We start from the raw sequence: 208,638 nt of genomic DNA, 5'->3' as shown, positions 1-208,638 counted from the left end.
AGGCCTAAGAAGTTAAGTCACTCGCTCAGTCGTGTCTGACTCTTTGCAACCCCGTGGACTGTAGCCCACCAGGCTCCTCCATCCATGGGATTCTTCAGGCAAGAATACTGAAGTGGGTTGCCATTTCCTTCTCCAGGGGATCTTCCCAACCCAGGGATCGAACCCAGGTCTCCTGCATTGCAGGAAGATGATTTAACCTCTGAGCCACCAGGGAAGCCCCAATAGGCCTAAGAAATAAAGTTCAAATACTTTATGCAGAAATATAAAGTTGCCTGAAACTTCTGTGTCTTCACTAAAATTCTCTACTTAGAGTCTCCAGACACACCTTAACCTTGGGGCCTTGGTATATTGGTTCATTCTAATATCTTTATTTGAAATGTTGACCTTTAGAGTTTAGTTCAAATGCCTTTTTTCAGAAGGCTTTACTCCAACAGGAAGTCTCTGAGTGCCACCATCTGCTATTGTCCCACCTCAACCACCACCATGGCCTGATGCTACATGAGCCCTATTTCCACCGGCCCTGTGGTCCCCACCACCAGTCACAAGGCCTTCTCCCCTGGCTTCACTGTGTCATCAGGCCAAAGTCACACTCCCTGGGGCACTGGATTCTCCTGCCACCGCCAGACTTGGAGGAAGTGCCTCTTCACAAGGTGTGTGAGTTGTCTTCGGAAGGGGCTAAAGACATAAACCCAAAAGTGTAGAGAGCAAATTTAGTGTGTCACTGTTGGTCACTCAGTCGTGTCCAACTCTTTGCAACTCCATAGGCTGTATTCCACCACACTCCTCTGTCCTTGGGATTTCCCAGGCAAGAATACTGGAGTGGGTAGCCATTCCCTTCTCCAAGGGATCTTCCCCACCCAGGGATCTAACCCTGGTCTCCTGCAGGCAGATTCTTCACAGTCTGAGCCACCAGAGAGCAAATTTTGATCAGCAGAAAGAAGGCAGATAGGAACCAAAGAAGTGAACCCTGTCCTTTTCCCTCTGCCAGACTATTCTACAGCGTAGCTTCTCTGCACAGCCTGCCAGGAGACGTCCTTGTGGCCGAGCAGGCACGCCTGCCAAGCAGTCAGCTGAGTTTTTGGCAGTGGCCAATGCAATGCTTCGTATCCGTCCCTGCTCCATTTTCCCTTGCCTTTATTTTCTTTCTTGGGCTAAAGCATCAGCACTCATCAAATTTGCCTCCAGCTCTATTTTTTAGGGAACACAGTCCACAAAGAGTGTCCTATGCTGCTTATTGTCCAGTCTATGAATACAGTCACTGAAAGGATTCACCCAGCTCTTCCCCGAGTGTTCCCTTGTCTGCTCATAAATTCTCCTCAAGATTCCTCTCCATGGTCTCAGCCTATGATGTTTTCTCAGGACTAGAGTTTCCTAAAACACAGGACTTTCCATTTATTTTTGGATGGGAACAGTGCTTAAAAAAAAAAATTGTAGTTCTTTTAAGGATTTCTTTTGTTTGTTTGCCGCACCACATAGCATGCAGGATCTTAGTTCCCTGATCAGGGATGAACCCGTGCCCCCCAACAGTGAAAGTGCAGAGTCTTAACCACTGGACTGCCAGGGAAGTCTCTAGAGGGACATCTTTAAACAGCACCATCCCTTTTCTGAGTCTGACCATTTTACTTCCAGTATGGGTGGCTCATTGCTGTTGTTATTGTTGTTGTTGTTTTGCCTATGGAGTGAATTTTCATGGCAAAGAGTTCCCGAAACCAGAAGAGGAAACACTTTTATTCTGCCATCGTGTTCACAACACTGAATGGTAACTTTTCCTTGTGCTGTTTTGCAATGACTATGGAAGCCATTGTTCCGGGAGGGCCTGGAATTAACCTGAGCTATCCTGCTAAAGTTTCTTTATGGCCCTGGCTCCTGGTCAGGGCATGAAGCCTACTGATTATTCATGTTGATTTGTGGGATGGAGGAGGTTCAGGGAGATTTGTACCAGCTTGTCAGTGCTGTTTATTGAAAACAGTGAGATACAAGGACCTACTTGTCCAACACAAGGAGCTATACCCAATATCTTCTAATGACCTATAATGGAAAAGAATCTGCAAAAGAATATATGTGTGTGGTTTGTGTATAACTGAGTCACTGTGCAGTACATTTGAAACTAACACAACATTGTATATCAACTATAATTAAAAAAAATTTTTTTTAAATAAAGAACAAAACAATAAACAATGAGTTACAGGATTTGCACATGGTTTCAGTAAGACCCCAGGGCTTCCCTGGTGGCTCAGATGGTAGAGTCTGCCTGCAGTGCGGGAGACCTGGGTTCAATCCCTGGGTTGGAAGATCCCCTGGAGAAGGAAGTGGCAACCCACTCCAGTATTCTTGCCTGTAAAATCTCATGGGTGGAGGAGCCTGGCAGGCTATGGTCCATGGGGTGGCAGAGTTGGACACGACTGAGTGAACATGTCCATGCATCGGTGTGACCCCTAGAGGGAGCTGCTGTGGAAGCCAGTTATGCCTTGGGAGTATGCCTAGGTGACCCGGGGCACGTAAAAATCCTCAGCTGAACTTCTCTTTGGGGCTCCCTGGTTCCGAGGTGTTCCCAGTGGTTCCTGATCCAGGAGAGGGAGTGCATCTGGCCACACATCTTCCAGAAAGGGGGACAAAGGATCCTGTGCCTGGTCTCTCTGGAATTCTTACAGTAAAACAACCACGAACTGTGTTGCATATTAACTTAACTGCTGTTGTTATATTGTGTCCTGTTTCTGTAACAAACTGTAGGAGCTGGATCTGGTGAGTCTTTTTAGCAACTGGATTCCTGTTTAACCACCACTTATTTATATCAGTGCACTTATGTTCAATGCAGTATTCCAAATGGATTGCTTCACCTGAAGCATGGTCCCCCAAGAACTTTACACCTGTGCCCCAGCATGCTGCTCAGTACACTGACTGGAGGATCTTCCATGCACCACCTACATTGCCCAAGAAACTACCTGAGACTGGTGCTTCCCCTAAGAGGTGGGGTGTTCTGAGTGGACTTTCTTACGGCACCACGTTAGTTCCCCAGCAAACTTCAAGAACTTGGCCCTTATATGTATTTCCAACATGTTGCTCAACACACGACATGGGAGAGAAGAAGTCAAGGGGCTTAGCCTCTGTCATGCTGCAATGTCATTTATGTATTAATAGTACTGAAACCACCAAGAATTATGACAGGGCTGGCATGAAGGGAGCGCCAATGATGCAAATACCGAAATCTTCAAGGAACAAGAGGAGAGACGTAGGGGTGATGATATGAGACTCTGGAAAGAAGGGCAGAGAATGGTCTTTAGGCATCAAGGAGAACCCCACCTCTGGGCTTAGGGGTAAGAGGGATGTGAGTGCAGAAGGAAGGTTCAGCAAAGAAAAGCCAGGGTGCTGTGATGGGAGGACCATGGACTGGCTGCTGGTCAGTTGGATCTGGCTGCTGGTCAGTTGGATCTGGTTGCTGGCTGCCAGATCCAGCTCCTACAGTTTGTTACAGAAACAGGACACAAGTGAGAACCAAAGTGGTCCTTGACTGACATTTGGGTCAATGAGACTGGGGCTTTCTGATGGAGGTAATGTGCATTAGCTCAGTGACACACTCTAGGTGCTGGTCTTATACCTTGATGTGAGCACACGCTCAGTAGATTTTTGTGAAATCATGAGTGAATGAATGCCTCTCTGGCACTGAAACCAGTTTGAGACTGTTTCTTAGCACATCATCATTCACAGAGTATGGTTCCAGCAAGCCAGATCCCTAGATACTGGGCAGTCTCCACCGTGTTAAAGTGAATGGGAGGAGACTAGCTTGAATTGGGGGTCCATGTGGCAGACTGAAGGCAGGAGTGGAAAGTCAATTACAGGCCTCAGTTGGGGACAAGGCTGAGGGGGTGAGGGGGTTGTCTGTGTAGATGGGCCGGCCGACAGAGGGAGGGTGTGGCTTTAGAGTAGGGCCACTGATCCAGCAAGTCCACTCCTGGGCATAGACCCAGACAAAAGGTAATTCAAAATGATATATGCACGCCTGTGTTCATTGAAGCACTGTTCACAACGGCCAAGACACAGAAACAACCTAAATGTTCTCTGACAAATGAACGGATAGAGAAGCTGTGGTACATATATACACTGCAATATGACTCAGTCATTTAAAAGAATGAAACAATGCCACTTGAGGAACATGGATGGGTCTAGAGATGACCACACTAAGCGAAGCAAGCTGGAAAGAGAAAGACAAATACCATACCATATTACTTATAGGTAGAATCTAAAATATGACACAAACGAACATACCTATGAACAGAAACAAACTCACAGAACAGACTTATGGCTGCCAGGGAGGAGTTAGGGTGGGAGAAGGAAAGGATTGGGAGTTTGGGATTAATAGATACAAATATTGTATATAGGAGATACAAACAACAGAGTCCTACTGTATAGCCCATATTGAACTATATTCAATATCCTGTGATTAGCTATAATGGAAAAGAATATGAAAGAGAATATATATGTGCATAATTGAGTCACTTTACAGCAAAAATTAACAATTTTGCAAATCAACTATATTTTAATAAAACAAACAAAAAATATACTAGGGCCGTCTTTACATTTTTCATGTGTAGTTTGGCCTGCTCCCCTGAGGACCTCAGTTGTTAGTCTTGTACCTCATCGCTGATATCCTGAACATGCTTGATGACTGGACTGTGATCACAGTGCCACTTAATGTAAGACACAGCCCTTCTACACTTGACTCAGCGGGGGCTGTCTTCCCCGGCCCCTGGATGAACACTGCTATGGGCCCTGTTCTCTTTTTCTTACATAATAAAAGTAGGGGCTCCACCTTGCAATGTGCAGAGCCCCACCAGATATAGGAAAGAGTGTGGACACTGGAGTAGGAGTTCCAGGTTGGTGTCACCCTGCTAAAGTTGCACAAATGTAGCCTTTGGGGCTACATCCTAAATAGTTGTATAATATGGGATCTATTTTTTAAAAAACTAACATTTCCCATCACATATCTTTATAATTAGGACATTAACATTCAATAACATTCAGATGCATGGCAAGTATAAAATTAAAATGGTAGAATCAGAACTTCCCTGGTGGTTCAGTGGTTAAGATACTGTGCTCCCACTGCCACAGAGAAGGTGATGGCAACCCACTCCAGTACTCTTGCCTGGAAAATCCCATGGACGAAGGAGCCTGGTAGGCTGCAGTCCATGGGGTAGCGACGAGTCGGACATGACTGAGCGACTTCACTTTCACTTTTCACTTTGATGCACTGGAGAAGGAAATGGCAACCCACTCCAGTGTTCTTGCCTGGAGAATCCCAGGGACGGCGGAGCCTGGTGGGCTGCCGTCTATGGGGTTGCACAGAGTTAGACACAACTGAAGCGACTTAGCAGAAGCAGCAGCTCCCACTGCAGGGGGCATGAGCTCAGTCTGCTTGGGGAACTAAGATCCTGCATGCCATGTGGCACAGCAAAAAAATTAGAAAAAAAAATATGGTAGTAACCTACATTTTAGCTAGTGATGATGTCTGTGGAAGTTTTAAAACAACTCCTCTGACACTTCCATCATCAAGAGGTGGGGGTTGTGGCTCTTTCCCAGGAAGGTGGGGTTGTGACTGTATCCACCATCCACCAAGAGAGTCTGGCTTAGTGGAGTCAGGTGACCTCTGAGGCTAGGTTTTGAAAGGCCATGCAGCTCCTATCTTGGTCACTGGAAGGAATGGTCACTCTTGGAGCCTAGAGTTTCCTTGTAGGACTTCCAACTACACCTAGGTCGTCATAGGGAAGCCTCATTTAGGCGGTCTGGTCTGCCGCCCTGGACTTGAGAGTCATCGCAGTGTAAGTACCTGCTGTGTGAGGATCAGGGATTGACCAACTTCTGTAAAGGGCCAGATCACGTGGCCCTGTGGCCTCTGATCTCTGTCACAGCTATTTGACTCTGCTGTGGCAGCGCAGGAGCAGCCATGAACAACACGCACTGCATGGCTGTGCTCCAATAATCCTGATTTGCAAACACAGGCAAGAGGCCCACCAGCAATAGTTTGCTGATCCCTGTTCCAGATGCTTCTAATCCACAGTCATTGAACCCAATATTTCAGCAGAGATGGAAGAGGTAAGACAACCCATCTTCTTTGTACCCTGTCTAAATCTCTTACCCACACAATCCGTGAATCTAACACAGCAGCTGTGGTTTACGCATGCTGTGTCCGGGGTGGCATATCACACAGGAATAGATGACTAGACAGTTTTATACTAGGTAAGCCTACTCATCAACACTGTATTAAAAAGCAGAGTCATCACTCAGCCAACAAAGGTCCATATAGTCAGAGCTATGGTTTTTCCAGGAGTCATGTATAAATGTGAGAGTTGGACCATAAGGAACGCTGAGCACCAAAGAATTGATGCTTTCAAATTGTGGTGCTGGAGAAGACTCTTGAGAGTCCCTTGGACTGTAAGGAGATGAAACCCATCAATCCTAAAGGAAATCAACCCTGAATATTCATTGGAATGATGGATGATGAAGCTGAAGCTCTAATAGCTTGGCCACCTGACGTGAAGAGCCAACTCATTGGAAAACACCCTGATGCTAAGAAAGACTGAAGGCAAGAGGAGAAGAGGGTGGCAGAGGATGAGATGGTTGGATGGCATCACCGACTCAATGGACATAAGTCTGAGCAAACTCCGTGAGATAGTGAAGGACAGGAAGTCTGGCATGCTGCCGTCCATGGGGTTGCAAAGAGTTGGACCTGGCTTAGCGACTGAACAACAACAAAAGCCTCATCAAGAATGTGAGGCATAGCAAAGACTTGAAGGCGGAGAATTAACCAAGAGGGTGTGAGTCTATCGGAAGAGCATTCCAAGCAGAGGAAACAGTTGGTGCAAAACCCTGGGATGGAAGAGAGTCTGGTGTATATGAGCAGCAGCAAGGACACCGCAGGAGAACAGGGGTCTGCTGAGATGCCCTGGCAACCCTGCACATCTCCATGTAGGTGTGCAGGTGAGGCTTGACTCAATTCTACCCAGGTCTTGGGAAACTGTCCCATGATTCCTCCTGGGGCAGGGGTAGGTGAGGCTGGCGAGCAGAGGTCGGAGGCATTTTCATATCCCTATCTCACAGCCCGCCTGTTTCTCTTCCCTCTCCAGACTTTCAGCTGGGCATATGAATGAGTTTCCACCCGTCCTCACCAGGCCCCCCTCCCCGCACCCAACAACACAGCAGCAGTCACGTGTGAAAATCAATGAAACTGCTCGGCTGTACTTTAGAGTTGGCTGCTCATCAGGGGAGCTACCCACTGCTCATGTCCACCCCTCTGGCTGGGTGTCATCCTATGGGACTAGGGATGCCAGTAGCTGACATCATGCTGATTTTGCTGTCAGATCTAAATCCATTTGGACTGGTTGCTTCCTTACAGCCAAATCTAGCCCACTTGACCAGCCCAACTGGGGTCAGTGACTCTGGACCAGAAAGCAGCATAAATGGAAGTGGAATAAGGAGATGAGGTCAGAGAGGAGAGGGGACCAGGTCATGTATTCCCCTGTAGGCCACAAGGCAGGACTCTGGCTTTCATGCAGAGAGAAAGTGGGAATCACTGTCTGGTTTTTAGCAGAGGAATGGCATTATTGATTCATGTTGTCAAAGGATGACATTAAAATACATTAATTCGAAAGATGTTGCCTTAAAGATAGTATGTGTGCATGTGTGGGGATGCATGCTGAGTTGCTTCAGCCGCGTTCGACTCTGTGTGACCCTAAGCGACCCCATGGACTGTAACCTGCCAGGCTTCTCTGTCCATGGGGATTCTCCAGGCAAGAATACAACCCATACAAGGGCGTGGGTTGCCATGCCCTCCTCCGGGAGATCTTCCCCACCCAGGGATCGAACTCATGTCTCTTACCTCTCCTGCACTGGCAGCACCGGTATGTGTGCATATCTATATATAAAATGTTAAGTTATCCTTTCAGTTATTAGTACAAGTGGCTGACGTTTCTTTCACGGTTAACCTTCTCTGAGACTGCCCTCTTGGCCCCGCCACACTTTTTTCCTGGGGGGTGAGGGTGGGGGGCGCCTCTTCCCACACCGTAGGTGTTCGTCTCCCTCCACGAGCATCACCTCTCTTGGACTCCACAAGGGGGCACAGCAAAACGTTCTTCCCGGGAGGCGGTGAGCTCCGAGACTCCAGGACTGCTTCACACCTCCGGACCGGGAAGGCGCTCGGCCGGGAGCGCCGCCAAGGTGGCCTCTGCCTCTGGGAGAGTTGCTGCCTGGGTTTTATGTGTGCGAGCCGCGATTGCGGGACTGCCTCAGCCTCCAAGCCGCAGGCACCTTGTCTTAAGTCTGCTGGCAGCCTCGGGCACCCTACGCTCCTCCCCAACTTACTCTCTGTCCCTCCTACCTGCACTTGTAGGACGTCTGGATCCCCGGGAGGCCGGGGGCACTTTCTCCTCCCCAGACCTCCAGTCACTCCTCCCCTTTAAGGTCCTCACCTCCCTCCCCTCGCTTTCAGCCCCCGCCCCCGCGCCCAGGCTCAACCCCACCCCGCGGCCCGCCCCTCTCCGCCCCTTGGGTCCAGCCCCCCTTCCATCCCCTCCGCCTCCCGCCTCTCCCCGCCGCCTTCCCGCCCCCTCCCCTCCCCGACTGGCTGGGTCTGCTCAGACTCGGCCCCCCGCCCGCCCCGCTCCGGCTCTCGGCGCCTTCGACCGCGGCTCAGCTCTGCGCCTTCGGAGCGGGTTGCTGGGGTCTCCGGGACTGGGCTGTTTTCGCTCGCGCTAGGCCGGCGACGCGGCAGGTTCCGGACGTCCATCTATCCGTCGGTCCAAAGAGACTTTTCAGACCCGTGATCTCGGTATGGGGCGGGCTGTGCTGCTGTTCCTGCCGTGGCTCTTCCTCTCCGCGCTCTGGGCGCGAGGTGAGTGCAAGGGGCCGGGGATTCGCGCCGGGGAGCTCCGAGGAAGGAGCGCACCTATCGGGGCGCACCCGGCTGCTGGCAAGCTTGCAGACCCCTCCCCGCGCCCCAGAGGTGCCAGGTGCTGAGGTGCAGGGCTCCCGCGTACCCACCGTCCTGGCATCCTGGCTGGGTAGTGGGCGCGCGTCCCGGCGGAGCTGGGGAGGAGTGGGCGCCGAGGGCCCACAGTGACCGCGGAGAGGGAAACCTAGCTCGGCCGGTTGCGCTGCAAGTCCTAAAGTTTTCGGCGGAGGGAAATGCGCCAAAAACTTTGCACTGGAAGTGGCTGTGTGATTGGACCCCAGTTGCTGGCGGGAGTTCTGGGAGCCGCAGGCAGACCCCATCTCCACTCTGGGGGACTAGAGACCCGCAGACTGCGGGAGTTGAGGTCGCAGTCCCGGTGCAGCGATGCACCAAGGCCAAAGCGCGATCGGGAGGGACTAGTCGGGCTGCCCCCCCGGGCCTTCAGGGGCTACTTTAGCAGCGACGCCCTGTGAGTGGGTGGGGGGCCAGAAAAAGAGGACGCGCTCTTTTTACCCCCATTATTGCTGAACAGGATCTAACGTGCTTGGTCAGCGTCTAGGCGTATTACCTCTGCGCTGCTGCTGCTGCTGCTAAGTCACTTCAGTCGTGTTCTACTCTGTGAGACCCCATGGCCTGCAGCCTACCAGGCTCCTCCGTCCATGGGATTTTCCAGGCAGGAGTACTGGAGTGGGGTGCCATTGCCTTCTCCGTCTGCACTGCTAGGCATTCCAATGTAAGATACTGGATTGGTAAGTGGAGGCACAGGAAGGCAGGTTTCATGGTTCCATTCTGTATCCGCAGTTTGTTTGGAGGGTCGCTGATTAACGAACGGGTTAGAAGTTTAACCTCTGAAGTATTTCTTAAGGAAGCTGGAAGAAACTTAACCAGGCTTTATGCTGAAGGCAATGGCACCCCACTCCAGTACTCTTGCCTGGAAAATCCCATGGACAGAGCTCCTGGAAGGCTGCAGTCCATGGGGTCGCAGAGGGTCGGACACGACTGAGCGACTTCATTTTCACTTTTCACTTTTCATGCATTGGAGAAGGAAATGGCAACCCACTCCAGTGTTCTTGCCTGGAGAATTCCAGGGACGGGGGAACCTGGTGGGCTGCCATCTATGGGGTCACACAGAGTCGGACATGACTGAAGCGACTTAGCAGCAGCAGCAGCATGCTGAATAAACACACATCAAGCATTTTTCCTTAGCTTAAAGGTTTAGCTTTTATATAAACCTATTGTGGTCAAAGGTGTTTTTGAAGAGTACCTGAAAACTTTAATTATACTTAAGCAGTTTACTTCAGAATTTTTCCTGTGAGAATTTCATTGGAAAGCTCAGTTGCTTAAATCAGAAATTCTTAAGCAGCTGCACCCTCTTTTTACACATTAAATTACACATACAATTTATAATTTGAAGCAATGTAGCAATTTGAAGCAAACATCCAAAGAGTAAACCAAGCAAAGAATGAAAACAATTCTATTCTTTACCCCAACCACCCCCCCCAAACCCTCAGAAATTCCTCAGCATTTCTGCTAGATCCGTTTTTCATAATCTGTTATATTTTGCTACCAGGGAAGGCTGGCCATAAATAGTCTTGGATGTAGTGAATGTGGTGAAAATTATGGGAAAAGTAACAGAAGCAGTAGTTTTGGGGAAGATGTTTTTTAAATGGAGTGTTTTTCTTTTTCTACGTTTTTTAAAGCATTAATAATAATAATAAACCCTCTGTAGCTGATAATTACTTTAAGCAGATAATCTTAAAAGTCTGTTAAAATCCACCCAACTGGAAGAATGAAAAGTTTCTGCAGTTTTTCTTCTCCTACCTTTTGTTTTTTAATCTTGAATTTACCTGTGAGATGTTTGACAGTGTTTCATTTTGTGAAAAGTTCAAAGAATGGGATTCTCACTGGCTGAATGAGAGCGGATCTGTTGGCTCAGATGGTAAAGAATTTGCCCACAGTGTGGGAGAGCTAGGTTCCATCCCCTGGGTCAGGAAGATCCCCTGGAGAAGGGAATGGCTATCCACTCCAGTATTCTTGCCTGAAGAGTTCCATGGACAGAGGAGCATGGCGGGCTGCCGTCCATGTGGCTGCAAAGAGTCAGACATGATTGAGTAACTACACTTTCTCACACTCAAGGGTGCTGAAAATGGAAATTGGATTCCTTGTCTAGTTTTAGGATTTTCATATTGCATGTTGTGGCTCTAAGTGGTTTACTCACCAGACAGCAGAGCCAGGAGAGACAGATTATGAATGTGTGCATAGATTCTACACTGTAGGGGAATGGATAATTACAATTTGCACATCACTTTAACCCTGAAATCTTCCCTTCTCCTTACCCCCACCCCGTACCCACAAACACCCTCCCACAAAGATAAACACACAGAACTGAAACTGCTGAACCAGGGGCATTTCTGGGCTCTCCAGTCCTTTCTGTTCCGTCTCTGATGGGGGTGCCAATGAGCAACAAATCAGCAAAGGGTAGCTCTAGAGGCCCAGGAGAAGCTGGAGGATGAAAATACAGAAGTGGATCTTGCTATGATTTATGGTGGTATTTGCAGGGCAGCAATGGAGACAGAGACACAGAGAACAGACTTGTGGCCCAGGGCTGGGGGGAGGACCGAGAGGATGAGATGAATGGAGAGAGGAGCATGGAGGCACACACACTACCACATGTAAAACAGAGAGCCAGTGGGAATTTGCTCTATGACTCAGGGAGCTCAAACTGGGGCTCTGTGACAACCTAGAGGGTTGTGATGGGGTGGGAGGGAGGGAGGTTCAAGAGGGAGCGGAGACATGTATACCAGTGGCTAATTCATGTTGATGTATGGCAAAAATCAAACCAATATTGTAAAGCAACTATCCTTCAATTTAAAATAAGTTTTAAAAAATGCAGAAGTGGATAAAAGTGAAGGCATTACAAGGACCTAACCAGTGATGAGGCTATGCTTGCCCTTAATGAAACCCTTAGAACTAATTGGGCTTTTTTTCTTTTATCTCACTTGTTTTTTTTCCATTACTTATTTGGCTTCATCAAGTCTTAGTTGTGGCATTCGGGATCTTTGTTGCATCACGCAGGATCTTTCGTTGCAGCATATGGACTCTCTAGTTGGGGTCCAGGCTTAGTTTCTGGGAGGCCTGTGGGATCTTAGTTAACCGACCAGGGACCAAACCCAAGTCCCCTGCATTGCAAGGTGGATATCACTGGACCAGCAGGGAAGTCCTTCAGTTCAGTTCAGTTCAGTCACTCAGTCGTGTCCGACTCTTTGCAACCCCAGGAATCGCAGCACACCAGGCCTCCCTGTCCATCACCAACTCCCGGAGTTCACCCAGACTCATGTTCATCGAGTCAGTGATGCCATCCAGCCATCTCATCCTCTGTCGTCCCCTTCTCCTCCTGCCCCCAATCCCTCCCAGCATCACAGTCTTTTCCAATGAGTCAACTTTTCGCATAAGGTGGCCAAAGTACTGGAGTTTCAGCTTTAGCATCATTCCTTCCAAAGAAATCCTAGGGCTGATCTCTTTCAGAATGGACTGGTTGGATCTCCTTGCTGTCCAAGGGACTCTCAAGAGTCTTCTACAACACCACAGTTCAAAAGCATCAGTTCTAAGGCACTCAGTGCAAAGATGGGCTCGATAAAGGACAGAAATGGTATGGACCTAACAGAAGCAGAAGATATAAGAAGAGGTGGCAAGAATACACAGAAGAACTGTACAAAAAAGATCTTCACGACCCAGATAATCACGATGCTGTGATCACTGACCTAGAGCCAGACATCGTGGAACATGAAGTCAAGTGGGCTTTAGAAAACATCACTACGAACAAAGCTAGTGGAGGTGATGGAATTCCAGTTGAACTATTTCAAATCCTGAAAGATGATGCTGTGAAAGTGCTGCACTCAATATGCCAGCAAATTTGGAAGACTCAGCAGTGGCCATAGGACTGGAAAAGGTCAGTTTTCATTCCAATCCCAAAGAAAGGCAATGCCAAAGAATGCTCAAACTACTGCACAATTGCACTCATCTCACATGCTAGTAAAGTAATGCTCAAAAGTCTCCAAGCCAGGCTTCAGCAATATGTGAACCGTGAACTTCCTGATGTTCAAGCTGGTTTTAGAAAAGGCAGAGGAACCAGAGATCAAATTGCCAACATGTGCTGGATCATGGAAAAAGCAAGAGAGTTCCAGAAAAACATCTATTTCTGCTTTATTGACTATGCCAAAGCCTTTGACTGTGTGGATCACAATAAACTGTGGAAAATTCTGAAAGAGATGGGAATACCAGACCACCTGATCTGCCTCTTGAGAAATCTGTATGTAGGTCAGGAAGCAACCGTTAGAGCTGGACTTGGAACAACAGACTGATTCCAAATAGGAAAAGGAGTACATCAAGGCTGTATATTGTCACCCTGCTTATTTAACTTCTATGCAGAGTACATCATGAGAAACTCTGGACTGGAAGAAACACAAGCTGGAATCAAGATTGCTGGGAGAAATATCAATAACCTCAGATATTCAGATGACACCACCCTTATGGCAGAAAGTGAAGAGGAACTCAAAAGCCTCTTGATGAAAGTGAAAGTGGAGAGTGAAAAAGTTGGCTTAAAGCTCAACATTCAGAAAACGAAGATCATGGCATCTGGTCCCATCACTTCATGGGAAATAGATGGGGAAACAGTGGAAACAGTGTCAGACTTTATTTTTCTGGGCTCCAAAATCACTGCAGATGGTGACTGCAGCCATGAAATTAAAAGACGCTTACTCCTTGGAAGGAAAGTTATGTCCAACCTAGATAGCATATTCAAAAGCAGGGATATTACTTTGCCAACAAAGGTCCGTCTAGTCAAGGGAAGTCCTTAATTGGGCTTTAAAACTCTTCAGTGTTACGGTTTCTCTCCCAAACTGAAGCTGTCACCGTATTTCAATATACTGTAAACATTATCCCAGAAAGAACTTTAAGCTATCTAGTTGCCCATGGGCTTTGTATCAACGGACTCAAATGCTTTGGGAAAGGAAGCAGGTCACATTTCAAAACTAAATAACTTTTCAAAAGTTATTCTGATCTGCTTCCTTAGAGTGATGCTTCTGTGTGTGCATGTGTGTGTGCTCAGTCGCTCAGTCGTGTCTGACTCTTTGCAACCGCATGGACTGAAGCTCGTCAGGCTCCTCTGTCCATGGAATTTTCCAGGCAAGAATACTGGAGTGGGTTGCCATTTTGTTCTCCAGGGGATCTTTGACACAGGGATTGAACCTGCATTTCTTACTCTGGGAGGTGGATTCTTTACCACTGAGCTACCAGGGAAGCCAATGTGATGAATAGAACACTATTATTTTTCAAAATGATAACTATTGTTTCAATCTTATTTTTAAAAATAACTTCCAAGTAATCCTAGGAGCAGGGTCAGTGGGTTGCCAGTCAGAGTTGGTTATAAACAGTGCCAGTGAATTAATAACACACCACCAGGTAGAGAGGCTGAGCCTTGCTTTAAATGCGTTCCCCCACCTGGAAATGAGCGCATGCCAACCCGCCACTTTCTGCATAGTGGCCAGAATGAGACTTGAGGTTGATTTGGACTGGGTGGCCTCCCTTTTGGCACCAAGGTTGGCAAGGGCTGGGGTCCTACCTCTCCTCTTTGACTCATTTTCAATTTCAGTTCTTGCCACTCCAGCCACAAAGGTCTTTTTGCCTCTTTTTTTGTGGAAGTTCCCTCTGGCTAAATCTTTTACCCAAGAAAACGCTAGCTCAGTTGCTCTCCTGAAGAGGCCTTCACTCACTGCCACCTCTGCCATACTTACACACACACTCTATTAAATAACTCTACCGCTGTCTGATGGGTTCATCTCTGTTTTCCAAGAAGGGTGCTCATTTCAGGTGCTTAGTATCTGCTGTTGTTTAGTCGCTAAGTCATATCCTACTCTTTTTTGACCCCATGGATTATAGCACTCCAGGCTCCTCTGTCCATGGGATTTCCTGGCAAGAATACTGAAGTGGATTGCCATTTCCTTCTCTAGGGGATCTCCATGACCCAGGGATCGAACCCTCATCTCCTGTGTGGGCAGGTGGATTTTTAACTACTGAGCCACTAGGCAAGTATCTGCACTGGGAACTATTTGATCAGTATCTGCAAAGATCAAGGCCTCTGTGGGTCTCGCTGTGTCTTCCTCCCGCTTCTTTCTCCCTTCTGGCTTTTCCAGAAACAATTGCCGCAGCTCCCGGGCCCTTGTGCTTGGGGCTTGGTTGCTAGAAAACAATTTTTCCTTTCACTGTTATGCCAAAATGATTTCATTACTAGAAAGGTTACGGTAGATTTGTGGACTGTATTAAGGCCAATAGAGCAAAATTAACATTTTTTATAGTCTCTTGACTTAAAATTAAAAGCCAATTTTTCATGTTAAAAATACAGTTTAACAGCTCCTTGTCCAGAGCAGATTGCCTAATTCCCAGGTCATTGTGGCCCTGAGTGTCTTGACTTTGGCGTGTTGTTACTACTTTAATCTTAACTCGAAACACAGGGCTCAGAGTGGGGGTGGGGGTGGGGGAAATGCATCTCAGCAGGGAGTTAATTATTATAAACGTGAAAAAAAAGCGGGTTATTATTAAACCTGTGTGCTTCAAGGGATTGGAATGAAAATGTTAACAGGGACTGAGTGACCAAATGGGCTGGGCTTCCTGTCCTGCCTGGCTGGCCTCTGGGGAGCCCTGGGTGCAGTGACTAACTCTCAGGACCTCAGTTCCCTCACGGGTCTACTGGAACTCTTGTTATTTGTGGAACCGTCAGAAGGATAAAGGAGCCAATGTCATGTGGTAAAAGCTCTCAAACTATTAGCCATTGTTACCCATGCTCCCTCCCTTCTGAACTCAAATTTTGTGTAATTGTTTTTCTTAAACAAAAGGTACTGGGGGGAAAGTTTCCCCTTTTCTCACAGAAATGTGTCCTAAATTGAAACCTGAAATACGAGGTCAGATCTGTGGGCGCCAGCCCCCGCCCACTCATCATGGCTCTTTGGTGGAGGGCTGTGGGGGTCCATTCTGGAGCGCAGAATTCCTTGTTCTGTAGGACTGTTGCTGCTATGTTGCTGCAGTCGTGTCCGACTCTATGCGACCCCATAGACGGCAGCCCACCAGGCTCCCCCGTCCCTGGGACTGTTTCCTGGTATTTCTGAGAACAGAACCCACACTTGTTACCTCAGACAAGGCAGGACCTGTCCTGACTGCTCCCCTTCCTGCCCCCCCATGACCCTCACTCCTTGAATTCAGGCTTAACTTGGTCCAGGAATAGCTTCCCGTCATGTGCCTCTCAGGAAGGTATAAAAATGAAGTCCAGTTCCTGCTTGGTGTTTCGCACACCACTCTACTCTAAAGTGGGTGTGGTTTTGTTTTGGTTACTTTTTTTTTTTTTGGTTGTTTGAGTGTAAACATCCAGATAATTCCTTTCCTTTTTTCCAGCTAAAACTAGGTTTGCCAAATGCAGGCTTCCGGTTGCAGTGGCTACAAAACGAAGCTCTGTTTCTTGGGCGGTGCTCTTTGCCTGTGTCTGGGTGGGTGCGTGCAGGTGGTCTTGTGGATGGGCCGGGTAAGGAGCCCCAGGTGTGCTCCTGGTTTCCAGGTGCGTCCTGCCTAGTAGCAGGTGTGAGCAAGCCCCCCAGGCACCCCAGGAAAGGCCCAGACTCCTCTGCCTCCCACACTCTGGGCATTTGCTAACCCCTGACCCAGAGGGAACTTGTTCTCTATCTTGTTCCTGGTTCCAGCCTTGCTGCCTCCAGCTAAAATGCTAAAATGCTACCAGGCAGGAAGATCTTGCAGCCTGTTTTGGAGAGCAAGAATACTCAGGGTACCTACCAGCCAGCACTTTCCCCCTCCTGAGTCTTAGTTTTCTTTGAAGTGAGGCTGTTGAACTGTATGGAAGATATTTTTTTTTTTTATGGACCATTAAAATAATTGTATTCATTTATTTTTGACTGTGTTGGGTCTTCCTTCATTGCTGCTCGGGCTTTTTCTCTAATTGCTGTGTGGGTGCGCATGCTAAATCACTTCAGTCCTGTCTGACTCTGTGCGCCAGCCAGACCCCTCTGTGTATGGGATTCTCCAGGCAAGAATACTGGAGTGGGTTGCTATGCCCGCCTCCAGGGGATCCCTCCGACCAAGGGATCAAACTCTAATCTTTTACATCTCCTACACTGAGAGGCGGCAAGTGGGGGCTACTCTCTAGTTTTGGTGCGTGGGCTGCTCGTGGCGATGGCTTCTCTTGTTGCAGAGCATGAGCTCTAGAGTGCATGGGCTTCAGTAATTATGGCTCCAGGGCTCTAGAGCTCAGGCTAAATAGTTCTGGTGCACGGCTTTAGTTGCTTCTCTGCGTGTGGGATCCTCCCGGATTAGGGATGGAATCCGTGTCACTTGCATTGGCAGACGAATTGCTTACCGCTGAGCCACCAGGGCAGCGCAGGGTGTGGACGATTTTTAAAGCCTTACATTTGTTACAGCGTTGTTTCTGTTTTGTGTTGTGGCCTGTTGGCCCGTGGGATCTTAGTTCCCTCGCCAGGGAGCAGACGCGCACCCCCTGCGTTGGAAGGCAAAGTCTTAACCCCCGGATGAGCAGGGAAGTTCCACGGAAGATTCTTAACCACAGCGAAGGCCCAGGTCTTCCCTGGGTTCATGAGGCCTGGAAGCTTGGCCCCACCAGCTGCTGGGCAGCTTGCCCTCTTGGTTGCCATTTCCACTCTGTCTGAGCCTCTGTCAGCCAGCAGGATCCAGCCGGGGTGGCCTGGCTGCCACATCAGGTCACCTCCTTAGCTCCCAGTGTTTTAAAGTGAAGTAAGGATGTGGTTGCTGTTATTTAGTTGTTAAGTCTTGTCCAGCTCTACTTGCGACCCCATGGACCATAGCCCGCCAGGGTCCTCTGTCCACGGGATTTTCTAGGCAAGAATGCTGGAGTGCATTGCTGTTTCCTTGTCCAAGGGATCTTCCCCACCCAAGAATCGAATCCAAGTCAAGGAAGAATAGTTATGTCTTAAAGAGTTTGTTGAAAATTCTGCACTCCATTCTAAAACATTTTATTTCATCCTTTTGTCCCCACCCCAGTATTCTTGGGCTTCTCTTGTGGCTCAGCTGGTAAAGAATCCGCCTGCAATGCAGGAGACCTGGGTTCTATCCCTGAGTTGGGAAGATCCCCTGGAGAAGGGAAAGGCTACCCACTCCAGTATTCTGGCCTGGAGAATTCCACGGACTGTATAGTCCATGGGGTCACAAAGAGTCGGACACGACTGAGCGACTTTCACTACACTCACTTGTCCATTTCATCCACCGTTAGTTCATCTTTTACTTAATGGTAAAATGGATTTTCCATGAGTCTTGAGGGAAGACTGGGTGGGGTGGGGGAAGGAGCAGGGCAGAGGGGAGAGGGAGAAAAAAAGAGAGGAGACATGTTGACTTTATGTTTGGACTGAGATCATACAAACACGATAAGTTTTATACCAAAAGCTAAGCATGTTGGAGTGACTTGGGCTTAGAGAAAAACCATTGCATTTCATAATCACAATGCATAGGTGTTTGTGGCAGCAGATTTTATGCTTGTATGTTTCTCCCTGTCCTCAGACATTAATGGGGTCTTCTGGATTTTTCCCAGTCAGGCCCTTCATAGGTGTTGACTAGCTTCTGGGGAGTCAAGCAAGGCCCCGGGCAATATCTGATCATCACTGGGTTAGAGCTCTGCCCCCGCTCACTCTGGGATGGGGCCCATCCTCAGGATTTAGGTCTCAGGCTGGAACTTGAGGATCAGGCCAACATTGTCTGACAGGTCCCTTTTCTTTATAACCTGCTTTTGGGTGCGGGGATTGGGGGTGGGCGGTGACGGCTCTAGTTAGGTCAGCATTCAGGGCCGGTGGACGTCTTAGAATTTGCCTTAGCTCTGGTCCTTCCTCTCCTTGGACACACAAAGGAAAGCCTTGTTTATTTTGGAGAAGGGATTGTTTTGCTACTGTAAGCCGCAGGGCTTTCAAAGCTGCTCATAGAAGACCGACCTCACTATCGTTTTCGAAAATGATCTTTTCTACAAGTAAGAACAGGCTGTCTTCGTGGAGAATATTAGAGCATAAACTCCCTGAAAGTACTTTTCTGTCCCGGTGCTGCTTAGTGAATGCGCAGTGAGGTGATGAATATTCATGGCCTCCCAAGGGTGGCCTGTTTTCCACTCGGCACAGTTCAGGGCAGGCTGCCTCCACACAGGAAGTGAAAGCACCCTTTGAGCCTCTTTTTTCTTTTTTTTTTAAATTTGGGCACATGATTTGAAGATTTGTTGATGAAAACAATGTTCTTTGAAAGTTTGAGGACAAAGCAAAAAGGAAGCTCTTAGACTTTAGCAGGAAATCTACAGCATTAGGTTAAAAAAAAAACACACATACTTTGAGAGTCTGAAGATGTAAGTCCTCAGCCCGGTTGCGATGTGCAGGGAGAGTCATGTTGTGGAAACTGCATGTTTCTGTTGATCAAATAGGGGGCAGATAGGTGATTCTGGGATCTCTTCTGGGCAGGACACAGATTGCATCTGAAAGAGAGATGTGGGCTGGGACAGTTTCTATCCTCGAGAGTCAAACACAGGGCCTGCGTGAGTGTGGCCCCCCAACCCACCCACCCCAGCCCTCTGCCTGACTCTGTCTATAAGTGTCCTCAGGCATCAATCAGCCTAGAAATGGGGCCTGAGGCAGTGTAGGGTGTCCCTTAAAAATGAGTCGTGGGACTTCCCTGGCAGTCCAATGGTTAAGACTCTGTGCTTCCACTGCAAGGGACACCGGTTTGATCCCTGGTCAGGCAACTAAAGATCCTGCATGCCTTGCAGCGTGGCCAAAACCTAACTAGCTAAATAAAGTAGTAATAAAGTCTTCACAATTCCCTGGTGCTCCAGTGGTTAGGACTCAGCACTTTCACTGCCATGGGCCTGGGTCAGAAAATAAATGAAGTCTGAAAAAAAAAAAAAAAGAGTCTTGCCTGTATGGCTTCTTTTCCGTGGACAGCTACCATTCCCTGCTGCCCTTGCTGACTGTGGCCCCATGAACTACCCTCCTGTCCCCACCCCCTGCCCCCAGCTCTATCTGGGGCAATAAAAGAGTCTAGAAACACAGAGGTGTATTTCTGAGGATCCTGGACGTGCTCAAAATCCTTCAAGTACTAGGCTAGGCTTCAGCAGTACTTGAATTGAGAACTTCCAGACGTACAACCTGGGTTTAGAAAAGGCAGAGATCAAATTGCCAACATTCGTTGGATCATAGAGAAAGCAAGGGAATTCCAGAAAAACATCTGTTTCTGTTTCATTAATTACTTGAAAGCCTTTGATTGTGTGGATCACATAAAGCTGGAACATTCTTAAAGAGGTGGGATTACCAGACCACCTTACCTGCCTGCTGAAAAACCTGTATGGAGATCAAGAAGCAACAGTTAGAACTGGACATGGAACAATGTACTGCTTCAAAATTGGGAAAGAAGCACATCAAGGCTGTATATTGTCACCCTGCTTATGTAACTTGTACGCACAGTACATCATGCGAAATGCTGGGCTAATGACACACAAGCTGGAATCAAGATTTCCGCGAGAAAAACCAACAACCTCAGATATGCATATGACACCACTCTAATAGCAGAAAGCGAAGAGGAACTAAAGAGCCTCTTGATGAGGGTGAAAGAGGAGAGTGAAAAAGCTGGCTTAAAACTCAACATTCAAAAAACAAAGATCATGGCATCTGGTCCCATCACTTCATGGCAAATGGAAGGAGAAAAAGTGGAAGCGGTGACATATTTTCTCTTCTTGGGCTCTAAAATCAATGTACATGGTGACTGCAGCCATTAAATTATTAGACCCTTGCTTCTTGGAAAGAAAACTATGGCAAACCGAGACAGCATATAAAAAAGCAAAGGCATCACTTTTACTGACAAAGATCCATATAGTCAAAGCTATGGTCTTTCCAGTAATCATGTATGGATGTGAGAGTTGAACCATAAAGAAGGCTGAGTGCTGAAGAATTGATGCTTTCAAATTGTTGGCCTGGAGAAGACTCTTGAGAGTCCTTGGACAGCAAGCAGATTAAACCAGTCAATCCTAAAGGAAATCAACCCTGAATAATCATTGGAAGGACTGATGCTGAAGCTGAGGCTCCAATATTTTGGCCACCTGATGCAAACAGCAGGCTCATTGGAAAAGACCCTGATGCTGGGAAAGACTGAAGGCAAAAGGAAGAGGCTGAGATGGTTGAATGGCCTCACCAGTTCAATGGATATGAACTTGGGCAAACTCCAGAAGATAGTGAGGGACAGGGAGGCTGGCCGTGCTGCAGTCCATGGGGTTGCAAAGAGTCGGACATGACTTAAAGATGGAACAACAACAGCGTGTGGAATTGATGTTAATTCTTCTTTAAGCATTTGGTGTAATTCTCCAGTGAAGTTGTTTGGGCCTGGAAATTTGTTTTGTGGGTGTTCTTTAAATTATAAATTCAATTTCCTTACCTGGCGCTGTTCAAATCATCTATTTCATATTGAGCGAGTTGTGGTTCAGTTCAGTTCAGTTGCTCAGTCGTGTCCAAATCTTTGTGACCCCAGGGACTGCAGCATACCAGGCCTCCCTGTCCATCACCTACTCCTGGAGTTTACTCAAACTCATGACCATTGAGTCAGTGATGCCATCCAACCATCTCATCCTCTGTCATCCCCTTTTCCTCCTGCCTTCAATCAGAGTCTTTGCCACTGAATCAGTTCTTCTCATCATGTGGCCAAAGTATTGGAGTTTCAGCCTCAGCATCAGTCCTTCCAATGGACACCCAGGACTGGTCTCCTTTAGGATGAACTGGTTGGATCTCCTTGCAGTCCAAGGGACTTGTGAGTTGTGGTAGTTTGTGTTTTTTGAGGAATTGGTCCATTTCCTCTATGTTGTCGAATTTGTATGTAGAGTTGTTCATAGTATTTAGTTATCATTATTATGATTTTTATGGTTTTTTGACAGGAAAGTAGGATTTATTGGTGGGCATGAGTAAGGAGGGGACAGTGCCAAGGCTCTCATGAGTGCAGAGCCTGCCATTTGTCCCGGGGCCACGATTAGGATGTATTTAACCACACAGCTATCTGGGATGAGCTGCTTTTCTGTCACTGTGTCTTCAAATTCATCTATAGTAAACTTGGTCAATCCCCACATCTCAGAGATGTGGATCTTCTGGCAGCCTGGGAAACTGAACTTGGCCCTGTGAAGGGCCATAATCACATGCTGTTTATTCTGCAGCTTGTTGTGGGTGGACCTTACGACTTGGCCAACATGGACTCTGGCTACTGTGCCCTGGGGCTTTCCAGAGGCACTGCATATACTTGTCTGGAGCCTAGACTGGGGACAGAATACTAGACATGAATGTCCACTGGAAAGGGCTGTCTGCAGGGTCCCTTCAGTTCAGTTCAGTTCAGTCCCTCAGTCGTGTCTTTTTGCGACCCCATGAATCGCAGCACACCAGGCCTCCCTGTCCATCACAAACTCCCGGAGTTCACCCAGACTCACGTTCATTGAGTCAGTGATGCCATCCAGCCATCTCATCCTCTGTCGTCCCCTTCTCCTCCTGCCCCCAATCCCTCCCAGCATCAGAGTCTTTTCCAATGAGTCAACTCTTCACATGAGGTGGCCAAAGTACTGGAGTTTCAGCTTTAGCATCATTCCTTCCAAAGAAATCCCAGGGCTGATCTCCTTCAGAATGGACTGGTTGGATCTCCTTGCAGTCCAAGGGACTCTCAAGAGTCTTCTCCAACACCACAGTTCAAAAGCATCGATTCTTCGGCGCTCAGCCTTCTTCACTCTCCAACTCTCACATCCATACATGACCATAGGAAAAACCATAGCCTTGACTAGACGGACCTTCGTTGGCAAAGTAATGTCTCTGCTTTTTAATATGCTATCTAGGTTGGTCATAACTTTCCTTCCAAGGAGCAAGCGTCTTTTAATTTCATGGCTGCAGTCACCATCTGCAGTGATTTGGGAGCCCAAAAAAATAAAGTCTGACACTGTTTCCACTGTTCCCTCATCTATTTCCCCTGAAGTGATGGGACCGGATGCCACGATCTTCGTTTTCTGAATGTTGAGCTTTAAGCCAACTTTTTCACTCTCCACTTTCACTTTCATCAAGAGGCTTTTGAGTTCCTCTTCACTTTCTGCCATAAGGGTGGTATCATCTGCATATCTGAGGTTATTGATATTTCTCCCGGCAATCTTGATTCCAGCTTGTGCTTCTTCCAGCCCAGTGTTTCTCATGATGTACTCTGCATAGAAGTTAAATAAGCAGGGTGACAATATACAGCCTTGACGTACTCCTTTTCCTATTTGGAACCAGTCTGTTGTCCCATGTCCAGGTCCAACTGTTGCTTCCTGACCTGCATACAGATTTCTCAAGAGGCAGATCAGGTGGTCTGGTATTCCCATCTCTTTCAGAATTTTCCACAGTTTCTTGTGATCCACACAGTCAAAGGCTTTGGCATAGTCAATAAAGCAGAAATAAATGTTTTTCTGGAACTCTCTGGCTTTTTCCATGATCCAGGGGATTTTGGCAATTGGATCTCTGGTTCCTCTGCCTTTCCTAAAACCAGCTTGAACATCAGGAAGTTCACGGTTCACATATTGCTGAAGCCTGGCTTGGAGACTTTTGAGCATTACTTTGCTAGCATGTGAGATGAGTGCAGTTGTGCGGTAGTTTGAGCATTCTTTGGCTTTGCCTTTCTTTGGGATTGGGATGAAAACTGCCTTAGAGCAACCCATACAGGCAGCAGGCTGCAAAAAGTACGGAGGAGGCTGCTGTCTGCAGTATTGCACGCTAGAGTCCCACGGGGAAGGAGCACAGTGGGCTTAGTTCGTAGCAAACATGGTATTTCCTTATTATACTTTTGGCGTCTTCAGAGTCTGTAGTTATATTCCCTGTTTCATTCCTGATATTAGTAATTTGTGTCTTTCTTTTCTTTGTCAGTCTTGCTAAAAACTTATCAATTTTATTGATTTTTTTTTCAAACAACTAGCTCTTTGTTTCATTGATTTACCCTATAACTTTTCTTTTTTCAATTTATTTCCTATATTTATTTTCTTCCTTCTTTTTGTTTTGGGTTTGCCTTGCTCTTCTTTTTCTATCTTACGAGCACAGACTACTAAATAAAAATTCCTCTCAAAACTGTGTTAACTATGTCCTACATATTTTGATATATTGTAACCTCATTTTTACTCTGTTCAATGTATTTTTAAAAAATTTCCCTTGAGACTCTCCCTTTGCTCCATAGATTATTTAGCTGTTAGTTTGCAAGTATTTGGAAAATTTCTAGTTAGCTTCTGTTATTAATTTATGTTTATTTCCATTGTAATCTGGGAATACAAACTGTACCACTTTAGTTCTTTTAAATTTGTTGAGATTCGCTTTATGGCTCACGATGTGGTGTATCTTAGTTTATATACCATCATCATTTGGAAAGGATGCATGTTCTACGGCTGTTTGGTGGAATGTTCTATAAATGTACTCTAGATTCTTTTCATTGGCAGTCTTATCAAGTTCTTCCATATCCGTGTTTATTTTATGCCCAGTTCTTTTTTCAGTTGTTGAAAGAGAGATGCTGAAGTCTTTCCTATAATTGTTGATTTCTTTATGTCTCCTTTCAGGTCTTCTGGGTTTTGCTTCGCATGTTTTGCAGCTCTTTGCTTTGGCTCATACTCATTTAAAACTGCTATGTCTTCTTGGTAGACGGACTTTTATCGTTACACAATAGGTCTTACTGGTAATTTTCCTTGTTTTGAAATCTACTTTATCTGATGTTAATGTAGGCATCCTGCTTTTCTTTTCGTTGTGGTTGTATGATTTTTTTTTTCTATCTTTTGTATTCAACTTGCCGGTATCATGTTATTTGGAGTGAATTTTTTTATAAATGGCAGATAGTTGGGTCATGTTTCTTTAATCTACTCTGCCAATCTTTGTATTTTAATAGATGTATTTAGATCATTTATATTTAATGTAATTAGTGGTCTATTAGGTGTTGATGTTTTACCAGTTCAAGTGAATTTCCTTTTAAGTCCCTTTCAGTTCAGTTCAGTCACTCAGTCGTGTCCGACTCTTTGCGTCCCCATGAACCACAGCATGCCAGGCCTCCCTGTCTATCACCAACTCCCGGAGTTCACTCAAACCCATGTCCATTGAGTTGGTGATACCATCCAACCATCTCATCCTCTGTCATCCCCTTCTCCTCCTGCCCTCAATCTTTCCCAGCATCAGGGTTTTTTCCAATGAGTCAGTTTTCGCATCAGGTGGCCAAAGTACTGGAGTTTCAGCTTCAACATCAGTTCTTCCAATGAACACCCAGGACTGATTTCCTTTATGATGGACTGGTTGGATCTCCTTGCAGTCCAAGGGACTCTCAAGAGTCTTCTCCAACACCATAGTTCTAAAGCATCAATTCTTTGGCGCTCAGCTTTCTTTATAGTCCAACTCTCACATCCATACATGACCACTGGAAAACCATAGCCTTGACTATATGGACCTTTGTTTACAAAGTAATGTCTCTACTTTTTAATATGCTGTCTAGGTTGGTCATAACTTTCCTTCCAAGGAGTAAGCATCTTTTAATATCATGGCTGCAGTCACCATCTGCAGTGATTTTGGAGCCCAGAAAAATAAAGTCAGCCACTATTTGTTTCCCCATCTATTTCCCATGAAGTGATGGGACCGGATGCCATGATCTTAGTTTTCTGAATGTTGAGCTTTAAGCCAACTTTTTCACTCTCCTCTTTCACTTTAATCAAGAGGCTCTTTAGTTCTTTACTTTCTGCCATAAGGGTGGTGCCATCTGCATATCTGAAGTTATTGATTAAGTCCCTTTTAGCTCCCCCATTTAAGCATAATTATCTTAAATATTTCTTTATCATATATAAAATCACATCAGACAGTGTTGCAGTTTTCCTCCAACCATCAGACATAGTTTAGAAAAATTAAAGAGAAGAAATTCTATTGTATTGATCAATATTTTTGTTTTCTGTGTTTTTTCCTTCCTCCTAATGATTCAGGCTTTATTTTTTTTATTGTTTCTGTTCTATTTGCAGAATTTCCTTTAGCTATTCTTTTAGAGTAGGTCTGCTGATGACAAATTCTCTTAGTATGAAAATATTTTGGTTTTCCTTTCATTCCAGAAGAATTCTGAGGTGACATCCCTTCTTTCTTATCACTTAGGAAAATGTGCCACTTCCTTCTAGAAATTCACTGTCATTTGAATTGGTTTCCCCTGTAAGTATGGTATCATCTCTCTTAGTGCTTTAAAAACTCTTTTTATTTTGTCTTTAGGATTCAGAAGTTTGACTATAATGTGTCTTGGTGTGGATATTTTTGAGCTTATCTTATTTTGGATTCATTCAGATGTTTTACTTTGTGGGTTTATATCTTTTGTCATATTTGGGAAGTTTTCAGCCATTATTTCTTCAAGTGCTTTGTCAGCCTTGCCCTCTTTGTCTTTCCCTTCCAGAACTCGGATGATACAAATGTTAGATCTTTAGTAATAGTGCTACAGGTTGCAGAGACTCTGTTCATTTTTTTCTGTTGTTCAGATTGGATAATTTCCTATTGCTCTGTCTTCTGGTTCACTTATTCTTTCCTCTGCCCCTTCATTCTGCTGTTGAGCCCATCCACTGAGTTTTTTATTTTGATTATTGTATGTTTTAGTTCAAAAATTCCCATTTGTTTCTCTTCTCACTCTTCTATTTCTTTACTGAGACTTTATATGTATTTGCCAAAAGGCTTCCTATTTTATTCATGAATTTCATATTTACTGAAGTATTTTCTAAATGTCTATTTAACTGCACCAGGCCTTAGTCATGGCATGCAGGATCTTCGGTCTTGTTGCGGCATATGGGTTGTTTATTTGCGACATGTGGGATCTTTGAGTTGTGGTATGAGAACTCCTACTTGTGGCATGTGGGATCTAGTTCCCCAACCAGGGATTGAACCCAGGCACCTCACATTGGAAGTCGGAGTCTAAGCCACTGGACCACCAGGGAAGTCCCTCATTGCAGTATCTTTATGATTCCTTCTTTAAAAGCTTTTTCGAATAACTCTCTGTTATCTTGGTTTTTGTATTTCATGCAGTTTGAGACAGAATTTTTGTTGTTGTTGAAACCTAGACACTGAGAGTATTACGTGACTGACTCTTTTTTGTCTTTTGTTTTACATAGTTTTCTCTGATCTGCTGTGGGGGTAGAATTCTAGGTTCCCCAGTGGGTAGCCTTTTCCTTCTCCAGGGGGTCTTCCCAACCCAGGGATCAAACCCAGGTCTCCCACATTGCAGGTGGATTCTTTACCAGCTGAGCTACGAGGAAAGCCCTGGGTTCCCCACTCAACCTCCACTGACATCTAAGGGTGGGATGTTATTGCCGGTCAGAGGTAGGGCGGGAGTTCTGGCTGGGGAAAGGGTAGGAGTGCCTGATTACGACAGTTCCCACCTGACCACCGCTGACCCTAGGGGAGTAGTGAAATCTCTGACTCTCTACTGGTTCTCCTCTCATATCACCCTGCTGGGGACAAGGAGAGATGCCTCATTCATGCCATGTGGGAATAAAAGTGTAGGCATCCCATATGGGCTTTACTAACACCAGCCAGTGGGGTGAAAATGCCACCTGTCTTCTTGGCCTTCTCTGATACCACCCAGTGGAGCATGTGGCACCTGTTTATAGCCTGGTCAGGGTTCAAGTCTAGGTTGCCCACTTGACCTTTGCTGGCATGGCGGGGGGGGGGATGGGGCCATGGCTTTTTCTGGATTTTTTGCCTGGAGAAGAGCAGTTTACTGTTTAAAAGCCTCTGTCTTGCCCAGCTGCCCTTTCCTAGAGGGAAACAGGCTTTTGTTGTTGTTTTTTGTCTTTGCCTGTTAGCATTTCCAAATCTGGGATACCCTGAACAAAAGGAGACTCGGGGAATTCATCACCATGTTGTTCTTAGGTCCCCTAGGTCCCTAGTCAGACTACTGTCTCTCCACTCTTCAGAGTTTTTTAAAAAGTTCCTTTTATATGTAATACCCTGTGTTTTTAGGTGTACTTAGTGCGAGAAGTAGGGAAAGATCCATTTACTCTGCTTTGGGAGGGAATTCTTTGCCCTCTTGTCACTTTGGAAAGATATGGACAAATGGTGCTGACTAAGGTGTTTGGTCCTTAGAGATGGTGACTTTTTCTTTTTTTTAATGATTTATTTATTTGTTTAATTGTTGGTTGTGCTGGGTCTTCGTTGCTACACTCAGGCTTTTTCCCGTTGTGGTGAAAAGGGCGGTACACAGGCTTCTCATTGTGGTGGCTTCTCCTGTTGTGGAACACGGGCTCTAGGCACACGGGCTTCAGCAGTTGCAGCTCATGGGCTCCAGAGTTGTGGTGCATGGCCTTAGTTGGCCCGTGGCATGTGGGATCTTCCCAGACCAGGGATTGAACCCATGTCCCCTTCATTGGCAGGCGGAGTCTTAACCACTGGACCACCAGGGAAGTCTGAGATGGTCACATTGTTAAAGGAAATGTTTCTTCCTGAGAAGAATGGCTAAAATTAATAGGATTTCAAGTATCAGTGGGCTGGAGAATGTGTGTTGTGGGTGGCAGGGCAGAGGAGTTAAACTTGGGGACAGAGCGTCTCCCCGGGGTCTTGTGAAAGCTAAAGCTGGCCCTTGCAGAGAGCCAGCCCCAGACACGGGGGCCAAGCTTCACCACCCTGACCAGAAAGTGTCCCCTCAGCCTATCTATGATACTTGGCGTGCTGCCAAAGGGGAAAGAGAAGGAAAACCAGCCTTGGTTGGGTAAACATATATTCCTGTTTCCCTGCCAGAGGCTGAATGAGCCAAGTCAGCATAATCGGTTCCATGTGTGCACCTGTGGCAGTCCAGGCGTGACTGGCTGTGCCTTGGAAGCAATGCAGATCAGCCGTTCCGGGTTGTCATGTACCTGCACAGTGCTCTCCTCTGGTGGCTGAGAGGGTCAGGCGTTACGCATCTTCCTTCACAGACCAGGAGAGCGAGTCTCAGAAGGACACGCGACTGGGGAAGGGAATTTCTCGTGGTCCAGTGGCTAAGACTCTGGACTTCCATTGTGAGGGATGCAGGTTCAGTCTCTGGTCAAAGGACTATTAATAAGTTCCCACATGCCTCTGTGGTGTGGCCAGAACAAGAAAGGCAAGTGACTGGCAGAGGGTCACCTGGCTTCTGAGTGGATAATGGAACTCTGAGCCAGAACGGAACTCTGATACCATAGATCTTGTTCATCCCAGCCTCCCAAGCCACAATGCATTTAAAACATCAGGGTTCCCAGGCAGGAGCCCCCCTGCCCCAGATGATTTGGGCCACCAGATGGATCCATTCCCTAATACCCTAGGAATTAGGTCTGACCCCAATTCCTCTAGAATCACTAGAGGAGATTTTTTAAAATCCCAATATCTAAGCTGTACTTCTGGCCAATAAATTCAACCTCTGGGTGAAATACAGGCATCAGAGTTTTAAAAGCTTCCCTGGAGATCCTGACACTCTGCTGGTTTTGAGAGCATGGTGGAGAGTTAGGAGATGATGGTGAAGATTCACAGTCTGAATCTGGAGCTCTGTTTTCTGGGTGCATTAGTGCTCAGCTTTCAGAAAGGACTGGACTTCCCAGGTGGCTCAGTGGGAAAGAATTCACCTACCAATGCAGGAGACACAGGTTCAATCCCTGGGTTGTGCAGATCCCCTGGAGAAGGAGATGGCAACCCACTCCAATATTCTTTCCCGGAGAATCCCATGGATGGAGGAGCCTGGCAGGCTACAGTCATGAGGCCGCAAAGAGTCGGACATGACTGAGCGACTGAGCATGCAAGCAACAGAAAGGACCAGGGGATCTGCTGGGAAAGGTGCCTTTGCAAAGCACTTCTATTGAGAAAAAGTCAAATGCTCAAATCAAAAAATGGGTGCAGGCTGAAGGGGGTGATGGGGGGCTATAAAGCCCTTCAGGGTTCTTGCAGCTTCTGTGGCTGAAGTGTGTGCACAAGGTTCTGATCTTGGAAGGAGAGCTACGAGCAGTCCTGAAGAGAGATCTCAGTTCCCAGCCCAGGAATTAAACCTGGGTAACCTGGAAAACCAAGAGCCCTAGCCACTAGACCACCAGGGTCTAGAAGCAAAGTGGCCTGAGTTCTTGACCCTGTTTGAAAGCAAGAATGTTTCAAGACACAGTACAATATATGGGAGAGACTGAGTGTGAGGGAAACTGGGTCTTGTTCTATCAGTCTTTCCCATCAAGAAGCTTCCATAAGCCTCTTATCCTTCTCTGTCTGAGGGCAGACAGAATAAAAACCACAGTCACAGAAAACAAATCAAACTGATCACATGGACCACAGCCTTGTCTAACTCAATGAAACTAAGCCATGCTGAGTAGGGTCACTCAAGATGGATGGGTCATGGTGGAGAGTTCTGGCAAAGTGTGGTCCGTTGGAGAAGGGAATGGCAAACCACTTCAGTATTCTTGGCTTGAGAATGAAAAGGCAAAAAGATAGGACACTGAAAGATGAACTCCCCAGGTTGGTAGGTGCCCAATATGCTACTGGAGATCAGTGGAGAAATGACTCCCAAAAGAATGAAGAGACGGAGCCAAAGCGAAAGCAACACCCAGTTGTGGATGTGACTGGTGATGGAAGTAAAGTCCGATGCTGTAAAGAGCAATATTGCATAGGAACCTGGAATATTAGGTCCATGAATCAAGGCAAATTGGAAGTGGTCAAACAGGAGATGGCAAAGGTGAACACTGACATTTTAGCAATCAGTGAACTAAAATGGACTGGAATGGGTGAATTTAACTCAGCTGACCATTATATCTTATATCATTATATCTTACTGTGGGCAAGAATCCCTAGAAGAAATGGAGTAGCCCTCATAGTCAACAAAAGAGTCCAAAATGCAGTACTTGGGAGCAATCTCAAAAACGACAGAATGATCTCTGTTCATTTCCAAGGCAAGCCATTCAATATCACAGTAATCCAAGTCTATGCCCCAACCAGTAATGCTGAAGAAGCTAAAGTTGAACAGTTCTATGAAGACCTATAAGACCTTCTAGAACTAACACCCAAAAAATATGTCCTTTTCACCATAGGGGACTGGAATGCAAAGGTAGGAAGTCAAGAGATACCTGGAGTAACAGGCAGATTTGGCCTTTGACTACAGAATGAAGCAGGGCAAAGGCTAACAGAGTTTTGCCAAGACAACGCACTGGTCGTAGAAAACACCCTCTTCCAACAACACAAGAGAAGACTCTACACACGGACATCACCGGATGATTAACACCGAAATCAGGTTGATTATATTCTTTGCAGCCAAAGATGGAGAAGCTCTATACAGTCAGCAAAAACAAGACCAGGAGCTGACTGTGGCTCAGATCATGAACTCCTTATTGCCAAGTTCAGACTTAAATTGAAGAAAGTAGGAAAAACCACTAGACCATTCAGGTATGAACTAAATCAAATCCCTTACAATTATACAGTGAAAATGACAAATAGATTCAAGAGATTATATCTGATACAGTGCCTGAAGAACTATGGATGGAGGTTCGTGACATTGTACAGGAGGCAGTGGTCAAGACCATCCCCAAGAAAAAGAAATGCAAAAGGCAAAATAGTTGTCTGAGGAGGCCTAACAAATAGCTGTGAAAAGAAGGGAAGTGAAAGGCAAAGGATGAAAGCAAAGATATACCACTTGAATGCAGAGTTCCAAAGACTAGCAGGGAATAAGAAATAACAAAGAATAAGAAAGCCTTCCTCAGTGATCAGTGCAAAGAAATAGAGGAAAACAATAGAATGGGAAAGACTAGAGATCTCTTCTAGAAAATTAGAGATACCAAGGGAACATTTCATGCAAAGATGGGCACAATAAAGGGCAGAAATGGTATGGACCTAACAGAAGCAAAAGATATTAAGAAGAGGTGACAAGAATACACAGAAGAACTATACAAAAAAGATCTTCATGACCCAGATAACCACAATGGTGTGATCATTCACCTAGAGCCCAACATCCTGGAATGTGAAGTTAATGGGTCTTATGAAGCATCACTATGAACAAAGCTAGTGGAGGTGATGGAATTCTAGTCAAGCTATTTCAAATCCTAAAAGATGTTGCTGTTTAAGTGCTACACTCAATGTGCCCTCAAATTTGGAAAACTCAGCAGTGGCCACAGGACTGGAAAAGCTCAGTTTTCATTCAAGTCCCAAAGAAAGACAATGCCAAAAAATGTTCAAACTACTGCACAATTGCACTCATCTCACACGCTAGCAAAGTAATGCCCAAAATTCTCCAAGCCAGGCTTCAACAGTATGTGAACCTTGAACTTCCAGATGTCCAAGCTGGATTTAGAAAAGGCAGAGGAACTAAAGGTAAAATTGCCAATATCCATTGGAACATAAAGCAAGAGACTTCCAGAAAAACATCCGCTTTATTGACTACAGCAAAACCTTTCACTGTGTAGATCACAACAAACTATTGAAAATTCTTCAAGAGATGGGAAGACCAGACCACCTTACCTGCTTCCTGAGAAAACTGTATGCAGGTCAAGAAGCAACAGTTAGAACCAGACATGGAACAACGGATTGGTTCCAATCTGTTGGGAAAGGAGTACGTCAAGGCTGTATATCGTCACCCTGCTTATTTAACTTATATGCAGAGTACATCATGCAAAATGCTGGGCTGGATGAAGCACAAGCTGGAGTCAAGATTGCCAGGGAAAGTATCAGTAACCTCAGATACACAGATGATACCACCCTTATGGCAGAAAATGAAGAAGAACTAGAGAGCCTCTTGATGAAAGTGAAAGAGGAGAGTGAAAAAAGCTGGTTTAAAACTCAACACTAAAAAAACTAAGATCATGGCATCTGGTCCCATCACTTCATGGAAAAGAGATGGGAAAACAAAGAAAACTGTGACAGACTTTATTTCTTGGGCTCTAAAATCACTGCAAATGGTGACTGCAGCCATAAAATTAAAAGACGCTTACTCCTTGGAAGGAAAATTATGACCAACCTAGACAGCATATTAAAAAGCAGAGACATTATTTTGCCAACAAAGGTCCATCTAGTCAAGGCTATGGTTTTTCCAGTAGTCATATATGGATGTGAGAGTTGGACTATAAAGAAAGCTGAGTGCTGAAGAATTGATGCTTTTGAACTGTGGTGTTGGAGAAGACTCTTAAGAGTCCCTTGGACTGCAGGGAGATTCACCCAGTCAATCATTGAAAGGACTGATGCTGAATCTGAAACTCCAATACTTTGGCTACCTGATGCGAAGAGCTGACTCATTTGAAAAGACCCTGATGCTGGGAGAGATTGAGGGCAGGAGGAGAAGGGGACGACAGAGGATGAGATGGTTGGATGGCATCACTGACTCAATGGACATGGGTTTGGGTGGACTCTGGGAATTGGTGATGGACAGGGAGGCTTGGTGTGCTGTGGTTCATGGGATTGCAAAGAGTTGGACATGACTGAGTGACTGAACTGAACTGAACTGAACTGAATGGACCAGTCAGGTGTTAAGAAAGAAACAAGATAATTGGCCAAAGGTAAATGAAGACCTGGGAGGACTGTCCTGTATAAGTGATGTACATCACCTCCTTACTCTGCACCTGCTCACTCAGTTCAGTTCAGTTCAGTCGCTCAGCCATGTCCAACTCTTTGCAACCCCTTGAACCGCAGTACACCAGGCCTCCCTGTCCATCACCAACTCCCAGAGTCCACCCAAACCCATGTCCATTGAGTCGGTGATGCCATCCAACCATCTCATCCTCTGTCGTCCCCTTCTCCTCCTGCTCTCAATCTTTCCCAGCATCAGAGTCTTTTCAAATGAGTCAGTTCTTCGCATCAGGTGGCCAAAGTATTGGAGTTTCAGATTCAGCATCAGTCCTTCCAGTGAATATTCAGGACTGATTTCCTTTAGCTTAGACTAGTTGGATCTCCTTGCACTCCAAGGGACTCTCAAGAGTCTTCAACACCACAGTTGGAGCATCAGTTCAAAAGCATCAATTCTTCGGCTCTGAGCTTTCTTTATGGTCCAACTCTCACATCCATACATGATCACTGGAAAAACCATAGCCTTGACTAGACGGACCTTTGTTGGCAAAGTAATGTCTCTGCTTTTTAATATGTTATTTAGGTTGGTCATAACTTTTCTTCCAAGGAGTAAGCACCTTTTAATTTCATGGCTGCAGTCACCATGGTTTTGGAGTCCCCTAAAATGAAGTCTGTCACTGTTTCCTCTGTTTCCCCATCTATTTGCCATGAAGGGACCAGATCTTAGTTTTCTGAACTTTGAGCTTTATGCCAACTTTTTCACTCTCCTCTTTCACTTTCATCAAGAGGCTCTTTAGTTCTTCACTTTCTGCCATAAGGGTGGTATCATCTGTGTATCTGAGGTTACTGATATTTCCCATGGAAATCTTGACTCCAGCTTGTGCTTCATCCAGCCCAGCGTTTCTCATGATGTAGTCTGCATATAAGTTAAAAATAAGCAGTGTGACAATATACAGGCTTGACGTACTCCTTTCCCGATTTGGAACTGGTCTGTTGTTCCATGTAAAGTTCTGGTCCGTGGACCCTCCCCAAAATGTGTGTGCAACTTTTTTCTAAGATGGATCCCACCACACAGGCCTATGAGTATATGTCCACATATTATGGGGTGGGGGTCAGCTCCCTTTTCAGTCCCCAAGAAGCCTTCCTGTGCATGTGTAGACAGGAAAGGTTTTTTGACCTCTGGAGTGGACACCTTATCTCTTTTTTTTAGCAGAGCTCAGCTTCTGCCACTAGCTTTGTCCTTGGAGTGTCTGAGTGAGAACAGAGGTTCAGTTTTACTCCACTTGACAAACACCAGGTGTCCAGCGCAGAGGCCCACCGTCTCCTACCTCAGTTCCACATTTTTTATTGAGCCAGTGTATTGGGGAGACCAACGGAAGTAGAATCAACCTGATAATCATGGGTTTGGCTCCGAGGCCCACGCCCTTGCACTCCCTCAGGTCAGGGGCTCAGAGAGGGTGCGTAGCTGGCTTAGTGTGTTGGGGTCCTTGTTTGCTCCTTCACACCCCCTCCTCGCTCTGCTCTCTGCCCTAGGAGGCCAGTCTCTGGGGGCGGGGGTGAAAATGAACTCCCTGGACAGTGGCCCCAGACAGTTTGTGCTGAAAGAGACTAAGTTGTATTTATTTAACTAAGTATAAACCACATGGGCATTGTTTATTTGAAGTTTGAGTATAACTGGGGCATCCTGCTTATTAATCTGGCAACTATCCCAACCCTGTCCCCCCACCCCACCCTCCACCCATGTAGAAACTCTGGCCTGCCAACACTGTTTCATACCAGCCCCACTTTCTTCTCTCTGTGCAGCTCTCAGTTCACTGGCGTCTCTGCTTTTTTTCTGCTGAGGCTGTGACCCCTCCAGGCATACGTAACCTACCAATTATTCCTCTTTCTTTCCGGTAAAGCCCCGGCTGGGGCCCCCTCCCTCAAGTCAGCTCGTGGTTTCTGCCTTGCCGGCTTTTGCTGCACTGATAAATTTTCTCTAAGTGGCAGAGTGCTCATGTTTATCATTTATAGTTTGGTAGCAATCAGGTCAAGTGATTTCAGGTTGAAAGGTTTTTGAAAAAATGTCCTCTTATCAGCATTGCTTCTCTTTATCAATTGAGACTCCCGTTTTCATAAGTGACTCGATACTAATTAGAAAGTTTTTGCTTGTTCTGGGTTTGGCCTCCGCCAGTTTTGGGGATGAGAGGATCAGTTTTTAACCGAGTGACAGAGAAGCCACTCAGGGACATGATTCAAATATCAGCCAGGGAGGAGGGCACACACGGAAGGGGTGTCCTCTGGTCCACATGCAGCCCTCTCTCCTGGGGTAGGAGGACAGGGGGTATGACGGGGAGGGGGACAGGGAAGTGGTCACCAACAGGATTCCAGGTGCCAAAAGCCTTTTCTGTGAACTGCAAGCCCACCCCAGAAGGGGGCCTTCCTCCTTCCAGCCATGGGGGCTGCTTGATAGCAAATGTCATCCTGGGACAGAGGGGCTGAGGAACTCTTAGCTCCTGGGCAAAGCACATCCTAGGCTTCCCGGGTTACTCAGTGATAAAGAACCCATCTGCCAATGCAGGAGATGTGGGTTCAATCCCCGGGTCTGGAAGATCCCCTGGAGAAGGTAATGGCAACCCACTCCAGTATTCTTGCCTGGAGAATCCCATGGACAGAGGAGCCGGGCGGGCTACAGTCCTTGGGATTGCAAAGAGTCAGACATGACTTAGCGACGAAACAACAAAAGCAAATCCTCCTGGCCCACTCCTGCTCTGCAGTGGGAAGCATGAAACCCCTAAGAGTTCAACAATGAGTCCTCACTCTTGTAGCCTCCTCTGGGCCTCCGGATTTTGAGGCTGAATTTCAGAGAGGTCAGCTCATGTCACCACCTGTTCTGTTGTCTGAAAAGGAGTACAAAGAGCCAGATGTGGGTTATATGACTGACGCTTCAGTTCAGTTCAGTCGCTCAGTCGTGTCCGACTCTTTGCGACCCCATGAATCCCTGCCCTTATTTGACCCATCTGGCCAAGGTGCTTCCAGTCCCTCCCTGGGTCCTGGGGTAATAAAGCAGGCTGACTGAGTGGCAGTCTGCATTCTCACTCCCGCACGGGCTGCTGCCTTGCCCAGCTCTCCTCCCACAGCCTGGAGGGACTCCAGGGTCAGGAGGTGGCGGAAGGCTGCCACTCCACCCACTACTCCGAGTCCTGCCATTTCAGTAGCTGCTGCTTTTTCCCTTGATCCACCTTGGGTGTGGTCCTACAGCTTCAAGAGAATCCGAAGGTTCTCCTGCTGGGAGAGGGTGGTGACCAGCCCTGGGGAGATTCCTTAGAGTTCTTTGGCCATCACAGACTCAGTTCAGTTCAGTTCAGTCGCTCAGTCATGTCCGACTCTTTGCGACCCCATGAATCGCAGCATGCCAGGCCTCCCTGTCCATCACCAACTCCCAGAGTTCACCGAGACTCACGTCCATCGAGTCAGTGATGCCATCCAGCCATCTCATCCTCTGTCGTCCCCTTCTCCTCCTGCCCTCAATCCCTCCCAGCATCAGAGTCTTTTCCAATGAGTCAACTCTTCGCATGGGGTGGCCAAAATTCTGGAGTTTCTGCTTTAGCACCATTCCTTCCAAAAAAATCCCAGGGCTGATCTCCTTCAGAATGGACTGATTGGATCTCCTTGCAGTCCAAGGGACTCTCAAGAGTCATCTCCAACACCACAGTTCAAAAGCATCAATTCTTCAGCGCTCAGCCTTCTTCACTCTCCAACTCTCACATCCATACATGACCACAGGAAAAACAATAGCCTTGACTAGACGGATCTTTCTGGCAAAGTAATGTCTCTGCTTTTGAATATGCTGTCCAGGTTGGTCATAACTTTCTTTCCAAGGAGTAAGCGTCTTTTAATTTCATGGCTGCAATCACCATCTGCAGTGATTTTGGAGCCCCCCAAAATAAAGTCTGACACTGTTTCCACTCTTTCCCCAACTATTTCCCATTGAGTGATGGGACCGGATGCCATGATCTTCGTTTTCTGAATGTTGAGCTTTAAGCCAACTTTTTCACTCTCCACTTTCACTTTCATCAAAAGGCTTTTGAGTTCCTCTTCACTTTCTGCCATAAGGGTGGTGTCATCTGTATATCTGAAGTTATTGATATTTCTCCCAGCAATCTTGATTCCAGCTTGTGCTTCTTCCAGCCCAGCATTTCTCATGATGTACTCTGCATATAAGTTAAATAAGCAGGGTGACAATATACAGCCTTGACGTACTCCTTTTCCTATTTGGAACCAGTCTGTTGTCCCATGTCCAGTTCTAACTGTTGCTTCCTGACCTGCATACAGATTTCTCAAGAGGCAGGTCAGGTGGTCTGGTATTCCCTTCTCTTTCAGTATTTTCCACAGTTTCTTGTGATCCACACAGTCAAAGGCTTTGGCATAGTCAATAAAGCAGAAATAGATGTTTTTCTGGAATTCTCTTGCTTTTTCCATGATCCAGCAGATGTTGGCAATTTGATCTCTGGTTCCTCTGCCTTTTCTAAAACCAGCTTGAACATCAGGAAGTTCATGGTTCACATATTGCTAAAGCCTGGCTTGGAGACTTTTGAGCGTTACTTTACTAGCATGTGAGATGAGTGCAATTGTGCAGTAGTTTGAGCATTCTTTGGCATTGCCTTTCTTTGGGATTGGAATGAAAACTGACCTTTTCCAGTCCTGTGGCCACTGCTGAGTTTTCCAAATTTGCTGGCATATTGAGTGCAGCACTTTCACAGCATCATCTTTCAGGATTTGAAATAGCTCAACTGGAATTCCATCACCTCCACTAGCTTTGTTCGTAGTGATGCTTTCTAAGGCCCACTTGACTTCACATTCAAGGATGTCTGGCTCTAGGTCAGTGATCATATCATCGTGATTATCTGTGTCATGAAGATCTTTTTTGTACAGTTCTTCTGTGTATTCTTGCCACCTCTTCTTGATATCTTCTGCTTCTGTTAGGTCCATACCATTTCTGTCCTTTATCGAGCCCATCTTTGCATGAAATGTACCCTTGGTATCTCTAATGTTCTTGAAGAGATCTCTAGTCTTTCCCATTCTATTGTTTTCCTCTATTTCTTTGCATTGATCGCTGAGGAAGGCTTTCTTATCTCTTCTTGCTTTTCTTTGGAACTCTGCATTCAGATGCTTATATCTTCCTTTTCTCCTTTGTTTTTCACTTCTCTTCTTTTCACAGCTATTTGTAAGGCCTCCCCACACAGCCATTTTGCTTTTTTGCATTTCTTTTCCATGGGGATGGTCTTGATCCCTGTCTCCTGTACAATGTCACGAAGCTCAGTCCATAGTTCATCAGGCACTCTATCTATCAGATCTAGGCCCTTAAATCTATTTCTCACTTCCACTGTATAATCATAAGGGATTTGATTTAGGTCATACCTGAATGGTCTAGTGGTTTTCCCTACTTTCTTCAATTTAAGTCTGAATTTGGTAATAAGGAGTTCATGATCTGAGCCACAGTCAGCTCCCAGTCTTGTTTTTGTTGACTATATAGAGCTTCTCCATCTTTGGCTGCAAAGAACATAATCAATCTGATTTTGGTGTTGACCATCTGGTGATGTCCATGTGTAGAGTCTTCTCTTGCGTTGTTGGAAGAGGGTATTTGCTATGACCAGTGCATTTTCTTGGCAAAATTCTATTAGTCTTTGCCCTGCTTCATTCCATATTCCAAGTCCAAATATGCCTGTTACTCCAGGTGTTTCTTGACTTCCTACTTTTGCCTTCCAGTCCCCTATAATGAAAAGGACATCTTTTTTGGGTGTTAGATCTAAAAGGTCTTGTAGGTCTTCATAGAACCGTTCAACTTCAGCTTCTTCAGCATTACTGGTTGGGGCATAGACTTGGATTACTGTGATATTGAATGGTTTGCCTTGGAAACGAACAGAGATCATTCTGTCATTTTTGAGATTGCATCCAAGTACTGCATTATGGACTCTTTTGTTGACTATGATGGCTACTCCATTTCTTCTGAGGGATTCTTGTCCACAGTAGTAGACATAATGGTCATCTGAGTTAAATTCACCCATTCCAGTCCATTTGAGTTTGCTGATTCCTAGAATATTGACGTTCACTCTTGCCATCTCGTTTGACCACTTCCAATTTGCCTTGATTCATGGACCTGACATTCCAGTTTCCTATGCAATATTGCTCTTTACAGCATTGGACCTTGCTTTTATCACTAGTCACATCCACAGCTGGGTATTGTTTTTGCTTTGGCTCCATCCCTTCATTCTTTCTGGAGTTATTTCTCCACTGATTTCCAGTAGCATATTGGGCACCTACCGACCTGGGGAGTTCCTCTTTCAGTATCCTATCATTTTGCCTTCATACTGTTCATGGGGTTCTCAAGGCAAGAATACTGAAGTGGTTTGCCATTCCCTTCTCCAGTGGACCACATTCTGTCAGATCTCTCCACCATGACCCGCCCGTCTTGTGTTGCCCCACGGGCATGGCTTAGTTTCATTGAGTTAGACAAGGCTGTGGTTCTAGTGTGATTAGATTGACTAGTTTCCTGTGAGTATGGTTTCAGTGTGTCTGCCGTCTGATGCCCTCTTACAACACCTACCGTCTTACTTGGGTTTCTCTTAACTTGGGCGTGGGGTTTCTCTTCACGGCTGCTCCAGTAAAGTGCAGCCGCTGCTCCTTACCTTGGATGAGGGCTATCTCCTCACCACCGTCCTTCCTGACCTTCGACGTGGGATAGCTCCTCTAGGCCCTCCTGACTGGAAGTATGATTTTTCCTCTCATTCATGGGTGGCAATGATGTAGCTGCCATGTTGCTGTTCTATGCATTGTCTGAGACAGACCTCACCTGTTAGTCCCAGCACTCATTCCACAAAGCCCCAAAATTTCTCCTTCTGGTATTCAAGAGGTCGGGTTCAGGGCTTCCTTGGTGGTGGTCCAGGGAAGTAGTTTACCCTAGATGTAAACTCTGCTGATCCCAATCCATGCTCCCCATCTCCTCTCCTCCATGGCAACCACGTGTGCTCTCTATCTTTGCGTCTGTTTCACAGATATGTTCATTTGTGTCATATTTTAGATTCCACATACGAGTGATGTCATACGGTGTTTGTCTTTCTCTGACTTACTGCGCTTAGTGTGATAAGCTCTAGTTCCATTGTGTTGCTGCAGATGGCATTATTTCCTTCTTTTTATGGCTGAGTAATGTTCCATTGTATATATGTTCCACATCTTCTTTAGATCCAACCAGTCCATCCTAAAGGAGATAAGTCCTGGGTGTTCATTGGAAGGACTGATGTTGAAGCTGAAACTCCAATACTTTGGGCACCTGATGTGACGAGCTGACTCATTGGAAAAGACCCTGATGCTGGGAAAGATTGAGGGCAGGAGGAGAAGGGGATGACAGAGGATGAGATGGTTGGATGGCATCACGGACTCAATGGACATGGGTTTGGGTGAACTCTGGGAGTTGGTGATGGACAGGGAGGCCTGGCGTGCTGCAGTTCATGGGGTTGCAAAGAGTCTGACATGACTGAGAGACTGAACTGAAACTGAACCACATCTTCTTTAGTCATTCATCTGTTGATAGACATTTAGGTTGTTTTATGTGTCTTATCTGTTGTGAATAGTGCTGCTAGGAACATAAGGGTGCATGTATCTTTTTGAATTAGAGTTTTGTCCAGATATATGCCCAGGAGTGGAATTGCTGGATCATGCATTCAGTCACTCAGTTGTGTCTGACTCTTTGCATCCCCCAGACTATAGTCCACCAGGTCCATGGGATTCTCCAGGCAAGAATACTGGGGTAGGTTGCTATTTCCTTCTCCAGGGGAATCTTCCAGACCCTGGAATCGAACCCACACCTCCTGTGTCTCCTGCATTGCCAGGTGGATTCTTTATCACTGCACCACCTGGCATTGCTGGATCAATCAACTCAATTTTTGGTTCAGAAAATAGCTCTTTCCTTAGTGTCCCCTCAGGCACCAGTTTTGAGTCTGAGAGACCACGACCCCTCAGTATCTGCCCCTCCACAGTTTCACTGTGGTTGGGGGAAGAGGTGCTGCTGCAGAGCCCTGGCTCCAGCCCCACCACAGTCCCGCTTCCAGTCATAACAGTGTCCCCTGCCTGTATCACACTCATTTATCCCACAGATGCTCACTGCATGTTGACTCCATGCCAGGCATCAGCCTGGGTTCAGAGTATGCCAGTTCCAGCCCTCAGGGAAGCTACAGGTAGATTTGTTCAGAAGAACCTGGCAAACCCCACACAGTGGACAATAGATCTAATCACGTACTCGTTGGCTAAAGAAACATTTGCTAATCTTATCTCCTGGAGCCTGTCTCCCGACCTGAGCACTGGAGGAAGACAGTGGATACACACTCCCTTGTCCTTATGAAGGTGACCTTGGTCAAGGGCTGGAAATGCATGGGCACAGGGCAGGGGCACTCCATGACCAACTCCAGGATGGGTGTGGCCCCTGGGGTTGGCAAATGCAGCTGCTGGAACCCCTGGGCAGCTGTGCTTGGACGTGAGTGGGAGGCCGCTCATCCGGCTTGCTCAACTGTGTTTGTGAGGCAAAACGTCCCACTTTAGCTACTGTCCAGTCCATACAAGGAAGTAACCTTAAAAGAAGAAGAGAGGGGAAAGAAGAGGAGGAACGATTTCTGCTGAATTTCAAAAACAGCCTGCTTTTCCACCTGTTCCATGGAGAAAGGATGAAATCCTCTTTAAGTCTGGGGCTGTGGTGTTTGATACATCTCTGACATGGGCTGAAAAAATGGTCTCCACAATGGGGACCATCAGACAGGCCCAGCACGTTCACTTGTGTCTTCTTGAAGATGCACTAATGAGAACGTGGTAATAAAAATCAAAAACTTTAAAATTTTTGATCTACTCTCATCCTCCCACCATCACTCTCTCCCAAATAATTTTAAAGTGTTCCACTTCTTCGAGGAAAAGCAGAGGGAGGGGCATTTTACAACTGACGTAGAACACTGAAAGATTAGCAGCTTAAAATAGCATTTATTTTTTAAGAATAATTTTTGTTTACTTGTTGATGCTGGGTCTTCACGGCTGCATGGGCCTTTCTTCGGGTGTGGTGAGCAGGAGCCACTCTGGAGTTGTGACGTGCAGCCTTCTCATTGTGGTGGCTTCTCTCCTTACTGAGCACAGACTCTAGGGCACGTGGACTTCAGTCGCTGCAGCTCCCAGGCTCTAGGGCACAGACTCAGTCGTTGTGGCCCAAGGGCTTAGTTGTTGTGCAGCATGTAGGATCTTCCTGGACCAGGGATCAAACCCCAGTCTCCTGCATTGGCAGGCAGATCCTTTATCCCTGAGCCACCAGGAAAGCCCAAGTGTCATTTCTAATTGATCATTGCCTTGACCCTGGGGTCCAAAACCTTGGAGCGGTTCTCACTGTGCCTTTTTCCACATTGTCTATCTTCATTTAGTCAAGGCCACCTCATGGGTCATAGGTCTGGGGAGGCTATGCACTGCATAGCACATACTGTGAAGCCCCATTTACACTGAAGACTGTGTGAATAGTAACACCCCACCCCAGACACACCTCTTGCCAGAGCTCTGCAGTGAGGACCTCGCTGAGCCTGTGTGGTTGTTCAGCCCCCAGTGTCAACCCCTGTGAACAGCGATTCTTAAGGATTGAGCCGTGGCAGGTTTTATGGATTCACAATAAAAAGAGAAAATAATTTAAGTACTAACAGCTAATGTTTATTGAGTGCTTATGATGAGCCAGACATAGCAATGACTCTTTTATTTCTGTTGGTGATCCTATGGGGCACCATTATTACCATCCCCATGTTCCCAATGGGGGCCCTGCTCTTGAAACCACGGCCAGGATTAACCTGCCAAATGGCCACTTCTGAGAACCATTCTGAGTCCGGAGATTATGTCCTTCCTCAATATTTGTGTCCAATTTACCTCTTTTTTTTTTTAAGATTTTTTTGACATGGACCATTTGTTAAAAAGTCTGTGCTAAATTTGCTACAATATTGGTTCTGTTTTTTGTTTTGGTTTTTTGGCTGGGAGGCATGTGGAGTCTTGGCTCCCTGACCAGGATTTGAACCTGCGCCCTTTGCACCTGAGGGTGACGTGTTAACCACTGGACAGCCAGGGAAGTCCTGTGACATTTTTTTTTTTTAGTGTATTTTAAAATTCATTTTATTGAAGTATAGCTGATTTACATTGTTGTGTTAGTTGCATTGATTCAGTGATTATATATCATGTATATATATATATGTCTATTTTCATATTCTTTTGCATTATGGTTTATCAAAAGGATATTGAATGTGGGCTTCCCTGGTGTCTCAGATGGTAAAGAATCTGCCTGGAATTCAGGAAACATGAGTTCAGTCGCTGGGTCGGGAAGATCCCCTGGAGAAGGAAATGGCAACCCACTCCAGTGTTCTCGCCTGGAGAATCCCATGAACAGAGGAGCCAGGCAGGCTGCAGTCCATGGGGTCGCAAAGAGTCGGACATGACTGAATGACTAACATTTTCTATTGAATATAGCTCCCTGTGCTATACAGTAGAACCTTGTTGGTTATCTGCTCTGTATATAGTAATTGGCCTCTGAAACTGACCTTTCCTTTTGGAATGATGGTAATGCTGAGAGCGCTGCCAGGATCAGCTCTGTCTGTCTCATGCATCCTTTCTATTACTTCCCAGCCGCTCCCGTGGTTAGGCCTTAATGTCTTCCTTCTGGGTTTCCCACTTCCTGGCCTCTCCTTCTTGCTCCTCTTCCTCCCTCCTGTGTCCTGGTCAAGCACAACTCTTATCTCCCTCCCCTGCTCAGAAATCTTCCAGGCATCCCTCCTGCCTCAGCTGGGATACAGGGCTCTCCACGTTCAGCCTAATTCCATTTTTTTAAAAATTTTTATTTAGTTGGCTGCTCTGGGTCTTAGCTGTGGCGTGTGCGATCTAGTTCCCTGACCAGGGATCGAATCCAGGCCCCTTGCATTGGGACTGAGGAGTCTTAACCACTGGGCCACCAGGGACGTTCTCTAATTCCACTTTATCTCTTTTTCTCCTAGCACAGAAGTGCCACCCTGAAGCTAAATTGGTATTCCCAAACTCTTAGGGCCTCTTCCTTTCCCTCTAGTTTTCCACCACCTTGGCCCCTTGAAACCCTGTCCCTCTTCCCCTACTCCTCCTTTAATTCATTCCTTTACTTACTCATTCAACAAACCTGTAATAGTTTGAGTGCCTCCTAGGACCTGACTGCAGTGTGGGGCTTTCAGTCAGTCCAGCAGCAGAGAAAGAATTGAGGAGCTATTACAGCAGATACACAAAAGTGGCAGTTCTGAGCCGCTGACGTGGGAGGTTAACTAGACAGAGTGGGGTGGGGACTGGGGGGACCTTCCCCCACACACAGTTAGCTGTGTGCCATCCTCCCTTTAACTCCTGGGACTCTCTGCTCCCCCTCTCTTGGGACATTTGCCTTTCTGTATCCCATTTGACAGTCATAGCTAATCTTAGACCTGCAAGTGCTGTATAAATAATGTTAGCAGTTAAATCATACTGTACCAGCTTCTGGCAAATCAAATTCTGGAGGTTAGTTATCTTTTAAACCATCCATAGTGATTACAGGTTTTGGCTGTGCCCCAGTTTCAGTGATGTCATCTGACTGGGTGGCTTTGCCATTAGTTTGTTCGGTGAGCTGCTCAGCTCATAGAAAACTGAAACTTATACCCTAAACTGTAATCAGAGGTTATCTTGCAGGGTTGGGATTATAAAATAGGTTTCCATCTTATACTTTCTGTGCTCCCATAAATATTTGAATTTTTTACAGCGGACTTGTGCTACCTTTATAATTAGAAATATTCAGTGTTTTTTAAGGAAATGAAACAAACCAAAAGAAGTATTACCTGCTTCTCCCAGTCTACTTTTTTTTGCCCTATATTTAACATACAACAAAAAAGTTGGAGACTTCCCTGGTGGTCCAGTGGTTAAGACTCTAGGCTTCTACTGCATGGGGCATGGGTTTAATCCCTGGTCGGGGAAGTAAGATCCTGCATGCCATATGGTGTGGCCAAAAAAAAAAAAGAAAGAAAGAAAAGTTATTTGGACAAAACCTCTGACTCCCAAGCTCAACAAATAGGAAATGCTGCAGGTAAGTTGGCCTCTAAGAGGCATAAGTGAATTGTAAGTGTTTTGAAGCCTGTAGAAAAAGAGTGTTCTTGAGGAGGGTCTGCAGACAGACCAGATAAATAGCCAGAGCATCCATAACTGCAGAAGGGACCCCAACATCAGAGAAGATGGACTTCACCTCTTCCTACCATCCCTGTGCATAAAATTTGCCTGACATGAGGGTGACAGGAGGGGCAGGGGCCCCTCTTGGTACAGTCACTCTGATCTCGACTCCTTGGAATAAGGGACAGCTCCCATCATAGCACGCTCATCTGTCTGGATGACTGGGCTCCAGGCCAGCCAGCAGCTGACCCACAAAGCCCTCTCCCAGAGGCTGCAAAGGACGCGTGCACTCCAAGAGCCCCTGAGACCTCAGCCTCAAGAACAAGCAACAAGCTTTCCCTGTTTTTAGAGTGAAACCTCTTGTCCTTCAACCTGGAGTTCACCCAGAAAGCAGTTCCCAAGTACAGCAACCATGAGAGTCTCCCTGGTGGGAGAGAGACCTGGGTGGAGAGGACTTCTGTCAGGAAGTCCACTGAGGCAGGAAGTCCAGCCCTCCACTGAGAGATGAATGTGGTCCAAAGTGACCTGCAGGGAGGAAGCCAGAGGAATAAATTCTGATTCCTCCTTCTACCCCCAAATCTGCTTGTACCTCTATCCACCAAATAAGTACTTAACTGAATACTTACATTAAAAGTTACTTGTTGTTTATCTGAAGTTCAAGTTTAACTGAGCGTCTTTTGTTGTTATTTGCTTAATCTGCCCGCTCTGCGTGCGCACACACACACACACACACACTCAGAGAGCCCGGGAGGTGTGATATCCTGAGAGTGGCAGGAAGCACAGCCCTTGTGCAGGACGAGGTGCCTCTGTGTACCCCCATCACTCACCCACAACATGCCAGCCTGTGTCTCTCCTCCCTGCCTGTCTCACTACCTGTGGTTAATGTGCTTTTTTGTTGATAAGGTTTTTTAAAAATGCTCTTTCCCCCCATGGAATGTGCCTTTTATTTTTGGCCATGCCACACAGCATGTAGGATCTTAGTTTCCCAACCAGGGATTGAATCCATGTCCCCTGCATTGCAAGAGCTGAGTCTTAACCACTGGACCATCAGGGAAGTCCTGATGTGTTTGAATAAATAACAATTATTAATAGTACAGAATGTATGTTCCCAAAACTGCCGTTAACACTAAGAGTACAACAGAAATTTTAGAAATTCTTGTGGGTCAGATGAAATCAGAATATTTCCAGGTCTATTCCAGCAGGCAGACATTTTGCTAGAAGCTCCAAGTCACTGTATAGCTGGTGACATAAGCACACGATGACTTTTTCCCCCATCCCTAGAAATGGGTCGTGCTGAGGCACCAGAATTATAAACGTGCCCCTTTGTGACCAGCAGCAGCCTTTCCCAGACTGTTGGCCGAGTCTGCTGCATTGAGTCTGGTGACAGACGGGGCAGAAGGGAGGCGCTCTCAGGCGCCATCACCTGCCCACCATGCTGATGAGTTAAGTAGGAGGGATTTGGAATGAGTCGCAATTCCAAAAATGAGTGAAGGTGGTCAAAGGTACAAACTTCCAGTTATAAAATAATTAAGTCCTGGGGGTGTAATGTTGAGCATGCTGGCTGTAGTTAGTAATACTGTATCGTAGGAAATTCCCTGGCGTTCCAGCGGTTAGGACTCTGTGCTGTCATTGCTGAGGTCCCAAGTTCAATCCCCGATCAGGGAACTAAAATCCCACAAATGGCTATTTGAAAGTTATTAATGGTAGATCTTAAAAGTTCTCATCACAAGAAAAAAAAATTCCATTTGTGAAAATGGATATTAACTAGACTTATCCTGGCAGTCATTTTGCAAACTATACAAATATGGAATCATTCTGCCATACACCTGGAACTAATATATATATATATATGTCAATTATATCTCAAATTTTAAAAATTTTGATGGTGAAGATTATATTTCTTAAGTGTTCTATAGAAGGAAGTCTACAAATGAATAAGAATGTGAAAGAAAATAGTCACACTATTCATGTGTGTTAAATAAACTCTGATCATGATTTCTGAGGATATTGAGGATGTCCAGTTCTCTCTCATGCTGGCCTAGAAAGTTGGGAACCTACTTGGGAAACTACATTATTTAAAAGGCTAAAAATCCAGGACCTCCCTGGCGGTCCACTGGTTAAGACCCTGTCCTTCCAATGCAGAGGGCGCAGGTTCAGTCCCTAATTGGGGAACAAAGATCCCACATGCTGTGTGGCTCAGCCAAAAAGTGAAAACGTTAAATAAAAAAGAGGGTGGGATGAATAGAGAGAGTAGCATGGAAACATATACATTATCATATGTAAAATAGATAGCTGGTGGGAATTTGCTGTATGAAGCAGGGAGGTCAAACTCCATGTTCTGTGACAACCTAAAGGGCTGGGATGGAGTGCGAGGTGGGAGGTGGGGGTGGGAGGGAGGTTCAGGAGAGAGGCTGTGTGTATGCTTATGGCTGATTCATGCTGATGCACGACAGAAACCAACACCATATTGTAAAGCAATTATCCTCCAATTAAAAACGAATTTAAAAATTTAACATGGTGGAATTAGCAATTAGATTAGATACATGTTAGGAAACATGTTGACAGGGGAGAATACCCACTATGTATTTTCAAGAAAAAAGGAAGTTTTTTTATGTTCAGTTTGATCCAAGTTTGTCACATATGTGTTTTTTATGTGTTGAAAAAAATGAAAGGATTATACCTAAAAAAAAAAAAAAAGGCTAAAAATCCGATATTCTGTTTTGCAGCTATTGCTGAGATGAAGGAAGGAACCAGCCTCAACCAGCCGTTCTCTGGCTCTCTCCCAGAAAGCCTACAGGCTGACCACACGCCGTTTTTCTTTGCTCACACTGGTCGCTACCAGCCCACCACTGTGTCTCCACCCATCCAGCCTGGAACACCAGACCCTGGAAATGTCACCTTTCCCAGGGTCACCTCCGCCAGGTCCGAGCTCCTACCACCCCTTGCATTTAATCACACGGTTGGCCATATAATACTTTCTGAACACAAAGATGTCAAGTTTAATTGCTCCATCAGCATACCTAACATGTACCAGGACAGTGCAACTATTTCTTGGTGGAAAGATGGGAAGGAATTGCTGGGGGCCCATCATGCAATTACTCAGTTTTATCCAGATAAAGAAGTTACAGCAGTCATCGCTTCCTTCAGGTAAGTGTTGTCTCCCTTTCTTTGAAAATGTTATGCTTTTGCTGAGTCAAAAGCAAAAGGCTTGTCAGTAAGCAAAACAGCCGTTTATTTTCTGTGTTAGCAGCCCCACCAGTCCATTCAGAGTGTAGATTAATAGCCGATTGTATTGTTGATCTCTTTTCATTGGATTTTGGCCCCAGTGGAATTCTTGGTGATCAGACGCTCTTCCCAGCTGGCCTGCAAGTACCCCCCAAGTCCTGCTGGACTCCAGAGCTCTCCCAGTGGGTGAGAGCTGTGTCCTTGCCTGGCATGAGGAGACATCAGAATTGTTGGGTGGGTGTGGAGCTTGTCAAACAGTACAGCCCTGCATCCCTTTCATTTGCTCCATCTCTTCTTCCTCCCTCCTCTCCCAGCAGCCCTTGTGGCTATAGATACTGGTACAGATGTTGACCTCGTGTTGGGGTGGGAAGAAGGCCAAAAGTCTGAAGTCTGGGAAGCTGAGACAGACCTTCAGGCACTTGGCTCTCCATCTCAACATTCCACTTTGTATTGGCCCAGGCAGGCAGAGTGAGTTGAGGGAGAGACAAGGATAAGCCAGGCTAGGACGTAACCCAATAACTCATCATCCCAAGGACTGAATCCTTACACGCCAGGTCCTGGAGACAGTGAGACAGTGAGACAGTGGCTCCTCTTCTCACCATCCCTTTTCATTCTATCTCTCTCTCTTTTTTGCCTGAGTCATGTGACATGTGGGATGTTAGTTCCCCAACCAGGGATCGAACCCATGTCCCCTGCATTTCTGCAGTGGAAGCATGGAGTTAAACCACTGGACCTCCAGGGAATTCCCTCCCTCTCCTCCTGTCTCCTCTTAGCCAGGAGGGTGTTTGTGTTTATATCAGGACCTCCTGGCATATACAGTTTTAGAATTAGGTGGACTGTAGTCAGGCTTACCAGGTGGCACCAGTGGTGAAGAATATACCTGCCAGTGCAAGGGACGTAAGGGATGCAGGTTTGATCCCTGGGTTGGGACGATACCCTGGAGGAGGGCATGGCAACCCACTCCGGTATTTTTGCCTGGAGAATCCTACAGTCAGAGAAGTCTAGCGGGCTATGGTCCATGGGGTTGCAAAGAATCAGACACGACTGAAGCAGCTTAGCAGGTGCACGCGGACCGTCATCACTAAAAGCTCAAGATGAGGTCGGAGCCCGGTGACGATGATGCAAGAGCCTTCTCTCTGGGACTCCTCCACGCCGAGTGGAGCCTCTTTAATCTGTTGTTTTTACTTTCTCTGCCTGATGTTTGGGCCACTTCCAGGCTGTGTCATGTCTTTGGGTGAATCACTGTATGTTTCCTTTTTAGGAAAACCACCTCTGAGTTACCACAGACCTGATGACTCCAGTTGGAGTTTAGTGTGTCAACACTTCGATAAGATTCCCTACCCTCTCCCTTTTTTTCCTGCATTTTCTAAGTTATATTGGTCATCATCAAGGCACAGAAAACAACTTGCATGTGTTTCATTGGTCGATTTAAACTCTGGCTCAGTCTCCCGGGCTGCCATTCTCAGCTAGTGACTGAGTCCCCTTGGGAGACTTGACTGTATTTTTTTCTCAATCATCCACAAAACACAGATGTTTTTCCATTATACAGACACAGCTTCTGATGGGAGAACTAAAATCACCATTTCATAATAAATAAGGTTTAAAGGCTTATAAAAACAAAAGTCTGACCAAAGTCTTGGTCCCACTGAGGGTCATTTAGAAGGAAAGCACAGCCCTGCTGTCTGGGCTGGGAGTTCCAGGTTGGGGTCCTGCCACTGGCTTCCATGAGACCGGAAGTGAGCCTCCACGTCTTTCTTGGCCTTCTTGCCATAGAGATGGAATTGGACCACCTGACTGAAAGCTCTGAAGGGCCATGAGATATTCAAAAGACTTGGAGAATTTTTACACCTAGAGTAAGCAGCCTTTTTTTTTTTTTTAATTTAATTAATTAATTTATTTTACTTTACAATATTGTTTTGGTTTTGCCATACATTGACTTGAATCTGCCATGAGTGTACACGTGTTCCCCGTCCTGAACCCCCCTCCCACCTCCCTCCCCATCCCATCCCTCTGGGTCATCCCAGTGCACCAGCCCCGAGCACCCTGTCTCATGCATTGAACCTGGACTGGCGATTCATTTCACATATGATAATATACATGTTACAATACCATTCTCCCATATCATCCTGCCCTCGCCCTCTCCCACAGAATCCAAAAGACTGTTTAATACATCTGTGTCTCTTTTGCTGTCTTGCATACAGGGTTATCGTTACCTTCTTTCTAAATTCCATATATATGCGTTAGTATACTGTATTGGTGTTTTTCTTTCTGGCTTATTTCACTCTGTATAATAGGCTCCAGTTTCATTCACCTCATTAGAACTGATTAAAATGTATTCTTTTTAATGGCTGAGTAATATTCCATTGTGTATATGTACCACAGCTTTCTTATCCATTCATCTGCTGATGGACATCTAGGTTGCTTCCATGTCCTGGCTATTATAAACAGTGCTGCAATGAACATTAGGGTACACGTGTCTCTTTCAATTCTGGTTTCCTCAGTGTGTATGCCCAGCAGTGGGATTGCTGGATCTTAAAGATCTAAATGTAAGACCAGAAACTGTTAAACTCCTAGAGGAAAACATAGGCAAAACACTCTCCAACATAAACCACAGCAGGATCCTCTATGATCTACCTCCCAGAATATTGGAAATAAAATAAAAAATAAACAAATGGGACCTAATTAAAATTAAAAGCTTCTGCACAACAAAGGAAACTATAAGCAAGGTGAAAAGATAGCCTTCGGAATGGGAGAAAATAATAGCAAACGAAGCAACAAAGAATTAATCTCAAAAATATACAAGCAACTCCTGCAGCTCAATTCCAGAAAAATAAAAGACCCAATCAAAAAGTGGGCCAAAGAACTAAACAGACATTTCTCCAAAGAAGACATTTAGATGGCTAACAAACACATGAAAAGATGCTCAACATCACTCATTATCAGAGAAATGCAAATCAAAACCACAATGAGGTGCCATTTCACACTAGTCAGAATGGCTGCAATCCAAAAGTCTACAAGCAATAAATGCTGGAGAGGGTGTGGAGAAAAGGGAACCCTCTTACACTGTTGGTGGGAATGCAAACTAGTATAGCCACTATGGAGAACGGCTGAGTCTTATTTTGAACTTCAGTCTTTAGATATTGGAAGGTGACTAGGTGAAATTTTGAGAGCTTTAGAGAGAAATATATACTTTTGCACATATTTTGTTGAACTCTCATAAAGTCATTCGGAAGGGAAGCAAATCTTATGTGACCTCCCAACTGAGCAAATCTAGTGATCAGAAGTCTTACAAAGGATGGACACTCAGCTGAACTGAGTAATATTTGGAGCAGCATCAAGTCCACCACTGACATATTCACTTTATTGGTGTTCTGGTGGCACTGTAGCTGTGGGTAATTCAATGAAGTAAATTAAAGTAACTTCATCAAGATGATCAATATTTGTATAATTTCTTTGCAAGATAGAAGGATGTTGGAGAGCCTAATTTGACGTCTTTTAGATGAGGACCCTGAGGTCCTGATAAGTTAGGATGACTTGCCCAGGGTAACTAGATAGTAAGCTGGGAGTAAACATAACTAGGGAGCCTGATTTGCACACCTCTCCTCACATCCTCTCTTCTCACATCTCATGGGCCACAAGGAAATCCACTCTGGTTCCCAGCCAAGTGAAGAGTTAAAAAGTAGTTCTAAGCTTTCAGCGGATGCCATTTTCCCAGGAATTCATTAGCTTGCAATTTTGTTGGTGATGCCACCAAGAGTACTGCATGGACCACGTTTATTTAAGCAAATGTGCAAATGATAGATGGCTACATATAAGCAGGGATCAGACGTCTATTAGTATTGACAGAGTCAAGAGTCATCTGGCATTAATGGGTGTAGGGAGCACTCAGTGTCTGGTTGGAGTATTCCTAATCAATAGCTTGGTGGTTAATACAGAAAATCTCCACCAACACCCCTCCTTACTCCTGGCCCCATGCCCCCCACCCCATGCCTAATCCTGGATGGTGCATCACTCGAAAGCAGTTGCTAGACCTCCGTTGTAGGACTTGTCACCAGGCTGGACATCCCTCTTGATACTCCAACCAGTATCCTACCCCATCTACACCTGATATCAGCTCAAAGCATAGGGTATCCATTCATCTAGCCTGGGAACCCTGCGTAGCCAAGACCTCCTGATGAAGTCTCTAAAGAAGAGTATAATTCCTGGGGCAGTTATTTCTAAGGGCTTCCAAGCTGGCACAGTGATAATCTGCCTGCCAATGCAGGAGATGCAGGTTAGATCCCTGAATCAGAAATATTTCCTGGAGAAGGGAATGGCAACCCACTTCAGTATTCTTGCCTGAGAAATCCCCATGGACAAAGGAGCCTGGTGGGCTATAGTCCTTGGGGTCACAAAGAATCAGACACGATTTAGAGACTAGACAACAACAGTTAACTCTGAAGTCTGGTGTAAGGTGTAAAAAAGCTCTCTGGCTTAGGTTGAAACACTCATCAGGTAAAATTTTCCAGGAAGGCACCAGCCTTCAGATCAGAAGACTTGAGGAGACCCACCCTCAAGCAAAAACAAAAACCGATGCTCCTGTGTACTGACAGGCCCTGCAGGTTTAGTTACTGGGTGATTTATGGCAAAGGGAGAGTGTTTGATATTTGTTTTCTTTGTAGTCTAAGAGTTCTCAATGCTCTTTAAATTCTGGCATCCTTTCCAGTGGCTCAAGCTGGACGGATTTTACTTTCTTAGTGCATTTTCCTGGTAAACATGGTAAATGGGTAGTTTGGATTCCTGCGTGCTCCTTGTGCCTGAGAGACTTGTGTTGGTGGGCCCCTGCAGGCTCTGAGAACCAAGACCCTTGCCCTACCCTGCCCCAGCTGGGTCTGCCTGATGCCATCGCTGGTTGCTCTTTATCCTGCTGCTTTTGGTGACCCCAAAGATGGAATCGTACATGAGAGATCAGCCAAACATCTAGAAAGTAAGAATATCATTTGCTCAACCAAGCCATCAGTTGGGAAAGCTATTTTTAGCCACAGATTGCTGAGACTTTCAGGCACTTTATATTCAATTCAGACTTCTTTTCAGGTCAAATTTTTTACCAGATTCCTGAACTCGGTTTATCCATGGAATCCTGTCAGCACCATTTCAATGACGGCTGGTTAAATAGAATGCTTTTGTATTCTTCTTTTTAGTGTTTTTTCTTTCATTTTTAATGTTTGTTTGTTTGTTTTTGATTATTGTAACATACATATAACATGGGCTTCCCGGGTGGTTCAGTGGAAAAATAATCCACCTGCTAATATGGGTTCGATCCCTGGATTGGGACGATCCCCTAGAGGAGGAAATGGCAACCCACTCCAGTTTATTCTTGCCTGGGAAATCCCATAGACAGAGAGGAACCAGGCGGGCTACATTCCATGGGGTCACAAAGAGTCAGGCATGACTTAGCTACTGGGCACGCATGCATACGTAAAGTAAAACACCATTTTAGCCCTTTTTGAATATCCAGGTCAGTGACCTTGAGTACATTCACATTTTCAATGCAACTATCGCCACCATCCATCTCCAGAACTCTTTCATCATCTCAAACTGAAACTTGATACCCATGAACACTAACTCCCCACTCCCCATCCCCTCCAGCCCTCAGCAACCTCTATTCCACATTTTTTCTCTGTGAATTTAACCACTCTAGGTATTCAAGAGGAGTCAACTAATATTGGTCCCTTTTTGTATTTCTTTCTTTCTTTCTTTCTTTTTTTTTAAGTGACCAAATATTTATTGAGTTCCAGATTTCCCGTAGATGCCATACATGGTGTAGAGGTGGGTGTTAGACCCTCCATTTCTGAGAAGGAACAGAAGCACAGAGAGATGGAGAGATTTGTATACACTCCACGTATAGGTGACTCAGATGGTAAAGAATCTGCCTGCCAGTGCAGGAGTCCTGGGCTCGATCCTGATCTGGGAAGATCTGCTGGAGGAGGGCATGGCAACCCCCAGTATTCTTGCCCGGGAAATCCCAAGGACAGAGGAGCCTGGCGGGCTACAGTCCATGGGATCACAAAAGAGTCTGACATAGCTTATCAACTACACTACCACCGCTACCACGAGCCATGTGTGAGCAGGTCAGCCAAGTTGTAACAGGTCTGAAGGCCAGAGAGATGAGTGTCCTTGTAGGATGTTCTGGGGCTATGTTAGCTGAGGGCATCCTGGTGGGGATAGCTTTTGCAGCTGCCAGGTCCCCTTCAACTCCCCCTTCTTCACCTTGGCTCTCCCCAGATGGTTCCTGTCTAGACATCGGGTCTGAGTCTATGGTTTCTTTGGTCTTCCCCTGTTCAGATGTTTGACCAAAATCTGTTGGAATTCTTAAACCTTTATTTAAAAGTGCCTGCACATGGTAAAGTAGTCTGTCTCTCCCACTCCAGCCCCCAGTGCTTTCCCAATAGGGAGCAGAGGTGACCCACTGATTGGGTAGCTTCCCAGAGATATTCAATCCACGAGTCCTGTGTGTGTGTGTGGGTGTGTGTGGGTGTGTGTGGGTGTGGGGTGTGCATGCATACCCGTGCCAGGCCCCAGCATGGTGTGTTAATCTAATAGAGTATTACTCATGGCCATGGTTAAATCAGTACCCAGGGTTCACAATGTCTGTGGCTGTGGAAATGCTATTTTCAGCCGAATCATGTCGTCAACCTGTAATTACATTGGCCTTCTTCTCGAGCTTTTTGATCTTCCTGAATTTAATAGTTTCCTTGCTTGCCTGTTAGTTCACTTAATTTTCTAATTTTTGATTGCTCATTCTCCTCCACGTTTGAAAGGAAAATAGGCATGTGCTCTCAAAATGACACAATTCTCAGGACTGGAGTTTTTTCCTTGGAGGTGCCAGACCTGGAGCCGTTCCTTTCTCTCCAGCCCAGACACATTGCCCTCCAGGCCTGGGGTCTGGCTGAGTCATCTTTGCTCTTGCTGTTGGGAGCCTCATTCCTCCTGATTTCTAGCTCCTGTCTCCCACAGCCCAGCTTCCCCTCTTCCTGGTTTACTCCCTCACTTTACATGAAGCCCACCCCCTCCACTTGCTTTCTGGACTCTTGAATATCTGAAAATGCCATATTTTTCCTACTCTCACCAAAAGACAGTTTGACCAGATACAGAATTTAAAAGGAAAACAATTTCCTGCTGTCATCTTTTTGCTCCGAGAGTTGTTCTTGAGAAGCATGATGCTGTTCTGATTCACTCATAAATTACCTGCTTTTTCTTTCTCTGGAAGCTTTTGGGGGTCTCCTCTTTATCTTAGATGTGTGACATGTCTAAGGGGCTTGGTGAAGCCCCTTGGTGGGTCTTTTCTCTCTTGCTGTGCTGCCCGGCCTAATGGTCAGGTTTGGAAAGATCCATATCTCCAGTTCTGGGCATTTTCTTGAATCATATCCTCCCCCTCCCCTCTCTGTGTTCTTTCTGGAATTCCTTGTTCAGTCGTCGAAATGTCTAGATTGCTATTCTGCGAGCAGAGCCTTTCCTGCTGTTTCTGCTGGGGAGAGGGAGGAGACGGGGAACCACTTCCCCATCTCGAGTCCCAGCTGCACCCTGCCTTCATCCTGGGAGCCTTTATGTGATGTCTATAAACTAAAAGTAGAATTATTTGTGAAAAACCGTTCCTGTGCTATAGGTAAGATGAATCTGGACTTGGTAATTAATGCAGACACAAATAGTCCTTCTCACCAGATGCTGCTGCTGCTGCTGCTGCTAAGTCACTTCAGTCGTGTCCGACTCTGTGTGACCCCATAGATGGCAGCCCACCAGGCTCCCCCGTCCTTGGGATTCTCCAGGCAATGACAGTGGAGCAGGTTGCCGTTTCCTTCTCCAGTGCATGAAATTGAAAAGTAAAAGTGAAGTCGCTAAGTCGTGTCTGACCCTCAGCAACCCCATGGACTGCAGCCTTCCAGGCTCCTCCATCCATGGGATTTTCCAGATGCTGCTAAACCCTGCCTAAAGCAAAAGAGTAAAGACCAAGTGTTTGTTTTCAGGCAAAGCTTTATTGATTCTTTTTTGTATTTCTTTCTTTAAAAAAAAAATAGAAAGTGACCAAATATTTATGGAGTTTTGTGTTCTCCCACTCTTCTCCTACTCTGAATTTTTCTTGCTGGCTGGTTGAAGACACACCTAGACTTTGTGTGCAGTCCGATTCCTGCTGCCCGTGCGTGCCGCTCCATGGTTATCTGCGCCTGCTGATTTCCCGGGTCCTGGTGGGCTGTGCACCCTTGGCCTGGGTGCAGCCTCACTGGAGCTGTGGCCTGCCTTCCTCTCTAGCTGTCACTTCCCCTCTGGTTCCTGGCTTACTGAGTGTTGGGTCTCATCGTCCACTCTGTTCAGCTCCTCCCTAGGTTTTCCTGCAAGAAAACGATGCCTCTTTCAAGGTGAACTTGTGAAATGAGTGGAAACGCTCCTGTTTTCAGTAGCCATGACCTTGGTTTTCCTTAAAATGACAAAGAAGGCTATAGACTGATCAGCGTACAGAATCTGCCAGAAGCAGCTTCTGTGCACTATCCAGCCCCTGGTTGTTACCCGCGTGAGCAGCACGCCTGCTCCTCTTCCTCGTCCTTCATCCCCTTCTGGTAAACCATGACATCCCAACACATTCCCAGGCAGGGTCCGCTAGCCCCTTATTTGGAGATCTTTGTCCTGTGAGGTCTCTTTCCATGTTCTTCTGGTGACCTCTAGGCACTCTGACGTAAAGCCCCTTCCCTAAAGCGTGGCTTTCCTGGTGGCTCAGACGGTAAAGAATCTGCCTGCAGGAGACTTGGGTTCGGTCCCTGGGTTTGGAAGATTCCCCTGGAGAAGGGAATGGCAACCCACTCCAGTATTCTTGCTTGGAGAATTCCGTGGACAGAGAGGAGCCTGGTGGGCTAGAGTCCGTGGGATTGTAAAGAGTTAGACACGACTGAGCGACTAACACTTTCACAAATAAGTTGCATCGAGGAGCAAGCTGCTAGGAAGACAAGTGGACCTCTCCACGTTTTTCTTTTTTTCCCTTTTTCCTCTATCACAGTCTTCTTGGTTGTGTCTGATGCACAGAGCAGAAACCAGTGCTGTGGAACTAATAAAGGTGTCCTCTTTTGGGAGCATCTGAGAGTATTTCAGAGTGTTCCATACTCTCTCATCCCTTCCTGCCCCAGCTAAGATCAGGTGTCATGTCTGTGGTATTCCTCCCTGTTTGTAAACATATTGAGAAATTGACAAGCAGGACTCTGAACCTTTTGAGCCAAGGCCTCCTGTTTATATCAGATATTTAATAATGTACCGTGTTTACACTGTAATATGAGGAAAACAAAAGGAAGGTGACTGAGAATTAAATAGTATGAACGTGAATGTGTAAATACTGGGGTGGCCACACCAGGAGAGGTAATAAAGTCCACAGCGACTTGTACCACGCACACGACCACTGTAGACAGAGAGATGCTGTCAGTCATCCTTCAGACGATGACCGAGTCACTGCCAAGTTCAAAACAGGACGAGGAGATACTAGCCTACCATGTTCAGGGTCCTGGGCAATGAAATGGATATTAACACCAGGCAAAATACTTTGTGTGTTTTCGATGGGGTTAGGTTCCAATCTCTAAAGGTCCTTTGGGTTGTGGAAAAGTTGCCTCTGATCCCTGAAAGCCATGTTGGCCCTTAGTTATGTGACCATCCAGGACAGTCCCACAAATTTGCAAAATGCCTTGAGAGGTTGTACTCTGATGTGGAGAACCCTGGTGTAGAGCCTACCACAGAAATCCAGATGAGTGAGCATACAGGCGTTAGGCAAGGTTCTTAGGAAAAACAGAACCAATAGGCTATACACATGTGAAAAGAAAGAGAGCAAAAAAAAATTATTTTAAAGATTGATGTCATTTTAAAGATTTAATGTCCCTGCTGTTGTCATTGTTGTTGAAGTCGTGTCCGACTCTGTGACCCCATAGACTGTAGCCCACAGGGCTGCTCTGTCCATGGGATTTCCCAGGCAAGAATACTGGAGTGGGTCGACATTTCCTCCTCTAGGGGGTCTTCTCAACCCAGGGACCAGACCCACATCTCCTTCATTGGCAGGTGGAGTCTTCACCACTGAGCCACTAGGGAAACCCCTAATGTAATTGTTGTTGCTCAGTCGCTCAGTCACGTCTGACTCTGTGACCCCATGGACTGCAGCACGCCAGTCTTCCCTGTCCTTCAGTATCTCCCAGAGTTTGCTCAAACTCATGGCCATTGAGTTTGTGATGCCATCCAACCATCTCATCCTCTGCCACCCTTTTCTCCTTTTGCCCTCAATCTGTCCCAGCATCAGGTAATTGTGGGTGCTGCCCAATCTGAAATCTGTGGAGTGTCAGTGGGAGACCCAGGGGAGAGCTGATGTTGCAGCCTTGAGTTCCAAAGACAGTTTGGAGGCAGAATTCCTTGTTCGTCAGAGGACCTCAGTCTATGCTCATCAGACATTTAAGTGACTAAATGAGACCCACTCAAGCAATAGTGGATAATCTGCCTTACTCTGAGTCTACTGACCTGAATATGAATCACATCTGAAAAATACCTTCACAGAAAAATATCTTCATCTAGAGTAATGATTGACCAAGTATCGAGGTGCCACGACCTAGCCATGTTGACATACAAGGTTAATCATCACAGTGAAAGACAAAGAAGCTAAAGAATGTTGATTCCTGTAGTAGAAACTCCAAAGGTCATCAATGAAATATCTTTGTGTTTCTCTTTTTTTTTTTTGCTTAAGTTATAACATTTTTTAAAATTTAAATTTATTTATTTTAATTGGAGGCTAATTACTTTACAATATTGTATTGGTTTTGCCATACGTCACCATGAATCCACCATGGGTGTACACGTGTTCCCCATCCTGAACCCCCCTCCCACCTCCCTCCCTGTACCATCCCTCTGGGTCATCCCAGTGCACTAGCCCCAAGCATCCTGTATCCTGCATTGAACCTGGACTGGCGATTCGTTTCTTATATGATATTATACATGTTTCGATGCCATTCTCCCAAATCATCCCCCACCCCCTCTCCCACAGAGTCCAAAAGACTGTTCTATACATCTGTGTCTCTTTTGCTGTCTCGCATACTGGGTTATCGTTATCATCTTTCTCAATTCCATATATATGCGTTAGTATACTGTATTGGTGTTTTTCTTTCTGGTCTACTTCACTCTGTATAATAGGCTCCAGTTTCATCCACCTCATTAGAACTGATTCAAATGTATTCTTTTTAATGGCTGAGTAATACTCCATTGTGTATATGTACCATAGCTTTCTTATCTATTCATCTGCTGATGGACATCTAGGTTGCTTCCACGTCCTGGCTATTATAAACAGTGCTGCGATGAACATTGGGGTACACCTGTCTCTTTCAATTCTGGTTTCCTCAGTGGGTATGCCCAGCAGTGGGATTACTGGGTCATATGGCAGTTCTATTTCCAGTTTTTTAAGGAATCTCCACACTGTTCTCCATAGTGGCTGTACTAGTTTGCATTCCCACCAACAGTGTAAGAGGGTTCCCTTTTCTCGACATCCTCTCCAGCATTTATTGCCTGTAGACTTTTGGATCGCAGCCATTCTGACCAGCGTGAAATGGTACCTCATTGTGGTTTTGATTTGCATTTCTCTGTTAATGAGTGATGTTGAGCATCTTTTCATGTGTTTGTTAGCCATCTGTATGTCTTCTTTGGAGAAATGTCTATTTAGTTCTTTGGCCCGTTTTTTGATTGGGTCTTTTATTTTTCTGGAATTAAGCTGTAGGAGTTGCTGTATATTTTTGAGATTGGTTGGTTGTCAGTTGCTTCATTTGCTATTATTTTCTCCCATTCTGAAGGCCGTCTTTTCACCTTACTTATAGTTTCCTTTGTTGTGCAGAAGCTTTTAATTTTAATTAGGTCCCATTTGTTTATTTTTGCTTTTATTTCCAATATTCTGGGAGGTGGGTCATAGAGGATCCTGCGGTGATTTATGTCAGAGAGTGTTTTACCTATGTTCTCCTCTAAGAGTTTTATAGTTTCTGGTCTTATGTTTAGAGCTTTAATCCATTTTGAGCTTATTTTTGTGTATGGTGTTAGAAAGTGTTATAGTTTCATTCTTTTACAAGTGGTTGACCAGTTTTCCCAGCACCACTTGTTAAAGAGATTGTCTTTTCTCCATTGTATATTCTTGCCTCCTTTGTCAAAGATAAGGTGTCCATAGGTGCGTGGATTTATCTCTGGGCTCTCTATTTTGTTCCATTGATCTATATTTCTGTCTTTGTGCCAATACCATACCGTCTTGATGACTATGGCTTTGTGTTTCTCTCTCAAGCATAACCAGTGTGCAGCGTTCAGACAATGGGTCGTACATCTGTAAGATGAAAATAAACAGCGAAGAGATTGTGTCTGACCCCATCTACATCGAGGTTCAAGGTGAGTCCAAAGGCCACAGATGTCCAGTTGCCGTTTGGTGGTTTGTTTTAGAGCCTGCGTTAATTGCTTTGTGTATAATGCTCTAGAGTTTGGCATGCCCATTTGTTTGGTGTTGGGTTTAAAAAAAAAATTTTAATTGAAGTTGATATACTGTGTTGTGTAAGTTTCAGGTGTATAGCAAAGTGACTCAGATATAGATAGATAGATAGATACATATATATATATACATATATAGAGAATACATATATGTGTGTGTGTATATGACTCAGATATAGATAGATAGATACATATATATATACATATATAGAGAATACATATATGTGTGTGTGTATATATATATATATGTACGTATGTTTCATATTTAATTGCTAAGTTGTATCTGACTCTTTTGTGACCTCATGGACTGTAGCCCACCAGGCTTCTCCGTCCATGGGATTTTCCAGGCAAGAATACTGGAATGGGTTGCCATTTCCTTTCCCAAAAGATCTTCCCAACCTAGGGATTGAACCCATGTCTCTATATTGGCAGCTTTACTGCTGAGCCACCAAGGAAACCATGTGTGTGTGTGTGTGTATATATATATATATATATATATATATATATATATATATTCTTTTTCAGATTCTTTTCTCATATAAGCTATTATAAAATATTGAGTATAGTGCCCTGTGCTATACAGGTCTTTGATGTTTAACTATTATATATATAGTAGTGCGTTTATGTTACTCTCAAATTCCTAATTTATCCCATTTGTATGCATCAGTTCACTTCAGTTCAGTTCAGTCGCTCAGTCATGTCCGACTCTTTGCGACCCCAGGAATCGCAGCACGCCAGGCCTCCCTGTCCATCACCAACTCCCGGAGTTCACTCAAACTCACGTTCATCGAGTCAGTGATGCCATCAAGCCATCTCATCCTCTGTCGTCCCCTTCTCCTCCTGCCCCAAATCCCTCCCAGCATCAGAGTCTTTTCCAATGAGTCAACTCTTCGCATGAGGTGCCCAAAGTACTGGAGTTTCAGCTTTAGCATCATTCCTTCCATAGAAATCCCAGGGCTGATCTCCTTCAGAATGGACTGGTTGGATCTCCTTGCAGTCCAAGGGACTCTCAAGAGTCTTCCCCAACACCACAGTTCAAAAGCATCAATTCTTTGGCGCTCAGCTTTCTTCACAGTCCAACTACTCTGATGCAAAACTTGCAGATCCTTAAGCACTGAGATAAAGGCTATCTTCTTTCTTAGATTATAGGTAATTATGAAATAAACTTAATTCTTAAAGATTTAGCTCTCTGCTAGACACTAAACCTGAGACAAAAAGGGATTATGGACCTCCTTGCCTTAAGGTTATTTACAATTTAAAAAGCTCAAGTCTTAGGACTTCCCTGGTGGTCCAGTGGTAAGCAATCCACCTTCCAATTCAGGGGACCTGGGTTTAATGCCTGCTCAGGGGACTAAGGTCCCACATGCTCCAGGGCAACTAAGACCCAGCACAGCCAAAAACAAAACAACAACAAAAAATAAAACCTGAAGTCTATTTTAGGAAGCAAAATGCAGTTTATTAAATAGTTCTCAGCGCTGGCACTAGATGCCACTCACCTGGTCAAGTGCCAGTTATCTGTTATTTAGTATCCTTTGCTGCAGTGGTCCCCACCCTTTTTGGCGCTGGGGATCAGTTTCATGGAAAATAATTTTTCCCCAGAGGGATGGACACCGGGGCTGGGGGAGGGGGATGGTTATGGTTTCGAGATGATTCAAGTGCATTAGATTTACTGTACCCGTTATTTCTATTATCCCATCAGCACCACCTCAGATCATCAGGAATTAGATCCTGGAGGCTGGGGACCCCTGCTTTCCTGTCTTACTTATGCGGACAGTGAAACCAGAGAGAATAAGCTAGTTTCAACTGTGCCTGGGATTCCTTTTTCAATCCTTAGCGTTTCTCAGGCATGTGATTCAGTGCAGTTCTGATGCCATGACATGACATGGACCTGGTAGGGGAGAACTGTGGGGCATCAGGCAAGGCAATCTCTGCCCTCGAGGAACCTGAACTCTCGTGGGGACATGAGCTGACGCACAGGTGAGCCAGGCCAGGTCCTGCATCTTGGGCCTTGCCTCTCGGGTTCAGCAATGGCAGGGCCTGCCAAGAGGGGCTTCGAGGAAGAAACATCTTCATTATCAACCCAAGTGGCCACTCCCCGCTGTCCCAGGGACTTGTCCTCCAGGGTCTCTGCATCCCTGCTCGCCAAGGCACCCCCATTACAGTGTCATCAGGAGAATGACTTTGCTGCTTTCTCCTCACCCTTCTCATCACAGGTTTTGGAGAAGGTGATTAGCCTTTCAGCAAAGTTTGAGACTCGTCTCCCATTGAAAGGCAACTGTGCTGTCCATTCTTTTCCAAACCTGAACTTGATACCCACTGATGCTGCAGGAGGCCCGAGAGAGGGAGGCCCTCACGGGGTCTCTTTTGGAGCTTTGCTCTGAGCCCATCTCAGACTTCCCCGGGCAGCTTCCCAGGCGGTGCTAGTAGTAGAGACCACCTGCGACGCAGGAGGCCTAAGAGACGCCGGTCCAATGCCTGGGTCGGGAAGGTCCCCTGGAGAAGGACATAGCAGTATTCTTGCCTGGAGAGAGCCGCCTGACCGGCCATAGTCCATGGGGTCACACGGAGCCGGACACGACTGAAGTGACTTGGCAGGCACGCATGCCTGTCCCAAACTGGACGGCCATGCCACAGGGTTCTGTCAGTATCCACCGGAGGGAAGCGTTCCTACCTTTGCTGCTACTCTGGGAAAACTATTCAGAAGACATTTTACTTGTAAAATCCCAGAAAAAAAATGCCCAGGGTAGCAATGAGTTAGGTTCAAATGAAGTTTGGTAAAACACTGAAGCTTGGGAAAAAGAATCCCATTTTACCAATCCCATGTTTTTCCTGCTGGGACCGGATCTGTGAGCTCCCAGTCCCCAAAGAACACAATTTAAATGTTCACTTGTTCTGTTAAAGTTTTGTTACATGCCCCAAATAAGTACCAACTGGCTGTCTCTGAGCTGTTCTTAACGTCCCTTCCCTGTGACACCAGTTCTGGAATCAAAGTGGGAGATCTTGAGGTTGTAACTGTGTAACTCTGTCTACACGGTTTTCATGAGTTTAGGCTTGGAAAAACTGTTCAGTCTTACACAGGTGTACAGATTTTAAAATTTATTATCACCAATATGAAAGTCTCACACACAACAGGTTGTCCTCAAAAATGGGCAGGCCCACACCAGTCAGAATGACCGTGATCAAAGTCTACAAATGATAAATGCTGGAGAGGGTGTGGAGAAAAAGGAACCCTTCTATACTGTTGGTGGAAGTATAAATTGGTAACCACTATGGAAAACTGTATGGAGTTTCCTCAAAAAACTAAAATTACAGTTACCATGTGATTCACTGATCCTACTCCTGGACAAATATCCAGAAAAGATGAAAACTTTAATTTGAAAGGATACATGCACCCCAGTGTTCACAGCAACGCTGTTTATAATCGCCAAGACATGGAAGCAATCTAAGTGTCCATCAACAGCTGAATGGATAAAGAAGATGTGCTGTATAATGGAATATTGTGTGTGTGCTCAGTCGCTAAGTTGCGTCTGACTCTTTGTGACCCCATGGACTGTAGCCCTCCAGGCTCCTCTGTCCATGGGATTTCCCAGGCAAGAATACTAGGGTGGGTTGTCATTTCCTTCTCCAGAGGATCTTCCCGACCTGCATCTCTGGCATTGGCAGACAGATTCTTGACTGCTGAGCCACCAGGAAACCCATAATGGAATATTATTTAGCCATAAAAAATGAAATAATGCCATTTGCAGAAACATAGATGGACCTAGAGATTATCATACTAAGTGAAGTCAGAGAAAGAAAGACAAATATATGGTATCGCTTATATGTGGGAATGAAAAAAAAAAGATACAAATGAACTTATTTATAAAACAGAACCAGACTCAGAAAAAGAAAACAAACTTGTGGTTACCAAAGAGGAAGGAGTAGAAGTTTCGGATGAATAGACACACAGCACCATGTACAAAATAAACAAGCATAGCACAGGGAACTCTATTCCATATCTTGTAACAACCTATAATGGAAATGAATCTGAAAGAATATCTACTTTTGCACATGTATAACTGAGTCACTTCACCATACACCTGGAACTAATACAGCATTATAAATCAGGTGTGCATGCTCAGTTGCTCCGTCATGTCCAACTCTTTGCAACCCCGTGGACTGTAGCTCACCAGGCTCCTCTGTTCATGGAATTCTCCAGGCAAGAATACTGGAGTGGGTTGCCATTTCCTCCTCCAAGAGATCTTCCCAACCCAGAGATCGAACCCATGTCCCCTGCGTCTCCTGCGTTGGCAGGCCGATTCTTTACCGTTGCACCACCTAGGAAGCCATAAATCAAGTATACTTAAACTTTAAAAAAAAAAAAAAAGGAGGGGCAGACCTCGCACATGGCTTTGTTTTCACTCTGTGTTTATTGGTAAGGAATCCTGCCAGCCTTTCCCAGGAGCTTAAGCAACACCTAATTTCACAACTGCCAGGCCTCCCTTCTGGAAAAACCAGTTCTGAATCACCATTGCTCCTTTGGGAAAGTGTCCTAGAAAGCCAGCTCGAGCTAGACTGGTAAGAATTAGCTTCTGTGTGCTTTCTTACTCAACTGCATCAAGGTGAAAACTGAGCATTTCAGACCTGGGTGGTGGTCAGAAAGTAAAAGTTTAGTCACTCAGTCGTGTCTGACTCTGTGACCTCATGGACTGTAGCCTACCAGGCACCTCTGTCCATGGGATTTCCCAGGCAAGACTACTGGAGTGGGTTGCCAATTCCTTCTCCAGGAGATCTTCCCAACCCAGAGATCAAACCCAAGTCTCCTGCACTGCAGGGTGGTGGACAGAGAGAACTATTGCCGAATTTTGGTGTGGTTTCCATTCACCTGGGGGGTGCACCTTGACCTGTGAATCTAAAACCTTCTTCCACTTGCCACTTTCTCTGCAGGACTTCCTTACTTTACGAGGCAGCCCGAGAGCATGAATGTCACCAGAAACACAGCCTTCAACCTCACCTGTCAGGCTGTGGGTCCACCCGAGCCCGTCAACATTTACTGGGTTCAAAACAGCCGCCGTGTTAATGAACTTCCAGAAAGATCCCCCTCTGTTCTGACTGTTCCTGGTGAGTCTCAGCTGTGGCATTTGTTTATGGTTTGCTTTCGGACAGTGGAGGGAGCAGAAGTTGGGTGAATGCTGTAGTGTGCAGCAGCGGGCACTCGAGGAAGATAAAAACGCAGGTGGGGCAGCCCAGGATGCGGACCAGATGGATGGGGAGGCAGGTGGAAATCTCGGGGTCAGAGGTCACAGTACAGGACAGGTGTCTGTGGTTACGTCAATCAAGTGGCCAGAGTCTTCGAGCCAGGGCGGCAGGGAAGCCCTGCTCACATCTCCCGTGGCAGCTGTGGCCCAGCTGGCCTGGCAGGCCTTGCCTTTCAGGAACCACTGATGTGAAGACCTCAGTGAGGTGGCGGCGAGGAAAATGCCTTGGTCATGGAGGCGGTTGTGGGAGGATTGAGTCATTGTGGGGCTGTGACTGCCGTGAAGGTCAGCAGTCATCTGATTTCCATCTAAGTGGGTGTGACCTGGCTTCGGTCCCAGACCTCCTCCCACAGTGCTCCTAGGGTCAGCGCCATGGATGGTTCTGTGCTGCTAAATCCAATGGGCTCCTCTTTGGCTCCTCTCCTTGCATCTCCCGGCAATGTCTGGTAAGGTTACCACCCCCTAACCTTCCCAGTCTGCATGTACTCAGGGAGTATTCTGAGAGGATGCTGCACACCAAAGGTGACTTTCCGAAACCACTGTCTTCCTGGCTTCCTTCCTGCCTCAGTGCTCTTCCTCTGCCCACAATAGGAGTTCTGAACATGCTGGGTGCCACAGGGCTCAGTCCTGGACTGAATTCTGATCCCTCTGAGGCACTCCTGCCTGGGAGATCTCCTCTGGATCCTGGCTTCACGACCATCCATGTGATGACTTTGAACTTTGTATCTCTGGCTCATACTACCCTCCTGAGCTTCATGCTCCTTTCCTGGCATGTCCACTCACTGGATATGAAAGTGTGTTAAAATGAAACTCTTAATTTCCCCCCGTACTCGGACTTGTTCTGCCACAGAGTTCCCCATCCTACTAAAGCGTGTCACCCTCTGCCCATCCTTCCTGCTGCTCATTGTTTAGACTGACTACATCAGGAGGCTGCCAGTTGTCTTCCCACAATACATCTCAAATCTCTTTTCTGCCTGTCTGCTGCAGGGCCTTGGTCCAGGTCACCGCCACCTCTTGCCAGCATCTCTGCAGTAGCATCCTAACTAGTCTCTTAGCTTCCAGCCTTATCCCCAGTCTTGTTCTCCATGGTAGATCATGTCCCCTGCCTGCTGGAACTCTTCAGTGGCTGCCCGTTATCTTTGACTTTCTCTCAAGAGGCCTTTCTGCTCCTCCTCTTAGGATATGCGTGCTCTGTTCCCCAGTCTACTATCCAATCCCAGCTCCACCCACTCTTTCCGCCCTGCTAATTATGCGCCAGTCACACCGATTGTCTTTTGTTTTCTTAGAAACATCCCCCTTCTGCCTGCCTCAGGACCTTTGCACCGTGTCTCTGTCTGCCTACAATGTCGTTCCATTTGCCCTTCCTCCCGTGACACATGTCAGGTAACACTTCTGCACAGAGGTCTTTCCTGGGCATTCTTTTGGGTCCTCCTCACTCCTTTATCAACTCTCAGGCATGGCACATATTCTTGTGGACTTCCTTCGTTGCACTGGTCACAGTCTGTCATTACCCTGTTTATTTGTTTAGTCTCCTTGTCTGTCTTCTTAGAGAATGTATGCTTAGTAAGGACAAGGGCTTTGTCTCTCCCAAGACACAGCCTGACTCATGGTAATACTCACTGAATGTTTATGGTGAGAATGGGCCAGCAAGTGATTGCCAGCCGGAGGTATTGTCTCCGAATCACTTTTCTTACTCCTGACTCCACGAGGAATGTTATCATTCTCTCTGCCTTCATCTGAGTTTTCTTTGAGTTTCTCTGAGGAATTGATCATCAAGTGACTTATTTGTTTAAAATCAACTTTAAAAGAATACATTCCACCTTCTCTGGATGATTGTTTTGAAGTCCTGTAAAGAAGATTTATGGGGCATACAATGAAATATGTAGGTTAAATTGACATATAATTAAATGCATAGAATTTAAGCACACAATGAGTCATGATAAATGTAGACAGTCATGTAACCACCACTTGAGTCAATATATAGAACATTGCTATCACCCCAGGAAGTACCCACCTTTTCCCCTTGGATCAGCCTGCCCCTCCCGTAGGTGACCTTGTTCTGATGTCTAGTTTCATATATAAATTTTGCCTGTTATTGAAATTTACATAAATGAAATCATAAGGTATGTATTCTTTAGTGTTGGGCCTCTGCATCTATTGACGTCATATCATTTTTCGCCTTTATTCTCTTCATGTGGCAAATTACATTGATTGGATTTTCAAATTTTAAACCAGTGTTGCATCCCTAGGCTAAACTCTGCTTGGTCCTAATGTATTGTGATAGATTCCATTGGCTGATAGATATTAAGTTAAATATTTTTGCATTGAAGCTTTTTCTGGGGTAACACCGACTGCTTGTACTGCGAGCTGGTTCTGCTCCTAATTACTGTGAGTTAGTGAAGACCCCCTGGTCAGGACAGCATCTGCCACAAGAGTGCCCTCACCTCAGCTGCCATCCACGAGTCTCAAGGGAGTCCCAAGCCACCTGTACTCCTTACTTCAGTTCAGTTCAGTTCAGTCATCAGTCATGTCCGACTCTGCGACCCCATGAATCACAGCACGCCAGGCCTCCCTGTCCATCACCAACTCCCGGAGTTCACCCAGACTCATGTCCATTGATCAGTAATGCCATCCAGCCATCTCATCCTCTGTCGGCCCCTTCTCCTCCTGCCCCCAATCCCTCCCAGTATCAGAGTCTTTTCCAATGAGTCAACTCTTCCAATGAGATGCCCAAAGTACTGGAGTTTCAGCTTTAGCATCATTCCTTCCAAAGAAATCCCAGGGCTGATCTCCCTTAGAATGGACTGGTTGGATCTCCTTGCAGTCCAAAGGACTCCCAAGAGTCTTCTCCAACACCACAGTTCAAAAGCGTCGATTCTTCGGCGCTCAGCCTTCTTCACAGTCCAACTCTCACATCCATACATGACCACAGGAAAAACCATAGCCTTGACTAGATGGACCTTTGTTCGCAAAGTAATGTCTCTGCTTTTGAATATGCTATCTAGGTTGGTCATAACTTTCCTTCCAAGGAGTAAGTGTCTTTTAATTTCATGGCTGCAGTCACCATCTGCAGTGATTTTGGAGCCCCCAAAAATAAAGTCTGACACTGTTTCCCCATCTATTTCCCATGAAGTGATGGGACAGGATGCCATGATCTTCGTTTTCTGAATGTTGAGCTTTAAGCCCACTTTTTCACTCTCCACTTTCACTTTCATCAAGAGGCTTTTGAGTTCCTCTTCACTTTCTGCCATAAGGGTGGTGTCATCTGCATATCTGAGGTTATTGATATTTCTCCCGGCAATCTTGATTCCAGCTTGTGCTTCTTCCAGTCCAGCGTTTCTCATGATATACTCTGATATAAGTTAAATAAGCAGGGTGACAATATACAGCCTTGACGTACTCCTTTTCCTATTTGGAACCAGTCTGTTGTTCCATCTCCAGGTCTAACTGTTGCTTCCTGACCTGCATACAGATTTCTCAAGAGGCAGGTCAGGTGGTCTGGTATTCCCATCTCTTTCAGAATTTTCCACAATTTATTGTGATCCACACAGTCAAAGGCTTTGGCATAGTCAATAAAGCAGAAATAGATGTTTTTCTGGAACTCTCTTGCTTTTTCCATGATCCAGCACATGTTGGCAATTTGATCTCTGGTTCCTCTGCCTTTTCTAAAACCAGCTTGAACATCAGGAAGTTCACGGTTCAGGTATTGCTGAAGCCTGGCTTGGAGAATTTTGAGCATTACTTTACTAGCGTGTGAGATGAGTGCAATTGTGTAGTAGTTTGAGCATTCTTTGGCATTGCCTTTCTTTGGGATTGGAATGAAAACTGACCTTTTCCAGTCCTGTGGCCACTGCTTAGTTTTCCAATTTTGCTGGCATATTGAGTGCAGCACTTTCACAGCATCCTCTTTCAGGATATGAAAGAGCTCAACTGGAATTCCATCACCTCCACTAGCTTTGTTCGGAAGTGATGCTTTCTAAGGCCCACTTGACTTCACATTCCATAATGTCTGGCTCTAGGTGAGTGATCACACCATCGTGATTATCTGGGTTGTGAAGATCTTTTTTGTACAGTTCTTCTGTGTATTCTTGCCACCTCTTCTTAATATCTTCTGCTTCTGTTCGGTCCATACCATTTCTGTCCTTTATTGAGCCCATCTTTGCATGAAATGTTCCCTTGGTATCTCTAATTTTCTTGAAGAGATCTCTAGTCTTTCCCATTCTGTTGTTTTCCTCTATTTCTTTGCATTGATCACTGAAGAAGGCTTTCTTATCTCTTCCTGCTATTCTTTAGAACTCTGCATTCAGATGCTTATAGCTTTCCTTTTCTCCTTTGCTTTTTGTTTCTCTTCTTTTCACAGCTATTTGTAAGGCCTCCCCAGACAGCCATTTTGCTTTTTTGCATTTCTTTTCCATGGGGATGATCTTGATCCCTGTCTCCTGTACAATGTCACGAACCTCCGTCCATAGGTCATCAGGCACTCTATCAGATCTAGTCCCTTAAATCTATTTCTCACTTCCACTGTATAATCATTAGGGATTTGATTTAGGTCATACCTGAATGGTCTAGTGGTTTTCCCTATTTTCTTCAATTTCAGTCTGAATTTGGCAATAAGGAGTTCATGATCTGAGCCACAGTCAGCTCCCAGCCTTGTTTTTGCTGACTGTATAGAGCTTCTCCATCTTTGGCTGCAAAGAATATAATCTATCTGATTTTGGTGTTGATCATCTGGTGATGTCCATGTGTAGAGTCTTCTCTTGTGTTGTTGGAAGAGGGTGTTTGCTATGACCAGTGCATTTTCTTGGCAAAACTCTATTAGTCTTTGCCCTGCTTCATTCCGTATTCCAAGGCCAAATTTGCCTGTTACTCCAGGTGTTTCTTGACTTCCTACTTTTGCCTTCCAGTCCCCTATAATGAAAAGGACATCTTTTTTGGGTGTTAGTTCTAAAAGGTCTTGTAGGTCTTCATAGTACTGTTCAACTTCAGCTTCTTCAGTGTTACTGGTTGGGGCATAGACTTGGATTACTGTGATATTGAATGGTTTGCCTTGGAAATGAACAGAGATCATTCTGTCATTTTTGAGATTGCATCCAAGTTCTGCATTTCAGACTCTTTTGTTGACCATGATGGCTACTCCATTTCTTCTGAGGGATTCCTGCCCACAGTAGTAGATATAATGGTCATCTGAGTTAAATTTACCCATTCCGGTCCATTTTAGTTCGCTGATTCCTAGAATGTTGACATTCACTCTTGCCATCTCTTGTTTGACCACTTCCAATTTGCCTTGACGCCTTACTTACTGGCTGTCAATTTGCAGGTTCCTATGACCCCCTTGGGTTTCCCAAATGGCTTGGTGGTAAAGAATCCACTTCCAATAAAGGCGACATGGGTTTAATCCCTGGATTGGGAAGATCCCCTGGAGACGGAAATGGCAACCTGGGAAATCCCATGGACAGAGGAGCCTGGTGGGCTACAGTCCATGGGGTCACAAAGAGACTCTCTGGTGTCGCTTCAGACTTAGTGACTAAACAGCAGCCATCATGACCCCTTTGGGTTCAGGGATTTTCTAGAATAACTCAGAACTCAGAAAAGTGCTCTACTTATGTTATAGTTTATTTCATCAAGGATACACACAGGATGAAGTCTGGGAGGGTCCCAAATGCAGAGCTTTTCTGCCTTGAAGAGTGTCACCTGGTGCATCAGTGTTCACAGAAGAAGAAACTGCTGAGCTTTGGTGTTCAGAATTTTTTTTAATTGGGGCTTCATTATGTGGTATAACTGATTAAAGCATTAACCATGATGGAATACCGTCTCCCAACCTCCCTCTCTTTCCTAGAGGTCAGGAACTTGAGCTAATATCACGTGGATCAAAGCCCCAAGCCTCCCATCACATGATTTAGTCATTCTGGTGACCAGTCCCCATCTAGAAGTCGGCTGTGCATCCACTTGAGTTACCTCATTAGCATAACAAAGCCACTCTCGTTGCTCAGTAAATTACCAGGGACAAAAGCTACTCCAAGTCTTTATCACACAACAGTGTTCTTGAAGGAAGTTGATTTATAATTTTGTTTTTGTGATGTAGGTTTTGGCATCTGGGTAGTGCTGGCCTCATAAAACATAGTTGGAAAGTGTTCCCAACTCCTCTCTTTGTTGAAAGAGCTTGGTAGTGTTGGTGGTATTTTGGAAAGATGTGTATGAAGTTCAGTGGAGGTTGTAACCTCTTGTGTTTTGAATATTTTTTTTTACCTTGCTTTTTTTAAAAAAAAACTTTTTATTTTATACTAGAGTTAGCCAATTAACGGTGTTGTGACAATTTCAGGTGGACAGCAAAGGGACTCAGCCAAACATATACAGGCCTCCATTCTCCCCCAGACTCCCATCCATATTCATGCTGCTACATAGCACTGAACAGAGCTCCCTGTGCTACACAGTAGGACCTTGTTGGTTATCCATGTTAAATATATTGAATGCTTTATTTCTGATAATGCAGTTTACATTGCCTTTTTGGTGAGGTTAATGTATTGGTTCATGTTGAGTCTGAGGTTAACTGAAATCCCCAAGCATTTTTCTCATAAATTGCTGAAAAATCAAGGCTCTCCTGCTTTTTGTATATTTAATTATTTTGAAATTTCAGCCCATCATGTGACCTTTATCCCTATGAAAATTTATCTCATCATCCCAATCTACTAAGGCCATTTTGAACCTTGATTCTCTTATTGGATTAGCAAATTCTCTCCCTGTTTCCTGTCTAGATTCTAATCTAACCAAGGACAAAGCACAGTGGCCATCAGGCAACCTCTGAGTTGATATCAATTCATGAAATCAGCTCTTTTGTCTACTTTTCAGTCAGCAATCTGCCTAATTTTATTTTTTCCACCATTTATCTCTCCATCTTGTCTTCTAAGAAATTCCTTGATACATTGGACTAAGAACTGTCCTGGAAAGACTGAAATCAGCTTGCAGTTCATTTTGAAATCAGACCTGACTTCCTGTTGGAGCTGAAGTCCATTCCTGTCCTCCTAGGACACGTGTCCTAGGCACCGATTTGATAACCTTCTCTGAGGTTCTGCTGTGGATTCTGTCTCTCACTGATTTTGTACTCACCAAGATCAGTATCATTTTCTTTAGGAAAACAAGGACAAAATCTGTCCATCTCTGTTCATCTAGAATTTATTTTGTTTTACATTTTGGCCACTGCTCAGCATGTGGGATCTAGTTCCCTGACCAAGGATTGAACTCACATCCCCTGCATTGGAAGTAAGGAGTCCCAATCACTGGACCACCAGCGAAGTCCCCGTCTCTGTTCATCTAGAACTTTTCCTCTTCAGTTTTCTTAGCAAGTAGAAGGATCTGCAAAATTTAATACCCAAGGCTATATATATTGATATAAATTATCTCAACTTGGTGACCTTATTTATTTCTAAATGGTCAGATATACCATTACAACTGACACTTATTTTGGGCTTTAGATTCTTTACAGTCTTCATTTTACTTTCTTTAATTTGAAGATTTTTTTCCTTCTGGTTAAGAAGATAGAAGTAAAATAGAAATCGAGCATTCTATAAACAGTATACTTTTTAACATAAAGTTTAATGGGATATGATTACATGAAGCTACACATGTGATAAACTTACACAAAGCAACACATACACACAAATGAGTCCACACGTAACTGGAAAAATCTGAATAAGCTCTGTGGAAGGTACCAGTGTCAGTTTTCTGGTTTTGACACTGTAGTTATTTGAGACATTAACATTGGGGAGGTAGGGTGAAGGATACGTGGAACTCCCTGTTTCTGTAAATCTATAATTAACATTTCAGAATAAAAAATGTTTTAAACTGTTAAAATTGTGTAGCACTGTGAAAGAACTACATTCAAACTTATTCTTATTTACATCTATTCTTAACTTAGAGGACAAGTTAGTGTGGTACCCGAGCCCCTCCCAGTAAGTAGGTGGTATTTAGGGAATTAGGCTGAGGCCGTTTTGACTTGAGATGGCTTTGTGGGGCTGTGTACCCACTCAGAGCCTGCATGGAGCAGGCACATTTAGGAACAGAAAGATCATACACTTTTCCCTCATGATACCAGTTGTTTTTCTTCTGTGACATAAGTGCTGTCTTTAAGAAATGTGAGCGAAGAAGTACTTTGTCTAAAGGGCATGATTCTGAGTCAACAAAACCAGTCTCAAAGGTTACGTGCTGTGTAATTCCATTTAGGTAACATCATTTGAAAGGGTTGTAGTGGCAGTGGGCGCGTCAGCTCCTGCCGGGGCTTAGGTTGACAGAGGACGTTTGTAGAAGGGCTGGCGGGGGGAGCTTGTTAGCTTTGGCTCTACCACTAGGGCATGTGGGGTCTTAGTTCCCCATCCAGGGTGCAAACTCCACCCCTGCAGTCGATGCTCAGAGTCTTAACCACTGGACCCCAGGGAAGGCCCTGGAAGCTTCTTTTTGGTGATTAAACAGTTGATTTGTATACATATTTGTACCTGTAATAAAATTTCATAGAAATTTCATAAAAACCACCCCTCCCCCAAGTAAAGCAAAACCAAGAACTAGTGAAATCTGAGTAAGGCCTTCCTGTATTTTAGTTACTAGTATTGGGCTTCCTGAGTGGTTCAACTGCAGGAGACACAAGAGATGCAGGTTCCATGCCTGGGTTGGGAAGATCCCCTGGTGTGGGAAATGGCAACCACTCCAGTATTCTTGCCTGGAAAATCCCATAGACAGAGGAGCCCGTGGGCTACAGTCCAGAGGGTTACAAAGAGGTGGACATGACTGGACGACTGAGCACATGTACAGTGTTCCAACGTCACTTAATCATGCTACTGTGATTATGTAAGATGTTACCATTAGGGGAACCTGTACGAGTTCTGTAATTTCTTGCAAATCAGAACTATTTCAAAACAAAGTTACTTTTTCCCCCCAAGGAAGTACTTTGTCATCAACAAATCGAGTCCCAAAATAAAGAGCAGAACCACGAAAGCTTTTGCTCTATGGTGTTTAGCGACAGGATGTGTTATAGGTTAAGTGGTTAAGATCCTATTAACTAATGTCAGGTCACCATTGTGTGTCCCTAGGCAAGTTACTTGCCTTCTTTATATAAAATAGGGATAATAACAGTGTCTACCTCACAGAACATTTATGAAGATTCAGTGAAATAACATATGTAAGGACTTCTGTACAGAAGCAGCCTTCAGGAATGACTCAGATATTACCTGAGACAAATTTTTATATGAAACAGTTACTAACTCACTGTCCATTTTGAGCTACCTTCCTACTAAGATCAGGGACTTAGGCTGATCTTTCTGGTCTTTACTTTAAAAAAAAAAAATGTTTTTATTTACTTCTTTATTTTTGGCTTTGCTGGGTCTTCATTGCTGCTCAGACTTTTCTCTAGTTGCGGCAAGCAGGGGCTACTCTCAGTTGCAGGCCCCGGGCTTTTCACTGCGGTGGCTTCTCTCGTTGCGGAGCCCGGGCTCTAGAGCACAGGCTAAGTCACTGCGGTGCACCGGCTTTGCTGTTCCCCAGCATGTGGGACCTTCCCAGATGAGGCAGCGAACCCATGTCTCCTGCATTGGCAGGTGGATTCTTTACCACTGAGCCACCAGGAACGTCCTGGGTTTTACTTTTAAAAAATACGTGTTTTATGTTGAAATCCACATTTAGAAAACAGCTAAGCTAGTTTTGCTTTTAGTTAATTGGCTATAGTGCTTTTTTTTTTTTTTTTTAAATTATTACTATTTTTTGGCCGTACAGCAAGGCATGCAAGATTCTTAGTTCCTGGACCAGGGATTGAACTGGCGCTCCTCGCAGTGAAAGCATGGAGTCTTAAGCACTGGACTACCAGGGAAGCCCCTGTGGTTCTTAATCTTCTCTGTGATGACAACAGAAACAATAATAACGAGAATGTGTGGCAGTTTGTAATTCTCACAGTAAAGAACCGCATAGCACTCAATGATACAGTTAGATGTTTTCTAATTACCATTTTACAGATCAGGAAGAAATTCGGAGCAAGTAAGGGACCTGCTTGCCTAAGGTCTAGCCTTTGTGTGGCAGCTGGAACAAGCCTCATAAAACATAGACTAGGTTATATCAGTCTTCTGCTCAAAGCCCCAGGTTTCCCATCTCTCTTGGAGGACAAAGAAAGAAAGAAAGTGAACTCGCTCAGTTGTGTCCGATTCTTTGCGACCCCGTGGACTGTAGCCTACCAGGCTCCTCTGTCCATGGGATTCTCCAGGCAAGAATACTGGAGTGGGATGCCATTTCCTTCTCCAGGGGGTCTTCCCGACCCAGGGATCGAACCCAGGTCTCCCGAATTGGAGGCAGACACTTTAACTTCTGAGCCACCAGGGAAGCCTGACCCATATATTCCCTGACTTCAAACCTTCCCTCACCCTCCAGAATAAACTTGGCCCGTTCCCTCACCCCAAGTCTTTCTTCAGAGGACGTTTCTCAAGGAGCCATCCCTGACCCGCATGTTTACAATCACTACCACTTCACACCCCCTGACCCCCTGATCCTCTTCTATTTTTCCCGAGTACTAATCACCTTCTAATACAGCATGCAGCTTATCAAACGGAGCAGGTCTTTGCCTCCCCTTGCCTGCCCCCCTCAGTGTCTTCTGCCAGCCTTTTGTGTCTGGAAAACTTTAGTCAAAGAATAAGTTTCATCAGAGAAGTGAGAAATGTGGAAACAAAGGAAAACAATCAAAGGAGACTAGATAATAATAATGTAGTCATTAAGCAGAGTCAAGGCCCTTTAGCTCTTTCTCAAGGGCTATAGATAAGATTCTGAACCACATTCTCTGAGCTGTCTTATAGATACCTAGCTGGAGAAGTTAACTACATGATGAACAGACTGTACCCAGGACATGAGCTGCCACAATTCCTGCAATTGGCCACAAAAAAATGGGAACAAATGAACCCTAGAACTAAAGATTAACTGTACCTAAAGCAACCAGGATGATGTTGGTCAGATCACTGATGACTGTACCGTCCCTGCATGTAGACCACCCCCCACAATCTGTCTTTAAAAGCTCTCACCCGCTGCTTGGCGGGGTGAGAAGGTGGCCTTTGGACAGATGTCTGCCACCCTCCTCCACCCAGTTGCCGGCACCTGAAATAAAGCACTTTCCTTTCTACCAATCTGGCCTGTTTATTGGCTTTTGAGGGGCAAGCAGCTGGAGCCACAAACTCCTTTTGGTAACATTTATTAAGGCTATTATTTCTCACCCTCTTTTGTCCTTGAGAATGTGAGCTTTATAAGGGCAGGTATCATGGATAGATCCCAGGTGCCTGGAAAACATCTGGCACATAGCAGCTATGCACTAAATGTTGAGTGAATGAATTCAGGGCAGAAAGGGAGTTCCAAGTTCATAAGTGTAAGCCCTTCATTTATGCAGCATATTATTGTATTTCTCTCCTCTCTGGGTAGAAAGATGAACACCAGGGGAAAAAATAAAAGGACAGGATTGCTTAACCCAGAAGTCAAAGAAACACCCTAACTGTGCTCTTAGGGACTGCCTCCTCAGCAGTTCTGATTGTCTTTCCCTTGAGGGAGCATCCTGTGGCTGCATGTTCCCTAAAATATCTTTCAGACCTTGTGTCAGGGGCTGTCTTTTTTTAAACCAGCAGAGTACCAAGCAAGAGGGGCGCAAACCATCATAGTGAACTTGGGTGGGATGTCATGCAGGCAGGGGGTGTCCACGAGAAGAAGATCTGGCAACAGGAAATGTGGAGGCGCTGCTGTTGGGGATGTTTGGGAGATTGGGCGGTAGGGTGGAGACGTGGTGCGTGGGTACTATTCTCCCTGAAAAGCCACAGGGTTGGGCTCTAAAACTTCAAGATCCTTTCTAGTCTAGTAGTTGAGGGAGGGAGAAGGGAGAAGTGATGGGGTAGCTCTCTTTCTTAGTCCATCTTGGTTGCTGCAGTCAACTCAGGTTTATAAATGAGCCTCCAAGTGGGAAGCTAATGCCCTTAAGCCAAAAAAAAAAATGTATCACCAAATACATTAAGCCAGGAAGCCTATAGTTGGCCTAAAGTTTTTACCCATTCAATTCTAGAGAAAGTTAATCTAGGTTGGAATCAGCCTCCATTTCTCTTTGCTAGCCTCTGTTTGGCCTGTGGGCATTCACCACCTCAACCTGCCGGATAAAACCACTGCCCTTGATGGTTTGGCTTCTTGTGGGCAGTTCTGAGTCGGAATGGGTGCTTGTGCCAGAGAATTAGCTGCTGACTTTGTGTGTCCTCCGAAGAGAAGCACGAAGAGGAAAAACGTCTTCCCCTTAACGCAAAATCCTGTTCCGTGAGGAGTGGTTTCACTCTAGACATCGGTCAACCTTGCAGGACTAAAAAACCATGGGCCTAACTCATCTTACTTTGGAATCTGTAAGGAGATGGTGGATCTCAAGGAAATAGGTCCATCCTCTTGTCTCCTTGCAGGGCCAGGCTTGCCCTCACCACCAGTTGTCTGAGGGATTCATGGTTTGTTTTCAAGGGTTTCCCAAGAGTTTGGACAAGGGTGATTGAAGTCAAATGACTGGTTTTAGCCTGCAAAAGTCTGCTCAAATATGTACAAAATGTAAGTTGCCTAGCAGCTCCCAGGGTCTTATGATTGAGCCAAAGCTGATTTTTCTAAACATAAGCCAAGTTCTGCCAGTTCACGTTGCCTGGTGAAACAGGCATCTCATTTGGGAACTGACGACCTGGAAGGTTAAAGGTGATACTCCAGCAGGAAGAACCAAAGGTCACAGGCCTGCCTGTGAAAAAGTGGTGGGCAACAGGGGCCCCAGGTGGTGGCTTAGAGCAGTGGTCCCCAACCTTTTTGGCACCAGGGACCAGTTTCATGGAAGACAATTTTTTCTTGGACCAGAGATGGTGGATAAGGGGGATGGTTTCGGGGATGATTCAAGTGCGTTACATTTATTGTGCACCTTATTTCTATTATTATTATATCATCATAATATATTATATTATTGTATTATAATAATTATGTATTATATTATATTACATACTCTATTATATATTATATTATTATGTATTTGGCTGTGCTGAGTCTTAATTAGTGGCACATGGGCTCTAGTTCCCTGAACAGGGATCAAACCTGGGCTCCCTGCACTGGGAACTCAGAGTCTTAGCCACTGGACCACCAGGGAAGTCCTCAAGCATGCTTTTTTACCTCACTGAAATGTCCTTCCAGTAAGTAAGCCTGAAACTAGCATGTAGCTGATTATTCTGTCACCCCTGAAAATTCCCGAGACATTATTATCAACGAAAGTCCATAGTTTATCCAGATTTTCTTAGTCTTTACCTGACGTCCTTCTACTGGCCTAGGCTTTAGTTGTGTCTCCTTCAGCTTCCCTCGGCTATGACAACCTCTCAGACTTGCCTTGTTTTTGATGACATGCATGGCTTTGAGTACGGGTCAGGTCTTTTTTTTGTAGTGTGTCCCACAGTTTGGACCTGTCTGACGTTTAGCTCCTTTTTCTCGTGGTTAGATCTGGGTTCTGTGTTTTGGCGGGGGAGGACCCCAGAGGGGAAGTGCCATTCTCATGACATCACATCGAGGGTACACTCTGTCAGCGTGGCTTACAGCATTGGCCTTGACCTTGACCCTCCACCTGAGCCAGTGTGTGTCAGTTCCTCACTTGAAAGTTTTTCTTTGACTCCCCTTTCCATATCGATCTCTTTGGAAGGAAGTCATTATGTTCAGGAGTAAGGATTAATGCTCCTCTTTAGGAGCGGAGCATCAATATAAAAATCACTTGGAACTCTTCTGCATGGGGGTTTGTCTCTTTATTTAATCACTTGTATGTATTGGTAAAGGAGCTTCCTAGGTGGCTTAGCAGTAAAGAATCCGCCTGCCAATGTAGGAAATGCAGGAGATACAGGTTCCATCCCGGGGTCAGGAAGATCCCCTGGAGGAGGGCATGGCAACCCACTCTAGTATTCTTGCCTGGGAAATCCATCCAATGGACAGAGGAGCCTGGTGGGATATAGTCCATGGGGTCAAAAAAGAGTTGGACACGACTGAGCAGCTAAACAACAAGAGCAACAACAAATGTCGCTATGACTCATGGATAATTATCTTATACTTTGGGTTACAGTCTAATGCTACTTTATCTTCTTGCTCGACTTGCTCCCACTTTGGCGATTAGGAGTTGTTTAGCTCCTGTGTCTCTTTGCCGCCGCCCCCACCCGTCCCTTTGTGCGTGTGTGGGTGTGTGTGTGTCGTAGGTTTTATATTTTGCTCAAGGCTCATCTTAGATGTTTACTGCTCCAAACTGAAAATCAGCATTTCTCCGAGGAACTCTGGCTCCTTTCACTGGCGAATAGTATTATAAGAAGCCAAGCGGGGACTTCCCTGGTGGTCCAGCAGCTAAGACTCCATGCTCCCAGTACAGTACATGCCGAAACTAAGACCTAGTGCAACCAAATAAATACAAATATTTTTAAAAGAAAGAAACCAAGGTCTTGGGACTTCCCTGGAAGTCCAGTGGTTAAGACTCTGTGCTTCCAATGAGGAACTCAGATCCCACATGCCACACAGCACAGTCGAAAGAATTAAAACCGTAATAAAAATAAGGAAACCAAGATCTGGATTGCTTCTCTTCCTTTCTCCTTAAAATTAATGAATCAACGGAATATTTTTCATTTGTAAGATATCTTCAAACCTCTGAAATGGTATAATTTTTCTTCATTCAGCACCAGTGTCTTCAAGTAATAGTGATGCCTTGTGTTTACATAATTCCTTATGAATACATTGATTTTTACTATTAAAAAAGGATCACTGCAACGGAAATTTCATTCATTGGAAGTTTTACAAACTGTGGCTTTTGTCCTGCTGTTTCTGGAGTCCTGACATGTCCACAGTATGTAGCATAGGATATATGGGAATGCTAAGCATGGGGTTGTCTAGGTGAGCCCCATAAACCACTTTTCTTAATATTGGGGCCAGCAATTCCTATTGCAGGCTTCCCAGGTGGCACACTGGTAAAGAATCTGCCTGCCAGTGCAGGAGATGCAAGAGATGTGGGTTCGATCCCTGGGTTGGGAAGATCCCCTGAAGGAGGAAATGGCAACCCATTCCAGTGTTCTTGCCTGGAAAATTCCATGGACGGAGAAACCTGGAGGGCTACAGCCCACGGGGTCGCAGAGTTGGACACGACTGAGGGATTGAGCACACACACAATTCCCATAGCTCCTTGCTGAAATTTTAAAACTAAATGATACTGCTTTGCTGCCTCATGTCTCACCATTGGGAAAAAATAAAGAATTTTAATGAATTACAGATGTCTTTTAAGCCCATTGTTGCCTTGCTCCTGGTACCTAGGGTTTAATCCTAGGTTTGTTTTTCAAACACCAACACACATTTTTAATTAACTTTGCGTTTATGGCTTGAAGCACTGAACCACAAAGTAAAAGGATGCCCAGACTTCCGCAGGATTCTGATAAACAGCAGCCTGCCTCTCCACCCCTGGTCTCATGGGTCTCTCCTTCTCCTCTAGGTCTGACCAAGACCACAATCTTCAGTTGTGAGGCCCACAATCAAAAAGGGCTGACCGTGTCCAAAAGCGTGCAGATCAACATCAAAGGTAAGTGTCAGGGTGTGGTCTTGCAGGGGAAACACTGTGAGCTGTGCAGCCAGCAGCCTGGGATTGAGCCCTGGCTTCCCTTGACCTTGAACAAGTCACTCAACACCTTCAGGGTGCCCCTCTGTAAAATGGAGACAATTACAGAACCTGTCTCTTCCTGAGGGTTCCATGAGATAATGCGAACAGAAATACTCCTAACAGGGCCTCACACTTGTCTTTGATCAACAGTAACTAGTTTAGTTTTCTGCTCAGTCAGAGAAGAAAATAGGCTGAAATGTTGACCCAGATCATCTTAGGTCCTCTTTTTACTTTTTACTCTTCCACACTGAACTAGTCCCCATTGATCTAGGGATGGGCTGTGTCCTTCCCTGGGCAGCTGGAGCTGGGGCCAGTCCTCCCAGCAGCTGCTCTGAGGAGGGAGGAGGTCAGAGTCATGCCTCTCCTGGGGGCCCAAGGCGCTGGTCCCTCTTTCTCCTAATCTCTGTCCCACCCCTTGCTTCCCCTAGGCTGGGATGTAACAAAATGAAAGGCAGGTGTTTGAAGGCACACCCAGGCACCCCCTTTCCAATCCAACATTCTGTCTCTTCCTCCCCCTTCTGTGGAATCAAAGATATTTAAACCTGAAACTTTGAAAAAATTGATAGAGATGAACCTATGTGCAAAGCGAAATAGAGACACAGATGTAGAGAGCAAACTGAAGCTGGGGTAGGAGGGATTGGGACTGATATATATATACTATTGATACTGTAAAACTGTGTATAAAATAGATCATAGATCATTAATGAGAGCGCAATATATAGCTCAGGGAATGCTACTCAATGCTCTGTGGTGACCTAAATGGGAAGGAAATTAAAAAAAAAGAGGGATATATGTATATATATAACTTATTCACTTTGCTATACAACAGAAACTAACACAACATTCTAAAGCAACTATACTCCAATAAAAACTTTTAAAAAATAAAAATCTGAAACTTGAAAGGAAAACCTTTTGTTACCTTTTCAAGTCATCTCCTTAACCTTTCTCATAGAAATTCAAGGAAATGATATGTTTTAGTATTTGTTCTTAATTTATATTTTAATTAATGAATGAATTTTTATTGAAGTACAGTTGATTTACAATATTGTGTTAATTACTGATATACAGCAGAGTGATTCAGTCTTTACATATATATATATTTTTTAATATTCTTTTCCATTATGGTTTATCACAGGTTATTGAATATGTAGCTCTTGGTGATCTACAATAGGACCTTGTTGTTTATCCATCCTATATATAAAAGTTTACATCTGCTAACCCCAGCCTACCATTCCATCCCTCCCTTAACCCCCTCCACCTTGGGGGTTATTTGTTCTATTCTCTACATTATTTGTTCTTAATTTAAATATTGAGAAGGAAATACTGAGTTCGTACTCCTTTTGGTCTTGTCCTTGGAGGAAATGACAGAGGGAAACAGCAGAGTGTGTTTAATAATGAGTTAAAGGGTGGGTAAGGCGTAACAGAAGACTCAAAATTCTGAGGCATTGTAGTTTTTAAAGGTGCTGATGTCTGTTGCTGTTGCTCAGTTGCTCAGACGTGTCCGACTCTGTGCGACCCCACGAACTGCAGCACACCAAGCTTTGCTGCTGATGTTTATCTTCAGCAAATCAGCTGGAAGAAGCTATGAGAGGGCATTTGCTAAAATTTAGCTGGAAAGGAAAAATGAGCCAACCGAAAGTTATTACAAGAGGAACTGTATAACTTCCTTCCTTCATTACGAATTGCATTATTACAATTTTCAAAAGAAATGCTGGGAATTTCTGGAATCCACCAGTGGGTGTAAATTTATAAAGACATTTTCATAAAACATCAATGTCTTAAAGTTTAAAACTCCATAAAATGAGAAGCACTTCTTGAATTTTATGCTTCAGACAGAATCTCAACTAGGACTTTAACAAGTCCTATTTCTGAAACTCCGGTTTTGGGCTTTCTTAAACATGTATGTCAAAGCAATCAAAACTCCCTGCCAATCTGTCATCAGTTGAGGTGTATGTGGCCAGATTTGGATCTGGAAAAGCAGATAATGTGTTTAGGAAAGTGAGTCAAATGAAAGGCTGGCTTTCTCATTCATCAAGCTGTGTGTCTCCTGGTAAAACTGGAATCCTGAACATGCCCAGTGGGTGCTTAATATGGTCTTTTCTTCCCCTCATCTGTGCCTCCTGTCTTTGCCTTCATCACCAGTACATCTCTCCCAGACCTCGTGCGTGTGTTACCTCATTTCATCCTCATTTCAGCCCCATCAAACAGTGCAGTCTCTCCCCATGTAATAGAAGAGAGAGCTGAGTGGAGAGGGCATTGACCTGTGCCACGCGGGCCATGCAGCCGATTAAGTGGTGCTCACACCCTCCAGCCTGGCTGGTCTGCATGCTGGTCTGCTCCCTGCTCCCACAGCCAGCCACCAGTGTCCTGTTGAGAGATATGGAGCTCTGGGGTGAGGCAGACCTGAGTTCAAGTCCCCATTCTGTTGCTAATGAGCTCGGTGAGCTTTGGCAAGTTTCTAACTTCTGTGGTCCTCAAATTTCCCCTTCCATCTATGGGGATTGTAAGACTACTTCTCTCATAGGGTTCTAATCATGATCAAATGAAGTCCATAAAGATTCCTGGCACATAGTAAGCACCCATTCAAAAACATTAGTCGTCTTTTTGGATTATAAATGTTGTGTGTGTGCTGGTTGCTTAATTGTGTCTGACTTTGCAACCCCGAGGACTGTAGCCCACCAGCCCTCTGTCCATGGGCTTCTCCAGGCAAGATACTGGAGTGAGTTTCTGTCCCTTTCTCCAGGGGATCTTCCCAACCCAGGGATGGAACCTAGTGTCCTGCATTGCAGGCAGATGCTTTACTGTCTGAGCCGCCAGGGAAGCCCATAAATGTGGTTATTAACATTAATTAAGAGTTTAGGGACTTCCCTGGTGGTCCAGTGGTTAAGATGTTGCCTCCCAACGCAGGGGGTGGTAGTTCGATCCTAAGTTGTGGAGCTAACATCCCACATACTTCACTTTCAAAAACTCAAAATCTAAAGCAGAAGCAATTTTGTAACAAATTCAGTAACAACTTAAAAAAACTGGTCCACATCAAAATATTACACATATCAAAAAAAAAGTTTAATGTATGAGTATTCTCTGGCAGTCCAGTGGTTAGGACTTCGGGCTTTCACTGCCAAGGGCAAGAGTTCGATTCCTGGTTGGGGCACTAAGAATCCTGCAAGCCTAGTGGTGCAGCCAAAAGTAAATAAATAGATAATGAAAGCAGTGTTGATTCACAAATTTTAATACGTTAAAAACAGATCTGTGTTTCATGCTATCAATAATGTGTTGGATTCTATTAATAGTAGATTATTAGTAGCAATCTATTACTAATGAATACCTAGCCATGTCCCACCTGTGACTGAGGGCATCACATGGTCATTACAGCCTGCCTTCCCCTCCCCATGAGCAGATGCACTTGGCTCTTGGGCTTGAGCTGACTCTCGCCCATTTCCTCGGCCAAGAAAGCTTCCTTCCCTCATCACACAAGTGCACAGGCACACACGCATGCATGTTCCCACGGTGCCCCTCTTCTTCTCAGGGCAGGCCACTCCTCTTCAGTTAATGTAGGGCTCCCCAACTCAGCTTTTAGCCGAGGGATGAAGCCAGATGTTCAGGTCCAATTCCTGGGTCCAAAAGATTCCCCTGGTGTAGGAAATGGCAACACACTCCAGTATTCTTGCCTGGGAAATCCTATGGACAGAGGAGCCTGGTGGACACAGACCATGGGGTCTGAAAGCAGTCAGACATGACTGAGCGATTGAGCACACACACAAAGGCAGATAGAAAGAGAAAAAATGGAACTAGTGACAGATCTCCTGTTTGTGTGCTCCAAAATCACTGTGAATGGTGACTGTAGACATGAAATTAAAAGATGCCTGCTCCTTGGAAGGAAAGCTACGACAAACCTAGACAAGAGTATTAAAAAGCAAAGACATTACTTTGCAGACAAAGATCCATCTAGTCAAAGCTACGGTTTTTCCAGTAGTCATTTATGAATGTAAGAATTGGACCATAAAAAAAGCTGAGCACTGAAGAATTGATGTTTTCAAACTGTGGTGCTGGAGAAGACTCTTGAAAGTCTCTTGGACTGCAAGGAGACCAAACCAGTCAATCCTAAAGGAATTCAACCCTGAATATTCATTGGAAGGACTGATGCTAAAGCTGAGACTCCAATACTTTGGCCACCTCATGTGAAGAGCTGACTCATTGGAAAAAACCCTAATGCTGGAAAAAATTGAAGACGAAAAGAGAAAGGGGTGACAGAGGTTGAGATGGAAAGATAGCATCACCAACTCAATGGACATAAATTTGAGCAAATTCCAGGAGGTAGTGAAGGACAGGGGAGCCTGGCATGCTGCAGTCCATGGGGTTGCAAGGAGTAGGACACAGCTTAGGACTGAACAACAACAGTAACAACATAAGGCAGATAGGGAGGACCATAGCTCTTTGCCCTCATTTACAGTACCAGTGACACCCCTGCACAGAGCAGGAGGAAATGGATATCTCCCCATCCTCGTCCAGCTAAAAGTTCTCATGTCATCAGTGGGCAGGAGCACAGGTCTGCATCCCACGTCTCTGGTCCAGGCAGAGTCATCCTGTCACTGCGAGACCAATCTAGAGGTTATACGATCACCCTCACCCAGAGGGTGGCTCCTCTTTAAAACTCGTGCTTAATTTTCCCAATCTCAAGAAGCAGACATGGGCTTGGTATTAATGTACCTGTTTGGTAGCTGTGACCTCCTGTGGTTTATAATTGTGTGTGTGGTGTGTCTTTTGTCTTTTACGTAGCAATTCCCTCCCCACCTACCGAAGTCAGGGTCCACAACAGCTCCGCACACAGCATCCTCATCTCCTGGGTCCCGGGTTTTGATGGCTACTCCCCGCTCAGCGATTGCAGAATTCAGGTAACCTTTCTTGATGAAGAGAAATAGCTATTTGGGGCTCAGTGACTCTGCCTGACTTATTTTACACCTGAAGAGTGGCACAGACGTCAAGTTGACACCCCTGTTCAGAAGCTCTTGGCCTCCTGCCCGCCCTGTGTCCGCCAGGCACACGCCGTTTTGTGATGTTCTGACTGCCTGGGGCGCTGTGCCCTTCTTTGTGCGTGGTCCAGGGTCCAACTGGAGGAGAAACATGTTTCTAAGATAGAACATCATGAGACCAGGGAGAATGAATTTTTAAGGTACAAAAACACATCTGGCTTGTGACCAGGAATTCAGAAGCCAGGCATGCTCCAGCCTGGCTCCTCCTGGGTTGGTGGCCATAAAGGACAAGACACAAGTTATCCTCACTACTGAATGTGCCAACTCAGCCTGTTGGAAAAATTGGGGGTGCCAGGCAAGAATACTGGAGTGGGTTGCCATGCCCTCCTCCAGGGGGATCTTCCCAACCCAGGGAACAAACCTGGGTCTCCTGCATGGTAGGTGGATTCTTTACCCTCTGAGCCACCAAGGAAGCCCAAGAATACTGGAGTGGGTAGCCTATCCTTTCTCCAGGGGAACTTCCTGGCCCAGGAATCAAACCAGATCTCCTGTGTTGCAGGCGGATTCTTTATCGGCTGAGCTACACAGGAAGCCCATACTCTATTTATAGTTATTATAAAATGTGGTTATATTCCCTGTATGGACTGGCCTTTTCAAAGATTGTTTCCAGTTACTGAGCTGCTTGAAGAGTCCAAGAGGATCATGAGACTCCTTCCTGTAGGAGGTTGTTACGTTCCCCCCGACCCTGCCACCCTTGGGAAGAGTGGTTCTCGGGGTCGATGTGAGGTAGATAGGGGGCTGGGAAGTGTGAAAGCACCAGGTCACCGCTCCAGGAGGAAGACGGATCTCCACAAGCTTCACTTGCTTTCTGTCTCTCTCCGCCCAGGTTTTGGGGGGCTGTGGTACGAAGAGCCGTCCTGAGGCTGCCAAATTGCAGCCCCCTTGCCCACGTTGGATCCTATGGTTAACCTTTCTGTGGTTATCCTGTCTTTGTCCCAACAGCTAGCTCAGACTCCCTTCACCCATTCTCCTCTCCATCTCTCCAGATTTAGCAAATAGAAATGTAGTTACATTATAATATAATTACACTGCTGACTTTGTGTCATACCTATACCCATAATTATTGGTTGTCTATTTGAACTTCGCTGGAGCAGCCATAAATAGATTCCCCACGTCCAAGGTCAGGAGCACTGGCTACGCATCGCTTGACCCGCCGTGTGGAGATACCTCACATCCAAGGTCAGGGAAACCCCGGTAAGATGGTAGGCGCTGGACCTGCTGTGAGGAGATAACCCATGTCCCAGGGCAAAGGAGAAGCCCCAGCAAGATGATAGGAGGGGCAAATTAGCGTTTAGAATCAAACCCCATTCCCGCCAGAGACGCTCAGAGGGCTCAAACAAACCTTGTGCGCATCAGGACCCAGGGACCCACAGAGACTGGCACAGAACTGTGTTTGAGCGTCTCCTGCAGAGGTCCGGGTCAGGAGTGGTCTGCCGCAGGGACAGAGGCTCTGGGTGTGGGTATGGCATAAGCCCTCTTGGGGGAGGTCACCATTAACCCCACCATCGAACTGCCAGAACTTACACAGGACTGGGAAATAGACTCCTGGAGGGCACAAACAGAACCTTATGCACCAGGATGCAGGAGAAAGGAGCAGTGACCCCACAGGAGACTTTCCTGTGGGTGTCCAGAAGTCTCTGGTGGAGGCGTGGGTCAGTGGTCGTCTGCTGCAGGGTTGGGGGCATGGACTGTGGCATGCCTGCATGGGATCTTTTGAGGGATGTCACCATTATCTTCATTACCTCCACCATAGTTTGGCCTCAGGTAAATAGCAGGGAGGGAACACAGCTCCACCCATTCAACAGAAAATTGGATTAAAGATTTACTGAGCATGGCCCCGCCCATCAAAACAAGACCCAGTTTCCCCCTCAGTCAGTCTCTCCCATCAGGAAGCTTCCATAAGCCTCTTATTCTTCTCTATCAGAGAGCAGTCAGACTGAAAGCCACAATCACAGAAAACTAACCAATCTAATCACGTGGACCACAGTCTTGTCTAACTCAATGAAACTTCGAGCCATGCCATGTAGGACCACCCAAGACAGATGGGTCATGGTGGAGAGTTCTGACAAAATGTGGTCCACTGGAGAAGGGAATGCAAACTACTTCAGTATTCCTGCCTTGAGAACCCCATGAACAGTATGAAAAGGCAAAAAGATAGGACACTGAAAGATGAACTCCCCAGGTTGGTATGTGCCCGATATGCTACTGGAGATCAGTGGAGAAATAACTCCAAAAAGAATGAAGAGACGGAGCCAAAGCAAAAACAACACCCAGTTGTGGATGTGACTGGTGATGGAAGTAAGGTCCGATGCTGTAAAGAGCAATATTGCATAGGAACCTGGAATGTTAGGTCCATGAATCAAGGCAAATTGGAAGTGGTCAAAGAGGAGATGTCAAGAGTGAATGTCAACATTTTAGGACTCAGTGTACTAAAATGGACTGGAATGGGTAAATTTAACTCAGATGACCATTACATCTACTACTGTGGGCAGGAATCCCTTAGAAGAAATGGAGTAGTCATCATGGTCAACAAAAGAGTCCGAAATGCAGTACTTGGGTGCAATCTCAAAAATGACAGAATGATCTCTGTTCATTTCAAAGGCAAACCATTCAATATCACAGTAATCCAAGTCTATGCCCTAACCAGTAATGCTGAAGAAGCTGAAGTTGAATGGTTTCATGAAGACCTACAAGACCTTCTTAGAATTAACACCCAAAAAAGATGTCCTTTTCACATAGGGGACTGGAATGCAAAAGTAGGAAGTCAAGAAACACCTGGAGTAACAGGCAAATTTGGCCTTGGAATACGGAATGAAGCAGGCAAAGGCTAATAGAGTTCTGCCAAGACAACACACTGGTCATAGCAAACACCCTCTTCCAACAACACAAGAAAAGACTCTACACATGGACATCACCAGATGGTCAACACCGAAATCAGATTGATTATATTCTTTGCAGCCAAAGATAGAGAAGCTCTATACAGTCAGCAGAAGCAAGACCAGGAGCTAACTATGACTCAGAAAATAAACTCCTTATTGCCAAATTCAGACTTAAATTGAAGAAAGTAGGGAAAACCACTAGACCATTCAGGTATGACCTAAATCAACTCCCTTATGATAATACAGTGGAAGTGAGAAATAGATTTAAGGAACTCCATCTGATAGACAGAGTGCCTGATGACCTATGGACAGAGGTTTGTGACATTGTACAGGAGACAGGGATCAAGACCATCCCCAAGAAAAAGAAATGCAAAAAAGGAAAATGGCTGTCTGGGGAGGCCTTACAAATAGCTTTGAAAAGAAGAGAAGCAAAAAGCAAAGGAGAAAAGGAAAGATATAAGCATCTGAATGCAGAGTTCCAAAGAATGGCAAGGAGAGATAAGAAAGCCTTCCTCAGCGATCAATGCAAAGAAATAGAGGAAAACAATAGAATGGGAAAGACTAGAGATCTCTTCAAGAAAATTAGAGATACCAAGGGAACATTTCATGCAAAGATGGGCTCGATAAAGGACAGAAATGGTATGGACCTAACAGAAGCAGAAGATATTAAGAAGAGGTGGCAAGAATACACAGAAGAACTGTACAAAAAGATCTTCATGACCTAGATAATCACAATGGTATCCTCACTGACCTAGAGCCAGACATCCTGCAATGTGAAGTCAAGTGGGCTTTAGAAAGCATCACTACGAACAAAACTAGTGGAGGTGATGGAATTTCAGTTGAGCTATTTCAAATCCTGAAGGATGATGCTGTGAAAGTGCTGCACTCAATATGCCAGCAAATTTGGAAGACTCAGCAGTGTCCACAGGACTGGAAAAGGTCCGTTTTCGTTCCAATCCCAAAGAAAGGCAATGCCAAAGAATGCTCAAACTACCACACAATTACACTCATCTCACACGCTAGCAAAGTAATGCTCAGAATTCTCCAAGCCAGGCTTCAAACAATACATGAACTGTGAACTTCCAGATGTTCAAGCTGGTTTTAGAAAAGGCAGAGGAACCAGAGATCAAATTGCAAACATCCGCTGGATCGTGGAAAAATCAAGAGAGTTCCAGAAAAACATCTATTTCTGCTTTATTGACTATGCCAATAAAGCATAGTCACATATGACTGTGTGGATCACAATAAACTGTGGAAAATTCTGAAAGAGGTGGGAATACCAGACCACCTGACCTGCCCCTTGAGAAAACTGTATGGAGGTCAGGAAGCAACAGTTAGAACTGGACATGGAACAACAGACTGGTTCCAAATAGGAAAAGGAGTACGTCAAGGCTGTATATTGTCACCCTGCTTATTTAACTTACATGCAGAGTACGTCATGAGAAACGCTGGACTGGAAGCAGCACAAGCTGGAATCAAGATTGCCAGGAGAAATATCAATAACCTCAGATATGCAGATGATACCACCCTTATGGCAGAAAGTGAAGAAGAACTAAAGAGCCTCTTGATGAAAGTAAAAGTAGAGAGTGAAAAAGTTGGCTTAAAGCTCAACATTCAGAAAACAAAGATCATGGCATCTGGTCCCATCACTTCATGGCAAATAGGTGGAGAAACAGTGGAAACAGTGGCTGACTTTATTTTTCTGGGCTCCAAAATCACTGCAGATGATGACTGCAGCCATGAAATTAAGAGACGCCTACTCCTTTGAAGAAAAGTTATGAGCAACCTAGACAGCATATTAACAATCAGAGACATTATTTTGCCAACAAAGGTTCGTCTAGTCAAGGCTATGGTTTTTCCAGTAGTCATGTATGGATGTGAGAGTTGGACTATAAAGAAAGCTGAGTGCAAAAGAATTGATGCTTTTGAACTGTGGTGTTGGAGAAGCCTCTTGAGAGTCCCTTGGACTGCAAGCAATCCAAGCAGTCCATGCTAAAGGAGATCAGTCCTGGGTGTTCACTGGAAGGACTGATGCTGAAGTTGAAACTCCAATACTTTGACCACTTGATGTGAAGAGCTGACTCATTTGAAAAGACCCTGATGCTGGGAAAGATTGAGGGCCAGAGAAGAAGGGAATGACAGAGGATGAGATGTTTGGATGGCATCACTGACTCAATGGACATGAGTTTGAGTAATCTCTGGGAGTTGGTGATGGACAGGGAGGCCTGGTGTGTCCATAGGGTTGCAAAGAGTCAGACACAACTGAGTGACTGAACCAAACTGAATTGAACTGATTTGAACTTTAAATATAATTAGGTGTGCTGTATTTTCTCTGGCAGTCCTAGTGAAATTGGTCAGAATTGGCTCTACAAGTTATATACTTTTATATTGTTTTTTTAAAATTGGAATTTAATCGCTTTACAATGTTGTGGTAGTTTCTGCTGTACAACAACATGAATTGGCTAAATGTACACATGTATCTCATCTCACCCCACCTGCCATCCCACCCCTCTAGGTCATCATAGAGCACCAAGCTGTTGATTAACAGTGTATTCCCATTTCTGAAGGGACCAAGTATAGTTTTGTAGCAGATTCCCAGTTCATTGCAATTTTAAACTCTGACTTAGTAACAAATGAATGTTTTGGACAAGATTCAGATCCACACACTAGCAGGACACACCCTCTCACTTCCGTTGGTCCTGGCGTTGGTTTCATTCTTCACCCATTTTTGGGCTCTGGACTCCATTTCTATTTTTACCTCTCCCACGTAGTCTTACTGTTTCATGCCCCAGGACCCACCAGCACGGTTACAGAAACCGCGGCTTCGTCTAGGAGTGTGCTGTAAAGAGAGTCCCTGTGAGCGGCAGCAGGCCGGTGCACAGCTCCGGAAACGGGCAGGGGTGGGAGCCAGGGTTTCTTCCACCTTAGTTCCAGTGCTTGGTCACCAGGAAGTAGGTGCAGACTTTAAAGGGAAGGAAAAAAAAATTAATTTCTGCCAACAGCCACCACCACGATAAGCACCCAGCTCCTGGGTTCTCCTCTGGTGTTTCCTCAGGCCAGTGGGTTTCCGTCTTGTCACCCGGTGGAGCCTGTGGGTCTGAGTCAGACGTGAGACTCGAGCCCGGTGCCCCCCTTCATCGTATCCACTGGGGGATTTAGAATTCCGAAATGTCAGCTTGTGGCCCCTTGACCTAAATTTCAAACATATATCTCCTGAAATAACAAGATTGTATATCCACACCCTATAATTTCAAGCCCATTATTATCAGGAATACATTTTGTGGGTTTAAGATTTTTTTCCCAAACTGTTCTTGGTGACTTCTGTTTTGTCCAATACTATTTAGTCTTTTCTGATTTTTATCAGTACATGTTTTAGAAATAGTGAGAAATATGCATTGAAGGCTTCCCTGGTGGCTCAAACGGTGACAGATCTACCTGCAGTGCCGGACACCCAGGCTCGATCCCTGGGTTGGGAAGATTCCCTGGAGCAGGGCACGGCAATTCACTCCAGTATTCCTGCCTGGAGAATTCCCTGGGCGGAGGAGCCTGGTGGCTACAGCCCATGGGGCCGCAAGGGGTCGGACGCAACTGAAGGACTGTCACTTCACTTTCAAAAACATACAGCGAAGGAAGACTCTGCATGATCCCTATCCCCAGATAAGAGGTTTCCAAGAGAAAAGCTGGAAGTTTCCCAAAGACTAGATTTGCTGGGGATTCCCCCCTCTTGCCTACACATACAGAAGACATCGGGAGAGGGATATGGAGAGACTGGTGGTGTTTATGGAGGGAAAGATGGCGTACAAGGACTCAGAAGAAAGAGCTGATAGGTTTTCTAAAGATTTGGAGAAAAGCTTGTTGGAAAAGGTGCAAATGATCGTTTCCTGTATCTCTCCACCAAAAAATGCCATAAAATCTGCATTGTCTGTGTGTGCTTTTGGAGTTGAGTTTATATTGGAGTGGGAATTGGGGGGTAAGAATAAAGGGCATGTTCAAATTAGCCTCAAGACAATAGCAGAATTCCTCAGGTTACATAATGAAATACAAATTTTTTTTTTTTAATTAAGTGTCTCATCTTCTAAAGTAGGATTTGGGAAATGTTCTCTTTAAAGGGTCAGATTCTATATATTTCAGGTAGTTTTTGGTATATTATGTGAAACAACTGGGGAAAAAAGGATCAAGAATTAAAGTGATTCTAAGAGAGGAAAAGCTACTTTTCTTTTCGGTTAAATGTAAATTATAAGGATTATAATGTTCAGTTCAGTCCAGTCACTCAGTCGAGTCCGACTCTTTTCGACCCCATGAATCACAGGCCTCCCTGTCCATCACCAACTCCCGGAGTTCACTCAAACTCATGTGTATCGAGTTGGCGATGCCATCCAGCCATCTCATCCTCTGTCCTCCCCTTCCTCCTGCCCCCAATCCCTCCCAGCATCAGGGTCTTTTCCAACTCTTCTCATGAGGTGGCCAAAGTATTGGAGTTTCAGCCTCAGCATCAGTCCTTCCAGTGAACACCCAGGACTGGTCTCATTTAGGATGGATTGATTGGATCTCCTTGCAGTCCAAGGGAGAGTCTTGGACTCAAGAGCCTTCTCCAACACCATAGTTCAAAAGCATCAGTTCTTCAGCACTCAGCTTTCTTCACAGTCCAACTCTCACATCCATACGTGACTATTGGAAAAACCATAGCCTTGACTAGATGGACCTCTGCTGACAAAGTAATATCTCTGCTTTTTAATATGCTATCTAGGTTGGTCATAACTTTCCTTCTAAGGAGTAAGCGTCTTTTAATTTCATGGCTGCAATCACCATCTGCAGTGATTTTGGAGCCCCCAAAAATAAAGTCTGACACTGTTTCGAAGATGATGATTTATTTGCTCTGTTACCAGCCACAGTGAGAACACTTATTTCAGGCGTTTTTTATCAGGTTCCCAGTTGTTGCTCAAGTAAGTAGCATGAGTAACGCAGTAGTGGGAAATTTAGGGTGTGACCCAAAAGGAAGCAGGTACTTCCGCTCGGTGCAGAGGAAGGGCCATGCACGTTGGATGCGTGGATGCCCCAAGCCTAACATTCCTACTACCTTACTCACGCCTGGTCCACAATTTTACTTTTCATTTAGGTCAAGGAAGTTGAGCCGCTGAGTCATGGCTCAGTCAGGATTTTTAACACCTCGGGTTCAGCACATCTGTATCAAATCGAGCAGCTGCAGGCTCTGGCGAATTACAGCATCAGCGTGTCCTGCATGAATGAAGTCGGCTGGTCTGCAATAAGCCCTTGGATTCTGGCCAGCACAACCGAAGGAGGTAATTCCTGGGGTTCAGAAATGAATATTGTGCCGGATGGCATGTGATGAAATAAATCCTTCCTGACGGGCTGGTTCAGACTTTAACTTTTGTTTGTGTGGCCTTTGTCTCTGGAAGAGAATTTTATGGAGATGACCAATGAAAATGGGAAAGGTGTTTCCTTCCATATAGTAAGCTCCCTACATACAAACCTTTAAGTTTCGAGCTTTCAGAGATGCGGAGGTGCATGTGGTTGCAGCAAGGAACCGGAACCTGTGCTATCGGGGTCAGGCAGCGTGCCTTCCGTCTCCTGTTGCCGGCAGTCCTTCAGCTCTGCCATCTCCCACCTCCTCTCCTCCTCCAGCCAGTAACTCTTCTTGCCTGTTCACTGGATGTCGACCCCTGTGCGCCAGCTGCTGTACTGTACTACTGTACTTTTTAAAACACGAAAAATGTTTTACTTTTGGTTTGCTTTTTTATGTATTATTTGTATGAAAAGAATTGTAGGGTAAGGGAGTTAGAGAAGGTGAGGTTTGGAAAAAGAATGAGACTGGCACTTTACAGGAACAGATCACCTTCAATGAGGCGAGAAGGAGCAGCAGTCAGATTAGTGAGCTGGTGCACTAACCCAAGAAAAGAGTATGCATAGGCATGTATGTGGAAAGCTACTGTCTTAAGGGGGCCTGTTCTCCAAGGTTGTTCGGAGTAGTTATCTCTTAAACGGCTGGGGCGAGGAATTCTGGAGATCGGCCAGAGGCTGGGACCGGCTGGGAGCTGGGTGTAATCAACCTTAATGTCCATTTTTTTCTTCCGGTGAGAGACGTCTTTGTTTTGCATAGAACCGTGGGGAGGACCCCAAGGGGAGTTTTAACTCCAGGCTATTTTGAGCTGTGTAACTTTCCTTCAATTTTAAACCTATTTCAGTACAGTACTATATAGTCAATCGTGTTAGTTGGGTACCTAGGCTAACTTTGTTGGACTTACAAACAAATTGGATTTATAAACGCCCTCTCGGAAAAAGAACTCATTTTTGTGTAGGGGACTTACTGTATTTGAAAAGGGTTTAGTGACAAACCGTATACTTCCTATATATAGGTGATGTTTTCTTTCACATAGAAAGATATTAATAGTAGCACACTCTTTATAGCACATTAATTAAAATATGACTGCTTCCCAGGTGGCACTAGTGATAAGCTGCCTGCCAATGCAGGAGATGTAAGAGTTGCCCTTCAATCCCTCGGTTGGGAAGATCCCCTGGAGAAGGAAATGGCAACCCACTCCAGTATTCTTTTCTGGACAATCCCATGGACAGAGGATCCTGGCAGACTCTGGTCCATTGGGTCACAAAGAGTCAGACTCGACTGAAGTGTCTTAGCATGAAGCATATATGAAAGTTATTACTCATAGCATCAAAGTCAAGAAACTAATAAATATATGAAGGTAGCTAATGTTCAAGAAGCACCTACTGCGTGTCAGTGACCATCGTAGTTACTTTACGTGCATTATTTCATTAGCTCCTCGTAGCAACCATACGAAATAGGTGCTGTTGGTTCTATATTATTTTCTCATAGCAAATTTTATTTGCATCTGTAAAATTTCCGTGTACTGCTTTTGATTTCCAAAATCTTACATTTTTTCTATGAACATTGAAGTGAATATTGTATTATAGTTATGTTAGATGTCAATTGTACAGTTTCTATTATTTCTCAGTTTAGAGTTCTGGATTGCTTAGAGTCTCTTTCCTGCCCTGAACTCCCGCCTTACCTAATCAGTGCTCTAATTTTAATACAGACTGTGGGAAAGGTCTAGATCACAAATTGTTAGGGCTTAATCCTTGCACAAATGAAACTAGTGCCGAGGTTGTAAAATACCTTAAATGAGGAAGAAGAACCTTTGAGAATGATTTTTATCTGCTGTTTCATTTTTACTCAGCTCAAAATATTAACACTTTCTGGTTTCTGTTTTGATTTCTTCTTTGAGCAGTTAGTTATTTAGGTGTCTAATGTAATTTCCAAAATATTTAAGGGGTTTTCCAGAGATCTTGGTATGACTGACTTCTAACTTCATTCTACTGAGGTCAAAGAACATAATTTGTGTTGCTTGAGTCCTTCAGTCTTTATCAAGACTCATTTCATGGTCCAGAACATGGTGTATGTGCCCTGATAAACGTTCAGTGTGCACCTGAAGAGAATGTGCATCCTGCTCTGATTCAATGGTTGTTGTTCTTGTTGTTCGGTTGCTCAGTCATACCCAACTCTTTGTGACCCCATGGACTGCAGCACTCCAGGATTCCCTGTCCATCACCATCTCCCGGAGTTTCCTCAAACTCATGTCCGTTGAATTGGTGATGCCATCCAACCATCTCATCCTCTGTTGCCCCTTCTCCTCCTGCCCCCAATCCCTCCCAGCTTCAGTGTCTTTTCCAATGAGTCAGTTCCTTGCATCAGGTGGCCAAAATATTGGAGCTTCAGCTTCAGCATCAGTCATTCCGAGTGAATATTCAGGGTTGATTTCCTTTAGGGTTGACTGGTTTGATCTCCTTGCAGTCCAAGGGACGCTCAAGAGTCTTCTCCAGCACCACAGTTTGAAAATATCAATTCTTCAGTACTCAGGCTTCCTTATGGTCCAACTCTCACATCTGAACATGAATACTGGAAAAAGCATAGCTTTGACCATATGGACCTTTGTCAGCAAACTGATATCTTTGCTTTTTAATATGCCGTCTAGGTTTGTCATAGATGGAGTGTTCTATAAATGTGAACTTGGTGAGGTTTGTTGGTAGTGTTTTTCAAACTGTATTTTTAATGACTTTCTGCTTCCTTTTTCTATCAATTATGTAAACAAGTGCATTAAAGCCTGCAATTATAATTGTGAATTTATCTATTTCTATTTGCAGGTCTAGCAGTCCAGATATTTTAAAGTGCTGTTGTTTTTTTTTTTTTAATTTGGGAGCCAACTATTTTCTTATTTATTTATTTGACTGTGCTGGGTCTCCATTGCAGCAGGTGGGATCTTTAGTTGTGGCGTGTGGGATCCAGTTCCCTGACCAGGGTTTGAATCTAGGCCCCCTGCATTGAGAGTATGGAGTCTTAGCCACTGGACCACCAGAGAAGTCCCTGAAGTTCTGTTATTTTGGGCATAAATGTTTAATATTACTGTGCTTTCTGAATTAATTGGCCACTTTATCATTATGAAATTATTTTCTTTATTTTTGGTACTAATAGTATTATCTGTGAAATCTATTTTATCTGATATTAATATAGCCATTTTAGCTCTCTTTTGATTACATGGTATATCATTTATTCATACTTATTTTAACTAATTTGTATCTTTATATTTGATGTGTGTTTCATATCAGGAGTACTGTACTTCACAATTTTTGCCTTTGAATTGGGATAGTTAGCCCAGTGAAATGTAATGGTATCATTCAAATGGATAGATGTGTTGTTTAGTCACTAAGTCGTGTCTGACTCTTTTGTGACCCCATGGACTGTAGCCCGCCCAGCTTCTCTTTCCATGGGATTTCCCAGGCAAGAATACTAGAAGGGGTTACCATTGCCTTTTCCATCTCCTGCATTGACAGGTAGGGTTTTTTTTGTGTGTGTGTTTTTAAATCACTGAGCCACCAAAGAAGCCCATGGATAGATTTACATCTATCATATTTTCTATTGGTTCTGTCTGTAACTTGGTCCACTTTCTTCTTTTGGATTCGTTGAATGTTTTTTGTTCTACGTGCATTCCTTCGTAGCTCCTCATCCTTCTCCCCTTTTCCTTTTGTAGCCCCATCAGTAGCACCTCTGAACGTCACCATGTTTCTGAATGAGTCCAGCAACAAGGTGGCTGTTCGGTGGATCAAGCCTCCCATTAAGCGGCAGGACGGGAATCTGGTGGGCTATCACATCTCTCATGTGTGGCAGAACGCAGAGACATCCGTAAGTCTGAACTGTAACAGGGTGCTCTTGTCTCCGTGGATTTGTTGATGTATACTGCTTTAGGAACTTTCATTTTGTAGTGAAAAGACCTGATATTCCTGGGTTAGGCAAGACACCTTCCAGTGGGAGATAAACAATGTTAAAAATTGCTGGCTTGCTTAGTTACTCAGTCGTTTGTACATGTCATGGCGTTTGTACAGAGCATCACATGAAAGTTAATACAATGTCTTGGCATGAGAGAGGGGTGGAATGAACAGGTGCACCGACCAATGATGTCCAAGCTTTGTGTCAGTCATGTTCAACCTCAGGTCATCCAGCTTTAACCCAAACTGCTGTCTTTCAGAAGAACAATTGGGATTTATTCTTTTTTTTCCCCTGCCTCAGTTTACCTCTCAGGAAAGCACGCTGTTGGAAGCAGTCAGTGATGGAAAAGGACGAAGGCTTAGAAGTCCATGGCTTCTTCTGCCTGGTAGTAAATGATAACGTGATGCTATTTGCACCAGTCAAAACCCTGCTTAAGAGTTGCAGCTATGAGAGAAGCAGTCCTCATTTCCTGGTTTTTTGTTTCAAAGCCTTGGTGCAAGGTGCCTATCGATCACAGTTCCTCACTGACTGAGTCAGGGGAGTCAGATACCTCTCTTAGAGGAAAGCTCTTCTTTACGATGCTACATTCTTAATAGAGACACATGAAGGTCCGATGATTGAGTTCTGATTCGGTAGGAACTTTCTCTGATTGACCGAAGATAGTGATTCTCAGCAGACACTTGAGTGATGAAGAAACAAACCGGTTTCTTTCAAGGGCTGCGGGCTGGGTTTCCCTGGCAGCTCAGTGGTGGAGGATTCACCTGCCAATTCAGGAGACGTGGTTCCTGGTCTGAGAAGATGCCACATTCCTTGGAGCAACTAAGTAAGTGCGCCACAGCTATGCAGCCTGTGCTCTGGGGCCTGGGAACTGCAATTACTGAGCTCGCGTGTCGCAACCACAGAAGCCCTCAAGCCCTGGAGCCTGTGCTCCGCCACAAGAGATGCCACCGAAATGGCATATCTGTGCACCGCAACTAGAGACTAGCCCCCGCTCTCCACAACTAGAAAGAAGCCTGCACAGCAGCAAAGACCCAGGGCAGCCAAAAGCAAATAAATAGATAAACTACAGAGAGAAAAAGTACTGCAAATCCTAGTTAAAGGCCTAGTGATGGGAGTAAAATTTCCAAATAAATACAGAGGACAAGTGTTAGTCACTCAGTTGTGTCCAACTCTTTTCAGTCCCATAGACTGTAGCCCACCAGGCTCCTCTGTCCATGGAATTCTCCAGGCAAGAAAACTAGAGTCGGTTGCCATTTCCATCTCCAGGAGATCTTCCCAACCCAGGGATCAAACTCGAATCTCCTGTGGCTCCTACATTTCAGGCAGATTCTTTACCTTCTAAGCCACCAGAAGAGCCCAAAGAGGAAGAGAAAGCAAATTAAAAAAAAAAAAAAGAGCTGTAGGTCACCCTGTGTTTTTCTCCCCTGGTGTGAGTCAAAGACACTTCTTTAGAGGGGACCCTGGCACTGATGGGTGCTAAAGGGCGAGAGTGATGAAAGCCTTCTGAATGATGCCACCAGAGATCCTAATACAGTGGCACAAGTGCCGTTCAGAATGGTCCCCTCTGCGAGAGAACAATACGGCACAGTTAGGACTGTGACCTTTCTGCATTGCCTCCTGGGAGATGCTGGATTTTCCAAGCGGGAGGGTCATTTGCATTGTACTCATTCTGTACTCTGTGCATGACGACAATCTCGAGACAATAAGACTTACTGGCTCACTTTACTTCGGGTAACATTCTCTGAGGCAGCTAAGCTCCCAGCTCTCCAGCCAAGAACGTGCATGCTTTGCTCAGTCATGTCCGACCCTTTGTGACCCCATGGACTATAGCCCACCAGGCTCCTCTATCCTTGGGATTTCCCAAGGAAGAATACTGGAGTGGGTTGCCGTGTCCTCCTCCAGGGGGTCTTCCTGACCCAGGGATGGAACCTGGGTCTCCTGCATTGCAGAAGGGATTCTTTACCGTCTGAGCCACCAGCTGCTGGAGACGAAGAAGAACACTGAAGGGAAGCTCTCCCTCAGAGGAGCCTAGAACCTCCGTCTGAACTGAAGCTTGAAATGAACTCTGTGTCCATCACCTAGGTTCCCTAATCTACCTTCATTTCCAAAGAGCAAGAGTTCGACACAGCTTCCCCTGAAAACTGTCCTTTCGTTTTCATTGTTTTGGGGACTTCCCTGGTGGTCCAGTGGTTAAAACTCTGCCCTTCGCCTGCAGGGGGCACTGGGTTGATCCCTGTTTGAGGATCTAAGATCCAACATATCGCAGGGCACCACCAAAAAAAAAAACAAGGAAAAGGGGGTGGACTTGTACACTCTGCTGTATTTAAAATGGCTAACCTGCAAGGTCTGACTGTGCAGCACAGGGAACTCTGCTCAGTGTTATGTGGCAGCCTAGATGGGAGGGGAGTTTGGGGGAGAATGGACGCATGTATATGTATGGCTGAGCCCCTTTGCTGTCCACCTGCAGCGGTCACAACATTGTTGATCATCTATACTCCAATATAAAGTCAAAAGTTTTAAAAAGAGAAAAAAAAAACTGTTACTAAAGCTGCATTTTCTTTATGCAAGGTGATGAAATTGCCTATTTCGGAAGATATTCCAACTTACTACTCTAATGATTTTTTTCTTTTTTCGGTATAGAATTTCAGAACTTTCTTGAAGTAGTCTTTGGGTGGGTTTACAGTTTGCTGAAAACTATAATAATCCACCAAAGTTTTTGAAGTTTGTACCTTCATTATCTTATAACTGTTGCGTCACTTTCACACTAAGAAACTCCTGATATTTATTATATGGACATTTTCTATATCTTTTATATATATATACACACACACTTGGCTGTCTTTTGATGAACGTGGACTAGTATTTCTTGTCCCATTCCCATTCCCATGAAGTGTCTGTTAGACCTGTGAGAATTCAGTGAGAAGACAAGTTTATAAAAATATTGCATATTATAAGCCCTTCTTCAAGACCCACAGTATACACTGGCAAGTTCAGGGCTCTCCAGTGTTCTACAGGAAATAAATCTGTTTACCTTTGACTTGGAAACAAAGAGTCAGACACGACTTAGTGACTGAACAACAACCTTTGACTCAGAATTGCTCGAACCATAGACAGAGATTCACACAAAATTTATTTCCTGTGCCAGAGAACATCATGATAGTTGAGGTTTGGAAGCAAAGGAGAAAGCACTCTGCTGCTGCTGCTGCTGCTGCTAAGTCGCTTCAGTCGTGTCCGACTCTGTGCGACCCCATAGACGGCAGCCCACCAGGCTCCCCCGTCCCTGGGATTCTCCAGACAAGAACACTGGAGTGGGTTGCCATTTCCTTCTCCAATGCATGAAAGTGAAAAGTGAAAGTGAAGTCGCTCAGTCATGTCCGACTCTTAGTGACCCCGTGGACTGCAGCCCACCAGACTCCTCAGTCCATGGGATTTGCAGGCAAGAGTACTGGAGTGGGGTGCCATTGCCTTCTCTGAGAAAGCACTCTATAAGCACTTAATTCTGTTTTGTTTTTTTTTTCAAACATCTTCTCCCCATTCCCTCCCCCGTGTTTTAATGGCTCAAGTAGCACACCAGTGGCTTTAAAACAAGATAAATAAGTAAGGCCAAATCTTTTTAAATGGAGAACATTTTCTCTGGAAGAGAAAGTGTCAGTGCGCTCCTAAATGTCGGTTGTAGTCGCACCTCTTAGAATCGGAAGGAACAGGAGCCCACCCGTGCTGGCTTGAGGGAAATGGCGGGTGGGCGGTGTCAAGGTTCGGTGCAGCTCCTGGGCAGTGCTTTGTGGGGGTTCAGGGTGGGGGTCTTGAGTAGATCGTTTTTTTTTTTCTTCACGTGCTTTATAATTTTCTCAAAAAAGTTAAACCTTTATCTACTGTATTCCCACAATTTCAGAAAAGAGAGCAAAGCAGCCATTGGGATAGTGGAGCATTAATTTTTCATCACATATGGTAATGAAGTCATACAATGATGCAATGGCGTAATGTCCTAACTCAATGTAACTTTCCATTGCATTTTTAAAAATTTATATTTAACTGGAGTATAATTGCTTTACAATATTGTGTTAATTTCTGCCATACATCAACATGAATCAGCCATAGGTATACATATGTCCCCTCCCTTCTGAGCCTCCCTCCCACCTCCCACCCCATCCCAACCCTGTAGGTTGTCACAGAGCTCCTCCTTCTTTTTTTTTTTTTTTTTTTTAATTTGACTGTGCCGGGTCTTAGTTGCAATATGTGGAATCTAGTTCTAACCCATTCAGGGATAGAATCCCTGAATGGGATAGAACCAGAGCACCCTGCATTGGGAATGTGGAATTGTAGCCACTGGACCACCAAGAAGACAGTCTTGCTCTTGCCTTCAAGTGCATCTGCCACATGCTCCTATTCTTCCAGAGGTTTCCCCGAGCCCTCCAAGTACCATTCCTTCATGGCTCTAGTAAGCCAAGATTCCCAAGGCCTGAGGATGCTGCCAGCCCATCCTGCATCACTGCCTACCTTTTGCCTCCCTTAGCTGTGACCTGAGTGAGGAAGGGATGTGGTGGAAACACAGCCGCTGCCCCTGGGATGTGGGTGGGACCGCTTTCCTTAGAAAAACTTCTCTCGGGAGGACAAGGCCCCTGGTGCCTCACTATTTCACTTCCTTTCCTTTCCTGTCTGCTCCCCTCCCAGAAAGAGCTCTCGGAAGAAGTTGGCCAGAACAGCAGCCTTGCTCAGCTTTCTGTTCAAGTGCACAATGCCACGTGCACCGTGAGGATTGCTGCCGTCACCAAAGGGGGCGTGGGGCGCTTCAGTGACCCGGTGAAGATCTTCATCCCTGCACGCGGTGAGGGCTGGTGCCAGAGCGGCCGATGGAGTATCAGTCCAGGCGACACGTGGGTTGCCAGAGAGCAGCTGGTGGGATGGGCAGCTGGTTTGAGAATGAAAAATGGGGGCTTCCCTGGTGTCCAGTGGTTAAGACCCCGAGCTTCCACTGCAGGGCACAGGGTTCCATCCCTGGTCGGGAAACTAAGGTCCCACGTGCTGAGTGGCTCCTCAAAAAAAAAAAACCAGAATGAAAAAGACCAAAAGGAAATTCTACAGTGATGAGGATAGTTGACAGGATAATACGCTTCACAAAGCTGCTGGTTCCCATGAGTCCGCCCACTGTTACTCTCCAGGCTAATAACTTCCTAGGAAGTTTCAGCCTTTCAGAACCCAGAGTTCACCTGGACTTAACAAACTTAGCTGTTGTGGTTTTTACTGTGGTACAGTTGATTTACAGTGTTGTGTTTCTGCTGTACAGAAAGTGAATCAGATGAACATGTGTATATGTATATGTGCCTGTGTATGCTTAGTGATTTAGTCGTGTCCGACTCTTTGCGACCCCATGGACTATAGCCCGCCAGTCTCCTCTGTCCATAGAATTCTCCAGGCAAGAATACTGCAGTGGCTTGCCATTCCCTTCTTCAGGGAATCTTTCTGACTCGGGGGTCAAAGCTGTGTCTCCTGCATTGGCAGGCAGACTCTTTACCACTGAGCCACCTGGGAAGTCTTTTTAGATTCTGTTCACTCCTTTTCAGATTCTTGTCCCATATGGATTATTTCAGAGTATTGAGTGCTCTGTGTAGGTTCTTATTAGTTATCTATTTTATATATAGTACTGAATTTAGTTTTTTATTTTATTATGGAGAATAATTGCTTCACAATGCTGTGTTAGCTTCTCTGTACAGCAAAGTGAATCAGCCATATATACACATATGCCCCTCCCTCCTGAGCCGCCCTCCCACCCCACTGTCCCCCTGCTCTAGGTCACACGGAGCGCTGAGCTGAGCTCCGTGGGCTGTGCAGCAGCTTCCCACTGTTTTACACATGGCGGTGCACGCATGTAGCGCTGTTCTCCCCATTCGGCCCGGCCTCTCTCTGTGTCCACATGTTCCTTCTCTACACCTTCCTCTCCTATTCCTGCCCTGCAAACAGGCTCATCTGTACCGTTTTTCTACATGCCATTTTTATGAGTTAATATACCATATTTGTTTTTCTCTTTCTGACTGCTGAATTTAGTTAAAATGATGTATACAGGGCTGAATTTTGGATTAATCAGGGTGGCTAATCCTCAGCTCTTTATAATTAGCACTGTTTACTTGCTGGTGTTTGTTTTAAGCAGTCCAGCTTGCCCTGTGATGAGTCACTCAAGCCTTGGGTAATGTGCTTCCTAACTGGGTGAAGAACATGATGCATTCATGGCAGAACATGAAGCATTTCCTCTAGAAGCATCTTTAGACAGTGCTGGCTCACCCAGCTAAATGCTCAGCCCTGTGTGTTGGCCTCTGCATATTGTCGGAGTGGCCTTTGGCAAGGCGACACTATCACTGTGGTGCCCCTGCTGCTGCTGCTGCTGAGTCGCTGCAGTCGTGTCCGACTCTGTGCGACCCCATGGACTGCAGCCCACCAGGCTCCCCCGTCCCTGGGATTCTCCAGGCAAGAACACTGGAGTGGGTCTCTGGTGCCCCAAGCGGCCCAAATACTGTGTCTGCTCACATAGAGCAGGGAAGCCGCCTTCTTCTGACTCTGACCTGCCCTGAGTTGTTTGGTAGTGAACCGCTCTCATAGACTCCCCACGGACATCTACATGGATATGATTCGTACATTTACAAAGCTTTTGCCAAATATGGCCTTTGTATCTGTAGCAGACAAGACTTGGGAGCAGACCACTGAGTTCCCATCTCTCTGTCCCATTGGCCCTCAAACGTGCTCTCCCTTGTAGTGCTAAACTGAACCCTTATTTCAGCTCCTACAGACCATAGGCTGTGTCCCTAGGGAACATTAGTCACTTATAATGGGGACTCAGGGTATGTCTGCCTGGAAGAAATTCAGGGATGATTCTGATTCTAAAGGCACAGGTTAAAAATCAGAGCTAAACACAGACGTAGAAAACATACAGTTACCAAAGGGGAAAGGGGTTAGGGGAGGGATAAATTAGGAGTTTAGGATTAGCAAATAAAATAGAGAATAGCACAGGGAACTATATTCAAATCTTGTAATAAACCATAATGGAAAAGAATGTATAAAAGAATATATATATATATATATATATATATATATATATACCTGTGTGTGCGTATGTGTGTGTACAGGGCTTCCCAGGTGGCTCAGTGTAAAGAATCCACTTGCCAAGGAGACATGGGTTTGATCCCGGGGTCGGGAAGATCCCCTGCAGTAGGAAATGACAACCCTCTCCAGTATTTTGCCTGGGAAATCCCATGGACAGAGGAGCCTGGTGGGCTACAGAGCAGGGGGTCACAAAGAGTCACTAGGACACACACATACATGTAACTGAATCACTTTTCTGTACACCAGAAACTAACACAGTATTAGAAATCAGTTATACTTCAGTTTAAAGAAAAAAATCAGAGTTTAAGATGACAGACTTTTCCTTGTCATACATAATAATTATAAAAGCTTTTGCTGTCCTGGCAGCCCTGCCTTTGCAAAGTTCTAATCTGCATATATTTCAGTTACTACAGTTTAAGTAAATCACAGCCATTCCCAACAATACAGTTCAAAGTTGAGTCACCAGCATGTATCAACTGTGATTGTATATTTGTCTCCACCAGCTCTGCAGTATGAAAATCACAAGCAACAGGTGTATCTTGGTTGTGACCAGTCGGGTCACTTCTTTCCAAGTCTGTCTGTGGTTGATCCTCATGCTTTCCTTAGTCTGTTCACACACATCTAAGAGGCACAGAGCTGGGCTACTTCCCTTCTCCCAGGGGCAAAACTCACATGACATTTCACAAAAGTAGATATTTGAAAGACGGAGTTGGTGAACAAAGGTGAAAGTGCAGAGAAGAAAGGAAAGGAGATGATGTTGGAAGTAGAATTTGAATTGAACATGTATGGAGTTGTGGAAGAAATTTCTGACCAGGGCATGTTGATGCTGCTACCATTTGGTCCATGAGATGAGCAGCCATTGCGTAGGATGGTCTTAGCCACATGATGAAATGGCTGTGCTCAAAAGGAGGAGGATGTCCCAGAGGAAGATATGCTGGCCGCAGTCTTCACAAGTGTGCTGCCCCCGCCACCCCCGTACTGGTGCACTGAACTGAGAAAATGCAGATCATGACCTTCTGAATGAGGAGCACCTACCAGACACATGGGGTGTGTCTGATATTAACTGGAGGCAGGCAGTTAATTCTCTCTGCATCTGAGCCCCGACTTTGGGGAAGTGAAAACTCTGAGGTCATTTTGATGGGCAGTTTCAATACCCCCACACGAAGGAAGTAGAGTCACAAGATTTATTACAAATCCCAGATGTGGGGGTGGGTGAGGGGGTGAGAGAGCCAGAGGAAGGGCAGTCCTCTGTCCCAGGTCACAGCAGGTGGTAGTGGGTGGGTAGCACTTTTCACTTTCATGCATTGGAGAAGGAAATGGCAACCCACTCCAGTGTTCTTGCCTGGAGAAGCCCAAGGACAGAGGGATCCCTAATGGGCTGCCATTCCTGGGGTCGCACAGAGTCTGACACAACTGAAGCAACTTAGCAGCAGCAGCAGCAGTAAATGCCTATACTTAACTTTTCAAAGGCTCAACTCTAAGTGGTTATTTTAAAAGGTGGCCCAGGAAAAGCAAAGTGGGAACTTGCAGCAAGACTTCTAAGTTCAGATCCTTATCAAAATGTCCAGGCTCTGCTCTAAGTGGGATTGTCATACTGTAAAATGCCCCAGGAGTAACTCAAAATAGCTGTTTTCTCATCACAACATTAAAGGAACTCACAGAGGTATTTTACAGCATTGAAAGTGCAGAGGATAAAACACTGGAAGCTGATCCAAACTTGGAAAGGAGTTCAACATTCACCAGAGCATGGAAAATATTAATACATTCTCTCTATATCCCAAGCTGTGTAACTGGAAACTGGCAAGCACTATGCAAACTACTCTTGATACCTTTTTTTTTTAAACAACAACAAAAAGCATTTTGATTCTCAATATTTCTAGTGTTTTATTAGAGTATACCAGTTAAATAGTTTTACTATTTTTCAGGTGGCCCAGTGGTAAAGAACCTGCCTGCCAGTGCAAAAAATACAGGAGGTATCAGTCCAATTGCTGGGTCAAGAGGATCCCTGGAGAAGGAAATGGCAACCCTCTCCAGTATTCTTGCCTGGAGAATCCCATGGACAGAGGAGCCTGGCGGGCTCCAGTCCACGGGGTCACAAAGAGTCGGACACGGCTGAGCACCTGAACATGCTGACTATTTTTTCAATTTCTTATACATTTATAACTGACTTGAATAGTGTCCCCGATATTAAAAATGGACTATCCCGAATCCCAAGAAGACATTTTGAATTGATTCTATTTGTATTTTACCAGGTTCAATAGATTTTGCTCCCTCATCTACCCCAGCACCTGGCAACACAGATCCTGTGCTCATAATCCTGGGCTGCTTTTGTGGAATTGTCTTGATTGGGTTGGTTTTATACATTTCTCTGGCCATCAGGAAAAGAATCCAGGAGACAAAGTTTGGGTAAGTTTCTCAGTTTAAAATGTTTTGCTCAGTGGTATTGATGAAGTTGCTATGTGAAGTGATATTGCCTCTTCTGCTGTTCTTGCTCCTGTATCCAGCTTGGTCCCTGTCTTATGCACCTCTTGGAGGCAGGCTGCTTCTTTAATTAGGCCAGTGTCACAAAGGTAGCCAATAACGAAAGTTTTTTACTTCTTTCAAAGTCTCTTCCTGGTACTCTCCCTTCTTATTTTTCTTTAGGAAGAAACTTAACATTCTTTTAGGGCATTAAATGTTGTGAAGTATTTTGATACTCATTTTAAGATACATTAAAGTCAAAGTGCTAGAATGACATCCCATCCATAATAGCATGAGAACAATAATGTTCCTAAGAAGAAACCCAATATATGTACAAAAGCTTTGTGGAAAAATTTATTAAACTTTATTGACATTACAGAAGAAAGCTCAAATAAATAGAAAGATGTGTACCATGTTCATGGATGGGAAGACTCAGCTTTGTCAAGAGATCATTTCCCCCCAAGTTGACCATAAATCCAATTCAATCACCATCTAAATTGCTGCAGGGTTGTCAATAAAAGCTGATTTGAAAACGTATCTTGAGGACTAAATGAGCAGAGAGAATCATGACAGTTTTGAAAATTTGGTGAAATTTTGGGTGAATTTGGGTGAAGAAGGCTAGTCCTACTAAGTATAAAAACATGTTTAGTGATTAGGACAGAGAGGTTTTGTTACATATAGAGAAAACTCAGTCTGTGGACATCACAGGGTGCCCATATCAGGTGGGAGTAGAAAAAACATGAAGATTCCATTTCAAATCTTTGCAGGAAGGAAAGAATATTTAAAAAAAAATACACACAGCCTGTTCTGTGCATTGAATGGAGAGAGATGAGGAGGACAGACATGGGGCTGCCTACATGTACCTTATAGTCTGGCAGTTAAGAAATGCAGAATAAAATACTCCAAGTGAAAATATTTCTATCAGCTAGGCCTCCACTAACTCATGGTTCCACAGAACCTAAAAGTTTACCACCAAAACAGATATTAGGTATTATCTGCTTCAACCCTAGCTTGAATAACTTGGTACTGTTTGAGGTTGAATGTTCTAGAACTTCCCAGAGTGGAGTTATGAAGTACAGCAAATATACTAACAAAATTACAGGACTGCTTCAAATATTTCAGAATAAAATTATCAGGAACCATTACCAGGAACCATTGTGCAGAAGCTGTAAACAAGTGACAGGTTGATCACAAATTATTTTTATACTGAAGTCAGTTTCCACGGGTTTTCACTGCAAAACCCTAGATTTATTTGTTCATTCATTTGTACAAGCACCTTTCATGTATTCATTTTTAATGAAAATACATTTATTTTCTACTTATAAAATTAATATTCTTATAGTTTTTTTGTTGTTAAAAAATAAAATTATATAGAACAGTTGAAAGTAGAAAGTGAAACTTGTCTGTAACTCCATGGTTGATACTCCATGGTCTCAGTTGCTATTTTGGCATAAATCCTTCCAAATTGTTTGCCTTGCATATAAATATATAATTTTTAACATGTTTTCTATTTTAAAATAATCTATATACATAAGAAAAAGTGAGGTTAAGTCTATAATTTAGACTCACTAATTCATAATGCTTTCATACCAATTAGGCTAAAGCAGTGACTAAATGGATTTTTTAAAATAGGCTTTATTTTTTAGGGAAGTTTTGTATTTACAAAAACATTGAGAAGGCAGTATAGAAACTTTTCATATATATCACATCCAGGATCCCCTGTTATTAACATTTTATGTTAGTGCATTTTATGTTAGTTATATTTGCTACAATCAGTCAAACAGGATCAATACATTATCATTAACTAAAGTCCATACTTTATTCGAATTTCCTTTGTTTTTACCTTATCCCTCCTCTATTCTGGGGTCCTATCCGGGACACCACACTGCATTTTGTTGTCATGTCTCCTTAGGCTCCATGAGTTTCCCAGACTTTCCTTGTTTTTGATGACCTTGATAGTTTTCAGGAGTACTGGCCAGGTATTTTGTAGGATACCCTCTATTAGAATTTGTGTGATGTTCTGGTCATGATTAGACTGGGGTAGTGGACTATTGAAAGGAAGCCCACAGAGGCAGAGTACCATCTTCATCCTGTTACATCTGGATACAGACTGTCAGTGTGATTTCACTGTTGATGTTGATCCCGATCACCTAGCTGAGGCGGTATCTGCCTAGTTTCTTTACCATAGTTAATTTTTTCTCCCTTTTTATACTGGGCTCTTTGGAAGCAAGTCAGTGTTTGCAGCTCACATTTACAGGCTGAGGAGTTAACACTGCCCCCATCTCTTAAATACAGAAAGTGTTAGTCGTTCTCAGTCATGTCTGACTCTTTGCAACCCCATGGACTGTAGCCTACCAGGCTCCTTTGTCCAAGGGATTTCCCAGACAAGAATACTGGAGTCAGTTGCCATTTCCTTCTCCAAGGAATCTTCCCATCCCAGGGATGGAACCTGGATCTCCTATATTTCAGGCGGATCCTTTACCGTCTGAACCACCAGGGAAGCCCTAAAATACAGAGTATGTATATGAAATATTTGGAATTCTTCTGCACAGGAGACTTGTTTCTCTTCCCCTCTTTATTTATTTATATACACACATGCATGTATATACACAAACATATATATATGTATCAATTTGGACTCATGAATATTCCTTTTATACTTTGGGTTATAATCCAACACAACTTCATTGTGTTGCTCAAATTGTTACAGCTTTGGCTGTTGGGAGCTTATCAGTTGTTCTAAACTCTCCATGGTTCCTGGACAGAGTCCTAAGATGCATCTAAGGAAGAAGCTTATTTCTCCTGGTGGGAAATGTTTCTGGCCTAGAAGAGCTCTCTTAACAGGCAGCAGCCTAGTAGCATCTCGTGGACTCAGCCCCAGCCTGGGGAGCTCTCTGTTTCTAGTCTGAGATGTCCGTTATCATTCACCCAGGAGCGCCTTCACAGAGGAGGATTCAGAATTGGTCATCAGCTACATGGCAAAGCAGTCCTTCTGCCGGCAAGCCATCGAACTCACCTGTAAGTTGACCTTCATTTCTCTCTTTTGGCAAAAGCCAAGATTGTTGAGGGGCTTCCCTGGTATCCAGTGATTTAGACTCCATGCTTCCAATGTAGAGGATGCGGGTTCAATCCCTGGTCAGGGGACTAATTTCTCACATGCTGTGTGACCAAAAAGAAATGATTAAGAACAAGCAAAGAACCACAAATTAATTGATGGATTTCTAACAAAAGCCAAAGGAGTTGAAGAATGTCTATCTTTAATGTGCAAAATGTCTTTGGAAAGCAACAAGCAGAGACTCCAACATGGCCCTGGGCTTCCCTGCCGGGCAATTCCCTGGAAACCTGGAGCTGTACTTGAGGTGAAGGCCCTGGGGTTAAGGACTCCTGGTGTTTGAAACATGGGAGGAAGAAGAAACTCTCAGGGTGAGAGGAGAAGATGCGGGCAGAGGGACTTAAAAGAAACAGCAAAGCAACTGTCATAACCTCAGAGCTCATTTCCTGTTTTTTCCTGGCAACCAAGTCAGAGAACAACTTCCTAACATACTTTGCGACAATTATGGTTTGAACTTTGCTGAATCAGAGCAGCAACTCTTAGTCTCAAAGAATGGGAATAAACAGCTCTTTTCTTGAATAATGTCAGAAACAGTGTAGAAAGTGTTCGAATATTATCAAATTCAAGTGTCTGGATGTTTGCCGAAAAACAAAACAATAAATAAATATAAGGATGATGGAATGCAGATTGCGATGAAACAAAAACTCATTTGATGTAGAATGTTATTAATTCCTTCTCTGATCCAGAAGTTTTGAGATTTAGGTGTCTATTCTTGCATTAAAAAAAAAAATCCTGTGTTTGGACCAATTTATTTCTCTGATGGGGGGACGATTTGGGTAAAATTTTTCCGCTGAGAGCTAATGTGTTATTTCTAATGATCCACATTGTTTTTTTTCCTTTCAAAGTCTTGCTCATTCCCGAAGTATGGCACAAACTGAATCATTTGCCAATAGTTACCAAATTGGTCTCCCTTTCCTGGTTAATACTTCTTGTTGATAACATTGATTGTGCAGCATATCTATACCTTACAGGAATCTTAGTCTTCAGTCTCCCCACCAAGTATTCCACTTTGCGCCTCTTATGTCATTAGAGCGAGGTTCTACGCACCATATGCAAAACAGACTGTGCCTTGTTCTTGACGTGTCTCCCGTGGATTCTGTGCCAGCTTCCCCAGCGGGGAGGGCAGGGGAGATGTCCTGATGATGGTTTCGTATCCCATAGTTAGGGATATAATAGTAAATACTAGAAAGAATATTGACTTGTCTTCCTCACTCTTTTAAGTGAAGGGCAAAGCGCCCCTGCATGAATATGATTGCCAGCTGCTGCTACTGCCCAATGGGAATGGTTCTAATTTTTATAATCGTTCAGGGTTAATTTTGTCCTGAGGGATTGATTTTACTCACTTTAATCACAGCAGGATTAAGTATGATATTTCATTACTGACATTTGGCAGGAAGAGCTATGCATATAAAATGAGAAAAATGTTAAACTTTTTTATGGAACTTTATGATTTTAATTATGTTCACACGAAAGGAAGCATCCTGACAGGTCATATATGTTCCATCACTCCTTTTATAGTACAGAGCTTGGGAGTCAGTGAGGAGCTGCAGAATAAACTAGAGGATGTCATGATTGACAGGAGCCTTCTTATTCTTGGAAAAATTCTGGGGGAAGGTAAGCAGTTTTTTTCTTCCAAAATATGAGTAAAAAGGTAAGCAGCTCATAGTCATTTTTTAAAATATATATATTAAATAGAATACCATTCTTGTGACTTTAACTTATACAAATATCCATAGTTCTATTTTATAGCTTTTAAAATGAAAAAGTAAACAGTGATTTCTGAAACTCAGATGTGACCTATGAAAAGAGCCTCAGACTTCCTTGGATGCCCAGTGTTAAAGAATCTGCCTACCAATGCAGGGCCATGGGTTCAGTCCCTGGTCAGGGAAGATCCCATGTGCCACGGGCAGCTAGTCCTGTGTCCCAGTACTACTGAGGCCCAAGCTCTGCAATAAGAGAAGCCACCACAATGAGAAAGCCACGCACCACAACTAGAGAAATCCCCAAGACCCGACACAGCCAAAAGTAAATAAATAAATAACACAATTTAAAAAAGAAAAGAGCCTCTTAAACATATCAATTCCCTTCCTTCATTAAAAAGCAGCAGTTCATTGGTCGGCTTACCATACACTTCCAATGTTTTCCTCTAGTTCTTAAGCTTACTGTTCTTTGCACCTGCCAAGTTACATAGGAACAAAAGTGAAGATACACATTGCATGTCAAAATCATCTTAGGATGAATGATAGAAGTATTAAGAGTTTGTACTTGATGCATGTCAGTAACAATTTCCAGGTTGTCTTATACGTTTCCTGGATCAGCTTTGATGCTTAATAAAGTGATGAACTGAGCTAAGTCTGAGCCAAACAAGCCTGTGACAGCAGGAGGCTAGTGCACGGCCTGTGCCCTGGGTGGGCCAGCGTAGGGGGCCTGGCCGGCTCTCCCCAGCTGCTGTGTGGAGGTCACTCTGGGGTCACATGCAAATAACAGCTCTGGTGCTGTCCCACTTCTGTGGGCAGCAGAGATTTTGCACAAGGTCAATATAGATGTTGTTTTATTTCACAGGAGAGTTTGGGTCTGTCATGGAAGGAAATCTTAATCAGGAAGATGGAACCTCTCAGAAGGTGGCTGTGAAAACCATGAAGCGTGAGTTAACCCCGATTGTTCGAGGGGCGGGCAGCTATTTCAGCATCTGGTGCTTCATCAGGCCAGTGATGGATGATGGAGTTCATATGTCATGATCCCTATCAAGTCACAGAGGGAGAGCTACTATAATGAACTGTTCATACCTGCATTGTATATTCTTTTTTAATGTTTTGTTTATTTATGTATTTATTATTGAAGTATTGTTGATTTATGGGCTTCCCAGGTGGTGCTAGTGGTAAAGAAACTGCCTGAAATGCAGGAGACAAGAGTTTGATCCCTGGGATGGGAAGATCCGCTGGGGAAGGGAATGGCAACCCACTCCAGTACTCTTGCCTGGAGGATCCCCATGGACAGAGAAGCCTGGTGGGCTACAGTCCATGGTGCCGCAAAGAGTTGGGCACGAGTCACTGAGTCACTGAGCAGGCATGCACACAGTTGGCTTACACAGTTTCAGGGGTACAGCAAAATGATTCAGTTATACAGATAGATTTTTGCATGTTCTTTACACTTGCCAGGGAGGGGGATATTTGCCTCTCCACCCATCTTAAGTTCTCATGGCTGGCCTAATAATAAAATTAACACAGGACAGATTAAAAGGAGAAAAAACATAAATTTTAATTAATGCCCAGGAAGATCTCATAGAAATGGGACTTACAAAGTGGCCAAAGGAGGCGCTGTGTAAATGTTTTAGAGAAACAACACAATTGTGAGGGAATGACAGGACAAAGAAACTTGAGTGAGATGTCCAATTAAGTGAAGAATCCAAACAGAGTTTGGGCTTGGGGTAGTCAATTTAAAGACCTATCAAGGTTTGTTTATACAGGCTTCTTCAGCCTGAATTCCCTATCTCTGGTGATAAGGATATCCTTCATCTTTCACGTGAGAGATTTATTTCCTGCTTTCAGGAAGACAAAAAGGAGGGTCAGAGCGTCCCTCTTGCATTAGCCATTTCCTAAGTAACTGTAATTCAGAATAATCAGTATGCCACTGTGGCGTATTTTGGGATGACCCACCCTGAGCCCCAACACACGAGACAATAGCGTTTGTTGTTTACTCTCTACCTCCGTGCCTCACCTAGTAGAGATAATGATTCCAAAGTAAGGCATGAATTTCCAAGGCTGGATGGATCTGGTAGCAGCATCTGACCCCAGGGGTCATTCTGGCTTAGCTTGGTGGATTCACTTCCTCACATAAGAGTGTTTGTGTGGGTCTGCAGGAAGCTGTGGGCTGCCTAGAAGGCAGGATTCTCAGAGAGAGGAGAAGTGTTCTTTGGTCAAAGTCATAGGAAGGAGAGCCGTGATCACAGACTACAGTCTCCAAGTGAGCTGAGGAGAGTGCCTGCATCTGGGTCAGGAAGGGCCTGAAAAGTCATCACAGAGTCTGTTTCCAACCCATGAGTGGTAAAGCACTGTTAAGAGTCTTCAGCAATGAGGAACAAGAGCAGACGACGTTCTGGAATGTTCACTTTGGTTCCAGTGTGGAGGAGGAGGAGCTATTAATACAGCGTTGACAAAAATAGTGATAGATGCCAATTAGAACACTCCAGAATCTGTGCTGGTGTCCAGAGAGACACAGGCTTGATTCCTGAGTTGGGAAGATCCCCTGAAGAAGGAAATGGCAACCACTCCAGTATTCTTGCCTGGAAATTTCCATGGACAGAGGAGCCTGGCAGGCTACAGTCCACGGGGTCGCCAAGAGTCAGACACGACTGAGCGACTGAACGTGCACAGGACTTCCCTGGTGGCCCAGTGATTAAGACTCTGCGCTTCCACTGCAGGGGGCACAGACTGAATCCCTGAGGGGTCTCTGGTCAGGGGACTAAGGTCCCACATGCCATGCAGCACAGCCACAAAATAAATAAATAAATACAAGTACATTTTAAGAAAAGAATGAAAGAAAATAGAAAATTAGGGTAATTTGTATAGGAATTGCATCCATGCTAATGATCAAAGATTGAAAGCCCAGTCAGTCTCTGTACTCCAAGTCACACCCTCTTCTACACTGGCCTGGAGGGGTTGCACCACGGGGGAGGGTTTTGCCCACCATCACACTTGGTTGTTTGGCTCGAAGTGGGCAGATATTTGCTGAGTTTGCTTTGATAGGAGGATTAATATATATTAAGCCCATAGGAGGCACAGACCCTGTACTACATGCTCTTATATGTGACTCCAGCCAACACTCCACTCCTGTTAATGTTAATGTGCATTCCCTAAAGTGTGCCGGCTTTATGTTTGATTTTTTTCCTATTTTTTTGGTGGGGGTGCACCCTGCAAGATTTGCAGAATCTTAATTCCGCAACCAGAGATTGAACCAGGGCCCTTAGCAGTGTAAGTGCAGAATCCTAACCACTGGACCACCTGGGAATTCCCTATGGTTGATTTTAATTGTAGCAGCTCAGTGGTAAAGAATCCTCCTGCCAATGCAGGAGACATGGGTTCAACCCCCAGGTTGGGAAGATCCCCTGGAGAAGGGAATGACAAACTGCTCCAGTACTCTTGCCTGGGAAACCCCATGGACAGTGGAGCTTGGCGGGCTACAGTCCATGCGGTTGCAAAGAGTTGGACACAATGAAGCGACTAAAAATAACACAAAATACATCATCCTAAGACTGGTTCCAAATAGGAAAAGGACTACGTCAAGGCTGTATATTGCCACCCTACTTATTTAACTTACATGCAGAGTACATCATGAGAAATGCTGGGCTGGACAAACCACAAGCTGGAATCAAGATTGCCAGGAGAAATCAATAATCTCAGATATGCAGATGACACCACCCTTATGGCAGAAAGTGAAGAAGAACTAAGGAGCCTCTTGATGAAAGTGAAAGAGGAGAGTGAAAAAGTTGGCTTAAAGCTCAACATTAAGACAACAAAGATCATGGCATCTGGTCCTATCACTTCATGTCAAATAGATGGGGAAACAGTGGAAACAGTGGCTGACTTTATTTTTTTGGGCTCCAAAATCACTGCAGATGGTGATTGCAGCCATGAAATTAAAAGATGCTTACTCCTTGGAAGGAAAGTTATGACCAACCTAGACAGCATATTAAAAAGCAGAGACATTACTTTGTCAATAAAGGTCCATCTAGTCAAGGCTACGGTTTTTCCCAGTGGTCATGTATGGATGTGAGAGTTGGACTATAAAGAAGGCTGAGCCCCGAAGAATTGATGCTTTTGAATTGTGGTGTTGGAGAAGACTCCTGAGAGTCCCTTGGACTGCAAGTAGATCCAACCAGTTCATCCTAAAGGAGATCAGTCCTGGGAGTTCATTGGAAGGACTGATGTTGAAGCTGAAACTCCAATACTTTGGCCACCTGATGCAAAGAGCTGACTCATTTGAAAAGACCCTGATGCTGGGAAAGATTGAGGGCAGGAGGAGAAGGGGATGACAGAGGATGAAATGGTTGGATGGCATCACCGACTCAATGGACATGGGTTTGGGTGGACTCCAGGAGTTGGTGATGGACAGGGAGGCCTGATGTGCTGTGGTTCATGGGGTTGCAAAGAGTCGGACACAACTGAGCGACTGAACTGAACTGAACTGAAACACCTCACAAAAGTGGAATCATACAGTATTTGTCCTCGTGTGACTGGCTTACTTCACTCAGCCTAATTATAGAATTTTAAATGTCTCTTTTGAGTTGGCATGATTCCAGAAACTTGGTATGAAAGTGCATCTAGTTCACAAGGCAGAATTGAGCAACCAGACTTGCAAGAAATGTGCTGAGAGAGAGAAGCAATTTGTTCTTTTTTTGAGGCAAAAATCATTGCAACAGACCAGTTGGATTCGATTTTAGGTGTTGGGGTTTTTTTTTTTGTTTTTTGCTATTAATAATCAGTTCAGTTCAGTCGCTCAGTCATGTCCGACTCTTTGTGACTCCATGGACTGCCCCACCCCAAGATTCCCTGTCCATCACCAACTCCCGGAGCTTGCTCGTACTCAATGTTCATTGAGTTGGTGATGCCACCCCAATATCTCATCCTCTGTTGTCCTCTTCTCCTCCTGCCTTCAATCTTTCCCAGCATCAGGGTTTTTCCAATGCGTCAGTTCTTCGCATCAGATGGCCAAAGTATTGGTGTTTCAGCTTCAGCATCAGTCCTTCCAATGAATATTCAGGACTAATTTCCTTGAGGATTGACTGGTTTGATCTCTTAATTTTTAGAATGGTTTTAGATTTATAGAAGGGGGCTTTCCTGGTGGCTCCAGCAGTAAAGAATCCACCTGCCAATGCAGGAGACATGGGTTTGATCCCTGGGTCAAGAAGATCCCCAGGAGAAGGGCATGGCAGGCCACTCTGGTATTGCCTGGGAAATCCCAAGGACAGAGGAGCCTGGTGGGCTACAGTCCAACAGGGCCACGAAGAGTTGGACACAACTTAGCAAGTAAACGGCAACAACAGATTACATTAGGCTCCAACTTGTGTTGTATGTTCTGTAGGTTTTGACAAATGCATTATGTCCTGTGTCCACCATTCCAGGGTCACACAGAAGTTTCACCTCCTGAAAATCCCTATAGGCAACCGATTCATCCCTCCCCCAACCAGTCCCTGGCAACCACGCTTACTGTCGCTATCATTTTGCCTTTTCCTGATTTTACTTTTAAAGAATAAAATTGCTATTCCTCTTTCCCCTTCTCTGAGTAATAACTCATGGCTAACTTTTTCCATCTTTTCTTTTAGTGGACAACTTTTCGCAACGAGAGATTGAGGAATTTCTCAGTGAGGCTGCATGCATGAAAGACTTCAACCATCCGAACGTCATTCGGCTCCTAGGTACTCACGGAAATGCAGCTTTGGATGACCCTAGGGCCTCGGCTGATACACTCTGGGCCAAAGCAAAAATCTCTGGGGCAGATAAACATGCCTTGTATAACCCCAGAGTACTTCATAACATTGGGTTTTTGTGAATTCCCTGGTAGTCACGTGGTTAGGACTCAGCCCTTCCTCTGCAGGAGGCCTGGGTTCAATCCCTGGTTGGGGAACTAATATCCTGCAAAAGAAAAAAAAAAAAGAGTTGAGTTTTTCTCCCAAAAGACTTTTTATGGTTGCATTTTTCTGAAGCTGGTTGTAAAAATAGGCCTAAATTTCCTGGATACCAGTGAACTCAGGAGTGTTTAGTGTCCACAGAATTCTAAGTTGCTATGGATTAAAATAGCCTCACTTACCCCCACCCCCACCCCCCGCCCTCACAGGGCTTCCCTGATGGCTTAGTCGGTAAAGAATCTGCCTGCAATTCAGGAGATCTGGGTTCATTTCCTGGGTCTCGAAGATCCCCTGGAGAAGGAAATGGCTCCTCCAGTATTCTCCCACTCCAGTATTCTTGCCTGAAGAATTCCACGGACAGAGGAGCCTGGCGGGCTACAGTCCATGAGGTCGAAAAAGAGTCAGACACGACGTAGCCCTTAAACCACCACTACCACCCCACTTACAAGACATGAAAGCTGGTTATGTTATAATTTGTCTTGATTTCAGGTTGCACGTAAATCAAAGGCTAGTAGGGCAAAGCAGAAAATTAGACAAATTCCATAGATCATCTTTGAGAAACAATTTTTCTTAAAACTTTTTTTGGCTCCACCAAGTGACATACGGGTCTTAATTCCCCTCAGGGATTTAATCTGCTCCCTGCAGTGTAAGCTAGGAGTACTAACCACTGGACCACCAGGAAAGTCCTGAGAAACAGTTTTTAAATCAATTGAATCAAGTCCCATGAAATTGTCAATATAGAGCCCAAGAAATGTGGCTTCCCTGGTGGCTCAGACAACAAGGAATTCACCTGCAGTGAGAGAGACCTGGATTCAATCCTGGGTTGGGAAGATCCTCTGGAGGAGGGCATGGCAACCCCCTCCAGTATTCTAGCCTGGAGAATCCCATGGACAGAGGAGCCTGGCTGGCTACAGTCCATGGGGTCATGAAGAGTTAGACATGACAGAGCAACTAAGCACAGCACAACCTAAGAAATCAGTACTTGAAAAGATATTAAAAAATTTTTAACATATTAATTTCTTGGGATCTATGTTGGCAGTTTCATGGGATTTGAGTCAGTGATTTAACAATGAGAATTTGGTTTTGTGACACCATTTACTAATACTCAATGGAGAGCTGGTCTCAAGTGGTTGGTATGTGATGCTCTTCCAAAAGGGGAGAGCAACCTAAAAATAATTGAATGTTCTGCTGACTTCTTTTTTTGCTGTCCTTTGACTTGATAAATGCTATATTCTTGGAATTTTCAATGTTTATTATGATGGACACTGCCAGAGAGATGGGAAAACTAATGTTTGGAGACAGTGTTGTGTCAAAGAAACTCCTGTGGCTCATTTGTAGCTATTGACTTCAGCAGAGTCTGAGGACAGTGGTGCTTAGTCGTTGACTACCATCTGCAAGAGCTTTGCGAGCCTGATCTCAGACAGACTCTGATTGTAGCATCTGTGACAAATGATGTGGAGCTTTTCCTCTGTATAACTGTTAACATTTAGAGACATGGATTTCACCTATGGGCCCTCAGAATTAATTCTTCCAATAGTTTTAAGTATTTGGTTGCAGGGGACTTAATATGATTAATTATTTAACCATCATCTGAAACTAGTTTGCTCTCGAATTCTACTGTGGTCACCTCCCCCTCAGTTTGACTCAGTATAACAAAAACTCCATGAGCTACTTGTTTTTTGTTGTTTAGTCACTAAGTCGTGTCTGACTCTTTCGCGACCCCATGGACTGTAGCTCACCGGGTTCCTCTGTCCGTGGGATTCCTCAGGCAAGAATACCGGAGTGGGTTGCCATATCCTTCTCCATGGCTGTACTTGGTATTGATTACTTTTTTGAGAACTTTCATGCAAAGATTGGCACTAGTCTGAAAGAAAAAAAAAAAAAACAAGAAGTGGACCCCAGTGTGTGTTCCGTATTCTAAAACACAGAGTGTGTGAGTTATGAGTGTTTTGTTTTGTTTTTTTAACTGTTAATTTGAGAGTGCCTGGTTTCAATTACCCAGCGCTCCTGCAGCGCATTTTCTTGTCACTGCTAACAAGGGCTCTTTGTAACTTACTCTCTGGTTTTAATTCCAGGCGTATGTATAGAAATGAGCCCTCAGGGCATCCCCAGGCCCATGGTGATTTTACCCTTCATGAAATACGGGGATCTGCACACCTACCTCCTCTATTCCCGACTGGACACAGGACCAAAGGTAATTCATCACCCCATTGCCTGAACGGTACTCGGGGCTCCCACGACAGGGCCAGGACAACCTCAGCGTCTAACCTAGAAAGGGAAGCAGGGGACGCTGGCCTTTGTCCAGTGCTCACTGGCCCTGGGGGTTGATGTAGGGTGTCCATCGTCACAACAGACCTGCCCACAGGTTTCATTATTCTCATCTTATGTGGGGGAGAAGCCAGCTGGGGGTGGAGCTGAGTGGGCCCCTCTTGCTATCAGAGTGGCTCTTTCCTTCAAAGTCTCCTTTTTTGGATTGTTTACTATGAAATCACCAGATGTCAGTGCCGTCTCAGTTCCCAGTTGCACGGAGTTTTTTTCAGACAGCCGGAGGGGGAATTGGTTGCATCCATCTTGCTATTTGTCCCGAGCCCCTCTGTCCTCAGAATCAGAAAGCATGTTAGGAATTGGTGGGCCTGCCTGCCTACCTTCCACGGTGCCCCTGAGAGAGGGCCACCCCTGAGGCCCCACAAGCCTTGCCATGAAGCCTCACAGCACAGAGAAACCAACCAGAAACGGGCCCTTAGACTGCAGCACCTCGCCCCCCAGCCCCAGGTGGTGGACGGGGTCCTGATGAGAGAGCAGTAGCAACGTGGTGCCTGGCAGCACCGCAGGGGAAGGTCCTCATCCCATGAGACAGGTGAGCCTGGAGGAAGGCCACTTATCAAAAGTTTATGGAGACAGCTGGAAAAACCACAAACCTGGGCTTCTCTGGTGGTCTAGTGGTTGAGAATCCACCTGCCAGTGCAGAGGACACGTGTTCCATCCCTGGCCCAGGAAGATCCCATACGCCACGGAGCAACTAAGTCAGTGCTCCACATCTACTGAGCCTGCACCCTGTAGCCTGGGAGCCCCAACTACTGAAGCCCATGCACCTAGAGCCCGGGTCCCAACAAGAGAAGCCGCTACAAGGAGAAGCCCCCGCATCAGAATGAAGAGTAGTCCCCGCTCACTGCAGCTAGAGAAAAGCCTGTGCAGCAAAGTCAAAACTAAAGTAAATAGGGACTTCCCTGGTGGTCCAGTGGTTAAGACTCTGCACTCTCAGGGCAGGCGGCCTGTGTTCCATCCCTGGTCAGGGAACTAGAGCCCACCTGTTTCAACTAAAGATGCCATGCGCCGCTACAAAACATCGAAGACTCCGACTGCTGCAACTAAGACACAGCACAGCCAAATAAATAAATAAAATACGAGTATTTTTAAAAACAAAGTAAATCGTAAAAAAAAAAACAACCTAAAACCTGAGACCAGTTTACGGAGAACATTTTCTGGAGCCTTCTCTCCTATACCTTGATGCCCCTGTTGGTATTGTGTGCAAGTGTTATGGAAATACCAGGAGATTTTTTATTTTCTTTTTCTTGGTTTTGTTCTGTTCTTTCAAGGGATGGTGGAAAGAACCTAAAAGAGAAAGAGTTCCTGCCTTCTTCTGGCTCCCGTGATGGTCCCATGCTCATGCCTATTTTGGTTTTCACAATTTATGTATTTATTTTTGGTTGCACTGGGTCTTGTTGCTGTGCTTGGGCTTTCTCCAGTTTCGGTGGGTCGGGGCCACTCCTCCTTGTGGTCCAGGAGCTTACCGTGGTGGTTTCTCTTGCTGTAGAGCACAGGCTCGAGGGGGTGGCAACTTTGGTGGTTGTAGCATGTGGGCTCAGTGGTTGTGTCTCAAGGGCCCTGGAACACCTGGGCCTCAGTACTCGTGGCACACAGGCTTTAGCTGTGTCCTGTGGGCCCTGGAACACCTGGGCCTCAGTACTCGTGGCACACGGGCTTTACCTGAATCCCATGGGCCCTGGAGTACACGGGCCTCAGTACTCGTGGCACACGGGCTTTACCTGAGTCCCATGGGCCCTGGAACACACTGGCCTCAGTACTCATGGCACATAGGCTTTAGTTGTGTCCCATGGGCCCTGGAACACATGGGCTTTAGCTGTGTCTCATGGGCCCGGGAATACCCGGGCTTCAGTACTTGTCGCACACAGGCTTTAGTGGCTCAGTGGCTTTAGTCGCTCCCTTGAATCTTCCAAGATCAGGGATCAAACCCTTGTCTCCTCTATTGGCATGCAGATTCTCATCCATTGTACTACCAGAGAAGTCCCATCAGTTTTTTATTTTAATGGATCATACTTTGCTGTTATGCCTAAGGACTCTTTGCCTAACCCTAGGTATAAGAGATTTTCTTCTATGTTTTCTTCTAAAAATTTGTTTACATGTTATGTTTAAGTCTGTGAGCCATTTTTCATTAATGGGGTGAAATTCAGTCTGTTGCTATTTTGTTTATAGATGACCAGCATCATTTGTGAAAAGGTTATCCTTCATCCATTTATTGTTTTTGCACCTTTGTCAAAAATCAACTGTGTGTACACGTGTGGGTCTGTTTCTGAGTTCTCTTCTCTGTTCCATCAAGCTATGGTCCATCCTTTGCCCTTACCACATCATCGATATTACTGTAGCTTTATTGTCATAAAATCAGGTAATGTGATTCCTCCAAATTTATCCTACTTTTTCAGAATTGTTTTCACTATTCTAGTTTTGTTGCCCTTCCATGTAAATTCTAGAATCAGTTTGTCTATGTCTGCCAAAAATACTGCTGTCATCTTATGTTTTTTTGGACAAAAAATAAAAAAGTTTTAAAAAAATTAACAAGTAAGGAAACAAGTACACAGCATTTTACTTGCTAATGAATCATTTCTATTTGCAAAAATACAAGTGTATTTCCAATGATGAAAACCCCAGGTTTTTATAAAAATTTTAAAGGGGTATATTTTTATATTTTGCTACCTTATAGCCACAGGTAAAACTGGAAGTCACAAAATGCTTCATAGGCAAACTAGAAAATCAAGCTTTTATTCAAATCTCTGCTGCCTTATCAGTCAGGTCCTTGGGAATAGATACCTCTGTTCCTCCTGGAGTGGTCTCAGTCACGTGAGTGTGCCTTTTCAGCAGAGCCAGGTGCCACACTGTTCTTTGCGTGAACAGCACCCCTGGTCTTCTGATCCATGGACACTGGACACTTCTCTATTAATTTAGAATTAATTTAATTCTTTTGCTTTATAGTTGTCAGAGTATAAGTTTTGCACTTTTTTTGTTGAATTTATTCCTAAGTATTTTGTTGTTAATTCTTTTGTAGATGTTTTCTTAATTTCATTTTTGGACAGTTCGTTGTTTAGGGCATAGAAATGCAATTGAGTTTTGTATGTCAACCTAGTATCCTGCGACCTTATTGAACTCATTTACTAGTTTTGCCTCACAGTAATCTTTTACATGACCTTTGGTCACAGTCTGCAGGAATAATGTAGTTGTGCTTGGGAAAAAAATGACACAAAGCAATAGCACCTGGTATTCATTATCCTTTCACAAATGTCAGCAGATTTGATATTTCTTAGCACCCAAATCCTTTCCTAGAAATTAGAATATAGAAAACCAAATGCCCCAAATATACAGAATAGAGACATAAGGATTCATGCCTGATTTGCTTACATTTTCTTTAAGGGTAAAGGATAATTAAAGCATTTTGTTATACAGTCTATGATTGATGTGTGTCTTAGTTGGGAAATATAAATCATTAAAAATTCAGTATCTTGGGATTTTCCTGGCGGTCCTGTGGCTAAGACTTCACGCTCACAGTGCAGGGGGCCTAGGTTCGATCCCTAGTCAGGGAACTCAATCCTACATGCCACAACTAAGGATCCCAAGTGCCACAACTAAGACCTGGCACAGCCAAAATAAATAAGTTTTTTAAAAACTTCAGTGTCTTCATCAGTACCACTTTAGAAGACTCAAGTGCCATAGAGAGTAAGCCATGACAGTCCAGCCCCTTGGGGGAGAATGTATCAAGGATGGACTCATTTATGAGTTCTAGGAACTTGTGAACCCTTCTGTTTAGGGCTCCGATTGCACTAAAACCTTGCATTACTACACAGAAGTCTTCCTGAATCATCACCCTCATCATCAATCCCAACACAGCAGATTTTCTAACACACAGTCTGGTTTGATTTTTACAACCTAGGGGAAAAAAATACACACTACACTGTTCAAACCTAAAGAAAGGCCCCCTAGAGAAACAAAAATGAAAATTCCTAAATCCTTACTTGTGGTTCTTTGGTCCCATGATAAGGAGTAAAGACTATCCTACTTTCTGTCCAGAAGAAGAAAAGTATCTTTCAAAACATTTTAAAGTGAAATGATAGCAGATGTGGGTGCATAATTGGAAACAGCTACTTTTTGGAGGGCTTTTTGCCATCCAAACCCTAGACCTTCCCCCCACACCCTCCCCCACTGAAACCAGACCTCCCCTCCTTTCCCCCGTTGGTCCCACTGCCGCTCAGGACACAAGGCTCCCATTTGACCTTATGACTTGTGAAAAGACTATTACTCACTGTCAATACTTCTAAAGAAACAATAAAATATGATATTTGCAAGAAGTTTTAGGTTTGTTGGTTTTGTTTGCATGTTTTCATCCCTTTTAAAAACCTCACTTGTGAGGTTGCATGCACGCTCAGTCTCTTAAGTCGTGTCTGACTTTTTGTGACCCCATTGGCTGCAGCCCGCCAGGCTTCTCTGTCCATGGGATTCTCCAGGCGAGAATACTGGAGTGGGTTGCTGTGCCCTCCTCCAAGGGATCTTCCTGACCCAGGGATCAAACCCTCGTATCCTGCATCTCCTGCATTAGCAGGCAAATTCTGTACCACTGAGCCACCAACGTTAGTGATATGGAAATTTCCTTGTTTCATGGCCACACTTCTAAGAAATAAAGCCATCATTTCCCCCCTCAAAGGGAAATAACTTGGTTTCCTTTTAAAAGAAAAATCTCTCAGGAATTCCAGCAGTTAGGACTTGGCGCTTTCACTGCCATGGCCTGTGTTCAATCTCTGTGTTAGTCACTCAGTCATGTCTGACTCTTTCTGACTCCATGGACTGTAGCCCACAAGGCTCCTCTGTCCAGGAATCTCCCAGGAAAGAACACTGGAGTGGGTAGCCATTCCCTTCTCCAGGGGATCTTCCCAACCCAGGAATTGAACCTGGGTCTCCTGCATTGCAGGTGCATTCTTTACCATCTGAGCTACCAGGGAAACCTGTGGGTTCAATCCCTGTTGGGGAATTAAGGTCCTATAAACTGCACAGGGCTTCCCTGGTGCCTCAGGTGGTAAAGAATCTGCATGAAATGCAGAAGACCTGGGTTCAATTCCTGGGTCAGGAAGATCCTCTGGAGAAGGAAATGGAAACCCACTCCAGGATTCTTCCCTGGAAAATCCCATGAATGGAGAAGCTAGGTGGGCTATAGTCCATGGGGTCTCAAAGAGTCAGACACAACTGAGTAACTAGCTTCAAGCTGCACAGCACAACCAAATAATAATAACAGTCTCTCTCCTCATGTCTTCCACCCCCTAGCATATCCCCCTGCAGACACTGTTGAAGTTCATGGTGGACATTGCCCAGGGAATGGAGTATCTCAGCAACAGGAACTTTCTTCACCGAGATTTAGCTGCTCGAAACTGCATGTAAGAGTCCTGGCCCATCCTGAAGGCAGTTGGGACCTCATGGTGGTAGATATTTGTAGGACTGGTGGGTGGCATGCTGCTGTTAAAATATAGAGGAGGGCTAGATTTGGGAGAGGAACAGCGTGGCTGGCTCTGGAGACGGAATTTCTACCACCCTGAGATACGACTGAGTTTTCTGCTTGAGGGTTTTCCCTCTCTGCCTCCAAGAGTCTGGTTGATTTCCAAAACTTTCCCCTGTGACTTTTTTTTTTTAATTTTTATTGGAGTCTGGTTGAGTTACAATGTTGTTTTAGTTTCAGGTATACAGCAAAGTGAATCAGTTGTACATATACTTATATACACACTCTTTTTACATTATTTTCCCATATAGATCATTTCAGAGTATTGAGTAGAGTTCCTTATGCTATGCAGTAGGTCCTTATTAGTTATCTGTTTTATATATAGTAGTGTGTATAGTGTGTATATATGACTACTTTTTTATTTTCACACCCTCATGCAGCTCGGAGTCCTAGCTGTGACTTTGGGACCCTCCCCGACTGTCATCAGGTTTTTTGGATCCAGAATTGCATATAAGTCAACTCACCATGCCTGAGAAATCCCATGGACAGAGGAGCGTAGCAGGCTACAGTCCATGGAGTCACAGAGTCAGGCACCACTTGGTGACTAAACAGCAATCATGAAGACAGTCATGAAAAGTATCACAGTTCTGTCCCTGAGTTTTCATGATGCTATCCTGTGAAGCAGTTTTGTCCTGGCTACACCAAAACTTTCCTTCTGCAGCGAAGAGATAAGGGCTTATACAAGAACTTTGAACATCAGCTTCCCCCTCTCTTCAATCGGCTTCAGTAGCCATTGATGTTCAGTCGCTCAGTCATGTCTGACTCTTTGTGACCCCGTGGACTGTAGCGCACCAGGCTTCTCTGTCTGTGAGATTTCCCAGGCAAGAGTACTGGAGGGGTTGCCATTTCCTCCTGCAAGGAGTCTTCCTGATTGAACCTGTGTCTCCTGCATTGCAGGCAGATACTTTACTGCTGATCCACTGGGGAAGCCCACTTTTTGTACTTATCCTGAATATTTTTAGCTGCATCGGGCGCAGACCTGAGATTTAAGGCTTGCCTCTGATGTCGCTGAGGATGTGAACTCACTCTGTCTCTCTCTGTAGGTTGCGAGATGACATGACTGTCTGCGTGGCGGACTTTGGCCTCTCTAAGAAGATCTACAGCGGTGATTACTACCGCCAGGGCCGCATCGCGAAGATGCCTGTGAAATGGATCGCCATAGAGAGTCTCGCAGACCGAGTCTACACCAGTAAAAGTGATGTGGTATGTTCAGAGCTTTGATGTGGGGCCTCGCATTGCAAAGATGAAGGCAAGTTGAAAGAAATGACCTCAGCTGGTGCCACAGGACAACTTACTCTTTGATGAACTGAGGATTGGGGCAGGCTTACCCTTCTCTTTTATTTATTGCTTGATGCTTTAATTCTAGGTGGGACATTGGATTCTGGTGAAGTAGCCTGACATGCAAAGGCCCTTCATTTATCCCCACTTTCCTCTGCTACAATATAGTGACTTATCACCCGCAACTAAGATATTTCAGATTCACATTAAATTAAATGAATTCATCCAGTGGCTGTTTGAACCAAGATGCTATATAAAAGGTGCTGTGAAAAAAAAAAAAAAAGGTGCTGTGTAACGACAGATACCCATAACCAGAGATTTGGGAAAAGAAAACAGGGCTTCCGAGGTGGCTCAGTGGTAAAGAACCCGCCTTCCAATGCAGGAAATGTGGGTTTGATCCTGGGGCTGGGAAGATCCCCTGGAGCAGGAAATGGCAACCCACTCCAGTATCCTTGCCTGGAGAATTCCATGGGCAGAGGAGCCTTGTGGGCTACAGTCCATGGGGTCACAAAGAGTTAGACAGGACTGAGGCCACACACAGGAGAAGAAAACACTTGCCAGCAACAGTAGGAACAGAACACTAAACAGAGCAATGAAGTGACAGAAAAGGCTAGCCTGCCTTTGTCTCATTTCCCAAACAACTCTAGTAGAAATGGGGAGCTGTGGCGTTCCAACCCCGTGTCACTGCCGCGTTGGGAGAGTGGCGTGTCCCTAACATCACTGTCAGCTCTGTGCGCCGTCGCCAGGGCTCTGAGGAAATGACCTTTCCCAATGAAGAAGTCCATTCAGCCTTTCTGGAAAGACTTGAGCCCTCACGTTGTTGCTTTGTCCTCAGTGGGCATTTGGTGTGACCATGTGGGAAATAGCCACACGAGGAATGACCCCCTACCCCGGAGTCCAGAACCACGAGATGTATGAATATCTTCTCCACGGCCAACGGCTGAAGCAGCCCGAGGATTGCCTGGATGAACTGTGAGTCAGTTGCTCTCCATCTTGGGGCAGCCAGCAAAGACCTGGGGACGCACGGCCACTGGGGTGGGGCCGCTTACAGGTGGGCGTGGGCAGAGGGCGACACGCACAGACAGTGGGACCAGAAGCCTCTTGTGGGGGTAGGCGGTGTGTGCTCATCTCCAGTGAGCCCACACGTGCCTGCAAGGCCTATAATCACTTCTAGGAAACACAGTTGGCCTTCTGTGTGGGTGTAAGCAGAACCTGCAGGTAAAGAGAGCCAAGGGTGAGGGACTTGAGCATCTGCAGTTTTTGGTGTCCACTGGGCTTCGGAAAACAATCCGCCATGTATATGACGGAGGACTGTAAATCCTACAGAGACACAGGTTGACTTCACAATGCATGGGGTACTTGGATGATTCACTGCTCCCTCTCTTTTCAAGAAAGGTGGCTTTATTTATGAGTGGGGACAACTCTTCGTTGCAGCTCTCGGGCTACTCGCTGCGGCGGCTTCTCCTCTTGTGGAGCACGGGCTGGAGAGCTCAGGCTCAGTGGTTGTGGCGCACGGGATCGTCCTTGCAGTGTGTAGCTTCTTTTGTGGCCCATGAGCTTAGCTACCCCACAGTATGTGGGTCTTAGTTCTCCAACCAGGGTCTAACCCGTGTTCCTGCATTGGCAGGTGGGTTCTTAACCATTGGACCACCAAGGAATCCCCTTTGCAGATTTTATAAAAATAATTTCCTGTGGCTCCAAGGAGAGGGGCATTCTCACCATGTTTAACAAGAACTTTTAGGGACCGGGGACCTGCATGGGCTCCATCATGGAATGCCTTGCCGGCCTGCTAGGGCAGGTGGGCCTGTGAAGGACCCCCCACACACAGACACACTCACACTCGCACGCTGGCTCTGCTTTCTCACACCCATGAGAAGGCCCCTGTGAGTTTGCTCGTGAGCCTCTGACATCCCATCTCAGCCAAACAAAAGGAAGCTTTTTTGATCAGAGCCTTACTCTGCTTGGAGGTGGTGGTGGTGATTATGGTTGTAAATCCATAAAATTTAGAACAGAAACAGAAAGCCCAAGCCCTTTAAAAGAAAATCGTGAAATCCTAATTTAATTAGATCTGGGGTTTCATGGTCATTTCGGCAATGGCCACATGAATGAAATATTTGCTTCTGCAAATGAGGAAGCCCTTTCCATGAAGCAATATTGAATAGGGCATTTTGTGGCTGCTTCTTTCTTGGCCTCTCTTGTGCTCCAGGAGAAGCTGACTATGAGGTCTTAGCTAGGTCTATACTGTGTCACACTGTGGTCTCAGATGATTCACATACAGCCAAGGCAAGGGAAGGCTGAGTCAGTTTTCTGAGAGATTTTGTAGGTGAAAGAGCCTCAGTCTCAGCAATGCTGGGTGGCTGGGAAGCCGGATGAAGCAGCGACTCTGTGGTCACTGTGCCCAGACTGGCCCCTCACGCCACTGCGGGCTTGCAGAGACGCTGGCGAACCATGCCTGCTTCCCAGGTCCCCTCTAGGGTCTGGATGCTGGGAACAACAGCATCCCCCAGAGAGGCCTCTGTGTTTCCAAATCTGGGGCCTTCTCTCTTAAACATGAGGCAGGCCCTGCTGATACTTCCCTGGTGGTGCACTGGTTGTGACTCTGGGCTTCTGCTGCAGGGGCACAGGTTTGACCCCTGGTCAGGGAAGTTCCTCATGCCATGTGCTGAGGCCAAAAAGAAAAAAAAATTATTAATAAAAATGAGGCAGATCCTTCTGAACATCTCCGTTTGCTGTCTAAACTTAGTGGAGATAAGTTGACGCCTGTGTTTGGTTGCCCCTCGGTCATTTTATAGCTTCCCTAGTGGCTCAGTGGTAAAGAACCTGCCTGCAACGCAGGAGACCCAGGTTCCATCCCTGGATCGGGAAGATCCCCTGGAGAAGGAAATGGCAACCCACTGCAGTTATTCTTGCCAGGAAATCCCATGGACAGAGGAGCCTAGTGGGCTATCGTCCAAGGGATCACAAAGACAGGCATGACTGAGCACGCAGAACACATGCACAGTCATTTTTCGGTCAACTCTAAGAAACACAGAGATGGACATAACGGCGTGCACTTGGAGCCCTGCTCCCTGGAGCCGTCTCTTCTCATGGCATCACCCCTGCCTCCGAATGACCAGGCTACAGGCCCTGCTCCCCATCACCTCCAGGGGACATTCCTAAACTGAACTCATGGCCTCCCAGCTGCAGCTGCTGTGATTAGCACTCGCTGTCCCCCGCTCCAGGTGACACACGAAGCCACTGTGTTCTTCCTTTTCCCACTGTGTCCCATCAGCCGGCAGGTGTGTTTCAGGGTACTCCGGCCATCTCTCCCCCCAGTACAGGCCCACCTCCCGGCTATTGTGGGTTCAGCTCCAGAGTACTGCAGTAGAGCGAGTCACAGGAATTTTTGGTTTCCCAGTGCATATAAAAGTTACACTGTAGTCTAAGTGTGTAATAGCATTATGCCTAAAAAAATGACGTACATATCTTAATTTTTAAAACACTTTATTGCTAAAAAATGCTAACCATCATCAGAGCCTTCCTCAAGTCATAATCTTTCTGCTGGTGGAGGATCTGGCCTTGATGTTGGTGGCTGTTGGCTGATCAGGGTGGTGGTTGATGAAGGTTGGGGTGGCCATGGTGAATCCTTAAAATAAGATGATGAACTTTGCCACATCGATCGACTCTTCCTTTCATGAACGATTTCTCTGTAACAGGCGATGCTCTTTGATATCATTTCTCCCACAGGAGAACCTCCTTCAAACGTGGAGTCAGTCCTCTCAAATCCTGCTGTCGCTTTATCAACTTTGTTGTTGGTGGTGGTGGTATTGCTGTTGTTGTTCCGACTCTTTGCAACCTCGTCGACTGTAGCACACCATGCTCCCCTGTCCTTCACCATCTCCCAGAGCTTGCTCAAACTCATGTCCATTGAGTTGGTGATGCCATCCAGCCATCTCATCCTCTGTTGTCCCCTTCTCCTCCTGCCTTCAATCTTTCCCAGCACCAAGGTCTTTTCTAAAGGAGTTGGCTCTTTGCATCAGGTGGCCAAAGTATTGGAGCTTCAGCTTTAGCACCAGTCCTTCCAATGAATATTCAGGGTTGATTTCCTTTACGATTGACTCACTTTATCAACTAGGTTTATGTGGTACTCTAAATCCTTTGTTGTCATGTCAACAGTCTTCACAGCATCTGTACCAGGAGTAGGTTTCATCTCAGGAAATCACTTTCTTTCCTCATCCGTGAGAAGCATCTCCTCATCCATGAAAATTTCATCATAAAATTGCAGCCATTCAGGGAATTCCCTGGCAGTCCAGTAGTTAGGACTTCTTGCTTTCACTGCTGAGGGCCCAAGTGTATTCCCCGGTTGGGGAACTAAGATCCCACAAGCACGCCGTGCAGCAACCCCCTAGCCCTCAAAAAGAGCCAGGTTAAAACTGCAGCAGTCCAGTCACAGTTTTAGACTTCACTCCTTATTCTAGTTCCCTTGCTATTCCAACCATATCTTCAGTTGTTTCTCTTGCTATTGTTGTTCAGTCGCTAAGTTGTTTCCAACTCTTTGCGACCCCATGGACAGGCTTCTCTGTCCTTCACCATCTCTCGGAGTTTGCTCAAACTCATGTCCATTGAGTCAGTGATGCTATCTAATCATGTCATCCTGTGCCACCCTGTTCTCACCCTGCCCTCAATCTTTCCCAGCATCAGGGTCTTTTCCAGTTAGTTGGCTCTTCGAATCAAGTAGTCAAAGTTTTGGAGCAGTTACTTCCTCAACTGAAGCCTTGACCCTCAAAGTCATCCATGATGGTTGGAACCAACTTCTTTCGAACTCCAACATATGATGATATTTTGACCTCTTGCCATGAATTACAAATGTTCTAATGGCATCTATCAATAGAATACTGAATCTTTTCAAGAATGTTTTCAATTTACTTTGCTCAGATTCATCAAAGAAATCTCTATCCACAGCAGCTATAGCTTTACAGAATATATTTCTTGAGTAATAAGACCTGAAAATCTAAATTACTCCTTGATCCATGGGCTACAGTATGATATTGTGTTAGCCAGCAGAAAATAGCATACATCTCATACGTCTCCATCAGAGCTCTTGGGTGATCAGGTACATTGTCAATGAGCAGGATTATTTTTAAAGGACTCTATTTCTCTGAGCAATCGATCTCAACAGTGGGCTGAAAATATTCAGTAAACCACGCTATAAACAGATTTGTGATCCAGGCTTTGTTGTTCCATTTATAGAGCACAGGCAGAGCAAATTTAGGGTAATTCTCCAGGGCCCCAGGACTTTTGAAATGGTAAAAAAAAAAAAAAAAAAAAAAAGACACTGGTTTCCACTTAAAGTCATTTGCTAATTGCATTAGTTCCAAACAAGAGAGTCAGTCTATGCCTTGAAGCTTTGAAGCCAGGCCTTGATTTCTGCTGTCTGGCTATGAAAGCCCTGGATGGCACCTTCTTCCAATCAGGACTGTTTTGTCAACTCTGACAATCCGTTGTTTGGGGCTGTCACCTTCGCTCATTATCCGAGCTACATCTTCTGTGTAATTAGCTGTAGCTTCTACATAACCCTGCTGCTTCACTCTGGACTTCTATATTATAGAGACGGCTTCTTTCCTAAAACCTCAGGTTAGTTTCAAACTTTTCTTCTGCACCTTCCTCACCTCTCAGGCTTCGTAGAATTGAGGAGAGTTAGGGCCTTGCTCTGAATTTGTTTTTGGCTTAAGGGAATGCTGTGGCTGGTTTGATTTTCTGTCCAGACCACTGAAGTTCTTCCATATCAGCAATGAGGCTGTTTTGCTTTCTCATCATTTGCGTGTTCCCTGGAGCAGCACTTTCAGTTTCCTTCAAGAATTTTTCCTTTGCTTTCAGAACTTGGCTAACTGTTTGGCCCAAGAGGCTTCTGGCCTGTCTTGGCTTTCATTCTTGACATGCCTTCCTCATTCAGTTTAATCATGTCTAGTTTTTTATTTAAAGCGAGAGACGTGTGACCCTTCCTTGCGCTTGAACACTTAGGGGCCGTTGCATGGTTATCAATGGCTTAATTTCAATATTGTTATGTCTCAGAAATATAACAATCTCTCTCTCAGAAGAGAAAGAGTTCCAAATAGAGGGAATGGGACTGAGGAATAGCCAGTGGGTAGAACCGTCAGAGGAGAAGGCAATGGCACCCCACTCCAGATTTTCTAGCCTGGAGAATCCCATGGATGGAGGAGCCTGGTAGGCTGCAGTCCATGGGGTAGCGACAAGTCAGACACGACTGAGCGACTTCACTTTCACTTTTCACTTTCATGCACTGGAGAAGGAAATGGCAGCCCACTCCAGTGTTCTTGCCTGGAGAGTCCCGGGGACGGGGGAGCCTGGTGGCTGCCGTCTGTGGGTCGCACAGAGTCGGACACGACTGAGCGGCTTCACGTTCACTTTTCACTTTCATGCATTGGAGAAGGAAATGGCACCCCACTCCAGTGTTCTTGCCTGGAGAGTCCCGGGGACGGGGGAGCCTGCTGGGCTGCCGTCTCTGGGTCGCACAGGGTCGGACACGACTGAGGCGACACAGCAGCAGCAGCAGCAGAGCCGTCAGAACACACACAACATCCTCTGATTAAATCTGCCGTCTTCCATGGGCACAGTTTGCGGCATCTCAAACATATTATAATAGTGACATCAAAGAACACTGAATCACAGGTCGCCCTAACAAACATTAATAATGAAAGTTTGAAATATTGTGAGAATTATTGGACTGTGATGGCACCAACAGACTTGCTCGCCACGGGGTTGCCGCAAACCTTCAATTTGTAAAAAACAGGGGCTTCCCTTGCAGTTCAGTGGCCAAGACTCCGGGCTCCCAATGCAAAGGGTCTGGGTTTGATCCCCGGTCAGGGAACTAGATCCTGCACGCCACAACTAAAGATCCCACATGCTGCCACGAAGATTGAAAATCTTTGTGCCACAGCTAAGACCTAGTGCAACCAAATAAATCAATAAAAATTTTTAATTTGTAAAAAACACAGTATCTTGAAGTGTGATAAAACGAAATGCTAGAAGGAGCATGGGTTTATGCCTGTGCGGGGTGGGGGGGAAATGCAATAAAACAGAGTCCGCTTGTGCTATCAAACCACAGAAGCCCAGGGCTGGGCAGGGTCTAGAGTGGTCACACTTGTGGGAACCTAGGCACAGTGACATCACAGAGCATGTAAATGAATGAGCAGTTCAGGTCCCTCTTTCCTGCAAGAGTGCATGGGCTGTCCTTTCTCCTGTCTTCCTCTTTTCATCGGTGGCATCCAAACCTGCTTTTCTTAAAATTATCATCTGATCGTGAAAATGCTGCTAAACACAATCTTTCCATGGTCCCCCATTTGCCCAGACAGTGGAAGCCAGACGCATGAGGGTCTGACCCATGGCAGGCGGGGCAGCTCAGTGGATAAGAACATGGGCTGGGGCACCAGACACTCCTCAGTGTGGGTCAGTTTCCCCCTCAAACTAGGAAGGGCCTAGCATCACCCTCTCCGGAGACTTGTCTATAAAATGGGTTTAACAGTACTTGTGTGGGGACATGTGTTGCTGCCAAGCTAACATGTCTGAAAGTACCTTAAATGACAGCTGTTAGATAGTAAATACTATGGTCAGTCATCATTCGTTTACCGGAGAAGGTAGAGGTCACAGACAAGAGCAGGGGTCCCCGTGCCTGTGAATGGCCGTGCACGTCTGCTTCCTGGAGCAGATGGCCCCGACGTAGCAGCCGCACACATGCCCGAAGCTGCAGCCACCCCTAATCAGGGGCTGTCTGAGCCCAGGCTCGCCTCTTGCTGTCATAGCACTGCCTCATGGTTCACACACCTGTCCACCCCAACCCGCCTCTCGACTTCATTCCTCGAGGCTCGCGGGGCCTGGAACGACGGTGAGTGTGGAGCCAGGACGCTGACCCCCACTCTCACCTCCATCCCGGAGCCCCTCCATTCCCTCCTGAGTGGGACAATGGTTGGCACATGGGCTCTGGGTGATGTGCTGGGGAGGTCATGCACTCCTCTTTGCTTCCAGGTATGAAATCATGCACTCGTGCTGGAGAGCTGAGCCCCTGGACCGCCCCACCTTTTCAGTGCTGAGACTGCAGCTAAAAAAGCTCTTAGAGAGTCTGCCTGCGGTTGGGGACAACGCCGAAGTCATTTATGTCAACACGCAGTTTCCGGAGAGTGGGGAGGGCCGGGCCGAGGGCTCGGCACTGACTCAGCTGGACTTGAGCATCCATCCCGACTCCATCATTGCTTCCTGCATGCCCAGCGCCACCATCAGCGTGGTCACCGCGGAAGTTCATGAGCACAGACCTCAGGAGGAACGGTACATCCTGAATGGGGGCAATGAGGGATGGGAAGAGCCAGCTGTGGCTTCCCCCGCCACAGGAACAGCGGAGAAGAACCGGGTTTTACCGGAGGACACAGTGGTAAGGAATGGGGTCTCTTGGTCCCAGTCCAGCACGCTGCCCTTGGAGACCTCAGGGCCAGATGAGCTTGTATTTGCTGATGACGCCTCGGAAGGCTCAGAACTCCTCACGTGAGGAGAGCTGAGACACTACTTCCAAACCCTGGAAATTCCTACTTTGAAGACCCTTGATTTTTTTTGTATTTGCCTTCCTTAACAAATAAATGCCCCAGCCAGAAAGCACCACGTGAATGCTGTCAAGTAAGTCATGACTGTTTAAAGTACATAATATATATTTATTTAAAGAGATAGTATCTATATGTATATGTGGAAAGAGACAAAGATATTCTATTTTAATAAAAGATGACTTATATCATGTCACTTTTCTAGCAGATCGTAACATTTAAGCCCTGACAGCCTCATCTCTACCACAGTTCCTGGATGTTAACATTGGCACAAAGTTGTTTTTGTTTTTTGTTTTTTTTAAGTTTTTTGTCTTTTTCATGACTATTAAACATTTGTAAAATGAAATGCCCTATTTGCCGTTGCTCCTGGTCTTAAGAAAAATCTGGTGTTCCCACCTGAATCATGTATTTGATAAGAGTGATTCATGTTTAAAGTTTTATAACTAATGAATTCTCTGATCTGGCTTCCTAATAAAATATGAATGAGGAAGAATGTGTGGTACATACTTGAGACTTGGGAGGATATGGTCACTGGCTGCCTCAGTGCCTTTGCAAGGGACTTCTCTTGATGCCTGGCCCTTGATGCAGTTGCTCTGCCCACTCTTGATATTGTTTCTTAAATATATGGAAGAGACTTCAGTGGTGGTCCAGTGGTTAAAAATCTACCTTCCAATGCAGAGAATGTGGGTTAATCCCTGATCAGGGAATTAAGATCCCACATGCCGCAGGGCAACTAAGCCTGAGTACTGCAACTTGAGAGGGCTGTGCATGGCAGCTTCTGAGCCTTCACGCTCTAGAGCCCATGCGCCACAACTGGAGAAAGCCTGAGCTCTGCAACACAGACCCAGTGCAGCCAACAAAAAGATACGGAAAAACCACTCCAGAGAGCCCAGAGATGAAAAACAAAAAATATTAGAGGGTTGAAAAATACCATCTGAGTGGAAAGATTTAAAATAAATCCTAAAAGGGACTTCTCTGGTGGTCCAGTGGTTAGGACTCCACACTTCCATTGCAGACAACACAGGTCCTATCCCCGGTCAGGACACTGTGATCCTGCTTGCCATGCAGCTCAGCTAAAAAAAAGAAGATCATAGATGAGTCCAAGAGGTAAAGCAGTTTTCTGTGGGAAGGCATGACTCATGGGAGGGAGATGTGGGCAGTGAACAGGAAACAAGCTTAGAGCTCAGGACCCCTCAGTTCACATCCCAGCTCCGCTGGGTCATAACAGTCGTTGCTGGTTGAGCACTTGTTATGTCTCAAGCACTTTATGAAAACTGCACTAATCTGTATGTCACTAACACGGGGAGCAGTGCCATCATCACGCGTGGGCCGGTAAACCGAAGCTGGATAGATTGAGGGTCTTCTATGGCCCCTGTCTGGAGAGGGCAGAAGCCAGAATTCAGAACCAAGGAATCCGACTCGGGCTGGCTCAAGCATGTGATCTGGGGAGTCTGTTCCAGAGCTTCTTGACCTTTTAACTTTAACAAACACATGCATGCGTGCATGCTAAGTCACTTCAGTTATGTCTGACTCTTTCTGACCCTATGGTCTGTAGCCCACCAGGCTCCTCTGTCCATGCGATTCTCCAAGCAAGAATACTGGAGTGGGTTGCCATGCGCTCCCCCAGGGTAACAAACGCATGGGTAGCACTTACTATGTGGCCAGGCCCAGGAGTCATTTAATCCTCATAGTGACCCTACCAGGTGTTGTTTCTTGTTTAGTTGCTCAGTCCTGACTAACTCTTCTGAGAACCCATGGGCTGTAGCCCACCAGCCTCTTCTGTCCATGGAATTTCCCAGGCAAGAATACTGGAGTGGGTTGCTGTTTCCTTCTACAGGGCATCTTCCTGACCGAGGGATTGAACCTGCATCTCCTGCATTGGCAGGAGGCTTCTTTACTACTGAGCCACCAGGGAAGACCAGGTAGGTACTACTATTATCTCCATTTCACACATGGGCAGATGAGGCAAGAGAAGGTTAACTTTGCTAGTAAAGCAGCACTGATGTGATCAGTTCCAGTGTTGATCCTTCCAGCACCCGTGGCAGCTGGGCAGGCCAAGCACTCTGGGATCCTCAGGCCTGTTTCACTTGTGAATAGTTTCCCGCAAGGCACTGCAGCCTGCAGAAAGCAGCATGTGGCCCTCCTAGCCTGGATCCTCATCCCAGCTGCCAGCCTAGGTGACCCAGTCTCCAGGGCCAGCTGACTCTATTGTTACTGCGAAATAGTCCAGACCAGAAAGTTCTGGGGGATGGAAAGGAATCTGCACTGCTATGAGAAATACCAGCACCACATTTTATCAGTGAAAGGAAAAATAAACAAAAGGCTGTTAGAACCTACAAGATAATTTCTAACTGTTGGAAATTTTTGAATGGTTATTTGAAAATCAATAAAAGATTTTGTATCACCTGCTTTGTATCGTCTGCTTGTGCAAATAAAGTTTCCTGTTGATGATGACTATTGAGAATGTCTTTTCTATGCAATAGGGATTGTAAAAGTTGCTGAAACATGCTTTGGGGAAATCATGAGCCAACGGGCTAGTTCAAGCAAAAAAACCCAAGTTAAAAAGGTATGTTCATGGCAACTTCCCTGGCGGTCCAGTGGTGAGGACCCTGTACTTCCACTGTAGGGGGCAAGAATTCAATCCCTAGTCAGGGAACTAAGACCCACAAGAGCCATGTGGCCAAAAAAAAGATATGTTCGAATCTGTTAAATAAAGTAAGCAAATTGAAAACGTACTTGGAGGTTTCATACATATTTAATGTCACATATCTAAAGTAACATGCTTTGTGTTTTGTATTTCTAATTTTAATTACATAATGTAAACAAATATATAATGAATAAGTCACCGAATGCCCTCGGCTCCCCCAAATCCTGTCCAGTGTGCTCAGTACCTGCCGTGTGGCCTGTGAAGGTCTGGGAAGCCAGGGTCAATTCTGCTGTAGAGGGAAAGCCATGGCTTCCAGCTTTTCCTGAGATGTGGCAGAGAAATTAACTTTGCCCAACCCCACAGCGATACACCAGGGCCTTGGGCAAATGGGACGTGATGGCAGAACACCTCTCACCACCTCCTTTTCACAAGAGGAGAATAGAGCCGGACTACTCTTCATCAGGGGACTTCCCAGGTGGCTCAGTGGTGAAGAATCCGCCTGCCAGTGCAGGAGATGCAGGTTTGAGCCCTGGGGTGTGAAGATCCCCTGGAGCAGGGAATGGCACTCCACTCCAGTATTCTTGCCTGGGAAATCCCATGGACAGAGGAGCCTGGAGGGCTTCAGTCTAGGGGGTTGCAAAGAGTCAGACATGACTTAGCGACTAAACAACAACCCTTGTTGTTGACACCTGTAGTCCCCTAACTGAGACAGCCGGAACCACTGCTGGCTCTCGGCCACGCTGGAATATCTAAAAGCTCCAACTTTCAGAGGACCTGATCCCTGACAAAGTGTTGTCCAGTCTTCTGATCATGAACTGATACATAGCCTTTCAAGGTCTCTTTTGTATAAACTCAGATTACTTATGTAAGTGGCTCATAGGACCAAAGAAAAAAAAAAAACCGGGGAAGAGAAAACAGGGAGAAACAAGTCGGGTCATTCTCTTCAGCTGGGCTGGGACTGGGCTGGGGAGGGCGAGCAGAATAAACCAATACCTGAAATGCTCTTGACCTTCAGGTTGAGACTAAGTCTGCCTGGAGAGCTGTTTTTCCCTCCCTTTCTTCCTTCTTTCCCTCTCTTCCCACCTCTTCCCTTTCTTTCTTCTTTTCTTTGCTTTTCTGCCAACTCCTGCTCCACTCCTTTTTCTCATCTTTCTGAGTAGAAAGGAGAAGTAAGGATTAGGGGCATCCTGAGTCAGTCATGCAGCCAGCAGCAAGGGCCAGACAGGAACCAGTCCTGTGAGGCTTCCTCCAGTCATCCTGAGCAGGTCATTTTGTTCTCTCGGAGGCCAAGTGTCCATCCGTGTGCAGTAAAGACAACGCCGCCTTCTGCAACCCCTTGGGTGGTTGTGTAGGAAAGGGAGGTGGCAAGGTCTTTGAAAGGACCTTATACTCGTTATCAAGGTTTTTCCCAATTACAGCCTTCTCTCCATTCCATTCCTTATGCAGTGCAAACAGCATCTGTCACAGTAGAAACATTGTCCCTGACTATGTTACCAACTGCCTCCAATATAATGCAAATCAACTTAAAAAAAATGCACTATGTGAGAGTTGCAAGTTAAGTGTTATTTGGGGCAAGATGAGAGCTATAGCCCAGGAGACAGTACCTCAGATAACTCTGAGAAAATGCTCCAAAGAAGCAGGGGGAAGATCAGTATATATGTGAGTCTGGCAAAGGAAGAATACATGCAATCAAGTATGTATTAAACTTTTTTCAGTGGGTGTTGAAAGTCAGCAGCTGCAGCAGCCCATGATTTAATCCTTTCGGAGGTAGATGGCAAGTGCCAACTTGTAGTTGACACAAAGTAACTCAGAAAAGGACTTAATCTGTGCCAGTGATGCACACAGTGGGGACACTGGCAGAGTGCAGGAGATGGGCCCTTATGCCCCAGAGGCAAGCAACTCCCTACACATCCATATAAGAACCATATCTGATGCCCCGATATCATTTCTATTGGTCTCCCCCAGGAGTTTAGTTATTCGAGCCTTGTTGACTATTCTCTTTCCGTATATGGGTGATCAAGCAGTGGTGCCTTGATCAACAGGATTTGAGGACCTAAGTTGTCAGAGCGCTCTCTAGGGATGGAGAGACCCGCCCTGTGCCTCCCAGTCCCCCAGACCAAGCACATTCCCGCCTAGGAAACGGCCAAACCAGAGGTCTTATCTTACAAATCAGGCCGATGCTGGCCAGACTTGTCCTGACTCATGAAAGTAAAGACTTTTGTAACTTCTCTGTGTCAATGACAAAAGCAAGTTGGAACATCTGATGAATCAGTGGGAAAATAACTCACCCGAAAATAAACCAGTTACAACAGCAACTTAACTTCTCTAAAGACATTTAGGTACTTCGAGTGACAAATGGGAAAACAAGAAGTTTTCTTTCTTTAATGAACACTTCAGTAGCGAATGGTGTTTCTACGTACAAATCTACATAAAAATGTAGATTTTATTTTCTCCCTTTTAAAGCTCTAAGGACAGAAGTAAAACTGCCAATACTATTTAACTTTAGCATGCCTAAATTACCTAATTCATTTGTATTTTAACAAAATAATTATTTTTGGAAATTGTGGCCCAAAGATCACTACTTTAGAATATTTTCATATAAAATTTACTAAAAACCATTGAATTTTAACTTATAGTGTGTGAATTTTATGGTATATCAGTTATATCTCAATAAAATTTTTTAAGTTTTAGGACTTTGCTCTACCAGATGTTTCAGATCCTCCTTTATCTCTATCTTGGTGAACTATGGCCTGGTGAAAAGCAAGTTCTTAAGGACTCCTCAAAGTGATCAGTCCATGGTTATTTATTTTTGCTTAACCATTCAAGAAATTAGATAAAACTTGCAGTTTTTACAATGCTTTAAATTAAGATAGTTTAAATATATAGAAAATTATATACATATTTATATAATGTAGGAAATTAGAATATGCCACCTCAAAATATGCCACTTTGGCATAAGGATAACTTTTTTTCCCAATTATCTTTTATCTTTTAAAAAAAATCTTATTGGAGTATAGTTGCTTTACAATGTTGTATTATATTCTGTTTACAGCAAAGTGAACCAGCTGTGTGTATATCCCCTCTGTTCTCGATCTCCTCCCCATTCAGGTCACCACCGGGCATTAAGGAGAGCTCTTCGCCCTATACAACAGGTTCTCATTAGTCATCTGTTTCATATGGAGCAGTGCGTAAACGTCAGTCCCATTCTCCCCTCCTTGGTGTCTGTTCTCTACATCTGTGTCTGTAAGGATAATTTTAAGTGAGAATCAACAGATACAGAAAGAAGCCCTCTCAAGCTTCCCTTATCTGACTAAAAGCAGAAACCTCTGGAATATGTGGACTTCCATAAATCTCCTTTCCAGGGCAAGTTTTATGGCTACAGAGCAGACAGAAAGTCGGGTCTGATATGGACATGCTTAATAACCGAACCTTACTCCTTTACCTTCCCCCAAATGTTTACCTTCTGCTGCTTGCCACTCTTGGAAACATAAAACCCCTTTCCCTCTTTCTTGTCACTTCTCTACAAATTTATTGTTCTTTATTAAAATGCTCTGTAAATCCCAGGTACCAACCATCCCTTTGAGTTACTAATCACAGAATTCTCCTATGTATATGTATAATACATGTGTTAATATACTGATTTTCTCTTGTTAACATTTCATCAGTCTGATTTGCAGGGTCCCAGATGAGAACCTAGGACCATAGAGAAAAAAGTTAAGTTTTTCCTTCCCTATAATAGAACTCCGGAGAAGGCAATGGCATCCCACTCCAGTACTCTTGCCTGGAAAATCCCATGGACGGAGGAGCCTGGTAGGCTGCAGTCCATGGGGTAGCGACGAGTCGGACACAACTGAGCGATTTCACTTTCACTTTTCACTTTCATGCATTGGAGAAGGAAATGGCAACCCACTCCAGTGTTCTTGCCTGGAGAATCCCAGGGACGGGGGAGCCTGGTGGGCTGCCGTCTATGGGGTCGCATAGAGTCAGACACGACTGAAGCAACTTAGCAGCAGCAGCAGCAGCAGCATAATAGAACTCATGTACCCACCTTCCTAAATTCACCAGTATGAACATTTTACCAAAGTATGGTCTGTCTTGGTAAATGATTGTGTGGACTTGAAAAGAATGTGTATTCTCGCATGGGATAAAACAATACTGGGCCCTTGTAAATGGAGGTGAAGTTACCATTTCATCTCTTCTCCATGGTCTAAACATTGAAAAAAAAAAACCAAAAGAATGTGTATTCTCTTGTTTCAGAGTTAAATATTCTATTAAGATTAATCAGGTCAAGTTGGTTGATTGTATTGTTCCAGTCAATTATATCCTGACAGATTGTTTTGTTTTATTTCTGTCAATTATTCAGGGAAGATTATTGAAATCGCCAACAATAACTATGGATTTTTCTCTATTTCTTATTAGTTTTTTCCTTCATTTGTCTTAAGCTCTGTTAATAGGAACATAAATGTATAGGATTGTTACGTCTTTCTAATGAAATGACCTCTATTATTATGAAATGACCTTGCTATATCCCTTATAATAGTCTCTGCTGTGAAATCTACTTTGTCTGATGTTAATATAGTCACTCCAGCTTTCCTTTATACTGTCAGCAGGTCATATTATATTTCATTCTTTCAATTTTAACACACTTGTGTCTTTATATATAAAGTGCCTTTCTTGTGAGTAGAATACAATTGGATACTGTTTTTTTAACCATTTGATGGTGATGGTTTTTTTAAAAAACCATCTGTTTTTTTAACTGCTGCCTTTTAATTAGGGCAGATAAACATGTATGGTAGATAAGTTATGCATGGATGTGAGAGTTGGACTATAAGAAAAGCTGAGCATTGAAGAATTGATGCTTTTGGTGTTGGAGAAGACTCTTGAGAGTCCCCTGAACAGTGAGGAGATCAAACCAGTCAATGCTAAAGGAAATCAGTCCTGAATATTCATTGGAAGGACTAATGCTGAAGCTGAAACTCCAAAACTTTGGCCACCTGATCTGAAGAACTGACTCATTTGAAAATACCCTGATGCTGTGAAAGATTGAGGGCAGGAGAAGGGGACGACAGAGGATGAGATGGTTGGATGGCATCACCGACTCAATGGACGTGAGTTTGAGTAAACTCCGGGAGTTGGTGATAGACAGGGAGACCTGGCGTACTGCAGTCCATGGGGTCACAAGGAGTGACTCCATGTCACAAAGACATGACTGAACAACTGAACTGAAACATGATTATTAATACACTTGGGTTTCAGTCAGTCAGCTTGCTATGTGTTTTCTGTTTTATCTGTTCTTGATTAACTTTATTTACTTTTTCTGCCTTCTTTTGGAATAATCAAATTTTTTATGATTTTGTTTTATCTCCTATAGGTTGTTAGCTATAACTTTGTTTTTGTTCTTCAAGGTATACAGTAGATATGCTTAACTTATAACAGCTTCTGTTAAATGACTTAAAATGTAGTATTAAAAGTCTTACAGTGGGGACTTCCCTGGTCCAGTGGTTGGGAATCCAGCTTCCAATGCAGAGGATGTGGGTTCGATCCCTAGTCAAGGAACTAAGCCTGCAAGCCACAACCAAGACCCGACACAGCCAAATAAATAAATACCCGCTCACAGCAGCCTGGAATTGACAGTGCAGTTGGTGCCTTCAACCAAGGACTAACAGGTATGACTAAACAAATATTCCAGCGTGGGCTTCTCTGGTAGTTCAGTGGTAAAGCATCTGCCTGCCAATGCAGGAGACATGGGTTCAGTCCCTGCTCCAGGAGGATCCCACATGCCGTGGAGCAGCTAAGGCCATGCACCACAACTACTGAACCTGCGCGCTGGAGCCCGGGAGCCACAACTTCTGAGCCCACGTGCTGCAAATACTGAAGCCTGTGCACCCCAATTAGGGAGCAGCCCCTGCTCACTGCAACTAGAGAAAAGCCTGTGCAGCAATGAAGACCCAGCACAGCCATACATAGATAAAAAATAAATATCGCAGCTCCCTCATCCCTTGTGAGCTGACTCTGAGGCGTGTGCCTCACAATTTCCAGCAAGTCTCTCTATAGGATACACCCCGCCCCCTTGCCCACAAAGATGCTGACTTGATAACTCCCCCTGTATTTTCCTTCCCTGTCACATTCCCTCACTCCCTGTATCAGTTTGCTGCTGCTGCTGCTAAGTCACTACAGTCGTGTCCGACTCTGTGCGACCCCATAGACGGAAGCCCACCAGGCTCCCCCGTCCCTGGGATTCTCCAGGCAAGAACACGGGAGTGGGTTGCCATGTCCTTCTCCAATGCGTGAAAGTGAAAAGTGAAAGGGAAGTCGCTCAGTCGTGTCGGACTCTTAGCGACCCCATGGACTGCAGCCTACCAGGCTTCTCTGTCCATGGGATTTTCCAGGCAAGAGTACTAGAGTGGGGTGCCATTGCTAGGGCAGTCAAAACAAAGCCCCACAGGCTGGGTCACTTAAATAACAGAAATTTGTTTTCCTAGGCTTCAATCAAGGGATCAGAGATCCAGGTGCAGGCAGGTTTGGTTTCTTCTGAGGCCTCTCTCCTTGGCTTGTAAATGGCCATTTTCTCCCTGTGTTTTCACATGGTCTTTTTCCTGTGTGTGTCTATGTCCTAATCTCCTCTTCTTACCAAGACTTTCATGCATTGGAGAAGGAAATGGCAACCCACTCCAGTGTTCTTGCCTGGAGAATCCCAGGGATGGGGGAGCCTGGTGGGCTGCCGTCTATGGGGTCGAACAGAGTCGGACACGACTGAAGTGACTTAGCAGCAGTCATACTGGAATTGTTGTTCTTCAGTCGCTAAGTCATGTCTGACTCTTTGTGACCCCAAGGACTGTAGCCCTCCAGGCTCCTCTGTCCATGGGATTCTCTAGGCAAGAATTCTGGAATGGGTTGTCATTCCCTTCTCCAGGGGATCTTCCCAAGCCAGAGATCAAACCGATGTCTCTTGCGTCTCCTGCATTGGGAGGTGGATTCTTTACCACTGAGCCGCCAGGAAAGTCCTGGGCTCACCTGTGTGACTTCGTTTTTACCTTAATTATCTCTTTAAAGGCCCTGTCTCCATATATAGTTGCATTCTGAGGTATTGGAGGTTAAGACTTTAATATATGAATCGGGGTGGAGGGGGTGGTTACAATTAAAACCATGACATTCCCCTCCTGGTGTTTACTGCACATCTCAAATGAACTACTTCCACCTAAATCCTTATCTCAGGACCTGATTTTGATCTTGCATGGCCTTGGTCTGCAGTGATTTGAAGCATGATTTCAGCTCTGGCCAGAGACTGAAGTCAGGCCATGACAGTGAGAGCGCCGAATCCTAGCCACTAGACCAGCGGTCAGTGATAAGCCCCTGGCCCGTACGGCTTTGCAGGAAATGAATTTCCACAAAGAAAAGGAAAGTAGTGAAATAAGTAGAGTTTATTAGGAGGAAAAGGATAAACACACAGGTGGGCACAGAGATAGAGTTATGCCCTCACGGTAGTTTGAATCACTTATATGGGGGCATTTCTTTCAGGTTTCCTTTGGTCATCTCACTTTGCTTGCTTCTGAATCTGTACTTGGTTTTTGTCAGGGTCCTCCCATGTATGCACATGCATCTCTTAGCCAAGATGGATTCTAGAGAAGAGGCCTATGGGTAGGTTGACATCACTCCGTTTTTGACCTCCAAGGAGCCTTGCTGTGCTTGTACAGTCAGGAAGGTTTCCTTGACTTGGAGAAAGAAATGTGTGGTCTCTTATCCGGGCAGGGCTTAGCTTTTCTCCTCTTAATCTTGGAGTATCTGTCCACAGGGGACAAGCTCCAGCTGTTCAGCCTGGGGCTCATCTATTTCCTGCCTCACTTCTGGGGGAATGCTAAAGAAATGTCTAAGAAATAAAAGCTCTTGAAAAAAAGTAAGCAAATCCCCCCAATACACTCATGATATCCACACTTCAGGGCTTCACCTTGTACTGGCGGTATAGTTGCTCAGTCGTGTCCTACTCTTTAGACCCCATGGACTGTAGCCTGCCAAGCTCTTCTGTCCACCGGATTTCCCAGGATTCCCAGGTTGCCGTTTTCCTCTCCAGGGGATCTTTCCGACCCAGGGATTGAACCCATGTCTCCGGCATTGCACGAGGTCTCCTGTATTACAGGTGGTCTCCCCTACTGCAGGTGGATTCTTTACCAACTGAGCCACCAGGGAAGCCTTACCTTGTATTACATTGTACTGCTGACTCCTCCCAGGTTCCTTTCCTCACAGTGATGGAACTACACTTGGTAGATCTCTGTATCCTTATCCAGGCAGTGCTTGGAGGTAGAAGATACCAATTTTACTTGATTTGCTTAAGTCAATTATGTTAGTTATAATCTTTCTTGGAAACTATGTCATAATAGAAATGCAGAAAGAAAGAAAACGTTTGTTCTTTGATAATGTAAAATCCCTACTATGTCCATTACCAGCAATCTGTACAAATGTGTGATAAATAGCACTGAGTAAGGCACACAATGTTTGTTGACTGATTAAAGTTTTAATGATTTATTTATATAATTGACACAATTTTATTTTTTTGGCCATTGGGCTTGCAGGATCTTAGTTCTCTGACCAGTGGACCACCAGGGAATTCCTATGGTTTTAATGATTTAAATTATGTATGTGTGTATATATATATATATATCTCATCATCAGTTGAAGTTGGAAGATGAAAACTCTGGATTAAAAAGCCATTTAGACAGTGTTTTCTATAAAATATCTGCAATCTGCAAATGTTACCTACTGGAGAAAATTGGCTAGTGTTCTACTGCTGCTAAGTCGCTTCAGTCATGTCTGACTCTGTGCATTTTGATGGTTGTATAACAAGGGGTCTGTATGAAGTGTTTGTTTTTCTTGTTGTTTTAGTCACTAAGTCATGTCCGACTCTTTTGTGACCCCCATGGACTGTAGCCCACCAGGCTCCTCTGTCCATAGGATTTCCCAGGCAAGATTACTGGAGTGGGTTGCATTTCCTCCTCCAGGGGGTCTTTCTGACCCAGGGATTGAACCCACATCTCCTGCCTTGGCAGGCGGATTCTTCACCAGTGAACCACAGGGAAGTCTGTAGAAGCAGTAGTAAACAATACAATTCAGACAGAACATAAAAATATATGATATACAAGTTTCTTGTGAAAAGGAACAGTTAGAAATTCAATCTAGCTAGTCGCTTTGTAGAATGTTCATTTTGAACTTATCTGAAGTTTCCTCATCATTTGATTCAGGTAATGCATTTCTGGCAGGAAAACCACAGAAGTGATGCTGTTTCTTTTCAGGGCATCATGTCATGAAACATATGAAGTCAATTTGTCCCACTTGTTGTGATGTTAACTTTGATCATTAAGGTGGTGTCTGCCAGGTTTCTCTACTACAAAATTACTATTTTTCCCTTTAGAATTAATAAGTGTTTGTGACAGATACTTTCTTATCAAACTTTTAATTTTAGAATCCAGTTGATGATTCTTTCTGAATTAAGTCTCAGTTCAATTCAGTCATTCAGTCATTTCTGACTCTTTGTGACCCCATGGACTGCAGCATGCCAGGCTTCCCTGTCTATCACCAACTCCCAGAGCTTGCTCAAACTCATGTCCATCGAGTTGGTGATGCCATCCAACCCCTTCTCCTCCTGCCTTCAATCTTTTCCAGCATCAGGGTCTTTTCCAATGAGTTAGCTCTTTGCATCAGGTGGCCAAAGCTTTGGAGTCTTAGCTTCAACATTAGTCCTTCCAATGAATATTCAGGACTGATTTCCTTGAGGATTGACTGGTTTGATCTCCTTGCAGTCCAAGGGACTCTCAAGAGTCTTCTACAACACCACAGTTCAAAAGTATCAATTCTTTGGTGCTCAGTTTTCTTTACAATCCAACTCTCACATCCATACATGACTACTGGAAAAACCATAGCTTTGACTAGACGGACCTCTGCTGGCAAAGTAATGTCTCTGCTTTTAAATATACTGTCTAGGTTGGTCATTTTGCCTGAAAAATTCCATGGATAGAGGAGCCTGGTGGGTTACAGTCCATGGGGTCACAAAGAGTCAGACACGATTGAGCAACTAACTTTCTTTCTTTCTTCTTTTCTAGGTTGGTCATAGCTTTTCTTCCAAGGAGCAAGTGTCTTTTAATTTCATGGCTGCAGTCACCATCCGCAGTGATGCTGGAGCTGAAGAAAATAGTCTCTCACTGTTTCCATTGTTTCCCCATCTATTTGCCATGAAGTGATGGGACCAGATGCCATGATCTTAGTTTTTTGAATTTTGAGTTTTAAGCCAGCTATTTCACTCTCCTCTTTTACTTTCATCAAGAGGCTTTTTAGTTCCTCTTCACTTTCTGCCATAAGGGTGGTGTTGTCTGCGTATCTGAGGTTATTAATATTTCTCCTGGCAATCTTAATTCCAGCTTGTGCTTCATCCAACCCAGCATTTCACATGATGTACTCTGCATATAAGTTAAATAAGCAGCGTGACAATATACAGCCTTGATGTATTCCTTTCCCAATTTGGAACCAGTCTGTTGTTCCATGTCCAGTTTTAACTATTGCTTCTTGACCTGCATACAGATTTCTCAGGAGGCAGGTAAGGTGGTCTGGTATTCCCATCTCTTGAAGAATTTTCCACAGTTTGTTATGATGCACATAGTCAAAGTCTTTGGCGTAGTCAATAAAGCAGAAGTAAGTGTTTCTCTGGGACTCTTACTTTTTCCATGATACAACGGATATTGGCAATTTGATCTCTGGTTCCTCTGCCTTTATATTCTTTGCAGCCAAATACTTATATGAAAAATTATATCCTTTGCAGCCAAAGATGGAGAAGCTCTATACAGTCAGCAAAAACAAGACTGGAAGCTGACTGTGGCTCAGATTGTGAACTCTTTATTGCAAAATTCAGACTTAAATTGAAGAAAGTAGGGAAAACCACTAGACCACATTCAGGTATGACCCAAATCAAATCCCTTATGATTATACTGTGGAAGTGACAAATAGATTCAAGGGATTAGATCTGATAGACAGAATGCCTGAAGAACTATGGAAGGAGGTTCGTGACATTGTATATGAGGCAGTGATCAAGACCATCCCCAAGAAAAAGAAATGCAGAAAGGCAAAATGGTTATCTGATGAGGGCTTACAAATAGCTGAGAAAAGAAGAGAAGTGAAAAGCAAAGGAGAAAAGAAAAGATATACCCATATGAATGCAGAGTTCCAAAGAATAGCGAGGAGAGATAAGAAAGCCTTTCTCGGTGATCAGTGCAAAGAAATAGAGGAAAACAATAGAATGGGAAACACTAGAGATCTCTTCAAGAAAATTAGAGATACCAAGGGGACATTTCATGCAGACGGGCACAATAAAGGACAGAAATAGTATGGACCTAACAGAAGCAGAAGATATTAAGAAGAGGTGGCAAGAATACACAGAACTATACAAAAAAGATCTTCATGACCCAGATAACCACGATGGTGTGATCACCCACCTAGAGCCAGACATACTGGAATGCGAAGTCAAGTGGGCCTCAGGAAGCATCACTGCAAACAAAGCTAGTGGAGGTGATGGAATTCCAGGTGAACTATTTCAAATCCTAAAAGATGATGCTGTGCAAGAGCTGCACTCAATATGCCAGCAAATTTGGAAAACTCAGCAGTGGCCACAGGACTGGAAAAGCTCAGTTTTCATTCCAATCCCAAAGAAAGGCAATGCCAAATAATCAAGTACGACAGTTACCAAATGATAATTTTCTAACTCCATTAATTCTTTATTTATTTGTTGGTGTCTTACAGTAAGGAAGAGGTTTTTTTCTCTCCTATTTATTTAATCATTTGTGTATTATTATTTAATATTGATAATAGACGTTAAAATAGGTGTGAGGTGATATCTTGTTGTGGTTTTAACTCGCATTTCCCTGATGTTTAGTTATGTTGAGCATCTTTTCATGTGCAGCTACATATTCCTCTTACTTAGGGTGGCCTTGAAAGACAAGGCTGAGGATGAAATCCTGTCCATGTCTCCAGGGTGGGGCATGAGGATAGCGGCTTTAAGCAATGCATCTGGTTATTCACTTTTCATAGAAAGAGTTGTCTGGAGTGGAAACATACATGGACTTATGGGCAGAGGTTAATGGCTTGGCCGGCTGGTCAGGAATCGGGAAGAAAAAGATCAGATGTGAGAGAAGAAGGTCTGGGATAGAAGCATGTGAGTGGATCAGTGGAAAAGGACATAAAGTTTCCTTCATTAATAATAATAACGGAAGCACCTACAATGGAAGAGGCATTAAATGGTGATATGATGGTAACCACCAGCACTGCATCTTTTAAATGCAGCACTAATTTCTGCCATTCCCCCCCGGAGATAAGATGGTTTGGTCAGCGGGGCAGATTCAGAGGCTTCTACTTAGCCATCTCCATTAAAACAGCTCTTCTCCTAGACACCAAGGACCAGTGTTAGACAGTGTTAGCTATCAACTATGCGTATTCCAATTATACTAGCTGGAACAAGGAAAATTACCAGATGTGGGTCTGTGGACCCAATGGATCGAACTATGGACCCAGACTCTCTTTATTACCTGGCCCCTTAGGCCTCCCATTCCAATAGGGAGCCAACACCAACTCAGACTCTGTCCAATATTCCTTGAATTGTTTGGGTATCCCTCTTTCCCCAATGTACAGTTGCCCGAATGAATTATCCCTTTGTGGAGCCCTCTGGTCCTAAATCTCCTAACTTTTCTTCTCCTCCAGATGTTCCACAACTCACTTATTCCAGCCAGGAACCTTGGTTCCTGCCTTAACTGCTCTCCTTCCTAAGCTCCGATATCTAACCAATCACCAAGGTTTTTTTTTTTTTTTTTTTTTTTTAAATCTCCGTCTCCCGTATCTGTGGAATCCATCCAAATCCCCATTCTCATTGAAGCTTCTGTGGTTGAGACCATCATCTCTGAATTACTGTAATTTATTCTTCACTGGTCATACAAAGCATTGATGTATTCTTAGCTAATCATCTCATTGCCCTCCTTAACACAGTTTCCATAGGATAACCAAAATGATCGGGTCACTTCATCCTCCTTGCTTAAGAACCCTTACTGCCTCTCTGATGTCTTAGACTAAACTGCTTAGCAGGACCCTGATTTTCTACTACTGTTTAAATATTCCCAGTCTTCCCATTGTCCATCTCACACCAATAACTAGTCATCTGGTAGGTCTTTCTGTTCCTCCAGGCCCTTGGCATAGGCTATTATTTCCATCCACATAGCAATGATATCAAGTACTTGCTGGGAAAGGCACAGATGGAATGCACGTGCAGTCTTTATTATGATTAGGCTCTCAATACAGTTTTCAGGTGGCTCAGTGGTAAAGAATCCGCTTGCCAATGCAGGAGACACAGGAGATGTAGGTTCGAACTCTGGGTCAGGAAAATCCTTTGGAAGAGGAAACCACAACCCATTCCATTATTCTTGCCTGGAAAATCCCATGGACAAAGGAACTTGGTGGGCTTCAGTCTGTGGGGTCTCAAAGAGTCTGATATCACTGAGCACACACATACTGCACTGCAGGCTCTCAATAATTACTGGCTAAATAAGTGACTGGGGTGATGGATCGGTTCCTGGTGGCTCAGACAGTAAAGAATCCGTCTGCAATGTGGGAGACCTGGGTTTGATCCCTGGGATGGGAAGATTCCCTGGAAAAGGGCATGGCAACCCACTCAAGTATTCTTGCCTGGAGAATCCCCATGGATAGAGGAGCCTGGAGGGCTACAGTCCACGAGGTTACAAAGAATCAGACACAACCGAGTGACTAAGCACAGCACAGCACAGGGTGACTGATAAGGCCATGTCCTCTTGACTATAAATTGATTGTATTTTACATTAATGATTGTTAAACTAGGATTTCATTCTCCCTGTGGACATTATTTACATTTAATAAAAAATGAACAACTGCAGTTCTCTTTGACAGCAAGACATTTATTCACTTTTCACAGTCGAAAATGCCTGGTGAAGTAAAACAATTAAGACAGACAAAAGCTTTACCCCTCTGAGCTTTAAACAGTAACCAGACAACTTTATTCGTTCTAAAAATTATTAACTATGCCACTGACAATATACTCACAATACAGTGCCCTGGGTTCAACTGACCCGACCTCAAAGCACTTTGCAGGCGCGCACCATGAATTTAGAAAACAATTTGTTTCCCCTGAGATGAGGGGCTTGGGGTATGAATAAATGCAAAGGATCCAAGAGACTGAATCACACAGAGAACTTTAACTAGTAGCTCCACCCTATGAGCCTCTGTCACCCTGTTTGTTTAGTCGCTTCAGTCGTGTCCGATTCTGTGAGACCCTATAGACGAAAGCCCACCAGGCTGCTCCGTCCCTGGGATTCTCCAGGCAAGAACACTGGAGTGGGTTGCCATTTCCTTCCCCAATGCAGCAAAGTGAAAAGTGAAAGTGAAGTCAATCTGTTGTGCCTGACTCGTAGTGACCCCATGGACCGCAGCCCACCAGGCTCCTCCATCCATGGGTTTTTCCAGGCAAGAGTACTGGAGTGGGGTGCCATTGCCTTCTCCGATACACTGAGCACATCATGAGAAATGACAGGCTGGATGTTACAAGATGGAATCAACATAGGTGGGAGAAACATCAACAACCTCAGATATGCGGATGATACCACTCTGATGGCAGAAAGTGAAGAGGAAGTAAAGAGCCTCTTGATGAGGGTGAAGGAGTAGAGTGAAAGAGCCGGCTTAAGACTAAATATTAAAAAAACTAAGATCATGGCATCTGGCCACGTAAGTTCAGTTCAGTTCAGTTCAGTTGCTCAGTCGTGTCCAACTCTTTGTGACCCCATGAATCGCAGCACGCCAGGCCTCCCTGTCCATCACCAACTCCCAAAATTCACCCAGACTCACGTCCATCGAGTCAGTGATGCCATCCAGCCATCTCATTCTCTGTCGTCCCCTTCTCCTCCTGCCCAAAATCCCTCCCAGCATCAGCGTCTTTTCCAATGAGTCAACTCTTCACATGAGGTGGCCAAAGTACTGGAGTTTCAGCTTTAGCATCATTCCTTCCAAAGAAATCCCAGGGCTGATCTCCCTCAGAATGGACTGGTTGGATCTCCTTGCAGTCCAAGGGACTCTCAAGAGTCTTCTCCAACACCACAGTTCAAAAGCATCAATTCTTCGGCGCTCAGCCTTCCTTACAGTCCAACTCTCACATCCATACATGACCACAGGAAAAACCATAGCCTTGACTAGACGGACCTTTGTTGGCAAAGTAATGTCTCTGCTTTTGAATATGCTATCTAGGTTGGTCATAACTTTCCTTCCAAGGAGTAAGTGTCTTTTAATTTCATGGCTGCAGTCACCATCTGCAGTGATTTTGGAGCCCCAAAAAATAAAGTCTGACACTGTTTCCACTGTTTCCGCATTGTGGCTCAGATCATGAACTCCTTATTGCCAAATTCTGGCCACATTACTGCATTGCAAATAGAAGGGGAAAAGGTGGAAGTAGTGACAGATTTCCTCTTCTTGGACTCCAAAATCACTGCGGACAGTGACTGCAGCCATGAAATCAGAAGACGATTGTTTCTTGGCAGGAAAGCGATGACAAACCTAAACAGTGTGTTGAAAAGCAGAAACATTACTCTGTCAACAATGGTCTGTATAGTCAAGGCTGTGGTCTTACTAATGGTCACATACGGTTGTGGGAGCTAAACTGTAAAGAAGGCACAATGCCAAAGAATTGATGCCTTCCAACTATGGTGCTGGAGAAGACTCCCAAAAGCCCCTTGGACAGCAAGGAGACCAAACCAGTCAATCTTAAGGGAGCTCAACCCTGATTATTCACTAGAAAGACTGATGCTTAAGTTGAAGCTCCAGTATTTGGTCATATGTTGCAAACAGACGACTCATTTGAAAAATCCCTGATGCTGGGAAAGACTGAGGGCAGAACGAGAAGAAGGCGTCAGAGGATGAGATGGCTGGACTGCATCATGGATTCAATGAACATGAACTTGTGCAAACTCCAGGAGATGATGAGGGACAGGGAGGCCTGGCGTGCTGCAGTCCATGGGATAGGAAAAAGTCTGGACACGACTGGGCGCCTGAGCAACAACAACAAAAGCCTCTGACCACAGCCACGTGGAGTCTGGGACCTGAGCTTTCGGCCTCTGGCTAAAGCCACCTCCAGCTCAGGTAGATTCAGAGCCCCGCCTCCCCTCCCACCCGCTTCCACACTCCGGCCCAACGCTGAGCCCCGCCCCTCGCCTCTTCTGCCGGCTCCCCTCCCTACCTGGCCCCGCCTTCATACTTGGACCCCTCTTCCTCCTCTCCGCCCCTTTTCCTTTCCAAGCTCGTGCCCCACCTTAAGCCCCGTCCAGCCCTGAGCCGCGCCCCTCGCTTCCACTCCTGACCCGCTGGTCCACACCAGCCTGGTTCAGCGCCCCGCCTCCCCTCCCGCCCCGCTTTCACACTGCGGCCCAACCCCTTCGGGCCCCGCCCCTCGCCTCCCCTCCATGCCCCGCCTCCCCGCATGGCCCCACCTCCACGCTCGGACCCCACCCCGCCCCTTTCCCTCTACTTTTCATGCTCTGGCGCCCCCCCACTCTTCGCCCCGGCCGGCCCAGAGCCCCAACCCTCGCCTCCTCTCAGGCTCCGCCTCTCCGCCTGGCCCCACCTCCACGCTCGGACCACCCCCGCCCCTCCCCCTCTACTCTTCACGCTCGGCCCCCCCCCACTCTCCGCCCCCGCCGGCCCTGAGCCCCGCCCCTCGCCTCCTCTCCAGGCCCCGCCTCCCCTCCTGGCCCCACCTCCACGCTCTGGCCCCGCCCCCACCCCGCCCCTTCTAACCCCGGCCGGCCCTGAGCCCCGCCCCTCCCTCTCTACTCTTCACGCTTTGGCCGCCTCCCGCACTCTCCGACCCCTCCGGCCCTGAGCCACGCCCCTCGCCTCCCCTCCAGGCCCCGCCTCCCCGCCTGGCTCCACCTCCACGCTCGGACCCCCCCCCCCCCCCCCCCCTCTACTCTTCACGCTCTGGCCGCCCCCGTCCGCCCCAGCTGGCCCTGAGCCCAGTCTCCACGTCCCATCCAGACTTCCTGGGCCCGAACCCGCCTCCCGGGGGCGGGCCTGCACCAGGTGCGGGCTCGCGGTGTGGCGGATCGCCAGGTGCGGCTTCCGCGTAAAGATGGCTGCCGTCTGCCGCGACGGGGTCTGGCTCCCGCCCCGCCGCCGCCTTCCCGCGGGGCGCCCGCTGCTGCGCTTCGCCCTCTGCCTCCTGTGCTGCGGCCCGGCGGCTGTGGGCGCCGTCCCCGAGGTCGGGCTCTGGACCGCGACGATCAGTGACGTAAGCGGAATGTCGGGACCGAGGCGAGGCGCATCTCAGGCCCGCAGGGTTCTCTGGCCCCCGCTAGGAGCCAGTCCCGGGCTTGTTCATCTGGCCAAGTCTGCTCTGGGCGCCCAATACGTTTCCTGGGCCTTTTGTCCTCTGTGGGCGGGGAGCGCCCCCTCCTCCGGCCAGATCTAGCCTATGGGGAAGATGAGTCAGGCTTCTGTGCAGGGGGGCGGCTCTCCTCTCTGAACCCTGTTAGTGAAAATCATCTTTCCCGTAGTCCTGGCCTCTCGCTCTGCTCGGACAGTCTCTGGCTAGATCAGGCCCTTCTTTATTCAGACCTGAGCCCTGAACCCCTTGGCACTCCTAGCGGCATCTTTGGATTTGACCCCTCGTGCCGGGGTGTAGCCACAGGGCCACACCCGTGTAGCCACAGGAAGGACTTGGCAGGGTTTCAGTTTCCGCATACATTTATAAAGCGTGTGCGTCTTTATTCCTCTTTTTCTCTCTCTTCCTCCCTCTCTCCCTTTTTCTTCCTTCTTCCTTTCTTCCAGAAGGGAACAGGCAACAGTCATGCCACTCCCTTTCCCTCATTCTGGGTTTCTCTCGGGCTCCTATCACAGTTCTGGGAGTTTGTGTGGTTGGGGGGCGGGGGCGGGACATTTGCAAGGCTAGTCCGCAGGCTTGAACCCGTGGAAACTCTTCCTTTCCAGGGCAGGTCATTTGAGAACTTGACATCTGGAAGTTTCATGTCTCATGTTGTGGGAGGAATGCCGGGGTAGAATTTTGGAAAGATTTGCTAAAGAGGGACAGGAAATCGAAGAGGCCTTACTACGACTTTTCTAGAGTCAGATGATTTGATTCATCCATCTCTGTTTGAGATGAATATTTTCCACATGTATAGAAGCGATGTCTGAATTCTTTTTATTAATTTATTTTTATTTATGGCTGCGCTGGGTCTTCCTTGCTGCGTGTGGGTTTTCTCTGTTTGCTGTGAGCGGGAACCACTTGTAGTTGAGGTGCTCAGGCCTTTCATTGCAGAGGCTTCTCTTGCTGTAGAGCAGGGTCTTTAGGGCTGGAGCCTCAGTAGTTGTGGTGAGCCTGCAGCATATGGGATCTTCCTGGACCAGCTATCCAACCCATGTCCTCTGCATTGGCAGGCAAATTGTTAACCTCTGGACCACCTGGGAAGTCTGGATGTCTGAATTCTAAAGGCAAAACTTACATTTTGAATTCCTCAATCAGAAAAAGAAAGTAGTGTAGGAGACTACAAATTCTTCCTATAGCACAAAAGCTACATAGAGGCTAGAGTATGTATGTTTCTGACTCTTTAAGACCCAGTGCAACCATTTCTTCCAGGATTCTCCTGGGTTGGTGCCCTATTTTGTGTACCAATCATAGAGCCTGTGTATCTCCATTATTGAATTTCTCTGAACAGTAAAAAGCAAAATTCAGAGTGTAAGGTAAGGGAGTTAGAGAAGGCAAGGTTCAGCAAAACCGGCACTTTACAGGAACAGACCACCTTCAATGAGGCGAGAAGGGGCAGCAGTCAGATTAGTGAGCTGCTGCACTAACCCAAGAAAAGAGTAAGTATGTATAGGCATGTATGTGGAAAGCTACTGTCTTAAGGGGGCCTGTTCTCCAAGGTTGTTCAGAGTAGTTATCTCCTAGATGGCTAGGGCAAAGAATTCTGGAGATTGGCCAGAGGCTGGACCGGCTGGGAGCTGGGCGTAATCAACCTTAATGTCCATTTGTTTTCTTCCGGTAAGGGAGGTCTTTGTTTTGCATAGAATGGTGGGGAGGACCTGGAGGGGAATTTTAACTCCAGGCAATTTTGAGCCAAGTAACTTTCCTTCACAGAGAACCACACTTAAGGTTTCATGCTGCTTCTGTAGTGAATGGGCAATAGCATAAACTAAGACAGAATAAATTGGAAATAAATTGGCTGCAAACAGACTGCTTGACCATATCTGTAAAGATCTTTGCCAAGTACACTTTGGATAGGGAGATTCCTAAAGCCATGGGGAGAAAATAACTTTGCTTCTTGCGTGAGAAAGAAAATTTTTCTTTGGATCCCATATAATCTTTATTTTTGTTGTTTAGTCACTGAGTCATGTCCGACACTTCTGTGATCCCATGGACTGTAACCTGTTAGGCTCCCCTGTCCATGGGGTTTCCCAGGCAAGGATACTGGAGTGGGTTATCATTTCCTTCTCCAGGGGATCTTCCTGACCCAGGGATCAAACCCATGTCTCTTGCATTGGCAGGTGAATTTTTTACCACTGAGCCAGCAGGAAAGCCCCACATGATCTTTAGTCCTGTGTGATTCAGGACAGTCAGTCAGTTCAGTCGCTCAGTTGTGTCCAACTCTTTGCGACCCCAAGAATCGCAGCACGCCAGGCCTCCCTGTCCATCACCAACTCCCGGAGTTCACTCAGACTCACGTCCATCAAGTCAGTGGTGCCATCCAACCATCTCATCCTCTGTCGTCCCCTTCTCCTCCTGCCCACAATCCCTCCCAGCATCAGAGTCTTTTCCAATGAGTCAACTTTTTGCATGAGGTGGCCAAAGTACTGGAGTTTCAGCTTTAGCATCATTCCTTCCAAAGAAATCCCAGGGCTGATCTCCTTCAGAATGGACTGGTTGGATCTCCTTGCAGTCCAAGGGACTCTCAAGAGTCTTCTCCAACACCACAGTTCAAAAGCATCAATTCTTCGGCGCTCAGCCTTCTTCACAGTCCAACTCTCACAGTAACAATCCATAAAGCTCTTTGCAAAGGGTGGGCTGATTTTTTTTTCCTCTCCCCTATTTTAATTTGTCACAACTTGTTATTCAGAACTGGAAAGGAAAATGTAGCTTTCTTTCATTTGTCCTACAAATTCATCCAGAAATGGTTCTTTCGATTGTAAAGGTCAACAGTTTAAGTGCCTGCCTACCATGTGCCATGCACTACATTGGCCATCGCTGTTGGAAGGATGTATTTTAGACCCAGCCGCCTCTTTCAAGAAGCTCACACAGTGGAGGGAGAGCAGATTCGTGGGTAGTAATGACACACATGGTGGCATTCCTGGGATATTACTGGAGCACTGAGGAAATCACCTAACCCCACTTTCTGGAGTTGGTGCCTGGCTGACTCTGAAAGGATGCGTAGATGAAGAAGGGGGCGGCAAGTATAACAGCAGCCGTGTAGAAACTCTTGGTGAGTCTGCTGACAAGGCAGGAGTGTTAGTTGGGATTGGACCACCATAAGCCTTCCATCCCTGAGCTTGGCCTTGAGCCTGTGGCCTCAAACTCAAGGACCTGTGGGGGCTGAGGCAAGTCCTATCAGTGAGTGAAGCGTTAGGTTTGGGGCCGGTGGGGAATGCTGTGAACTGCAGATGACGTGCCACTGCTGAAGAGGGCGCTTGCCATTCAGCTCTAGCTGTGGATGCTGTAGGGCGGTCGACACATTTTTTTATCTTTTTTGGCCGCACCACACAGCATGTGGGATCTTAGTTCCCCAACCAGGTGTCAGACCCTCACCCCCTGCAGGGAAAGTGCAGAATCTTAACCTTTGGACCTCCAGGGAAGTCCATATATTTTTACTGTGTCAACTAATTCAGAAAAAGTTTTAAAAGGCTCCTTGTGGGCCCAACACAACCCATTTTGTAGGTTGAATTTACATGTTGGCCACCAGTAGCAACTTGGGAGTGTGAATGAGGGCAAGCCATGGAAGAGTTTTAGACATACCTGCTAATCACGGTGGCTGTTATCTAAGGATGAATTGTAGGCTCCAGTCTGGAGGCAGAGGTACCAGTTAATTGCAGAAGTATAGGCCTGAATCAGGGCAGTGGTGGCAGGAATGGAGGGGGTGTTTGCTTTGTTACTCAGTCGTGACTGACTCTGTATGGCCCCATGGACTGTAGCCTTCTAGGCTCCTCTGTCCATGGGATTTCCCAGGCAAGAATACTGGAGTGGGTTGCCATTTCCTCCTCCGGGGGGCCTCCCCAACGCAGGGGCTGAACCCATGTCTCCTGCATTGGCAGGTGGATTCTGAACCACTGAGCCAGCAGGGAAGCCCTGCAGGAATGAAGAGAAAGGGCTAAATCTGAGAAGTGTCTGTGAGATAAAGTAGGTGTGCCTTGGAGATTGGGTGATGGAGGTGAGAGACCCAAAGAAACCATGACTTGGGTGATTGGGGATGGCATAACCTACATACAACCAAGCTGGTCAGCACAGGGAGAGCTGGTGAGGAGCAGAGGGGGAGGCGTCTGGTTTAGTGCAGGTGAAATAGGTTAAAACGTCTGCCTGCAATGCGGAAGACCTGGGTTCAATCCCTGGATCGGGAAGATCCCCTGGAGAAGGAAATGGCAACCCACTCCAGTACTCTTGCCTGGAGAATCCCATGGACGGAGGAGCCTTTTGGGCTACAGTGCACGGGGTCGCAAAGAGTCGGACACGACTAAGCGACTTCACTCACTCACTCACTCAAATGTGGACAGTATTGGACATCCCAGAGGGCGTGACCTTTAGGTAATTGGGTATGTGGACGTGCAGCTCAGAGGAGGGGGTTTTATTGATGTTGAAACTGTTGAGGAGGGATGGGATTTCCGTGGTGGTCCAGTGGTTAAGAGTGCACCTTCTAATGCAGGGGATGTAGGTTTGATCCCTGGTCGGGGAATTAAGATCCTACATGCCTCAAGGACAAAAACCCCAAACATTAAACAGAAGCAATATTGTAGCAAATTCAATAAAGACTTTAAAAAAAATCTTGAAGAAAACCATCATGGAGGGAAAAGGGTTATCAAGAAAGAACAGTTTCTCCTATCAGGGTTTTCCTGTAATTCCTAACCACTTGTTCGCTTAACTTAATCTCTTCTCACAGAATTTTTATTCTTGGTGAGGGCAGACATGGATCAAACCAGTCAATCCTAAAGGAAATTAGTCCTGAATATTCATTGGAAGGACTGATACTGAAGCTGAAAGTCCAGTACTTTGGCTACCTGATGGGAAGAACCTGATGCTGGGAAAGATTGAAGGCGGGAGGAGAAGGGGACGACAGAGGATGAGATGGCTGGATGGCATTACCAACTCAATGGACGTGAGTTTGAGCAAATTTCAGGAGTTGGTGATGGACAGGGAGGCCTGGCGTGCTGCAGTCCACGGGGCCGCACCGAGTCGGACACGACTGAGCGACTGAGCCGACTGAGGGCGTCGTGAAATAACTAGCTAGTACAAGGTTTCATTGTGCTTGTGGTGAGGGATGCAAGGAATGGGTCCTACGAACCTTGCAAGGGAGGGCCGGCCTGGTGTGGGCCCTGGTGGAAGATGCCCTGAGGAAGGGGATGTTGAGCTGGGCTTTCAGGGGTCAGAAGGAAATAACTAGAGGAAGAGTAAATTTTCAGGTAAGTTTTCAGGTTGACCACTAAGGTCCTGAGGGCTGGAAGGAGTATTATGTTTTTGAGGACTAGGCCTTGGTTACACCGGGCCCTGTGAGCCACAGGGAGATTTGGTCTGTTGTAAAGAGACAGTCTGTGGTATAGTGCAGTGGTAAAGAATCTGCCTGCCAGTACAGGAGATGCAAGAGACGCAGGTTTGAACCCTGGATCGGGAAGATCCCTTGAAGAAGGAAATTGCAATCCGCTTCCTTATTGCCTGGGAAATCCCAGAGACAGAGGAGCCTGGTGGCCTACAGTCCGTGGAGTGTCGAAGAGTCAGACATGACTGAGTGCACACACAGAGAGGGTGGTAAGCCACAGCTCAGAGAGAGGGTCAGCTGTTTAATCAAAGGCGCGTTTATGTGGATGCCAGGAGAGCAGGCGCAGCCACAAGACACGCAGCCCTCCCTCGGCCCCTGTGTGCTGCTGGCCTCAGGCTGTGAGCCTTGTGGGGGCCTCATGTCCGCTGCAGGGAGTAGATTACACGGGACAAGGCTCTGATCGAGGCAGTGATGGGACCAGATTTATGGGTTGCTTTGTTTTTTCTCTTTTTGACCACACACCATGTGGGATCTTAGTTCCCTCACCAGGGATCAAACCTGTGCCCACTGCATTGGAAGCATGTTGTCTTAACCATTGGACCACCAGGGAAGTCCAAGATTTACATTAAAAAAAATAATAATAATTGATTTGGTCATAGGGAGGAGTGAAAGGATTGTTGTTGTTGTTCAGTCGCTAAGTCGTGTCTGACTCTTTGTGACACCATGGACCACAGCACACCAGGCTTCCTTCACCATCTCCTAGAGTTTACTCAAATTCATGTCCACTGAGTCAGTGATGCTATCCAACCATCTCATCCTTAGTCGTCCCTTTCTTCTTTTGCCTTCAATCTTTCCCAACATCAGGGTCTTTTCCAGTGAATTGGCTCTTCGCATCAGGGGGCCAAAGGATTGGAGCTTCAGCTCTAGCATCAGTCCTCCCAATAAATATTCAGGGTTGATTTCCTTTAGGATTCATGGTTCAATCTTGCAGTCCAAGGGACTCTCAAGAATGGTCTCCAGCACCACAATTCAAAAACGTCAGTTCTTTGGTGTTTATTTTCCAGAGTACAACAGTACTTTTAAACAGTAGAGAGAAATGTTTTTAACAAGATTTTTCTTTATTAGTTTTTAAAAATACACGTGTATATATATATTTTGGTTGCGGTGAATCTTGGTTGCTGCTCGAGGGTTTTCTCCAGTTGCAGCGAGCAGGGGCTACTCCATTTGCAGTGCGTGGGCTTCCCATTGCGGGGGCTTCTCCCGTGGCAGAGTGCGGGCTCTGGGCGAGTGGGCATTCGTGGCACCCAGGCCTAGTTGTTCTGTGGCATATGCAGTCTTCCCAGATCAGGGATCAAACCCAGGTCTCCTGCATTAGCAGCTGATTCTTATCCACTTAGCACCAGGGAAGTCCAGTATATTTATTTCTTAATTTGGCTGCACCGGGTATTAGCTCTGGTTAGTTAGCTAGTTACTAGTTAGATGTGGGATCTAGCTTTCTGACCAGGGATCACACCTGGCCCCCTGCTTGAGGAGCAGGGAATCCTAGCCACTGGACCACGAGGGAAGTCCCTAACAAGATCTTTCTATATTTCTTTGTTTCTCATTACAGAAATCAGGACCTTTGATATTTAGGAAAACTATGTTTAACTCTACTGAGATCAAGTTTTCTGGTAAGTAATACTGAAGTAACAATAAATTATAAGTAAGCAACATATAATCTAATATATTAGCATAATATAAACTAACATGACACATTATAATATTATGTATTTTAAACTAGGCAGATGTTTTTAGGTGATTATAACATTTTAAAAGTCTCTTTTGATCCAGTCAAATTGTAGTTATCTTCAAGAATGGATTTTTCTAATCTTGTCTCAGAAAATGTAATATGAATCATTCTTTAAAAGTTATAGTTAAAGCCTAATAAAGGAATCTTCAGCAAAACAGTATTTCACTTCTGTGAAATTTGACTTTGAATCCCTTTTAAAATACAATAAATTCTTTTATTTTATGGATATAGGAAATGCCATGATTGTGATGAAACCTTTGTGCCTCTGAAATCTGTCTAAATATACATGATTATAGTATGAAATAAAAATTATTAGACACTGATATTTTAATTAGGATTTTAGGGGTTCAGTTCAGTTCAGTTCAGTCGCTCAGTCGTGTCTGACTCTTTGCAACCCCATGAATCGCAGCACGCCAGGCCTTCCTGTCCATCACCAACTCCTGGAGTTCACCCAGACTCACGTCCATCGAGTCAGTGATGCCATCCAGCCATCTCATCCTCTGTCGTCCCCTTCTCCTCCTGCCCACAATCCCTCCCAGTATCAGAGTCTTTTCCAATGAGTCAACTCTTCACATGATGTGGCCAAAGTACTGGAGTTTCAGCTTTAGCATCATTCCTTCCAAAGAAATCCCAGGGCCGATCTCCTTCAGAATGGACTGGTTGGATCTCCTTGCAGTCCAAGGGACTCTCAAGAGTCTTCTCCAACACCACAGTTCAAAAGCATCAATTCTTCGGCGCTCAGCCTTCTTTACAGTCCAACTCTCACATCCATACATGACCACAGGAAAAACCATAGCCTTGACTAGACGGACCTTTGTTGGCAAAGTGATATCTCTGCTTTTGAATATGCTGTCTAGGTTGGACATAACTTTCCTTCCAAGGAGTAAGTGTCTTTTGATTTCATGGCTGCAGTCACCATCTGCAGTGATTTTGGAGCCCAAAAAAATAAAGTCTGACACTGTTTCCACTGTTTCCCCATCTATTTCCCATGAAGTGATGGGACCGGATGCCATGATCTTCGTTTTCTGCATGTTGAGCTTTAAGCCAACTTTTTCACTCTCCACTTTCACTTTCATCAAGAGGCTTTTGAGTTCCTCTTCACTTTCTGCCATAAGGGTGGTGTCATCTGCATATCTGAGGTTATTGATATTTCTCCCGGCAATCTTGATTCCAGCTTGTGTTTCTTCCAGCCCAGCATTTCTCATGATGTACTCTGCATATAAGTTAAATAAGCAGGGTGACAATATACAGCCCTGACGTACTCCTTTTCCTATTTGGAACCAGTCTGTTGTTCCATGTCCAGATCTAACTGCTGCTTCCTGACCTGCATACAATTTTAGGGCTTATGAAAGCGAAAATACTGCTCGGGACTCTTGTCTATGTAAATACCGATATGTCATGACTAACAAGTCATAGAGGGAGAGGTTTTCAGTATATTTAGTGGGTTTTCAGGCTTCCCTAGTGGCTCAGCAGTGAAAAACCCGCCTATCAATGCAGGAGATGCGGCTTCGATCCCTGGGTCGTGAAGATCCCCTGGAGGTGGAAATGGCACCCCACTCCAGTATTCTTGCTTGGAGAATCCCATGGACAGAGGAGCCTGGTGGGCCATAGTCCATGGAGTTGCAAAGAGTTGGACACGACTTAGCGAGTAAATAACAACAAGTGGGTTTACACTTGATCTCAGTGTTTCATGGTAAACTTAGTGGGTTTACTGTGCCCTCAGTCCTCTTGGTGTTTCCAGTAAGTTGACTAGGTCAGTTGGTTGCCAGGGCTAAAGTTTGGGGATAAGGAGTAGTTTTTTTGGTTGGATAAGCAGTTGGGCTTCATGGCCTCCACAGCCATGCCCATTTTCTCTCTCATGCCATCCTCTGATCATCTGTTGGGCTGTCGTGCGCTGTGTGGTCTCTGCTGATGGAAGTAGGCGAGTCATTAGCTAGAAAGCAGAGGCGGGTTAAAGCAGCTCCCTGAGATCATAGATCTTCAGTCGGTGATAAGAACTTGGTAAGAAGAAATCAAAGCCCAAGGTGGGTGAGGAAAAGATTTTGGCATCTCAGTGCTTTAATAAATTCATGTCACGGTGTCTAGACAAGATTTTAAACACGGGGGCAGACAAAAAAAACTCTGTGGGGGAGTAAAAGTTTATATGGACCAGTGAAACAGATATTTGGTTTTTATGGCTCAAGCGGTAAAGAATCACCTGCAGTGCAGGAGACACAGGAAACACGGGTTCAGTTCCTGGTTCGGGAAGATCCCCTGGAGGAGGAAATGGCAACCCACTCCAATATTCTTGCCTGCAGAATCCCATGGGCAGGGGAGCCTGGTGGGCTACAGTCCGTGGGGTCGCAAAGAGTCTGACATGACTGAGCAAGCATGCAACACAGTGTAAATGTCTGAGTCAGGCTTGAAGTAGATCACAGTTTAGTATTAACATATCTAAAGGGAGAAAGAGTGAGGCAGCAGGAGGGAGTTAGGAACAAAAGCATTTCTTTTTAAATGAGAGTTGAGTTGGGTGAAAGCTGGCAGTGCCTCAGCGCTGGTGGGCGAGAGGTCTGTCTTGAGCTGTGACCAAGGCTCTGACAGGTGGCTGGCAGGGGTGGATGCACCTGAGCCTCCTGTTCTGCCATGCTCACCAGGCAACCTCCGCATCACACTGGGCGTCCAGGAAGGCTTGTTGAAGACAGCTAATTGATCGTTACATGTCTACTTTATAGTTACTATTTATTTTAAGTGAGCAGTTGGGCATTTGGGTTTATACATGTGCAGGAGAAGGCAATGGCACCCCACTTCAGTACTCTTGCCTGGAAAATCCCATAGACGGAGGAGCCTGGTGGGCTGCAGTCCATGGGGTCTCGAGGAATCGGACACGACTGAGCGACGTCACTTTCACTTTTCACTTTCCTGCATTGGAGAAGGAAATGGCAACCCACTCCAGTGTTCTTGCCTGGAGAATCCCAGGGACGGCGGAGCCTGGTGGGCTGCCGTCTGTGGGGTCGCACAGAGTCGGACACAACTGAAGCGACTTAGCAGCAGCAGCAGCAGTAGTGCGAGAAAGGAGACAGCATCTCTGAGTTCTCACAGAGTGAAATTTTAGTGCCTGCAAAGTTAAGCATTGGCCCCTTGGATGTGTGCCTATGCTGTTTGATGGATCTGACATCAGGCTTTCTCTTGGGTGACCCCATACTCCTTAGCAAACTGCCTCAGGCGGCCACACTGCTGCTACCCTCCGCCTGCTGGGCCTTTGCTTGTCCTGTCTGTCCACCCCCCTCTTCCCTGGGCGGACTTCTGTTCTTTGCTCCTGAGCCAGCTGGGGCCCCGTTCTTCACGCCCACATGACTGTTAGGCACCTTGCCCAGGGCTCGCTTGAGCCCCTCTTCTCAGCCCCCTCCTCCATCAAAGGTGCCTGTTTAACTGTTAACTCTCCTTTCCCCTAATTCCTCTTTTGTCAAGCATCCAGGTATTATTCTAGTTTACCACTATGTCCCTTCCTGGCACACAAGGGCTACTTACTCAGTACTTTTTGGGTGGATAAGTCAGTGAAGAGAGCGTTTCAGAGTGAAATAAACAGTGACTGAGCATATCTGGGTACTCTGTTTATTTTAACACTGGACTTAACATATAGATGAAATGACTAGTCTTATAGCAACATTTGGTTCACTGTGATAATGTAATGAACTTACCTGTCTCATTTTGTGGCGACTTTTTGGAGGAATTAGGTAATATTTTACTCATTGTTTCCTTAAGGTAGCCTATTTTAAATTGAATTCTTGAAACCTGAAATTTAAATTGGGGTATATAATATTGTTTACAATATTGTTACTACAAAATGAGACTTTCTTTTTCTAAACAGTTAAGTCATTCAGTTGTCCCAGGCCTGTGAAGTTTACCATAGAGTGGTATTTGGAGCATCATACCTGTCACAACGACTATTCTGAGTTGGAAGTAAGTAAAATGCAAATTTTAAATGAGTGTAAAGCTATGAAGGAAAAATTATGGAGTATAAAGATTTATTTGCTCATTAAGTGAGGAGTCTAGAAATAGAGACTGTAGTTTTAGAAGTGCCACAGATTTATTTTGGGACTTAACAATAAATGCTTTAATTATGTCAAAATATATGCTTTCTGAGAATACAAGTCTATCAGTTTCCTTGTATCTATGAAAAACATTAGTTATTATTTAAATCAGAGTTATAGGAACCATTGATAAAGGGCTTGTGAATCATACATAAATAAAAATCAACTTAATTTAAAGAAGAAATGTAAAAATTTCATTCATCTAGAAAATGAGTAGCAGGGAACCTAGGGCTTTAGTGCACATGAGCAGATTTCATGAGTATGAGTAGATCTCATCAAGAGGTGAGGAGGGAGATGGGAGAGCGTGAGAGGCTCATCAAGAGGTGAGGAGGGAGACGGGAGAGTGTGAGAGGAGGAAACAGGCCAGGCGAGGTCAGTGTGTGCTTCCTGAGGAAATCACAAAAATATTCACTTAGATTGCATAGGACATCAGATTTAGGATATTTAATGTTGATACTACCCTATTAGCTGATAAACAAATCTTATTCAGATTTTGCCAGTGTCTCAAGAACGTCCTTTTTAGCAGCTTTTTTTTCTTTCTTTTTTTTATACAGAATCCAATCCAGGATCACATTGTATTTCTGCATGATTTTTTTTTGGGGGGCGTGGGGCGGTCGGCTGTCATTCATGACATGACACCAATACGTACAATCGATTTATTTTTATAAAATGTCCCTCAATTTGAGTGTTTCTTAAATTTTCTCATGAATAAATTCAGGTTATATTTTTGTCGGACATACCATACCCTGGAGAAGGAAATGGCAACCCACTCCAGTATTCTTGCCTAGAGAAGCTCATGGATAGAGGAGCCTGGCAGGCTACAGTCCATGGGGTCACAGAGAGTCGGACACTGCTGAAGTGACTTAGCATGCACGCACTAGAAAATACACTGTTTTGCCCCATTTTTGATGATGTTAATTTGCTCAGTCAGTTAAGGAAGTTTCTGTCTGTTTTCCACTGTAAAGCTGCTACTTTTCTCTCTGTTGTTAACAATAATTTGTGAAGAAATACTTTTGTATTTACGTGTAAATATCCTGTTTTTTCATCAGTCCTTGTTTTAATGTTCTTTGATTCTTGCCTGATTAATTAGTTGTTAATGATGACTGCTGGGGCGTCCCAGGTGGTGCTAGCAAGTAAAGAACCCACTTGACAGCGCAGATAGATGTAAGAGATGCAGGTTCGAACCCTGGGTTGGGAGGGTCCGCTGGAGAAGGGAAGGGCAACCCAGGCCAGTATTCTTGCCTGGAGAATCCCATGGACAGGGGAGTCTGGAGGGCTCCAATTCATAGGGTCACAAGAGTCAGACATGACCGAATCCACTTAGCCCTCGCACACATGATGATTGCTAAATGGTGATTCTCTAATTCCGTGCTTTCTTCCACATTTACTAGCACCCTACTATGAGAATGCACTCTCTCTTTTTCTTTATCAAGATGGACTCACTGATTTTTAGTTTGTTGGGTGGGTCATAATCTCTTAGTGTTTTTATGTATTTTGCTCAAATTGTCCCATATGTGGCCAGTTGTTGTTGTTCAGTCGCTCCGTCATATCCGACTCTCTGTGGCCCTGTGGACTGCAGCACACCAGGCCTCCCTGTCCTTCACCATCTCCCAGAGTTTGTTTAAACTCAAGTCCATGGCCTTCCATTTGGCCATTGAGAGCCTCTTAATCTTTTCTTGGTACCCGGGAGCTGCCGTTGGGAGCCTGGTTTTATTCATCCACCAGGAGCCTGGAACCGCATTGTTAGTTGATGTGTGAGTGAAAGTTCCCCTTCAGTCACTGGGGTTTTGCCATCTGTGCTTTATGTTACTATGTGTTTGGTTTATCTTTCCTTGTAACTGAGTACTGCTTCTCTCTCTAAAACCCTTTCTACGTGGAGTAGAATGAAAGTAATCCCAGGACAAAGTGTTATACACAGAATTATATGCAGAGCTTTTTTTCTTCTTGGTATTTTGTTCTACTGAATGTCTCAAGTGTTCCAAACAAAGTAAGTTTTTGGTATTGTTCAGATATTAAGTGAAAATGAATCATGACGTAGAACTTCACCTTGTGTAGGAGCTGTCACAGAAACGTGAGCTTCCCGGCACTGAAGACTTTTGTGGTCATTATTTCAAGAACAGTGAATGTTGGACAACAAAAAATGAAAATGTAGAGTGCAGCGGTGATTTACAGGTGTTTCCCCCACTGAATGTGAGTATCTGTCTCACCGCGTTGAAATCAGATGTATTTGTTTCCCAGTGAATATAAGTATCAATTTAACTTCGTGTCACCAGTATTGTGATAAAGAAAGGTCTTAATTCATCAGTTTTTAGGTTCAGTTCTTTTGTGTGTGTGGCAGGACATAGTAAGTGAGATACTGGCGCCACTGTTTGGCGCCTTTGCACCCGGCGCAGCAGCGCCCTTGAAAGAGGCCCTTTATCAGCCTTTCGTGACCTGCTGCCACCGCCTCCCTTGCTTCTGCCCACCCCAGGCGGGCCTTTGCTGCCCTCATCCCATCAGAATTGCTCTAGTCAAGGTGGTCAGTCACCTCCATGGTGTTAGACCCCACGTCTGTTGCTCTTACTGGAGGTCTGTCAGCTTACCAGCATTTAACACACTTGAAAACTGTCCTCTGTGCACTTTCTTCTACTAAACCTGGAAGACTGGACTCTATAATGTTAATAGTGATCATCCTGGGTAGTGAGGCTGTGGGTCATTTTAACTGATTTTTTTTGTCCTATAAATTCTGAAGTGAAAATCTCTTTAATAAAAATTTTGGGGACTTCTGTGGTGGTCCAGAGGCTAATACTGGGTGCTCTTGATAGGAGACCTGTGTTCCATCCCCAGTCACGGAACTAGATCCCCTGTGCCATAGCTGAGACCCTGCATGCCTGAAGATCCCAGCGCCACAGCTAAGACCTGGCGCATCCAGATAAATATTTTTATAAAAATCAAAAAAAAACTGTTTTTTCAAAGGGTTCTTTTAAAAATTTGTGTTGAGGGGCTGGTGCACTGGGATGACCCAGAGGGATGGTATGGGGAGGGAGGAGGGAGGAGGGTTCAGGATGGGGAACACATGTATACCTGTGGCGGATTCATTTTGATATTTGGCAAAACTAATACAATTATGTAAAGTTTAAAAATAAAATAAAATTAAAAAAAAATAAAAATTTGTGTTGAAGTATAATAAACATAAAATAAAGCATGCGTATCAGAAGTGTAGGGCTTAATGAATTTTCACAACCCGAACCCATCCCCATAGACCCAGATCAAGTATAGACCATCTGAGCACTTTGAATCCCCTTTGGGTTCCTAACACCCTCCCTGCCAATGGAAACCACTGCCCTGAAGAAGGAAGTAATTTTTTAAGTGTAGGATTTTGTTACGAGTGTTTAGGGTACAGTGAGATTTGTTGTCTGGTGTTCTGCCTTCAAATCTTTACTTTTTTGTAACAGCTTTTTTTTTCCCCTCAATTTGTTAGAACTATTTTTCCTCATGGAAATGCAACAGTATAAAATGGAATTATTTTGTTCTTTTTTCCAGAATAAACAATTAATATCAAATACTGGAAATGTCTCAAACCAGGAAGGATCAACAGTAAGTCACTTTCTTTGCCTTTAAATCAAATATATACAAGTTAGAGTAAGACTGAGCAGAATCTGATGATGGATAGATACTCATGATCTTAAGTAGGGTGAGTAGAATTAGGAAAGAAAAAAAGAAGTGTAATTTAAAACAGTGTATATTCTTAGATATGTCTGTGTGAATTTTGTACATACTTGTTTCTTTGTTTAAAAAATCTCTTTAAAGCCATAATTTAAGGGTAACTTCTGTGTAGTCTTCTTTTACTTTAAAAAATAAAATCACACTGTCACATGCCTTAGACAACATAGCAGTGGGCTACTCGGTATCAACTTTAGGGAAATAAAGAAATAGAAACTATGATGTAGCACCAGGTGGAGGGAAAATTTAGAATTGGGGAGAATTACTAAAAGTCACTTACTAAAAGACTGCCCTGGTGGCTCAGATGGTAAAGCGTCTGTCTACAATGTGGGAGACCTGGGTTCGATTCCTGGGTCGGGAAGATCCACTGGAGAAGGAAATGGCATCCACTCCAGTACTCTTGCCTGGAAAATCCCATGGACAGAGGAGCCTGGTAGGCTACGGTCCACGGGGTCGCAAAGAGTCGGACACGACTGAGTGACTTCACTTCCACTTCACTAAAAGTCAGAAGACTAAGAGGTTGAGAGGGTTACAGAGAGTTGAGTGTAGGGACCGAAAGCAGATTTAGGAGAGCTTGATGTTTGCTTTTATGGTCTTCTTCAACCATCTTATGGAACAGTCTGGTGGTGGAAAGGCACTCAGTCTGCAGTGGTGCTGAGCCAGCTTTCTTTGTACACATGCTGTCACAGGTGGAGGAGGAGGAAATGACAGGGAAGAACAGGGAGTACTCAGGAAGGAGGCGTGTGAGAAGTGTGGTCCAACCACATAGGGGCGATGGAGGGCCCAGGCAGTTCCCAGGCAGGCGGGTTCAGCTTCTCAGTGGGTCTGAACTCGAGCGACAGAGTGCCTGAAGGAATCTAAAAGTTTAGCCCAGCAGTCCCCGACGTTTTTGCTACCAGGGACTGGTTTCGTGGAAGACAGTTTGTCCACGGACCTGGGGTGGGGGGTGGTTTCAGGATGACCCAAGGACATTGCACTTACATGCCACCACTGATCTGCCATTCAGAGCTCAGGCAGTAATGTCAGCGATGGGGAACAGCTGTAAATACAGAAAGCTTTGCTCACTCACCCACCGCTCACCTCCTACTGTGTGGCCCAGTCCTAATAGCCCACGGACTGGTACTGCTGTGTGGCCTGGGGGGGTTGAGGACCCCTGTTTTAGCCTATATGCTGTATTTGAGTCATTTCCAATCATGTTATATGACATCTTTCTTCCCCTGTTTAATTTTAAAACACACACATTTAACAACCAAATGCTTGATATTAGAAAAACTATTTGAAAGATAATACTAAATATAGAATGGTAACTTTAGGAGGAAACCTGTAGAAATACAAGAAGTAGAAAATATTGGCAAGTGGAAAAGGCTTTTTCCCTCCTCCATCCTTTGGTTCTGGAAGGATGGTTGGTGGTAAAAAAAAAAAAATCGAGGAAATCCTTCTGCTCCCCACTATCCTTCTACAGCCCGCCTCTGTGTGTGTGTGTGTTTAAGGAGCCCAATTCGTTTTTTTTTTTTTTTAGCTGCATTGGGTCTGCCTTGCGGTGCCAGGGTTCTTTGCTGCAACACGCAGCCTTTCTCTAGTCGTGGCACTTAGGCTTCTCTTGTTGCGGAGCACAGGCTCTGGAGTGCAGAGACTCAGTAGTTGCAGCGCATAGGCTTGATTGCCCCCTGGCATGTGGGATCTTAGTTCCCCAACCAGGGATCAAACCCGTATCCCCTGCATTGGAAGGTGGATTCTTAACCACTGGACCACCAGGGAAGTCCCCCCAGTTCGATTCTTAACGATTGATTTAAAGCGTGGTGAACAGTTGTTTAGCTATATCTTATAAAAGCAATTTGAAAAAATAACTCAAAGGATTTTTTTTCCTGTTTCAGGATGTTGTAGCCAAAACACAAAGAGATGGGTTTCATATCTTTATTGTTTCTGTTAAAACAGAAAAAACAGATGCAAGCTGGAATTTGAACGGTATAGTTAAACAGTATACACATTTACAGTCTGTTTTTACTGTATTCTGTATTTTTGTCATTAACTCAAATCTATATTCTCTGTTAAAATACATTATTCAAAAAGAAATTTCTTTAATCACAAAAATGAATAATCTGTTTATTTCTGGGACTTAAAACTTTATGCTTATCTTAACTCTAATATTTATTTTTTTTTAACAGACTAGAAATTTAAAATTAAGCTAAATTTTAAAAAGTTTTAACTTCATGAAGGGGTACAAAATTCTCCAGATTAAAAGAAAAAAATTTTTAGCATGTAGAAATGAGTGGGCAACACCCTAATTGTAGTTGAAATAGATTATATTCTGTTTCTTGAAAAAGGCCATCATTGGGGGTTTAAAAATTTGTTCTTTAAAAAGTTCCAAAAAGAAACAAAAAACATATGTTTGTAGCCTAGGAGTAGAAGTAGCGCCTCTGGCAACCGTGGCTTCTGTGCCCTGAGCTCCCCTGCCTGCCCGATGAGGTAGACCCTCTGTCACGGGAAGCTGTGGCTCCTGGTGTCTAGTCTGAGCCCAGGCGCGCATCACGCAGTTTTCAAGGGAGCAGATGCTCTCATAGGTCCTGGAATTGCCTTGTCGCTCACTTTCTAGGCTGGGCATCTGCTGGGCTGACAGTAGCCAAACAGCATGTGAGCATCCTGGGAGTTTGCACACTGCCCTGATTCACCCACGGGGACACAGAGGTGAAGCCGCAGTCTGTCTCTGAGGGGCACCCAGTCCAAAGGGGAGGGAGAAAGCAATGAGATGAGACAGGCATGGCTGCAGAGGAGACCCAGAGCTGTTCTTCCCACTGAAGCTGGTAAAGAGGCTGCTCTGGAGAATGTGAAGCAGGGCTTCCTCCTGGAGGTGCTGTAATGGGCCAGACCATGCCACACAGGGGGCAGGGGCCCCGCCGCCATCCTGCTCCCCGCCTCCTTTCTTTGATACCAGTAGGCAGTTTTAAGCTTCTGCTGAATAGTAAATGGTGCAGTAGTAGTTGCTGAGCCCTGCAAGTCTTGTACTGTATCTGCCACTCTGTTACTGCTGTCTCAGACAACAACCCAAACTAGAATCTGGAGTTCAGTAATTTGTCCAAGTTACATTATGAAAGACAAAGTCCTCAGTGAGGTCAGGGACTCAGCCAGGGCCAGTCTCTGACCAGGACTACTTTGCTGTCTGCATAAGAGCCAACTTAGCCCATGCTGTATAAGACCGTTTCTGTAAGTAAAGATATCTGGATAAGGTTACATAATCAAACAAACTAGTAATTATCCAGTACTCTGTGTGTGCTAGGTAAAAATTTAGCATTTGTTCACTTGGTTTATATTCTTGGAGCCTTAGAATGAGCTTACATTGAAAAACTTAAGAAAAACCTATTAATTTTAATACCTTAATTTCTTTATCCCCATCCTGCTTTCTCCAGTTTCTCTTTCTATGTTGGGACCTTATGGATATATCTCTGCATCAGATTGGCCTCTAATGATTGTGAGTATCTCTGATAATTTTTTTCCTTTTTTTAAAAATGAGTTTGTATCCTAATTAGAATATTCAAAAAACTTAAGAGATCAGTGGCAGTGATTCCTTAATAGCTAGCACTGACATACCCTCTATTTCTGGTTCCACGGTGACTGGGAGACAGAGGATTGCAAACCTGAATGTAGAGATGCCAGTGCTCACTTTGTGTCAGTGCCGTGCTGTTTTCATTGTAACCTTGTGGTGCAGTGTCAGGTTAGGGAGCCTGATTTCTCCAGCTTCGTTTTCTTTTCCTTGGCTATTCAGGGTCTTTTGTGTTTTCTAGAAATCTCAATTTTCAAATGAAAAGAAGGCTTAACTGATTAAAGTTGCTTCTCTTCCCACAGTTCTACATGGTGATGTGTATTGTTTATATCCTATATGGTGTTCTGTGGCTGATGTGGTCTGCCTGTTACTGGAAAGATATATTAAGAATCCAGTTCTGGATTGCAGCTGTTATTTTCCTGGGAATGCTTGAAAAAGCAGTTTTTTATGCTGAATACCAAAACATCAACAGCACTGGGCTATCAAGTAAGTAGTGACTGTGTCCATGAACATGGTATAAGCCAAGAGCCTCCTAGCCTTTGTGAGCAGAGCAGAGGGGACTCCCCCTCACCACCCACCTTCATCCAGTGGTTTGGAAAACCATAGTCCAGTCTTCCTGCCTGGAAAATCCCAGGGACGGAGGACCTGGTGGGCTGCAGTCCATGGGGTCGCAAAGTCAGACACGACTGAGCGACTTCCCTTTCACTTTTTGCTTTCATGCATTGGAGAAGGAAATGGCAACCCACTCCAGTGTTCTTGCCTGGAGAATCCCAGAGACAGAGGAGCCTGGTGGGCTGCCGTCTATGGGGTCACACACAGTCGGACACAACTGAAGTGACTTAGCAGCAGCAGCAGCAATATAGATGAAAAGGACAGAAGCCAAGAAGAGAGTGTCAAAGTAGGTCTCTGAACTAGGATAGCATGTGTATGGTCTTTGCTTTCTGTGTTCTTGCTGACTTTCCCTGACTTCCCTCCCGAGGAGAAAAAATTCCCTAAAGTTCAGCTACCAGTGACTGGCTTAAAGCAGTACAAAATTCTGGACTGGGGACGTTGGGTGCTGCCAGTCCTTTTAACACATTTCTCTTTTTTTCATCCATCCTCTTTCTTCTCCTTTCCCCAACAAAAAAGAAAAGAAAGTTTGGCCACAGGAGTCAGATGAGTAGTGTAGGGTGGATGGCGCCTGCAGCCTTTTACAAAGAGTTTCATGTGACCATGGGAGGCACCGTCCCAGTTCACACAGTGGGACATGGGACGCCGGCCGAGCATTCAAGTGGGCATCTTCAGACGTGTGCCCCAGACTGCTGAAAGATAGAGTGCGCTGTCTATACAGAGGGACTTCCCTTCCAGTGGTTAAGACTCTGTGCTTCCAGTACAGGGGGCACAGGTTTGATCCCTGGTTAGGGAACTAAGATCCCTTATGCCTCACAGTGTGGCTAGTAAAAAAAAAAAGGAGGGGGGTGGCCAGAAACGTAAAGATATAGTGAATTTCATCGCTGAACCTTTGAAAGAGAGATAGCTCAAAAAGATAGAAGGTACTCAGGATGTACTCGAATAGTCAGTTACAAATGGTCATGGTGCAGATTTTCAAAGGGTGTAGTTATGTCGTTCTTTATTTTAAAATCCTCTGGGGAAAAAGGGTGAGTTGGAATGTAGATGAGACAAAGGCAGCATAATGTTGATAAGTATTGGTGCTGAGTGATAGTACATGGGAGTTCATTATATTGCTTTCTGTGTTGGAGAGAGAAAACTGTATTGTAGTTTCTCAAAAATTAAAAGTTTAAAAGGACAATATACAAAAGAATAAAGCAAAGACACACATCTAGGGAGGCCTGTTGGGGCTGTTATTACTCTCTAAGAAGTTTTAGTGATGTATGAGCACGTGTGTGTGTGTGTGTGCGCCCACCCTAAACCAAATGAGGAAGAAAGGGTAAGTTGCTGCTTGTGACTGGTTGTTAAAGCATTCTTGAGTGTCAGAGGAGGTAGGTCAGCTTCTTTGCTGCCAGTGGTGAGGGGTCTCTGTCTGGAGAAGGTGGTGTGAACTTGGGCGAGGGGCAGCAAAAGCCTGAGATCCGTGAAGAGGAGAGCCCACCTGCCACCCTCAGGGCCGTCAAGCCCTCTGAGATGGCTCCTCCAGGCCTCAGAAGAGAAAGCCCGGGCAGCTGTCCTCGTCTCTGAGGAGTCCTGTGGAAAAGAGAGGTGCCAGACGGAGCCTGGGCTGATGTTCCTTCCGATTTCCCCAAGTGTGGACTCTGAAACCCAGGCTGTCTTGCTTAGCATTGGTCCTGGAAGGACAAAATCTAGAAAGTGAAGCAGTGAAGAAACAGTGGTTGTTAGGACACAGCAAGGGTGCGCTAAGGATAGGTCAGTTGGCTTGTGCTTCGGGTAGGCAGCAGGCAGATGTATAAACTCACTGCACAGTGTATCTGAACTTCTTCAAGGTATTGGACGAGGCCTCTTGTGGTTTCTTCTGGAGAGGATGGAGCAATGTGAGCTGAAAAGAATAATTAGGTGGATTAAGAGCTGGTTTCTGAGTGTCTTTTTCCTCCTTTCTGTCTTCACCACCAGAGCTCTCAACATCTCTTGGCTGGATTCTGGAGTCGTCTCCTGAGCATTTTCCTCTCCTATATTCCTTCCCAAGCCATTAAGTAGAGCAATCTTGATAAAATAAAGCTGTCCATTTTATTCTAAGGGTCAGCAAGCTCTTCCTGCAAAACCTACACAGGAAATATTTTTGACTTTGTTGGCTCTGTTGCAAATTCTCAACTACTGTCTTAGGAGCTGAAAGATGCCACAGACAGCAAATGGACATGGCTACATTCTGCAATAAAACTTCATTTCAAAGCACACGTCAGGCCAGATTTGGCCTATAGGCTGTAGTTCGTCAATGCAGTTTTCACTCTTTCTTTTGACTTGTTTGTTTATGGGCTGCTCTGTGTCTTAGTTGTCCAGCATGTTGGATCTTTAGCTGTGGCGTGCAAGCGTTTAGTGGTGTCATGTGTGATCTAATGTCCTGACCGGGGGTTGAACCTGGGCCACCTGTGTTGGGTGCAAGGAGTTTTAGCTACTGGAGCACCAGGGAAGTCCCACTCTTATTTTTTATTGTCATTGACTTCCCATCAACTTTAGCAGCAAAACCAGACTCACGGCCTGGCATAAAACCCAGGTGAATGGGCCCTGCTTCTGTCCCAGTCTTATTTTGACCTCTCTGATTACATGCTTTGCTGCAGACCTGCCAAACTTTCACATCTTGCAACTTTTTTTTTTTTTTTTTGCCATGCTGTGAGACATGCAGGATCTTACTTCCCTGACCAGGGATTGAACCCACACCTTCTGCAGTGGAAGTGCAGAATCTTAACCACTGTACCGCCAGGGAAGTCCCGTCTTGCAGCATATTTTGTTTTTCTCTTTCTTTCTTCATGCCTCTGCGTGTGCCATTTCCTTTGCTTTTCCGCTTTCCCTCCTCTGAACAGTTACTCCTACTCAGCCTTCACCTCCATCGAGTCCCTTGGACTGCATGGAGATCAAACCAGTCCATCCTAAAGGAAATTAGCCCTGAACATTGGAAGGACCGATGCTGAAGCTGAAGCGACAATACTTTGGCCAGCTGATGTGAAGAGCCGACTCATTGGAAAAGACCCTGAAGCTGGAAAAGAATGAAGGCAGGAGGAGAAGGAGGTTGACAGAGGATGAGATGGTTGGATGGCATCACTGACTCAGCAGACATGAGTTTGAGGAAGCTCTGGGAGATAGTCAAGAACAGGGAAGCCTGGCGTGCTGTAGTCCATGGGGTTGCAAAGAGTTGGAGACAACTTAGCAACGAAACCACAACAACAACAGCCTTCAAACCCTGGTGTAGAGGTCACTTCTGAGAAGCTTTTCCTGCCCATGTGAGGTGTAGGTCGCTTTCCTTGCCATCCTGGGACACAGACTGTGTTTCCTCCAGCTCTTGCTGCATTCTGTCCTGCCCAGAGCCCAGGCTTCACAAGGGCGGGGAACATGGGGTTTCTTTTCCTGTGACAACCACACAGTGGGAGCGGAAATCAGTAAATGACGGGGCAACCTGGGGAAAAGAGAGCTCTGAGGACATTATGGTTTTCAACTGTTTACAGGACAGGAAGGGACTCTGGGCTTCCCTGCTGGTTCAGATGGTAAAGAATGTGCAATGCAGGAGACCTGGGTTTGATCCCTGGGTCAGGAAGATCCCCTGGAGAGGTGAAGGTGAGGTGAGGTGAAGTCGCTCAGTCGTGTCCGACTCTTTGCGACCCCACGGACTGTAGCCTGCCAGGCTCTTCCATCCATGGGGTTTTCCAGGCATGAGTACTGGAGTGGGTTGCCATTTCCTTCTCCAGAGGATCTTCCCGACCCAGGGATCGAACCCAGGTCTCCCACATTGTAGGCAGACACTTTACCATTTGAGCCACCAGGGAAGTCTCCAGGGTCAGGAAGATCCCCTGGAGAAGGGGATGGCAACCCACTCCAGTATTCTTGCCTAGAAAATTACATGGATAGAGGAGCGAGCCTGGCAGGCTACAGTCCAGGGGATTGCAAAGAGTCAGACAAAAGTGAGTGACTGCTGCTACTAAGGAGCTCTAGTTCTTTAGCCTCAAGTGGGGGAGTGAGACCAGAGGGGAGCTTGAGGAGATCGTGCCCCATAGAGCTGATCTGATACAGAGCAAGTTCTTTAGGAGGTGGATAATCCCCTTCACCGAGATTGCAAACAGCATTAGATTAGATGACCTTTAAATTTAAATATGGCTAATTCATCTGCGGTCAGAATATAGTTGTACATAGTACATGTGTAGAGTCTTGGCGACAGGCGTCCAGGTGGACCCAGAGCAAATGGTTTTCCTTCTTCCCCGTCAGCCCAAGGGTTACTGATATTTGCGGAATTGATATCTGCGATCAAGAGGACTCTGGCTCGCCTCCTGGTGATCATCGTGAGCTTGGGATATGGCATCGTAAAGTAAGTGGAAAAGACACCGCACCTCCACCCTGTGAGTGCGTCCATCTCCATGATACCCCCTGTGAAAGTGGACAGGGAAATACCTGCCAGGATGTGTTTTCTAAGGGACTTTAAATTTTTTAATCAATTAATTATTTGGGTGCGTCAGGCCTTAGTTGTGGCAGTTGGGGTCTTTGTTGCAGCATGGGCTTCTCTAAGGGGAGGGCTCCAGAACGCACCGGCTCTCTAGTTGTGGCACAAGCTTAGTTGCCCCGAGGCATGTAGGATCTTAGTTCCTCGACCTGGGATCGAACTCGTGCCCCCTCCTCTGCATTGAAAAGTGGATTCTTAACCACTGGACCACCAGGGAAGTGCCTTTAATGGATTTCTGTGCACTGGCTGTTTTATGCATGTGTGCTCAGTGGCTTCAGTCATGTCCGACTCTTTGCGAGCCTATGGACTGTTGCCCGCCAGGCTCCTCTGTTCATGGGATTCTCCAGGCAAGAATATTGGAGTGGGTTGCCATGCCCTCTCCAGGGCATCTCCCCAATCCAGGGATTGAAAGCACGTCTCTTATCTCTCCACTCTCCTGCATTGGCAGGCAAATTCTTTACCACTAATGCCACCTGGGAAGTCCTCCTGTTTTATACTTTCCTCAAATAAAGATCCTAAGTTCCAGTAACTTTTTATAATTAGATGAATAATCAACTTTAAGGATAATGGAAAATTTTAAATGATTCTTGAGGCGCGGGTCATTTTCTATTTCCTAGGCAGCACAGTTACATGTTATGATTGTGTTTGAGATATTGTAAGAGAGCATGCTCTGATTAAACACCAGGTCGGCAGAACTGTCTGAAGCCTGGCTATCTCCTGCAGATCCTATCAAGATCTTTTCTCCTTCTTACTTTTGAGTCCCTGGTTGTGAACATGGAGGAGTCTGTTCCCTGAGACTCTGATTCCCAGAAGCGCAAACCTTCACACTGAACCACAGCTACATCTTTTTTTTTTTTTTTAATATTTATTTACTTGGCTATGGTGGATCTTACTTGTGGCATGCAGGATCTTTAGTTGTGGCATGTGAACTCTTAGTTGCAGCATGTGAGATCTAGTTCCCTGACCAGGGATCAAACCTGGGCCTTGGCATTGCATGCGCTGAGTCCTAACCACTAGACACCAGGGAATCCCAGAAATTTCAATTCTGTTTTCAAATTTCCAATTGCTAAAAACCATCATCTTTGCATATTCCTGACTCAGTTATACTTTCAAAGAATCCAAACTGGTTACTTTAATTCTTTTTAATTTGAAGAATGAATGCTGAAGTCTGTTAGGACTCTTGTTTGGAGGTACTGAGAGAGAAAGTGGTGGGATTTGATTTCCTGACATCCTGCTCTTTCTCTGCCCACGTCATGGAATCAATCAGTGGATTATCTCTAAAAAAACACATCTCAGAATGGTTTACAATGTATGTTCGTGAAAGACTTAAATGATTAGTTCTGCCAGTGACCCTTAGAATTTGGCACTTTCTAGGTTTCATCAATCTTCTCATCCATTCTGTAGACATAGTACTTGGGTTATGTTCATTATACTGCTTGGATTTCAGCAGCAAAATCTCCTGGTCTCAGAAATGTTGCCTCCAGAGTTCCCTGGTGGTCCAGTGGTTAAGAATCTGCCTTGCAGTACAGGGGACACTGGTTCAATCCCTGGTGCAGGAAGATCGCACGTGGTACAGCGCAGCTAAGCCCGTGCTCTGCAACTACTGAGCCTGTGTTCTAGAGCCAGGAGCTGCAGCTGCTGAGCCCTTACTCCGCACCTGCTGAAGCCCGCGAGCCCTGGAGCCCGTGCTCTGCAATAGGAAAAGCCCGTACATCACAACGAGAGAGCAGCCCTTGCTCTCCACATCTAGAGAAAGCCCAGGCTCAGCAACAAAGACCCAGTGCAGCCATAAATAAATAATTTTTTTTAAAGTGTTGTTTCACAGGCATCGATACAGTTTCAAGTCCTAGAGAAGTAGGCCTATTTTTCCTGAGCCTGTTTCTGCCTGGTTCCCGCCTGGTTCCCAGGGAATAACCCTGCTTTAAACAGAACCCCTCTATGGTGGGAGCTGACGGATGTGATTGGACAGTGACGTCCTTGGTGCTGGAAGCGGGGCCAGCTACTGTACTCACATGCGCTTTACTTACCTTTTTCTTTTTTCCTGTTTCCTCCTCCTCATTCCAGGCCTCGTCTAGGAACCGTCATGCACCGGGTCATTGGATTGGGGGTTCTTTATTTTATCTTTGCGGCTGTTGAAGGCGTGATGAGAGTCATTGGGGTAAAAACTGCATCATTCCACTTGCACTTTTTTTTGTTGTTGCTGTGAAATACGACTTTATTTTCTTATCTCCTGAGATGAATTTTTAAAGATAGGAAATTTGTGAAAAAGGCCCAATTTTGAGTACCCCCCACAACACCCCGTGGATTATTTCTCTTTTTTAGTATGTCTTGAAAGTAAAAGGCTAACCAGAGCAGTTTAAAAATGATATGGTTTTTGAAGGCACTGCCTGGTGTCACCCTGGGAATTATTAATAGTTCCATCTCAAAAGCGTTCATGGTTATTCTTTATGAAGAATGTTCATTTTTATCATTATACAGTTTGAACACGTTCATTTCTTCCTTAACCCTTTGTTTAAACATGTGTAAGTGAGCAGAAAGTTAATTTTACCTTCTAAGCATGCAGACATTACATGTCTTCGCTCTTTTAAGCGTCAGGTACTTGTCCATTTTCCCTGACTCTGGTGGGCTCAGTATTGAGGGGATTCAGTGGCCCTACTCTTGGAGGAACCAGGAAGAGGTGGTGTTCTAGGGAGGAATGGCTCTGGCAGCCAGGGCAGCAGTAGTTTACCCCAGAGAAGAGCAAGTATTTGTATCTGCGAAGACCCCTAGATGTCTAGCTCTTGGTTTTCCTTCGTAATATGTTTGATGATGACTTAGTGATTAAGGAGCTTATTATTATTATTATTTTTTTGATTCAGAGAACTGTGTAATTTTTACTAAAACGTCTTTTGGGTTAGATAGTGAAATCAGACCATTGTACACAGAGTGAATAACCTGTACATTGCCACATACATTTACTTCACATAGTTTGATCTGACGTTTTAAAGACGGGCATTTGTCCAATAATGTTAAAAACCTCACCCTTCTTCCAGTGTCTTTGACATACGTGAATTCTGGGTTAGAGACACCTCTCTTCACCTCTGACTCCTTGAAAGGTGCATTTATTATTACTTTTACATAATAGTGAAGAACTTTCTATTTACATACATAATTCATAGAAAGCTTATCTTTGCTGGGAAGAAAAGAGAAAGGATAAACATCCCACGGATAGATGACGTATTTCTTTACACTTTGACGTGGTCAGCATCTTAGATGTGGCGGTTTCGGGTGTGATTCTCTGTCAGCTCTTGAGTAGTGTGTGCATCCATTCTGTGGTTTCAGCTCTTTTTCCTTATTTTACCTTTTTCACATCCTTTCACTTGCGGGGGGAGGAGGAGGAGCCCATTGCCTTAGGAGCCGTGGCTGCACGTTTGGTGAGGAGAGGGCGGAGAGAGAACCGGTTGACCTGAGTTGGGCGGGACATGCCGTGTTTTACGTGCCTCTCCTTAGTGGCAGTTTCACGTTATCACTAGACAGGCTGGTGGCAAACCAACACCTGTGGCTCCTGAAACAGACGGATGCCACGTGCTCACACACAGTTCTGTTAGGCAATAAAGTCTTTTATATAGCCTTTTATAAAAGGATGAGAGAAACTGTTTTTCTTCATCAGATGATTATTATAATGCAATTTTTACGTTCAGATTCTCTCCCTGTTTTTATCTTTCAGGGTTCTAAACATTTAGCTGTTGTCCTTGGTGACATCATTTTAGCACTTATTGACTCCATTTTTGTATGGTTCATATCCTTTGCTGTGTCCTAAAATAGTTTGTTGTTATGTCATCAAAATCATAATATTTTTAATTTGAAATAGCAGAGAGACATATAGTTATGTGTTATAGGAATTTAGTTGAAGATGAAAAAGTAACAATTCTTCAATTAAAAAATACCTTTATTTTTTCTATTAGTTTAGCAAACTCAAATGAACATATAGAGGAATCAGGTGGAGGAGACAAATACTTAACTAGGAGCAACATAGCAATAGTAATTGCTATTTTACAGAGGTGCTGTGCAAACAGGAAAGAGAAATTAATTGCAGGCTGACAGCCCAGAAAGACTTCATGGAGATGGTGACATTTAAATTGAGACTGCATGGACAAATGGGAATTTACTAGGAAAAGAATTAGGGTTTCCCAGGGGGGACTAGTGGTAAAGAACCCGCCTGCCAGTGCAGGAGACAAAAGAGATGTAGGTTCGATCCCTGGGTTGGGAAGATGCCCTGGAGGAGGGCATGGCAACCCACTCCAGTATTCTTGCCTGGAGAATCCCATGGACAGAGGGGCCTGGTGGGCTACAGTCCATAGGGTTGCAAAGAGTCAGACACGACTGAAGCAACTTGGCAGGCACACACAGGAAAAGAACTGGGGGAAAAGCCTTCTGGGAAGATATGAGGGGACCAAATCACTGGGAGCAACAAAATATAGAGACAGTGGCAGAATCTCTCAAACCAGCTTGCCTGTAAGTACCACATGTGGGAGAATCTTAGAAGGTGGGGCCAGAAGGGAAAGACAGAAGGACATGCTTAAGAGTTTAGAGTTCTCCGAAGGTGGAAATATCAAGGAGTTGAAGCTGCACAGGTGAATGGCATGATCAAAGCTTCTAAGAGAGAACTCAGGGATGACTTTTTTAAAAATGCGTCAGAGGACTTGCGGTCCAGTGATGAAGAATTTACCCTGGGACATGGGCAAGCAGAACTGCAGGGGAGGTGACCTCGCTGCTGGGTCTCCCTGGTGGCTAAGTGGTAAAGAATCTGCCTGCCAATGCCAGAGACTCGGGTTTGATCCCTGGGTCAGGAAGATCCCGTGGAGGAGGAAATGGCAACCTACTCCACTGTTCTTGCCCGGAGGATCCGCAGACAGAGGAGTTTGGTAGGCTAGAGTCCATGGGGTCATTAAGAGTTGGACACGACTGAGCGACTGAGCACACAGGCAGACTAGCTACTAGCAGGGCTCAGCATTGCCATCGCCAGCCTTTGTGTCTTCTCTTCTGTCATTGCATGTTTAGAAAATGAGCTTAAGATATCTGTTCGGTTTGGAATTATCTTATTGCTAAGCTTGGGTATGCTTATGTGAGGCAGCATATGTTTCGCCATCAACTACTTGAGCTACAGAATTTGCATTTAAAAACCTATGTTATCTTTTCTTCTGGTCATTTACACATGTGTGTTTCAAAGAATTCTTGCTCTTAACCACCCACAAGGTAGTTCATTGGGAAAAACACAGAGTCATGCAAATTGGCCCAAAATTCCAGAGAAAAGTGGCTATAAAGGCTCTAATTCCATCTGGATTTGAATGAGGGTAACTTGCCACCTTTATGGACAACTTTGGCTTTGGTCCAACACGTCATGAGCCAGATTCAGGCGGGGAGATACAGAAAATAAGGGGAAAGATTTAGCTTGCTCAATTATTGATATTTTTAATAAAGATGTTAGAGATCAAAGTTATAAAGATGTCCAGAAATTGAAATTCCCATGGTTTGCATTTTATGGTGAGAGAAAAGGAAGTTCAACCTGAACTTCTGATGTCTGCTCTTAGATTGCTATTCGGTAGTTTGCATTACTGAGATGAAGAGTCCACTTTCTCTGTACACAGAGGTAGTGGGTTTCCTAAATGATTACCAAGTGACAAGCAAAGAAGCAGGACCACATCCTGACAGAATCAAGTGCTGGAATCTTGACCATGCTTCCTTTGCTTTCAATGAACCTAATCTAGCTTCTTCTGTAAGAATCTGATTCTACCTACAGTAATAGAAAACATAGCTTGAAAATGCTAAAAAGCTGTTGCCTCCTGCCTCTCTTTTCCTGCTTGTTTGTTTTATTTATTTATTTATTTTTGCTCTTTTGCTGCAGGCAAATGATTCTGACCTTGTGCTTCTGGCCAGCCTCCCTCTGTCTCTTCTTGACTCTGGCTTGTGCTGGTGGATATCCTTTTCCAGCCACAGCAGCAGCACGTGCAAGGTGACTCTCCCGTCAGGGTGGTGGGGCCTGCATGCTTTCATTACTGCTTTAAGAGTATTCGGTCTTGATCGTGTTTATTGAATAACGTGTATTTCCATGTCTGTAAGTCCTGACAGCAACCTTAATTGGTTGAATTGTGTTCTGATAGAAATTAATCTTCTGTTGCAACTTAATGGGCCATTTGTGTTATTCATTTGCTAAATTGTGTCCAACTCTTTGTGACCCCATGGACTGCAGCACACCAGACTTCCCTGTCCTTCACCATCTCCCAGAGTTTGCTCAAACTCACATCCATTGAATTGGTGATGCCATCCAACCTATCTCATCCTCTGTCTCCCCTTCTCCTCCTGCCCTCAATCTTTCCCAGCATCAGGGTCTTTTCCAGTGAATCAGCTCTTCACATCAGTGGTAAAGAACACGCCTGCAATGCAGGAGACACAGGTTTAATCCCAGGGTTAGGAAGATCCCCTGGAGGAAGGCATGGCAACCCACTCCAGTATTCTTGTTGGGAGAATCCCATGGAAAGAGGAGCCTGTCAGGCTATGGGTCCATGGGATCACAAAGAGTCAGACATGACTGAAGTGACGGAACACAGAAAAATTGAAAAGCAGCTTTGGTAATTTTAGGACTAAAATGAAGTTTTTGATTAATGAAGTATTGGGAATTTAAAGAGGAGGCATAAATAAATCTAAAATGTGCCACTTACATTCCCCTTTGCTCAGCTTTGTGATGTATGTTCAGTGGGTGATCCCTACACAGGGCTTGGCAGGCTGCAGAGAAAGCTGCTCGTGTTTACAGAGCTCTGGCTTGAGCACAGCCTCACTGCTGAGGAGCCAGTGGACAGGCCTCTCTCTGCTTCTTCGTATCTGACAATGTCGCTGCACACCTGAGCCCTGTGCTCCTGGAAAATAGCCACCCCTAAGACAGCCTCCACCCTTTGGTGTTTGGGAAAAGGCTTAAAAGCTGTCTTTCCCCATGGGACTTCAGTGAGCTTCCCAGGGGTTCCCTTGTTTACTTACAACAAGGCCAGACACAAACCTGTATACCTACTGACTAATCTGGACAAAACGTCAGACCTCACCAAACTGACTAAGCCTTCTCCTTCCCCCAGGTCCCTGAGCTTTCATCCACCCACAGCCCTCTTTCACAGCCCTTCCTGAGAACCTACAGGCCTCAAGGAAAGTCATAACCCCGAGCAACTGGCCCGTCAGGCCACCCCCTGCCACACCTGCTACTCTCGAGTCCTAATCTACACCTCCTTACAAAAGCGAAGGGCTTCCCTTCCCTGGTGGCTTAGTGGTGAAGAACCCGCCTGCCAATGCCAGAGATGCAGGTTCGAACCCTGGGTCGGGAAGATCCTCTGGAGAAGGAAATGGCAACCCACTCCGGTATTCTTTCCTGGAAAATCCCATGGACAGAGGAGTCTGGCCGGCTACAGTCCATGGGATCACATAAGAGTCGGACATGACTTCCAACTAAGCAACAACAACAGTAATAAAAGCAAAGCCCTTCCCTGCCTGGCCTTTGGGACTCCTACAGATCTTACAGTCAGAATATTCTCCATATTGCAGTAATCTCTTGAATAAATTCTCTCCTTACCTAAGTCCAGATTTGTTTTACTTGACATATTTCAGTTTTTTTTTTAATTTGTAAAATGGAATTGATACATGACATGACTTCTTAATTATGATCATTCAGAGGGTAGAATGAGAATAGACCAGAAACCAAAAAGATAAAGAAACGGAGACAGAAAACCACAAGCCGAACGGCACGTCCTGATGGCGTCTGTACCTAGCATTTAGTCTGTGTCCTGCTCTGTCCTGTGTTTTGAGAACTTGGCATTGAAGGAACACAACATAGGTCTTGTCCCTTACATTCTTTTTCCTTGAAGTTTGTTTACTTAGTTCAGACAGTGGTAAATTGTACAACAAAATCTGTAATAAAATTGCTATCGTGATTATACGTTAGTGGAGAAGACATTTTCTGTGTTTTTATTAGTTTTAAATTATAGGAACTCTGTGTAGCAGTAGTTTTGGAAATGTAGCAGAAGATTCTTATTTCAATTTTAATCTTAACTGTGTATTATTATTTAAAATTTTTCCCTTAACTCTTTTTCACATTTTTATAAGTTTGGCACAAACTATGAAGACTCTCAGGCTAAGAAAGAACACAGTAAAATTTTCTTTATACAGGCACTTTACAAATACCCTCATCTTTGCCATACTGGGTAAGTTATCTGATTTTCTTTTATAATAAATTATTTTAGTATTGTATATGTCCCTTCAGAGGTTGACTTTTTTTTTTTTTTTGGTGTGTTTCAGCATCTGTAGTGTTTATGGTGTGGACAACTAAGACATTTAGGTTTGCAAAATGTCAATCAGTAAGTATAATCTTCCTATGTAAACAGTTTTCATTTTTAATTGTACTCTTTTATTTTGTGTAAGTTTGAAGAGTTTAGTTTGTGTTTGTAGACCAAGATAATTGTAATGGAGATATTCCATATACTTGGAATTATTTTGTGTAGGATTAGAAAAACATTTGTCTCCTTTAAACAAGTCTGAAACAAAGTTCCTCCTAAATCTCTGTTTCCAATTATGCCCTTTTCTCAGCTTCTTTTGTTGTATTCTGAAAAGGAATCCTCTCCCTGAATAGTCTAAGGTAACAGGAAGTCGTTTTCTTCCAGCACACAGTGTGACGGGGTTGCTTTGTATCTAAGTGGGATTCTAAATCTTAAGCCCGACATGTTCCTAGGATTTTATACATGTTTATAGTATACTCATCATGAACATTCAGGAGGTATTCTCCTTGCATTCTCTAGTTAGAAGATATATTTCTTAGACTGAAAATATAAAAGGCCCTTCTGGGGATTTCTTGATTTGGAAATAGCCTCTAGTTCTATATTGGTTGTTGTTCAGTCGCCAAGTCTGACTCTGCGACCCCATGGACTGCAGCACGCCAGGCTTCCCTATCCTTCACTATCTTTCAGAGTTGGCTCAAACTCATGCCCTTTGAGTTGATGATGCCATCCAACCATGTCATCTTCTGTTGCTCCCCTTCTCCTGCCCTTATTCTTTCCCAGACTCAGGGTCTTTTCCAATGAGTCAGCTCTTCCAATCAGGTGGCCAAAGTATTGGAGCTTCAGCTTTAGCATAAGTCCTTCCAATGAATATTCAGGGTTGATTTCCTTTAGGGTTGACTGGTTTGATCTCCTTGCTAGTTCTATATAATTATAAAGAGCCCTGTGAAAACCCTGGACTTCTGCTGCCTTAGGGAAAATTTCACGAGAGAAGAAACTCTTCTTGTCTAGAAAATAAATTAATTGACCTCTGAAGCCCTTTTCAGCTCTAATTCTTCTCATGATACTGTTTAATTTGTTAGGGTTTTATTCACTGGATTGATTATAAGGCTCAACTAAGAATTAATATGGATTTTAAGACAGAATTTCTTAGTTTTTATGTTTCTTGAAAAAATATGTGCTCATTTTTTTTGAAGACTTACTGGTTGGAAGGATTTCATTAGTACTTGTCATTATATACTATTTCAGTGGGAAATCTGTTTATCAAAAATTAACTTTTCCTGTTTGAATCATCCTTGTTCTAGGATTGGATGGAACGCTGGGTTGATGATGCATTTTGGAGCTTCCTTTTCTCACTTATTCTTATTGTAATAATGTTTTTGTGGAGACCATCAGCAAATAATCAGAGGTACCTTACATAGTTGGGCAAGGATTTTGTTCATCTTCTGCTACAATGTTAGAAAAGCATTTATAGAAACCAGAGAAGTAGTCGTTGCTGTTAAGAGGTATACAGTCAAGTGGGGAGACAAATATAACAGAAGGAAGACAGTGAAAGGAGAGATACAGGGGGGAGAAAGGGGTCTCCCCGCAGGAAGAGGGAAGAGGGATCCCTGGAATGACTGTTTCAGGTGTAAACTGAACATTGAACAGGTTTAAACACACTAGTAAAACTGCTCCTTGTTTCTTATTTAGATATGCCTTCATGCCTTTAATAGATGATTCTGATGATGAAATTGAAGAATTCATGGTAACATCTGAAAATTTAAGTGAGTGATACGTTTTCTTACTAAATAACCATTGTATCTATTGTAACAAAGAAATACTGTGTCTCTACCTGTGATGCAAGGTCAGCAACATTTTTTTTCCTGTAAAATATTTTTAAGACTGTATCTGAGGAAAGCTCTGTTACAGTAGACAGTCACAAGAAGAAAAGTCAGTAATGAAATTTTCCAGATTGTTACTGTAGTTGGAGCTTCGTTTGCTCTTCATGTCTGAGTATTGAAGTCAGTACACTTGTTTTCCACAAGACTACTTTGGTGTATATTGTACTTAGCTCCCAAATAATATTGATAAATCTTCTTAATGATGATTGCTAAATTTCTCGTAGCAGAGATATTAAAATTCAGTGTGTTGGTTTTGGCTCCAGTAATGATGGAATGAATTGTATTGGACAGTCTTCCTGCTGATAGCTAGAATAAACTCTGAGCAGAATTTTTTTTTAATTAATTGTTTAAAGGCACTGGAGAGCAATGAAAGGCAGGCAGAAACTGGAGGAACTTTCATGTTGAAAGAAAAGAGCTGCACTTAATAAGTTCCACATTTGTAGAGCTTCAGTCCAGAGTGTGTGCCCAGTCAATGAGACAGGCTAGAGCTCAAGCAGATAGGTGCAATCTCACTGATGCAAGGAATTGGAGAGTAAAGCTTGGGGCTGTAAGAATGCCTGGAAATTGAGGAAAGAAATCCAGAAAAGAGAGCCACCAAGGAAGAAATTCCACAGTCTTTAAAAAGTCTCTCTAATCTTGTCTGATGCCTGAAAGGGGCATTTTGAGACTCCAAAAGGCCAGGGGAAAAATAATAGCTGTTTGCTTAAGAAGCAGAACAAAAATTTCAGCACATGCCCACTGCAGAGTTTGAAATTCAAATCTCAACAAGTTAAAAGTGCTTGGGTAAATCCCTTGGGCTTTCCATTAAAACCCCAGAAGGGCTACTCCTTAGAAATAAAGACCACAGTCTGGGACCACTGAAATTTACCCTAGGACTAGAGCTAAACTGAAATAAACCCTAATAAAATTTGAAAGCATGTCCCCCAAAGATTAAAGTGATCCAGCCATAATCTGAATGCCTTCTGGAACAAAACACTTCTCAGAGATAAGGGAATCCAGAATCTATAAGATACCATTCTCAATGTCCCATATACAATGATAAATTTATTACTAGACAGGGAATGAAACTGGAAACTGTGACCCATAGTTAAGGGAAAAATCAGTCAATAGTGACCTAGAAATGGCCCAGATGTTACAATTAACAAGAAAGACTTTAAAAATAATTGTTATAAATATGTTAAAGAATCTACGGTGCTTTCAAACTGTGGTGCTGGAGAAGAGTATTGAGAGTTCCTTGGATAGCAAAGAGATCCAACCAGTCCCTCCTAAAGGAAATCAACTCTGAATATTATTGGAAGGACTGATGGTGAAGCTGAAGGTCCAGTACTTTTTCCACCTGATGCAAAGAACTGACTCATTGGAAAAGACCCTGATGCTGGAAAAGATTGAGGGCAAGAGGAGAAGGGCGTGACAGAAGATTAGATGGTTGGATGGCATCACTGTCTCAATGGACGTGAGTTAGAGAAAACTCTGGGAGATGGTGAAGGATAGGGAAGCCTGGTGTGCTGCAGTCCATAGGGTTGCAAAGAGTCGGATACAACTTAGCGACTGAACAACAACAACAAAGAATCTGTAGGAATAGATTGGTGAAGGCAAGAGAAATTTCAGGAGAGACATGGAAACTAAACAAAAAAAAAGAAGAAGAAGAACCAGATAAAAATACTAAATATAGAATATCAGAAAGAAAGTGGAAGTGAAGTCACTCAGTCACGTCCAACACTTTGTGACTCTGTGGACTGTAGCCTACCAGGCTCCTCCATCCATGGGATTCTCCAGCAAGAATACTGGAGTGGGTTGCCATTTCCTTCTCCAGGGGATCTTCCCGACCCAGGGATTGAACCCGGGTCTGCCGCATTGCAGGCAGACGCTTTACCCTCTGAGCCACCAGGGAAGCAGAACATCTGAAGTAAATCCATAAAATAGGATTAACAGTAGACAAGTAAATTGGATACAACCAAGTAATAGCATCTGTAGACAAAGCAAAAGAAATTTTTCAAACTGAAAACCAGAGACAAAAGGCTAGAAACAAAATGAACTCACTTCTGTGACCAGAAAGACAGTATTAAGCAGTCTGCTGCTGCTAAGTCATGTCAGTCCTGTCCGACTCTATGCGACCCCATAGACGGCAGCCCACCAGGCTCCCGTCCCTGGGATTCTCCAGGCAAGAATACTGGAGTGGGTTGCCGTTTCCTTCTCCAGTGCATGAAAGTGAAAAGTGAAAGTGAAGTCGCTCAGTTGTGTCTGACTCTTAGCGACCCCATGGACTGCAGCCCACCAGGCTCCTCCGTCCATGGGATTTCCCAGGTAAGAGTACTGGAGTGGGTTGCCATTGCCTTCTCCGATTAAGCAGTCTAACAGGTACATAATTGAGCTCTAGAAGAGGAAGAGAGAATGAGGCATAAAGAATATTTGAAAAAATATTGGCCAGAAGATTTCCAAAATTGATCAAGAAACAAAAATGAAACTGACTGAAGGGAAAGCACTGAAAATAGTACATACATGGAGAAATATAAAAAGTCACTGTTTTTTAAAAAAATCTTTTAAAAGTCAACTAACTTTTTGTAGCAAAAATAATAACATGAGATTTATAACATGTAGACATAAAGTAAATGAAATCAATATTGTATTATAGTTCTTAATAAAGTAGTAAAGCAAATTTGAATACTAAAGCAAAATGGACTTAAGTAACCTATTTTGATAATTAAAATAAATGCAAGTGGACTAAGTACTCAACAGGAAGAGATTGTCAGATTGTTAAAAAATTATATGAAACTCAGCTGTGTGATGTTTACAAGAGACACCTCAAAAATGTCACAGAAAGGTTGAAAGTATGGGAAAAGATAAACCATGAAAACACTAAGCATCAGAAAGCTAGTGTGGCTTGTGTAGTGTCACTTCTTAATGATAAAAGGATGAATTTATCAAGAAGACATTGTAGTCCTAAATGTGTATATATCTAGTGATATCTAATATCAAATTTTGATTCATGAATTTTGAAGCTCTAAAGAAAGATACAAATAAGTTGATATTTTAACACTTTCTCTTCAGTGATTAATAAGACATGAAAACATATGTGTAATAATGTACAAGAACTGAATAAGGCCATTGACCTTATTGATTTGATTGATGTTTATAGAACATTACATTTAGCAACTGAAGATAAGTGTTCAAGTCTGCATTACATAAAAGAACCCATGTGAGTGGCCATTAAAAATGTCTCCATATATTTCAGTAGTTATAATCACAGAGTGTTTATGGTCACAATGGTTAAATTAGATGCGTAACAGTATATCTACAAAATAATCAAATGTTTAGAAATTAAATAATACATTTCTAAGTAACTCATGGATCGAAGGAATATTAAAAAGTATTTCATAATAAAATGATAATAAAAACAAAACATCACATTTTATAGGATGCAACTAAGCCAATTCTTAGAAAATTAATAGCTCTAAGTGTCTATATTACCAAGAAAAAAAAAAAGACATATAAAATCAGTGATGATATGTTTCCATCTTGAGAAGCTAGTAAAACAGTGGCAAATTAAACTGGAGTAGTTAGAAGGAAGGAAATAATAAAGTTAACTGTCTACATCAATGAAATAGAAAACAGAGAGAAAGAGAGAAAATCAACAAAGCTAAATGTAGTTTCTTTTAGAAAAGATTAATAAAAATGGATTAGCCTGTAGGTAATCTAAGCCAGAAATAGAGACAAACAATATAGCAAGACAAATTTCCAACACTGGAAAAATAGAAAGACATTATTATAGTAAGAAAGTAGGTCAGGGGTATTATGAAGAAATTGTGCATTTGGATAAAATGAACAAATTCCTTGAAAAATACACTTAAGAAACTACCCTAATCTAACCCTATGCCACTAAATTGAAATAGCCCTATATCTCTTAAGGAAATTGGATTGAAGTTTAAAATCTTCCCATAAAGCACCAGACCCAAATGGCTTAACTAACCTTCAGATACTTAAGGAAGAAACATTCTAATCTTACACAAATTCTTCAGAACATAGAAATGGTAAGAATATTTCCTAACGAATTTTATGAGGTCAGCACAACTCAAATGCCAAAATCAAACAAAGACAAAAAAGAAAAAGTTACAGACCAATATCACTTATGAGTAGAGACATAATATTTCTTTAAAAACATGAGTAAATAAAATCTAGCACAGTATTGAAAGGTCATTATTGTCAAGTGGACTTCACTCCAGAGTTGCAAGGCCGTTTTAACATTTGGAAATCAATCAGTGTAATTCAACTAAAAAATAAGGAAGTAAAATGGCGTAATTATCTCAATAGGTACAGAAACACGTATCACAGAGTTCAGTACCTACTCATTTTTTTTTTCATATAAAAGCAATCCACTTAGCAAACAAATTACAGAATAGTATGAAAAAACACCACACCTGAAATCATACTTAGTGGTGAAATGGTGAATTTTCTCCCAAGACTGGAAACCAGGTACAGAGATAACTGCTCACCACTGTGACTCAACTTCACAACAGGAGGTCAAGAAAGGCAAAGCCCACAGACCAGCCCGAAGAATACAAAAGGCCTGAAGCGTGGAAAGAAGGAAATCTGTTTGTATTGGTAGACAGCAGGGTTATGTGTGTAGAAAAGCCTAAGAAATCTATAGGAAAAAAACACAACAGAGCTAATAACTGAATAAAACAGAATCATAAGATGTATGTCCAATGCACAGAAATTAGTTGTTTTTTTACATACCAACTGGCAATACTTTTTAAATGAAATTTAAAATATGATTTACAGTAGCTTCAAAAATAAAATATTTAAGAATAAATTTAATGGAAAAAATGAGCAAAACTGCACTGAAGAATACAAAACAGTGCCAAGAGAAATTAGAGGTGAGTGTAGAGCTTTAACATGTTTATGAATTGTAGCTCAGTATTATTAACCCATCACTTCCCTAATTGATATGTAAAATAGATTCGGTACAATCCCAGTTGTAAGTCTAGCTGACTTTTAAAACAATGGTTAAGCAGATTTAAAATTTGTTTTTGTTGTTGTATCTAACTCTATGGTCTGCTGCCTGCCAGGCTCCTCTGTTCATGGGATTTCCCTGGCAAGAATACTGGAGTAGGTTGCCATTTCCTTCTCCAGGGAATCTTCCCGACCCAGGGATTGAACCTGTGTCTCCTGCATTGGCAGGTGGATTCTTTACCACTGAGCCACAATGGAAACCCTTTAAAATATATGTGGAAATACAAAAGATCTGGAAGAGCCTAATCGTGCTCGTAGTTACAACGTAGATTTTGAAGCATTATGCTAAGGGAAAGAAATAAATTACAAAAGATTGTACGTTATATGATGCTATTTACGTGAAAAGTCCAGAATAGATCAATCCATGGAGATAGAAAATAGATTAGTGTCTGCAAGGGGCTGGTCGGAGAAGGCAATGGCACCCCACTCCAGTACTCTTGCCTGGAAAATCCCATGGACGGAGGAGCCTAATAGGCTGTGATCCATGGGGTTGCTGAGGGTCGGACACGAGGGAGCAACTTCACTTTCACTTTTCACTTTCATGCATTGGAGAAGGAAATGACAACCCACTCCAGTGTTCTTGCCTGGAGAATCCCAGGGACGGGGGCGCCTGGTGGGCTGCCATCTGTGGGGTCGCACAGAGTCGGACACGACTGAAGCGACTTAGCAGCAGCAGGGGCTGGTGGAAGGAGTGAATTGAGAGTGACTGCTAATGGGTGTGGGAGGTGGTGATGAAAACCTTCTGAAATTAATAGTGGTGATGATTGCATAATTCCGTGACTGTCCTGAAATCCACAGATGTGTACCCTTCAAAATGGTGCATTTATGCTGTGGGAATTATGTCTAAATAAAATGAAATTAATGGACTTAACTCTGATTTCAAGACAAAAATTTCAAGTTATACTAATCAAGACAGTGTGGTATTGGCAGAAGGACAGAGATGTATCAGAGTATCGAAATAGAGTCCAAGAGACAGATTAATAAATTAGGAGATTAAATGTCAGAAAACTTAAACAGAAGAGTCCAAAAATAAAGCAGCACATATTGTTCAGTGGATTTTGTTGTTGCTTCAGATTATTTTACCAATGCAATAACACTTTGAAGAATGTACTTGTCAATCAGCTCAGTCATGTCCAACTCTTTGCAACCCCATGGACTGCATCACGCCAGGCCTCCTTGTCCTCACCAACTCCCGGAGTATACTCAAACTCATGTCCATTGGTTTGGTGATGCCATCCAACCATCTCATCCTCTGTCGTCCCCTTCTCCTCCTGCCCTCAATCTTTCCCAGCCATCAGGGTCTTTTCAAATGAGTCAGCTCTTTGCATCAGGTGGCCAAAGTATTAGAGTTTTAGCTTCAACATCAGTGCTTCCAATGAACACCCAGGACTGATCTCCTTGCAGTCCAGGGGACTCTCAAGAGTCTTCTCCAACACTACAGTTCAAAAGCATCAATTCTTCGGTGCTCAGCTTTCTTTATAGTCCAACTCTCACATCCATACGTGACTTTTGGAAAAACCATAGTCTTGACTAGATGGACCTTTGTCGGCAAAGTAATGTCTCTGCTTTTTAATATGCTGCCTACGTTGGTCATAACTTTTCTTCAAAGGAGCAAGTATCTTTTAATTTCATGGCTGCAGTGATTTTGGAGCCCAGAAAATAAAGTCTGTCACTGTTTGCTCTGTTTCCGCATCTATTTGCCATGAAGTGATGGGACCGGATGCCATGATCTTAGTTTTCTGAATGTTGAGCTAAGCCAACTGTTTCACTCTCCTCTTTCATTTTCATCAAGAGGCTCTTTAGTTCGTCCTCACTTTCTGCCATAAGGGTGGTGTCATCTGCGTATCTGAGGTTATTGATATTTTTCCTGGCAATCTTGATTCCAGCTTGTGCTTCTTCCAGCCCAGCGTTTCTCATGATGTACTCTGCATACAAGTTAAATAAGCAGGGTGACAATATACAGCTTTTATACAGACAATATATACTCCTTTCCTGATTTGGAACCAGTTTGTTGTCTTTTACTAGTGCCAAATTAATTCCAATATCATAGGTTTTTGAAATTAGAAGTCTCTTTATAGAGTTATAAAATGTGAGGACTCTCTTGCCTGGGAAATCCCATGGATGGGAAATATTGATATTTTTATTGATATATGATAAATATTGAATATTGTTCAATATTATCAATATTGAAATATTGATAAATCCCATGGACTAGAAATATGAACTCTTGCCTGGGAAATCCCATGGACGGAGGAGGCTGGTAGGCTGCAGTCCATGGAGTTGCTAAGAGTCGGACACGACTGAGCGGCTTCACTTTCACTTTCCACTTTCATGCATTGGAGAAGGAAATGGCAACCCACTCCAGTGTTCTTGCCTGGAGAATCCCAGGGACGGGGGAGCCTGGTGGGCTGCTGTCTATAGGGTTGCAGAGTTGGACACGACTGATGCGACTTAGCAGCAGCAGCAGCAGCAAATGTAAGGCTACAAAGGAAAATGTTGTTATTTTATAATTTTATGTATTTCTATAATGTTTCTCATTACAGCTGAAGGAATAAAATTAAGAGCCTCAAAAACAGTTTCCAATGGAACAGCTAAATCTGCTACTTCTGATAATTTTGTGAGTATAATATATATTTAATAGTCTTTAATACTTCAGAAATATGTATGAATGTCACGTTCATCAACCTTCCAGAGAACATTTTTCACTAGGTTTTTTGTATGAAAGTAAATGTTACCAAGTAGTGGTACTAGTTAAGTCTGACAGCTAAGTGCTGTAAACCCTTACTTTTCTGTACAGAATTTTATTTCTTTGATTTTGACTGTACCGGGTCTTGGTTGCTGCTCAGACTTTTCTCTAGCTGCAGTGAGTGGTCTCTCTGGTTGCGGTGCCCCGGCTTCTCTTGTTGCAGAGCACGGCTCTATGCACGTGGCTTCAGTAGTTGGGGCTCCGGGTCTCCAGAGCTTAATAGCTGTGGTACATGGGCTTAGTTGTTCCGTGACATGTGGGATCTTCCTGGATCACGGATTAACCCTATGTCTCCCGCATTGGCAGGTGGATTCTTTACCTCTGAGCCACCAGGGAAGCCCCTTGCTTTTCATGTGTTGTCTTTGGACCAGAATTTCAGGCATATACCAGACCTACTGAATCTAAATCTGCTTTTTAATAGGATTCCATCGATGAATCCCATGCATATTAAAGCTCGAGATGCTTTGTTACAGTAAAAGTTTGTGTTAATTTTCAGCATTTTTAAGTGATCTTTGAAGCCATTTCAGATGATGTTTATCTGTTGGAGGAGGAGTGTTAAACCACATAAGCTTGAATAAAATGGTAAAATGTAGGCTAGAAATGAGTTTTTAAATGTTTTATGCATATTATTTATACATAAAGTGGTAGTTATGAAAGTAATTAAACAACATGTAAATGCCTGTCATACAGTTTTGTGTTTGGCTTTCTTACCTCTGTTGTGGTTAACAAGGTGTAAGAGTTTATGAGCACACCTAAGTCCTGACAGAATGGATGGTGTATGCAAGTTTCATTTGTTGGATTTGGTAACTTCTCTAATTTTTACTTTTGTAATTAGTAATTCTTTAAAGTATGTTCTTTGAATAGTTTTATGGTAATTTAACTAAGCTTTTAAAAGTACAGGAGTTTTGGGACTTTCCTGGCAATCCAGGGGCTGACTCTGTGCCTCACTGTAGGGGCACAGCTTCTATCCCAGGCCAGGGAACCAAGATCCCACTTGCTGCATGGTCAAACAAATGAAAATAAAGTACAACGGTTTTATTTATCTGCCTTTAGATCTATTAAACCCTCAGCTTGCTAAGAAATTTTCCTCTTATTTTAGGGATTTGTCTCAGTTTATTTTAAAGCTCAATTTTTGCACATATAGCAAGGGAAAATGCTTTCATTTCTTGAAATTATGTAGCCAGCTCTCGATCAGCAGTTTGGAACCTTGTCTTTTCTTGATTGGCTTATTTCTCCCTGAGATTCACACAGAGAATTGGCTTCCTATTAGTACTGGCTCAGTTGCTTTTTCTCTCTCTAGGTGAGCAAGATGTCTTTAATGCTAGAACCAGAGGATTCCATATAGCCAATTTGTCTTATTTCATATCGTAAACCAAAATATTCAGTATACCTTTTATTTTTCTTAGTCTCAGTAAAATGACTATAAGCACATTTTCTGTAGAAAAAAAAAATGTAGGTACCCTAAGTGAAAGTGTCAGTCACTCAGTCATGTCAGACTCTGCAACCCCATGGACTGTAGCTCACTAGGCTCCTCTGTCCGTGGAATTCTCCAGGCAAGAATACTGGAGTAGGCAACCATTCCTTTCTCCAGGGGATCTTCCAGAGCCAGGGATCGAACCTGGGTCTCCGGCATTGCAGGCAGATTCTTTACCATCTGAGCCACCAGGGAAGCCCCCAGACTGACTTGCTTTTCTTTTTTCTTTTCTCCTGTAGAGAAATGAGCATTAAACACAAACAATTGGAATAAATAGGCTTCTATAAAGTTAGAATATCTCTACCATCATCTTTTTCTTTTGAAAAATTGTAAAATCATGATATAAAATGAGCACAGTAGCCGTGACGAATGCTGGAAGCAAAACAATGAATACAAATCAGTATCCTTGCTGTTGCTTATCTTATAAATCAACGCTCTTTATTTTTACTGTGGTTTTTCAAGACAAAAAAAATAATGCCTTTGCATCTAACTAAAACCAGAGAAGTACAAAAATCCAAAGTCCAAATGTTTGTTTGACTATTTAAGAAAATCCTGGCATAGTTTCTGTGTGGCATGAGTGAAGTTCTTAGGCTATGTAGAAATTAAAAGAACATCATGCATTTAAATGTAAATGCTTAAATTATATATATATTCTATTTTAGAATTCTGCTTCCAGGTGTTATTAAGCAAATGCTAATATGTAAATGTTTATTTCTACAGAGTGAAGATTTGAAATGGGTGGAGGAAAATATTCCCTCTTCATTCACAGATGTGTAAATATCCTCTGTTAAAGTTTGAATCTAATATTTAGGCTGTAGTATAAAGGGATAATTTTCATACTTTTTTATGTGCCTTGTAAGCCTTTTTCCTCTGTATGTTTCTGTGGGCCCCATCACTAGTAATGGACAGATTAACTTCATGCTGAAATGCAAAGAAAACATAGCCCTGCCTTGGCCTGTCTTTCTCCTTCCCTTTTCAGTGCACAACAGCTATTTTAATACTCCTGCCCTGTAAGCAGCTCCTTTTTAAATATAAGTTTATTAGGGTCAGAGTCATTTTGTTTTCACTTTATAATATGGAAAAGTTCAAACTTTTTTAATTTAAACACATGTAACCGCAATAACATGTAGCGTGGGAATGCTTTTGGAGGAGAAACATGAGCTTAGGAAAGCCAGAGTGCAGAGGAAGCCTGTTTGGGACTTGGAGCCCTTTGGGTTCTTCTTTATTGGTGTCTATATCTAACCGCAGTCCCTGGGCCGCAGACTAGTGTCTGTATGTAACTGCAGTCCCCGGGCCACGGACTGGTATTGGCAGGAGGTGGGTGACGGGCAACTGTGAGAAGCTTTATTTGTATTTACAGCTGCTCCCCATCACTCCCATTGCCTCCTGAGCACCGCCTCCTATCAGATCAGTGGCGGCATCGTAAATATAATATGCTTGAATCATCCTCAAACCATCCCCACCCCACCCCAGTCCATGGAAAAATTGTCTTCCCCAAAACTGGTCCCTGGGACCTAAAAGACTGGGGACCGTTGCTATGTGACACATGAATTCCAGGTAGCTGTTCCCATGGTAGACAACAGGATGGCTAGAGAGGATGGTTTGTTCCTTTCCCGGCTCCCATTTACTTCCTATTTAGACCATTTCTGTCTAATAAGAAGTTTAGCTCAGTGCTACCCAACATGCATGTGCTGTTTACATAGCAAGTTTAGAAACTGGACTTTACATCCACGTGTATGTGAAGTCCTTTTATATGCTTCTATAGAAATGGAGCAAAAATTCTGCAAGTCATAGAATAATTTAAACAGATCATGAGTAACCCATATGACCTGGTGTGTCTCTGATACTCACATGCTGTATATCCTGGCTTTTCTGTGTCTCTGATGAATGCGAAGGCCAGCTTGGCAGAGTGCCCCTTCCGTCTCAGTGCGCCGATTCCATCTTAGTGAGTTTTAGTCGTTTCCCTCACAGCAGGAGCCATGGCTAGTGTTTATCTGTAAATGAGGTGCCAAGCTTTCTCCTTGGCCTTCAAGGTTCTGGTTCGTATTTCCCTAAGGTAGTCGTCTCCTCTGGATTTTCCTCGACGGTATTGTTCTGAGCCATCTAAGCGGCTCCTCCTGCACATCTCTGAGGCCCCGCTTCACCTTCTTCCGTCTCTACCACGAGCTGCACTGCCAGTCGCATCTTTGGGATTGTGCATTGGTGTGACTTTCATGCAGAGACCTTGACACTAGACCTTTCCTTTGGGCTCTGCCTCTCACTGGTCCATCGCACACCGAGGCTCTCCATTTGTCTTTTCTTTTTATCCGTATTATTCTCTTTTCTGAACAAAGATTATGTTGTGTAATTTTTTCTGTTTCCAGTGCCCTTCATAGGTTTGTGTCCAGTCAATAATAACAATGACATAGGAATTAAATACTTGATTCTATAAATACCACCTTTTGTAATATGTTCACTCATCCATCTTTTAAAAAATATGTATAATTTTAATTATAGTTGTATTTATTTAAAGTGTACATGATGATTTGACGTACAGGTTCATAGTGAAAGGATGAGTACTGTCAAGCCTGTTCATCCCTCTTTCATTCTCACAAAAGCAGACGACACATGGGTTTTCAAATTAGATAGCACATCGCTAGTCAAGACATTTGTCCAGCTATTCAAAGTTAAAAATTACAGGGGCTTAAAAATAAAAATATAATTGGTTGCCCAAGTGTATAGCTTAATACATTTTTAATATAAGCACACTCATATAACCAGCACCCAGATAGCAGATCAAAAGCTGGAACATTACTAGCACCCTAAGAACTATCTTGTTTTCCTCCCAAATCATGACCCCACTCTCGCAAAGCTACTGCCCTACTGATATCTGTAACTGTAGATTACTAGTGTTGGTTTTCAAAACCTGATCCCTCAAAACTTCATACCTCCCTTCGGAGGGCTCTGTGGTATCCCAGCGCCCGTGTGAGCATGTTGAGAACAGCAGCGCCGTGCGTCTGTTGCTGGCACTGGCGTTCATTTCTGTCAGCTGCGTCTCCAGGATGGGAGTGGGTGCATCGTGGGGTATGCTGTATTCAGCTTCTGTAGAGCCACTGGCCTTTTAATAACTTTGTCAACTTTTTTTCTTTTATTTCAGAGCTCTTCCAGTGTTAGTGGATTCAGACGAGGTAAAATATTGTCTTGGAGCTATTATTTTCACAAAGTAGAAATGAATCTCAGAAATCTGAAAGTTACTTTTTTATATGATTACAAATTAAGCAGATCGAAAGACTGCATCGAGTTATGGGTAAAGTTTTGAGGAACTGGATCCTCATTTAAAACAGGAGCAAGATACCAACATGTAATAATAATATTAATATATAATAAATGCTTACTGGTATAAGAGGAGGGAAGAATTATTCTATTAAGTTTTGAGTCTGAATTTTTAACATCTTAAGATGTAAGAGTTTAGAAGACTTCAAGATGGCAATTTGTCCGAAGTAATCCCTGATAGATATTTTCCTGCAGTAAATAGAGTTTCTAACTGGTTTACATTTACAAGGTAGGGAATGTGAACAGACGATGTGGGTTTGGGGAGGTTTTGGGGGGATTAGTTGTGGGTCACCTGGATTCTTCAGTACTTTGTCACACAGCACATTCGCACTGGCGCTCTGCTTTACATTTGGTAGTGTGTATGTTTCCGTACTCTCTCCACATACCCCCACCTTCTCCTTCTCCCACCCCACCCACCCCTATGTCCATAAGTCGATTCTCTGTCTGTGGGATTTGACCATAGTAGGGTGGGAACTTCTAGGAAGGCTGCTGTATGCACATACCTTGCTATGAAACCATTGCTCTCGACCTCTTTGCAGGGTCAAGTAGCAGTAAAGACGCAGACACAGAAAACAGACTTGTGGACACAGTGGGGAGAGGAGAGGGTGGGAGGGATTGAGAAAGCAGCATGGAAACAGACATTACTGTATGCAAAATAGGTAGCCAGTGGGAATCCGCTGTACAGCACAAGGAGTTCAACTCGGTGCTCTGTTGACAACCGAGAGTGGGGATGGAGCGGGGGCGTGGGAGGGAGGGGACGTGTGTATACCTGTGGTGGATTCATGTTGATGTATGGCAGAAACCAACACAACATTGTAAAGCAGCTATCTTCCAATAAAGTCAATAATTAATGTCCCCCCCAAAAACCTTTGGACTCCTTAGGATTTATAACTACAGACGTGTATACCATGGAATTACTCTTAAAGGGGCATTTATAGTGTTCATTTCATAAATGATTGATTTCTAATTTAAAAAATACTTTAACTGGTTAAGTCAGACAAATACCTGGATGATTATACACCATAAGTAGAAGTCTGGACTATATGGTTTTTATTTTTTATATCTAATATTTCTATGTATATTGTGGCATGGAAGGCACAAAATTGTGACTACTTTATAGAGACTCTATAGAGAATTGTGTTAGGTCTTGGAAGAAGCATCAACATTTTAACGAGTATCTACCCCCACCCTTTTTTTTAAAGGAAATTATGACCAGATCTGAAATGGCAGAAAAAATGTTCTCTTCCGAAAAAATAATGTGATGGAACCCAAGAATGATGAAGGACTTCCTCAAGACTAAAAGAGAACTTTGTTTTGATATAGTGCAACAAGTTTTTATTGCATCATCTTGGAAATCTATGTGTGAAAATTAAGAATTCAGATGGTAGGAGGGTTCGGTAACCCTTTTTAAACTGACCCCTGAGTGCCAGTTTCATGTCCATTACATTGCCTACTTGGCAGTGATCTGAGAGAAGTATTATAAAAAAGATAAGTTCCCAGCTACCCTTAGCTGATGGGTGGCAGACATGTGGATTTGGGCATGTGGGTTCTCTCTCTCTCTCTTTTTTTTTTTTTCTGAAAAATATGACAATTTAAAATAACTTACTTACATCAATGTTCCTATTGTTCTTTTGCTGAGCTTCAAAAACAGTGATATGATTCTTCTGAGATGTGGTTAAATCAGTGTCTCCATCTATTGGGTTTATAGTTATATGTTGCAATAATAATTCTCTTTGACTTTCATGCTGAAGTGATTTGGTAATACTGAGTTGGCCAGAAAGTTCATTTGTTCCGTGAGAGGGTACAGGAAAACCTGAATGAACTTTTTGGCCAACCCAGTAAGTAAAAGTCGATTAATGTTGGAACATAAGGGTGTATATATGGGTAGTCTTGCTCTGGGTGTGCATGTGTGTGTGTGCACAGGTCTGTGCAAAGGCCTTGTGTGCAGCTCACATCATGCACATCAAATCGTTGATCTTCTCCGAGCTCAGGGGAACACAGTTTATGGAGAGAGAGGTCCCTTCTGAAAATCTGCTCTGCCTGTCCCCTCCCTTAGGCCAGGTGTGTACGTGCTGCTGCTGAATCTGCCTGGGACAGGTGGGGTCACCTGGCCACATGGTTCCACCGGAGCACTTCTTCCCTAGCAAGCTGGGAGGCTCATTACCAGTGAGCCTTGAGGAAACTACAACCTTCTATATCATCCTAGCATATTTGGTTTCGTAATAATACATGTATTTAACTGCATAGTAAGTATATCACTATTAATCTTGTAATTAATTTTTTAACCGTAAACCATGTTTTATACATTATTTTGTTATATATGTAATGTGTGATTTGAAAATTAAAAAAAAAAAAATTTTTTTAATGCAGAGCATGCTAAACTTGAAAAACCATTGGTTACAGTGTGACAGAAACGGTAGCTGTTTTGCTGCTTTCCTGACCAAAGATACAGGGCTAGTGGATGTTTAGAATAGGAATTAAAGGTAGAATCTTCTGTGTCTTTGTTTGAAGGAGTTCTAACCTTTGGAGTTGAGGATGACTTCAGAGTTTTTGATAAAGAAGCATCAAGGTCTTAACCAGTACAAACACTTGAATTATAACCTTCCTTTTTTTTTTTGTCCCATAGTGAAGCCACAGAACGAAATGGTTTCTTTGAAAAGGCTACCTTTTGAATTGGTTTCTCATTTGCTCATCTCATAGGGGTTAGTTAAAAAATAAAAAAGGTTTCTAGTAGTAATGACTCTTGAAAGATACTGTCAGCTGTATTTTCAGTAGTGAATATTGGGCCCTGTTGTTCTGAGAACGGCGTGGCTTTCATCATGCTTTTGCTTTTGGACATCCTTCCCAAGAAAAGAATGTCTAACAATGTGGGTTCCCTTCCTCATTTCCGTTTCTGCCACAGGAATGGACTCCACCTGAGGTGTTTCCAGCGTTTATGTCCATTTTGACCGTGGTGTATATGTGGCCCTCAGCCCAGTTGTTTCAGAGCTGGAGGTGACCATTTGCTTCTTGTTCCTAACATTTGTATCTGATACCACTCCCCAGATTTTGAAGCAGATTGGATCCCCAGCTCATATGGCTCCAGTTGAATTTTGAAATGCAGAATCCTGGGCTTCCAGCCGCAGAGGTAGTGGAGTGTGAGTAGGGAGTCAGTGGGAAGTGTGCAGTGATGAGGGTTAACACCTCTGAGGTAACCTTGAGGTGTTGATGAAAACACTTCTTTCTGCAGCTGACAAGACAAATAATGCTGTGCCTGCATAGCCAGCTACGTACCAAAATGCGGACTTTTCTCATCATCACAGAAAGCAGTATTTTCTCCTGATAACCTCATCAGAAGTGTTTTCCAAAGGACGCATGCTGTGTCTGTCACCCCTGGTGGTCAGTGTGTTGTCTCCTGAAGACTCTCAGCCTGAACCAGGTGTTCCTGTAGAATCAGGTTCCCTCATGTGCCCAGGAGGGGGCGCCCCAGAACTGTAGCCTTGGTGCTTATGAAGGAGCCCCGGGAGAAGTCACGCTCAGGAGCACTGTCAGCTCATCACCATTGCTTCTGCACAAAGACTCCAGAAACTGGCCGTCAGGGTCTTCGAGGTGGCCACACCAATTTATTCTTAGGATGCCATCAGGATGGGTCTCCTTATGAGTGCAGGGATCTGAGGGTAAGAGTCCAGTTCTCTGTGTTTCTAGGCAAAATGCCTAAGTGTTCTTACGGTGCCATTTGTGTTAGATTTCTGTGATGTATGACGTTGGCTTAAAAGGGAATTTTCATGTTTTAAGTTAGAGGAATATTAGTATCTGCTTTAAAGGAAAGTTCATTTCAAATATAAGGAAAAATAGATGAATGTGTGAATTTTTTGAGCCCAAGAGATAAGATGTTCCTATACTTTTCCTGTGAAGAAAATATTTAAAATCTTCCATATATCCTGTAGAGAGTACTAGACCTCCCCACTCTAACACAGTGTATTTGCACTACTATAATGTGAAGAATGAGGATATAAAAGATGTACATGTGATTGATTTTTATATCTTTTTTAAAAAAGGGGTTTGAATCTGTTGCACTAGACTATACATAACTGGTTTATGAGAAATGTTATACTAGCTTTATAAGCCCCTAATGTTGGAACTTGTGTCTTGGTATGATCAACAACATGCGATAAGCAATGCAAAACACCACGCCTTAAAGAAAGAAGTTTAATGTATTGGTTAAAGTACTAAAGAATGTATTTAAGTGACAAAAGGAGATTTAAGGACATGTATATTATAACATAGGAGCTCAAGAAGAAACGTCTTTAGAACTAGGAAAACATGCATTTGGGAAGAAAATTTAGGGGCTAAAGTTGTATATTTTTTATTTAAGAAGTTAAGTTATTGTATAATTTGGAAGGTGTTGCTTTGAATATAGCACAAAACTATTTCAAAGATTTTTATTTGAAAAAAACTGATGTATTTTTGTGCCTTAATATTTGTTCTGACTTAATAAAATGCTTTCTGAGATTTTGGATGATTGATTCTTGGTAATGTCTATGAGTACTAAAATTATTAAAACCTACAGGAAATGTAGACTCTGATAGATAGTAGGACGTAAACTTCTCGAAAGAGGAGGGACGACTAACACGGACCAGCGTTCAACCTCGGTAGTGACAAACGCGAATGAAAGGAGAAACTTTTAAAAACTGAAATCGATATGTTTATACTATTAAGTATTTGTAACAATTGTTTTGCTTTCAGTGTCTAAGGAAATGAGCACATCACTAGTGCCAGGCTCCTCTGTTCATGGGATTTCCCAGGCAAGAATACTGGAGTAGG

General features: G+C 44.6%; 2 protein-coding genes and 1 non-coding gene across 10 annotated transcripts; 2 read left to right on the top strand and 1 right to left on the bottom strand.

Moving 5' to 3' along the window:
• Window positions 1-8,592: 8,592 nt before the first annotated feature.
• On the top strand, window positions 8,593-138,005 carry MERTK (MER proto-oncogene, tyrosine kinase). Of its 2 annotated transcripts, none has more exons than XM_006065944.4 (19): window positions 8,593-8,881; window positions 48,417-48,837; window positions 61,223-61,323; window positions 66,346-66,519; window positions 82,162-82,248; window positions 87,103-87,218; window positions 95,352-95,535; window positions 99,295-99,446; window positions 104,202-104,355; window positions 108,875-109,028; window positions 112,015-112,100; window positions 113,713-113,808; window positions 114,757-114,837; window positions 119,516-119,608; window positions 121,894-122,012; window positions 127,421-127,530; window positions 128,693-128,852; window positions 129,763-129,899; window positions 136,950-138,005. In XM_006065944.4, exons 1-19 carry the CDS (start codon window positions 8,821-8,823, stop codon window positions 137,461-137,463), a joined length of 3,000 nt encoding a protein of 999 aa, XP_006066006.3. In that variant the 5' UTR covers window positions 8,593-8,820; the 3' UTR covers window positions 137,464-138,005. The 2 variants fall into 2 exon arrangements, with proteins under 2 accessions (XP_006066006.3, XP_025116362.3); XM_025260577.3 differs by lacking the exon at window positions 8,593-8,881 and adding an exon at window positions 15,555-15,742.
• LOC112578257 lies at window positions 23,678-23,806 on the bottom strand. The gene has a single exon (XR_003102556.1). It is a non-coding gene; the product is annotated as a small nucleolar RNA SNORA70 (small nucleolar RNA).
• Window positions 138,006-157,096: 19,091 nt separating the features above from the next.
• On the top strand, window positions 157,097-208,326 carry TMEM87B (transmembrane protein 87B). Of its 7 annotated transcripts, none has more exons than XM_045162173.1 (21): window positions 157,144-157,485; window positions 164,538-164,598; window positions 168,565-168,656; window positions 170,843-170,977; window positions 172,310-172,363; window positions 174,364-174,454; window positions 175,894-175,955; window positions 176,330-176,513; window positions 180,891-180,990; window positions 183,187-183,280; window positions 184,829-184,900; window positions 189,233-189,341; window positions 189,436-189,494; window positions 190,715-190,818; window positions 191,103-191,176; window positions 198,847-198,920; window positions 201,244-201,296; window positions 203,660-203,690; window positions 205,038-206,081; window positions 206,881-206,962; window positions 207,065-208,326. In XM_045162173.1, exons 1-19 carry the CDS (start codon window positions 157,327-157,329, stop codon window positions 205,095-205,097), a joined length of 1,668 nt encoding a protein of 555 aa, XP_045018108.1. In that variant the 5' UTR covers window positions 157,144-157,326; the 3' UTR covers window positions 205,098-206,081; window positions 206,881-206,962; window positions 207,065-208,326. The 7 variants fall into 7 exon arrangements, with proteins under 7 accessions (XP_045018112.1, XP_045018110.1, XP_045018106.1 ...); XM_045162172.1 differs by having other exon boundaries at window positions 206,881-206,972; XM_045162177.1 differs by having other exon boundaries at window positions 157,097-157,485; window positions 206,881-208,326.
• The last annotated feature ends 312 nt before the right edge of the window (window positions 208,327-208,638 follow it).

This window comes from Bubalus bubalis, chromosome 12, assembly GCF_019923935.1.
Source record: "Bubalus bubalis isolate 160015118507 breed Murrah chromosome 12, NDDB_SH_1, whole genome shotgun sequence".
NCBI lineage: Eukaryota > Metazoa > Chordata > Mammalia > Artiodactyla > Bovidae > Bubalus > Bubalus bubalis.
The sequence above is the reverse complement of the archived record's forward strand: the minus strand, read 5'-3'. Positions and strand labels throughout refer to the sequence as shown.

Excerpts from the sequence above, each read along its gene's own strand:
- MERTK (XM_006065944.4), top strand. The coding sequence starts at position 8,821 with ATGGGGCGGGCTGTGCTGCTGTTCCTGCCGTGGCTCTTCCTCTCCGCG. Across the intron at positions 87,219-95,351 it reads TCAGCGATTGCAGAATTCAG|GTCAAGGAAGTTGAGCCGCT; the intron begins GTAACCTTTCTT and ends CTTTTCATTTAG. Across the intron at positions 109,029-112,014 it reads ATCCAGGAGACAAAGTTTGG|GAGCGCCTTCACAGAGGAGG; the intron begins GTAAGTTTCTCA and ends TCATTCACCCAG.
- TMEM87B (XM_045162177.1), top strand. The coding sequence starts at position 157,327 with ATGGCTGCCGTCTGCCGCGACGGGGTCTGGCTCCCGCCCCGCCGCCGC. Across the intron at positions 180,991-183,186 it reads TTGGGATATGGCATCGTAAA|GCCTCGTCTAGGAACCGTCA; the intron begins GTAAGTGGAAAA and ends TCCTCATTCCAG. Across the intron at positions 189,342-189,435 it reads CCTCATCTTTGCCATACTGG|CATCTGTAGTGTTTATGGTG; the intron begins GTAAGTTATCTG and ends GGTGTGTTTCAG.